Here is a 279769-nt window from a genome sequence, read left to right as displayed (position 1 = left end):
CAGCCGCAACACCAGTTGTGCTGACGTGGGGGAAGCAGCCCTACACAGCCCCAGGACTGCATGAGCAGTAGTAGTTTATGCTGCAGCAGCCAAAACTTTATTTTAAATAAACCCAATCTGTCTAACCTCAGAGCTGCAGGCATTCATCAGCCTTCACAGAGGCAATGTGTCCTGGGGCCAAGTGGGACGCTTGCCTGAGGATTTATCCTGCAGGAGCCCTTAGTTCCCAACTGGGTTAAAATTCTAGGCAGTCTTCTGCACAAAGCCTCACTGATCTGAAGGGATCTGCTTCTGAGGATGCTTGAAACAGGGCCAAGGATCTTTGTGGAACAATTCTACATACCCAGCATGGACACAGCAACACCAGTCCTTTTATGGTGGCTAAATTGGAGTCCTTTCCAACCCACGTGCTTTCACTTGGTCCTCAGAATTGTGGTCCCCAAATGTAACAACTCTCCTTCTTTCAGCTCTTTTTTTATGTACATGTCTTTAAAACAGGAAAGCAAAGTCTTTCAAAGCTTCCTCTGTGTTAGGAGTGTGTTTTTGGTGGTGTGGCTTAGACTGGTTTGCTGGATTCCATGTAACACTGTTCAGTAAATGGTATAAGTAATATTTGCTTCACTGGCAATGTACCTCTCTGCTGGCTACCCCCTTACAAAGTAATCAGCTACATGTAGTTTTGATAGAGGCTCAAGCAATATCATGGACTGACTTTGCTCAGATGGGTGCTTGGAAATGAGAAGAGAATTAAAGGACTCTGCTGCCCTGCTGGGAATAAGACAGGGTCACCTCTCTTGATAATGTGATGTGTTTCAGGTCTTTCTAAGAAACAAACAAGGCTACACTTTCAACTCTGAAATCTTGGTAGCCTCAGGCTTTTGGAAAGTTCTGTTTCATTTAGATTCTGGCATTTACTTTTGTTTGCTCGGACTATAAAGACCTTTTTATACTGATCCTCAAGAGCTGTTTACCATTCAGCACATGTGGTCTGCATCACTCACACTAAAATCTTTTGAGGACTTGGCATCCCGTTTTAGTTCTCTGATCAGTGCTGGCTGAGGAACAATGGCAAAAGCCTATGGAAGTCTGTTGCCCAAAATGTGCTGCCCCTGTTCTGATGAACTAGCAGCCTTGGCTGAGGTAGGGGTTGCTGGTTTGTTTGGTTTTTCCCAGCAGTGCTGGTGCTGAACTGAAAGCAGGTGTGTCAGTGTTAAACCACAGGACAGCTTTACTACCCACTTTTGTGACTTTTAACACAGAAAGTTAAGATCTGAGTTCTGCTTTCTAGCCTGATTTACAGCTTAGTTCTTCTGTGTACTGTTGCCACTTTGCTTGGGTCAGTCCCAGTTCTCTGAGGATGCACAAAGCTGGCACTGGGGACTGTGCCTTGCCTGGACATACTCTGCACTGAGCTTGACTGGAATCTTCTATGCATGAAAACCAATGTTTATGCCTTGCAGTAGCTTTTCTCTGGTCTCTTGGTACTTAAGAGTATCCAAGAAACAAGACTTGGCTTCAAGCCCCTCTGTGCACAGTCGAGGGGAAGGGTGTTAACCCAGTGGGGGGAAACGTCACCTTCCTGCAACAATTCTCATTTATCAGCTTGGAAACTTGCCAAAGAAGCAACTTCCCAGTGCTAAATTTTGCACTGTAAATGTCTGGGAGAGGCGTTTGCAGAGGCAGTGGGATAATGGGCCATGCTGGTTTTTGAAGAACAGGAAGACAAGGGGAGGAAAAGCAGCAAAAGATTTACGATGACTGCTGAGAGTCACAGCAGCAAAGTCCTAGAGGGAGCATTTTGCCCATGCCCTGGATCAGCCTGAGCTCCCAAAGAAGTCACTGCTAATTGAGCATGAGAGATGCAGGGAAGCCTCTGAGCGGACATGCTCCATTGAGAACATGTAGTACTATGGAACTAAATCCATTTATGCAAGGAGAGGTGAAATAACTTTTTTTTTTTACTGACTAAATCCCCATAGCTGCATCAGCACAGCTACCCAAGGCTTCATTCCTTTTTTTTTTACAAATCTACCAGGAGGCCTGCACTGAAGCATGGTCATAAAAATAACTAAATGATGTTTAATTTCACTGATGGGTTTCTGTGGCTTGTAGAGGCCACAGACTTACCAAGGCACCTGCCTAAAATTAAGCACATTACTACATCTATGCCCTGCTTTGCTTTACTGAATTGGAGCACAGAGAAGTCTGGTTCTCCTCCTAACAGTTTTTTTAAGCAGCAAAGCGAAATAACTGTCCACTGGCCTGCTTGCACCTCTTGGAATCTGTGCTTAAAGAAAAAAAAAAAACAACTGGAGGGTGCAAGTCATGGGACGGGGGAAGTTCGTCACTTCCTCAGGAAACACCTATAACAACAGTGCTTGGAAAAATATTCAAGAAAACCTCTCCTGTTTTGATTTTAAAAAAAAAACTTCTCTGCTCTAACTCCACAGCATTCTCCTTTTATTTATTTTCCTAGAGACACGGTCCAATTTTTATATTTTGCTGAGTTAAATGAGCAATAAGTAGTAATCAGATGTTGACATAAAGTAATGTGTACACCTGCTGTCTGACTCATAAAGAACAAGAATGCTTTTAGTTAAGAAATGGCAAGAAAACTAAAATACAGCAATTAAGTTCACTAATAAGAAACTCAAGCAGTTAAATTATATACATTTATTAAATCACACAAGACTTCTGAATGACCTTTTTAATTTGATGCTGCCTGATGAAAGCAATTCTGATTTCAGTTCTATTTCAAAAAATCTGGTTTTCTTCAAGGTTTTACCAGCCAAACTGCATATTTAAAGGAAATTTTGAGGGAGAGGGAGAGGAGTGATGTTGCCCATCAGTGTAAATTCTTATCTCACCCGACTCTGGGTATGTGCCAGTTGGGCACGTGACTGTTGGATTATTGACACCTTGTTGAATTCTTAGCAGGTGTAAAATTATCACTCAGTGCCCCAGCCAGCAGTACAGGAGGTCTATGAATAGTGAACTGTAGATATGTGTATGCACCTGTGTCTCCACTGGTGCTCAAGGGATTGAACTGAGGGCCTGCAGTGCGAAAATGTGGGAGTTGCTGCCACTCCATACACATTGGGACCTGTGGGGATGTTTTGCAGTGTCTGTGGGCCTGAGGTGTGAGGGGAAACAACAGCACTGAGCTCCACAGTGTGTGTGTCCCTGTGCTCCTGAGGGGACTTCAGCTGAGAGAACATAATTTCTTTTTTAATCTGAGGAAGCAGAACAAATACGAAAAAGCAGCTAAAGTGTGAAATGGCAAAGGCTGAGGTTCTTGATTTAAGCATTAATGATGTGGAGTTTAGAGAGCTTTTGAAGGGTTTTCAAGATGGTTTTCAAGACAAGTGTGATTTAGAGAGAAGAAGCTATTAAGAAGGGCTGGGGTCATGCTGCTGGAATTTGACTGCATTTCTTTGAAGGCTTAAGGCCAAACAAATGTGAACTTTGGGATGGTAAAACCAGAGTATCTGATGTAAAAGAGGAATAAAGAGAGAAGGGCAAGATGGGGAAGGAAGGAGGCAAGTGCCGTGTGAACATCAGTTGCTTGTTCTGGAGACTTGGCTGAAGCTGGGGAATTGTGAAGTTATCCGAGTTTTCCTTTGGATATACTGCATGATGGGCTAACAACAGCCTTGGTGGAGACTCATCCCCATCTCTCGTAATATCAGTGTCCAACTGAGGGCCCTCTCAAATGAGCAGGTCATTCTCCCACTTGCTGTGTCCAGGTGTTAAGCTTTATAACTGGCTGAGCAGGTTCTGATTCTCATACGTGCTCTGTTTCCACACCAAATGTGATCTTTGAGGGCTCTCAGAAGACTTTTTTTTTTTTTTTTTTTAGACAAATACAGTCTTCCTGGTTTAAGTATAGTCTGACTTACTGTAAACAGTTCTACTTTGGACTGGTGTTGGGCAGTGTAAAGCTTTAGACCTCTTTACAACAAACCCATGGTGAGTTCAGAGCTGTGAACATGTCAGTCTAATGGTTTTCCAGTCAAAAAGAGTAAGTCCCACCAAAGGGTGAATTTGATCCTCTCACCATGGGATGGAGGGAAAACAGAGAGGTGGTCTTGAATTTCCAGCATGAGACTTGAGTATCTTTGAACTGAACTCCTGGGCCAAGAACAATATCTCAGGAACAGGATATGTGATGTGAATTTTACAGTCTATAACTGCTTCCTAGTTAAGACAGATGCTGATAAGCTGTACTCATGAGGTGTGCAAGAACTCCAAAGGCATTCTTGAAAATGTCTCAGTGGTCCCTTGCAGTGCAGTGAATACTGCCTGGCTCATTTACAGGGTGAATTAGTGCTTGGGGAGCCTGGGAATTCACAGCTGTTGGTTAATATGTATTAATCCTGAAAAACCTCATGAGAGTTTTGGTCACAAGGGTAATACAGAATGTCACAATGCAGAATTAGACTCTTAATGTGCCAAGTATCTTCATGGTGGTGGATGATGGTGTGATCTTGGCAGGCTCTGTGTGTATGAAATGCTGCAAAACCACAAGGCTGGAATTGAAGAGCAGCCACCCAGTGAAGGGCCAGGGTCTGGTCTGCTGTCACACTGAGCAGTCCTCCTAAAGAGGACCTCAGGATGAGGGCAGACTGGAGCAGTCTGAGCACGTAGTTGAAATTCAGACTCAGACAGCGGTTCTGAGCTGAGCGAGTCTGGTCTGTCAAAAGGCTGTTTGACCAGCCTGCATTCCTGCTGCTCCTCTCTCCACCAGGCAATTTAATGGGGGTGCTGGGACAGAGCTTTGCTTGTTCAAATTTCAAAGAGCATTGCAAGGAATGCAAGGAAGTTGTTGGACATGTTAATCAAAGAGAATTCATATTCAGGAGTTTGATTTATACCTGTGCACTAGACACAGATCGTGTAGGCTGCTAGACTGACACTCAGGGTACAGGTTGTAAAACTTCTCACATGGATTCTGCCCTCTGCCCTTTCCAGCCACATCAGACTGGAAGCAGCTCCTATCTGTGTCCCAGATGCCTCACATGAAAGAAGGTCACTCAGGCTGTTGAGAGGTGGTTGTGGCCTCACAGCTGCTCTGTATCTTCCTTTTCTTTCTCCTCTTCTGCAGCTCAAATCCATTCACTCAATAAGGATGAGGACACCAAACAGCCCTTGTCCAAGATCTGACCCTGTAACCGAGGACAGTGCAGTCCCTAAACCTGGAAAGACTCACTCCTGTGAAAAAAACAAGGGGTATTTATCCCTGTCTTCCACATCTGCAAGCTCCAGCTGGGATGTAAAAGCTGAGCCAACGTTTTTGTTGTCATTAGTGCCTCTTTGTTGAAGGTCTGGGTTTTCACATAGGAAATCCTGTCCTAAAATTGCTTGCAGAATCCATCCTTCCCGCTAGAACACAGGGGCAAGTAACACAGTGTCTCACAGGGCTGTAGTGTGCCCTCCTTCTGCAGCTCACAGCATGGTAAGCAGACAATGAAAGGCCACCAAATTGCTCACAGAATGTGTGCTCATGCTTGTGACGCTGCTGGGGAGATCAGGAGCCAGCCCTGAATTCTGAGCTCCCATTACCAACGCAGCTCGTTCATGAGGCCTCAAAAATGCTGGCAGCTTTGATCTTTCCAAGTCCTAGCGTATAACTGGGGGTGCCAAGCTCTGACTTCAAAGTGTGTCAGTCTCCAGATCCATAAACTGATCAACAAGCACTTGCATGTCATCATGCAGAAGGTCTGATGAGGGGGTGGGGTGGGAGCACATTCCTTCCTTCCCCAAAACTCCTGGGCCGTGCCTGGAGGAGGCTGGATGCTTTGGTGTGATTTGCTTCTGGTCTTCTCCTTCCTTCTTCACATTGTAAATTATTTAGGTGTCAGCATCAAAGATCAGAGGGAAGCACAGGAAAAAAATCTCGAGTAAACGCTTTATACTCCTTGGGATCATCTGTCCAAAGAGCTCTGCTGCCTTTGTGAGTATGGGCTGCATTCAGCCACAAAACATCCCTGTAATAGTTTACAGCTGGGGAAACTGAGGCACGGAACTGTGAAAACGTGACTTGGCCAGAGCATCTGCAAAGACTCTGCCAGAACTGGGAGGAGTGTTCTGTCCCCTGACAGCTCTTCTGCATCTGCAGGAGCAGGCTGCCTCCCTCCAGCAGCCTGCCAAGGGCTATGCAAGGGAGATCCTGCTCCTACACAACTCTCCTGTGCTTTGGAACACGGCAAATCCCTGAGCAGCTCGGCAGGCCTGACCCCCATCTACACCCAGTCATCCTGGCCCTGGATCTTCAGTGTTACACACCCCCCTACCTCTGCATTCCCATCCCAAAACATCATCAGCCTCTTCTGCAAAACCTTGGCCCACATACAGACATTCCGGGTGCGTTCTGATCCATCTGAGACTCTCCAAATTTCTTTCACTTGATTTTCCTCATTGGAACGGAAAAGGATAAATGTTTAGAGATGCTCTTAAGGGGACTTTCTCCAAGTTCTGTTGAGCTTCATACTGTGCTGTCCCTTTCCTGGGTCACCATACAGGAGGGTCAGGTTCCCTGTGGATGCTTTCTGCTCTGCTGGATTAATCCAGCTGCCTGAAGAGGAGGGGTGCCTTGTTTGGTTTCTCTTCATCTGCAGGATAACAGTAGGTTTAGCCAGCAGTGGAGTTCAAGGTTGCTATAAATAGTTTTCTGCCTTGTCACAGGAGTTACCCATTTATTAGAGTTCTTTTCCTTGTCGACAGCCTTCCTCAAAATTGGCTGTAGCAGAAGTTTTGGAGGCTGTCACTGCACAGCTCCCTTTGAAATGCCCAGAGTACCTGATCTAGCATGACTGATATCTGTCCCGAGGAGCCAGGCCTGCTCCAGCCATCTAGTTTTATAACTTAATGATATGGGCTGCAGACTGTTTGCTGGATCCCTTCTCCTGGAATGGGTCTTCCCATATTTTTGTTAATTCTGCAACCTCCTTCTTCTTCCTCTAGGAAAGATGAGTCAAAGAACTGCAAATAAGTGTGGGGGAGGCTATTTTTTTAATTGTTAAAGAAGAACAAGAGACTCCCTAGCCTCTGTCCCCCACTTTCACGTTAAACCAGTGAAATCCAGCCACCTCTGGGGTGAAACACAGCATCCACTGAGCAGCATGTGGTAAAACCACCTGCCTGGGTTCAACATGGAGAGGCAGAGGATTTTGTCTCTCTTGGAAGGTTAGGAAGAGTACAGGGAAGCTTTGTAGCTGGCCCAGAGAGAAGTGCCAGGCCGTGGCTCTTAGCTCAGACAAAGAACACTTGTGCTGAGCAAGATGGTTAAAGGTGAACTGAGGTTTCTCACAGCCCTGAGCCAGTGGGTTGCCCCTGTCTGGAGTTTGGTTGTTGTTGGCTCTGTGTAGGTTTTTGGGTGCTGGAGGAAGGAGGTGTCCAGTGAGAGGTGATAAAGTTTGTGCTCTTGGCAGAGCGTGCATTTGTGCCGAGGTGCTGGCAATTTCTTCAGCGTGGGCATCTGCCAGCAGGGTTTCTGTATCCTGAGTGGGGTTTAAAGCTTTCACTGGGATCAGAGAAAAGCTTGTCTGCAGAGACAGCCTCACCCAGCACTGAGGGGCAGAGATCATAAAGGCACCCCTATGATTAGTAAAGCAGGACAGGCATTTATTGCTTGGGTACCAGAATGAGGTTTTTGGGACCTGCCACTGGCTGTTTTCTGATCTTGGCCAAATCACATATTTGTCCTCACATCAAGCCTCAGGTTCCTCAACTCTGAAATAAGGACAAAGTGTTCCTCAGCCCTCCCTCACCACACCATGCAGCTATGGAAGAAAACCCAGTGGATGCTGTTTAGATCTTGTGTTGTAGCTCCCAGTACTGTGTGCCTTTAACATTAATTCAGCCCAGAAGGAGAAATCAACTTCCAGGAAAGCTTTAAGAATGAACAATTCATATCCTCCCCAGAAAGATGAAACAAGTATCTGATCTCTGAAAGAACACACTAAGGAAATCTCTTTTTTTAAAGCTTTTAAAAATCCTAATTTTTTTTTCTCCTGGGAGTTTATATGTCTTGGGAAGGTGAAACCAACACTCCTAAGGTAAACTTGCTAACCTTCAAGGGAAGGTAGACTTTGGAGATGGAAACCTTCTGTACAGTGTGCTGTAGGGAATGGTGCAATCCAGGCCTTGGATGAAATGCTTCAGCCAGGCTGCTCCTGAATCCTCTGACATTCATGCAGAAAACTTGTCCTTTCTTCCTTTGGCTGTCTCGCTCCTGTGACCCAGAATATCTATTTCTTCTCAGTTCCATTCTCTGCTTGGTTCCTGCAGCCTCCACAGGCACGGAGGCAGATAAAACAGGACTGGTGCAGATGAATCATGCAGGGTTTTCAGATTGGATGGAGATTCCTCATGTCCTGCTGGTAATTTGAAAAACTTGTCAGAAAGGGTTTTTAAAGCATGCAGGAGTTGAATGAATCCAAAGGGCAGCAGTGGGCTGTTGGAGAGAGAATGGGGACATCGTGTTTGGCCAACTGATGGATTTAGCTCTTGGTGGAACATCCCAACAACTGTCACCCCATCTACCTTGGGGCTTCAACCTTTCACTGTGTCCCTTTAATGCCTTAAGGTTTGGATCCTAAAAACTGGCAGGTGCCTGGATCTGCTGAGCAGGTTATGGCCCCGAGGCTATTTTTATCTACTGACTTAACAAGCAGCTTGAAGAGCTGTAGCAGGCAGGAAATAAAGTCCCTCCAAAAATACAGAGGGTGGCTTTTAAGAGGTAGGTTTTTAACTGCAGCTTGAACAAACCATTTTTAGTTTCCCGAGTCTGCTCCTTCCCATCTCCCGTGCAATCTGGGATTTCCCCAGAGATGAAGTTGTCGTGGCTGTGGCCGTATGGCCCCACAAATCAGTGGCCCTGCTTCCCATGAGCTGCTGGCATCGCTGCTGAGATCAGGCAACAGCAGCCACAGAGAGAGGCTCTGCAAATATGTGTATCTGCAGTTGGGCTGAGGGGAATCCAGAACAAGAAAAACTGAGGAAATTGCTTTCCTCCCTCTTTGGGGTATAAAATGTTCTCTTCTTTCAAGTTAATTTGTTCTGTGAAAGTTCCCCTTGAAATAATTTTCCAACTACTCTGAAAGATCAAATAGATTATATTGAAAGCTACTGTAAGATGAAGTGCCCATTTGGATTTAATAAATGCTGGTTTATGGAGCTCGGCTCGTTATTTCTTTGGGATAAACCTATATAGAGAATGGAGGGGAGGAAAGATTTTAACGTTTCTGAAAAACTTATCCCACGAACAGTAAAAACATACCCTAGAAATAATACCAGCCACAAAAATGACATCTCAAACACAGTATTGATGACCTTCTGTATTTGTTTTGCATAAACTTTTCTGGTTTCTGTTACACAGATTGATTCATGGAGTTTATTTGGAATAAAGGTAATGCATATTTAAAACAAACAGTGCCCTGGTCTGCAAAGCACCCAGGAGATACAAAACCTCTGCATGCTTCAGCCTGGGACCCTCCAAGTCCTTTTTATCTGAATATCTTTTTCCATTAAAAATAAAATGCAGGAAAATAATATGAAATTAAACGAAGAAAAGCAATTTGTGAAAACATGTAGCCAGTGTTTCGACTAAAATTAGTCTGAACTTTGTATTCAGTGTCTCATTCTGTTCCTTAAGGAAATGTTCTTTATCCAAATGGAAATTTTACCACGAATATCCTTTTTCACAGATCTGTTTGGGAGGTGTGGGGAGCTGACAGGGGCTGGAGGGGATTGAAAACTTCTCAGAAAACATTTTAGTTTTACTGAAATTCACGTAACTTTGGAAGACACAACAAACTAGAAATTTCTTAGTAATTTTTCCATTAAATTCAACCTTCAGGAGCGAAGGGAAGCAAAAAAGGAGCAATTTGCCCATAAACCATCAATGCCTGATTTGTAAATGAGCTAATAGCACATTTTAGCAGGTTGGGGGGAAAAGCAGTAAAACAAGGATTGTCTGTATTGATTTATTTTTAAAGCACATAAGTTGCATTTATCTCTGCTTTCCTCCTGTTCCCCTGACAGGCTTGGCATCTGCCCTGTTCCTTCCTGTAACTGGATTACTTGTGTACTTTTGGTGCATTTCTAGATCGGCTAAAATAATACCTTTTCTGTGTATTTCAGAGTGGGCTTGCAAGTCATCCCAGCACAAAGATTCCCTCAGAAACCTGACTGCTGTCCTTTACATGCCCACAGCAAAGCACCTGGGTCTTGAATACCCAAACCCGTTGCTAATTGCTTTGTAAGTGATCCTCAGACTGATAATTATTGGGTGAATGAAACTTAGGATTATCCTGAATTTGTTATTGAAAAATCGCTGGCAGATGAAAAACTGAGGCTTGTCAGCTTTTTAGTGACTTGAAATGATACTTTAAGCTGCATTTGCCTGTTGCCACAGGGTCTGAGTGGCTGCAGACAGGAAGAGTGTATGGTTGTATGCTGTTCAGAACTAATCAGTGGGTTGTTCTCCCAACTGTGTCATCTTTCCAAAAAACCATCTGGTAATACTGTCATGAGTCTATTTTTCACAAACTGCCTAGAGTTCTCTTTACAAGAAGATCCAAAGCTATAGTCAGGTTGTCATCATCCATGCTGGGTGAATTGAGATTTCCAGCTATCTCCCACCTGCTGGCCTGACCAGGATGACCTGTATGGTCACTCCCTAACCCAGTCTGATCCAGGGGGGAAACTGTCAGCTAACTGCAGGTGACTGTCCAGGTGAAGCACTAGCTGTGGAGTTGTTCTGCCACATCTTCCAAAACAACAATAAACGGTGTAAAAGAGGGATATTTTTAGTCAAATCCAGCCTAGCACACTGGCTTGCACCCCTGATATTGTCACAGACCCATCCAGGTTAAACTAGGTTTCTCTGAAAGCCAGGGTGCACTGGCAGGGATGCTCTCACGTGCTGTGGGTCTCACCACCGACCATGTTTGGTGTATTCTGTGCTTGTGTGCTGGAATCCTACCTGACAATTTGTGCTGTGCCCTGTAGTCCGCTCTGTGTGACCCATCCCAGCAGCCCCATTGTTGCTTGGGCGCAGAAAGCACTGAGGCAAGGTCTGCCTCCTTCCTTGCCAGGCAGGAAGGTTTGTGCACTAAATAAGTGACTGCCCATGATTAGGAACCATCTGATGGAGAATTAATTGGCTGTGGCACGTGAGTGCTGATGTAACCCGGTTTAGGAAGCATCTTTTTCAAGCTGGCTGAGTACAGAGCCATGGAGGGGAATGGAGCCATGGAGAACAGCACTAGGAACAAATTCTCTCCTGCAGCCTCCATGCACAAAAAGCTTTGATCCCCAACTGTTAACTGCTGAAAGGACACACAGATTCCTCTGGCAAGGCCTTCCTTAATCATCTGACACTGCACTAAAGCAGAGTAAGAGCTTTGAGATGGTTGTGCTTGACCCACTCTGCCCCAGGAGAGCTTTAGTTATAGTAACAGTCTTCTGTCTCTCAAGTGTGGGCTCTGGTGGAAGTTTTTTTGTAGTTTGAGCTGCCTATTCTTTGGAAGTTATCTTGAGCTTCAGAGAGCAGAGCTGAATAGCTTGTCACTGCCTTGCTTTGCTGGAAATAAACCTGAGCTGCCTGCTTTCTGATGTGCTGCTTGTTATACTTCACAGACCTGCTCAGAATAGTGCAGGGTAAAGGAATAAAATGCTACAGGTGGTGGGATATCTGCAGACTGGTAGGAGAAACTGGAGCCCAATTGCTCTACACACTTCAAAATCTCCAAGCATAGGGGCAGAAGCCCCAAGGTTCCCAGGAGGCCAGGAATTAACTTTGGATAAGAAAGCTGGGACCATTGTCCTTCCTTGGCACTCACTGAGGCACAAGCTATTGCCAGGGGACCAGACTCCCACTTCCCTCTCCAGCTGCTGGTTTTCCCTCAGAAACCTGTTTTGCTCTCCTGGATAGAAATAACTGTGATGTATTTTAGCACATTTCTTGTTTGTGATGGCCCCCATCCAAAGCCTGCTGATATCAGAGGAATGTTTTGCAGGGACTCAGAGGGATTCTAGATCAGATCCCAACCTCTGCAGGTCATTTTGTATTGCTTTCCTGCCAGGACTGACTGACCAGCCACCAAACTCCTCAGAAAATCAGCATGAAGTGTCAGTCAGGGTTCAGTTCAAGTGACAGCTAAAAATGCCTCTCTGGAGATGGATGAAAGGTGGTGGACCTGAAATGCAAACGACCTCAAACAAAGCCAGCCAGTGTCCACACCAGCTCTCTTTTAAATCATACAGTAGCCTTCAGCCATTAACACTTCAAACGCCATCTGGCCCTTTGAAAAGTCAGTTCATTTATTAATGTTCCTGCAAAGTCCCTTCCACACCCTGCTCACAGGATTGCCTCCTGGACTGGTCAGACCCTGGCTTCTCAATCCTATGCAACCAAGGACAAAGAACAGTCCTGAAATGCTTTGGGAGGGACAGCAGGATCTGATGGTGGGATGCCGAGGTCTGGAGTCTCACACCTGCACTGCTGGGGATGTGCTCTCTGGTTTTGGGTGAGTCATGGCTCCTTCCTCTCTCTGTCAGGGCTGGGACACTGCTCAGGCACACATTCCTGCCCCATGCTGGCTGTAGATGCAGCTGGCACACTGTGGTTCTTGAGACTGGCAGGGAGCTTCTAAATTCACTGCTAGTTCCCATTTGCTGGCATGTGCCTGAGAGCCAGTAAAGGTCTTGGATCTGCCATGCTCTGGGTGTTACCCTGTCTGACAAGAAACATTCTGGGCTTTGAGCTTGAGCTGCAGAGCTGCACTGAGATCTTTTCATAAGTCTGAGTTCTCTGAGCATAAGGGTGTGCAGGGCCCATGCCTTCAACTCAGATTCCCCCACTCAGCAGCTGACCTGCACATTCCCCTTGCTTGGTTTGGAGATCTCTGCTTTCTTGATTTAAAAATGCTCCTTAGAGCGAAAGAACCCAACTATGTTGTCTCTTTTCCTGCTCCGTGGACAGGCACAGTGCAAGCGGAGTAAGCATGAATTGCAGCACACTTGCTGCTCACCAGCTGGCCAGGAGAGAACAGTGCTTGCCTCTGTCTGGGCTGTGGGGCTGGAAAGGTGAAGCAAGCAGCAGGAGGCAAGACAAATAGGAGCCTGTTTTTGATTTGCCATCTGACCCCTGCCAGCTCAGAGCACCCTGTCTGTAATCGTGACCTAAATTAAGCCCAAATGCCATCAGCGAGGCCGTTGCTTTCTCTCACAATACAAGTGTTTCCAGGTACCTAGCCAGAGATTTATAATCCAGCACTAATTACATTCTTGTTTGTGTCTGCTGTCATGCTGGTTTGGGCTTTCTGTGGTTTGTTAAGTCCAAGAGCGTGCCTGGCCCTTTGTGCTGCCAGCCTGTGTGCAGAGACAGCAAGGGGCATCCGTGGCTGACAGCTTAGCAAGCTGCTGGGGGAAACCTGCTGGGCTGGGCTGTCTGTCTTTAGTAGCCCAAATATCATGGGAGAGATTTTGGCTTGTTAAATTCTTGACTGCACAGGTCTGCTGTCCACGGTAGGTTCGCTTGATGGAAGCAGCTCTGGCAGCAGCCCAACAGCAGGAATGCTGCTTTTCTCCTAAACGTGGAAGGAGACAGAGGCTTGGTGTGCCCTGCCCAGCCAGCTCTTGCCTTCTCCATGGCAGGTGACCAGCATCTTTAGCTGAGATTAGGTGCAGTGTTTTTGCTGTGAAGATGAAGATTAGATGCTTGTAAACAAAGCCTGGAATTGATTACCAGTAATTAGCATAGATTCTTCAGTCAGGGCGCTGGAGGGAACAGGATGGAACAACATGCCTCGTGACGTTGCGTGGTTCCACAGTGTTGGCTCTCACAGGCTGTGCCCTGCTGGGGAGTATGCTGGGCAAACCCTTTGTGAGAAGTCAGTGTCTTGTCCCACAGGACAAGCTTTTATTCTGAATTGCAAAGACTCTCCCCAGAAATACTGGAATGGTTTCTGAAGAAACCCAACTGGGTGTATGCAGAGCCATTGGCTCCTCTAAGGAGCCAAACTGAGTCGTCACTTGTGTGTTCTGTGATGATTCTCTTCTGCCACGCTGTGCCAGGTGGCACAGCAAGTGACTTAGGCTCCCCAAAACTGTAGGGAGGAAAACCCTAGTCCGTGTTGCTGGAAAAGCAGTTCCAAACGTAATCTGTTCTCTACCCTGCCCTTTGTCTGCTTTCTGTGTTTTCTCCCCGTGCCAGGAGTTCTTGAAATCTGTGCTGCTATTGTGACATTGGGGCAGACAAGTCAGGCAAATACTTTACACACACACACACACGCTCTGAGCAAACCAGACATCCGGTATTTAGAAATAAACAGCGTAAAGAGATTTGGGAAAGTCACTGTTCGTGCCAAGACATTTAAGAGGCATCTTGGTTTGAGTAAAAGCCTCAGCTCATTTCCATTTTACTTTTTTTTGCTTTGTTTTTTAACTGTTGAGTTAAAGTAACTTCAAACCAAAATGGATTGTTTCTGTTTCCAGCTGTCTTCCATTTACATTTTGAGGTGCTAATTTTCACCTATATATTTATCTTTCAAGGAACAAGCATTTTGCTGATGGCGAAACATTTTATTAAGGTTTCTACACACTCCTAGTAATTCACAGAAGTTAAAGCTGGCAACTCTTCCTGTTAAATACTTGGGTTCCATTGCTGAGGAATAGAGAACCCCCCTTCACTACCAAGTGCCTGGGTCAGCAGTGGCTGGAGGGAGAGAATGGTCATTCAAGAGAGGTGTCAGACTCCTGTCTGCATCACCAAGTGTCACTCAGAGCACTCAAATCCACCATTGCATGTGGACTGGACACCATTGGTCTTCAGTTCTGGAAATTTGGCTCCAATCCAGTTTTCTTTAGGGTCAGCACTCATTAAAGGTGATGAGGACCTTGGAGTGAGACCCACATGGCAATCACTAAACACAGGTGTACAAAACTGGTGAAATTGTTTCTTCTTAGCAGTAAAGGAAAGTACAGTTGTACAGTGCATTTGTCCTGAAATGTGTGCTGAGTTGTGGGATTGTGGTTTGTCTTTGGTCATGCTGTATATTTTTGAAGAGGAATTGAGGCCAGTGGTATATACTTTGTCTCCCATGTGTTCAGATTTATGTGGAGTGGATTTGAGAAAATATGACAGATGGGAAATAGATGGATGTTTTTTTCCATGCAGGTTGGCAGCTCTTTTACCTGCTAGCAGCTTAAATAATGGAAGCTGGGTGATGACCACGCATTAACACTTTCTGCTGCTCTGAGTGCTTTTCAAAAAGGGAGCAATTACTTCAAAATCTGCTCTCCCTGTAGTCAGCCCGCTATTCATAATCTAACTCCAGGTTCAGGTTAGTTTTGGTCACCCATTTTCACCCTGCAGACCATTTGCAAAGATGCTCATTGCTAACCAAGACCCAATTTCTGACAGGTTTGTACATCGAAGCTCTCCTGCTCTGTTTGTAAATAGGAGCGGGGTTTGATTTTTGGAAAACAACATAAGAATATTCTAGGAGGTTCAGGTTCTGAGTGTGTCTGCTGTTTGTCAAGAAGAATTTGGCAGTGGTTGCTCTCTGCTACTGGTGTAGCTGAACAGCAGGAACTGAAAACAGTCTTGAAGTCCTCAGGGATGTATCTGGCCCCTCTCTGGGAGTGAGGAGAACCTCCCTTGCCCCAGCAGAGAGATGGGCTGTCACAGCTGGGGCTGAGTGAAAAAGGAACTCTTCTCCATCCACCATGGCCAGAGGGCATTGGGTGCTTTGAGAGGATTCAACTCAAGTGAGTTTAATCCTCTTCTGCAGAGAAATACAGAATGATAGAGATTTTGTACAATTTCCCTGTTGAGATCTCCTGCCTTCTTCAGCCTTCTTCAAGGCCCCTGTGATGCAGATGGAATTCTGTTCCAGGAGAGCAGGGGAAGAAGGCAATTCCCAGAAACCTGACACCATCTTTTCAGGAGAAGAAAGAAGTTGAAGGGTAATGCTAGAACCCTCCAGTGCCCCAGCATGAAGTTTTCATTGCAATCAAGGCAGGTCTGATAGAGTCACTGCACCTGCAGGAGGCTGGGGGGGCGTGGCACCGTCCTGGTTTGCATTTTATCTTGGCACCTCTTCCCAAAGGCTGAGGCACCTCACTGCCCTGGAAATCTGCAGTGTCTCTGAGGCAGCAGCACCCCAGTACCCCACCACGTTTCATGGTGCTGTTTGCACAGCTGCAGATGGCACGTGCAGGGCAGACAGGGACTCCTCACTGAGCAGTATTAACCTTATTGACTGGGCACGTGATACACTGGGAAACATCTCCAGGAAAGCAGCAGGGTGGGAGAGAAGCGCAGAGTGGAGGTTGTGTGAATCCAGGACCGGTGCATTTGTTGCCTGTGAGATGATGTGCTGTTGAGAGAGATGATGCTGACAGAGACGTCTGCTATTCCCTGGGTGTTTCCAGGATATTTGAGTTAGGTTCTGCCAAGGGCGACTTTTCACCCTGCAAGCTCAGGCCCTTCTACAGGGCTGTTGGCAGTTATTAAAACACAAAGCCCTTCTTGCCTACAAATTCATGTGCTTGATCTTTCCAGCCCAAATCCTACAAGTAACATGCACTTGTCCCCAGGGCAACTTGCTCAAATAACCACAGCTCTGCCGGAAAAAGGGCTGTTTGAGCCTTAGGGAATTGGGAGGAGAGGTTGAATTATTCCCAGCATCCAAAGACCAAGAGGTTCCTTCTTCTTCAGCAAATGTTTTCAGTTCCCACTCGGTGAATTATTGCTGGGGATTTTTTTTTTTTTTCCCTTCAGTGTTTCCATGAATGTGGTTGAGGCTCTGATCCAGGAAATGGGGGGGGGGGGAACCTCTGAAAAATGTATCGCACCATTTCAAAACTCAAGTGGAATTAATTAAATCCAAATTTCAACAGTGTGTCCAAAGCTGAGCTGGGCTCAAGACACACTTCAGAAGGTTTGATTTCAAAACAATCCCTTTGCGCACATGCACATAATTTAGGGAGGTTTCTGTGTGTCCAGTACAAGGCAGGAACAGGGAGCTGCTGGGTACCTGAGCATACAGGGAAAAGGTAGGAATTGCAGGCCAGCCGGAAAAAACCTTTTTCTGCCTGATTCAGTTTATCCTAATCCTCTGCTCAGCAAGCTGCAGGCTGGAAAAAGAGTCAGGAAATAGTGCCGTGGAAAGGAGAGCCAAACCATTTGAAATGGAGATGCTGTGGCTGGTACACTCACAGCTCTGCTTGCTGGAGAAGTAAAAAAGAAATAAAAATAGCTAAGGGACAGTAGAGAAAAAGTGTCCAAGACATCGGGCTTGGGCTGAAGCAGAAGAGTTTGGCAATGAAAATTTTTCTGAATGGTGGGGGATGTAGGTCTTTTCTCAGCTCCACCCCTGATGGGGGGTTACCTCGAGGGCTCCATCTGTCTATCTATTAAATTAAGATAATGTAATTTACTGCCCCAGGGAAAACACGATGGATTTTGAAAAACAGTGCTAGTGGGCTGGAGCTTTCTCAGATGTTTTTTCAAAGCCCAAATGCCAAATTCTTTCCTCATTTTCATGTGTGTGTCCTGACTAGCTGTAAGAGAGTTACACAGGGGTCAGTAAGGAGTAGAACTGGCTCTTTAATGTAGTACTTAACAAATTCTTTCTGTCATGCCTGTTCCCTGGCTTTTCACTCCTTGGGGAGGAAATCAGCTTCTCTCATTTGCTTTTGCCTTGTAGTGGTGACCTGGGAGAAAGTTGAGGGGGAGGACTCCTAGATGAAAGATCAGTTGTGCCTATTTAGTCTCTGCAAGTGCGGAGATTTTGCATTTAGAGCTTGAAAATGGGGGCGGTTCTACCTCATTTCTGCTAAGCAGCAACACATATTGTCAGTATTTTTCCTGTGGATCTCATGGCTGGGCAGGGATGCTGTGGGTAAAGGTTCTGAAATGGCTATAGAGACTAAAAATGTCTTTTTCTGTGTGGAAATTCAGGTGCACTGTGAGTTGATGAACTCTGTTGCCAGATGGGAGTTGAAGCTTTTCTACAGCCACTGTTTGAGAGAAGGAAAGCAGTAGATCTGTGCTGTACAATGAATTTTATAGGCTTTAACTTCATCACTACAAGAACAGTTTTATCTGTAAGTGTAAATCAGCACTACACATGCTGCAGAACAGCAGCTGTACCTTGAAATACTGTGGGGTTGATTGGATGGGGATTTCATTGCCTGAGCAGGCTCAGAATCCCAGAGTCATGCTTGAACCCTGGAATTAAAGCAACTGAATTCAGAGCTCTGACAGGTCTGGGAATCTATCTTGTTGAACTCAGTGGCAGCCAGACCTGCCAGTACAACAGGGATACTGAGGGATGAGATGAATACATTTGTTCCAAAGACCTCCCAGCCAGATGTTACCCCTGCTGTATTGCATATGGCTTTCTCCAGGCACAGAGTTAACACACAAAACCTGAGCCAGCTGATAACAAGGGCAGGCAAGCGCCAGCTGGGGCTGTGTGGCATTACCCATCCACCTTTTCCTGGCAGCTCCAGCGCTGGAAACACATTAACAGTGTGGTTCAGGAGAAGTTCAGGAGCTCAACCAATACAAGGGCCATGCAAACACTTCTCCCTGAGGAATGGCTACTGACACAGCCTGGTTGGTGCTCCAAGTCTTTGGTGGGTAATTGGCATATCAGAAATTCACTTCCTCTTTCTTCCTTCTGCATTGCATCAGCAATGTTGGAAGTCCTGTTGCCTGATGCCACATGGAAGCAGCATGACCTGAAACAGCACAGTGAAATTGCCCAGACACTTCTATTCCAAGCTGAAGAAATTCCTTTTTTTTTTCTATCTCCTATCTCTTATCAATATATCAGGGAGTTGTGGCTTTGTTTTCACTGTGTGGACTTGTCTGCTGGAACTGGACCCTGCAGAACCCTGATAGACTACCTTGACAGCATCCCAACCCAAATCCTGCCCAGGATGCAGGTCTCCCAGCTCAGCCAGTGCCATCCCCAGGAGAGAGGGAGCAAAGAGCACAGTGGAGGATCAGGAAGGGCTGTGCAGATTGCTGCAAGGGCCAGTGGAGTAAAGTAAGATATTTGCTTGACTTTTATCTCCTTTTTCTGTGCATCTCAGCGGTGCTGAAAGGGCTCAGCATTTCCTAGAAAACCCTGAACCTCTTATCCACAGCCCTTCTGCAGCTGGGTTTGCTGAGGGCACAATTCCTCAGCATTTCAAACCATGCTCTCCCATTGTTCTTCTCTTTTTAGCTCTGTCCCTTTCCTTTCTCTTCCCTGGAGGAGAGCATGTGCTGGTGCTGCCTCAGGAGCAGATGTAACACAAGCTATTGGTTTCCCCACCGTGTCCCCTGGCACCCTCTTGCCCCTGCTTTCTGCCAGGACCTGCTGGGCTCTCCTACTTTTGCTTTGCTATGGCTTGTTCTGTTAGTTGGCCCATGTGTGTCCTCTATCCCTTGGTCCACGTACCCTGCAGCCTGTTTCCTTGCAGGTTTTTCATGTCTTTCAGAGGTAAAAATGAAAGGGAGGAAATTATATCAGTATAAAAATACAATAGTTTCATGTTTCTGGTTGACTGCTCCTGGGATGCTTTCACATGTGGCCAGACATACCCAGACAATTAATCTTGTGCACCCACAGGGTGTAACTGTAAAACAGTGCATGACAGATAAAGATGTATCTTCCTTCTCTATTGTGCTGTTTGGGGGATTTTTTGGAACTCCACTTTTTGCTGTGTCAGGGCCAGTTACCCCATCTGGACCCCCAGGCATATTCTATTGGATATGATAAAAGCAGATCCTTCTATATCTTATTAAAATTACATATTAAGATCTTCTTTTTCCCTTTTGTTCTTTTTTTGGAGTAGGGAGGTAACCAAAATTGAAAGAAACTCATGAACATGGAGGAAGGGCAGGAGAAAAATGGCTCACAGCACACTTGTTCTAGCAGGGCCTAAGATGAAGGGGTTCATGTACAGGTGGTGGGAGTGAGCAGGTAACAACCAGCCCACCTGAGAGTGCTCCTTAGAGCAAGACTGCAGAACCATTTATTAGGCTGCTAAACAGATCCTGTTCCACCCAAGTGTCCTTGTGCTGGGGTGGAGCACTCTGGGAGATTCACATAACGAGAGCACGTGCTGCTGCTCCAAGAGCTGGAAACCTCTCAGTACAGGAGCAGTGACTGCTCATTCATGTGTCTCTTCTGTCTGAGCTGATGAGTTCATGCTGCTGCCCCCCTGCAGTCCTGGCATCTCATCACCCAGCCCAGATACTCTCTGCCATCCCTGTGCATCTCACAGTTTTCTGCATCCTTCCCAGTATCCTCTATTTCTGTGCATTATAAGCACATATCCTGTCCAGGCTTACTGTTTATATGGATGAGGTTCAGCTTCTGTTTAAAAGGCCCTATGGACATTAATCCTTTGGGGACTTCAAGAGGACATATGAGATGATCACACCAATTTAAAACTGAGCCTGCTGGGCACAGCAGCTCACTCTGGGTTAATCTGCCTTGTGCCAGTTACAGACCTGTGTTTCACAGGATATGAGATCTGTGCAGGGGCTGTGGGCAGAGGGAGGGATTGGGGTTTGTTTAACATGTTCTGTCCATGTTGTAATTGAGTTTGTGCCCAGTGCAATCCACATATGCACCGTCCCCCAGCATCTGATTCTTTCTCACACTGATCTGGGGTTTTCCAGACCCACCTCTCCAGCACACAGCCAGCCTGAGATAAAGGACCTCAGCAGGCAGTGAGGATCCAGGCAACAGGCACTTCTGCTTTTGCAATAGACAAACATTGTAGTAAATAACATGTGTAGCTTTGTTATTAAGCTTGATCTTGTTAGGGGGGCAATAAATGTTCTCTGTGATCATTTTTCTTGTAGAATATCAACACAGGATAAAATTGTGGCTCTGGCTTTGCTCTTCCTGCTCATTAGAGCTCCATGCTGCTTCATGCCATGGCCTCAATCTGTTGCTGTTTGCCATGACAGCTGTGTGTCCCCAATTTCCTTCAGACTCATTTTGCACATGATAATCCTGGCAGTTCTTAGGTTTTTCTTGTCCCTTCCCTCCTGCCCCTTCTCACTTTTACGAAACCAACTTTGCAGCAAATTGTGTTTAATTTAAAAGGGATGCTTTGGGCAAGATACCTGTTTGCTGGAAACCAAAATCAGGGACATCTGGCATTCATTGGCTTATAAAGGCAAAGAAATGACACAACTAAAATGCAGATACAGAGGATTTCCAGCTACTGGGGGGGGGGAGGGATGTTATTTTAATAAATTGAACTTGGATAGATTGTTTTCTACTTGCTCCTAGCCATAACTCTGGGTTTAGTCTGGACTGGGCCACTTTTTAAATTATATACCACTAAAAAACCAGATTTGCTTTATAAAATACTTTTTCTTTTTCTGTCTCTGTTCATCTGCCTTTCTATTCTCTGCACAGAATTTTTGCTTTAAGGCCTGAAGACACTTCTAGAGCCATCCCCTTAATCACCAACCTCCACATTTCTGCCAGAAGAAGCTGTTGTATCACATCGAGAGCCAGGTACATACGCTGTGCCTGGGGGAACCTGAGGACAGAAAAAGCACTTGCCTCACTCCCAGTTTCTAGGCTGACTTACAACAAGGGATCCAGAGAATGACCTGGTCTGATTCCCTGGGCATACAGATGGGAGTGAGAGATGCTTCCCAGAGCTGGCCTGGCCCTGTGATGCAAAGTGGTGCCCTGGTAGCGAGAGCTGTGAGGCAGCTCAAGAAATCCCATCTAATCAGTAGCTATATGGCAAAACCCAGCTCCTTCTAACACTTCAAAACAGTAGGGCTTTATTTGAACTTGAAGAGAATAAATGAGCCTTTGGCATTACGTGGGGAGAGGAGGCTGTGCTGCCAGTAGTGCATACTTTCTAATTCAAGAAGGAGCAACAAGGCAGATCCCATAGACAGCATCAGGCGCAAACCCAAAAAAATCCTGGCTTTGCCCATGGAGAGAGTGAGAAGTTGGATCCTCTGAAACAGAGGCTACTTTATGAGGAGTCAGAAACTGGGCCACACACAAACTGGGAATGTGAGGGTAGCAGGGCACTGCTCTCTCTCTTTTGCTGAGGGATCTCCAGGCAGGTCAGCCTGGGCCATACAGGGTCTGTCCCAGCAAGGCCCCTCATCTGTACACAACAGGTTTCGTGTCAGCTGCCTCAGGCTCCCCACATCCCCCCACCACTGGCAGTGGTGGAGACTGGATCAGTGTGGAACCAGAATTTTATGAAGGGCAGAAGTAAAACTCCCCCGCATTTCTCTCACTTCCCTATTTGCAATTTCTGGCTGAATCTTTCGCTCCTGCTGGATCTTCCCCTGGGAACTGATTGAAAGAGCCTTGCTAGTTTAATCCAAATTGCCCTCCAGTTCCCTGGTGATGCAATTAATTGAAAGCAGGATTTTTACCTCTCTGTTCTGCTTAAAAGTATCCCCTGGCCATCAGGCTCTCCTGCTATGAGATCTAAGAGTCACTGTGCTGGCAGCCAGTGGGATGTATGAGCTCGGCTTTCTAAGGGGCTAATCCAGGAAGACATCAGGTCCCCCTGTATGGCAGTCCCAGCCTTAATCAGTGTCTCTCACAGTTGTGGGCTATTGAAGTTCAGCATCAGGAATAGTTTCTTCCAGCATTGAAGCTTTCAGTAGCAAACTTAAAGCTTTTTCCCCACAATAATCTGCAGTGGGAGAGGTCCCTAGAGCCTCCCCATGACAGATTTCCTTTTGAGAATTTCTACGAATCTGCTCTCCTTGCCAGAGAATTAATCAAACTTAGATGACAGTCATGCTCTTGCTGGAGTGAATGTGCTGAAATGCAGTAAATTCCATGTGAAAATCTAATGTCTGATACAGGCATGCTCTAAAGAGACAAAACTTGAACTAGCAGAATTCTGAGGGCTGGGTGAGCGAGGCAGAACAGTGTGAGCCTGGGATGGAGAGAGTGAGCGATGCTGTGGCACCACGTGCCTCAGTTTGCCCGACTGGCAGATAAGTAAGAGGAGAACAAAGACTGTAGAGCTCAGGGCTCTGATTCCTGTTGCCTGTCAGAATTAGTTGTGGACAGGATAGGGAGAGGTTTAAGAATTTGGACCTGCTGTTCTGACCGTGGTGGTGAGAACAGACTGTGGCAGATAATTTGCAGGTGGACTCAGAGCCAAGGCTGAGTCCCAGTTTGGCTGCTCTTCCTTATGAAAGGGAAGGCATGTTTTGGTTTTCCTGGGCTGTCTGCAGAGCCTCTCTCTCCAGTCTGGGAGAGGTGCCAGCCACTTCCAGTACCTTTCCCCTGTGAGTTTAATAACTCTACTTCCTTCATCCTGTCTTGAGCTCTCAAAATAGCATCCTCAGGTATGACATGACATATTCTATTGCCCTGCTGTCTGCTGCAGACAGTGCCCTCTTTCTTTCTGCTTATTCCTGCTTTGGTTTATACACAGTCCTTGGGATTGGCACCCTTTGTCATATTAGAGGTGCCACAGAGACCTGGGAGAGGAGGCAACTCTTGCTGAGAGCACTGGAGCCTGCTATAGAGTGCTAATTCCTACAGCACTACGATGCATTTTGGAGGGCTCCTAGGCATACCCAGGACTGACTTAATTTCATTTAGCTACCAAAATTTCCTTGGCAGTGGAGCACAGCACATCCCATAGTTTACCTGAGGTGGAGTCCTTTTAGGTCCCTTGAAAATGGTGGATTTGTGCAGACTATGGAGCAGTGTGATCACAAATCTTCCCTCTCTGTTTAACCACTGACTCTTAGCAAAGCCAAAACTCCTGAGCATGAGTTCATTAGCCCATTGGAATGGTGCTTCCTTGGCTCCTGACTTCCCTCCAAGGCTCTGGCAGCCAGACACCACCTCTGCTGCCAAGCTAAACCTTGCCATGCTGTGTGATGGGACAGGCTGCTCGGCACACAGCCAGGGATGAGCCTGTTCTCACTCAGCTATTGAGCATCCCTGCAGACACGCTGGTTATGCCAACCTCCATCCTACACAGCCTTCCATACAGGCTCATATTTCCTCTCTAGGGCTACCTCATCCTTTCATCCACACTCTCTCCCTTATAAGAGGAGGCAAAGCCATGTTTGCCCCATCCTTCTCTTCCAAAAAGCTGTGTCTGGACTGCTGATGCCCTATAGGGAAAGTTAAATGACCCCTTGAAGGGACTGGCTGCCATGTAAACAACCTGGCCCAGCCACTGCAGAGCTCATTTGGCTGGTTTGGCCTCTTGCAGACTCTCTAAAAGGCATCTCCCCCTCCCTCCTTTGTGCTCCTGCCAAGTGAGCTCCGCTGCGCCGCGTCCCTGATCTTTTCTGACATTAATTACCCTTTCCTGGCTCAGACTGCCCTGTTTGTGGCCAGAAAACCAAACTCACTTGCGCCTGGAAGCAAAGCAGGAGGGAAGAGAGGGTGTCTGCTTCCTTGGATGGCCAACTGGAATAAGCAGGTGTCTCTGAGCCCTTCCTACCCCAGGGAGAGCTGCTAGAAGGCTTTGCCCATTGCAGCCCAGGCTGGATCCAACTGCTGAGCACCTGCTCTGCCTGCCAGAGTGGCTGGGAGTGAGGGTCATGGGCCAGCTTTGAATCCGTGCCCAGCATCCTCAGAAATGCACCAAACAGACCCAGCACAAGTGCAGGGAGAAACTGCAGCCAGAGCAAACCCTGGAGACAGCCCATCCTCCTTCCATATGTGACTTTTTAGGCCACTAATCTCAAAGTTGTTTTCCTTCACTTCACCTGGATGCCCAATGGCCTCCCACCTCCCTGTCACAGTCCTGCCCCAGGAAGAGATATCCCTTCCCATGGAGGGAGATATGGGGTCCCAGCTCCTCACATCCCCACACTCCACAACCTGTGGCAGCATGACAGTCCGAGGGTGGATGCTGTTCTAAAAACACCACTGAAGACTTTCCTGGCACCAGCCACGTGCTCAGTGCCACCCACTTTCCCAGGCCAGAGCTTTGCTGGCAGAACTGAACGCTCTCAGGCTCTGGGCTTCTGTTGAAGGAGCACAGTTCTGCTGCTGGGTTTTTGGGGACTGCCACCAGCCTACATCAGGAGGAAGGGGGTAAGTCAGAGAAGGGTAAATATGAGCATGGCGTTGTTCCTGACACTTCTACGGCGCCCTGAAGTTCCCATCACACACCCAAAGGAAACAGCAGCACTTGGAGAGCTTAATTGGCAACTCACCAGTTACAAATTCATAGTCTGTATTAACTCCTGTGCTATAAACAGACAGAAAGGAAAATCCATACTTTCCTTGGAGAGAGCAGCAGCGTTTCTCAAAAGGAGCATCTGTGTGTGTTTGCCACATCTTTGAGCCTGCATCCAATCTAAAGGGAGCCACGAAGCGGAGTTATTTCTAAAATACAGCACCATCTAGTGCTGTGCTGCAGCAGGTCACCCGCCTGTCCCCACCTCGGCACCTCACAGCACTTGGGGGTCTTCTCCTCACTTTCCCTTCCCAGTGTAAGACTGTCTGCCTTTGGGAGTGGGCTTTGATTTGGTTTGTGTGTCAGATGGCAGTGGGTTGTCTGAGGGCTGCTTCAGCAAGTCTCTGTGCCTCTGTACTTGCAGGGTTCCAGCAGCCTCTTGCATAATTCATGGAGAAATTCTGTTAAAACTCCATCCAAACCTCAAATCGTATGTGAGATGCAGCTGGAAACCATCTTTGTCGATTCGAGCCATTGCAAACATCCCTTCCCCCTGCTCCACCACACCTTGTATTCCTGTGTGTTAAAGCCAGGGAAAATTTCTACTTATGCAGAAATCCTGATGCTGATTGACACAAATGCAGCCAGTTATCTGGGCAGTGGCTGTACCCTTGTGACCTGCAGAAACGTAAAGGGTGATGAGCTATTGCTGAGGGTCTGGGAGGGCAAGAAAGATAGTTATCAGCAGGTTAAATTTCACAATTTAAAGCCTTTTATTTGCACTGGAAAATAAACTTCATGAGGGTTGAAAACTGCTGATCTGAAGTATCTGTGGGATAAAAATGGGATTAAAAGTGCTGCAAACACTAATAGGTGTAGAATTTGTTTGGCCAAGAGCAGAACTGCCTGATTATTATGGAATTAATTAACATACCTTTCCATCACCCCATCATAAAAAAAAAAACCAACCTGAAAATTACTGCCTTTTTCCCATACCCAAAATTCAAGGGTTCAGATTAAACCCAAATTTTCTTCAAGTTCTATCCAGGATTCGTGTGAGTGGTGAAGACATGGAATGTGGTACTAAAGAGCTCCTTTAAGTCAGAGCAACCTCTAAATCAAAGCAACCTTACACTCCTCTCCCCTTCCAAGCCCAGGCACTGTGAGGTGAAACCCTTGAGTTGCAGGAGCATAGAAGGAGAAACTGGTAGGCCAGGAAATGCTTCCAGTGGTGCTGTGTGATTGACTCTTGCTGTACAGACAGGTCTCCTCCTGCTTTTCCAGGGAGAGGAATGCTGTATGAAGAAAACACAGTCTGGCGGTAGCGCTGTGTGATGTAACCACGGGTAGGATTTGGGATGGAAAAAGTTTGTTCTGTGGTAACCAATCCCACAATGGGGGAGGATGCCTGAGAAACTCGTTTCTTTCACAAGCAAGTGTGTGATACCTTTTCCCACATCTATCTGAACATTTAACCCAAAGGAAAACATATTCTTTCTTTGCACCAGGCTTTTGTTATTTCCCCTTTCCCAGAGGATGAGGCCAACATCAGCACGAAGGTGTGAGAATTTTGAAGCAGAACTGCTTGTTGTGTGCGTAAGGGACGGTTTCCTTGTGACACCAACAAAATCAAATCTACAAAGTTTCTATTTTGGAGCTAGCCCCAGTGGCAGTAAAAATTAAATTGTCCTTTTCAGTTCTTCTGTTTACTGAAACACAAAAGCAGCAGTGCAGGAACTTGCTCTCCAGGGCTCGCAGCAAAGGCAGGGTTGGTATGAACCAGTTCTCAGACACAGCTGTGCCTGGGACCCCAGGAGGTTCTTCTTTTGGAGACCCAGGCCACTGTCATGAGTGGTGCAGCCTTGTAAATCCAGCTGGCCAGCGCATTTTGCTACTCAGCCATCAGGAAAACACCTTTCGTAGGTGCTGTGGCACGTGCATATCTCTTTGGTCCTACCTCCACATCTCAAACCTCTCTCGCTGGTTTTTTGCACAAACAGGAGCTGCTGCCTCGCACTGGGCTCTGGTCTCCCATCAGTGCAGCGTCCTGCCCTGAAGGAGAGAAGTTCCAAGCATCAAACATCAAGAACAGGTCCCATGGAGACAAAGGCCACGCAGCAGCTTCCATGTGCCAGCGTTCCCACCGAGTCCTTCCCACAGGCAGCCCGAATTCGGCTGCTCACATCCACAACTCTGTGGTAAGCTCATGTTCAACTAAAATCATTGCCAAGTCAGACCACTGTGTTCCTCTCCCTAGCACTGTCTTGGCCTTTCCTGGGTCACTGTGGGATTGTTCCCTATGCTTGCTGCTAGACCTTTTATTTCTCCCTTTGTCAGCCTAATTATGAATGCCCCAGCTGAGAGAGATTTCCACTTCCTTCATTTGCTAGGCAACCAAAGGTCTGCACATTTCCATAGGGGTCTGTAAACATCTCATGGTACGTTCTCCTAATTAGAAAACAATGTCTGTGGCTGTGTTTACATTGCTATGCTTATTAGGAAGTAAAATGCTGGGTTGGTCTTGTGTTATGTGCAACCTGAGATTGTGCATTTGTGTGCTGTTGGAGGAGTTTTTAATTGTTTTTTAAGAAATGTATCTTGGGGGTTTCTTGGTTTCTGAATCAACACAGACAGAGGGTTTACAGCTTAGCTGTTGTATGAAATTACAGATCACATGTTCCCTGTGAACTTTCCCTAAGTTTATTCAACTCCAAAAATGTAAGTTGAGTTGAAGAGGAAATATTGCATGGGTTCAGTAATGAGCCACCTCCCTGGGAGGCACTACTTGTGATCAGGCAGTAAAGTTTCAGGTCAGTTGGGCAGAACTAGTAACAAATATCTCAGAGTTAATATCTGTACAATGGGGAATCAGAGGTTTTCCACATTTCTATGATGATTCATAGTATTCTAGAAGCATAAAGAAGGAATCTATGAGTTCATCAGTTCTGATTTTCCATATAATTCAGACTGCAGTAATCAAAATCAATTTGAGATTAATGTCTTTTGAACTGAATATGTGTTTGAGAAAGGAGTCCAGTCTTACTGCAGAGATTGTCAGTAGTGAAGAGCTGATTGCTACCTTATAAATTGAGGTAGCAATCTGTATTCTCACTTCACAATCTATATTCTCACTTCAACTCCCAGCCCCTAAATCTAGATTTTGTCTCCCAGAATGAAAAGCCTTTGGTCAGTTTTGTTCCCCATATTTCTGCTTCAACGGAGCGCAAGATCACTCCGTAACAAGAAGAATAAATTGCAGTATTGGATGCTTCTGCTTGAAACCTATTTGGTAAACTTTAGATTCAATTCATGGCTCTTGTCTGGACCTTTTCCAGTCTATCAATGTACTGTGAAGGGTGAGCCCAGGCTCCGTGCACTGCCAAAGGCATCACTACCAAGTGTAATGGGAGGGAATTGCTCTTTGTCACTGATGATGTTACGCCACAAAATCACAGAAGAGTTGATTGGAAGGACCGTTTTTGGAGATGTGCTCCCCATCTCCTGCCTTACAGAGTGAGGCAGATCTTAACTCCCTTTGACAACCTGGACTTGGCCTTGGCCTTTACAAGTGTGGAGGATCACAGGTCTCTAGAAGAGCCTGTTGTGAGTCACTACAGGCACAGACTGGTGCTGTAGCTCCCTGCCCAGCCACGACAGAAAGAGCCCAATTCAACACTAACCCTTCAGCAAAGGTGCACTGACCTCCCAGTTAATAGAGCAGCCCTTCTTGCTTATTTTATTCCCAGCATTTGAACTGCAGCACATTCCAGCTGGGTAAAAAGGCTCTGCTGTTTGGAGCATGCCTGAGTCAGGTGGTGAGCATACCAAGAGCCAGACAGGATACTGAGCTTCCTGAGAGAGTAAATGCTGAAAGTCATGCAAAGCATCTTTCACTCTGGCTTGGCCTCAGCAGCTGCTGGAAAGGAAAGGACTTCACAGAGACAGAGAGATTATTCTCTCCTGGCTTAGAGACTACCTGGCCTTTTAGTCACATTTGAAAGCCTGTATTTTTAAAGGCTGCTCCCTTCGTTGGCAAAATGTACACCCGCCAACCCTCATCTGCTGGGAGCTTGATCCTCACTCAGGGACCTGCTGTGCAGGAACACAAGCAGTGAGGATGCTCTGCACCCATTAAGGTTATATCTAAGGCAACACCATGGGATGATCAAAGGAGCTCTTGTACTTATCCTAAGTCTGTGTTCAAGCATAAACTGAGAGAAATGTGCTACTAAGAAATAGTTCAGATTTGCTGTAAGTAATTCCACCTTTGGACAGTCTGTCTTAAGGGTTCTGAGCACGGTTACCACCAGGAGAGGGATGATGGGTTTGTCTTGAGGTGTTTGGGTTTTTTTAAAGAGGCAGTTCAGAAAGTTCAAGGGGATGTCTAAAAGTTTCAGCATGCTCCATACAGAGCACAGGCAGAAACTCCCTGAATCTATTAAGTCATCTTCAGAGTTCACCTTAAAAGCTAAATTCCTCCCCAAAACTTCATGGAAACCATTTGTTGGGCATTCAAGACACCTTCCCATGTGGTGTGGTTGTTGACATATGACCAGACTGGAAGAGCTGTCGATGGCATCCTTCCTGTCACATTTTACAAGCTGTATCCGTCACAGTCTCGAGGCCACTGTGAATTCCAGACTGTCATAGTGAGGATGAGCACAGCAAAGCCATTGGGATCACAGTAGGCAGCAGATTCTACAACAGGTGGTTCCAACCCATCATCATAACGTTCAGGTGTTGTATTTTATACTGTTTGGGAGCCTTCCACTGGAGTGAGCTGGAAGGAAATCAAACCCTGTCTAGGCATGTTTGAGCTGTGTTTCAAGAAATCCTTTCATTTCCAGTTGGAAATCTGGCCCTTGACTCCTGTCTCTCTTTATTCCCCATCTGTAAACAGAAATGGCTCACAGGGGTATGTGAGGAGAGAAGTATCATCATCACACAGGAGTAGCTCAGTTAAAATAAGTTACAAGAGCACATCAATCCCAGTATCCACAGCCAGGTCCCAACAGGATTTATTCGTCACCTTGTGGAAGGAACATTTCAGTTTTCTGACAATCAATAAAAATGAGATTATATGCTTCAAAAAGCTTTGCCTTTCATACTGATATCCACAAAGTTCATGGTGTTCAAACAGATTTTCCCAAGCTGGTCTGTTATATGTGTTTTCCTAATGGGGAACTCAATATTTTCATTTTTACTTGCAAAACTGTCTCTACATCAAACTTTGTTTTGATTTTTATAGACTCAAACACTATTTTTAGGGTTATGTTATTCATTGAGGCTTAAAGCCAGTGGAGTCATCTTGGTAAGTCAGACTTTATGGCTATTTTCATGAGATCAGATGTAACTTCAGTCCAGGCTTTTGGAAGGAAATGGTTTTCGGGGCTGCCAGTTAATTTGTGAGAAGATACTGCAAGGATATTCTCTTCCTATTGTGCATTTCTTCCCTAATAAAACTACAGTGTGTTCTAATACTTTAATGTCTGGAAGGGTTTTAATGTCTCTTCCCTCTTGTCTAGCAATGTTTTAAGTAAAGAACCAGATATGATACCTTTTTAAAGGAAGAGACAATAGCTTAAAAGCACTGTGATTTATTTCCTTTTTAGTGTTTCCAGCTGATCTGTTGATCTGTTCTTTAACAATTGGTTTATTTATTGACCATGCAGTATTTTTAAAGTATTTTATTGCTTCTGCAGCATAAACAGAGAGCTTTGGAGAAAAGGAGGCTTGGTGGGAATGTTTTGAGGGTTGTGTCCTGCAATGTGCTCTGTCTACTGAGGTTTTCATCATAAATCCTGAGGATATCATTCCATTCCCTAGAAATGTTCTTTTGCAAATTCCAATTTTTTTCACCCAGATAGGTTGTCTGAAGTATCCCAATGAGAAGAGTGTTAATATGGCACTTTCAGCACGGGAAAATGAGGTGCTGGAGGGAGGGTGATTTGCACAGAGTCTGTAAGGCACCAGTAATGAACACAGATTTTCCTGAAGTGATTCCTCCAGGAAGAAGGGTTGGTTCTGACATCTTAGATCCTGGCTTTTTTCTTTTGCAACATACTCTGCTTTCCAGCATCTCCCATTTTTTTCCCCCAGGCAGTAGGCTTGCAGTGACGGTCCCAAACTTCTCAACAAGACACTCGTCAGTTTGGAGACTTGTCATGCACCCCATGAAACACCAACAGCTGTGGCACACCCTCTTCCCTGCCCCTCACTTTGCAGATCTGACCATTCCTTGCAGGTTGTTTCATTCTCCAGCTTTGCCCTAATGTTCTTTCTATGGTGTCTAGGCTGAGCTGAAGATGTGGAGGAGAAATTCACAGTCCTGTGGGATTAGCTGTGCCAGTAGCAATTATTATGGCCTGCACTGGGTTTTGACATCTGTTCCAATAAGCAAAGCTCTTTTTCCTTCAGAATCTACCACATTACTCCAAATAACCACAACCTTTAAAAACACTGTGCTGTTCATACCCTTCTCTGGAAACCACTGTGTTCAGCTGCTGTGTTTTCATGGTCACATTCAATTATCCACTTCCCGATTTCCACTTCTCGCTCACTCGCTTCCACAGCAGGAGAATGACCAGCAGCTTCAAACTTCACATACATCACCTGCAAGCCAGCCCTGGAACCTTGCAGAGGTGGGATAACTGCTGTCCCATCAGGAGCATCTGCAGAGAACAATCACTTTTCCTCTGCCTTTAGTCCTGTTGTCTGTAGGATCAGTAAAAACTTCAGAGCAAGCACTCTGTGCAGAGGCACAGACAGGCCCCAGTTGTGTTTGGGATTGGTATCACACCAGCATTTTTGAGAACATAATTAGAAACGTGACTCTTGAAAAGTCACAAAGTACACCTTTGAAATCCATTCCTCTCCTGTTGAGGGACAAACAAGGAATGTAATCAAGTATTTGTAAAAACAGTAATAAATGCTCAACAACTTCTGAATCTTATTCATTTGGTACTTAATTAAAAAAACCACCAAACTTCTAAATGTTGCAAGGACTCATAGACTGGATGCTTTAAAACTTTCTTATAAATTACAGCACTATTATAACATAGATTTACATTAATGTTTCTTTAGTGCTTAGAAAAAAAAAACCTACCTGTCCTGCAATGAAACATGTGAAATCAATCTGTTCCAATTCCTTTTGCATTATTCTCTTTCCAAGCTGGAAACCTAACTTATCTGTATCTGATCAAGTGCCAGTAATGATAGTCTGTAAGCAAAAACTTACCCAAATTCCTGGCGTGTTTTAGTTTCAAGATAACCAAGTACAGATTTCCAGGGTATTTCTGTAACTGATTTTGTATTTGGGGTATATTTACAAGAGGTTTCTCTGACACAAGAGAAGAGAGGGTCAGTCAGAGTTTGGCTTTGCACGTGAATTACTGGTGTTGGTATTTACTTCCTAGTTGTTTTCTTTCAGCCATGGGAAGATTATTGACAGTCTGTTGGCAAGGACTGGACATTATACCTGGATACCAGGACAGTCCCATGTCTTGGGATTTTGCTGTTCCATTCAGCCCTTCCCACAGTGGCCTGGATTCAGCAGTCTGGCTGAGTGCTCTACACTACATGGATATTCTTGGTGTGAGTGATTCACGAGCTCCTTGATGTCTCCAGCTAAGCCAGCAGAAGCACAGCTGTTTATACTTTTATCTTGCTGTTTTCTTTTTCTTTGGGATCCATCTTAAAATGAAGCCTGCCTTGAGAAGCAGAGGGTAATGTGGGAGCCTTTCTGGTTCTGCACTTATTGGAATAGGTACAATCATTCTTATTTTGCCCAAAACTCAGTGAAATAGCTAAATATTTTCTAGACAGCTGCCATGTCTAATCACACTTATTTGTGTTTAAATTTTGACGTATGGTTCCCATTTCTGGGAAGCCTTCATGCTATTTAATGGAGACAACTTTATTTTAGAATTGTGGACACAGGCAGAAACATTGCTTGACATTGGACTGATCCTGAAACAAGGTAACCCTATTTAGAGCTAATTATGACCCCTTGAGGGGAGCTGGCTTAAGAAGCCCTGAGAACATTTACAAAATTGGGATGTTAGTCCAAGGAATATTCATTGGGCTTGAAATAAGCCCACATATTTTAGGGTTTTTTCTTTTGTCTTTTCTTTTTTTTTTTTCTTCTGTCAATTTGAGAGGAACAAGTATAATTGAATTGGGCAAAGCGCTCTCTCTGACATTGATTTTTACAACAACTTTATCTTTTAGACAAAGTCTCACGTGTTATTGATTTGAAAATTCATTGCGAACGTTTTAAGATCTGGTTTCTGTCTTCTCTAGGGAAGAGAAAGAACAACACACAAAATAGTGCAGTGTAAGGTACAGGTCAGGAGCAGAACAGCACATGCAACATTTTCCTCCTTTCAAAGCCAGAGTTCGGCTGGTGAATTTCCAGACTTTGTTGTTCCTCTTGACTTATTTCTCTCTGCGTCTATGACAGTTATGACAGGGGCACAAGGCACCTCTAGACTAATTTATGTGCGTGCCCATGCCCACACAGAGCTCCGCTCATCAGAAGTCAGAAAACTCTCTTAAGACAGGAAAAATAGCAAGTTGATTTTGGAAAATATTCTCTTACTTATGGTTTTAATTAGTGGTGCTCAATTACACGAAGGCATTATGATTGTATCAACAGAAAGACCCCCCCCTGACTCTTCTGAGGGGCCTTGCACCAGAGGAAACCACATCCACAGGGCAAGACATTTTTCCCCAAAGACTGAGAGTACTCAGGTGTTGGAGGTGGGTTCACATTTTGTCTCTCTTGAGTATTTGTTGTCTGTGATGCCTTATTTCCCCTCTGTGTTTTTTTTCCAGGCAGTGTTAAATGGCACAGGATGGGACACAGAGCTGATATGTCCATTGGACAGATGCTGTTTAGGCATTAGGATATGCTAATATTGCCTGAATGCTATTCAGCAATTCCTGAATTTGAATCGTTCATTTTCTAAAGTAACTCTTCCCTCTGCAGAGAATCACTTGTGACTCTGCCCTTGTGACTGGGACCACAGGATGGACCAGCTCAGAGACTCTGCAGCCTACACAGGCTTTCTTGAGTAGCACAGCCCAGTCTCGTGTCCCCATTGCCTCCCTGTTCACATTTGTGGTGTTTCACAGCTCTGTTATATTGTGCAGGCAGCCAAGGGACAATGGGATGGGAACGAGCCTTTGTGCATTGGAGAGGTGTGACATTCTGAGATAAGATCTCCAGTATAGAGCAAGAAATGATCAGCACATGTGGATACTGGAATTGAAGGGGACATTTGGGCTCAGGGACATCCCTTCAGGCTCTACATGTACAAAGGCAATGCCATGCTATCTCCAGGCCTCTCAGAGCCCACACTATATGCTGTTTATACATATATCCCAAGTTTATTCACATTCTGGAAGGCTGCCCCAGGAATGTCTACAATCTGGCATGCAGCACGTTACAGCTGCATTGCTGAAAGAACCCTCCAGCAGACAAAGCCCCCCCTCTCCTGCACAAAGGCTCCTCTCTGTAGCTGCAGGCTCAGATGGGCCACGGCCTCCCACAGCGCAGATGTTTGCTTGCCCTGAGCCTGCATCCCAGCAAGAGCAGCACACTGCAGGCTCCACAGGCTGCTGGGCTGTGTGGAGCCCACCTGCATCATGCTTGGAGGTGGAGGAATGACCCAGCAGGTGGATAACTCCTCACCATCCTCCATGGGCTCAGTTCTTTCCTCCTTAGGCTCAGTTGGGAAATAGGTGACCTGCAGACCTGGTAGCTGGTGCACAACGCCAAGATGAAGCCGGACCACATTTCTGGGTGACTCTTTGCAAGGAGGAACTGGTGCAGTGACCCGCCTCAAGTGGCAGTGTCCAAAAGAAGTACAGAGGAAAACAACAGAACATGGCCTGAGAAGAAAAAGAGTAAATCTAAGCAGTACAGCCTCCCCAATTCACAGATATACCCAGTTGCCCAGGGTTAACCTAAGTCCAAAGGGCTGGGTTTTTTAAGCTGAACAGTTCTGCTCATTAGGGACCAAGGTAATTAATTGCCTGTGCAAGGAATGACATGCACTGTACCACACGGCATGCCGAAGTTGCTGATGCCCAGAAGCACAGATAATACTACATTCCCTCTATCCTCCACCCTGAGAATTCACATCAGCAACAACCCATTAGATCTCACCACTGTTTCCAAGAAATGCGGCTAAAACAGCATTTCTTTGGAGGTAACAAAAATAAATGGGACTCGAAAGAAAAGCAATTTACCTAGGAAACTCTGAGAGCTCCAAACATCAGCATATATCAGCTTTCCTGGGATTTTTTTATTTTTATTCTGCATTTTCTAAATGGCACGGATTTGGTCCCTGTAGATGGGCCGTGACGGCGCACATCTGGTTTTATGGTTAAGGAAATAGGTGATTGAATCGATACACTCGGCACAGCTGACTGGAGTAAATAAAAGAGGGTTTGAAGGAAGCCTTGTTTTCCCCTGGATGGATGAGTCCACCCTCAGCCCTGGCCTCAGTGAAGTGACAGGAGGGGGGAAGAGCTGTCAGTGTATTTCTTCATGAACTGGGCTTGTTTGTTCTCTGTCCCTCCTAACTCTGATTTTATAAGAATAGCTTGTAAAAAGTGGCAGCCGTTTTCCACCCAAATCACTGCAGTCAGTAACAGAGGAAGCTGGCAGGCTGGGTCAGGAAAATGACCCACTGGGTAAGTGGTTTCCATCACTGGACTCTGTGATCACACCTAATGATTCTGTGTGGAGCAATTGTCAAACATGAGCTGCTTTGTTCTCACAAGCCCACGGGAAAGGATGGGGGAAATGGCAGGAGAAAGCTGTGTGTCCAGAAGGGGAGCACTGGGAGGCACTGGGGGTTCAAACCTGGCAGCAAATCCTGACTCAGTGTAAATGAACTGCAAAACTCCTGTGGAGCCCCAGGGTTTTGGAGGCCACAGGCTCATGTTTCTCTGCTCTAACCTTTTGGGCACAATACAACTGTAAAAGCATGTGAAAAAGAGCATTTAAAAAAAAAAAGTCCCAATCACTTTTTGCAGTGATGGGGCGGCCAGAGAGCGGCACCTGAAGAGTTTGTGGGAATGCACAATGGACCCAACCTGCCAGGATGATCTCCTGGGTGGGCAAAACACCCCAAGCACCAGCTTATGGCTCCCTGTTTGCCAGGCGTGTATGAGATTCCCACAGAGCAAATGGTTGTCTGAAACTATTCCAGCAATTTACCTTTAAGCTGATAATTGAGGGTAAGACACAAAAATACCTTAGTTTTATTTGTTGTCTTTGTTCTCCTTGTGCAGACCATACACAGGTCCCTGTTTCTTTCCAAAGCCTGTATCAATCACAGCTGTGAAGTTGCCATCCTAGGAGTGGTTTTTCCCAGGCAGTGGGAAAGTTACTCTCTTAGGCACCTCATTGTCACTTCATATTCTGAGGAACTACTTCAGAGCAGGATCTGTTAGCTTTATGACAAATCCCTTTATTTACACAGAGGGATGGCCAGTTTAGAGTTTATTCCATTGCAAGGAACAGGCCTGCAAACAAAAATGCTGGTGCAAGGTTCATTCCCAGCCATCCCCAGGGCAGCTTTATCTCCCAGCTCTCACTGCTGCCAGGTCACTTCCTACAGATGCAACTTGCACCTTGGGTTTTATCTTCTGTCCTTTCTGCAGCCACGTCACCCTCTCACTACAAAACCCGAACAAAGCCAGGGTGGTTGGTTTGTTTCTAACACCTGGGGGCTGTCGGTGCTCTGAGACCCTCAAGCAGCACAGGTGGGGCTCATTTACCTGAATTTGACCTCTCCAGAGAGGCCTCTTGACCAGCCTCTCCTGGGTAATTCCAGTGCAAAGCTGGGGTTGCTCTCCATACCCAGGGAGGGCAGGGGCTGCCTGTGGTGTTTAATTACAAAGAACACGTGAAGAAACACAGACACAGCTTGGTTTGGGATGTGCAGTGTGTCTCGAGTTTGTGCCAAGGAGAGGTTTTGCCCTTCATCTAAAGTCTGTGTCACCTGAAGCTCTTGGCAGCAGCCTGACACAAGGTGTTATCAGGCTCTCAGAGCACCCTGTGCTCCACCCAAGGGCTCACGTCCTGCAGGTGTGAGGCAAAGGTGTCAGTGGGAGCTGAGCTCCTGCGTAGAAGGTACTTGTCTGTGTGTTCTTTGTTTAAAAACGTGGGTTTGAAGGGAATTCTCTTCTTAGGTATTGCTTTTAAGGCCAACAATCAATAGCTGAAGTGTTTCTGAGTGTTCAGGGGGTGATGGAGATTATCTAGAGGCCCAGCAGGAGTTGGTGCCCTGTGGTAAGAGTCCCACTGGAACCTGTACTTCTTGGTACTATTTAGGCTGGGCAGGCTTCTCTAAGCTCAGCCAGCCCTAAAGACTGGACTTAACCAGTCCTCATCTCTGGGACTGTGAGAGATGCAATTCATTATTAAAGGGCATTAAAAATTCCAGAGACAACAAGACCTAACAAGAAAAGAGGAGCCTGAGCAATGGGTTGCCAGTCCTCTGAGGAGTCAGGACTGTGTGGAAGTGTGCAGGTTGTTGTATCGTGTCTGATTAAAAAAAAAAAAAAAGACTGAGTTTATTTGATTTAGCAATTCCTTTTTCCCCCCTAGCAGATACTTGCCTCTGGGAAGAGATGTGGAAGAAATGTCTGGCAGATTTGCACCACAGAGGGAGCAGCACTTGCTTGGTAAGTGACCTTGGCAAAGGAGGAGTGGTTGGTGTCCCCTCTGTGCCTGGTGTGGGAGGTCAGTTCTCTATTTGCATCCTATGGCCTGTTTGCTCCTCAGCTTGATCTCTGCTTGGAGTGTTTGGCCCAGCATTAAGAGAACGTGTCTGCTGTTAATGGAAATGGTGTTTCTGAGTGGCATGGAAGGAGTTTTCCAAACTCTGCTAGTATTTCAGTGCGTGATCTGGAGCAAAACAGGCTGCCTCCCTGCACCTCAGTTGATTACTCTGGAATAAGGTGGACTCTTAATGCCTGTCCACAGGGGCGTTAAAAAATGTAAAAAGTATTTGTAAATTAAAATGCCTGAATGAAAGGCTCTGGTATGTGTAATCATAGAGTATCACATTAAGTAGGAAGGCAAATGTCAGGGGAGTTCCTGGCATTCCATGGAGCCTAGCTTGTCTCACTTAAATAGATTTAATAAGCTCTGCTAGAATTGAAGACAGGTTGCATTTAAGCATATTTATTTGAATTTACATAAGTATACATCAAAGAGAAAATAATGCAGGCTCTTGGTTACTTCAGTCTAGTTTTTGATAGTTACTACTTCATCCCTTCCAGCATATCATAAAGTTCCTTTCATGGTCTCAGAAGAGCATAAGGAATTGAGTGAAAGAAGCTGAGCTTGTTACTCTGTGTGACTGGGGGTTCAAGGCAGAGCTCTGTCTGTGTTTCTTCATTGGTTTGCCAGTGTTCTGTCTAAGTCTCCAGCACCCTTAGGAAGACAAACGACAATTCCTAACAGAGCAGTGATACATGACTTGCCTTTCCCTTCAGGACTACGCAGGGACCTGATGAAGGTGGAGGAAACTGCTGCTTAGGGAACAGGTGATCCCTCAGTGGTCAGTGCAGGGCTAACCAACCCTCTTGCCCCTTGGAGCTACATTTTATGCTCTTCATATGTGTGAGAGCAGAAGAAGTGCTATGTACTCAAGGAGCTGGGAGTTACTAATGAGCAGGAGATGATGAGGGCTTCCTGGCACTCCAAGGAAGCTGGGTGTCAGAGTGACCCTGGAGCACAGGGATCTGTGTGAACACCATCCCCAAGAGCAGGAGGTTCAGCCCAGCAGCCTTGCTCTGCTTGCTGAGTGCTGCGTAGATGAGACTTGCGTGTTGGCATTTCCTTCAGGAAGAGGATGGGTCTCTCTCTCTCACTGAGAAATGTCCAGAGGCCAACAATTTAATCTCCCTGTGCCTCAGTTTCCCAGCTAATAAAATGGGGTTGCTCATCCTGGTCCCCAATACTCACACCAAGCTTTATCTCCCTGACAGCGAGTGTTATGGTCCAAGAACCAACCCTCAGCACAGCCAGCTCGTACATCTTGGGTGACCTTCTCTCATCCAGAAAGCCAAGAAGAGCCCTTGGCAATCGCAGTCGGAACTTAAAGGCCAGTCTGTGGTCAGAAACAAGAGCGTGTTTTGTTCATACCCAGCCAGCTCTGCCAGCTGTTTCCACACTTTAGCAAGTGTTTCCTATTCAAACAGAGCAAACGGTCGATGGGAGCCGAACCAGATACAGCCATTCCAGCTAATAGCAAAGAGTTACACCCACGGAGAAGTTGAAAAAGATGTTAGATGTCTCCAGTGCAGTATTTACCAAATTACCAGATGTTTGGGATCCCTTAAGTCATCTAACAGGCCTTTTCGAGGCGATGTTACTCTGGAGTATCACGGCTCTCCTGAAAAAGCATTAAAGAGAACTAATTTTAGCCTTGAATTATGAGATTTTTCTCTAACAGAAGGTGTCCCTGAGGACAAGAGGGTAGATTTTTTATTTCCAAAACGTTGCCCTTGTATATTTTTAACGGATCATCTGGATGAAGTCCTAATGGCTGGTTCAGACTGTCTGATTAATAGCAACAGCTGTTCACCTTTGTAGATGGGGAGATTCTTGGAGACACAAAACGCATTTATGAACTTGATATTCCACACCAAGGGTCAGGTTTTCTTGCCTTGTTTTCGCACAGGTGTAAATCCAGATAGGCTCCTGTGAAGTCAATGAAACTGTTCTGTGAAAGGTGCAAAAATCAGAGCTGCAGGAAATGGCAGACCTGTTATTTCTTTCTTCAGTAGAGTGAATTTTAGAACCCACAGCAATTGGAGGTGATTAAGGTTGAGAAACATACCTAAGGAATGATACAGTGTTCCTGCTGAGTGATGGGGGAAAATGCTGATTTTTGCAGGATGCCTGGGGAGCCATTTCTTCCTATGCTATAAAAGATGACAATCAACCCAAAATTAGGAAGTATAAAAATGAAAGGATAATGAGAGGAGATACCTTAGGTGTCCTATTGTAGCTCCTTAATATTTTTATTCCTATATTTCGAAAGGTAAGGTTCCTACTGCTGAAACTTCCTGCAAAAATTCTTTTCATTTTCAGTGTTGAAGTCTGGAAAAATAATTGACCACTCTGGGTTTAAAAAAGAAAACAACAAACCTGCTTTCAGACAGTTGTATCAGTATATTTTTTTCATCTTCAGATTTTTTATTATTTTATCTATATTGTACAAAAAAAAAAGAGCTTCAGAATTCCCCATGACATTTTCTTGTTTTGGTTGAGCAGACACTCCTGGGCTTTGCTTTAAAATTTATAACTCTTTTACAAAAAGAAAAGAAGTTAAGTTCCTCCAGATCCTACACAACTTCCAGCCCGAGTTTATCTTTGGGGACTTGCTTATGCTTTCTTAAGGCAAAGTGTTGCTGGAGCATTAGTATCCAAATGAACAATCAAGGCCATATAACTTTATTATTACCAAATCTGCCACATTTCACACATTTGCACTCTCTTTGCTTCCAGCTACTCAATCCATCTTTGTGTTTTCCATAAAATACTCTTAGAGCAGAGCTGTTTATGCCAGCTCTGATATAAAATGCTGCAATGATTAAGTGTCCTCCATACTGCACTAAATGGAATAAATAACATTATTAATTCAGTATGCAATTGTCTGGCTTACTACACTGAGCTTAATATTTAATACAGTGTAATGGACCCGATTCCCAGCTACTGGATGCCTTCCCTTAACTTGCCCCTTCAATCATCAGTATTTGCTTAAAATATTGTTCCACCTGAGGTGCAGAGGGAAAATTCCCCGGCAAAATTGAGGCAGAAATTAGACAAGAGCAACTGTTCTGGGTTCCTGGGGGAGGCTCACGGGCTCCAGACCGTGTCAGGAGTACAGGTGTGGGCCGTGCTGACGTCATGTCATAACTGGGGTAACTCAGCCTTGCTCCTGAGTGTGTGTACAGTGTTGTTTCCCATTTGGATTATGGTGGCCATGTGGTCCTGGAAGAGAAACAAGAGCACAAGGTGCCTGAGCTCCACTGACATTACTGTAGGTCCCAAAGGACCTGCAAGAGGTAATGCTGTTCCTTTGGATGGAGGTTTGTCTGGCAGAGTTATTATGTGCAGTCAAAAAACTGAGCTAAATCAAAGACCAGGGATTCTTCCCAAAGAAAAATCAATGGGAAGAATTCACCCTGGTATCTTTTAAACAGTCTGGATACAAAGCAAATTGTTGGGAGCTGGATGCTGCCTGCCAAAACCTGCAGCTTTATTCATCTGAAATATTCCTGCATAGGAAAAGGCAGCTCAGGACTGTTCTCTGCTTTGCCTGGTTTAGATCTCAAGCTCCTGAAGGGCAGGAGCTGCCTTGCTGCTCCAGCCCCTCCAGTGCAGGGATGATGAAGTGAGCTCCTTGCAGGAATTTGCTCTTGTTCTGCAGGCCCAGGCAATAGGCAGTCACTTTGTTTAAGATCTCAGGGATTTGGCTCCCAGGATACCTGATGATGGAGTTTTATAGCCAATTTTACTGCTGGTGAGTTGCTGGTAGCAGAGAACTAATCTGAATGTGGAAAACACGGTTTGCATCACCTGGCAAATTTATGCTTGAACTGCTCATCCAATCCAGGGATAGAAACAGGATGATTTGTAGGATTTCCCTGGCCAATCACCAGTATTTTATTGGAAAGTTTCAAAATTCCATCTAAAACCAGAGTGAAAGGTATTTTAAAATGGTAGGGGGTTATTTTCAAAGTTGATCTGGATTTGCCCAGAACTTGTAATGCAAAGGCAAAAACCAGCTGGAAGTGTAACTGGGAAGAGAACAGAGAAAGCTTCTCAAGGGGACTTTTTTTCTTGAAATCAGGTGAGGAATGAGATACTGTTGCTTCAAATATCTAATGAACAAAGGATGAAAGCATGAACCTGGGAGCTGGCAAGACAGCCAGGTCAAGTATCTACTGGCATTAATATGATCCAAACCACTGGGCCTATTACAAAAAGGATTGTGCCACTGGTTATCCTGGGACCAGGCTGTGATGGGAGAATTCTCATGCATCAAAACATGACTGAGCTGATTTCCTCTGCTGGACACTCATGTCTTTGCTTTCAATGCAAATTTGTTCTTAACAGGGTTCCACTGGAGCTTTTCTGTTTGCTAAGGGTATTTTAAATGTCTTGGGTAAGGTGGTTGATGCAGAGAAAGGAAATTTGAGATGTCTAGTTCTTCCATATCGCCTTATATTTGTCACAGAAAATGCCAGAGCTAGTAGTTTGGCACCAGGACTTTGATCAAACCTGAACTCCTACAAAAATCTGTAACTTCAGTAGGATTGCTTCTGGAGGATCTCTGATTATAATACTCAGGCTACTTCAGATTAGCCCTTGGTTGTAATTCAGATACACGGAGAAGTTGCAAGGAAAATGTAAGTGCCACTTCCTTGAAAGGCCTTTTTCCTTTCTGCCTCAGGATTTCTAAACATGCAACATCTTGCCCTGGGCTTGCAAAGTATTAGATTGCACAAATGTTTGCAGTGGAGGTGTTAGGAGATGGTGGCTTTTTTTTTTGCTGTCATAACAAAGTGCATGTTCACAGCCACATCCTCTCTGTAAAGGGACATAGTTCTTGGAAAACTGTTATGTTTCTACTTGTGCCAGAGACTCTGTTTTCTGCTGCTGTGTCATAATGTATCTTAACAGTGTCACTCCATCAGAAACAGCTTTATATCGCTGGTCTCTAAAACACCAAGAAATCCCACTCTGCAGCCAGCACTAAGGGCTACAGAATTCCATCAGGATTTCCATCCAGGGCATATCTGAGAAGCATGAGCATGATGTATGGCTTGTTCCTTGTATCAGCCATGTTAGACTCTGGAAAAAATAGCATCCATCATTACCACCAGCTTTCCTCTGCTCTTCTCCTGTGCCCCCTACACTACTGTCTGCATTTTTAGCCCCAAAATGCAGCCAAGGGCCGGAATTGTTCCAGAAGTACAACGTGTTCGTGCGTTGCTCTGGATGAGAGATGGTAGAGTGGTGCCACTATTTTCCCAAGCATTGAGAGCTTTCCAGCAAGCCCTGTCTGGTCGCTGTGGCGAGGTCAAAGCACTGGCAAAGACAACCTCGGAGATGTCTTGCACCATTTCTCAGTGTCTGTGGTTGCTTGGTTGTCTTCAAAGTGTCAGCACTTCCTGCAGAATGGAAACAACAAGGTTTTGTCTAGGAAACATCCAAATGCCTTTTTCATTTTGGCCTTTGTGAAACTTTTTGAAGTCTCCCAGATGAAAAACAGAAAATTGCCCTGGCTCGAATATGTGTATTTGTTGGTAATTTACAACTGCTGAGGGCTACAAAGCACAAGGAAGTCCTGGGATCTGTGCTAGGAGGGTGCAGTGGTAGATGATGATGCAGCATTGAGCCCTCCACTACTGCTCTCCAAGAGAAGCTCGATGGCAAATTTGTCTTCCCAGCCACAAATGAGAAAATGCACTGCTTCATATTTCCTGTACTTTATAGTGAGTTTACTGCAGTTGGTCAGGTTAATTCATCTTGGCCCTGGCCTTTTAGAATGCTCCCTGGTATATATTTTTCTCAGAGGAAAAGCCACCTGTTTTTCCAATCTGCTGCTACATCTACATTTAACAGAGGGGAATATTGAATCAAGTCCTGCTCCTGCTCTGAACTGCTCCCTGTATTGGCATGAGTTTGTCCATGTGCCAGTCCGTCTTTTATAGGTGCAGAAACTACAAGAAAGTCCCTGGAGTGGCAATTTGGTGAGAGCTCTTGTACCATTAGGGCTGCACTATAGGACATTTCTACACTGCTTTTGTCAGCAGTCAGTAATCTCCACTGAGAGCTGAGCAAGGGAAAAATCCCAGGCCAGCTGGGCTGCAGGGGCTTTTTGGACCTGCAAGGCTAAATGGGAGGATGACCTGGAACTGAGGTTGTGCCTTAAAGACTTTCTCACATAATAAAAGCTTTCAGGTCTCCTAGTGCATTCTGGCTTGGTCCTTTTGAAAGGCAGCAGGAGGGAGTTACTTTGGGTGTCTCTTGGAGCATCTCTAGGACACGTGGGGCTCTTTATCTCCATGCAAGCAGCTTTTTTAAAGTTTACTGCTTGACAACTGCACGTGACAAGGCAATTACAGTGGTCTGTGGCACTAGTGGGTTCTTAGGCCATTTTATGAGCCACAGGAATGAAAAGCTCTGTGCCACACAGGTCACTGGAGTCCAGTTGGTTGTGTCAGCAATCTATCTCAAATAACAGCAAGAACAGATGACATTCCAGTGGAAACTTCTTTACAAGGAAATACTTCAGATTCCAGATGTTCAGGATTCTTCTGCATATTTGTAGAGTTAAAGTGTTATCAGTACTGGATTTTTACTTTTAAACTGTATTTGAATAGTGAATGCTGCATAATTTGTGTGATAATTGGTTGTTCTCTACACTAGAGCCCAGAAGCCCTTGCTAGTGACAGGAGAAACTGAACTTGCCACAGGTCAATCTCCCAGAACTCTGGTAGCAGTTTAAGTGATTTGTGTACTCTATTAACCAAGTGACAGAGCCAGTGTTTCTCTTCCCCCACCCTCCATTTCAATCACAGCTTATAGCAGTGAAAAACTCGACTGTTTTGTCCCTGAGCTGGCTGGGGAAAAGGGTTTGTGTGTCTGCTTGTTTAATTGGGGAAAGGGATTTTATGTGGCTCCCTGCACTGGCTGCCCTTATTACCCGAGTTATTCCTCTATAGAGCTGAAAGCATCCTCTGAGCAGTGAGTCAGAAGGCACAGCAGACTTCCCCGGAGAGTCAGATGCAGACAGCCTTATCCAGAGCATCAGCTGTGCCTTTCTTCTCTTTCCACAGACAAAGCAAGGGCCCAAGGGGGCATCCTGCCTCTCTGCAAGGAAGGAGCTTTGCCTTCTAAGATCAGCTACTTAAAGACATATCTGGTCTTCAATCCATTTGGATGAGAAGATCACATTTCTTCCTGCAGACCCTGCCCATTTTCTGCCTTAAAAACATCACTGTTGCTTCACTGCATGACCTAAAACATCACTGTCCATGTCAGGAGATACTTCCAGGTCTCCTCTTCCTATCTAAAGTACCAACATCCTTCTCTATGTAGTTACTGTGACAGGTGCTGTGATTTTGGTCTGGTGGTTTTTCAAGTCATGCATAGTGCAGTCTGAGGGGCTGGAGAAATTTGAGCAGCATCAGAACTCAGATATCCTTTCAGTTGATTCAGCACATCTGCCACACGTGGTTTCTCCCTGCACACATCAGCATAAACATGTCAATAAATCCCATTCCTTGCACAGCATTTCAGAAGTGTCCTTAATGCCACGGGAAATTGGCCCTGTGTGTGTCCAGAAGGGGATGGTTCAGGCTTGGTCACACATTCAGCCCCTGGATTTGCTCATCTGCACTGGCTTTGCACACACTGATGGGCTTGTTGAGCTGCCCAGCCCCCACTCCCCCAGTGCTTTTCTCTTGGATTGCATGGACAGGAAGATCAGGAGAGCCTGGTGCCTTTGAGGGGAAGAGCTGGAGCACAGAATGAACAGCCCACAACCCTGACTGGCAGTACTGCATTCAGGAACACTTCCCTCTCCACGGGGGCTGGTCTGCTCTCTTTATCCACCCTCTGACATGATCCTATATCCAGGCACTTAAGAAGAAGAAAAAAGCAGCAAAACTGAAAGCTGCTATTTTTAAACTCTGCCCTTGGCTCTTTGCAGCACTCTGCTTTCCTCCCTGTGATTCAGTGTTCTTTTGAAAACTAGGCACCAGGGCCCTGTGGTTTCCTGGTACTTGGAACATAAAATCTCCTAATTCTTCTCTCACAGCAAGCTTCAGAGGCCTGGGAGTGATTGATATTTTCTATCGCTTCATTAATAGTCACGGCACAGTAGTTTCCTAATCTGTTTTTGCACTGCTTTTTTATTTTGAATAATTCGTCTTTCGGATTTCCTCAGCCCTCCGTGTCACACAAAGCAATTGCTGTTTGCTCCCCTCCTGCCTTTTAACTGCTGGGTTGAGACCTTCAGGAGCTGGTGAGGCAGAGCTGTCTGAGAGCTGGGGGTCCTGCCTCAAGGACTTTCCTCATGTTTGTTTTTAACAAGCTTGGCAAATATCCTGAGGGCACTTCCCAGTGATCAAAATGCTGGAGACTTCTTGGGGAAGGAGGACTTCACTGTAATTCCTAAGAGCTTCTGCTGACCTCCATCGCTGTACACAGTGAAAAAGCTTGTGCCAAAATCCATTTTCTCAGCTTCATGGCCACCCTTGGCTCTTCTCCAAATCAGACTCTGGAGTCCTCTGTGACAAAGACAACCCACCTCTCCCACAGAGGGAAACAGGATTAATCAATCTGGCAAACAGCATGGACACTCTGTAGTGTCTGAACTGTTTATCCATGCTCTTTACACACCTCCACCTTATGGAATCTGGTCCAGGCAATTACAGTCTGGATATCAGACCTATTTCTGTGGGAAATGAGGTGCTCAGGGCACACAGGAACTAAGCAAATCCCTGGCAGAGAGAGAGAGCCAGAGAAAACCTGGGGTATTTCCTGCTGGCCATGCCCTTCCCCACCACATCTTCAGGGGTAAAGCTACACTAGATAAAGGCAGAAAATGCAGTGGGACCCATTTGCCAAGAGGCTTGGGATGAGCACAGGAGATGGGGGAACCAGGATCAAGGGCCCGTGTGGTGAGCCAGGCCCTTCCTACCACGCTGTGCAACCCCCCACCTCCTCATCGCCTAGTGAACACCTGGGACCTTTACCTGGAACTGGGCTGGCCTTCCTGGGGTGAACAACTCGCTGTGCAGCTGGGACTCTCTGGCATGCCTGCAATAATCCTGAACTCTGTAAATTGCTTTTTCATTCAACCCATCTTGGAGAGAGGCAGACAGGCTGTAGTCTAAACACCCCAAGAGTCTGTATTTGCTTTGTTCCTTACGCGTTCCAGCACACTCTGGTCCCCTGTGATTTAAAACAATGTGTCTTTGTTCTTATCTTCTGGGCTTGGCAAGGCAGTTTTTACCTCCGAGTTTTTGTCTCAACAGGAGAAATTGCTGTCTAACAGATCCTTTGTGGACGTCCGACCAAAACCATCCAGCGCAACATATGGTAAGTCGTTCAACGTTTTATAAACTCAGACCCTCAACTATAGCTATTTATGGGTGGAAACTGGCATATCAATAGGTTTTTTTTGGTTACAAGGGGTAATGAATTCTGGCTTATGTTATTATGACATCTCAGTTTAGGTTTCTCCAGCCCTTCCTTAGGTTATAATGCTTTTGACTTTACATTTGTCGCTTCTGGTGCCTGCCACAGCTTAACACTGTGGTGTGTGTGTCAGCAAGGGAAGAATCTCAGCCATGCTCCCCTTGGTCCAAAAAACACAGGCCCTTATTACTTATGTTGAAGGGGAAGGTTCATGTGACACGTGGCAACAGCGTGTGAGGACGTGGCTTTGGGTGATCCTGGTACTGCACTGATGTCTCCATTCTTAGCCACGTCGTCCTCTGAAGCAAAAAAGGGGGAGGCACAGTGGATGAATGAGTATGATTTGTGGGGTGGCTTTAAGTTCTCCTGGTTAGCCATCAGCACTTGATTGATGCTGTGCAGCTTTCAGCCTGTGATGTTGCTCTGTGCTCAGTGGCTGTACCAGCACTTAGGGCACTCGTGTTGCAACGGGGTTGACTCTGTGCAAGCTGAAATGGTACCTGTGATGGGGCAGTGACTCACCTTCTTCCCTGAGGAAGTGCTTCCAGGCCTCTTTAGGGAGAGAGCTTCTGTGTTTGCACTCCCACTGACAAAGGAGGTCCCCAGCACCTCCTGCTAGCACTGAGAGCACCGTGCATGTTATGAAAATGGTTTTTATTACTCCCAGACATGAGCTCTTGGGTTTCCTTTGTGGTTAATGTGGCCCATCCGTAGTTTAAAAAAGCAATGTTCAACTTTCTTGCTTTTGGTATTTTGGGTAGTGCTGTGCTCAGGTGATCATTGTGAATGTGTTGCCCTCGTTTTGCACCTGATTTTTCCAAAGTCTGGAGTTCTGGAGTCTTTTGGTTGTTCTGGGATGTGCCTACATTCTCAAGGATCTTTATTTAGGGTGCAGGGAAAAGGACTGACTATAAGAAGTTCAAGAGGGAGGAGTAAGATGGAGCAGAACAGTCTGAAACAGCAGCAGTGTGGCTTGGAGCTCTCCTGACCTCAAGGGCCACCTGCTGCAAGGAGTCACAAGGAGCTCTGGAGCAGGGAGGCCTGATGTGTTATGCTGTACTAAAATGCATCCAAATGCAATCTGCAGATTTCCTTTTTTTTTTTTTTTTTTTTTTGAAGGGTCAGAATATGCCAGGACAGCATTTAGCCTTATATATTCACACAGTAACCTCAAACATGAGCTGTCTCTTAAAAGCAGAATGTGGAATTATCAGAGACAAAACAAGACTCGGACATTGGCAAGGAAGCACTCCCTGCTCTCCGTGCCTGACTGAGCTAACATTTCCTAATTGCAACCAGAGAACTGTGCAAGAGTTTAAAAGCTTCTACCTTTTTTCCAAATCATGGTGATGTGCCCCTGTGAAAGCTATTTCCCTCGTTGTTGGTTCTTCAGAATAATTACCAACTAGCAGCATTGAACATTTCCCTTCACTTCCTTCTTTTTTTCTTTTTTTCTTTCTTCCTTTTTTGATGTGTGTCCCATTTCAGCTCTGTAGCCATCCTGCTCTTGGGTTAAAACCATGCAGAGATGGTCAGAACTCTGCAATGCTCAGAGCTGGGCCGGGGAAAGGGGGTTACCCTGGCATGGAGTTGCTGTTAACCCCATGACCTTCATGTTTTCTGTTGGATTTAGTGTTTTGCATTTAGGACAAACCCCTCCCCTCTGACTTTCCCATTCCTGCATTTCTGAGTTCTGCCTAGTAGCAGAATTAGAACGAGCAAAATACCACAGGAAAGATGATGCTGGCAGAAGTATTTATTAACTGTATTAACAGATGCAGAATGGTAGGAAGCATATCCAGCCCAGACATATCTAACCAAATCTAACTGAAGGTCATGAATCTCCAGAAGTCCAGCAGAGCTTTCCTGGCTACATACCCAACAGACATGCTCTTGCTTGACCATATCCTATCTCAAATGTTGGTATTGTCTTACTGAACTCAGCATTTTTCTCTTCCATTTGCCTTTATTAAAATTCAACGAGGTGCTGAGAAGCCAAGAGCTTATGTTTTCAGAGAGGGTGGGGAGTTTTAAAAGTTTTAATTTGGGAAAGTGAAAAGGATGGGCAGCTTCTCTCCCTTCTGATTTCAAAAGGTAGCAAAACCAACATGACAAGTTTAAGAATGTGTCACATCCCAGTGCTCTGTGTGAATGCTTATCCTTAATGATGTGCTTTTAAGGATCTTGGATAAGAACCAAAAGGAGAGCTTTGAAAACTCACTCGTACAGAATAATTGTATTTAACCTAGGCTGTCAGTTCACACCGGATCATCTTCAAGAATAATAAATAAGCAGTCAACATTCTTACAGTAACCTCTCACTACTCAGTACCAGGAGGTGAGGGGACATGTGCCTTCCCAGACATCAGGTGCGCCGTGGGGGTGGTGGGAGTGCTTTAGTTTTGGTTTAAAACTTGACAGTAGCGGTGGGGGGATGAAGTTAAAATGCAATCCTTCAGAGTCAGACGGTAAGGCCTAGGAAAACAGATGTGGGATGTGTGCCATGAGCCAAGATCAACTTCACAAAACTCAAAAGATTACTTCCACAAAAACTGGAGGGGGGGAGAATTATCCAGTGAAGGCTGTGATGGATGGGAACAAGGAAATAGCTCAGGGAAGTCAAACAACAGGATCTGCAGCACAAAAATATTAACTTTTTGGTGCTGTTATTTTGCCATAGGTAGGAAATTCTTTCTATATGTCTGAAGGGTATTAATTACTGTCTTCCTCTGACATAAAATGGGGACAGAGACTTTTATTTCTCTGAACTGCTTCTGCAGTATCTCCAGAGCAAAACTGCCCTGCTTTTTAAAATCCTGAGCTCACAGGGCTAATCTTTGTCTACCCTTTCCCTGGGAGTTTTTGTTGTTGTAGCAACTTCTTTATTCTTCTGTCAAGAAAACACAAATAAAAGGTTTCACTTTGGTCAGTATTGGCTTTGGGACCATTGAGCCAATCCCAAATACTGCAAACCAATTCAGCACTAGACTGTATTTACCAGTTTTGGTTCTGGCCAAGCTTCTGCATCCAGGATGTGTTTCTTACGGTGCTGCTCTGCATCATCTGTCTCACCATATTGGGCCACCTTATCAAAAATCAGGGCTAGTGAAGGAGCTGAGAGCTTTTTCCCCAAAGTGGCTAGTGGTTTTGAGGCATTTAAGCACACAGGCCAAACAGTCACCACCTCCTTAAAACGGGCCAGCTCAGTGCACCCATTCTGAGCCCCTTGATGACTGGTTTCATCTTGGTCAGCTGTGCCCTGCCAGAGAGGGACACCTGTTTCTATGACCCATGTCTCCTATGGGGCACATGGAGACCTGGTTGAAAATACAACATGTGTCAGTTGTTTCCTGCATGTTGCACTGTATTTTGAAGAGTTACCTCGTTGGCTGTGGATCAGCAGTGTCCCCCTGCCACAGGTCTCTTCTTCTCAGCACAGAAAAGGTTGCCAGCTCCGTCTCCTGCTCTGGCTTCTCTTTAAGTTCCCTCCTGTGAGTGCACTGCAGAAGGGCATCGGCTTCAAGCCCTAGTCAGCCAAGTTGCCCATATCCCAGCAAGAACTTGTTCTTCTGGCACTTTCCAGTTACCATCAGTGTGTCTCTGGCTGTTACCAGAACCACCTCCCTCACTAGACATCTTCCTTGGATTAGCAGGTCCCTTGTTCTGAAAATTCCATGCCACAACACAGCCTTGTTCCAGGAGACTCTTTCAGCTGTTGCTGAACAGTGTCCAGAAGCATCACACAGTCCCTCACAGATGAAAATGCAAGTTCTCTGTAAAACTGAGCCAAGGCATCTCAGCTTCTGCATTAGAAGCCCTTCTGTGTTTTGCATCCAGCCCATTGGTTGTCATTGTTGACACTGAACAAAAGCCTCTGCTGCTGTTCATGGGGAGAAGCCCCCAGTCTAAGCACCACATTTTCCTGGAATCTGTGTAGGGTTGCAAATATTAATCTGTTTATTTCCCTAACACATCCACTGAAAGCTTGGAGCAGTTTTTCAAGGTTTCCCACAAGCTAAACCAAGCCAAAGGTTCCTGGCTGACAATCATCAATAATATTGAGCTGCTACTTAAACTCTGCTGTCCTTAGATGAATTGACAGCTCTTCCCTTCCAGGGCTAGATAACATCTCTGCTCTAAAAAGATGAGGTGCCTGTTGTCTGGTCTTTTTTGAAACTTTTCAGAGAAACAGTGTGTTGATGTATCATCCTGAGCCATTAACAGAGCATGTGCTTTGGAGCTGCCTTTTTTTTTTTCCTTTTATCAACTGTATATTGTTCCTTCCAATCATCTGGATCTGGCACCCTCCCCTTTGGGCACTGGTGCCTTTCTGAGAAGGGCTCAGCTGCCACAGGCTGCTTACTTTTGCTTAGGGACTCCCAAGGACCACCGAGGTCTGAGCTTGTTCCAGTTGCCTTGTAGGATGAAGGTGCTACAAGAATCTTATTTACCTGTCATCCAAGGAAAAGCATGTCCTGCCTCCCTCTGCTTTCACTGGACCAGAGCCTCTAGGGTTGTTATGGGAGCAAGCACAACCCTGTAGAACTGGGCCTTACAGTTCTGCAGAGGGGCTTTCTCAGAGGCCATGGAGACAAAGCATTTACCAGCCTCAACTACAAGCACAATCCTGGCTGCTGCATCCTCTTGTCCTGGGTGAGAGGAGGAGAGATCCCTGTGCATTTCTAAGCTTTGTGCTTGGGGCTCCAAGCAAGAGGCTCAGAATGAGTTTTGTTTGCTCTCTGTGAGCTCTTACTCCACAGCCTAGAAATCCTTTGGACTTTACTGCAGGCTGGGGAGGCACTGGTCTCGAGTTGTTTGTCTCCAGAGGTAAACCACTGTTCATGCAGTCTTAGCCTCTAGCTCTTGGGATGAAATTCCTTTTCCATGCCAGAAAAGCAGCAGCTCCAGCCTAGGGAAAGCACATTTGCCATGCCTGTGCTGTGGGCTTATTTTCCTCCACAGTAGCACCGGCATCTGGCTGCAAAGGATGGCAGATGAGAGGCCCGGCGGGCTCAGTAAAACCCCTCTATCCCTCACCAGAACACAAGACAAAAGAGCTGCATCTCTAATGGACAGGCTCAGCCTCATCTCTCCCTCTGAGGAAAACCATTACAAAAATATTTCCCAGATATTTGGCCGAGTGTTTCACAAAACTATCCAGTTTCATGATGCTAATTTTCCCATTGTCTAGACAGTTGCAAATCCAGACAGCACTATCAGTGTGAACCTACTGCACGCACGCAGCCACACAGAAGCCCATTTTTCCTGGCCATGGTATTTACAGGTGTGTTCTTACCCATGAGCTGCCTGGTGGTAAACTTCAGAATTGCTCCAAAGCGCCTGGACACATCCCATGGGTATCCCATTCCCCCTGCAAGGCTGGGCCTTTGGTTCAAGCAACACTGAACTGTGTGGATGCTCTGAAGGTTGAATTGGAGGGAGGATCTAGGCCCTCACTGCCTACCTTATCCTGCATCCAGAAGAAAAGCACACTGCTCTTGGGGTTGGACAGTGCTGTGAGCCCAGCCTGGACGTCCCTCCTCGGGATGGTCTCCTGCCACAGTGGTGTTCCAAGGATGAAAATGTTCTTTTGCGGTTTGCGTGCTGGAAGCGCTCATGGAAAGACATTCTGGGCCTGTAGGCATGGAGATGAGGTCCTGTCAGCCTCTCCTGACAATAACAAGGTCTGTGGGCATTTGTTCCCTCTGTTTGGCTTGAAATGTAAAAGACCTGTGTGGAGGAACAGCACATTCTTGTTCTGCACATTGGAGGTGCCAGCCCACACTTTAGGGCAGGCTGCACCTTCCTCAGACTTTGGCATAATCACTATCCATATTTACAGCTCTTCTGTGATGCCAAGGGTTAAAAATAAAGTAGGAGCAGGAGCTATGTTTACAAAGTAATAACTTCTGAATGAAGACACTTTTAGCCAGCAGCAGCGTTTCCTGTTCTTTCTCTTCTCTAACTTGCTAAATTCTTCACTTTCATCCCAGGGCCTCTTTCCATATGTGCATGGCTTTCCTGGCCCTCTGAAGTGGGGGGAGCCCCTGGCCTGCTGGTGGCTGGGCTGCACCAGGTCCTGTGCCCGTTTCTGTGGAAGGCAGAGCAAAGAGTGTTCCATGTGAAATACAAAGGGTTTGACTGCAGCACCTCTCCAGCTTTTTTGGAGGGCCCGGGGGGTGAGGAAGGAACTGCCTCTGTGCTCCTGGGATGTGAATCTTGCCAAGCAGCTCTTGATTGTGTGTGGATTTACCGGAGTAAATCCCTGTGTGAGGCAGCAATATTGTTCTACTAATAAGAGTCCAGGACTTGTAGTGTCTGAACAGCAATGACTTTGGTCTTTCCCTGGTGAGGGCTCCAGCTAGGAGCCACTGCTTGTTCCTGAAGGTGGACAAAAGGGAAGGAACTGAAATAACCACAATCTTCTGCCTCAGAGATATCTGTTCCCAGAGCCTGGGAGGTGCAGGCAGAGAGAACCTAATGGGATCTGAGCAGAGCTGAGATAATGTCCCAGACAGCCAGTCCATGCAGGAGTGGAGGAGGAAGAGGGCAGTTCTAGGTCAGAACCTGTGAGGTTTTGCAGTGAAAGTGTTGGGAAGAGAGGTCTGGAAAAGTTCTTTCTTCCTCCAGGATAGCTGTGGTCTGTTCCCCAGCTGAACTCTCACTCTGTGTCTGGTCTAATCCACATCTTCCCTCTACCAGCTGGGTTTGTTTTGCAAACTCAAATCTGATCTCCTTAGTTTGTCCTGTGTGTCTTGCTCAGTTTTCAGGACTCCAAGTTTCCACCATATGAACTGCAGAGCAAAGCATCCTACTTGCCCCCCTGTGACTGAGAAGGGAAGGGACTGTGGCTCTAATAATAGCAGAACTCTCAGGCACGTGGTGTGACTCTTGGGGATGGTCCTGTGCTGGGCCAGGGGTTGGACTTGATCCTTGTGGGTCCCTTCCAACTCAGCATGTTCTGTGATTCTGTGATTTTGCAGAAGGCCGGTCACATCAACAACTTTACTGCTGCAACTCTCATTGTGACCTTTGACTTATTAAAAACTGAAAGATTCAGCCCCATTCAAGTTTTATGTCCATGGAACACACCCAGGTCTAGAGCAGTGGCCATGTCTGCCAGAACAGGGTTAGCATGAATGGAGAGGGTGTTTCTGATTCTCTATAGCAGAGCAAACACCAAGGACTTGGTTAGATTTGAAATGACCTCTCCTATTTTGTGATATAACGCATGCACGTGGTTATTCTGTGCTCTTCTGATAGAAGTAATAAGAGCAGATATATTTACTATTTCCCCAATACTGGTGGTCTTGGAAGGATGTGAACCTAAAAAGTGTTTGAGTAACAGGTGCCCAACAAAGGCCATCTGAAAGACAAGGTCCAGTGAAAGCAAAGGCAAGGCCTTTTTTTAACAGGTGTGCAGAACCACTGTTGAAAGAGATTGTAATAACCATTTCTAAGACCATGGCTATCCCTCAGGAAAACCCCCCTTTTGGCAGCAGCCTGGCCTTCTGTTTCCCATCAATTGTAGCTTTGTCTCTTCTGAAGCCCCCCGCTGCAAACGAGCAAACAACTGGCTGAGACAAGATGAATGGAAAACATTGCCTGTGCGAGAGAGGGAATGGCAAATCCCATGCCAGGAGGAATAATAAACAGGAGATTATTGATATAACTGCACTGGTCTCCAATAGGTTTTCCACCAGGCATGTAGAAGCACCTACAAAAGAGGCATTGTCTGTTCTGTCACTGCAAGGGAACGGGAGAAATGAGGCCTCGCCCGTGCAGGAAGGGCGTGTGTGTGCCTGGTGAACACAACTGATCGGTATCAGCAGCATGGGGAGGGACAGGGGGAGCAATCGCTGGGCTGTGAATTCTGAAGATCAAAACGTAGCTAAGTGTCCAACAGGCTGTTCATTGGCCAGACCCCTGCTCTAAATCCTAGGTGATAGGCTGGGAATTGAACTGCAGGTTTGAGTCTGGCGGCCTCAGTGCATCTTGGCCGGAGCCCCCACGCAGGGCTGCACGTTTGGCATCTGCAACAAGGCACAGGTTTGTCAGTGTCCAGGAACCTGTGCTGTGATGTTCACAGAGCTGGGGCACGTGAGGTTCTCAGGGCATTGCACTGACTGAATGTGTTGGTTTCTAAAAGGAATGCAGAGTTGGGCCCGCATTTGAGTGCTGTTGCAAACGTTCACCTCTGCAAGTGGTACAGTGCGGAAGAGATTCCTTGAGGGCAGGTCCCTGCACTCCTTCCCCAAGATTTCCTGTGACATTGCTCTACTGGGGAAGAAGGCAGGGCAGCTTCCATGGATATGAATATCCTGTCTTTAGAGGCTTCACAGAAACCTCTTCAGAGACCCTAATTACAACCTCAGCCTGATCAATAGGGATAGAGAAGGGTGTGTCTCATCAGTACAGGCACTCTAAGGATTTGAGCATTTGCAGACAGGAGCACCTCTTCCCCAGCCTCTCTCCCTCTGCTTCCCTGGCTGCAGATAACAAGTGCTCCAGTTCCAGTTTGCCTGATTCTTGGAAACCTGAGGCAGACAGCAGACTGCTCTTCCAATGTGCTGTAGAAAAAAGAAAGGTGGGTGGGAGGGAGGAGGAGAACTATTTCCTGCAGTGAAACTCGATCCTTTTCAACTTAAAAATAGGAGGAAAACAAATTCCTGTGGGACCTGCTATAAAAGGGTTTGACAGTTGCCTGCTCTCCGCCCCACCTCCCAGAGCTCCCCATTTGTCTGATGTCTTGGTAAGAGCCCTCCTGAACACAAACACAGATCTGTGACTGCAGCCCTGCTGCTGGGGAAAGCAGCTCTGCTCCACGGCGGGGGTCAGCTGCAGGGGAGTGTAATGCACTGTGACAGGTAGCAAAGCCCAGGATTAACTGTTCTTTGTGTGGACCTACCATGCAAACAGGTTTCCCTGGGCCTCTTTTTCTTGCTGTAAATTTTGTCCAGACCGCTATAAAGGTGTGCGGGATTTCTGAGCGTTCTAGCAGGCTGTGTGGAGCCCCAGGAGAGATCACACAGACAGCAGCCAGAGCCCCCATCTGTGCTTGCATCCCCTCGTGGTGGCCCTGTGAGCTTTAAGCCACAGTTGGTGGCACAGCTTAATCAGGCTTGATTGCCTGGTCAGACTTAATTGCCTTGTAGCCACAGCCATCTCCCTGCTCGTCCGTGCTGCTGGACCTGTGCTCTCCTCTCTCTTCCCACCCATCCTCTCACTCCTTTTCTGCATCACCACCTGATTTCAGTGCTCAGTGACAGTGCACAGATCCCAACCTAGCAGTCTGCCCCCTGCCACACTGCACTCTCCCCTGTAAGTTCTGCTCCCTCCTTTGCTTCACATTCTCACTCCTCCTCTCTGCTCCCTTTTCCCCTTCACGTCCTCCCTCTTTTAACACTCTGCATTGACAGGATAGGGCTGAAGGCAGATGGAGAGGTGGGTTTTCTGGAAGCTCTTGTTCCTGTCTAGAGAAGAGAAAATAAAGCTTTAGGAGGCAGAAGAAATGGCCAGAAAGTCTTTTCAAGAAATGAGCCAACGGCACTGGCAATGGCAGCCCCACCAAGAATGCTGCTGCTGCTGCAGTTCTCCTGCCCCAGAGGTGCTATCAGGCCTGATGCTATCTGGCCCCATGACAGGCATTGATTAGGGCTGTGCCATCCTCTGTCTCATCCTCAGCCCATGCTGCTGTCGTGAGTCACTTCAGCTCTTGGCTGCAGTCCCTGCTGAGAGAGGGAATGGCTCCCAACAGAAGTGATTCACCGGGCCTCGCCAGCCGCCTTTCATCTGCTTCCAGCCAGATCACCTCGGGGTTGGAGCACTGGAGCAGAACAGCTCCAGTGCTTTCCCCTGGCCTCACTGCAGAGCTGCTGTCCTCCTCCCTGACCTCCTTTAGACCTCCCAGGTTTGTGCTGTTAACACCTTCTTACAATGCCTCCCTCCTGAGCCAGTAATGAACCATTTCTGGGGCAGATCTAGGGACTGTGCTGTCCATAGGGGTTCAGAGCTTGGCTGGGACGGGACCGCACATCTCCAAGTTCGGAACCACCCTCAGCCCTCATGAGAGCTTTGGGATCACTGTGCTCTGGAGCCAGATAAGCTGTTAAAGCCATCCCACCAGAGCCAATTACAGGACTAGGTACTTTTTGAAAGCTAAGGGATTTTTATCCTATGGGTTCAGGCCAGCTTCTGCTCTGGGTAACCACATTATGCCTCACTGTGCCTCAAATTAGCCGTGAGCGAACGAATTGCACTTTGTGCATCCAACAGCAGAGTCAGTTCCACAGCTCAGCTGACGAGCAGTAATTCATTAAGCCCCTGTAACTCAATCACTGCAATCATCTTTCCAGCTTTAACAGAGCCAAATATATTCCTGCTGTGATGTCACAAGACTACAAAATTCATCTTTTAAAAAAATTGTCTATTGTTGCTCAACCCTGGTAAAGCCTCAGCTCTTTTCTTTGTCGTCTGTCCAGGCCAGCAACCTGTCCTTCCAAAGGCTGGTTCCACCTGCATAGCCCAGAGTTGCACCTCTTTTATTAGGCAAACAGGTGACTTTGACGAATGCAAACCTGTCTCTTGTACAGACATGAGATCAAATGACTTGAATTATGGTTGCTCAACAAGTCATTGCCCTTCAGCTGAAGCAACCTCACCATTGTGCACATGCTCGTAACTTGCCCAGCTCCTTCTCTGAGCTTGCACAATGTGGTTGCCTTAGTAAGACTCTGATGCCTGCAACTAATCCAAACCAGCCAAGGCTCTGGAGCCTCTGCTTGGACAATCGCTCCTTGGAAGTTTGATTTGTCACCTCTACTGCAGCCTCTTTTCTCCTCTGTATCCAAAAAGTCAATTCTCCCTTTGCACACTGTTTAATCACCTGGATTTCCCCTGCCATGGCCAGTGAGCCTGTGCTTGACCCCTTTAACCAGCTCTTTCTCACCCCAAGAAACAACTTTCTGTAGCAACTTTACACCTACACACCTTGCATCAGCTTTGTGTACCAGCTGAACTGACCAACCAGTGGTTTTCAAACTATCTTTAATTAAGCTGCTGTAAATTTGCCTGTAGAATGACCTGTGTGGACGTGTTGCAAGAAACCCTGCAGAAGGAAAGCAATCCATACCTTTGACAGGGGAAGCACACAGGCCTTACAGTAGGCTGTGATCCAACTGCATGGAAGGCTTCATACAGAAATGTGTTGGGTTTGCTGGATTTTTTTCTTTCTTTTTAGCTGGCGTGGAAGAAAAGAGAGGATAGTTTCCAACAGGGAGGATAAAACAGTACAAATTAAATCCATTCTCTGGCCAGTGTAACAATTGCAATTTCCTGCTATTCCTTGGAAGCTGTACAGCCCAAGAGGGAGATATTTCAAGACCGGTGTGTCAGGGATAGAAGCACATGCATCTGGTTATTTTTAATGGCACCTCTGTCCCTAATTTCCAGTGCTGGCCTTGATGAAATGCCAGCTCTGTTTGATTAACCTTTTGTCAGTGTGGCAAAGAATAAAAGGTAGCTCACAACGTTAGCACCTTTGATAAAGCTCCTTTTCCCAACAAGCTATTGGAGGTCCTTGGCTATACCAGGCAGAGTTTTGGGTATAGAATGGAAAGAAGGATAAAAACCCTTTGTGAAGGTCTGTGTAACAGAGCCTATGCAACTCTCATATCTGCAGTCTTCATTACTGTCTGAAATCAAGGTAACCAATTTTCTCTACAAGCCAAGAAAAATACTGGGTTTATTTTCAGACCATTAGGAGTAGTCTCTCGGAACAGCCCTGCTCTTTCCTTCATATGGGCTGCTTGAAAGGAAAGGAAAAGAAAAGGCACAGTTTCCCAACCATGGCAGCTGTGAACTGCACATGGGTTAGACCCTGACAAACAAAATCTTCGCTGTGCCTTGGAAGAGCTTTCTCGGGGCCCGAGACTTAATCCACCACCACAGCCTAAGGATTAGTGCTCTGGCAGTGGAGCTGGGCAAGAGACAGGATTTTTGTTCTGTGAGAAATGCGCTGGGTTGAGGGTGGGAAGGAGGAGGAAACACAAAGTCAGATTTGTTCCAAAGCTCTGGTTTGTCGGGGTGTCAGCCCTAACGAAGCAGCACAATGCAGCTCCAGCCCCTCCTCCCTCCACCTCCTGCTTTGCAGCCATGACCAGTTCCTACCAACCACAGTCCCTGCCATGGTTGGTGCCTCTTCCCTCAGCCTTTTAGGGAAACATAATCCATCACTGTGAGCCCTGCTTGTGAGACAGAGTCTGAACAATGCCTGCGGCCTGGCTGGGGGCTGTGAGTTGGGGGGGAAGGCTCTTGGTTGTGCTGTAGCTGTTGCATAGTTCAGCACAGCTCTGGTGCACCCAGAAGGCTTATTCCAGAGTCCCAGCTTCCCAGTGGTGAAAGACAGAGCTGTTTGCTCTCCGGGCTGCAGCCTCAGGAGGTTTGGATTTAGCTTATCATGTGAGATCAGGATCACTGCTCTTAAAATGTCAGCAGTGAGCTGTGGAGCGAGAAGGGGGGGGAACCTTAGCCCAAAATTCAGGCTATGCAAGTAAACATCATGTATTTGCACAGAAGAAAGTCTTGGGGCTGGGAGGTTTGAGGGCTGCTGGGGGGTGGCATTTCTCTGAAAGCATCTCAGTTGTCTGCCAGGTCCCTGTCATCTTGTACCATGGACCCAAGGCTGGCCAAGGGGCTGCCACAGCATCGCCTCACTGGGAGTGCTGGTTTACAATTAGGCTGGTACAGCAGAGCAGGAGGGACGGGCACAGCTGTGCCAAATACACACACCAGTGTCTCCCCTGAAGGGCTGTGGTCACCAGCAGCTCTGGGGTTTTCTTTTCAGGCAGAGATTGTGACTCTGCCTTCACAGGGGATGGAGCCCCTTTCACTCCAGGCACTTCCAGCACATACAGAGCATTCCAGAGAGCACAGCCCCCTTGGCACAGCACTCTGGTTTGGTGCCTCCTGGGCTGTGACACTGCAGCACATGTGCCTGCCAGGCCACCAGCTCCAAGTCATCCCAGGGACGAGCACGACAGCTGAGGGAGGACCCTGAACCATGGGCTGCTCTCACAACTGGACAGAGGCCTTATTAGAAATAAGCCAAGGGTTCTCATAAAGGAAGCATTCCAAGGCAAGGCAAAGTGAATTACATTAGGAATTAAGACTGGAGATGCTGGAAATGCTGATTCTCTAAGCAGTGGTACAATCCTACTTCAGCTTCTGGCATGTTTCATGTCAAAACACTCTTACCCTCACTGCTAAAAGGAGTGGGGCTGGACTGCATGCCCAGGTCAGAATAAACTGAAAGGAATGGCTTCCATTTTTGTGCAGTCATCCCCAGATGGGGCCCTGGGCTGCCCACTGCTTTGCATAGAAGTAAGTAACCAGCCTGGATCTGGTATGCCAGGTCTAGGATGGAGTCTGATGAAATCCCTGGAGTCCCACCTGCTTGCACCATAGCCCAGAGTGATCTGTCTTGTCACACTGGAACGGGGGAAAAGAGCAGAGATGGGACTGGATTAGAAAATGCACCAAGTAAAAGCAATTGGCTGGAAGGCTCTCTTGCATACCAGAACATTTCTTGTCCACAGTGCTTAGCACATTCACTGCAATGCCAGCACACGAAAGCCAGGGACTAGAGGTCTGTAATTTGCCTTTCCCATCTCTGGGTTACCGGGGTTGAGTGAATGTTTCATGAGTTTTATTATGGTCTCCAACTGCAAGCCAGGCTCTCCAGGACATCTGCTGCAGGCAGGGATTTGGGCAAAGAGAAAAAGAGAGTTGGTCTTGTTCACAGAGCCTGGGCTGGGTCTCGGGTTAAGGTTTGAGTGAACCTGGGCCATTTGGGTGGGACCTGCTGAAGCTGAACAGCCTGTGTGTGGTTTGGATTCACATCTTGGCAAAACTGAGCTCTGGCCTCGATGAGCACGTCTTGCTCTGTGAGCCTGGAGGGCCCTTCCTGAAGTGACACTGAGCGGTTCAGAGAAGGGATGGGTGCTCAGAGCTCTTGGACTGCAGCAGTGAGGGAAAGCCATGGTTGTTGTTCCAAGCTCTCCTTTCCTTGTGCCTTTGCCCTGGTTGTAATCTCAGCACAGGTAGAGATCCGTGGAAATGTGGGATTATTTTCAATCTTCCCAGAGTTATGGGGTTCCTTCCCTGCACCAATTCATGGCACACCAAGACAGTAAACTTGGAATCTATATGGGATGAGATTTAGTCAAAAGGGTGGACCTTCGTGCTACCTTGAAGCAAAATCCCAAAGCTGCAGCAACAGGATCCCATCAGAACTGGCATATTAGGGCAGACAACAGTAAATGTGGGCTTATACAGACCGTGGCAAGAACCCACCAGGGCATTCATCACGGCTGAAATGACCAGCTGCAAAAAGCATCCATCTAGCAAGGGATGCGTATGTGAAGATGTGCACATCCTTTTGGCTTTGGAAAGGCTGAAGGGATGTTTTTCTCTGAGAGTAACAAAGAGGATTAATCTCTGGGAAAAAAATGGGGCACGATGTTGAAGTGGGTTTTCATCAGTCTTGTGCTATTGTGTGCGTATCTTGGGTTTACTAATGATTCAAATGAAAAGTAATCAGGAAAAGTGCTTGGAGAAGGAGATTTTCCTGTATTTATTTTGGATGCGTGTCCAGTGGAAAAATATCTTCCCAAGCATTTTGCTTGGCGACGTGGCCTGTTTCATTTGGAGAACAATTGATGGTGATGATGAGTGGCGCTAGATGCGATCGCTGTTCGACAGCTTTTTGACTTCCCTGCAAGTCAAAACAGCAAATTCCATGCGACTGCACGCGTGTGCCGAGGGGAGGGTGGGGAGACAGGGGCCTTGGACACGCTGCTTGACGTGTTTGATCAGGTCTGTGCCAAACTGCTCAGCAGGCACCACACAGCTTGTTTACAGATTGCCCATATTTGCAGCAGTGTCTTGCTCATCCCGAGGGGTTTGCTGACTGTGCGCTCTGCAGTTTGATGGGATGCCACTGGACAAGCACTGCCCTGGTGCTGTGGGTGTACCTCAGGGAGAGGTTTAACCTCTCAGTGGAGAACTTGCCCGTAGCTCTGTGCATGGTGCATTTTGTGCCTACAGGAGCAGAGTGCTCCCACTGACTTTCTGTGTCCCAAATATGATGAGTACATCCTCAGCTGATACTGTCCTGGCACTGTGTTCACCCCTTCCCAGAATACCTGTACCAGCTGTAGCCCTGCCTGTCCCTCCCCTCCTCCAGCTCCAGAGAGGATGAAAGGAGTGACATGCACAAACCCATCCTGTCCCTGAGCTCCCTGAAGCTCAACAGAGGGGCCACGAGGAAGGTCAAATCAGTGAATGCCGTTTGTCTGCTTTCATTTCTGAAAAAGGAACAACCCTCCGCCACATTCCTTCCTTCCTTCCTTCCTTCCTTGCCAAGGACTTTTCCAAGCAATGGCCTCTGGTCTCTGTGGCACAAGGGATAGACCCAAAGCAACTTTGCTGAAGTCTCCAGAATTGCTCCCAGGGTAACTGAGAGCAGAGCAGGGGCCCTGAGAGCTTCCTAAGCTTCACAGCCACAGCCGCAAGGCAAATAAAATGAGATTAACCAATTACAATTAAAATGAGAGAGAACTGCTTTTGACAGTAATTTTGAATTTCCCCTAAAACCACTTCCAGCTGTGACCTCTGACTCGCACAGCGTTCGCCTGAGATCTGCCCCTGGTTGTTTGTTATAACTGGTGCTTTCAAGGACGTTCAGTCCTGCCTAACAAGAGGTTTCCTAGGCAAAAAGAAAAAGAAAAAAAAGTGAAAAATGGAAGAGGAACTAACACAGGGCATCCCTGTAGTGAGGCCCAGACACACAAGCCCTCCTGGCCAGCAGAGCAGAACAGCCAGGCAGTCTCCAGTGAATTAACCAGGGTGGTGCTGCATCGAATTCCTGCAGCCCTGCACTGCTGTCTGCTGTCACGAAACTGTGAATCCCATCCTGGGAATATCCTAATTCACACTGGTGTAGAGCAGACCTCTGGAGCCAACAAAGAAGCTGGCTGTGCACAGCCTCGCAGAAGAGAGCAAGGCTGTGTCTACAAGATTGGGATTATTATCATTATTCTTATCTAGAGATCCCAAAAGTTTTGTTATGCAGCAGTGCCACACAACCAGCTCTCATCTTAAGAGCGGCCAACCTGCTGCTACTTCTTTCCATCAGGAGACTGGAGGACAGGATCCTTTGGACAGGGAAGAACAGCACTTCCTGCAAATCCTCTTCTCATTTCCAAACAACTCCACCAGGAGCAATCACAAGATTCAGAGCCCTCTGAGTTTCTGCCATTCTAGCATTTCCACATTCAGCCTGGGAGGAGGCTGTGCTTTGCAGGGGAGTGGATCTGGAACTTTCTCCATCATGCAGTGCAGCAGAATCGATTTCCCATGCTGCCAGGAGACAGGGCTGGGAGAGCAGTGACTTAGGCCAGTGATTAGGAGTGTAAAATTATACATAAAGTTGCTATTTTTACTCTTCAGACACAGAAGGTGAGAGGTAGAATAGACAGAGGTGCATCCTCTTAAGGCTGCATTACCTGAGTCAGAGTCTGTATTAGATTATTTATACCATGATCTGCCAGCTTTGAAGGCCCTCCAGGATGGACATTCCCTATTTCTCTAGGTAGCCCATCCTAGAGCTTTCTCTTTACTCAGCTTTTCTTACAGTCCTGCCTAAAACTTCCTGACTATAAATTAAGTTGATTTCTTCTTGCCCTCCCAGGGTTCTGGAGAACAGTTGCTATCCCTTTTGCAAATGTCGGAAAATTATTATCATGTTCCCCTCATTCTTCTCTCTCCTAGACTAAACAAATTCCCTTCCTTCCACCTTTCTTTGCAGGTCATGTTTTCAAAACCTCTTTATCATCCATTTTATTCTCTTTGCACACAGCTCCAGTTAGTCTATTGTCTTCCTTAATGTGTACTACCCCAAACTGAGGGGATGGAGTCTCCACTACAGGGCAAATCTTTTCTGAACCCTTATCAGCTTCATGTCATCCTGTTTGGAGTTGTATTCTGTGCAGCCAGACAAAGCAGTCCCAAAATTATTTACTTTTTCAGCTGTGTCTTCTTTGGTGACATTCAGGCCAAATCTTAGGGCACCTTTAGATGTGCTCTCTTTTTTTCAGACTCCCTCCATGAGTCTCAGTAGTCCCTCTCTCTGCCTGAGTTCTTCCATTTGTGGAAAAAAAATAAAAGGAAGGAGAAAATGATATCCTGGATATACTAAACAGCCCCATACCTGCTTCATAAGATCTTACAGCCCTCAAAATATTTGCTTAATCTCCCGGTATCTTGGCAGGGTACGTAGGTATTAACGCTCCCAGGTGTTCTTATCCACTGATCTCAAAATATTCTCCTTGTTTTAGACATGGGGAGAGTGAAATGTTTGGAGGCTCAGTTTTCATAGGCAACAAAGATCCCCTGCTCCATTTAAAGTCAGTGGAAAATGTAGGTTGCAAGCCAACAGGAGAATTGGGCTTTAAGTGACAGGCTGAGGTCCCCTCGAAAGTTAATCCCACAGCCAGGAGTTGGAGCCCAGGTTTCCTGAGTCTGCCTCGAGTCCAGTGAGCAGAACCAGGCTGCTCCCACCCAGCCATGAACACACAGAGTGCAGCCTCATGGTCAAACCCATCTGCCATCCCTGAGTAAAGCCTTGGTCGTGGCAGGATCACATCGCCCTGGAGGAGAGCTGGGTCGATCACAACTTGCTCTCTTAACTAGAAATCTTGTATTTGGTTGCACGTTGCGCAGCTGAAAAGCCTGTTAAAGAAAACAAACAGCCCCTGTGCCAAACTCTCCCCAACTCCAGCAGTAAGAGATATTAATAGTTTCCAGCCCTGTGTTTTGCATGTTGTCTTGCCAAAGCTCACCTGCTCTGCCTGAATCCAGAGGCTGCTCAGTGCTGCTCCCCGAACAAAAGGCTGGTTTGTAAAAGACAAATCTGGGGGAATTTTTTAAATTCCAAAAATAGACAAGGGGGAAAAATGTGCCAGCAAGATGGATCTCATTTCATTTCCCAAATCCCTCTGGTCTCCAGAGTTCATTCTTTGCTCTTAATGTTTCATGCTATGGCTTATTTTAGTCTCCTTAGTGGAAAGTTTAAAACATTTACTTAAAGGCAAAGCTTCAGCTGGCATAAACTGTCACAGCTCCCTTGGCTTCAGTTGCCTTCAGCAGAGGAGCTGCCCTTTAGCATTTAAATTGCTTATTAGAGTGGAAAACTGCACTGCTCGAAATTGTCTGCAAAGACTAAAGAGAAAGGAATATAAAGGAAAGGGCCACAGTATGGATTTCAGCTGAGAAAGTGTCTTTCCACATGGACAGGTGCAAATATGGAGCATTCCTGGCACTCACAACTCTTCAAGTCTTTCCTGGGATCCCCCTCCAAAACGGCTGCCAGTGCTCCCCCAGCAGCCCAGAGGGGCTGGTGGTGCTGGATCTTGCTGGGCAGAAGGAATGAAGGCTGCAGGCATCTCTTCCAGGGCAGTACAGGCTGCTGAGCACCACCAGTCTGGAGCCACATTTAAGGGCCATGCCCCAGCGGTGCTCCTTTGTGTCAGGGAGGTGTGTCCAGAAGCTCCAAGGGGTTCTAGTAAATGTTTTCCTGGAAAAGGAAAGCCCACTGGCTAAAATCTTTGGGCCGGCCTGGAAAGTTGCTGGTTTAGCTGAATGTCCAGGAGAGAGACTCCCTCTGCCAATGCCCCGTCCAAGAGCCATTCCACCTGCAAACTCCATCTGTGCTGGCCTGGTTTGCAGCAGCACAGCACTGCCATCAACAGCTCCCCGCTCACCTCCATGCTCTGTTACCTGCCCTGCTGCATTGCTCTCTTTGCCTTCAGAGAAATATCATCTCAGGGCATGTCAGGCATCAGAGACTATCTCAAAAGCATCACTGGATCCTTCTTGCTCCCCTTGCTCTTGCCTTCCACATCAGATTCAGCTCCCTCAGGCTGCAGACCCCCTGCTCAAGCACAGCTCAGCCCCTCACTCCTGTGTTGTCTTTCCCCTGCTCCAGCTCATCCCTGGTGATCCCACAGGGAGGGGTAGGACAGCACTGGCACAGTTGCACGTTCACTCAGTGCTTTTACAGGGAACATCTGCAAGCTCTTCCTTTTGTTCAGCATATCCTGAAGGAAAAAGGAAAGGAAAAAAAAAAAAAGAGAGAGAGAGAAATCAGCAAAGGTGCAATATGTTTTTCTTTACTGTCAAGTTTAACAAACAACAGCCATCTGAGCTTGCCCCCTTCTATGAGGTTGGGTTCCTGCACTGGTCCCTGTCTTGTGTGTCCTGCTTTAAATTGAACCAACCTCACAGATTCTCTGGTAAATCACGTCAGTGGGGCTATTCCTGATCGGCACCAGCCTGACTTGGACGAGAAGAGACTGCCAAAGCCCAGAGGATGGGAGCAGTTATTTTGCCAGCACCCTGGCTGGATTTGTGTCTCTGTAGGAATGCGAACGCTTCCCTTCGCTTTTGCAATGGCACCAGCGTGTTGATGAACTGCAGTGCTGCTATTTATCCCCTAATTACTCCCATGACTCACATTAAAGTAGCAATTTTCCATAGAAACAAACACAGGCAGAGCTGACACCGCTCGAACTGCTTTTATTCTGAAACACATTCTGTATGTTGGGGTTTTGAGGGTGGCAGCTCTGGAGGCGGCTCCATGTTCCTGGTGCTGAGGTTTGCCAGAGTTAAGGGGAATGAGGCTCACTGGGCACTTGCTGGCTCTGGGATGGGGAGGAAGGGTTGGACCAGAGCCCACGTGGGGCTGAGGACCACTCAGCACACTGTGATTTCTGAGATAGCTCAGGACAGGGTGGTTCCTGTCCGTGCTGGTTCCTGGGTGTTCTTAGGACATGTTCATCTGCCAAGGTTCTTGCCAGGACACTCCCTCTGTTTAATTCGCCCATGGGCATCTCAACCTGGGCTGCTGCTCTGTGTTTTCACTTGTCTTGAGAGGCTCGATCAGGGAGAGCAGCAGGAGTGCCATCCCTGGATCTTATCTGGGGATATTCATCCTGTTCTCTGCGTCGTATCAGTTACAGGTGTCACAGCTGGGTGTGATCATGCCTGGCTGAGTCAGTTATTTGAAAGAAGTAATGAAATAATTAGCTGGCAGGTCTCGGCTGCATCCTTTGAGCCAACCTGGCATCAGTTCTTATGTGGGGTCCTCACAGACTTCAGATCCTCTGAAGCTCCTTCCCCGTGCCTGGCCCTCAGGAAGCAGTATGCATACAGGACACTGGATGGTCAAGAGGGATCTTTTTCTGTTCCAGACCTGCCTTGCCTTGCCTTGGCACTAAAATTGTCAAATACGACCCTAGTTTTGTTCATCTGTGGAGCCAAGAGAAATGGGGCAGAGCCGAAGCTGTTTGATGTCTCTACTTGCAGCTGCCATTATTTATAGTAATTAGATGGCCCTGGTGATGGTGTCCCAGTGTCTCCTCATCCTGTGGGGCAGGAGCAAGGATTCCTCAGAGCTGTGTGTGTCTACCCTAAAATCATCCCACGAAGGGAACCCTTCTCAGGGCTTTGCCACAGGCAGTGCAGCCATGGCAGGGTGAACACATCCCCACTGGAGGCTGTTGCCAAGCCTCCCTGTAGCCAAAGAGGAGGGAAAACAGCCCCACACTATCTAATCCCAAGGCAGGGAATTGTAAATGTCCAATGCAGGTGCAGATACAGGAGTGCTCAGAGCCCTCAGCCAGGAAACAGGGCCCCTTTACAAAACTGCTACACAGTCATGTAAAACACACCATTCCTGCTCCAAAATGCTCCCAGCATCGTGGAAAAGACCAGAGCAGGCAGGTGGATGGAGAGGGGAGGGCTGTGGAAGCACAGGGTGATGACAGCAGCAGCACTGTCACAACTCAGGGCCAGGAGGTGGCCAGAGGCACCTGTTTTCCTTGCTGTGGACTTTGCTTCACACGCCAGGGAAAAAGCATGGAATGATGGAGCAGAGCCCTGGAAAGCTGGAGTGGGGTGGCTCCAGGCAGGCAGCTTTTGCCACTGTGTGTTTTAAGTGATGGTGTGATTTGATGTAGAGTCTGTTAGAGCTGGCTGTAACTTGCTTACGCTCTGTCTCTGCAGATAAAGTTGCCTCCATATTACACTTCCGTGCTCCACACATGCACTCTTTAACTTTGAAAAGCCCTGTTTAAAAAACAAATTTTTAAAATGCAGCTTCAGCTGCGCAGCCTTCCCAGGAAATGCCTACAGAAACTGTCTGTGCAGGAAACAGCTACAAAGGGAAGGAGGGGAGGGAGGAGAAGCCCGTCAGACCTGGATTCTGAGAGACCACGTGCAGCTTCTTCCTCTCCAGCTCCTCAGGGCTCTTGGCTGTCTCTTCATGTTGCTTCCCAGGCCCCACATGTTACAAATGTCTTTGGTGAGGGTTTGTCAGCCTCCCACCACGCCCGAGTCCCATCGAGTCTCTCCTCCTCTGAAGAGGAAACTTGTAAGGGCTCAGTAGCCATGACTGAAGCCAGATTTTCAAACGGGGCCAGCGCTCTGTGAACCGCTGGGCTTCTCTGAAAGTCTGGCTCTGAGCAAAGCCTTTATTTCCTTTTTTATTTTTTTCCCCTGCAGTAGAACTGAATCAGTAATACAAACATTAGGCTGAATAGGCTGAGTATCTCTTCCCTAGAGGACTTCTCTCTGTTTCTGCCTCCCTTATCTCTGCCAGGGTGCTGATAACCAATGTGTGGCACGTGGAACCATATCCATGGGGTTGACAGAGCCCCATTCCATGGGATTTTCAATCCAGGCTGCAGAAAGAGCTGGGAAGGGAACAGTCAGAAACAAGCTTTCCCTGGGAAAGAAAGAGATGGAACAATCAAACCATCCTTCCAACAGGCAGGGCTGTACTTGGGCAGTGCAAACCCCTACTTCGTGCCTAAACACCTGGAGTTTCCAGGCCTGAGTCCAGAATTTTGGCTTTCTCTTAAACAAGCATGGTTTTGACCCAGTCAGGGAGACAAAGCTCACCAAATGTTAAGGACAGGTACCTGGAGCAGGGAGTGGAACCTGCCCCTGTTCTCTTTCCACAGCCCCTTTTGAATCAACTTTGAATGATGGCACCTGAGAAGCACCCACCAGAGAGGGACCAGAGCAGGAGCAGCATAGGAGAGATGCCATCACCTCCTTTCTGTCCCACACAGGACTCGTGTTATTCGTGGAACAGTCCCTGTTCAGCTGACCACAGCAGTGTTCCCATGGGCAGAGGGATCCGTGCAGGCATCAGTGCAGCAAAAAAGAACAAAGAGAAGCAAAGGAACTAAAAAATGCCTCCCCCCTGAAAACCTTCCCAGTTCTTGTGTCCTGCCATAGGGTTATTGCCTTGACTTGCCTCACACATTTGCCAGCAGCAGGTTCTGCTTTCAGCAAGTGACTTGAAAATATTTACCCTTTTTTTGAAGCAAGAAGGCAGAGAGAGAAAAGATTCCTTTGCTCCTTCTCCTGGTTTAATAGAGGACTTAATTTGAGATGTGAAGCCCAAATCAGTGCACCTTTCACACCTCCACTTGAACTGAACTGTACAGCTTGAACAGCCAGACTGCAGCCTCCCTTGTACCTTTGGCTGTGCCCAAGGCCCTCGTCCTCCCAGGATGCAGGAACACCAACTAAATACCACCTACCCAAGTTTTCTTTTCCCTGGAGGTTGGCATGGGGTGACACTAGCAAGTGGCTTGTGCTTTCACATGTAGAGACCCTAAATTTGTTCCAGAAAAAGAGCTTAATTGCCCCTTGCTTCTCCTGACTCAGGGACATCTCCTGAGCCCAGCAGCTTCAAAGCATGTCCCCCACACTCTATCATAACAACATTTAGAAAGCAGTTTGAATTTCTTCCAGCTGGCCTCATGTTACAGAGATCCCTATCAGCACCCGGGAGGAAAGAATTAGCAAGAAAAACAAGCGTCTTTTTAAACTTCAGAAAGAAAATGAAAAAGCAAAGAGAAAGGCCACGTAAAAGGCAGAGATGTAGCCCAGTGACGTCCAAACAATGTGCTCTTTTCCTAGGGTTGTTTGAGGTAGAAAGGATCCTAATGCTTGGCTTTTCTTGTGTCAGCTGGAGACTTTGAACACTAATGGCAGGGTTTTATCAAAGCCAGATGCATTTGCACAGGTACTGTCTGTATGACCTCCCTCCCAGCCAGTGGGAACGAGCACCCAATGTGAGTGTTACCCGAGGCAGGAGCGTGTGCCGGGGGAATAGGGAGTCACCAGGGTAGGCCAGACAATAAACGTGGAGTTTCAAACACATCTGCTTGGCTTTTCATGCCAAACTCCTTTAATGGCCCCCCCCAAGGGACTTCTTGTGACTCTCCCTTCCCCCAGAAAAGCATCACAGTTGCAGACTTTTCCCGTTTACCAGGAGACCAAGCAGTCGGGCTCGGGGTGAGCAGTGGGAAAGCCTGGATCAGGCAGCTCCCCTGGTAGCAGAGAGCTTCCCACAGCCAGGGTGCTCCCCAGCCCTCAGCCAGGGGGTTTTGTTGTGGTTACTGCTGAGCCGCCTCCTCTCGCGGAGCTGTCCTGTGTCCCAGCCCGAGCCCCGCGGCCACGCTCGGCATCTTTCTTTTGGTCACAGCCCGATGTGCTGACATGTGAACAACTCCTTCTAAAGAACAGATACCCTCCCTTTCAAAGAGCAAAGTCCCCTGGGCAGCTGGGGAAAACTGGCAGAGGACACAGACTGGATTAGTTTTTGCCTTGAGCTCCCTGTGGCTCTTCACACGAAGGAGCCGGTGGCATGAGATGGGGCTTGGGGACCAGAGTTGGTGCCTTTGCATGTTTAGAAACCATTTCCGTTCGCGAGCCTGACAAGCACTGGCTGTTTCAGTATTTGTGATCCCCACAGAGTTATTTTTCTGCGTTTCCCAATACTTTCTCTTCTTCCCTATTCAGTCTGCAGATGGGCCCGGCCTCTTAGCTGGCTCCCTTCAAAGGAGGGCATTATATTATGCCATCATTTATCACACTGTTCTTTTCTCCAGCTAATTTCCATTATGATTGGAAAAAAAAAGTCTGGCAGCCATCACCTCTGCTCTTAGATGAACTTTGGTTGGTTATTGAGCTATTACTCATAATTTAATTGTCTTCACTTGCTCTGTCTATGTAAAAAGATGGATAAATAGATAGATAGAGATAGATAGAGGTATGAATGAGGAGGGGAGCAATTTGGGGTGATTACTGGCCCAAGTAGAGTTGGAAGGGGAGGGAAATTGCATCGAGCTGCACCAATTTACAGCTTCCAAGATACTGCCTTTCTGTGACAGCGAAACATTTCTCACTACCAGAACTCAATCTAGTGTCTGCTTGGGTTTAGTATGCAGTTAAATTCACAAGATGCAATTCAAGAAAAAGTTACAGATTGATGTTTCAGCTTCTGAGAGTCAAAAAGAGTGAACTCAAGCATATGTAACTTCAGACACTAACCTAATCTTCCCCTCTTGCTGAGAAGATTCACATAGCAACAGTGAAAGGGGCTTTCTTCAATTTGCCTTATCCTGTGTGTATTTAAGATAACCCTTTTTTTTTTCCAGAATTTCATTTAGCTACTCATACTACAAACACAAGGACAGATGGTCACCAGATCAAACTTAATCAGCATTCTGTATGCTGGATTTTGGGCTTAGAAATTCATCTGGTTCTAGTAAAGCATAGTCTGAAACCTGCCTGATGTTAACTCAACCACAGAATTGTATTAAATTTCTAAGCCTCCCCATCCTCACAGGAGATTGAGATGGGAACCATCGGGCAATTTCTAAAAGGGGCTGATTAGTAGTTTAATTATCAGAGATCAAAATCTGCTCTGTTGGTAGTGTCTCACTGGAGAAATGCATTTTTAATGGGAGAGTGCAGCCCAATCTTACCCATTTGTGTCTTCTTCAAATTCATTACAGGGCTAAATCCAGTCCTGGAGTTAAGGGATGTAGTTTTGTTTACATCCCCTTACTCCACACTGAATTCAAGGTCTAGACCTTGGCAGTGCACCCTCAGTTAAGGCAATTTGGACTATTTTCCCATGGCTTCTTCTCATTCCTCTTTTCATCAGGCTCTTCCCTTCCCTGCCTCTCAGTGCTGTCAGTTGTTGGGCTGAACTCCACGTGAATGTCCCCATCCCAAGGAGTTGTGGTCACACACACAGGACAAGAAATGAGCTTCCCACAGGGAAGGCCTGTCAGGCTTCTACCTGCCCATGGGCACACAGTACCCAGGGGCACCAAGAGCCATAGCAGAACCTCCTTTGCCTCAAGTGAAGTCAGGCTTTGACTCTGTGTCCTTAAATCCTGTGTCCTTCAGGTCGGTGTGGTGATCTTTTCACCCCCTCCAAAACCACTCAGCTATTTTATCCCTCGTGCCACAGCGTGTTGGAGATGTGTGTGTGGGTACCCCTGCATCCAACTCTGCCACCTTCATTTGCATAACTGTGGCGTGGGGCTGCCTGGCTGGAAACCAAACCCCCCTCCAAATGGCACAGAGGCGACAGCCATCTGTGTCTTTTTCACGTTTGGGTTCATTGTTTTAGGATCAAATCCAACCGCTGCAACCTCCAGTAACTCTAGACTTTCGGAGGCTCAGAGCTTTCCATACAGCACGATCTGTGGTTTCACTGTGGAGGAGCAAACCTGGGGAAAAAAATCCCAAAAAACAAAAAAACAACTTGTTGAGCTGGCTCAGAAGTATTTTAGTTAGTGCAGAGGCTGCCAGTGGTGAAACCAGCACTCCCAGAGCATGAATGAACGCGGGGCGTTTCATTCTGTGCGTGTTGGACAATTCAGTCCTAACTGGGCATTATGGCTGCACTGGGCAGGTCACTCTGGAGATGTATTTCCATTGCCACGTAATAAATATGAGTGCTCTTTATGAGACACTCATGGATGGAAGGCATCTAGTAGTTGCTAAAGGTTATTCTGGTGGTGTATATTCAAAGCCCTCCTGTTTGGCATTAATTAGCACAATGTTCTGTTTTGCAATTTCCCAGCACAGGCACATCCAGATTCCTGCTAGGAATTGGAAGTGGCATCCACCCACTCCTCCACCCAAACCAGACAGCACTGATACAATCCCTCCCTCCATGAACCCCGCACAACCCCACGGCAGGGCCATGCAGGGGCTTGCAGGATGCAGGACTTTTTGGCATTACACAATCAAGGCATTTATTTCTAAGAGGCCTCAGGCTGGGATCTTCACGAAGGTCTCTCCCACGGGTCCCAAAAGCCCAGTGCCATTAGCTTGGAGCTCTTGATTAGTCAGAAGCTCCTGATTTGGCCTGTGGGATGGAGTATTTCTGAGGTCCAGGTTGAAGACTGCTGACTGCAGGAAGTTGATGCCCTCAGGAGCTCAAAGCCCTAAGGAACTGATGGAAGTTGGTGACCCACACACTGATTTGAACTCTTCATGTCACAGCACTGGGAGGAACTGGTGTAAACCATTCCCTTTTGTGTTCCCCATTTCCCTGGGCTTGGTTGCTCCAAGCCTATTACAGCTGCTTCCTGATGCAATACTGAGGAAAATGTGTAAGAGGCACTCTGAGGGGCTGGGTTCTGCCCTTGCCAAAGTCCAAGAGAGAAGAGAACACTTGCACTTTTTCCACCTATTTTATCCCTGTTGGGTGTCTGAAAAGCATTTGCTGCCAGCCCCAAGCTACAGAGATAATTAGATGCTGTACCAACCAAACTGCCAAAAGATGATAACTTGTGTGTTTCAATATTGCATGGAACATAACTTAAAATAGCTAAACAGATCCTGTAATTAGGAAAGTACCAACTTACACTCACATCCTCCTCTGCCTAGGCATCCCACCTTTGGGATGTTCACAGCTCCTGAGCTCCTGGCACTGGGCTGAGTGATTTTTCCACTGGCTTTGGTGCATCCTCAATGCAAAGGGACTTTTTTTGGTTCTTTCTCATGAGTGGTTCTGTCTTGCCTCGTGCAAGGACCCTCTGAGCTCTAGTGCTGGAGCTGATTCTTCTGCATTAATCTCTTACCCCACAGCCATCCTCTCAACAGGAGGTGAGGTGAGTCCTTTTCCATGACTAATGAGACAGTGTGAAGCTCTGATGGGGCACAGTTACAGTCCTGCAGCTGTGACCCACTGCACCCACCGTGGGTGACAGCCACTCCTGTGGCACCACTGCAGCTCCACCTTTCCCAGCCCCGTGGTCCCTGGGCTGGAACAGCCAGGCTCACATGCACCAGTTCATTTGGGTTTTTACACCTCCAACTTCCCTCCAGATAAATGTATTTCTTTAACTCAGAAATACATTTGTTCCAAGTCAGATGCCAACAGCTCCCAGTGCCAAGAAGATGCAGCGCTCCTTCTGCTCGCTCTGTTTTCCTGTGAACTTTATCGGTTTTTGCTTGTTTCTCTGTGACCTTTGGAGCCCGTTCAAAGTCATCTGCCTTTTGCTTTGATTTCCTTTCAGTCCAGTGCAGGTTGCCAGCTGATTTGTTGCCTGTTTTTACACATCGCCAGCAAATCACCACCTCTTCATATTGTTCAGTCAGTCATCAACTCCAGGCTTGCCAGCTCTTTTTGCTAATGGGCTAGGAGGGATTGTTACATCGAGCTGATGGGACCAGAAAGCTGCTTAATTACAGCTAACAAATCTTTAAAGACTAATGTCAGACTTTTATGGCCAGTGAGGGTCTGGCCAATGTTATGGACCCAAGGCCCACCTGTCTGTTGGCTGTACCCCATCTTTGCAGTGCTGAGCCGGGCACTCCCGCTGCCACACGCACCGTTCCACCGCGCTGGAAACGTATCCCTCAAGTTGTTGTGCCAGAGATTTGGCTTGTGCTGGTTCTGGGACGGGGACAGTTTTTATCGTGGAGCTGGATGGGACCTCCTGGGTGCTCTCCTGCAGCTGGTCCCAGTTACAGGCAGCCAGGGATCAGTGGGAGGTGAAGGAGCCTGGTGGCTCTGAGCTGTGGTTATTCCTGCAGTGTTGGCAAGAGCTGGGGTGGACATGGGAGCCCCAGGTGAGGTGCAGAGTCCACGGGCTCAGCTCCAGCACCACACAGCTCACAAAGAGCTGCTTCCCTGCCTGCAAGGTTCCATGTTTTTCGTGATTCCTCAGGAGAGCTGTACTGAGGCCCGTTTGTGGTGAAAGGCAGGAGCACTTTCTCCAAGAGTTACTTGTGTTTCTCATCACGCTCCTCTGTGTTGCCTTTGCAGCTCCAGGTGTGGTGCTCGATGAATTGCTGAAGACCAAGATTTCCTTTGTGGACCAGGAAGAAAATCTATATTTCCCTCCAATACAGAGAACAGTCAGAAGGGAAGGAGTAGCACAGTTGACCAAAACCCAGACTCAGCCAGGCACTACGGGCATCTCCCACTGCATCATTCAGGACCCCAGGTATGGATTTATTCATTTCTTGTGCACAGACATGGTGTATGTAGCTTTAAAACATTCTTACTCCATTTTCTCTGTATGGGTCCCAGGTCTCTAAAGAAGGGGATTGAGAGAGATAAGTGCTCACTGATTAGATGTAACTGTGATGATTTTACACAGTGCAGTGGGTGTAGTGTTTTCAGAGGTCACTGCACACTTCTTGGACTCTCCACAGAGGTTTAACTTTTACTCTTCCTCCCTTTGTTGGTTCTCTTCCCATAAATCACCAGAATGAAAACATGGATGAGGTGGGGAAAGCCAGTAGCAGGATGAGGGCTTTATTTTGCTATTCTGCTTCCAAGCCTCGCAGTATAAAGACTGTCATAGGGTCATGGGCCACATGTGGCCCCCTTGAAGAGAGCTAAAAGCTCTACTGGGACCCAAGGGCTGATCCACTGCCACAGAACTGCTCACAACGTTTGTATAAGGACCACTGGGGCTGTGGTCTCCAACCATGGCTTGTTCTGCGAGGCTCAGCCCCCCAGGGCCGCACAGCCAAATACTGGAGAAGCTTTACTGTTCCCCCAGGCCATCAGAACAGCCAAACAGGCTGCCAAGGTCAGGGATCAGTCCCAGCTTGGCTTCCACAGGCTCTCTTGGGCAGAGTCTGAATCTCAAATGTGCCATGTGTGCAGTTAGGTCTCCGATCCTGATCGAAGCTCGTTTCCTTGCACGGCCTCCCAACAGAGAGCTCGGTTTGAGCTCCTTGATTTCAGTGTTTGCCAAGGTTTTGCGTTTAGGATCAAATCCAACACAGACCTGTGCTGCTGCCATCACCCACGATGCCAAGTCAGCCCGCAGCCCTCCTGCCACCCACGGAGCCACGGGATCCAGAGCCAAGCCTGGCGACACCCCATCCGAGGGGTCACAGTCTCCAGAGGGGACAAGGGACAAGTCCTGGGGACCCGCACACCTCAAACTTATCATGAACGGCTGAGAAAAAAAAAAGGCACCACAGAGCCCTGGGGCTAGAGAACCGCTCGGGACGGACCCATCCCTCGCCGTCCCGGTGCCCGCGCGTGGCCGATCCCGAATCCTTCCCTCCTTTCCCGCATCCCGGCGCGGGGCGCGCGCTTTGCGCGGGGCGCGCGTGCCCTCTGCTGGCCGCGGGCGGAACTGCAGGAGGGGCCAGGCCGGGAGCTGGGACGGGCTCTGGGCTGTCCGGGACCTGAGCCGGGTTTAAAGAGGCACCGTAAACCAGCCGGGAAATGGAGCTACGAGCCGGGAACCTCCAGCGTGGACGAAGGAAGGCGTCACGGTCTCTGCGGGTGCAGAGCAGGACGCAGCCCTTCTCTCTCAGGGAGAGGAGAACCCCCAAGTGCTAAAGCCTGAGCTGGAGACTGGAACGGGGCAGACTGGAGGTGCCCAAGGCACAGAGGCAGAGGAACTCTTCACCAGCACGAAGCACATTTGGAGCAGTGCCTGCAGAAAGGACGTAAGAGCAGGGTTCAGAATCCAGCCTGCATTTGTTCCCTGTGTTTCTGAAATAATCCCTCAGAGATCAACGGGGTTTCACATCTTTCCCCATCTGTTCTTAATCTGTTTGCCTGACAGATGCCAAACCACCCTACCCTGTATGGAAAAACACAAAACAAAATACAAGGTTTTATATCTTCTCTGGTTTTATTCAGAAGCGTTCCCCGGAGCCTGGCACTGTTCGTGCCCCGGGCATCTGCAGAGGCCCAGGGCAGAACCTGCCCCAGGGACAGATCTGCTGTCAGCAGGAGCTCACAGCGAGTCTGTTCAGGGCACAGACTGTCTCTGATGGAGCAGCTCTGTGTTTATGCAAACCCGATGGCTCCAGTTGATTATCTGCTGCTGGCATCCCTCTGCTGCCAAGAAGCCTCTACCAACATCCCTATCCTGCTGTTCCAGGCGCTGCAGACTTGTACAGCCTGAGGCAGTCCTGGCCAGGCAGGAGGTGGGCAGAGAGAAGGGAACTGCCTTGCTAAAGGTCAAAGAACAGAAGGAAAGCCAGCACCCTGAATCCCCCAAAGGCTCCAGACAATTTGTCAAGCAGCCTCTCATCCCACTGTTATCTCAGAGTTCATCCCCGCAAAATCTGTTGAGGACGTGAGCAACAGCATTTTAATGGTACCCATGAATACTTTATTTAAGGCTGAGACTTGGTGACTACAGTACTATCATTATCAGTGCCTGGAATGTACCATCTCTGATAATAAATAATACAGGATAACTCCCAACATCAAAAATTATTCTGTCCTAAGCTGTTCCCATCCTCATCCTATCGATCAGAAGGTCTGAGTGTTTATAACAGCTCATACAGCAAATGGACTTTAACATTCTTCTTTCCAAATACTGAAACTGGCTCTTTCCAGGGCACTGCCATTTAATTTATAGCTCTATCACCACCTCCTTGATAGTTGCCAAGTTCTTTGGGGTCCTTTGAAAGTGAACATATTGAAAAGGTATGAGCTGAGACTGACCAGAACTTTCATGTCTGTAGGTTCCGATGTGCCTTTTTTGGTCTTTTCAACAAGCTGCTGGAAACCAATTCTGTATCTTTAAGGCAAGATGATGAGATTTTAGAGTTCCCCTGACTAGTGAGGAACAGAGAATTGATACAGCTCTACAGCAGCCAAATGCCAGCACATCTCTCCATCTCAACTTCTCCATTAGCCTCAGCTAAGAGAGGGAAAGGGAGAGATTTCCTCTTCAAGTATCGTTTGCTTAATCAATGTGAAACACAATCCCTGCCAGTCTGAGAATAGGTCTCAAACAGTGACAGTTAAACAGCTGTGCAACTTGTCTATTGCCCCAAGAACGGAGTATTTATATAAGGTTTGGCTGAGCAGAAAAGAAGGTTGGGAAAAGATTCAGCAGCTCTGATAGGAGAGGGGAAATGACACTGTCTTGAGCTGTTAACATCACAGCATGCCCTGCTCTGTTCAGGCACTGCTTCCCACCAGCCCAAGCCTATGTTAATTTAATCAATGAAAACATCCTGTGCCTCCCCAGTTTGGCAAAGATAGGATCTGGGGTGAAGGAGATCTCCTTTGCTTACTCTGCATGTTTTGCCAGAATCCCCCAACTCTGTGAAATGTCAAGAGAAAGATCAACAAAGCGAAACGTAATCTCAAAGAGAAACACAATATTTTTTAAAACGTCCTCACAGCAGCAATCATAATAAAAACACAAACCTGAGGTTTGTAAAAATCTAGCAATAAAACCACAGACATCTTTACAACTCCCAGATACCCAGAGCTCCCCGGCAGCAAGCACAGAAAGCCTCCCAGACACGAGGAGCAAAACTCTAACTGGGGACCAGGCCTAATTGTTTTACAGGCTGCAAAAAAATAAAATAAAAAAAAAAAAGCCACACATGACACTAATTCACAGGTCATTACCAGCCACCATCAGGGAAGATAAAATAAATTCCCTTCATTTTCCCCCACCTAGAGACCGTGGAGCAGCTGAGTTGTAGGGAGGTGGAACGCTATGCTCACAGGCAGTACGTGGTTTAGGTTTATAAGGCAAGCTCAGATGTTTGTGCTGTTTCCTGGTCATTAAAAGCCCTTTTTAGAAGCCAGATTACAGGCATCTGTACTTCCCGAGCCAACAGTATGTTCTGTTCCACAGGAATAGAGATCATCTCACCAAGGCCCTCGGGCAGTGTAGCTCAGCTTCCCAGTGTGCTCTGGCAGGTTATTTAACATTTCCATGCCTTGAATCTCCCATCAGCAAAAGGAATCCTGTATTTAGGTCTTTTCCAACCTTAATGATTCTCTGATTTCTCCTGCTCTTTGTCCAACCAGGTTTAAAGCTCTTCCCATGGGGATCCCTTATGATGAGGAGGCGATGGAGGCCTGTGGGAGGACAGGGCTGTGCAAGGTGAACTCACCTGAGCATGGAGTGGGATTATAAAGGACGGAGTGCAGCTGGTGCAGGATTTTCTGGACTCCATGATGTCATTTAGCCAAGTACTTTCTTACATGCTTGACTTGGGTACAGCAGGATTTTGAGTGCCCACCTGTTGTGCGGGGGGAGATGGGCACCAGCTGGATGAGATGATGGCACTGACTCAGCTATGGACAACTGTGGTGACTTTTCCTCTGTCTGCCACGGAAATGAACCCGTGTGGTGGCAATGACTGAAAATTATTGACAGGAGAAAAAATAATTCAGTGCAAGCCAGGTTTGAAAAATCCAGAGTAAACACAGCCTCAGCCTAGTGCTGTTCAACTGGACTGTACAACTGTCAAGTCACATTGCAGTAGGTTTCTTGATGCTGATAATTTAATGATTCTTTGGCCCACGGGCACATCTCCCACTGCAGATCTGCTTCTCCAGAGCTGCTTTATCACTGACCTGAAAGGCAGCAATCAGGGCTCGTGTGTAAATGTATGTGACGAGCGCTAATGCACGATAATGGCCACAGCGCATCCAGCGGGGCCGACAACGCCCACAAGGTTCTGGATGTGTAGTTTGCTCCCTGAACACAGAGGTCACTGGCTTTTTACTGATGATCTTTGATGGAATACAGTAGGCAGAGCCTGAGCATGCATGTATACATCTGTCAGTGATTACTTAATACTTAAGAGTAGTTTTAGAGGGTTTTTTTGTAAAAGCCATAAAAAAAAAAAAACAAATTGCAGGTGTCATGGGTCATCTTTTGCCCTAGAAAAAAAAAACGTTTGTTCTTCTCCTCTTATTTCTAGGCTATTCACAACTTGTCCTTTTTGCTTTGTGGACTAATTGTCCAAGTTTAGTTGCCAAGTTGAAGAGCTTTTTGAAAGCTGTTCTGGGCCTTAATCACACCCTTTTTGATTGGAATGAGAACCCTGACTCCCCAGCTTTCTGGGAAAGGCCCATGATATAATTGAAAGGTGGGAACCGCTTTTGTCCTTGTTTGTACAGTCACAGAATTCTGGCTAATGGCCATCTCATGAATTAATGCTGAAAAATAATGGATTTACTAAGAGTCTGGTTGGTAAAGTGGAGATAAGGGAGCTGAGTAAGGGGCTGACGCCTTCTCCCAGCCAGCAATTGTAGCAATGTTTTACGATCGGGGAGTAGGTCAATGCACTTGCACATTTAATGGATGAGATAAGGGCAGCTTGCACTAAATTAGCTTTCTGGGCAATATATGATCTCAGGGATGCAAAACCCTTCTGGCTGCTGAGGGAGCTGCCTGCACGTCCTTCAGAGCAAGGCCTGGCAGAGCTTTTTGCAGATGATGCTCTCTTGGTACTACACACAAGTGCTGATGCTCCTGAGCATCCTGCTGTAAAATCATGACCCTGTGGCAGTGCAGGCCAGTGTGCCACATCTGGGACACAGCTGGCCACACTCTGCTCAGCACCGCTTCATTAGTGGGAAGTGAGGCTGCAGCAGTTTCCAGAAGGATCTGTGTACCTCTGAAGTCCATGCACGGAGATAGGAGTGCAGCTCATGGAAGCCTGTTCCCACCTTCTGCTCCTCCAGCCCCAGACATCAGGTTGGATTAGGCACCTCCTGGATCCTGACCTGCTTTTTCCTCCTCAATAGATGTCTGAGCCTCCGTTTCAGCACTTGTCATCTGATGTTGCTTGTTCTGCAGCAGGAGGTTTCCTCTGGTACCACGAACCCCCCTGGCCAAAGTGTTGTGCAAACAGCGGAAGAACAATAACTAAAACCAGTCTCTGCCTTAAGGAGCTGACAGCATCTGCCTTATTCCTCCCAGCTTCTGTAAATAAATCCTCGGTAATGTTGCTGTTTTTCGGAGGCCGATAAAAGGACCTGTTGACACTCCCTGCACAGACTTTTCCTGCCATTCACTGAGCTTTCCACTCCCTCTCCCACGCAGGGAGAAGTTTGTTAAAAATTAATTCTCATCTGATGACTGCTAATTATCTTAGAGGCTGTGGGTAAAGTGCAGCAAAGGGACCAAAGGCAGCGCTCAAGAACAGCCCTGCGGGAAGAACTGGCTTGGATGGTGCCACTGAGCAGGATCAGCCCGTGAGGATTTTAACTGATGCTTCTCCAGTGGGATGGCTGACAGCAGAGCAATGAAGAAAGGATCAGTAGAGAGGTCTCTCTCTGTATTCACATACATCTGGTTCTGATTTTTAAAATCTTCCCTTTTGAAGTGGAGAGGGCTCACATCACTCTTCGGATTTTAATATTTTGGTTGAGTTTCATCCTGGCTGTTGTTCCCCACCAAGCTCTGGGAAAGACTCTGAACAATAACTTTCCCTGCCCTGCCTTGCACACTGTGAGCTGGGAACTTGTCTGACAACCTGTGTGCTGCCTGCTTGCAAGGAGGCACAGCCTCTCCAGCGTGCTCTCCTTCCTGATGGGGTGAATGGAAAGCTAATCCTGGATTCCCATCTCAGCCACGCTGATCTAATTAATAGTAACTCCTTTGGCTTTATAGGGTGGGGGTGCCTGGATTTAGATCTTCGTTACCGGAATCAAAACCAGGCCAGCTGTGCTTGTTGATATTAGAGATGCACAGCAAAGAGAAACAACCTCCATGTGCAGAGACACAGGAGAGGTGATTAAACCTTCCTGCTTCCAGCTCTGCAGCCTGCTGCTCTCCCCTGCCTCTGTAATCTGGGCTCTTTAAAAACAAAGGCAAGCAAAAGAAAAAGAAGGAGAGAGGCACCTGGAAAACCAAGAGCCAGCAAGAGCAGGAAGATGCACTGCCTCCAGTGTCCTGGAAAACCTCTGTCTCTGCTCCCAGTAGAGCCTGGAGAGCAAACCCAAGACCACGGAAAGCACGGGGTAGGGAGGCAGATCATCTGAGGCAGACACAGGACAGGACCAGCCTTGCCCTAAACTCTCCCTGATATTGTCCTGCACTCATCTCCCCCTAAAGAATTAGCATGGGCCTTCTAAAGGACACACGGCCCCTCCACCAAGCACACACCAGTCTCCATTCACCCTCTTACCTGGTGTCTCTCTCTCTCTCCCGACAGCAAGGAAAGAAGAGCCCAGAGCTGGCAGTGGCAGGCAGGTCCTGCTGCTGTTGGTAGTGCTGCTGGGAGCCCTCCTTCCCCCGTGGGTGTTTCACTGTCCAGGCTTTGCAGCCACTTGGGAGATCCTGCGTGCAAACAATGTGGGACAACTCCGGTGCAGCCAGGCCAGCCCACGAAGGGCACGCGGGGTGATGTGCTGTGGGATCAGGGCAGTTCCTCGGCTGGTCCTGAGGCAGATTGGCCAACCTGCTGCCCTCCACTTAGCAACAAGGTCCTGGCAATCCCCACAGATGATTGCATCCCATCAAATTCAGGCAAATCCACCCGTGCAGAGTTCCCTGCTCCGCAAAGCTCGACCGTGTGGCTAAGGAATAAGCCACAAAGGGACAGAGGTCTTTGAACAGAGGTCCAGGACTCAGAGGTCCTCAGATCTGGAGTCTGCTTGCTGGATTTTCCACCCAATCCTGTCACACCATGGGAGTCAAGAAATCTGGGGTTTATCCAGTTTCACCATGGATGTTCTGTCCAACCCTGTGCTGGTTGCTTAGAACCAGTCTTTGAAAAGATGCCACAGTTCCCACAGAAAGCTGTAACTGCAGGAAGCACAGAATTACACCAGAGGCACAACCTACGAGCAACACAGGGCCTTATGGACCACTGCATGTTATATCAGGGCTGTTTGGGATCTCTGATTTTGGGGAAGCATAAATATTTTACTGTAACATGCTCATATCTGAGAGCCCTGTGTTTGCACTTTGGAGATGGCCAGAAATTCAAATTCCCAGTCCATCAAAGTTCAGGAGTTGTGATCAGGGCCAGAGCTTTTCCAGCCCAACTCTGCAAAGAGCAGTCCCTGAGCTATAATTAACTGTGTTACACTGCATCCTTCTCTTCAGGGTTTTTAAAGAACTTTGCAGATACTAATGAGACATGATTACCACGCTCACGTTCCCAGTTTTGAACGTGGAGAAACTGGGGCAGCTCAGAGCTGCTCACCTGGAGAGGGGCAGAGCAGCCCTTCAAAGGATGACAAATCGGGGTGACATTCGCAGGCTGAAATGTCTCAGGACGGAAAACTTCAGAGAAACCAGGAGGGCATGGAATAAATGCTCAGGGACTATTTCAGTTTTGTTTCTGAATGAATGTATTTTTATCCCTTGGCTTCCAACAGGCTTTCCTTACACAGAAGACAGGTATGTATTTCTGTTCTGTGGATGTCACATCTTAAGGCCTTTAAAAGCACTTCCTTTGCAACAACACAGCTGGGGGTTTTCCTTCATCTGTGTTCAGTTATTAGGGATCCATATTGAATTAACATCCGTCTTTCCTGCCAGGATGATTCAGATGGCAAATGCATTTCTCTTTTGGCACAGGTTCTAACTGAATCATCTTCTCAGACTAGTCCGTCACCTAACGGGATCCTAAATTAAGAGTGCACATTTTATATAAAAAGCTGGATGCATATGAGATAAAATGAAAGGAAAGCCACGAACAGGAGAGGGCTTGTTCTCTGGGTCTGTGTCTGCCTGACATTGCATTTGAGCTCAGCCTGGCTCTGTGCAGCTGCTGGGGACGTTGCTCACCCCCACCCCACGCTAGTGGGACACGGCAGCCTCCTCCTCCTCCCACTGCAGGGCCTTCCTCCATCACTGCTGGTGGAGCTCAATCTCCCTCTGTACCAGGCTTTCCACTTCTAAATGCCCATTTAAAACAGGCTGTCTTTGGGTTCAGCTTTGACTAAGAACTAATGAGCTCTCCTAAAAATGTTTCTCTACAGGCTATGTTGCACTTCCTTTTCCCAGTCTTTAGGAGTTGCTAAGTGCATGTAGATCCATCCTCACACACCACAGAATCACCTTGAGGGCACATAATGCCACCAGCTTGCAGCTTGACACTGAATTTGATTTTGGTGAAGATGTGAAATAGCCCTCTGTGTACAGTACTTCTTTTGACTGAGCAAATTATCTGTAACTTCTGGAAACTTTAATTGCCCTTTTCTGTTGGCTGCTTCAAAAAAATCAAGTTTCTGTTTCTTCATTTTGAAGTCCTTTGTAAAGTATCTTATTTCCATTGCAAATATAGAGAAGACACTGTGTGCACATATCTGGATGTGAGATAAATCTTATTTGGCTGTTCCTGTGTGCCACTCACGGGGGCCATGTCCTGCTCATGGGCAGACCTCGACTGCCAAACCTTTTTGTGCTCATTAGTTGTGTGGGAGTGTCCGTGTGTGTCTGACAGTGCACACACATTCCTCACACACGCTGCCCCCAGCACACAGACACACCTGGTGCCCCTCTGTGCGGCTTTCAGAGTTCATTTCTTCTCAACAGTTGGCTTGGTGCTGTGTTTTGGATTCAGAATGAGAACGGTGTTGATAACACATTGATGTTTTGGTTCTTGCTAAGTTGTGTTTATTGTAAGTCAAGAACTTTTTTCTTATTTGTTTCTCATGCTCTGCCAGTGAGGAGGAACAAACTGGGAGGGAGCATAGCCGGGACAGGTGACCCGAACCGGCCAAAGGGATATTATTCCACGCCATGGAATGTCATGCCAAAAACATAAACTGGGGGAGTTACCTGGAAGGGGCAGACCTGTTTTCAGGAAGGAAGTGGGGGGGGTTGGAAGGGGGTCTGGCTTCATTCAGCGAGTGGTGAGCAGTTGTATTGGTTTTTTTCGTTTGTTCCTTTCCCTTTTTATTATCACGATTATTATAATTTACCGTTACTTCTCTTTCAATTACTAAACCGCTCTTATCTCAACCTGCAAGCTTTATTTTCGATCCTCCCGCGCGCGCGCTCCCGGCACGCCCCGCCCCCGTGCGCGCTCCCGCGCGGGCGGGCGGGGCCGCGCCGCGCCCCCCGTTGCCACAGCGACGGGCCCGGTGCCGCAGCCGCACCTGCGCCTGCGCCGCCGCCCCCGGTGCCGGTGCCGCCGGTCAGTGCCGGCCCCGCGGGGCGCCCGCGGTGCTTCGGGCGGCGGCAGAGGCGGACCCGGCTCGGGCTGAGCAGGTGAGGCGGCCGAGGGGCGGCCGAGGGGCTGCGGCGAGCTGTGCCCTCTGCCCCGGGCCGGCTGAGGGGGCGGCGGCGCCGCCATCGCGACCCCGGGGCTGGGCGTGGGGCGTGGGGCGGGGGAGCGGCACCGCCGCGCCGGGAGGGGGCTGAGGCTTTTCCCCCCTCACACGCACCCACCCACCCACCGGGGACCCTCCCGGAGTGTCGCGTTAGGCGGGGCTGCCGCGGGCCCGGGTCCTGCGCCGGCCGGAGGAGCCGCGCCCCGGGGCGGGGGAATGTGCCGGCGGGGGCAGCGATCGCATCCCCCCTCAGCCGCCTCGCATCGTCCGGGGCCGCGGTCCGAGAGCCCCCCGAGCGGGTGAGACCCCTCCCCGGGCTCGGGGGCCGTTGCGGGTCAGCGAACAGCGCGGCGGGTGCGGCCCCGGCCGGTGCGCCTGGTGCTGGCGCTGGACCAGAGCGCCTCCCGAGAGCAGCGAGGGCTCCGTGCCGCTCCCTGGAGCACCGAGGATGCGGGGGCTGCCCTGCCCCTCGCTGCAGCCCCTGTCCGTCCGTCTGTGCCCGCTCGGGGGCAAGGATGTGTCTCTATTTCTAGCTTTGCCCTCCCAGCCCAGCTCAGGTTCGGTGGGGCCGCTGCCCCCGCCGCGCCCGCCGGGGCGGGTGTGACACCGCATCCTCAGCATCCTTCGCAGGCTCCTCTTGCGTCGCACCTTTTCGCTTCAAAAAGTGTCAGCAGTGTCGCCTGCGTTAGTAGCACGGGGCTTGCAGAGGGCCGGACGGGTGGGTTGTGTGCGTTTTGGAGCGGGTAGGGAATAACCTTGGTTTGAGAGGAGGAGGTTTTTTCCTTCCGAGGAGAACGCCTGTGGCTTGTGGATATGGCAGCGGAGAAGTGCAGGGCGTCCTCAGGCACGGAGATGCTTCCAGACGCAGTTTCCCTACGCAGGACATGGGGTGGGACAGCGGGGAGGAAGGAGGGGCCCCTTCCCGCCCTGGGCAGCAGGGAATGCGCCTGAGTTTGCCTTGTTAAATTGGGAAAAGCCGAGACAGTGAAGGTAAATACGAACACAGGCTGAGGCAGCGCGAATTGTCCATCTTGATCTGCATTGCAGGTGCAATAGGAAGCATCCAGGGTACTTGTTAGATGGTAAGATGCTTAAGCTTAAAAAGCTTTATTGATGCTTTTGCAATATAAATTATACTTAATTAAAGAATAAAAAGACGAATGGATGTGACTGTAAATGCAGTGCCTTTTCCCATATAACTTGCTCATTGGTGAATGTAATTCTGTAGTGCTTCATTATGATTGAACCTCAGGGAGACAAACAAAACTGCACATCACTTTTTGGTTTGACAGTTTAAAGCAAGTGCTTTATAAAGAGATAATGGCTGACTTGTAATATTGTTAGTATTTCAAGCTTTTGGTTGTACTGGGGTACTGCTGGAGCAGTCCTTGTTAGTGAAACAACAAATATCAGAAGGTCATAACAGAGAAAAGTATTGGCTGCTTAAGTAGAAAAAAAGAATATTGGCTGAACTGATGCATAAACACTTGTTTTCATCCTGTTGTCATACTTCTGCTTAATATATCTGTGAAGTTTCCTCCCTCATCCCCATAGAGAAAACGAAGGTCTCACGACCAATCCAAATGCTCTGTGTAGTTTTCAGTCCAGGAGTTGTTGCAAACTCTGGAACAGCAATCATTTCATTCCTTACAGTTGTTTCCTTCACATCACATTTCAGATGTAGCCTGCGTATTTTCAGGGCTTTTAAACGATTTTTTAAAGTGCATTTTGTAACTTGAGCTACAAAAATCACACTGTCCTTTAGTGTGCCCTAAATCAAGAGGCTGTAGGTGTTAAGGGCAGCATATTTGTTCATCCAGTTCTACCACATTAGTCGGTTCTTTAACTGCAGTAGGCAGGAGACAAACTCCCCAGTGCTGTTATTCCAGAATGTGGATCCTGGTGTGAAGTAAAATAAAATATTTATTGAACATTATAAACAGTATAATAGAAGGAATGCATTGTCATAAACTGGCTTGCAAGATTACTTTTGCTGCTATGTTAGATTTTGAATTTTAGGTGTCTCGTTTCTGTTCTGTGGCTTAAAAATGGTGGTTTAAAGTAGCAATGCTGTGAAGGATTGCTTTTATATCCTCAGAATTCACAATGTGTTGGGTAAACACAGAATACTATTATGTAACTCATCTTTTTACTCGAGTTCATGTTTAACCTCGTTTTTTGTAGTGAAGTTTAAAAAGGTAGCAGTTGCTGTTTATTTTGTGTAGAGAACAGACATAATCTTTCTGAAGCTTTATGGTCCTTAAGAATTTTGCTGACAAGTGACACTTTGTGTATACATTGATGATGTACGTGTGTCTATCAGTAACTAAAAGTGGTGGTGTTTGCTGAGCAGCAATTTACCAAAAATCCAGCAGTCGAATAACTTTAGGGGAAATGGAAAAAAATAGGTTTTTTTTTTACTACTGGTTTAGAAAGGAAAGCCACTGCTGAAGAAAGGAAAATGTCAGGATTGTGGTGTTGAAGAGAGAGAGGTGAATGAAAGGTCCGTGCTTTGTCCTCCTGCAGCCTCGCTGGTGTTGCGGCAGCTCAGGGTGAAACCCGGAGTGGCTGTGAGGGGTTGAACAGCACAGACACAACTCCTGGTGGGGCTGCCAGGCTGCTGTTCCTGAAAAGGACGTGCTGCAATGAGCCAGCCTTGGGGAACCACAGCCAGGACTCCCGGGAGGGTCTGGCAGAGCCTGCAGGTCCCTGGGAACGCGGTCCGAGGTGTCCAGGGCCTGGGTGGGGCTCAGGTGGGAGGGTGCCCTTTGTTCGGGCACAAATCGCATCACCAGGGCTCTGGTTTCCTCTGCTGAAACAAACCCTCCCCTCCCTTCTTGTGCACTAATCTAATGTATATCTGAAAAGCACATGAAGATGGCAAATAGTGCATTGAGTAGAGCCAGGTTGGAATGTTAGTCCCTGGTTACTCCCTGCTGTCCCTCACCTCCCGTTTCTTCACCTGCTTGAGGACACCTGGCCTCTTTTCCCTGTCTGGCTGTAGGATCTTCAGTGAGTCTGGGCCTGATCCATCTCTGTGCTCATTTTTAAGCGATGTAAAAAATGTCTTCCTCTAAACCAGGATGTCCAGCATCCATGGATAATGGATGTTAGTCTGTCTCCATGTGATCAGTGAATAATTTAATCTAATAATGTTTACAGTTATGTACCAGGTCATTTCTCCTGCTGATGTTAAAGAGCACGATACTATAAATGGGAGCAGTAGGTTTGTTTACTACTAGAATTTAGAGGCATGGCAAAATATTGCTGAAAACTGTGTCCTCAGAGTGTATGGGAACTTCTGCAAGCTGTTTGTTTGGGTGTTTATAAATAATCGTTATAAAAAGGCATTTCTTTGTATTGCTGTCTCTTTCCTGCTGTTGGGGAACATGTTTGTTCTCCCTTCACTCCTAGAAAACCTTTGCCTTGTGTTTAAAATATTAAAAATATATTGCTGCTTGTTGGTTTAAATTATTTGATTGAGAGCTGGGATTTAACATCAGTGTTATTTAAAAACAATGCTGGACTGAAAACTGCTAAATGTCATGGCTTTTCCCTGAAGAGAATGGTGGCTGCCTCCAGCAAGGCTGAAAATATGCCAGGGAACAGTAGCTCCCTGTAATCCGAGCCGGTGCCCGGAGGGAGGGCACAAAAGGCACAGCAGATCGCGTTTCTGTGGAGCAGAGGTGCCGAGCTCGGGAAGAGTCTCTGTGTGGGGAAAAACCGTGGGAATGATGGCAGTAATAGAAGTGTGCCTGTTTACTTTCCATCCTCAGGAAAACTTGATTTGAGCTGTGTAGCTTTATTGTCTCAGTCTGAGGTACCTGGGTTATGTAAGGGAGGGTATAAAGCGCCTCTCTTTGGAATCCCTTCTCTTGGCATCCTGTTTAACACACAAACAAAATCTTGCTTGAGAAAGGACTTGGCCATAGGTCATCACCACTACCAGATTTCCTTCATCAGCAGCTCTCCAAACCTTTAGCAAAGTGGAGACCAATTTTTGTGTGTTTGATCATAGTGGCTGTTCTAAAATAATAAAAATCAATGGCTTATGAAACAGCATCACCAAATGCATTAGAGGGAAGCGTCTCCTCGGCCTGTTTCACTTGCCTGGAAATAGTTGTGCAGTTCTGTAGAGTTGCTGTTAAAACAGCTGCTCTCTGTAAAGGAGCTCTCAGGACAGATTGATTTAGCTTGCTCTAAGGCTTCAGTGCCTTCTGATGCATTTCACAAATACTCCAGGTAAACTGAAAACCATCACTTCTGCGTGCAGGAATTCCATGCAGTAGGAGCTCAGCTGAGAGCCTGGAGCTGGCTCTGCAGCAGGAAGCAGTCCTGCCTGTCCCAACCCCCTGACCTGCTTTCAGATTTTATTTTTTATTTTTACTTTTTGCACCTTCCTCAGGCATTTCCAGTTTCCAGATTTCCAAATTTTTAAATGACATGAATACGTTTTCTTCAGTTTCTGGTGCAAGTCACATTCCTGATCATAGCAGATAAACTAAAAAGAGGACACACAGCGTTCATAAGTGAGTATTTTGATATCTGAAAAAAAGCCCTTAACTGTTCCATAGTATGGTGTGATTTCTAAGCATGACTCTGGAGTTATACTTAGCAGATCCTTGTACCCAAACCTCCCACAGCCCACCTTGCCAGTTTAAGTCCTGATTCAGCTTTAACTGAAGCTGGAGAACTTTCTTAATGACTTGGAAAAAAATAGAATCGGGCTCGATTTTATGTGTAACATTGATACTGTGTTAGTCTGGGAGAACTGAATATCAATTTTCTTGTCATTCTCCTTCTGACAAAAGAAACTGGTTTACTAGAAAGACTAACAGAATCACAGAATATTCTGAGATGTAAGGGGCCCACAGGATCATCAGATGTGTCTGCAGTTTTGTGACTGCCTTGTTGTGATTGGGGTGCAATTTGCTGTACAGCCATAGCCCTGGATACCCTGGGATGGGTCACAGGAATCGTGTCTGTATGAAATGCCACTGCAGGAACATTTGGTTTGGTTCTCTAAAAGTCTCTGTCACAGTAGTGGTTTTAGCATCTGATCACTTTTTAGTCTCTTCCATTGTGACAGATCAGGGGGTGGGAGGTCTCAAGGACAGAGAAAGCTCCATGGGAGCTATTTCATCAGTCCTGACTCCAGGTGGACAGCCAGGCCCCTGAGTGGTCAGCAAGTTCTGAGCAAAGTACCAGCTGGTTCATGTGGAGCATCCACAATTAAATCATTCCTACCAGGACGGCGTCCACCTCATTATTCTTCCTGCTGCCACACCAGCTGCTGTAGGAGTAACAAAAAATCATCTCTTGCTAAAGTAATTCCAAGGATATTCACAGATTCATTGTAAAGAGTCTACAGAATCTCTGATCAGAAAATGATGGGGAAGCCAGGCAGAGAAACCACTGAGTAAAACAGCATCAAAAGCAGTAGAAATGAAAAAGGAGCTGAGAAAGAGAAATCATGTCCTTCCTCTGGGGGACAGTGGCACAGTTCCTTCATCCCCTCCGTTGTCTCCAGGAAAGAACTACTAATTTTAGTTGGCTTAAAACACACAGACAAAAAGAACATGAGAACAAGTTATTGGGTCAATAGTGGCATGTGAGCACTGTTACATTTTGATGCAGAAGGCAGAGCAGGAGGGGGATAAAGGGGTAGAGGTGTTGCTCAGGCAAGAGGTGCTCATTACTGGTAAGGGAGCACTGGAGAAGGGGAGGGATGTCCAGAGGTGGATGGGTAGGCCAAGCATGTTGTCTGAAAAGCTTGGCTTAGCAACACTGGAGTAGTTGAAGTGGTTTAGCCTGGTGCACAGGTGAATGAGGGTTGAACAGAAATCAAACTGTGAACAGGCTGGTACTAAACTGTGTTATTGCTGGATTATGTCAGTAGAGGTCTAATGGTGTCATAGAATCAGTTTGGGGGGGACTTAAAGCAAATGTCCAGGCAGAAAGGTAGCCAAGCCCTTGAGTTGGGTGTGGAGACTGCAGGGTCTCCTTTATTATGTCCTTTGAAAGGAGCTGAGCAAACACTTTGGGGAGGGCACATGTCTGGAGATGGAGAGCTGATCTCAGCAAAGAACAGAGTGACTCTCAGCTGGGCATTTCAGCATTAGAGCTGTGTTACTTAGAAATGCTTGGTCAGTTCAGTGGCAATCTTTAAGATGGGGACTGGCTAAAACTTTGAAGGTTCTTCTAAGAGGAATCCTGTGTCCTTATTTAGCTCTTGAAATTTTATTTTGTTTTGCAAACAAATGGCATTTTGGCAGCTTTTTGTCACATTTGGAGGGGGCACTGGCCAGGTAGCAGTTGAGAGGAAAATGCCTGCCTCCCATACATGTTCCAAGGAGATTTGGATATGTGTTGGTGGAGAGCTGGAGCAGCTGCTCAGGTGATGGTCACCCCATCCCTGTAAAAGGAGGTTATTGTGTTGTGTTTGGTGGATTCCAGACAGGAATGAAAAGTTAAATAACTGCGTTGTTTGGGCTTGGTTCCAGCAGCTTCCCTTGGACTGGCTGAGGTCAGAGAGGAGCATCTCCCTCCTCCCATCTTGCAGCAGGGGATGGAGATGCTCTGATTTTGTGCAGAGGCACCTGATACGCAGCCAGATGCTCGTTGCCTTGAAACATTTTGAACTCTCTCCAAATACTTGAGATCAGAAGAGGCCTGGAGCTTTCACATCCCCTGCAAGGCAAGATGTGGCTCTTCAAATGTTAGTGACTGTTTATGGTGAGCATGTGAAGAAGTTGCGTTTTGAAAGCTCTTATTTAATATTTTTCCTTTTCCATTTAAGATTTGTTTATTTTTGTTCCCTTTTGAAGGGAACATGAAATTGTAAACCAACATTTTTAAGGTGAGCTTACAGGAATGATAATTCAGGTTTCCTTCTCCTCTTTACTGGAAGATGAGGGCTTAGGTAGGTGCAGTCAGGATTAAGTGTTACATTTAATTTTCCCAAGGGAATTTTGTTTGACTCGTTCCATTTGTTCCTCCTTGGCTGTATTCAAGAGAAATTGTGAATCCATTGTTTGGAGGAGTTGAGTCTCAGTCTTTGAGAGATATATTTAGAAAGATTTGGTGGTGTGGTGGTCCTGAAAAATGAGAAGTTGGGGATGTCTTAAGGGTGGAATGCAGTGTACTGTCCGGATAAAGCCTGTGGAGCTGTGACAGGTTGGACACTGTTGGTGTCTCTGGCCAGTCCTGCAGCCAAAGGGGTGTGTCCCCATCACCACTGAGTGCTGCAGTGCCCCTTCAGTGTTTTATCATCCTTCCCAAATGCCACGTGCATTCCCAGGGGACTTTGCCAAGCTCTGCATTGCATTGTTCCTTCCCTATACCGACACAGCAAACTTTTTTTTTTTTTAAAGTCACTTTGGAGACAAGGGTGAAGGGGAGAAAACCAGAGAGACCTGACTTTATGTGGTGTGTGCAGTCCTAGGTTCTTTTCAACTGGAGCCTGGCTGCTTTGGGAGCTGTCCCACGATTTCTATGGTGGGAGGTGAAGGTTGCTCCTCTGGGCTGTAAAGGGCACCAGTGACTTCTGCATTTTGCTGTTTCTCTTGTGCTTTTTGAGCTTCTTGTTTCAGAGAGCCCAAGGTGAAATTACCTCAGGGCAATCCCAGGACTGCTCTGTAGGATTCCCTCTTGGAAACCCCACTGGGAGACGCACCTGAAGAGATTTTTTATTTTTTCTTTAGTGTGACCCCTCCCAAGACCATGTTTTCTGTCAGATCTCAGCTCCCCCTGGGAGCAGCTGTTGGATGTGATTTGTGGTTCTTCACATTACATACCAAGAATCAGCAGGTTGAGAATTGTTAAGGAACTGGGAGTAGCTGTAAATCCCACTAACCCTCCTCCCTGGAATATAGGTTTCTTGATTAAGAATCCCTTCTGAGCCTCTGTGTCAGAGCTGCAGCTCTGGCTTTGTTCTGCTGTCATACCCAGTGGGTCAGAGTATAATGGGCATTTAGGAATTGGGATGATTCAGTAAAGCTCCTGTCTGTCTGAAGTCAGCTTTGCAAGCAAGATGGTGTCACTTGGAAAATGTACCACAGCTGAAACATCATCGATCCTCAGAATGGATGGTGCCCCACAGGAACTGCTGAGACTGTGGATCCATCCCCTTCAAGCAGCTCCCTGGCACTGAGGGCATGAGGGCACACCGGTGTGGCAGCGAGGGGGTGTCCCGGGCTGGGGAGGCAGTCACAGCTCGGGTGAGCTATTTCAGAGCCATAAGAAAGATCCTGCATGCACAGCTTGGTTTATTTCTTGTTTAGCCACCCCAGAAACCTCTTTTCAGAATGGTCCATAATTTTTGCTTGTTTGCTAACAATGGTGATGGTGAAAGGATCTGTTCCCTCAACAAAGCACAGTTGGCACCACTACCCGCATTCCTGGGCACTGAACTTTGATCTCTGTTACAAGGTAACCAAGAGCTGTTTGGCTCTTGCACAGAAGTGGATTCCTTAAGCATCTTTTGCACCTTTATTGTTTTACAATCACACATTTGTTTCTGTCGGGAGAAGTCAGTAGAAGACATGTCAGTTCAGGTCACAGGTGAAATCAGGAAGGCTCTGTGTGTGTGTGATTTCCACACCACACCCCCAGGGGCTTTAGTGCATTCCCAAGGTGCAGGAGCACAGAGTTGGGTTTTTTTGGGAATAAAAGCACAGAGTTAAAGGCAGGGCTGTGTTGTGTTTATGAATAACAAAAGCACGTTACTTTCTCTGAGCTTATGCTCTGACAGTTTAAACTGGTAGAAAAAGATTTTTGTCATAAAACTACATACCAGAAAGAGCCCAGTGGAAAACATTTGCCATGTCAAGGCAAGCCTGTTAAGGCCCATCTTGAGCACAACATGTGGACGTGGTTGCAGTGCCATTGCAGGTGGTTGTCCAGGCAACAGCAGTCCTGACTCTTCACTTATCTTTGTAACCTAATTACTGGAATGGTTTTTCAAGACTGTGCATATAATGGAATTTAGCCTTTCCTACTGTAACCATTGTTGCCTCATCAGGAGCAGTGGGAACTCTGGCAGCGCAGGGATCCTCAAGGGTGCCTGTCAGCATTGCGCAGTTACCCGTTTCTGGCTGTGCTGGTGCATTTTAGTGCTTTCTTCTGTGTTCTTGTCAGGGATGTTACCAGTCCCTGTGTCCCTGGAGGTAAGTGGGAACCCCCTAATAAGGCAGGGACATACTAACCCATTCCTTGGAACTCCACTTTTAACTTGTAACAGGATTAATGACTTAGACTGTCTGAGGTTAATCCCTTAAATGTGTTAAGTTCAAACAAATGAGTTCCCTGCGCTGCTCTGGCCTAGGGTATAATTAGGCTTTCAGTCAACTTAGAGCACTTCTAATCAAAATAGTCCTGAAACTGAAAAACCTTTTGTGGCATCTGCTGGTCACACATCAGTGCATTGGCAGTAGAACTGAGCCATTCCTGCCGATCCTGGCGGAGCGAGGATCTCCATATGGACAAGGGAACTCGCCGTGACAGTTCCGTGTGTGTTCCCTGGCAGGGTGACTGTGGGTCAGGATGGCCACCTCAACCCTGGAGAACCAGCTGCAGAGTGCCCAGAAGAACCTGCTGTTCCTGCAGCGAGAACATTCCAACACCCTGAAGGGGCTGCACGCGGAGCTGCGCCGGCTGCAGCAGCACTGCACAGGTACCCGTTCCTGCTCCAGTCCTTGCCCAGAAACGGAGTAACTGCTTCCTACTTCAGTGAAACCTCAGCAGCAAAGCTGATAGTTTGGCTGTTTGACACATTTGTTACTTGGCAGTGGATCTTGTTTCGGGTGGTGGGAAGAGAGAGTTCGGTGTTTACTGGAGTCTGTCACTGTAAATCTCACCGGGCACTGTATGGGGTATGGGACCAGGTATGGAGTTCATGGTGATGTTCTAACCAAAATAAACAACTTTTCTCCTCAGATTTAACCTATGAACTGACTGTAAAGAGTTCAGACTGGTCAGGTAAGGAATACATGACATTTTTCTTGTGATGTTCATGTTCAATTTCTTCATCTTTTTCACTGTCTTTATTTTTTCTGTTAAAAGTAAGTGAGGTACTTTGCACTGGGATGTTGAAATTTATGAATTCTAAAGGCATAATAAGCATAGTTTTCTACTTTCCAGACTTAGTGTTATTTATGAAGTAAATATCACAAGTTCTTTACCAAGGTCACAGAGGAAAACCATGGAAGAGCCAGGAACAGAGAATGGAACTGCTGACCCCACTAGACAGTCAGTTCCCTGCGTGCTATATGGGAACACAAGACACAAATTTTAGGGGCAGAAGAGTGAAACTATTCTTAAAACTTAGCTGAGCTGGTGCTGTAATTACCCCACACCACAAAGCTTTTATTTTTTTGTATATACACATATATCTATTATATACACACACATATACACACACTAGATCATAGTTATTTTACATGTATTATGTTAACAACAGGTGAAGCACAGGAATAAAATACTCCCTGAGATTAACCACCCGGATCAGGGATCGTGTGGGACGGGCATTAGCTGAACTTAGTCTTTTGGATTCCCCTTAAGGCTTTGGGATGGCAGGAGGAACCCTACTGCACTGTTTTACATAGTGGCTGTTGATAACATGAAACACTTGTGCTTTTCCTGTTCTCGTAGAAAGTGGTAGTTCACGAAGTGATGAACTCAAAAGCAAGTGCAAAAATCTTGAAGCTCAGCTGAAAATCAAAGAGGCTGAAAACAGTGAATTGTTGAAAGAACTCGAACAAAAGAACGCGATGATAATGGTGCTGGAAAACACTATTAAAGAAAGAGAAAAGAAGTATTTGGAAGAGTTAAAAATGAAAAGCCATAAGCTCAACATGTTGTCCAGTGAACTGGAGCAGAGAGCGAGCACGATCGCGTTCCTGACCTCTCAGCTGCACGCCACCAAGAAGAAGCTGATGAGCGCCAGCGGGACTTCGGAGGGGACCCCGTCTGGCAGCCCCGTGTTGTCCAGCTATAAACCATCCCCTCCCAAAGACAAACTGCCCGAGACTCCGCGGCGCAGGATGAAGAAGAGCCTGTCGACCCCGCTGAACCCCGAGTTCGAAGAGGCCTACAGAATAGGGTCGGAGAGCAGGAAGCTGGTGCTGCGGGAGCCTGTGGATGCCATGCCCGATCCCACGCCGTTCCTGTTGGCCAGGGAGACGGCAGAGGTGCATCTGATCAAGGAGAGGCCGCTGGTTATTCCGCCGATCGCCTCGGATCGCGCGCCCGGGGAGTCGCACAGCCCGGCCCGGGAGAAGCCGCACAAGGCGCACATCGGGGTGGCCCATCGCATCCACCACGTCACGCCCGCCCAGGCCCAGCCCGAGGTGGAAACGCTGGCAGTGGATCAGGTCCATGGAAGCAAAGTGGTCAGAAAGCACTCGGGGACAGACAGAACTGTCTGAGTACACCACGGAAACGCTGTTCTGTGCTGGTTATGCACTGTGATCCTGTAGGGTGAATAGCACCTGCGGTGAAGTTTCTTTTGATGCCCCATGCATGCCAAACTCCTTCCAGGTACATCATTAATACATTTTGCTCCTCTTAACGAAACCTCCTAGGACTGTGTTCATATGGCAAGGTATATAACCACTCCATGCTGTGGCCAAATCAGGGGGACCTGACCGCTTGCTTCCGAGCGCCGCTCCCTTTAGTGTAACTGCACGTGTGGACGGAGGCACGGGCTGCGTTAGTGAGCGATGGCAGAGAACAACCCGCACTCAGACCTCGGCCCCATGTGTGGCTGTGAACGTGTGACCTGTCAGAGGTTCTGCTGCCGTCACTGGGTAGGTGAGCTCACCATACCCACCACTTGGCTCCGTGGCAGCAGCGCTGAGAGCTGTGCACGTGTACGGTCACTTTAATGACCTAAGGACATCCCCAGAGTCCCAGCAAGCACTACTTGATTAATCCTAAATACTTTGGTTTGTGGCTTTAAGTAAAATAGGGGTGGGGGAAGCACCATTTAAAGGGTTAACGACCCTTATAGAAAGAGTATGAACACTGGGTTGTTCGGGGGGGTTAGTTTGGTTTTGGGGTTGGTTTTTTTTTTTTTAATCAAATGGCTTCATGACATGTTTTATGCTAGTCAGTACACTGCACTTGTAGCACCTTCCATACAGCTCAGAGCTCCTTTTCTAGGGAGGAAATGTAACTGGCTATCCAATATGGAAATGGTTCTTTATGCTCTAACCTGCACTTTTTTGTAAAGGGATTATTTTTGTTTCCTAAAGACCTTAGTCTTGTTCTGGGCATCATCAGACAGTGCTGGCTGCTGCCAGCTTAGAAACCTGAGCTGCCCCTCTAAAATGTGAGTATTTACTTGTAAACGATGCAACCAATTCATACAGGAGAACCTGGCATCCTTGACTTCTATCCTTGTGGATTGGAATGGACTTGCCTTGCACTTGCCCAGATTCCCCTACTCCTTTCTAGTAAGCAGCAGGTAAACCCAATAGCTGTTAGACTACTTGATTCTTTTTTTTTCTATAATTTTTTTTCCTAGGAAAGAAAGGCATACTGGGAGCTGGCAGGATATGTAATTTGGGGAAAGGAGCACAAGTTTGACCATTTTTCTTACATTCTGATCAGCACCTCCAGCTCACCTCTGCTTCACTCTTGTCTGCAGCCTCTGAGTAGGACCAGCAAGAAACACTGGCTCCCAAATGCTGCTAAGCTTATGATGTGCCTTTAAAAATTTGGAACGCGTATTCTCTGTGACAGCCGACGAAGGCTCCCTGCCTGCCCTGTCCCCAGCTGTAGTCTGCCCCTCCTAAGCTTTCCCTGCAGCTGTGTTGGTGTGTGTCTCCCTGGGGAGCCTCGGGCCCCTGTCAGTGGCAGGATGGCCGAGCCGTTCCCCCACTGTGGTGCCGCTGGAATCCCGCGCAGCATGACCCTCCCAGCAGGGCTGATCCTGGCCGGAGGGTGGGACCTGCCCACCCCTCTGTGCCCTCTGTCACTCGCCGTCCCAAAGCCCCAAAGCCGCCTCAGCGTTGCGCCTCGGTGGTAGGAATTTGTTTCCCAAGTGGTGGGGAGGGATAGGGGAAAGCTGTGTCCTTGGAAAAGGGAGAGGGGGCTAAACCAAGTTTGTTCCTCTGAGGTTTACTGTTTTTATGTGTGTTGCATTAACCAGCAGCGGGTTTGGTTACTTTCGTTGTTGTCACCATATTTTTATGGTGATCTGTTGTATGAGTGATCTGCTTGTTGGAGGCTGGTGGGAGGCACCACTTCCAGGCGCCGCAGAAGTGATGCTTTGGGCAATTAAAGACATTTCTTACAACCATCCAGGCAAACCTTAGTCTTTGTGTGTGTGAGACCAACTTACTCCCTCTTCTGCATCCACAGACTAGCTTGGAGCCTTTCCACAAGGAAATACAAGGTACAAAAAGCACTTTCCTCTTCAAATGTGTTTATTTAGACCATAATACAACCAAGCTAATTATTTAAAGTCAGGTGACTTTAAATTATTTAAAGCCCAAGTGAACACGGTCCCACCCCTGCTGCTGAATCTGAAGGTTGAGGGTCTTTTCCCTGCCCCTCTCAAGGTTTGGGTTCTGGGGGAAGAGTGGAGTGCCTACTTCAGCTGTCACTCTGCGTTCAAGGTGAGACAAACACCTTGAAGGACCCAGTGGGAAATGTGCCTGGTGGTGTAAAGATCAGCTTCAAACACGAGGCCGAAGCCCATCGCGTTCCTCCGCATGGACGTTGTGTACACGGGGGTCCGGAGCGTGTTCTGGAAGAGCACGGAGGGGACAGGGACACTGAGTAGTGCCTGAGGGGCTGCATGGAACTGGGAACGGGAAGGGCCTCGAGGAGAGATGACTGTCTTCAGAAATTCACTTTTTTGTAAGAGTTCTTAAATAGCCAATACCCAGAAAATGTGTTATGTTCTTTATGTCATTAACTGGGGATGGGAAATCATTGAAAGAGTAGTAGGAGTGTCCCAAGATACCTGTCCCAAAGTGCCTGAAAAGAGGCAACAAATGCACCAACCCCTTTAAAAAAGCAAAACTCTAATGATGGGTAATGGAAGAAGTGTTCAGGGGCTGCCAGCTGAGGACATGTGACAGCAGAAGGAAGGTAATAAACTGAGTGGCCACCGTGTCCCCGAGGAGCCGTACCTGCAGTCGGAGCCTGTGCGCTTCTGTGGGGATTATCTTCAGGATGGGCAGCTCCACCACCGGCACACGGGGCTTGCTTTGGATAAGGCAGCCTTGCTCCATGTCCCAGTCTGCTCCTTCCAGGAACAGACCAGAAACAAAGCAGCCTGGGAAGGCAGAAAATGCAGCGTTTGTGTAAACTGAGCCACTAGAAAAGATCAGCTTAAGACAAGTGTTCCTGCCTGTCCTGGGCACTCCAGTCATCACAAACAGCTGCACTTCAAGCTGCAGCTGCATGGGTGAGTTACCTGGGGGATTGGTTTTTACCATCCACCTGTATTAGGAAAACAAATTAAATTGTATCTGTTGCACTACACACGATAAACAGTCCCAGGAATAAATCTGATTTGCTACCCTCCAATTGCCCAAGCCCCAGAGAGCTTTGTAAGCCCAGGCCTGCTCCTTGGATCACTGACAGCAGGTGAAGGGTTGGGACAGTTTTTTGGTACCAATACCGAGTACAACATTGATGAAGAAGTACAGCACTAATAGAAAATGATCCAGGTAAGCTGCTGAGGGGACTTTTTAACTGCAAGTTAAATTTAACAAAAACAATGAGACTTTTTTTCCCTCCTCTGCTGTGAGCCTTGCTTAGCTGTCCCCTCTACCCAGAGTTTGCTATATTTAGTTATTATAGCAGTGCTAGTCATAGAGAGTCATAAAGAGATATTTACACAATAAATGATGCATAGTTATAGTCACTTTTTGTTTAAATATATTTCAGTATATTATCTGTGGTATGAATAGATCTTTGTAAGCCTGCTGGGATGGGTGATGTTTCAGGCATTAAGAAATCAGGGTGTGTATATTTATAGGGAGAGAACAAGGGAGAGGAGTAAGTTCAAATCCCTGCCTGTGTGTGGGAAGAGCTGGAGAGAGAAGATGGTGCTTCTTGCACACAGAGGCTCTGCAGGAAGCAGAACCCAGCTAATTCCCAGCTGGAAATCGTGTGGGCTGTGAAATGCAAACCCAGGGGTATGTCTGCTGAGGTGTAACCAAAGTGACTTACTCTCTCTCACCAATTAACTACTATATTCGTATTTTTGCCAAATAATTGAAAAACACTTACCCTGAGTAGATCCATCTTCAGTGATTTCTTCTGCTGTCCTGAACTTGGTTACCTCTGTGTAGAGGGTGGAGTGATCCAAGGGCCACTTGTTTTTCCTGCAGGTGGCTTGAACAAGAGCTGTCAGGTAGGACTCAGGAATGTGGAGGCCCGACAGCCACATCACGGGGGGCTCACACTCGTTCACCTGCAGGCACAGAAGGGCACAGTGCTCTGAAAGGGGAGCCAGGGGGAGTCTGCGTGGCAGCCACAGCCGCACAATGACTGCAGTAATTCAAGGCGCTTACCTGAAGCAGTGAGTGTTCACTGCCCTCTGCACCAACCTGCACAGCACATTGTGCAGATGAACAAAACAAAAAGCTCTCTGGAGGCACTTGCTTACCCAGCTGGAGTACTGGTTATACCGATCTTGAAAGAAAATAATCCAATTTCCAAGTGTTTTGAGCGTGTCGGGAGCCAACCGGCGCCAGATGCCGGGAATCTGCCCGTTGAAGAGAGCCTGAGCCACGTCATCCAGCTCACTGCTCATTCCAACCTCCCCAGCCAAGGCCTGCAAAGAGGGTGCAGTTCTGAGTGCCAGCCTGGGCAGGTAAAGCCCAGCTGGTTCCATGAGAGGCTGTGCTTTTACTCACCCGTTGTAGCTCAGCCAGTGACTTTCCCATTCGAACGATCAGCTTATTAAACCGCTCCAGCTCCTGCAGCAGCACCACAGTCGTGGGGGAGATGTTTGTGCCAAAATTTTTCCGTATGTGGTCGAGATCAAAGACTTGGGGTAATTTGTTTTCTATATCCTTGGCAATGTTTGCAATATATTCATCTCTGCTAATTCCTGCACCAGTTTCACCTGCAGACAAAAAGTTTCAGTGAGACTGTATTGGCCACCCATTCATTCCATGATTAATTCTCTGAGAGAAGGTTGAGAGTGGAGTCACCTTTTGGCATCAGTCTGATGCTGCTCTGACATTTGCCCACCAGACTCCCTGCATGTCTCCAGCTGTGCCCCTGGGCATGCACTGAGCTATTTCCAGGCTGGCAGGGCAGAGCTGAGCTGTGGCTTTGCTCACATCCCAGTCCCACCGTCCTGCTCCCCAAGGCCGGGACACAGCCCCCCTTCCCTGGGGTGACTCCCCACACACACACAGGGTGCCGTGGCCTGGCTGGTGTGTCAGTCCCCATGGCACAGCCAGGATTTCTTATTTACCAGCCCAGTTCAGACAGAACGCACCTGTCTGGGGCTGCAGCTCCAGCAGGTGAGCCCACATGTCCCGCACGGCCTGCGTGTAGTAGCCGATCTCGGCGTTGGCGTGGAGTCCGAGCACCTCGGGGGTGTTGGAGAGCGGCAGAGATTCGATGGCCTCTGGAACACAACCACAGGGGCCCTGTGAGCCCTCAGGCACCAGGCACAGAGAACAGCACAGCAACTTTGTCCCCATGGAAAAGAGCAAATGGTAGAGCTGGTGTTGAACAATGCACGGAGCGAATAAACACTTTAAACACACCCAGACCCCCACAGAAATGTGTCACTTAACAAAATTAACGTGCTGCTTAACTGAGGTTTCGTGGTTTGGTTTTTTTTAAAAGACCTGAGGAGCTCACATTCCAAAGGCAGCTCATATAGAGCACTGGATTATAAAACTGCAATCTGTACGCTGGCAGTGCCTGGTGTTCCATTCACCTCATATCCAGCCATGGATGTATGGAGAGAATGGATACTGGAAGGAGAATTAATGCAGGAAAAGCATTCCTTACCAACAAAGTCATCTTTGACGGTCCCTGGTGGAATTTTATAATCAACCTTGTCATTTTTATAGAAGTGAAACACCTGGAAGGTGTCAAACAGGAAATCCCCCAGGTACTCGTCCATGTAGATGGTCAGGATGCGCCGGTCAAAGCTGTCGATGGCGCGCCCTCCGTACATGACCTGGAAAGCATCAGCATCACAGCTCTGGCTTTTGCAGCAGGAAATACAGCTTAAAAAAAATATCACTGAAAATCACTGTAACACTGTCTCCCTTAGGGATACCAAGGGATCTTTTCCAGCCCCTCTCAGGGCAACAGGCAGGAAATATTTGGCCTTGGCCTGGCCAGAGCTGCTCTGGGCGCTCCTGATCACCCATTTTAGCAATTTACGTGCAGCAGTACCTTCCTGAGGCACCAGCTCGTGCTCAGTTGGGATTAAGTGCTGCAAAGGAACACTTTTCCTCAGGATTCCATGTGCCAGCAGCTGCTACACAGCACGTGGAGTCCTGCAGGAGCTTTGGGAACACCCCTTTGTGCAGCTCCAGGGACACCCCACTGTGCCAGTGACACCTTGCACTTGTGCTGCTCAGAACCTTCAGCACAGGATCCCAGGGGCTCTCAGAATTCAATAAGCACCGTAGTTCTCTGCTGTGCAGTTGGACACAGTGGCCCTACTTCCCTGAGACTGGGATTAAGGCCCTTGCTCAAGGGCTGCTCCGGAGTTTAAACCTGCCCAGGAATGATTCCCCCATCAAGCTTTACTTGATGCAGCCCAGGAGGAGAGGAAATTTCATTTCTCTGGATTCTTTTATCATCAAGTGGCACTGTAGGCACTCACCTCCCCAATGAGATATTTGAGGCTGCTCCAAGGGATTTGGTCATCATTTTGTTCAAAAGCTTTTGTCAAGTATGTGTTGAGGATTTCCATGCAGACCTAATAAAGTTGTTGGAACGTGTGAGATAAGAAGATTCATAAATCAGGTAGAGATATTCATAGATTTTATTTAATGTAGTTGCTGTTTGAAAACTAACAACTATTTCTTTCTGAAATAATTAAAAAGTTAAGTAGAAATCATGCTAGGAAAAGAAACCCATGAGAGAGGCAACATAAACATGAAGGATTGGGAATTTAATATTTAATGGCTCAAATTGACATTATAGAAGATCAGGAGTCTACAGGAATCCAGAGAAGCAGGAAAAAAAAATACTAAGCAAAATCTAATTGTGAGAAAGGATTAAAACTGGATAAATTCTGTGTTTTCAAAAGCAATCTGAGCTACTCAGGAATATAAGAGCCATTGTAATTGTTTTCTTACCTGGAAATCAGATTCATTAAAATCATACGGTACATTCCAGCCAACCTTCCCAAACTTCCTTCTCTCCTGAACCACGGCATGGAAAAATGCCAAGACATAGACTAAGGACTTAAAGGCAGGATGTGGGCACTGCTCTAAGGCTTCCTGGGGAATTTTGAAGTAGGTGGCTCTCATGTTCAGCTTCAGACCATTAGGTGGTTCTGTAACAACCTGTCAAAACAATTAGGGCAGCCTTCAGGTTCTGGATAACTTGAGGAAAATAAGCTGTTAATATTCCACATTAAGTAAGCCATACAATGCAAGTTTGAACCTTTTAAGTAGCTTTCCAAGTTCCTATCGATACGGATTTTTTCTTAATTAAAGACATGACCTTTTTAAACTTATCAGGGTAAACACACCTATGTAAAGAGAAATGTGATATTATTTTAGAAATAGTCATGTTATTGGCCAGATACTCATTTTTCCCATACTTGACAATCTAATCTTCTGAATTAGCAGTACTTTACACATTTTGGTGTGTCCTGTATCCCTACAGTAAAATGGCTTTACAGTCTTTAATATGGTTTTAGTGCTGATCAAACTGCCAGAGTTGGTTTTTTTCACAAAGTGCCATAAAACTTCCATTCTCACTGCTCCTGTCAGGACCCACAAAGTGTGGATCTGCAGGCTTGAAGTCCTCACTTGTGGCAGCATTTGAATCTAAAGAGCATTTGTCACATATCCAGGTTTCCTCACAAACCTCTGCCTCGAAATAACCGCTGGAGAAAAAAAAAGAGCAGCTTTCACCCAAAGGAACCCTCCCAGTAAGATCAACAGGATGATGAAAAAAGGATTTCACTCAGGTCAGGCATCCAGAGCCAGCCTGTTCTGTTATTACCAGGGACAGGACATGCCCTCCTGACTGGGGATTCCTCACTGCACAGTACCTTTAGGGATTTCTGCAGGATTCCCACTGGGAAGCCCTTAGTTGGGTCAGTTGTCAGCCAGAGGCGAAAGTCTGGGTGAGGCTCCGTAATCTTCTCCAGGGCCTTTTCCAGATGGATGAGCCACTTCACCAAGAGGTGACAGTTCTGCAGCATGAGCCATTCCCCTTGAACCACTGCCTCCTCCAGCATCTGCAAAGCGATCTGGAGAGGGGGAGGAACCATCTGTGAGTAACTGTCCTTTACCTGTCAGCAAACTGCCCCTGATGGGCTCGTGCAGGGGGTTTCCTGTTGCAATCACACTCAGCCTTTTAGTGTCAGCACCTACCAGAATGCTCCTCACTGAGAACAGACCTTTTCCCATACCACAACAAGTTGCTCTGAGATGTTTTTATTTCATTAATTCTTTTTGAAATTAAAAGTCATGCAGAGCACTGAAGTGTTTCCAAACAGCACAGGAGTGTTCATGGCCCAGGAGAGGGAGAAGATCAGTGTAGGAATTGGTGGTCTAAATGAATCTGACAGGAGCTCTTCCACTGACTGAAATCATGGCAAATTCAGTCAGCTCTTCAGCTTTGGACATTCTGCCTTAGTGTCCACAGCAAAAAGGAAAGGCAGGAAAAGGAGCAGGATATCTTTTCAGTAACACACACTGCGATTTCCAACCACCTCAAGTCCCTACACAGAGTCCCAATCACTGATGGCCTTTGCAAACCTGCAGAGTAGATCTTTTCAGCTCAACAATTTTTTAAAAGCTGACAATCTGATTCTGGATCTACCTTTAGCCCAATCAGAACTCCCTTCCAAATGGTGCAGACCTTCGGAGAGGAGATTTGATCAGGCCCAGAGCACTGGGAGCACGGCTTGCAATTCACAGACTTGCAGCACACAGCACATTCCCACCCTCCCACCCAACTTACCTTTTCTTGGCCCTGTCCCATGGCCAGGAATTTGAGTCTCTCTGCTGCAAACTCCGTCCTCTCAGCCAGTTTCATGAGATCATTGACAGGATCAGAGCCAGGGCTCAGGATAAAAACCACGGGTGAGAAAGGGCTGCTCTGCTGCAGGATGGCCTCGAAGCTGATCACGGGGGGCTGCACATACCTGGCACGGGGAGAAGCCCAACAAGCTGCAACTTTTCACGGAGCAGCCTCCGTGTGGGAACAACGAACGCGAACGGCAACGCTCACCCCACACTGCACACGGAAATCATTCAGACACAACTCCTGCCCTGCTGTGCAGGCACATTACAAAACCATTTACAGAGCTGGTGACAGCTCCAGTTCTGTGTGAAAGCCCTGAGTGGTGTGGTTTGGACTGGAAAGAGGAGCGTGACTTACGTCTCCCCCATTGTCACTGTCACAAAGTCCGTGACCGCCCGATACAGCCGGTCCACCCGGAAACACCGCAAGAGCAGGAGCCTCTGGAAGTCTGTCAGACTGTCCTGGTACTGCATTGGGAATGGGATCTGCTCCAGAGCATCTGTGTCATACCACTGGCAGGAAAAGATGGCAGACAGGGTAAAAGAATCAAATGGCTCTATCAGGGAAATTACCAGGAAAGAGAAAACCAATTTTGTGAAGGAGGGGCCAAGAGACACAAGGAAAACAAAGAGTCAGTTGCAAGTACATTTTAAAAGATTAGGTGAATGTAAAAAATCCAACTTTTTCAGTATTAAGTATTCAAGTCCAGAAACACATTTGTACTTTCATTTTATGTCAAGTAATTCTCTTAAGATACAGAAAACAACATCCCAAGCAAAAAGTATTAATAGTTCGCTCACAAGTAGACTTCTTATAAAGCAAAAAGACATGGAATGAAACTACAGGAGGAACAAAGGAATCTGTGTTTGTCACTAGCCTGTGGAACTCACTGGAACTCACAAGAAGATCAAAGCCCACTTTAGTAACATAAAAATACCAGTGAAATGTTGACTGTTGAAATCGAGAGGAAAAATGCCACTGCCTTTAACAGGGCAAATAACTCCTCTAAGGCATTTGACTGACAAATAAAAAATCTACAGTTTACCAGGGAAGATTTTTTGTTTGTTTGTTTTTTAAATAATATAATCTTTAATTCTTCTGCAAATAAGCCAATCCCTCACTGAGGTCAAGAAGTAAAGCAAGGCTCGGTGGAAGGACCCGCAGTGACGTCCTCCCTGACATCACACAGTGCTGACATCACACCACACCTGAACATTTCAGACCAGCATCAAGACTAGGAGAGAGAAGAGCACTGCAAAAAGGCACTCACGTTTTTCCATTCATCTGGATTGTCTTCCACATCATCTGGAAGAGATTCGAAGGTCTCAGGGAACAGCTCGGACAAGCGAATCAGGTCCTCCCAGCCCTGGTCTGGCAGCCACGCGTACGGTTTCTTTCGGGCACTCTTCTCCAGGGAAACATTGCCTGTCACATTGGGAAACCACAGTGAATGTCCAGGGCACAAATTCTGGCCACACACCCAGTCCCCAGCACAGAGGAGCCCAGTGGAGATTTGTTTCTGAAATGCTGCAAGATGAGGCTGCTCTGCTGAAGGGAAAATGGCATTCTACAAGGGCTTGCAAAAGCTGGAGTTTTATCTTTGCAAGCATTTCTACATGCATGTGCATACATAGTCAGAAAATAACTACAGATTATTCCCTCAGGTAGCATCCTAACCACCAACTAATGTCATAGTTGTCAACAGAAAGATTGGTCTCTTTGTTGTTTCCCAGAGAGAAAAGAATAGAAACAGCAGAATCCCCAGTTTGTGCAAACCAACACAGAGCAGCTTTCCTCAGTGGCTCTCAGTAACCCATATCTAGTCAAAGGTCTGTCTTCAGAAGATCTTTCAGCTATAGCTAAATATTTATATATAAATATTCACTTTACCTTTCAAAAAGAACTCAAATTCTTCTTGTGGAATTCTTCCATCAGCTTGTTCTATCTTGACAGTCATGTTAAAGGAGAACAGTAACTTGTGCTTCTCGAACAAGCCTGCATGAAAAGGGCAATATTTTCCAAATCAGCTGCTAAAGCTTGTTTGAACTGCAGCAATCTTTAAATCCACACCCTGCATCTGCTGTGGGGTTGATGAGATGCCCCATCCGTGGAAGTGTCCAAGGTTGGACAGGGTTTGGAGCAGCCTGGTCCAGTGGAAGGTGTCCCTTCCCATGGCAGGGGGGAAACTGGATGAGCTTTAAACCATTCTATGATTCTGTGATCTGGTCACCCCACAAAAATCATTTAACTGATGATTGGACTTGATGATCTTACAGGTCTTTTCCAGCCTTAAGGATTCTATGATTCTGTGATCAGGGTGATCAAAGGTGGGGCTTTGGATCAGGCTTACAGAGTCAACACAGCCCCTGTGAGCCCCACAGCTGGGATTGACCTTTGTAACTGCATCAAGAAAAGCATTTCTGCAGGAGTTACATCATTAATGTGTGTAGTTTCCTTTAACAGAAATAGCAGGAGTAAAGTGTGATTCAGGAGCAGTGCTGGGCTCTGACCATCAGGGAATTCCCTGTTTGGTAACTGCCTCTTTCACTAAAACCACCTGAAGCCTTTTTTTGCACCTCACGGTCTCAGCCCCCCGCTGGTGGCCCTGACCTGTGCAGCCATAGTTGTAGGTGTTCAGAGTCAGGGTATCCATGATGTTCTTTAACCTCTTGGGAAGAATCGGGTTGGGCATGGATTTCCGAAGGGAGAACCCAAAAACCTCCAAGAAGGAGACCAGGGAGAACTGGTACATGATGTTGACAAGGGCCATTTCTGACAGCACAGAGAAGAGGATGGCTCCCCTCCTGGCAGCTGGTCTGTAGCCATCCCGAAGGACATCGATATCTGCCGCCGTGGTCTCAGCCAGCTTCAGCTTCTCGATCACCTGTGAAACAGGCATTTCATACACCTGCAATGGCTGATCCAGAGGGGATCTACTATATCCCAGTAATCAGAGCTGCTCAGTGCCTGCCTCTCTGTGTTTGGGGGAGCACAGGGAAAAAGGAGAGGCTGTGTATCCTCCCAAAAAGCCCAGAGCTGGTACCTCAGTAGCTTTGAATTTTGTCTCTTCCAGGGTTTTCACCAGCTCCACGTTGTCCAGCATGTTTCCTGTGGAAGATGTCAGTCCATGCAGGAGAGTGTCCTCCAGGTTTTTCAGCAGGTTTTTGTTGTCACTTGTCTCCTGGATGAGCCGTTCTCTCTGCTCTTCCAGTTCCCTCCTTTCGAAGCCCGTGATGACGCTGAGCAGCTGATCCTCCAGGCCCTTCAGGGTAACTGCAGGTGCAACACATGGACACAGCACACTCTGATTCTAAACACAGGACAGCTTTTATACAATTTATTTAATCTCCAGCATCTCATGAAACTACCACAAAGCAACAGAGTGTCTTGGTTAATGACTCTATATCTTATTTGTACCGAAGCATCGTCACCTGCAGGTACTACAGGAAGAGATCTGTATCTCAGCTGCAGATTAGAAGAGAGAAGTGAGAAGGATTCTCTATTAAATCAGCTGATAAGTACAAGGGAGATTGAATTTTTTAGAGCTTCACTGAGATTTCAGACAACAGCCCAGGCCCTAAATTTGCACTGCAGCACCATCCCTGCTTTGTTACCAACCCCACCCTGGAGCTCACCTGTGTAATTGATAACCATGGCTTTGCCAAACACAGAGGGGGAGTACTTCGGGTTTGCTAATTTGGTGTTCAGGTAGAATCTGAAATTACTGTCATAGTCAACCTCCTTGTCCCCCAGGACGATGAATGCTCGCCCCTGGGCTACTTTGATGTTCTTCTCTAAGACATTGTCAATCACAGGATCGATGTATTCATCCACACTGTGCAGCAAGAAAGGGTTTCCATACTTTATGGCCAGTTCTAGTTGTTTAAGGAAATCTGGGTCATTAAAGGAAGCCATCTGCAAGAGAGCAATGGGAAGATTGGGAAGGAGAACCAATACTCCATTTGCTGACCATTATTATTTTGCAATAGCTGCCAGCACTACTGAAGTTTGCTCTTTGCTGCTTTTTGTCCTTTCTCTCACAAATGACATAAACTGCACTTGTACAAAACAGTAAAGGTGCTTTTTTCTGGTTAATGGAAAATAATTTCCATCTGGAGAATGACTCTTCAAGGTTCTAATTGTGCCTCTGACTGTTTCTTGTTCTACATGAAAATTCCATCCTGGAGCTGAGGTAATTCCCAATCTTTTGGTGAGAATATTTCTGCACGTACAGACAGGCTGAGAAAGGTGGGGTTGCTCATCCTGGAAAAGAGAAGGCTCCAGGGGGACTTTATAGCACCTTCCAGTGCCTAAAGGGGCCTCCAGAGATGGAGAGGGATTTTGGGCAAGGCCATTTAGCAATAGAACAAGGGGGAATGGCTTTAACTGAAAGAGGGCAGGGTTACAGGGGATACTGGGAAAAAATTCTTTACTCCGAGGATGGGGAGGCCCCAGCACAGCTTGGCCAGGGAAGCTGGGGCTGCCCCATCCCTGCAAGTGTGCAAGGCTTGGAGTAACCTGGCATAGTGGAAGATGTCCTTGTCCATGGAACTAGAGGGTCCCTTTCAATCCAAACCATTCTATGATTCTATAATTCTGTAATTGGTTCCCCGTTCAAGGTGACAGGGATTTATGCAGCTTTGAAAACAACCAGTAACAAGGTAAAACAATCTTTTATCTTTACCCTCAGGTCATTTTTTTCTTCTTTCTTCTTAATCCAGTGCAGTGCCTGTTGTTGTGGGTCAATACAGAGCGGGAAGCGACTGGCATACGTTGTCAGGATGCCATTCTGGATAGAGAGCTCATCTGGAGGCAATCCTTGGGAAACCCATCTGGGAACAGAACAGACCAAACACCAGGCTGGGATGAAAACTCCACGGGAGAGCAGCACATTTGATCTGTCAGTAAAATGATGCAATTCACTGAGAACACTGTTAGACACCCCAGGAAATGTGGGATTATGAGAACAGTGTCAGAGCTCAGCCTGCCCCATTGTGTGAGTGGAACTACAGTACTCAAAATACTGTAGCCTTTGGTGGGTAACTGTGCAGGAGCTGATACATGGGCAGTCTGGGCATGGGGTTCATACCAAATTCATTGAAGTCAATGAAAAGACACCTGTTGGGTTCTGGGGACACATTTTATAGATAACTCCTTTAAAAATCTCCTAAAAATGGTATTATATGTGTCTGAGTTTAGTGAATGTCCCTGGAGTGTAAAGTACAACGGTTTGTCACAACAAACCGCCTTCATTAACCAGAAGGAAAACAATTTGCCTCCTTCTCTCCACATGAAAGTGGAATTCTCTCTGTCTGGAATGGCTGTGCACCTCCACCCACAATCTGCCACTTCTGTGCTCCAGACTCAGCTCCAGACTCCCACTTTACCATCTCCCATTCAGCAGTCACTGGGTTTCTTGACTGGACATACCTGCTGACCTCCACCTCATTAGTCAGGAGGCTTTCTAACTTGAAGGGTTCACTGCACGGGATTTCCCGGGAGCAGATGTCCTCCTGCCACACCTTGTACATCATTTCATGACGAAAATCCCAGCTGAAGGCTCCCTCATAGCTCAGGAAGGCAGCAGCAAGCAGGCAGTCTCCAAGCAACTTCACCTTGCGGATTTCTAACTCCTTGAATTCCTCTGTCCACCTGGGAGAGTTAGAAGGGAATCTTGGGTCACTCTGGACCACACAGGTGGGATTTATGTGCAGAATTTCCAGTTGCTGCTACTTTAGATATAGGTGGAGACAGACCCCCAAATTTAGAATTGGTTGTTCTCTCACTGTTATGATGGCCAGAGACACTGAGCTGATCTGAACCTTCTTCCTTCTAATCTGAGTTATTTTTCAAGAGCTTAGAATGGATAACAGCTCTCCTCAGCAACAAACACCCCCAGGGAGTGACATTTCCAAAAATGTCTCTGCTTGATGGATTTTATCCCTGCCACACGACCCTCTGATGTCAAAAACGTCCCTCTCTGAATCCAGACTTACCTCTCGTTCTCAGATTTCAAGCCATCGATGAGCTTGTCAGCAGCCTCTAATCTTCTCTGCATGATCTCTGCTTCTTCTTGTAACTTCTGGTATTCTTTTATGGCCTGTTGATATTTGTCATCCAAAGCTTTCAGCTCGGCCTGGAGAGCAACCAGCTCTGCCTGTATCCTTTCCAGTTCCCGCTTACTCATCAGGTAGTTCCGTTCCAGCCTTGCCACCTGCAGTAGAGTGTGAAGGAAACACGAGTGGCAGAGGAAAGGAGGGTTTTGGAGAGGAGTCTTAAGTTGTCAGATTTCTTTTGGCTAGTTCATGTATTTCAAAGTGGCCACAGGACTCTCAGCCCTCGACAAAATGGGAGGTTTGTGTGCTTAATAACAACGATATTATGGGCCCCGAAATAGTCGGACACGTCATCTGGTGAATGTGCTTTCTCAGCACTCAGCTCTGTACAACAACCTTTTCCTGACAAAAGTTTCCCAGTGTCACCTGTTGGATTTCCTTTGGTGATACAGCCAGCTTCCCAGTCGACCCTGAAGGAAGTCAATCAAAAGGTCTGTGCTTAAGGAAGGTGGATTTTGTGTTCTACTGAACTCTGCTCTGTCCAAATTCTATGTGTTTTCAAGTCTGGTTTTAGTAGACACCTACAAACTGTTTTTTTCTAAACATGTTAGATTATAGAATTCTAACTGAATATGTTCCTCCCAGCTCCTTCAAGCACTGGCATGGATGGCAACCCACATCCCAACCTCATGACCCAACACAGCCATTTCTGACTGACTACCTGCCTCACTCCATCTGCAATAGCTTTCCTGAACACCTCTCTTCAAACACTTCAGGAGGAGAAGTGGGTAGTCTAACAAGTCAAGTATCATCTTTTCTCATCAGGATCCTGCTCCAGCCTCCCCTGAGCTTGAATCCAACACATTTTACCTTTTCTTCCTTGGGCTTGACGTTTTTCACTACATCACAGTAGGTCACCACTGCCTCAGCAAACTTCAGCATTCCCAGCCCTGCTCTGCTGATGACTTCCATTTCAGCAAAGGTGGTGTTGAGATTCCTTAACAGAGCTAAATGGGCAAACACAAAAATACTGCAACTGAGTTGAATTACAGGGAGAAATCCTCAAAGAAACAGCTTTCCCCACCAGCAACACCAGCCAGTGCTGTGACAGCCAGTATGAAACCTTTGTCAGAATATTAAAGACACTCTGACTTTAAGATGGACCTACTGGGCTGTAACAACACAGCACAATATTCCCAGTGTTTTCCCAAGTTCTTTCTCCATAAAGGGAGTGTTTCCAGGAGTTGTTCATTATGTCTGAGGTTCATGGCTTGTCTTCCCTGCAGCAGCCAGGTGCAATTTTGCTCCAAGACCCAAATTCCCATTTTAATGGAAGTTCTCTGGGTTACCCCTTTAGGAGCATGTGCAGAGTTTGGTCCCTAAACTTTAGACCCAGCTTCTTCCTTCCCCTCTGTACCATCACCTTTTCATTGCCAGCACATGGATGAGGCCTAATTCTTCTAAACAGCTAAAAGGAGACAGCAGGTCTGCTCAGCTATCCTTGCCTGCTTTAAAGCAGAGCCTGTAAGACCCTGGGTGAGGTTTAAAGTGGATGGAACACAAGCAGAAAGTCTTTGAATCTGAAAAATCGAGCAGCTCAACACCTGCAGCACCGTGGGCGGTGCTGTCCCTTTAGCACAGAGTGAATCCCACCCTGCCAAACTGCACTGGAAGGATTGCTGCTGACGTGGCTAATCCCATTACCAAGATCCTGTGCTCATTCCAGTCACACAGATCAGGAATTCACCTCTCATAGCCTTCACGTTGCTCCAGGGAATTGCCCTAAAATCCGTCGTCAACAGTTGTCGCAGGAAATTCGTGTCAGCCATCATGGCCTTGGCTGTCTTCCAGTTGAGCTCCTTGTAGCCTCTCATGATGAGAATGCAATCCAGGACAACCTGCACCTGCTTGGGGGGGGTTGCAAAGGATCTGGAAAGCAGGAGAAGGAGACAGTGGAAGAGAAAAAGGAGGAGACAAAGCACACGGTGCCAGACACGAGAAGGACCTGTCAGAGAGGCACTGCAGTACAGGAGCTTGTACATCAAACATGTCACACACAGTGAAAAAGATAACCCAGGTCAGGCAAGAAATTATTAACCACTCAAAAGCTCCAAATTCTTGTATTCAGACAATTTGATCCATGAAATACTAAAGGATGTCAACAGTGGAAGGCCTAGAACCCCGAGCCACGATATTCTTCCCCAAGGCAGTGAAGCAGCTGCCCACTGGGAGGAAAATCCAGAGATTATGAAAGAAAGGAAACAAAAAAAACTGAGATGAGGATCTCTCAGCGAATTTCCCAGAGTTTATGCCGCTGTACATCCAAATGAGTCACCTGAGCTCAGTAACCTCAGCCTTGTCAAGCTTCTCAACCTCCATTTTGGCAGCTTCTAAAATAGGCTTGATTTGATCCAAAGCCTCTTCAGCCTCTGCCTTCTCCACAGCAATGACCTTATTCTGCTCCTGGATCTCGATAGCTTTCTCTTCAGCCATTTTTTTCTTCACCCCAGCTGGGGATTGAAAAGGCAGGGCCATAAATGAATTATTCCAGTTTGTATACAGAACATATACTCATAAACTAATACAGATTTACTCTTTGCTGAAAGTCAGAAATCAGCATCAGCTCAGAGCCTTTGTGTTTACAGTTCCACCGCCTTCAGCAGCTGGAAAGCACCCACCTACTTCTGTGTTGGTTGCAATCTCCTGTAGCAAAGCCTCAATGGCAGCTGTTTTCTCTGTCAGCACAATCTTCTGCTCAGCAAGTTTCTGGTTGAGCTCAGCCAGCTGCACAGCAGCTTCCTTCAGCTTGACCAAGCCCCCATCCAGCCTCTTGCACTGTGCTGGGGAGGAGAAAGGGGAGAAATGATTCATGGGTGGTGTCCCATCACCCAGTCCCAATCTCAGCAAGGGGAAATGTGCTTAGAGGGGCACTGAGAGATTTTTCCTTTCCCAAGGCTCCCTTCCAAGGTGATGGTGATGTCACCTGAGCTGCCACACAGGGGCCTGTGCCACAACCTGCTGTCCATGTGACAGTGCTCATGTTTGATCCTCCTCACTTATTTCAGTGCCACTGAAGTAGGAATGGGAATTGCTGCTTGAGGAAGAACGTCCAAGCTTGAGTGAGACTGAGCAGGTTGCAGATTTAATCAGACTCTTCCCCAAGCAGAGTAATGTCTGGTTTGAGGATTCTGGCTCAGGTTCACACTCAAAAGGATTTGGGGAGAGCCCACTGTTTGACAGAGCCTGAACATTTACATGGAGCCAGCATATTGACTCAGTGTCCAAATCAGATGCCAGCACAGCATTTCAGACAGTGCTGCTCACAGGATTTTTCCATAGTGTGGGTAATATGTGGGATTCTCAGCAGCAGGGTTGTTCTTCTTTTCTTTTTAAAATATTTAAATCACTTATTAAAAAGCAGAAAACATCTACACAGCCTTACCTAAAATGAACTCATTTTTCTCCTCCAGCAATTTTGAGTAAGTGCTGATAAAATCCAGGTAGTTCTTTGGGGTGACGTGATTGATCCGTCTCAGCTTCTCCAGGAACCTCTTGCTGAAATCCCCCACAGATTCATGCACCATGACCATGTGCTCAATCACTGACTTGGAGCTCTCTGGTGGGATCCGTGTGTTGTTCCCTAAAATTGAGCAGAAGGAATAAAACATTTCAAAGATGTGTGGGGTTTTTTTCAGAGCACACCAATTCCAATCCTTCTCATGTACATCTCAGACAGGCACAACCCGAACTCTGCTTTCTGGGGCAAAAACCAAAATCAAGGCAGAGTCAGAAGGGAAGCTCCCAGGGGCAGCTCACATGCTCTGCAGAGCTGGGAAGTTGAACTTTAGCAATGTTCAAAACCTGTTTGATTAAGGAATTACCACCCAGTGACATTTTTTTACAGGGTTTTTGCATCCCTCCTTTAGACTCAGGGTAACAAGGGTAACAAGTTGTGAATTATACAATAACTGCAAAGTAAAGAATTTCTTTCTTAGGCTGTGCCAAGGGTTAAGGGGTTCAAATACTGCCATCTCACATACCCACAATGGACTGTGCAACTGCAAACAAGGCCTGGGCAGGCCAGGGCAGGAACCAGTCAATACCAGTGTTGTTGACGAGACCTTCAAATAAAAGGATAATGTTATCTGCAAAATTCCATGGTAAAACTGGCCCCTAATCTGACAGGGCAGTCCACTGATTACCTTTACTTGCATCAAGAACCTGCAAATCTGTCTTATTTGCCTCCTGCTTAGTAACAGAATTTACCACAAATTCACTTTTGACCAGAATTTTACCAGAATTTACTTTTGACAGTAAACAACGAGCTGTGTCCCCGTGTCCTGCCAACCCCCTTGGTCCATCCTTTAGGCTCTTCCATTCCACAGTCAGGAGCTGCAACAAGATATTTTGGTGCCTGGGCTGGCATTGCCACCCATAAGCATCTTTCCAGTGTCTCTTCCATTTCCCAGGACTCCTTTCAGTCACCTGCTGAAGGGCAACATCTGCCAGGCTCAGGTGGTTTGGGATACAGAAATGTTTCTCTTACCACAGTCCTGGTTTCATGATTTGATACCACACAACCTTCTGCAAACCACAGAGGAGAGGCTGCAGACACTGGCTGTGTAATTCCAGCTCAGTGAGGATGACCAATTGATGTCCAGCTGTTCAGCTGGAAAATGAACTGATCAGATAAATGCTAATCAATAAAGCTCCCTGAGACGTTGTAATTAACTGGAAAAACAATCCTGCACTTCTCAGGCATGAGCCCTGCTCTGCTTGGCTTCAGCTGCCAGGCCTCTCTGTCCACTGGAGACTTTCACTTTCCTGTAAATTTGTATTTCACAGGGGAGGGGCTGAACAGTGCAGTTGATACCTGGGAAATTTCTGCACCACGTTCTCAGGTCGTCCCCAACAGGGGACATTCCCAGGACGATGTGAAGGTTGCTGGCACATTTGCTTACAAAATACTGCCAGACACTCTCCTTAGCTGTGTGCACTCCAGCCTTAGCAGCTTCCTCACCAATCTGACTCAGGATGGAGTCCTTTTCATCATCTGCAAAAAGGGCTGGCACCATTCCTGTAACAGAAGGACAGAAGAGTGTGAGTGAGAACAACCAGGAGGGGAAACCACCTGGCTGGGGACAGGGCAGATGAGAAAGTAGAGTCAGATTTTAATCCTAGTTCTGCCAGAAATGATCCTGGGTAGTTTTGAATGAACCAATTAATCTCTCTGTGCTTCTCCTCCTTCCCACAGATCCCAGGGGAAATAGAAAGGCTGTAATTAGAATGATCCAAGGGAGTTTAGAGGAATAATCGATGTATGTTTGTTTGGGTTTCAGCAACTTACAGAAAATGTCACAAGAGTGTAAAGTGCTTTTAACTCTGAAAGAAAATCTTCATTAGTGTCTACAAACCATCAGTTCACATTTCCATTCTCTCAGTCTTGTGGTAAATACTGTTTAAGTTACCTATGACAGACCAGGAACAGGGCAAGTTAGAACAAGAAAAGGGTTAAGATTTAATACATCTGTTTTCAAATCAGATTGTGTAGGAACTTTTACAGAGAGGGTGGTCACACAGTGCAAGGTGCTGCTCATTTTCAGCTGCTCCACACACTACAAGATGCTAAACTTCAGTTTAGGACTCATATAGATAAATATTTACATCAGCAGTTGCTGCAGTTCAGGTGGAAGCCACTCAAAAGCCAATTGGCCACAAGGGGGGTTTGTGGGCAAATGCAGCTGAAATTACACCTGAGCTTTGGAAGAAATCTGAGACTCCTGCAGCGTGAATGAACCCCCCAGCCTGCCCAGACACAGGGAAATGACTGGCAGAAGCTGCCAGAGAGCCATTCTTAGGGCCAAGATGATTTCAGCCAGTACTGAAAGGTGACTGCAGCAGCAGAGGACACAGGAACACCAGGAACAGCTTGTCAAGGGCACAGCTGAGATTCTGAGTCACAAGCAGACACAGAGCAGGAGTAACTGAGGCTGCCAGTGGCACCTGAAGTCAACATGTTGTTGATGAGTTCCAGGAAACTCTCCTCTGCCACGTGGCCATCTGTAAACAGGAACACCATTGGCTTGTCCTCAATGCCCAGCTTCTGGTACAGGTTTTTCAAATCCTCTCGGAAATTGTTTTCTCCATATCCTCGAACCAAGATGATCTCAAACACCTAAGGATGAAAACACATACTGAGAAGACACAGGTGGACATTGCTCTGAGAGGAACATTCCCTGTCTGATATAATACAGTATCAATCCCAAGGTTCTCCAAGCAGCTGGAATCCACTGAAGTATCAACAGCAGTACTTAGGGGCTGTTAGTTGTTCATTGCCAAACCCATCCTTGTTTTCCTGTCCCCACTGCCAATCACAGATCACCCACAGTCATCATCTTGGACCTCCAGGCAATCACACACTCTGGGTTTCTCTCCACAGGGAAGAGCTGCCAGTCTGATCTTACCCTGACTCACTGGCTTATCCCCACCCCTCATTTAATCCCCGTCACAATATTCCTTTCCTTGCCATTTTTCACTGCAGGGACACGGGGTCACCCACCTCACACCCAGCTGTGTAGGCAGCCAGCCTTGTCAGGGATTGCTTCCCTGAGCCCCCCACTCCGATGAGCAGGGCGTGGCCCCGGTCCATGCGGATGATGCGATGGATACGGATCAGGTGCTCCAAAGCATCATCAAAAAGAACCAGACTCATCTTAATGTTGAATTCATTGTAGTCATCCAAAATCTCCTTCAGAGAGAGGTGAACAGAACGTTACCGGGAGATCAATGAAACAATCAGTAACATTAGTGTTCCTTTCCCATTCCCCAGGGAAAATAAACTCTTGGAAAACACTGCTCACTGTGGAGCTGATCCTCAGCTTTCATCGCTGCAGACCCCAGGGGGATATCCATGCACACACAATTCCATGTGCACACAGGAAGGGAACAGGTTTCCTACAGTCTGAGGCAGGCTCCTGCCCACTCCTCAGGCACAGGGACAGACTCAGGCACAGTTCCAAGCTGATGCATTACCTGAAAAAGAGCTTTTGCTACATCATAGTCTTGGATATCTTCATAAACACGAGGTTCTGCTTCATTGAGTGCTGTTCTGAAATCCCCAAAAAGAACCGGGTCCCTCATGGCATGTTCCAGTTCATCTGTGAAATGCTCTTCAACCAAGCTCTTTATGTGACCCTGCACCTTGAAGGGTATGAAATCAGTCTGTCACCAGAAGACCCAAACACTACAGCCCTCTGAGGTGTATCTTTGTATGTCAGAGGAGAAAGTTTTGGGCAGAAAAATCTGAAGCCATTTTAATTTACCTCTTTTCATCTACGCAACTTCCAAAGCAAAGCAAGTTGCTTACACATAAATAGACTTCACCCCCGTTTCTCTCCTAATTCTCAGGATATAGAACTGGCATCGCTCTCTTTTGTGTTTTAAGATATCATTTGAAGCATATATGTATAATTTTCCAGTTTGCATAACAGCCAAAACTGAGTCCTCTGTTTAAGAACACAGTTCTTATCCTTTTTCCTACTTGATTGTACAGTCACATTCTGACACAATCCTTCCTGAAGGAAAATACTGACTTCAAGTGCTTTCCTGAGTTTTCTCCTGCACTGCTCTCACACTTTGGCTCTTGTACTGCTGCCAACCAATTTTCCTGGACAGGTAAACCAGCTGATACTTTCCATTCCTTATCTGATTTCTTATTCTGCCATAGTCACTTTATTTTAGAAAAAAACCTCCACGGGTCATGTTTTAAATTAATGAGCAATGCACTGATCAGACAAGGCTGCAGTTGGGCTGTGAGACCTGAGCCCAACAGCTGGGAGTGTTGCTATTGCAGATGAATTGCCAACGTAATAGTTAGTGACTACTAAAAATTGAGAGAAATTACTCACCAATGCTTTGTCTTCTTCATTAATCAGCCTGTCATGGAAAACCCTCAGGCACTCATTCCTCCAAACTCTCACCATCTGGGTCACTTTTTGAAACCTGAATTAACATCAGTGCCCAAATGAGCTGACACGATTCCTCAGGCCATACGGTTAATAACAATGACCAAATACTGCACTGATCTTCTTTTTTGCTCTTTTGATTTTGTTCTTTTCATAATAAGTAATTTGCTTGCAATTTTACCTCTAGATAACTTCTTTGAGAAAGATTAATGCATCAGTGTTTGTCCCCAAGAGTAAGAGCACAATTCAGGGTGTTCTACTTCTCACTGTGGCACAGGTTTAATGACAAGTAACCAAATGGGACTGATGTCCTGTACCAAAATACCTCATTTTCACCCAGACTCACCCAAATAAACAAGTGTAGGACCACTGAAGACAATTTTTCTATTCTTACCTCTCTGGACTTGTAAGAACGAGTCCATTGTAGACTCTGGAAAGATCCCGCAGGTTGAAAATGTAGTGGAATTTGGAAGGAGTCGGGGGCAGGTCATTAACAATCCTCTTATAAAGCTCCAAAGTGCACAGAGTGATCTTGTCAGAGATGGCTGAGATTGCCTCAGTAAATGTCTGCAAACATGAGAAAAAGAGGTGTTTTCGTGGGACTGCCCAGAGAGAACTCAGTGCTGTTAAACCCAATCTGCTTCCCAGCTTTTCAACCTGCTTGGAATATTTCAAACACAGTCAGGAATTCTCTGTAGGATGAACATTCTGCAGTTTAAATGTTTTGGGGCAGGCTCCATCTTCACCCTGGAGCTTGCTGAGTGCTCAAGATAACATCAAACTCAATGACAGGAATTTCCACTGTACATTTCCATAGCAGAAAAATTAAATTGCTCTTTTATTATATCTGATGTTGCAGGTGCCTTGCTAGGAATGCAGTTTAATTGCATTATATCAAATTATTCACACTCACTCAGGAAAGAGTTTGCTGATCTTTGTGTATGTGCTCACAGGAGCTTTAACCAAATCATTCACAGGTTTCAACCCATGAAAAGCACCAGGTTTATTAATTATCTGCTGACTTGAATGTTTCCACATTACTCAAGAACTCGTTTAAACAGAATAAAAACCCACTGAGAAAGAGAAGAGGAAAGGAAAGGTTCACATGAGGTTCTGGATATAAAAAAACCTCGATAACAGAAGATTTCAGGTCTTGCAACAACACAGAAATAAAAGTCTACTTAAAACTAAGAAACCTGCTGAGCAACCCTTTAAAAGCAGTGAAATTACCGCAGTGTGGCCCTTCAGGATGGAGAAGTAGATGGAAGTCAGGGAATGTTCAGAGGGAAAAGGGATGTTAAACACACTGAAGAGTGAGATGAACCGAGGGTCCACTTCATTCCGGCCTCCTCCAGCCTTGCCCATGGCAGCGATGAACCCCAGGTCTCGCAGGAATTTACAGTTCATCTCCTTCCCGCGGTCGTACAAGAAGCCCTTTTCCAGCAGCAGCTTCAGCAGGGCAATGGGCTGCTGGGTGCCATACTCATCCACCTGGGGGGTACAGGATCAGGGGGTGAGAGCACAGTCCATCAGCACCCCAGTTCTGCTGAAAATGGGGAAGTGCTGTGCTCCACACTCAGAACGTTCCAGGGACCGAGGGACACTTTGGAAAGCTCCAGCATGGACTGTGAACATTCATTCCAAAGTGTCCTGTGGGAAAGGCTCCTCTCTGAGATAAATTAAATGTACACACCCCTTTCCCCCATTTATAAAGGGACAGGGACCTGCAGCCAATATCAGGCCACAGAAACATGATTTCAATGGCATGAAAAGATGATCCAACAGGATCTCTCTTACACAGAGGGCAAATATTGGAACAGGCAGAAACAACCCCCTCTGGCACATGAATCCAACCCTTCCGAGGATCCTGAGCTGGGATCCAGTGCTGCACTTACCACGAATCCCTTTCACTTGTGATTCAGTGGATCTGTGCATGAAGAGACAACACCAGTGCCACCCCAAGTGTTTCTATCCTACCTTTCAAACTACTGGCAGCTCACCTTTGGCATGTTCATGTCATCCATGAACACCAGGAGACGTTTTCCCATGGGAGGGCCAAAAGTGTCCTTAGTTCGTTTTTCCACGTTTGTCTCCAGGTTTCTCTGGATGTCCATGGATGTCGTACGAGAAGAGAAGTTAATCACCAGCACCAGCTGCAAAGGGAGGGCGTGGATAAGAATGGATTTTTACCTGTTCTTTGTTTTGTCACTATTAAACTCTCAGGTGTACATGAAACGCTTCTCTGGTCCATCATTCACTTGAATTACAGATGACAAACAAAAGTAACTCCCTTTGGTAACATGTTTTTACTTTATAAAATTGAACTGGCACAGGGTGGAATAGGACAAAGCACCTCTGATCCTGCAGGAATCTCGAGCCATTGCCACACTCTGGATCTGCAGGTTGCAGTCCCAGGACTGAGGTCACTCTTGCTGCCCCCAGACTCAGCCTTCCCAACGCAGGTTGAACACAAGGGCAAGGAGTGAAAATGCAGCTTTACAAACCAGGCAAAAAGCCCCCCACATACATTGAGGTCCTTGTCCAGATTGCTCAGGAAGTTCTGGGTGGTTGCTGTCTTGGACGTTCCCGATTCACCGACAAGGACAACCGGGCGTTTGATCTTCACCATCTGCTCCAGCAGCCAAGACGTGCGAGTCGTGTCCACTGTGGGCACTGTAAAAGAGCGTGGACACGAGCCCTGCTTAAACCAAAATGCAGCCCAGCTGGGGAGTTTATTTACAGCACAGTGCTGGCTCACACTCTCAAAGTATTGACGTGCAGTTGCACAAAGACATGATCTGAATTATCGACTCACAGTGCTGAAAGAAAATGTTAACTGCTTAACCAGCTCCTTTCAGCTTTTATCACTGGGATCTTCCAGATATATTAAAAAGAAGTTATCATCCACATAGGAGGGTCATGGTTTGGTTAAGCTCCATTTAATCCCTGTTTCAAGGATATAATCTGGATTTATTTGGATCATAAGCGTTTTCCCAGAACTCTCCAGAGATGAATTTTTTCCATGTGAATAGCCTGGCATTAGGAGCAAATTCAGAGATCCCAGAATTATCTCTTGTGTCAGTGAAGTTAACCTGTGCTTGCTGGAGTATTACTGTAAATTAACAGGCCTTCATTTGTCCTGAACTATGAAAAGCTCCTGTCACCATTCTGCAATGCTTGAAGTAACAACCAACAATGGCCCTAAGAACAGAATTTTTATCTATTGAGTATCTGGACCACTGAGCTGATGTTTTTCCTAGAATTTCTGGTACAGCAAACAGTGAATCATCTGCTATTCTGGCTTGTGGAAGGCATTGTTGGCTCCTAAATAAGCCTTATGAACTGAAACAAGCTTTCATCCTTTCCTCATTCCTTTATTACACTGTGAGCATCAACTCTGTTACTATGACAAGAATATTCAAGAAATGGATGTTCCTCCACAAGAAAGTGAACCTGAGGAAATGACCTTCAGCAGAGAAAGAGGATGCCTCATGTTAAATGCCATGCACTCAGTGGTGACACATTACAAATTAAATTAAAAGGTAGATCATCACTGTATTTTATCTTACACTCACCTAAAATGTCAAGAAATTTCACTTCAGGGTTGTGAATATATTCAGGAACAAGCTGCATCCAAGGTACCCACTTCTTTTGAGATCCATCAAAATGAAAGTCATACAAAGTTGGCAGCTGACCTGCAAATCGTGAAGAAATTGCCATTTTTCTGGGACACTGAAATATCTCACAAGAAAATAATCTGAATGAGATGAAAATGAAGGGGAAGAATCTGGACCAAGCTGGGCAACACTTTGTTCTGTTTGCTTGTCATTAACCCACTAAGGCATTAACCAAAGTTCTCCTAGCCCAGCACCTGGATCACACTGTTGCTTTTTACCACCTTCCAGTGGCTTTTCTTTCACATTTTACTTTTCCTTTCACTGTTTATCTCTTCAGCTTGGCATAGAAAAGCACTCCTCTGTGAGGACAGAGCAGTAGCTGGGAGTCATCCAGCATCAACATCTCCAGGTGGTTTTCAGTGATAGTCTCTCAAAGAGCGGATTTTGCAGCCAGGCTTAGCAAACTGGAAGGAAGAACAGTGCTCTGCCTTCATGGAAACTCTTTCCTAATATAAGCAGTGGAGTTTGGATTCAATTATGCCAAGATCCTACCTGGCAGCTCCCCTGCCTTGGCCAGGGTGTTGTCATCCTTCGCAGTGGACATGCAGGAAATGCGTTTAACGTGTTCATCGAATTTAACTCTCCCGGCGTCAAGAAGGGCAGCACCTAAGGAACAGTACAAAGCTTCCAGGAAAAAACACTCCAGAACATCAGGATCCTCAGGCTGTACCAACAGGACTTCCAGCATCACAGTCAGCTGCACAACCTGTTGGAAAAATGACAAAACTCTAAACAAAACTGTCAGTCAGGTGGGTGAAACATGAGAACCCGGCACATGTTTTCGGCTGTTTGTTTGCTGATGTTTGTCCTTACAGGTGAATCTCCTGCTGTGTGTGTTAGGGGCAGTAGAAGAGCACTGTCAGGAGCTGACTGGTTTTGTGTCTCATGGTGCTCACCACAAGCAAACTCACATTTCAGCACAGACTCTCCTCCTGTGCTTTCTTTGGGAAGATTAAACTTTCTCCATCGTTCCATTTGCTTTTTAGCTAAACAAGTTCAGCCTTCACTGTCTGTTTCTTACCATGTTTAAATCTGTCTGAGGAACAATGGTCTTCAGCCTTTGTCCCTGTTTGCCATCCACAACTCCCTCCACAATCATGTCAATCAGGTAGGGCACGTACTTTTGGAAGAGACGGTTCAAGTCCATCTTCTCTTCCTGAGGAACAAAAGGGACAAGAATTCAACACACAGAAACCTGGAGAGCAAATTCCTGACAGCAGCACTTCCCATCAACACCTGGCTGAGCAGGTATGATTGTTCCTGAAAGGATCACTTCTACCAAAGACAGGGTACATTGTATGGACTGGGTTTTCAGCAGGTGAAGATCAGCATTCACCAGGTGACAGCAAGTAAGTTGTCTTATTTCAGCTCCCTGTGGACTTGAGTGTTTAAACTCCATGTAAGAAACAAGGAGTCAAGCAATCTCACTGTCAACTCTTTGTTCTTCACCTCTCAGAAACAACCAGAAGTTAGAAAAGATGGGAATTCCCTTTAGGCCTCTGCTGCAGGTCTAGTGATCAGATGTTGTCAGAAAATCAGGCTATCTGAAACTCAGTGTTTAACACAAATTCTTGCTGAACAGGTGCAGAAATTCCCACCTCTTTTTCTCTTCCTTGGACCCACTTCTGCCAGTAGGGCTCATATCTCAAATTTTTAGGATCTACAAAGACCATTCCACAGCGGGACACGGTGGCAGGAGATGCATATTGTAAGTCACCAACCTACAAGATAATCACAGAATATAATCACACACTTAAACAAAGAACAGCCACAGCAACTGCTTTTCAGGCTTTAAAGCCCCATCTGTCTCTGACCCTTCCCATGTATTAAATGGTGCAGTGATTCCTTACCTCAAACAACAGTGCACAGTGGGACTGCAGTCTGATCCGCTCCCCGTTTGCCAGAGTCAGTAACTTGTTGTCATCCATGACAGAATTCATGTTCTCCACCCAGAGAGCATCCACATCTCCATCAAAGAGAATGTACCTGCGTACGAGAGCCATGGGGCACTGCCTGAGCTCTGATTTCATGAATATTTCAGAATTCAGAAGTGTCATCAGTGGTGTGAGTGTCAGCCCAGGTGTTTGGAAGCCCACCACTCATCTTTTAAAACTGCATCATTTCCCTGAGGCTAGAGACTCAGAGGAGGAAGAAAAACCCCTGGATATCTTCTATTTCCTTGGGATTTCTCTTTTAAACAGTGCAGCATCAAGTATTAATTTTTGACTGATGTAAAACTCAGCATCTAAAAAGCATCACAAGGATTTCTCACTGCCCACCTTCGCTCTTTCTTGTCAGTAGGCCTGTTGATATCCCGGAAAATGTTGGACAGGACTCCGTCTGTCCAGTCCCGTGTGACGGGGTCGAGGATCCCATACAGCTCAATCACACTCATGGCTTTGGGGTTCAGGATGTAAAGCTTTGTCAATAATCCCAGCCTAAAGAGACAGCAGGAAAAGCACAGTAAAATCACACAGTGCCATCTCCTGTTAATCCAAGCAAATCCTCTGGGCAGCTGTTGACCCTGCCATGACCAGCCAGGGCTGAGCAGCACAGTCTGTGCCATTTTACAGCCTGATTCCCACGTGGCAGATTCCACACTCACTTGTTTTGGGCCCGGCACAAAGTGTTAATGACAACTGACTTGCCACCTCCGGTAGGTCCAACCACCATCGTGGTGTGCCGGGTCAACATGGTCTCGTACATCTGAACTACTTTATCCACCTGCAAAATAAGGATTGACTCAGGAGACTCTTCTGGGGATAAGATTAGCAGCTGGTCTATATCAGATCCACTCCACAGTGCAAGAATGCACCTCCAGCCCAACGTTCACAACAAACATTCAAGCAATCAACACTTTTTATACCTGCACTGGTAAAACCACATAACCCCGTTCTTGCAGCACGTGTTCCACAGCGTCATTGAAGTCAGGGTAGCGAACTCGAGGGCAGTCCAGGCCAGGGAACAGGTCAGAGATTAAGCCAAGGAAGAGAGGAACGTCCTCAAACACAAATTTAGGCAGGTTCATATCTCGTAGAGCTCTCATTAGTACAACTTCCTGGACAAAACATAGCAAAATCCATCTTTACCAAACAGCTAACCAATCATCCAAAGTGAGGTACTTCAAACATCTGTAAAAAGTAGTGCCTGATTATTTCAGCACAGCTCTGAGAATGTGTTCTTGGCATCAGTTACTCGTGGAAACAACAAAGGGTGTTTTTGAAAGCACTGTTCAAAAAGCAGCTTTTGCTCTTCATTCACAGACACTCCTCTGGCTATTTGCATCCTGGACTCAACAAGAAGTAAAATACCTCATTTTACATAGATTTCCCTACTTTGACTCAAGTTCTGATGGCAACTTGCTGGCAGAGAGCATGATGGAACTCAGTAAGAGCCATGTGAAATAATAAGACAAGGAACACCAATTCTCCTATTTCCAAAGCAGACAAACCACACCAGATAGGTAAAACACATCCCTTTCCTAATGGAAAACGTGAAAGCAGCAGGAAATCTACCTCACTGAGGTCTGCTGATCCTCTTTTCAGCTCTCCAGCCATCACCAACACCGACTTGAGGGCCCGCAGTCCAAAATCATAGTGATGCTGTTTGGAAAGCTGTTCCTTGGCCAGCTTGTAAAGCACCGTCATCTTCTTGGCAAGGACCTGTTTGAGATTGAAGCTGGACCATCAACCAAACACCCCAGGCCATGCAGATGTGGGGGTGTGCACAGCTGTGGGCAGCAGTAACACGTTCTTACCTTGGCCATGAGGAAGCCTTCAGAGAAGAGCATGATCTCACAGATCTGCTGCAGGTCTGGCACAATGACAACCACGGGCCTGAACAAAGCCTTGACAGACTCGGGGAGCTCGGTGCGACCGGCATAGCCAGGGTTCATGGTAATAAAGATGCCAATCCGACTGTCAAGGGTGATTTCCTGCCCTTCAAACTAAAGGGAACATCATTAAAGTGAATTAGGAACTGAAACAAGCGGTACTGTTGGCTCAAAGAGAAAAACAGCAATACTTGAGGCACCCACTTAGGACAAAGTGATAAAATGTTTAGTTTTTCACAGTCATCCAGACACAAACAGTGAGATGAATGGATCTTGGATCTAAACTTTAGGACACTTCACAAGCCTCAATCAAATTTTCTGTCTGAGGGTTTTGAATTCCAATAAACAGCAGCAAACAGAGCCTCACAATCCACATCAAGTTACTCCTCTCCCTAATTACTACTATGCTATTATCCCACTTACTTACTATTATCCTATTAGGATCACTTTTATCCCACTTCACAAAGGAAGAACCAAGCAAAGGATTAGGAAATCAGCAAGGATTTAACATCTTCCAAACCCAGAGCAGATACGGTGGGGTTCGAAATGTTCAGCACAGACAAGTTAGAGAAGCAGCAGCCCTTCGATCTAATGAAGGGGTCTAACCCTGCCTGTTGGCCTCAAAACCAAGCTCAGCCTTCACAATTGCTCTTCTTTTTCCATGTTTACCTGAAATACTTTCAATTTATTCATCAAAGCACTTCGAATAGTCTGAATCTGAGAGGAGATGACGGAGAGCACGGAAGCGTCGATGCGATTGAATTCATCGAAGCACCCCCAGGCTCCACACTGGGCAAGGCCAGAGAAAATTTTCCCAACTGCCTGAAAGGAACAACAAGAAAAATCAGCTCTGCAATGAATATATAAAAACATTCAGCACCAAAAAAAAATGTGAAGGGTGTTAAAACTCCTAATTGCTGGGCAAAACCTCTGGATATTTATACATTGCTCCTTTGATTGAAAACACCTGAAATTCCACCAGGAACTGATTCAAAATAGACATTTTTTGCTACATTTCATCACCCAACAGTATTGTATCTCTAAGGGAGGTACTTGTGCAGCAGTTCAGAGCATGTCCTTATCCTGGGCACTGAAAAGGAGCAGGAAGTGGCATTTTATCAGAGGACACAGATCTTTAACTCTTACTTTGAAGTCCATGCCTTCTCCACAGTTTGTCACTACACACAGCAAGCCCAGTGCTTTGGCCAGGTCCTTGGTGGTTTCTGTTTTCCCTGTACCTGCTGGCCCTGCTGGTGCTCCTCCCAAAAACATGGATAGAGCCTTTGGAGATAGACCAAAAAAAAAAAACAAAGCAAAGCTTGGATTAAATTTATATTTAGTTGGTAGCAAAAGTTTCAGTCTAATCTGTGAATGCATCCTACATTGTCTTTGAGGCAATGAGGCAATGATAGCACAGCTGATTTAAGGATATCAGTGTTCACATCAGCACCTGGGAGATGGCAGGAGGAGGCAACAGAACAGTGATGTGACTGTGTCGAACTACAGCAAGGGCTTTGTAAGGGTAGAAAACCCTTCTGGAAGATTTATGGTGAGGAGATCGGAGCTTGTTTCACTTAGAGAGACTTTCCTGCCTAGAAGAGGCATCTTTCCCAAAGACAGTTTTAGAAGTTTTCTCCTCCTGCATTCCAGAGAAACTCTCCCTGGTATGAGAAAAAGACAAGTCCTGCAGACATGTCAAAGACCCCCCAGAGTGGAGGGCCAGGGCTGATAAAAGCCCTGAGAATAACAGGGGATGAATCTTCCCCCAGGCCCGGCGTTTGAAACACCAGTACGAGCAACGATCTTTTAAACTCAGTCTTCTCGACTCTGGAAATAAATTTCCCTACAATCCCTCCACTTGGAGATCCCTGGGGGTATCTTATTGCCAAGCAAGGCTCAGGTGAGTGCACAGGAGTACCTGGGTGAGGGTGAGGTAAATGCGGTCGGTGAGGGGGGTGATGACGAGCCGCCCGTTCAGCCCCATGTACTCGTAGCCGTAGGAGAAGGTGCCGGTGCATTGTCGCACCGTCAGCTCGTCCGGCTCCCGCTCCCAGTAGAAGCGCAGCTGGCTCTCCCACTCGAACTCCTGAGCCTGCAGGATGCTGCCCAACACAGAGGCAAAGCAGGGACGTGTCATCGCTGCACTGGGCGTTCGCTCAGCGCGTGGGGCTCAGGGTGAGTTTACCTGTCCCTCACGAATATGTCGACGATGTCTCTGGCGTGAACGTCGATGATGAGGACGGTGTTGTATTTCTTCCTGTCGTTCTTGCTCAGGGGCATCGTGATCCGGGTCACCAGGTCGTCGATCTGCTGGTGCATCTTTTTGGCGTAAAGTTTCATCGCCTGCTTCTCTCCCTTCTTCACTTTCCGGAAGACGTCCTCCACCTCCCACGTCCACCACACCTGGTTAGCAGCCAGCACCATCATGCCTTGGAAGAGCAGCATCCAGTCAACTCTGTGGAAAACATGCACAGTGAGAGAGGATGAATTACTGTTTATCTTAAGGGACTGATCAGGAAAGAAAAACCAAAACCAAAACCAACCAACCAACCAAACGAAAAGTTGCTCCTGTTTTCCTGTTTCTGCAACAACTACAACACGAGCCAAACTTTTCAGAGATGTAGAGAATTGTACCCAGGTATGCTGTGGGATTTCAAAAGCCTAGGGAATAATCTGAGAGAAAAGCTGCCTATTCCATGTGTACAATTACCAACTGGAATTCATCGTGAGAAAAACCTACGGAGCACACACCACTGAAAATAAAACCTCAAGACTTAGGAAATTAGATATGAGAGGTAACACAATTTTCCTGGTCAATTAAAATAGTGCACATGCACGTATTCCTATCCCTCCACGTACAGAAATACAGAAATACAGGTTAAATTGTGTGTGAATTAAAAAACTGAGTCTTAATTTTTCGGTATCGCTCCAGCTTCATCACAACACGTGAGGTGCCTGTGTCATCCTTGCCCCTGGGTGTGTCACCTGCTTCTGTCCTCGCAGTAGCGGAAAATGGCCTCCTTGGTGAGGCGTCTGTTGGTCCTTCTCATCTCCTCCAGCACTGCTGTCATCCAGTTCTCCACCCTGCCCACGGCAGGGACGGCCTGGCGGAACTCCATCACCTCCTTCTCGGCCGAGATCATGGCTGTTGCAATCTTCTCACCGCTCTCCCCGTCCTGGAACCTCAGGGAGGCCACGTTATCAAACATCTGAAAGGCAGCAGCAAAGAAATTCACTGGAGTTTTAGAAACGGTAGATTCCAGGGTGTGAGGGTGTCCAGCCCCATTTCATCTTGAGACAAGAGTCTGTGGGCTCTCAGGAGAAATGGAGATGGATTCTAAGTAATCAAATACAAACGCTGACACATAGCCCAGCATCCCAACTGTAATCAACAAGATAATCAGGCCCAAATAACATTGTTTTGGTTTTTTTTCCCTAGAAAATAAAGATCTATGAGGAGCTACAAGAAGGTTCTTTAGTGGTAGATCATTCTGGTGTATTTTGAATGTTCCTCCACCAACATTCCTCTGCTGCTGGCCAGGACAGACTATCGACCAGATTTGATCCAAGATGCTGCCAGGATGCTTTTTGTGTGCAAAAAATATTAGTGCACCCTTAGGAGCATGTACAGTGCAGTCTGTTAAACATCTTAAAGTCTGTTTAAACTTCTTAAAATCCCAAGGCACTGTGGGCAGCCAGACACTGCACCTTTATCATGTGCTCCTGGACACACAGGGGGTTGCTGCTGCCAAGGATGCTCAGCAACTCATCGTCAGATATAAAGAAAAATCTTGGGAAAGCATTTCTCTTGGCATCCAAATAATCATTCAAGCTCTTCTGACACTTCTCCAGCACATCATTGATGTGATGGAGGTCTGACAGACGATTGGGGACCTCACAGCACGTTTTGATTGTCGGGTCTTTCACGGTTTCCTCCATGATCTGCAGGGGGAGAAAAGGCAGTTTAGAAAATACTGAACAGTAATAGGTTACACTAAATTAGGTTTCATTAGTGACAAAGCACACAAGCAGCACGAGCAGTGCAGGTTCTTACAGAATCAAAGGTTTTAAATCATGGTTTTCTGTGGCTGCAGTGCTGGATGAAAACATGCTGATCACAAGTCAAGTACTTGCCTCTTTAAACATTTTGTCTACTCTGTCAAATATTTTGACCTCCTCTGGAAGCTGTGACCTGATATCTCCCCCAACAAAGATGCTCTCCAGGTACATCCATTTCCTCTGAACCGCTATCCAGATCTAAGAATCAAACATTACCATCAGAGAATAAAAAAAAATACAACAGAAAATGTCTGATTATAAAGTAATAAAAACTAATTATCCAATCCAGCACTTTCCTCCTACCTCAGTTACTTCACTAATCAGGGACAGAGTTTTCTCCCACTGGCGAGCACTTGAAAGGAAAGGACCCACGAATCGACTGCCCAGAACACTCTGAAGGCTGACATTGTTGTCATCCAGGATCTCCAGAATTTCCTCTGCAGGTCCCAGAATGAAGCCTCGTTTTTCAGTGCCCTTGATGTATTCCAGTACAGTGAATTTCATCTGTTCCCATGTGTCTATTATTTCCTTCATTCCCTGCATGAGCATAAATGATGCATCTTTTAATCTCCAAAAATTGGACAACTATAATCTTAAGCAAAAAAATGTAGCAATTAATTCAACCAAATTTTTGCAGAGATTTTCTAACTGGTTTGTAAAGAAAGGCCTATTTGAAAACATGATGGGAGCAACAGAATGGATCCCTCTTGAGCTCCTTTTCATGGCAGCTACCTGAAGGTGGCCAAACTCACTGTCATGACAACTTAAAACTCTCAGATAAAACTCCAGACTGATGTCATCCTTGCCTTTCCAATTTCATTAGCATTTTATAATTTACTACATCACCTTCTCAATGCTGAGCTCTTTAACAGCAGTTCCAACAATGTCACTGATAACATCCTTGTGTCTGTGAAGTTCCATGGCAAACATGTTCTCCAAAGTGAACGTTTCTGTTTTCATTTCAAACTTTGTTCCTGTTCTCTCCATAAGATCTTGCCAATGCCTGTTTTAAATTGACACCTCGATTGTACCAACCACCAGACACAGTAAAAAAAAAACAACTGTAGTTTAACACACAATAATTAAACCATGTTTAAACAAGAACTACTACTTTGAATACCCAGAGTATCCCAAACACTGCAGTCACTTGGGTTGTTGTTACACAAATTCATTCAAGCAGAAAGTGAAGTTCCAAACTCCAGGACGTGCCATGACCCCAGGAACGGAACCAAAAAGTTCTAACAAACCACATAAAATACTGGTGTTCAATGAATCAAAGCAAACCTTTCTCTCAAAGCTTCATTCTTCAAATCAAGCAGCAGAGGGATGGAGTCTCGAAAGGCCTTCATTTTGGTCTCCAGCTGCACGGCCACGGCCATGCTGCGCACGGGCCGGGGCAGCTTGCGCAGGGCTTTGAGAAATCCCTCGATCCCTTCCTGCAGGAGCTGCACGTTCAGGTTTATCCACAGTGTCTGAGACCATTCATTCTTAGCTGCCTGGGAAGGAAAAAAAGTCATATTTTGACCCTCCCAAAAAACCAATATTTTCAACACAGTCAGATCTCGAGATGACAGTCGGGATGCAGATGGAATTGTATTAACATTTTACAAACAGAGGAAAGGACAGGTTCATATCCAAGACACATTTACAGTATGGAGAACAGGAGAAGCATCCTTTAGAGCATAATTTACAGGGCATTTTAATGCTGGAAAAATAAAACTTCCTAAAACCTAGTCAAAGCCTGAGATACCCATTGTCAGCTGTACACATTCCATATCCAAAAGCAGTTCCACTGAAACGGTCAGGAGGCCTCATGCAGTAAAGAAGTGCCAGCCAATAATTATTAGGGGTAAGGAGAAGCCTGTTCCTATCTGCTAAGAGAATGTGTTTGGTTCTGTGGAGACAAATCAGTGCTGCACTTATATAATTCAAATTATTTCCCCATGATGGCCAATTACAGGGCACAGCTTATTCCATGCAGAGGTTTTGACCAGAGCTGACAGAGGACAATGCAGCCCCTTCCTCCCTGCCCTTTCTGAGTGTCTGTGCATGATCACAGGTGTGTCTGTGCAGACACAGGGTGATACTCACTTTTTGTGCTGCATAAATGTCATAGACCTGCCTCAGAGCTTTTGCATCATTCTGTGCCTTCATCAAGTCCGGGTACACCGTTCCCGGCAAGCCTAAAAGTTTCTCAGCACTGCCCAGTTCCCGGGACTTTTTTTCCAGTCTCTCCAATTCTTTATCAAAATTGGCCATGAGTTCCAATCCTGGGAAAGGAGAGGATTATTTTTTTTCTAGATAAATAATCCCAGGATTCACGGGAAATAAATAAGACAGCATTTGCAGGCAGTCTGAAGAAGTTCTAGCATTAAAAAAGTTCACATTCCTGGTTGATGAGTTTGTATGTTGATAAGGAAAACACAATTTTCTTGCTTGACATAAAATTTGAATTATCCAAAGGCTAATTATTTTCAAGACATCACTCCACACACATCAATCCATTTACCTTTATCAAGATCATCCCCAACAGACCCAGGCCCCTCGGTCAGGAGTTTCTGAAAGAAATCTTCTGTCTCTTTGCTGTAGTCCTCAATTTGTTGTTGTGTAACCTAAAGAGAACAGTGTTTAAATTGTGTTGCTTTCCATTTCTGTGGAATCTCTTTTTCAGTATTAATGGCAAAGATCACCTTTGTGAATGTTTCTTTCACACCTCCTTTCCGATCCATGTTGCGATCGAGCTGTGCTGCTTCCAGGAAAAGAGTCTCCCACTCTTCCTGAATCTTGTCAGCCCTCTCCTGCTCTTCTTTAGCTACCTACAACAAAACAAGGAGCATCTCTCACAAGAAACAAGGAGTGCCGAGGCAGTGAGGAATTTGTGACTTCATAAATTTGCAGAACACAAAAGCAGCTGAAGTGACCCCAATCCCACGCCACACGTCCACTTTAAAGCAGACACAGATTTGAGAAAGGGGGACTCAGCAATCTCCAGACATGCCTTAGATACTCTAAGTCTGTCAAATGTCTTAAAATGAAAACATTTATTCATTCACAAGCGAGGCATTTGAGCCCTTAGCTCAAATCTGAACTGTCTGATGAGAAATGCACTTACTGGAATATGGTACAGTGCGAGAGTTCGGTATCTCTCCAGGATGTCCAAATATTTCAGCTCCACCTCGAAGGACATGCCTCTGATCTCCACAAAGGAGCTAAGGACAACTCTGAAATCATCCAGGGTATCAGGAGGTCTATTGACATTCTCTGATAATCTCTGTAAAAAGTAAAGATAATGTCCACAATCAACACCGACGAAGCAATTAGGCAGAATTATAATAATGAGTCAAACACAGAACACAAGCAAATAACATGCAGGTTCATTTTCAGTCTATGTGATAAAGATACTAAAAAAAACCAAACTGCAAACACTTACCTGAATCTCGTCCCTCAGCCTGACAAGTTCCTCTCTTGCTGACTCATTAAGCACCTTCCCAAGTGAAATCATCCAGCCTTTAGCATATTCCTGCACTGTGAGGGCTAAAGGAGCCAGCTGAAGCCTGATAAACTGCTCATCTTTAACCAAGGGCTGTTGGGTCACTTCCTGAATGACCTTCAGATAGAACTGCAAGTGTTCATCAAAGGTGACACAAGGAGGCTTTTCTGCAGCCAACCTCTCCAGGACTGCGCCTTGGTCTGATTTCCACAGCGGCTCGTACCTGTTCCACTGGCTCAAATACTTGCTGAGAGAAGCCAGGACTTTGTGGACATTCTGGGTGACGAGAACAGCCTGTTCAATCAGCAGGGGGCTCTGGGAGACGTCACTGTAGAAGCTGAAAGTGACAACTTCATCTTTCCTGAGGTGCTGAGGGGGGCACTCGATACACGTGCCGTGCATCCACCGCACGAAGTGCTGCAGTTTGCGAGACAGGGTTGAAGAAGTTTCCTTGTGGAGTCGTTTTAGTCAAATCATTCACAGAATCATGCAGGTTGAAAAGCCCCTCTAAGATCATCAGGTCCTACCATTAACCCACAGGACTGTCAAGATCCCCACTAACCCACGGCCCCAGGTGCCACATCGACACATGCTTTAAATCCCTGCAGGAATGGTGACTCCACCACTTCCCCAGGCAGCCCCTGCCAGTGCTTGACAACCCTTTTGGTGAGGAAATTCCCCATTATTTAGGACACAGTGGAGTGAATTATTTCTCAAATCAATCGTTTTTCTGACAGCATTACACTTCCCTATCAACTTAGGAAGAGTTATTTCATCCCAACAAAACCTTTCCACGCATTACTCATCCTGCCTCTAAAATCTCTGCTGAGTTCCAATACAGGGGGACAGAGAGGAGAAGGAATTGGGTCAAAAAGGCTGGATACAGAAGTAGAGCAGAAGAGCAAATCAGAGCACAGGAAGCACATCTAATCTAATCTAATTTACTCATTTCAGATGGACTGCTTTCTCCATCAGCACAGGGCAAGAACACTGCTGCAATATTGGGGTTTTTTTCAGGAGAGCAGTTCAATATTTATGCAGGGAAATATTGGTGCATCATTGCCAGCAAGCTGCACATTTCAATCTAGATATTTACTGTCCTAGATGTGTCCTAGATGCCCTTCTCCAACACTTCCTGAACTGTTTTTCTGCTGCTTTTAAGGAGGGATTTCATGTAGAGAAGGATTCTCACTTTCCTTATTCCACCAGCTTATTCATACATCAGGAAGCAACATCTGCAGTGCAACCTGAAAAGTATTTCCTTCTGATATGTGTTGAGTTATGGAACCAAATCATGTCCTTACACTGGCAAAACTGCTAAATAGTAACAGATAATTCTGCCTGAGTAAAAATTGCATGAAGCTTTATAGGTGTTCTTTTCCTTTGTCATCAGTTTGTAAAATTAGGATGTTATGTACTGGATGTTCTGATTTCAAGACAAAGCAATATGAATCTTCCCACTGACATTTATGCTTGCCCAAACATAAAGCCAGACTGGTTCACTACAATCACAAGCAAAGTCTGGCAACAAAAAAAATCGTTATCAAAAATCACCTTTGTGACCTCAACGCAGTCCTGGATGGATTGTGCTGTCATTTTGTCCATCTCGCTGGCACTGGGCTCAAAGGTGATCTCAGGAGCAGAGAAGACAGCTTTGATTTGTAGCAGTGGCACATTTGCAAGAATAGCTGCATTAAACGCCTGTAAATTCCTGGGAAAGGAAAAAAAATAGTCAGAGAGAGAATTAATCAGGTGCTGCCCCCATGGAAATGCCCAGCTGAGACTGCAATTATCAGGTGTGTGTCAGATCTGCCAACTGAGCTGTCTGAAGTCAATCACCACCAACTTCAGCTGGAAACACCCCTGAGTCTGGGAGCAACATCATCCCACTGAACTGACTTCATACAAAAGCTGGACTAAAAGAAACTGGCAGAAGGAATGAATGGGGACACCCTGGTGCAAAAGGATCCTGAGAACTTCTGGTCAACTCCTCTGCAAAAGCCCTGCCAAAAAAGCACAACAAAGTCACCTGAGCACAGACCAGACATGGATGATGGGAAGTAGAGGTGGCTGGGAAGCTTTTACAACCCTGCAATGCTCTATTGCAACAATATCTTGCTTATAAAATAGAAGCATTTATATAATAATTTGCTACAGAAACCTCCTTGGCCTCAGCCCCTGCAGAGCAGGTGAATTAAAACCCAACAGAACCCTTGTTCTTGTCCTGGTGTCCCCTGCAGAGCAGGTGAATTAAAACCCAACAGAACCTTGTTCTTGTCCTGGTGTCCCCTGCAGAGCAGGTGAATTAAAACCCAACAAACCCTTGTTCTTGTCCTGGTGTCCCCTGCAGAGCAGGGAGGAACTGGGCACCCAGACACCACGTTCCCAAACTCTTTAGGAAAACAAAACCTTGGATTTAGAAGTAAACCTGGGATGGGCAACTAGACAGACTGCAGAAAATGTATCTTATTTCTCTCTTCTGCCAAAAATATGCCAGCATCCATTTCCTCAGGATTTGGGGTTCTCCTGTACCTTGTTATCAGTTCTCTGTTCTTCACAGGTAACAACCTGTCCTAATACAAATCTGTCACCAACTGGAAGTCACTGAGGTGTTCAAACAGTGTCAGTCCACACACTGATCAACAGATCCAGGGAAATCTGAAGATGAAAGACTGGAAATCCATTGAAGCAAACAATTGACTTACTTCACAATTAACTGTGTCAACACCTGGTAAATCCTATTTTCCCAGTATGCATAATAGGAAGCTAATTTTGGAGATTTGCCAGTGTTTGTATTGGCAACTTGTCCTTCCACTTCCATTAGCAATGGTGGAATTGCAGAATACTCCCTAACGATCTGTGCCACATCTTTGGCTCTTTCACACTTAATATAGTCAAAAAATTCTTGTGCTTCTGCAACAGATACAAAAAACAGCATTATTAACTGCAGGAGATCTAATAGATTTGTACACTGGAATAATTAGCTGGGCTTTATTTGGGAACGTGAAATTGATCTTGTCTATTGATAAAAATATCTTCACTTCTTAATGATTAATTTATTAATATTTCAGCCCTCTGATTTTTTATAGATTCAATTATTTAATAGCAACCACCAGATGTGAGAGCAAACTTTTTACAACTTAGAAAGTGTTGAAAGAAATTTGATCCATCACTCACTCACTCAAGTGACAGATCTGGGAACTTACCAGGAAGTTCATCACCAGTTTTTGAAAGTGGAAGCTTGAAGAGATTTGCTGATTCCATGAACAGAAGTTTGCTGTTTATGTCTTCAGAAATGTTGTGAATCTGATGGACAAGGGACTCAACCTTCTCGATGGCTTGTGTACATTGGAAAATAAATTCACCAATACCTTGAAACAAATCACAACCCTTTGGTTTTTTATCTTTTAACAAATATTTCCCCAAGGCATCAGAATTGCTACGATCAGCTGGGGTTCACCTCTCAGAATGAACCCAAGGTTCTGCAGACAGATTAGGTGTTTTCTCACCTGATCCTTAATGTAGCTCCCTTACAGCTCTTATCTGAGGGTTTCTAACCCTCTCCAGTGTTTTAAATAGAATAAAAACCCAGGAAATATCCTCCTGGATCCGAGTTTGTCACACCTGCTATTCTGCCCTGGCTGTGGCAACAGGATGTGTCACTACCCATGGGATATCCATCACTACACATGGCTGGCATGGGACATCAAAAGTGGGTTGCACAACTGAGATTTTTTAACTGAAAATCAGTGTCTAAGGCCAGTTTAAAATAGTATCTCCATTACCTAAGGAGTTCCAGGTGAGTCTTTTGTGTCCTGATTTCAGTACTCTCCACAGTTCTTGGATATAGTCATCAAGAAGTTTGGTTTCTGCTTCATTCAGTGTTTCCATTAATTTGTGATAGGAACCCAGCATGCTTTTCAATCTACTTGTATACCTAAAGAAACACAACAACAACATCATGTGATGATTTTCTTGAAATACAGCTCTGACCTCCACCAAAGAGCAGAGAACTTCCATCATTCCATTCACACTTCAAAAGAAAGCAAAATTGGCAGGACTAACCAGTGAATAAGCAGTGATTATAAATGTAAATCCATTTCCCACTGAAAACAAAAGAAAAGTTTCATGTGGCTCCAACAGCAGCTGAACAAACCCCTCCTGCCCCAGCTCAGGAAGTTTCTGAGGCAGCCTCAGCCATATAAGAGAACTCAACAGGTTGAACTTTACTATCCAGTTAAGGATCTTATCAGCACATCTGTGTGTAAGTGCCTGTGACGATTTGGACACAACTGACTTATTCAAGGCTGTACAGGAAGAAAGCAACAGTGAAGTTAAATGAAATCTGAATGGTAGCAACAATTCATTTATTTTAACAAGATGTTAATTTGTACAACAGTCCTGCAGCATAAAGGATGCAGCCAGTGCCAGAGAAAAGCTTATCAGTGCAACATGGCCATTAGTAATTGTACCCTTAAAAAAAACAAAAGTCACTAAGAGCTCTCTTATTTCCAAGAGTTGATGACTCAGGGCCCATTCTGGTTTGGAGTGAAACCACTGCCATGGTGTGTATGTGAGCAGATGTTCTGTCACAGCCTCACCTGAGATATTTGTCTTCCTGCAGTGCCACATATCTGGCTATTTCTGGCACTGGAAGCCCCAGCTGTTCCATGTACTTTGTTTCAGTGATAATCTCTTGGAGTGCAGGAGAAAAATTCACTCTGAAGCAGAGACTTTTCTTGGTGGTGCCAGACTCCTCTGTCACAGAGCTCTGCAGCACAAGGAAGAGCAGCAGAAAGGAGATGATCATCAAAGTGTTACAAGGTTCATTCAGTTGTCAGGTGATTCAGGAACTGTGCCTTCAAAAGGGCCACAAACAATTCTGAGCTCAGGACTTTTGAAATTTTCCTTTCAAAATCTGTGTTTAAAATCCTGCTTTTAGAAAATTCTTGCTGACCATCAGGCAGGTTTGATTGCTCCACACCCAGAACACTGGTACACCCTCTTCCCACATCTCACCTGCCCAGAAGTCTCTGGATGAACATTTGTTGCAGCCCCCCCGGTGATGACAGTCAGCAGATTATCTTTCAGTAAGTGTGGGACAATGTGTTCTGTCCTCTCTTTCCACTCCTTGTATTTTTGATCTTCATACTCTTTCATCTTCTTGGCCACTTGAAGATATGTTTGTTTTACCTAGAGAGGAAAACTCTCTGTAACTCATTTTAAAGATCAACTCACCTGTTTTAATACGGTGTCTTGATAAGGTTTCAGGTTTTTGTTAGACAAGAGGACATGTAATATAAATAAAAGAGGACATGTGATGCCTTGTAATTAATGCAGGCACTGCAAAATGTAGGCTCTGGAATTCTGACACTGGATCCATCACTGTCTTTCTGGGAAACAGCGGGAAGGTCCCAAGCAGCTTTTCACGACTAACATGGCTTGGTGTGTGCAAAGACTTGGAAATTCCCCTCACACAAGAGCATTTTAACATCTCTAGAAGAAATGTATGAGGAAAGTGTTTCTTCCTTCATCAGATATCAAAGGAACCCACATACCTTCTGTCCATGTTCACTGGCAAGCAACTCCTCCACTTCCTGGAATCGGAGAATGGTGTGTTTGATCTGATAGAAGAGGGAGCGGGACCAGAAGATCGCTCCAGCCACTGGAGGGTGATTCTTGTACAGAGGTGGATCCTTGAGGTTCTGAACAAAGATTTGCTTAACATTTTGAACCTGGAAGAGAATAAAACATTGCACAGATTCGTTTCTCCACTGCTTGTTCAGTGGTCAATATCTGGAACTCAGTTAATTAATCTGAAGCCAATTCCAGCAGCAGGATAAAAACAATTCTTTTGTCCTCCTGTCTCTGCCTTGTGGAAATAGTATTATGTCAGCACTTTCTGTAAAATCCCATTTTATCATTAAAGTCAATGTTCTTTGAAATATCAAGAGAAACACTGACATGAAAAGCTTTCCAAAACACAGGCTCCCACATTTCAGAAGCTATTTCTGCCCTCAGGGCTGATCTCTGACACCTTTCAGTCACACCATGAACTTGTTGTCCAGCACAGGAAAGCTGCAGGGCAGGAAAGGGGAATTCTTCAGGAAGGTCTCCTGCTGAACTGCTGTTCCCAAGGTGAAGGAAGAGCCAGCAGCCTTGATGCATTCAGAGCACATGCAGATACCTTACAGTTCCCAGGCAGTGCCTCACATGGACAGATGTGCACAACCCCTTCAGCAAATTAACCAGACTATTCCTCCAACCAGCTCCAAAAAAGGGAGAGCAATTATTACATTTATTTTGTAATTTCAGATGGTAAATGACACTACACAGGTATTCAGACATAGACAGAGATGGAGGATTTTCAGTAGGCAAAGAGCTCCATGTACTACCTAAGAAACCCCTAAATTAAATACCTCTTTGCAGTAGTGGTCCAAAACATCACTGAACTTCATCATCAAGTGCTCATGAACATTTTCACGAGTCTGGATGTGTTTGAACTTTACCAGCATGTCAAATGCAGCTTCTGCTGATCGAAGGCTCTTAAAAGATTCATCAATGAACTTTTTGATCTTCTCTTCAATAATCTAAACAAAGGAAGAAAGCCAAGAAATGCTGTCACTGAGAGACTCATCTTGCAGAACCAAGAAAGGGAGGCAAAGTGAAAATACTTTTGGATAATAGCAGTCAAGCACATTTTTACTATTTTGGGGGGATCACAGTATATGGCACTTACTGAAACTTCTTCTCTAAACTGTCTCATAACTGATTTCCAGTTACGTGCATTTCTGATGCTCAGGGGGTCAAATTTCAGCTCTTTCATGGGACTTGTCAGTTCATTTACTCCTCTCAGCAGTGCCTCAATCTGCTTTGGATTCTCTGTCACAGTGGTCAGCTCAGGAATAAATATATTGTAAAGCTCTTCAGTGACCTGTTAATTCAGAAGAACATATCAGAAAGCTTTCTTTTATTATGTTTTTCTGCCATCTAACACATTTTGCTGTTAATTTTTTCCTTTAAAAAATATAAACAACTCATCAAATGATCATTTTGTGCTGTGATTTACATTTCCTCAATTTTAATATAAGCCACTAAAAAGAAAACCAACATTCTACAGGCCCCAGACTTCAGTTGTTATAACAGATAATAATCAGTTATTAGTCCTTTTTACTCCACTTGTCACAAACATAGGTTTTACATCCACAGTTTGTTGATGGACCACATTGCTAATTACCCTGACTCAAATTAGCCTCAACACAGCCTCTCTCCATTCATGTTATTCTGCAGTTGATTCCCAGGCTCCCAGATGGCCAAATTTGATATTAGACTATATTTAAATGGTATTTTATCATCTCATTAAGGTAGCAACCCATGAAAACTGCAAAGCTGTGAACCAGTTGGTGCAAGTCTCTAATTTCATAAAGGTACCCAGTAACATCCTCCCTCAATCAGCACCTGGAGAGGTTATTCCATTTCCAGCATCCAACAGTTTTGTTGGAATCAAAGGCACCTCTTAGGTCTTAAACACGAACCCACTCACACAGCTAAAGGTGGTTAACAATTTACAGCACCAAAGAATCTCCTGTACAGAACAAGATCCCACAATTCCTTTGTTTATTGTCCACATCACTACCTGGACAATGCCATGCAGGTCCTGACAGACTGCAGCCATGTAATCTGTTCTGTCAAAGAAACCTTTCACCTCAAATTTCCAGAAGCGTTCGCTCCCCGACTCTTCCACTTGGGCACAAGTAGCAAAATAACATTTCTTCCATTGTTCAAGAATGTTTTTGCCTTCTGTTACTTTCTTTTTTGCAGCAGCTCTATCCTCTCTAGTAATCAAATCAACACAGTTAAGATACCATAGATGGAAATACTATAGATAAAAAATTATACCTCAGCTGGATTAACACTCCCCAGTTTAGCAGCTGATAATTATATAAAATCTAAGAAAAATCATAACTCATCATTTTCAATGTGATTTTGAAAGGAGATACTATTTCAGGACTGATTTTTACTATATTTATGCCACTTTTTTTACCACTGCATTTATATTTGTCTCATTGGTTTAAGTCCTTTTGAGGCAAAAGGGGACAAGCACCTCTTTCTTCAGGGCTGGTTTAGTAGTTTATGAAAATTACAAAATAAATTGACTTTTAAATGATCTTACAATACAACCTCAGGTGGCTGAAAAATGCTGGCCCCTATTTGATGAAAGTGTTATCCATTGCACTTGATATAAAACAAGCAAAGCTTTAATAACTGCAGCCTAGTGAAGGAGGAATGCAGCACTTACAGAAACAGCGTGGGCAGATCCACAAATTTGCTCACTGTGGTGGAAATTTCCCACGCAATTCGTTCCAGGAGGGGAACCATCCGCTCGTCCCTGTTGTAGTGTCGGGACATCACCCACACCATCCTCAGGGCATTGAGCAGGGAGGGAATTGTGTTCAGGACAACATCAGCCCCAGTGCCATGTGCTAAATTCTGGGAAATGCATATTGGGAATGAGACGTCATGAAAAGATCCAGATTCGTGTTCTGCAGGTAGGTGAAGTTAAGTCTGTGACATTATTAAATAAAGAACCCCGGTGCCTCAATAACACACACGGTTAAGGATGTGCAAATCTGCATCTTTTGCTCCAAATGCTTTTTATGTCTCATCAGAGTCTCTTTATTGTAAAGGCTGTCCCCTGATGGGTTTTATTTCAACTCTTTATTTGGATGTTTGGATGATTTTCAGTAAAATTTAAACACTGAGACATCAGCTGCAATTTGTGGTAGAAACTACTTAAAAAATAGAGTAGAGAAACCTTTGTTTTCCCCAATTTAGCTACACTATGAAATTCTCCCAAGGTTGGATTTACAAACAAAACATTCACAGCTCTGCACTTCCAAATATTAAAACAACTGTAACTCAACCAAAATAAACAAATCTTCTTTTTGATTAAACATATTTTATTAATCTAGAGCACACCCTTATTGCTGATAAAAAGTGAAAAATAAATAAACAAGAGGTGATTACATCAACAGAGAAACCAAAGTGGGGTAACTGCAGCTCCAGCTCCTCCAGCTTTGCTCACATTCTCGTACCTTCAGATGGCGCTCGAGGGCTGAAAGGAACTTCACGTTATCCAGAGCTTCCAGGTGATACTTCCTGAGGTCACTCAAGGCTCCCTGTAAATCTCCAACACACTCACATTCAGCTTCCCGTAGTATCTCCAAGACTTTTTGCACCTCTGGAAGCTTTGTCTGCTCAGCAAGATCACTCAAAGTCGCGTTCTTTTCACGCCAGAGGTCGATCTCTGCGAGTGCCCCATCACCCTGCAAGGAATGTGGGGTCAAATTAAAAACCCCAAATTATTATTAGGCAAGAGTCCAAACTTATAACCAGGACTATATTTGTTCTTTCTTTTCAATATGCTTTAAGCTGAGAGAAATCTGATATGACTCAACCATGAAAAAAAACCAGATAGAAGGAGATCCTTGAAATGTATTCCTGGGGAATATATCCCTGAGCTGGAGAGTCCAAAGGCTTATGCACAAGTAACTTTAGAGGCATGAAATCCCACAGCATGTTTAATTGTATTAGTCATAGGTGTAAGTGTTTGCTGAATCAGAATCTTAACATTGGAATTTTTTTGTTTGAGATTACTTTTTCAATTAAAAATATAGTTGTCTATTTAAAAAAAAAAAAAAGTCACTGCAGCTTTTAGTATTTCATGGCTCTTTGGAAGAGAAGATAACAAAAGTCCCTTGGTTATCCTGTGTGGGTAGGATCTGCACTGAGTTACTTTAGATTCTATTTTTATTCTACTTCCCAGAGCCACACAGTTCCTCACTAGTTTTTTTTCTACTTTTCATCAATTAGTAAATGGTTTTCCAAGAAGCAAACATGAAGAGGAATTAAAAATGAACACAAACCATTCAAAGAGATTCTCATGGGGAAAGGAAGCAAAGTCTCCAGCACCTCGGTGTGACAGGAGACGTTACCTGGGGCACCTTTTTCAGTTGCTCCCTCAGGACTGTGGATATCAATTTCTGCCAGGTCATTGCACAACCTTCCAGAGACTGAACCAGTGATGGATCTGAGGCAAGGACAGGCACTTCTCCCTCCAGATTTACAGCTGGCATCTCCAGTTCAGTATCTCCTATTGGAAGAACGTGCACATCAAATGAGCTGTCCCGTTCCCACAGCACTGGTAACGTGGAACCACCGGAATGGCTTTTGCCTTCCCTCTCCTTGGCTACCTGAGGACAGATAACCAACCACCTGCTCTGCCTGCCTGAGGACAAGGCAATTCTTTTGGCAGATTCATTCTTTTGGCTGTTCACACAATGCAAACAAATAAATATTGCTGGGAAATGGACTGGCAGCAGTCCCTGTCAGAGGAGGGATGTTAAAGCTCTTTGCACTGCCATGAGATGGAATCCCCCCAGAGCTGCAGAGGCAGAGCACTCACCTGCCCTTTGTTGGGTAATTTCAGTCCTCTTTGGAGTACTGGAGTTTTCCACAGGCTGTTCTTTCTTTTCTGCAAGGTCAGACTCAGGTAAATTCATTTCTTCAGAATCTGTGTTTTCACTCTCTGAATGGAAGGAAGTTTCCTCAGTCTGCTGCTGGCCATGGGAGAGAGCTGGGGAAAACACCTAGAATTCAAAAGGTGCCAGAGGAAAAAAGTAGACAGTTTACCAGAGATTCACTTAAGCATTGGACATTGTTCTAAAATTTAATTTCAGTGTCTCTCCTTCCTTTTCACCCCTTTAGCATCATCCTCAATTCTGCAGGGGAATAGCTCCAGAAGAGCTTTATGGAAATCCCTGAAGATACAGAAATAAAGGTGGCTGGTGTCACACTCTGAAATGATCCTCACACAGGGACAGGCAATGAAATAATGCCCATCTCCACATCTCTACAAACTACTTGGGAAACAAAATATCAAATAAGGACTAACAGAAACTTCTTCTTGGCCTCTGAAGGTCACTTATTATACAGTAGTATTTCTCATGTATGGTCCATATGCTCAGCAGAATACTGAGGGGACAAATCACTCCTAGAAACACTCAATACTCCACAAATAAGACATTTACCTGGGAGATGGCATCCTTTAGCATCAAGGCAGTGTCCTCAGTCACTACACCAGACTTTATCACTTGAGGAAGAATCTCATTAGCTTCAGCCAGGTCCTTAGGTTCAGCAACTCTTTCTAGCACACAAATAATTAGTATAAATCTAATTATTTGATACAGAAAGTATAAAGCATAAAGTCCTTTCCATAATAGGTTAAAACTCCAATAAAACACTACTAGGTTTGATACAAGTCACATTCAAAATAAATGCTGGCTTTAATATGCAGATGCTTTTTCAGAAAGGGCAGAAAAATACTTCAGTGCCATCACCTGGGTTTAAGCCCTGACAATCCAGCCTGAGAGTTAGAAAGTGGTTTTCTGCTCAAAACAACAGTGACCTTGATTTGAACCCTTATTCTACAGACAGATCAGGAAAATCTTGCACAGAACTGCCATAAAATGCCCGAGCATTCCTGATTTCTGTCCTATTCTGACTGTGCTCCTCCCCAGTTAATTAGGCTGGATCTGCACTATCCTGAGTCCCAGTCACATTTTCTCAGTGAGAATTGCTGTTTCACGCAAACCCCAAAACACTGAGCCTGCAGCCCCTCAGGGCACACACCTTTGGTGTCTCTCAGAAAATACACAGTCAAATCTGACCCAAATCCTTCAGGAATTTCATCAAGAGCCACGTGGAAACACACTTTGTCAGCTTTCTCTTCCTGGAGCTGAAACAGAAAATAAAACCAGTGTATGACTATTCCTGTTTGCTGCCACACCCCCGAACAGCAAGAAATTGTTTGCCTGAGATAGAACCATTAGTTTAACTCCCTTATCTTCATATTGCTGTCCAAATAAACTCATAAAATATATGAAATGCTAAAAACCACGTGTACCTGGGGGGTGTGTTCTGCACTGGCATCACCTGACACACTTTTGCTGTCTGCAGATTGCAGAGGGGGTGTCTTGCTTTCCTGGGTCACCCCTAAGAAGGAACAACAGCAGAGAACTCAATTAAAGAACGTTATCCTTGTGTATAAGATGGATCTGTCCAATTTTCCTCTCAAACCAAATGACTTGAGCATTTTCTTCCATCGTCAGCATCACCTTTCAACAACCAGCCATCCAACCTTGGCGTTAATTGTCCGTTTCTCCATAGGACAGCATTACTTGTGGAGAACTGAATCCAAATAAGCAACGAATTGTGCCGTGTTCCACAGGAAATTGGTCTTTATTTAGAATATCCTTACCAGCATTTTCCAACACAATTGATCTTTTATGGCAAAGTAAGTGGATTAACACATTCCAAGATGAAACTACTTTGTAAATGGAAGTGCAAATAATTAAGGGGGTTGTCATGCACCCTTTATAACACACTTTCTATCCATTTTCCTTTATTATTTTTCCCTTTTTTTCGTGAAAAGGCTTCTCTGCAATACTGTGGTTAAAGTATTGGACTGATCTTCATTCTTTACAGGATCACCACTTTTATCCTCAAAACACTACATCAGAAACAAGAGAAGAGCTTGCAAATCTTAAGACAAGGTAAATTCCTTCATTCCTACTAAAGGGAACATATTAATTCTATTTATTTTAATAAAATCAGTCTCTAAAAAGTTGAAATTATAAAGCTAGTAAAAGTGTCACAGGCAAAGAAGATCTATGTTTGTGGGTTGATTTTTTTCATCCCAGACAGTTCCTGTCTTTCCTTCTACTTGGAAAAGATGAAAGAGCCAAACTAGGTCAGGTTTCTTTTCAAAGGAGCATCCTGGGGCAGCAGCTCTTGGGAAAACACTCATCAGCCACACAGGACGCTCTCCACAAAATCCCATCTGCTCTCCTGGGACAAGAACCTGCTGATGTTACAGGTTCTGCTGGATCTGCTGAAGAGAGCCACATCAGCTGGTCACACTGGCCTGCAGTGACCACGCTCTGGCCATCAGACTGCCCTGCAGTGCCACACAGGAGGCTGTTCCAGGCACCTGCTCAGGAACAGGGGTCACCTGCGCCTTCCTCCTGCTGCTCACCTGCAGCCCCCTTCGTGTGTATCTGCACAAACACAACGCGGGAGGAAAGCACGATATAACCCCTCAGCAGCAGGGGTGGTGCAAATCCCACCAGGGCACAGCCAGAGGGGGCAAAGTTCTGGAAGGGGGGTGGGATTGAAGGGATCCAGGAGCACACAGCCCAAGGGATGGAGAGGCAGAGAAAGGGGTAAGGACAGTGGTCATGAGGCTGCCACAACGTGGCCCTGACAGAGGGAAAAAGAAGAGGTGGGGCCCGGGGCCAAGCACCGCCCAGGGGAGGGGCCTTCACCCTCCTCCTCCTCCTCCTCGTTCTCACCGTCCCGGCCGCGCCGCTCGGCCCGCAGCAGCAGCAGCAGCGCCGGGCCCGCCCCGCTCGCCTCTTCGCCCAAGAAGCGCAGCACGGCCCGCTCGGCATCCTCGCCGCGGCTCAGCAGCTCCTCGAGAGGCTCCGGGGCGCTCAGACCCAGGAGGGCGAGCGCTCGGTCCCGCAGCCACCGCAGCCGCACGTCGGCCCGGCTCATGGCGGCGACCGCTCCGACGCCTCACGGTGGCCACGGCAACGGGGCGGGGAGGAGCGGCGGCCGCTGCCGGCCCGGGGCCCGCCTCGGGAGCTGCCTCGAGGGGTCGCGGTCCCGCCCGCCCTCGTCCCGAGCCGCCCCCGTCACGGCAGCTCCTGCTCCTCGGGGCTGCTCGTTCCCCTCAGCGCCCGCCGTCCCTCACGGCCGCTCCTTCCCCCTCAGTACCGGCCTCTCCTTCCCCTCACGGCCGCTCCTTCCCCCTCAGTACCGGCCTCTCCTTCCCCCTCACGGCAGCTCCTTCCCCCTCAGTACCGGCCTCTCCTTCCCCCTCAGTACCGGCCTCTCCTTCCCCCTCAGTACCGGCCTCTCCTTCCCCTCACGGCCGCTCCTTCCCCCCCAGTAGCGCCTGGGACAGGGCAAAGGCTATGGACAAACACGGCCCCCCCTCGGCTCAGCGCAAACGAGGCTTTATTGGGAACTCGTAGGAAACAAGTGCAAAGATGACCGCAGTATCCCCATTTTCACACTGATACAAAAATAGTATAAAACGACCTCTTTCCACCTTATGCGGTAGGAGTTAGGTTTTACAACAGCAGGTAGTGGTGTCTGTGTGTCCTCACGGGCAAACAGAAACAAGGATTGAGGCCAGTTCTTGATTCCCTGTGCAAAAGTTATTCCTCACTATAGGGAAAAGGAGTAATCCTTCTAATCCCACCTTCCTCCACAACATTAAATATAAATATCAGTGTGGCTTCCAAAAGCTTAAAGTAGTAACTGTGGGCAGAAGTCAGAATGAATAGTTAACATTTCCAGTGCAATTTTAAATATGGCCAAAAAAGAGCACGTTGCATTGCTGTGTATAAATTTACACTTCATAATAATACTGGAATACATACTGAAAACGTACCTTGCTTCTGTTTCATTGTTGAATTTGCATCGTTGAATTGTTCCCAAAGTGCACAAGATGCAGCTTGGTTAAGTATGTGATTAGTAACAAATGCTTTTCTTTCAGATAACTTAAAACCAACCATTCAAGAAAATAAACAGCCTCAAAAAAAAAAAAAAAAAAAAGGCAGCCTACTCAGTTTTAGGACAAGCAGTAACAACCTTTTTTTTTTTTTAAGAATAAAATTAATTTACATTAGTTTATCAAGAAAAATGTACATTTTATATCCATATACTTTACAAGATGCTCTAGATCTGCGATGTCTTTCTACGGGAGGTATATTTTACAGTATTATTTGGCTGCATTATAAGGCAATCAGTGAAAACCACTTTCTTCCAGAAGAAACCATTCATAGGCAAGATCCAATCACACAGTTATTTGCAGACAATTCCAAACATCTCCGCTGACAGCAGCCAAACTATCATACATCATCTTTATTAAAATGTAAAGAAATGTGCTTAAAAGAGAAAGGCGTAAACTTGTATCCTGCACCGGAGTAGAATTTGTTCTGAAATTCCACCCTGAAACGAGACAAAAAACCAGGATCTGTAACACGAATCCAAAAGAATCAGCTGTCCAGGGACAGTGCTGTGCAACACAAAAGAGACTGAACAAACCCAACCCTAATCCTCTCCCTTCTCTGGGCAGCTATTTCATCTCCCCATTGCAATTCCAGGCTAATTCCACGTTTCTCAGGAGACCCAAACCCACTGGATTGTGCTGTAATGGCTCATTTCTCACTTCGGGCTCGCTAATTTGGTTTTGAGTGGGTTGCAGTTAATTGCTTTGCAAACATACATTATCATGAGGACAATGCTGTCATGCAACAGCTCTGCCTCATGTTTATACACTCTGTGCCTTTCCTTGAACTGCAAATTTCCTCAGGTTTCAAACTAAACGTGCTCTGAATCCACTCCAATGTGAAGAGCTCGTGATATTAAGACTGAGAAAGGATTAAAATACTTAAGGGTTGGCAGCCCCACTCACTAATAAAAATGTTCTGTTAAACCACATAAATTAACCATACAGTGTGATAATCAGGCTGAAATGAAAAATACTTATCCATGTTACTAATATTCTATATTATGAAAAGCTACATTACTATAAATTAAAGGTACTCATAATTTGCACCAATATCAACTCTGAACATGGTTGAGGTTAATAATGCACCATAAGTCAGTGTATTAGAATTTACTGAAAATATTCCAGAGGAACAATCACATCCAACTAACAAGCCATTTATTTAATATGATTAGATAAATCTATTTAATATGATTAAATCTATTTAATACAATAATCTATTTAATATGATTAAATAAATCTATTACAGTAACATGAGTTGCATTTTACACTTTTTTAATAAGGTACCTAATATTTTGGCATAAAAATTCCTCTTAAACAAGGCAGTATATGCTAAAGGAGAAAATGTGCTTACCAGTGAAGTCGTATGGCATGGAGGAAAGCAGAAAGGCCCTCCATGATCAACAGGATAAAAACTGTCAGCACGGCAAAGAAGGCCAGGACAGGGAGCAGCAGCACCACCCCGTACGTGGTGTCCACACGGAGCCCCACCCTCATCACCATCTGCCACAGAACTTCAGATAACTCTGGGAAAATCCAAAATGTTCCCATCGTTAATGTTGACACTGAGCAGTCACCCAGAGAGCCACCCTGACCTGTTCCAGTTTACCCAGTGTCACAGCACCCCTGAGCACGGAACCCCATGAGCTCCCCCACCCCACTCAGCTGCCCCCAAACCCTTCACATGTTCAAAGGGTTCCAAATCAATGATGTCAAAATCACAATATTTTTACGAGAAGTCACAACTTTAGTTTGGGGGCTTCTATAGGAGATGATTAAATAGGGAATTTTTCTTTTTTAAGTTAAGATAATTTTATATTAGTATGACTCAAACAGGGCAGCCTCCCTCTCTAACCAGCATTAAAAATAAAGACAAATGTGGGGGAAAAAAACCCAAAATATCATAAAAAACACCCCCACTTACGTGCATGAGCAAGACTTAATGCCCAGAGTCTCAGGTAGGAGGCTGTGTTAGAAATACACCCCAGACAGTACTCAATGGTATGAATCGCCTGATTCATAAAAACATCTGCAAAATTCAGCTACAAGAGAAAAACACATTCGTTATCAGTTTAAACAACACAGCACAGCATGAGTGGACAAAAAGCAATTTTTTTTTCCCTTTCAACTCACAAGAAATCAGTGGAATCTGCCAAGATCTTTAAAAATCTGCCCAAACTAAAACAGCAGCAGGAGGTGGGGACTAGGAATGCTGCCCATGCCTCCCAACCCCAGCAGCAATAATCCTCATCACAAGATGTAATTTGCAGACATAAAAAGACTTTTGTCCAGATGAAACCCCAAGATTAACTAACAGGAAGCTGGGCAGTCATCACCTTCCCTTAAGTTTAAGAATCCATCAAACCACAGATAAACCAGGATTTTTACCCCACTATTCAGTTTTAGAAAAATTGAAAAATTGTATCTTAAAAGCAGAGGCTTATTTGCCAATAAAGCCTTTTCTCTGCTCCAGATGGGCTGTGCTTTACTGCAGCAGTCTGAAAAGACCAAGAAATAAAGCTAAAATAGCAATAAATAAATACAAGCAAACTGGATTCAGGATTCGATGTCTCTGTAAAGGCTCAGCTGATTTTCATCCAAACTCCCAGGCATGCAGAGTACAGGTTATCTTACTGATTTCCCACTCCTACTTTGCTTTTAAGGACATACAAACTAGAGATGAAGTGAGAGCATCACCTCCTCTGCCTCCCCCTCTCTGGGCCCGCTGTCTGCGTGGCTGTTGCCTTCCTCCACATCAGGGCACGACAGCAGAGAAAGCTCCTCTTCACTCTCTTTTCGGATTGGCCTGTAGCCACTCTGCAAAATGGAAATGTGTTGTGTCTTTAAGCAGGCTGCCAGGACATTGGCAACATTTACCTCAAAAAGATTTAGAGGAACAAAGGACTAGTACGGTGTTTGGGTCAAAAGCTTTCCGAGTAGAGCAGAAACTGCAGTGATAGGACAAGGAGTAAGGGTTCAAACTCAAAGAGGGGAAGTGCAGGTTTAGGGATACAGAAGAAATTCTGGGCTGGGAGGGTGGGGAGGCCCTGGCACAGCTTGCCCAGAGAAGCTGCCCCTGGATCCCTGGAAGTGTCCAAGGCCAGGGTGGATGGGGCTTGGATCAACCTGGGCTAGTGGAAGGTGTCCCTGCCCATGGCAGGGTCTTTAAGCTCCCTTCCAACCCAAACCATTCTCTGAAATATCCAGTGAGGACACAACTCTGAGCAATAAACCACCATCAGAACTCATCTGCATGGACCAAACACGCAGGAGCCTTCCAGGACTTACCCTGCACATCCTGATGCCTCGACCTCCGCTGTGCAACCAGTATAAATACAGTGGCTTCCCAAGAAGCATAACAGGAACACAAAGAAAAGCAACACTAAGTAAAAACCTCTGCAGAGGAGCCTGTTTGAGGAGGGAAAAAAATTAGATTAGATCACAAAATGTGAAGTAGGAAAAGCCATCCCGTTTTCCTTTAAAGCGTTACCTGCACAGGGAACACGGGAGGTGAGAAGTGTGTAATGACATCACTCACCTGGCCAGGGTAGAGGCCCTTGGTTTCCCCACCACCCCCAGGGAACAGGAACATGTTGATAAATTCAATCAGAATGCTGGGAGCAGACGTGGAGTCCTCGGCAGAGTAAGCCAACCATTTAAAGAAGATCATAAACACAAGGTAGCCAAAGATGCACATCATGAATAACAGCTCGGGAATAAACACCAAGTAAATATTATAGGTCTTCTTGAAATGCCTAAAAGATAAAAAAGGTGGGGAGGGAGAATTAAAAGTGTTAAAAAGGAATATCAACATGGCCCAAATATAATTTCAATAAGCAAAGCACCACCCAGCACTTTTAAACAGCAGGACTGACATTACAATCCAGTATTGATTTCTTCTTCTTCAGTGAAATTTTAATCAGGTATTTCAGTGGAAATTAGGCCCACAAGAGGCATGTATCTTCAGTTACCAATTAGTGAAATAAAGTCGTGTATTAATTAATGCATTCAGATTTTTTTGCCATAACACTGATCCATCATCTCATTCACATGAGGGAAGACCTCTCTGTTACTGTCTTTTTTTAAGAATAATTTTCACCATTACTATTATCCTGTTTTCAAAAACTAATTCCAGTTTCTCTTACCAGATTAACTTTTATAATTGAAGATCTGACAAAAATGTTAACATCAACTTCTTGTACTTACAAGTGGTTGAACAGCCCCAATACAACTCCAAAAGTCATGTGAGCCACTCCAAAAATCACCGACATTTTCATTTTGAAGGAGTTTAGAAAAGTGAGGCGGTTGCTTGCCAAGTTCCAGATCTGAAGAAGAAACCACAAAACCAGCATTAAAGAACAGCACAGCAGAAAGAATAAACCAGCATCCTTTCTTTACTGGAGACCAGAATTTTATCTCAAATGGGATCACAACTGAAATGTGAGTCTTGTGAAAATAGTTGAACTTTTGACTTGTCAAAAGGAAAGGCTTCCTTGAATGGAAAATGCAAACAGAAATGTGTTTTTTCACAGTAAGATTTATCTTCCTGATACACACACCAAAATCTAATGTCCAAATGACTGATCCCCACGAGTGGATAATTAAACAGAATAAAACTAACCGGATCAATTCCGAAGGGATAAGCTCCATTGTACACACCAGAAACATTCGGATCCAGTGCTAAAAATTTATTGGATTTCAGATCTTCAAGGCTGCAGAGAAAAAAAAAAAAACACACACACACACTCAGATGTGACACTGTTCAATCACAGGGACAATACACACTTCCAGTTCTGCAGGACACTGCTCCCACTGTCCCACTCCCAAAGAATCAAAGGAGTCCTAAGCACAAAAGTCCCGGCCAATACAAACAATAGCAAAAAACCCAACTGGCATCTCCCAGTCTGGGCTCAGTTTGCACTGCCTGCCTTTGAAAGGAAAGTTTATGGATTTTATTCCTCATTCCCCCAGAACCGAAAGTTTCATTTTAAAAATTCACAATTTGCTTTTAGTGAGTTTTTTTTAAAACTGCCTAACAAGCACTGAAGGAATAATTGCTACCTTTTGCAAGGGAAATTTCCACTGTACCTTCATATATGTTCTCATTAACACAGCACACAGAACCTGCTCTCTTTTTAACCAAAGTCACAGGTCTTGATTACCTTAAAGCACTTCCTGTTTCTGAGGCAACACAAGATGCAATTTGTGAACTCCTAAAATACCACAGGGCCACGAAAACTCAAATCAATGAGCTCATCCCACTGAGAAAAAGGAGGTTTGGCAATTCACATAACCTTTTTTCTACTATCAGGAAAAGCTGTGTAGTGAGTGTCAGGTAATTAATTTACTTCATTAACTGTTAATTTCTTTACAGTAAATGCTGCTCAGCTATTCATTCCAGAAGCACGAGCTAGGACAAATTCCTTCAGAATTAGCCCTGTGTTTTCTATTCCTCTCAAAATCTGATGTATAGAGAGAGAGAGACACCCCTGGAAAATGAATTGGGACAAACCCTAAGAAGAGAGTTAAAAAAGGGTTAAACTGCTGCAGGAAGTCCAGCTCTGCTTTAATGGTGTAGCGAACAGGCCACTCACCGCCAAACCTTCTGCTCAAACATTGCTGAAACGTTCCAGCCAGACCCAAATATGTTGATGGACTTGGAGAAGCAGTCATTGTAAATCAATCCAGTGTATATGGAAAACAGACCCATCAACAAGATCACGTATCGGCCTTCAAACAACATTTTCATGATCTGTAAAGATTGGGAAAAAAGAAAAAACAGAGCATGTCATCTGCTCTGAGAGCAGTGGTTATGTAGACATTTTTGGACACAAAGATTTGTAAAATCTGAACAGTTTTCTGAACAGTCACTAAGGAACACGAGCTCTCACAACACACACTGAGACTTTTCTCATTGGCATCATTACACAGATAGTCCTTTACAGCCATTTCCTTCCTGAGACTACTTCACAAGAAGTTATACATTTGCAGCCACTCTTAATTAAATATAATTCTAATGAGAGATGCAGGTGTTCCTGCATTCCAACCCCTTATTATTAAAAAATGAGCTAAAAGAAAGTTTAGCAGATTTCAAACTGCAGCTCTTTTTAGAAACAATTAAAGATGGAATTTGAAAAATCGTTTTCTCCTCAGGTTGCCAGCACGACCACATTCTGTAAATACTCACACCACTGGCAGAAGGAAAGACAAGCCCAAAAATATCAATTGATTTCTGTCAATTCTTCACTACAACTCGATTGCTTCTGCTCTTTCAAAAAGAGTGACTAGTTTAAGATATCACATTAATCTCAAGATACCACATTAATCTCAAGGGACTTTAAACACTAAAAATCCTGAAACAAAGGAAAAAAACCAGTCTAATCCATGTGCAATAAGTAACACTTTTCAGAAGCTATTCAAGTGAACACAGTGACTATTTGAGTGATCTGGCTGGATGGGAAGGAAACAACTTGTAATTCCTTTTACCTCATCTTGGGATCTTTTCAACCTGGGATGGTTCTCATACAGGATGGTCAGCAGTGCAAACAGGAACATGAGCAGCCCGTGCCCGAAGTCTCCAAACATCACAGCGAAGAAGAAGGGGAAGGTGATGATGGTGTAGAGAGCTGCAAGAACACAGCACAGCTCAGCCCCAGCACAGCTCACGGTGTTCTCTCCTCACTGTGCCCAAGCAATTCCAGCACTTCAATCTCTCAACGTTTTCAGCTTGAAGTTTGAAAGGCATTTCACCCCCAACTGAGAGACCTTTTCCCCAACACTGTAAATTTAGATCAGTTTAAAGCTTGTTTATTGTGTGTCCCTTAACAGTGACAATTCTGAGGGTAACAATGTGAGCCCAGGAAATAAAGCACAACCAAACAGTTCTTCCTCTGTGGGTGTTCCAGGTCTGTGTTACAATGTCCATTCCCCTGTACAGTGTGACAGTCAGCAGAGCTGCAAGAATGTTAAACTGAGCTGTCCAACAAGCTGAATTTTTCAAGTGATGAGCTCCACGCTTCAGTGAGATCAATAACCATCACCAGAGTTTTCTTTTCTTTCCCCTAAACATCTTATCTTGCCCAAAGTAAAATACATAAAGAGATATTCTACAGCTAAAATAACTCAGCAAAATCAAATCCCATCTTCCTGCTTGGAGCATCATTTGTACTTCTGATGGGCTGCTGAAATTTTAGAACAGTTATTAACAAGCTTTCACCACTTTGCCTTCACTGGTGTCCAATTCAGCAAGGTATTAAAGGCAAACAGCAATGACAGCACAGCCCCCAGCTCAGCTTTCAGAAGGACCAACCTGGATTAACTTCCCCATAGCTTCCAACTCCGTAAGCATCGACGATGTTCTGGAACCCTGAGGTGAATTTATTGGTACGGATCAAAGTGGGAGGAGGTTGTGTTGTCCTGATGGTCTCCATGCATGAGGGAATTGTAGCTCCACTCTTCCTCTAATTATAGATAAAAGATAAATTTATGCAAGTTTTCTGTTAATCCAAGCAAACTGAAAACCTGTGCTCTATAAATAGTTTCACTGAGCCTGAATTACCACTGAACTGAGCCTAAAGTTTAATGTTTGTGCCTTCTCTAGAAACACTGATTATGTGCAGTGTCTAATCCTTTCTTCTATGAAATATCAGATGAGGCTCAGCAGTCAGTACTATAAAACAATGATTTGTTATTAGAAATTCTCTCTTATAAAACAAAAACCAACACAAGGGAACTGCACCTTTTATGAGACTGCAATGAGCCCTGTGAGCCCAGCTGGGCTCAGGGACAACACTGAAGTTATTCAACAAAAAAAACCCACCACACACAACACTCAATAAAGGCTCTGCTTACAAAAAAAAAATGTTTTATATAAATTGATAGAGACCCAGATCTGCCTGTGCCTATTTTCAGCCTATTTTTAATAATTCTTTCCTTATCTGTAGAGTCAGTTCAAGACCAAAGTGACACATCAGGGAGCACTCAGCTGACTTACTGAGCCTTCCTCCAGCGCCTGGCGCAGACTCTGCAGATCAGCCACTGGACACCAAACCTCGGCAATCAAACACTTCTTTGTGACATCAAAACTGCACAGGTTGAGTACATGGTAAATGGCTTTCATCTTCTTCACCTGGATAACCCAGGTGTAGATGGATTCCGACGCTTTACACAAGACCTGGTGTAAGTATTCCTCGGTTTTATTCAGCACCTTTGTCCAAACAAAAAACAGAAAAGAGTTCACTGAAAATGTGACAGTGGCTGTGTTGACCACAACAAGAGCACACTGAAGTGTCCAGTGTTTTCAGGAGGGCAAGCAAATCTCTGCTGAAAACAGCAGGCAATGCCAAGTGCCCTGAGGTTTAACAGACACGCAACACGAGGCCAGGGCCGTGATTTACTGTCACACTGAGCTCCAGAGCTGAATGTCATTTAGAAATGTCTATTAATGCTGTGATTTATCAAATGATTTCCTGTGGTGCCACAACTGCAGCAGAAGGGAACCTGCTCTTTACTCACAGTCGTAAGATCCTGAATGCGAACGTTGAGTCCTTCCACAACCGCCCGGCGCTCCTCGGTGTTGTTTGGGTAGGGATACACGTGGCAGTGATAGCTACAGAACACAGAGGTTGGTGTTAATTAACCAGCTGAGCCCAAACAAATCACCCTCCCACCTGCCACAGTCAAATCTGCAACACAACATTTCATAATCACAGAACAGATTCGACTGACAGAGTCGGTGCTTTGCCTGTACAAATTCAACTTCCAAAACCTCGTCTAAATATCACCACTTACAACAAAGGGGTGCAGGGGGAAAAACCAGCTGCAAAATAACCCAGGTGTAAAGAAATCATATTTTTATATGACTTATTAGTTTTACTTCTTACCAGTCACAAATCTTCTTTACTTTCTGGCCAAGCTGTTCACCCCAGTAGGACACTAAGAAAGCAACCCACCTTGTGGTTTCACCCTAATGGAACCAGAAAAAGGGAAGTTAATGAAGTTTGCATTAACCAGCAACTCCACTGTGATATAATTAGAGCAAAATAAGAAAGCTGAATAATGAGGAAAATCTGTGTTAGTAGCACTGATCTTCCATCCTTTTCAGTGAAGATGAAACAATAAAATTCAAGTGTGTCAATACCTCTCAAGTTTTTAGGGGGTGTTTTTTGTATGTTGGAGAAAAACAGAAAAAAGTTTTCAGTGAAAATAAAAGAGAGATTTTTATTTTACCATCTCAGAATTCTGAGTAACAAAGGTAACAAATTAGAATCAAAGAAAAAAGGGACAGATTGGGCTGCCAGACTTGATTTATAAAAGATGAATTTTATAAGTTCAGAGAAAAAACCTTCCTGTACTTGAATCTTTACCTACTGAATGAAGAAGGGAAATGGCTATTAAAATGCAATGCACTGTACAGGCCTGGTTAATAAATATCCAAGCAGCCATTTATGCCACGTATTTTGATCAAGGTGGCCAATCATGAAGTCACCACCATCCCCCAGCAAAGTTCTGCACTCCCCAAGCTGAGCCGTGGTAAATTCATGGCCACTCCTACAGTCACGTTGGCATCGACACCTCCAATTTACAGGTTCTGATTCTTTAAAATAGTTTTTCCTCCAAAGGCACTGGGAAATCATTTCTCTTCACTGCAGGCAGAGCTGAGCAGCAATTCTTCCAAATCATAGAAAAAGTGCAAACAAAACAAACTGGTGATTCCAATGTTTACTCACTGTATCTGGATCTTCCAGAGCCTCATCCAGCTCTGCATAGGTAAGGAAGGGATAACCTTTACACACTCTCCACAGGGTTTTTTCAAATGCTTCAATTTTTGCTCTGTGAACTAACCCAGATATGAATCTGTGGAAAAAAAGAAAATTGAAATGTAAGATAAAATTCACAAGAAATGAGAAACTCAGGGTACATCATCCCTCAGGATCACCCACTCACAATAATTTAATGTCTGGACAAGGAACCCCACCCTGAGCAGGAAGGGCCTGGTACAGAAAATACCAGCTGGTATATAAAATTTCTATTTGGAAAACAAACAGACTGCAGGCCTGAGCACACAACTGGAATTGTATCTAACTGGTTATTTCTGTGATAGTGAGGTCCTTCATTTTTCCTGCCAGTGCACCCTCTCACAACGAAGCCACAGACAGCGATATCCACCCAGCGCTTCAAAGGCAACGCAGTTCATGTTCCATTTACAACTGGCACTGCCAGGTGATTAAAACACTGTGTGTTCATCACAGGAAAAGAGTTCAAACAGTACCAGGAAGTATTGATTGGGAGATTTTCCTTCACACACATCCTTGGTTGGATGGAAGCTTTGAGACAGGATTTTTTGGTCCTACTGATCCCTTCCAATAACCTGGTTTTGTTACAAAGGTACACTGGGCTCAGGCTCCTGCTTCATCTAGAAGGTCTGGCACACCTGAGGTCACCACAGTCACACTACAATCCATCTTTTAAGAGCACACCCCATTTTTGCCAGCAGCCCCTCGAGCACTTTTGGAGCAGCACGTGCTGACAGGATGTGCTCACACCCGTGGCCTGCCCCGTACCTACCCCAGCCTGGCACTCAGCCTGTGCATGCAGTTGTAATCCACCAATGGCTCATTTTCCACAGATGGAAATTCTTCGTAATTTGCATGTAAATGAGATTCATACTGGCAAATAAAAAAGGAAAGATCAGCCATGGCTTTCAGGGAAAAAAAAAAACCACTTTAATTCCATTATTATCCTAAAGAAGAAAAGCTAATTAAGGAAATTATTTAATTATAAATATAAAAGCCCTTTCCTGTTCAGTGCAGGCAACTTTGTGATCTCAAGTGCCCCGCTCTTACCAACTGAAGGCAGTGCTGCAACATCACACCGTAAATTTCTCAGCACAATTTACGCATCAAAATAACACAATCACACCTTCACTTTCAACTGGCACCAGCAGTAACACCCAGCAAAGAGAGAAATCCTCAACCTCCCCTGAGCTCGGGGTTGCATCTTGCCCTGTGCACGAGCCCAGCCTGGCACAAACCATCACCAACAACGTCCAGGGCTGCAAAGCCCAACACTGAGTCATGCACTGAACCAGAACCACTGACAAGGTGAGCCCAAACCACCCCCCAAAGCACAGCCATCAGCAAACACCCCCCAGCAGCACCTCAGATGTTCTCCTGACGATGCTCTGCGTGACCTTCAACATGTACTTGTACTCTGTCAGCTCCAGCAGGTTCTTCCGCAGTTTTTCTTTGTTTTTGGTGACTTCCCTCAGTTCTGTCTCCAGCTTCTGCAGCTGCTCCTAAGACACAGAGGGGGGAAAAAAGAGACACAGAATCAGTGACACAATTTTGGAAAACAGAGCAGAATTCATTTTCAGCACATGTTATTTGCTACAATTATGGGAGTTTTGTGATTTCTTAATTAACTAAAACTCCACAGGTTTTATCCCTCAGTCTGCCAGAGAGTGCTTTGTGTTGAGTACACTTGATCTTCCACTAGCATCTAATAAGTCTGTTCTGCCCTTATTAGTAAAAGAATCAGAACTGCAGATAGCACAAAGTGGAAGACACCCATTTATTCCTTTAATAGAATTACAGCAAAACAGAATGTTATTCAAAATTATCTCTGTGTTTTCCAAGCTTCTTTTCTAACAAAACACAAGAAACCAGCACTGGCACCTGCAGAGCCTTGGGCACATAAAACTCCCCCCCACCTGGAAATTTTGGATGCACAAAGAGTCACAGGGAGTGCCAAAGCAATAAATTTAGTCTGGAACAGCTAAACATGCCAATCCCTCCAATCCAGGGGGTGACTGCACACCCCAGGACTTGGCTTTGACCCTTCCCAGGGATTTTGTGTTAATACCAAAGCCTCCCTGGCAGGCTTTGAAGTGACTCTGGCAGGAAGGAAAACAATCAGACAGAAAGGAAAGCCAATGTTTCTGTCTCCACTGCCACACCCCTACATTGAAGTGCTAATAAAACAGCAAGTAATTAAGCCTGCAATTAAATTCCAAAAGCCTCCACTTGGGCAACAATTTAGTGGAAAAGTTACCTGGATTTCTAAAATGTGCTTCAGCAGAGGGGCAGGAGGAGCAACATCTCCTTCGGGAAGTGAAATCCCCGCCTTTTTAATTTCTTGTACTAAATAGCCTGGAGTGAGGAACAAAACAGAATCAGAAAGGAAACTGCACTGCCTGACACCTCCTACAAGGCTGCAGAGCTGACCTTCAGCTGTTCTTGCTGGTGCTGATCATCTGCAGCACCAGGCCCTGGCTATTTCATTCATTCATTTTAGCAACCACACATTAATCTGCAAAAAAAGAGGGACTTAACAGAGCATAAGGGAGAAAACACACCCAACATTCCCACCTTGGAAGTTTGCACAAGTGAGTGAACTTCAGAAGCCTGTGATGGAAATTTCCCAACCAACAAGTACCTTGTAAGAAGCTTTAACATTTCCCAGAACCTCTTCCTTGCTGCACAACATCAGTTTTTATCACATAATCATTTTCTGCCAGAAATGGCCATTCTGCTCATTGACCCATGTTTGGAATAAAAAGTGCTCCAAGAAGGAGGCTTAAGGAACTTTGACACACATGCAACTCCCACTGGGCAGGGAGATGATTGCCAAAATAGCTGCTGGCACGGCGTGGCATGACCAGCACGTGCCTCTGGTGAGAGATCCCAACAAAAGGAATCCTTCAATGGCAACTTTTCCTCAGGATACACCAAGGAAATCTGCATCTGCAATGCTCTGCAAACCCTCTGTTCATTAACTGCCATGAGAACAGATTACTGATAACTTCATTACTGATAAAGGTATTTCTGAGGGTGCTTGGAAGATCAAAAACATGAAAAAACAGGGAATATCTTACAGTCAAGGTAATAGCCAGAGTAAAGCTCTCATTTTCCTAACAGAGTTTTAAGCCATCAGTACTGAAACAGTCTCAATTATTTATCAGCAAAACATTAGCAAATGTGCTTCGCCTCTGAGCTTAAAAAAGCCCTGACCTATATTTAGTGTAAGTGAATTTCACAGCTCACAAAACCAAAGAAAGTCATCTCCAGCTCTAAAAATCCACATAAAGAACTCAACAGATGAGTGTATGGATGGGTATTTTTCAATACATATGAAAATTCAGTGAGTCTGCAGCAGTCAGCCCACATAACCTGTAGATGAAACCTTCACTGGAGCTCCACTGCAGAAATGAAAACTTTATTAAAGTCATGGCTGAGAAAGATCAGACAGGAAAATAAGCTCACCGAGTATTCTTTCCATCTCTTCACATTTCTTCACTTCATTCACGTATTTTCTCTGAAATACACTGACATTGGGGTTAAGCTGAAGGAGAAGGACAAAATTCTTAATCAGAGACTGAACACAGCGACATCCCTAAAAATCCACAGCTGTTCTGTGACTTCCTAGAGACACTCTGCACGTGTTCTGGGTGCTCTCTCTTTCTAAAGTGCTTTTCAGCAGAGAAGGTACAAAAACCTAAAAAGATCAGGAAGTCTTCAAATGGCAGACTTGGTTTTATTAAAGCAGAATCATCCATGCTATTTCCTGGTTGTACTCAAATAAAAAAAAAAATCAATGAGATCTCCTGGAGAAACCATTCCAAATCTTAGTTCTACAGTTTTAAAATATTGCTTAATGACTTCAAATTAGCAAACCTTCCTACAAACATATTTGTTGTGGTGGATTTCCACCACATCAATGTTAAATGTTAAGTTTTAAAAGAATCTTTTTATGTACATCCCCCTACCATGAGTGCAATGTCTCTGCCTACTTATTCAGCTTTTAAATCAGAACCAATGATGTTTTATTTCTACAATAAATGGTGTGTCAAGTGACTGGAATGGCATCAAAATGTTAAACATACACTCACATAATCATCCTTACAGATCTGCCTCCTCCTCCCTGCCATATTTACTAACCAGCTGTTAATCTGAGTTCTCCCAGCTTTCCCTGCAAAGATTCTGCAACCTGCATTTCTGATGCATATTTAGAAGAAATTCCAAAGTCTCAGTCAGCAAGCAAACATCATATAATTATGATGAGGCGATGCAGCAAGAAGGTTAATTATTGCCCAGCCCAGCAGTCAGGCAGGCAGTTCCCTGCAAGGTGAATTGCTGCTCCAGGAACAGACGTGTTTGACAAAGCAGGAGCCTGCGATGCTGAAGAAACAAACCCACAGAGCAGCTGTTCCAGTGGGGTGGACACGTCACCGAGCTGTGCACACACGCTCACACCAAAGGCACTGGGGCTCCACGTGGCCCAGGGGGTCCCCAACAGGGTCCCACTGCAAGTAACTCCCGAGTTGAAGCTAATTCGGTGATTAGGTGGGATGCAGCCACCCCAAAGCAGGGAGTGTCAGGGAGGTCCGGGCTCCAAACTGCCTTCCCATCACCCATCCCACCTGCCTGGAGCCGTTCCTGTGTCACCTGCTCCAGGGACCCTGCCTCGGAGCCGTTCCTGTGTCACCCGCTCCAGGGACCCTGCCTCGGAGCCGTTCCTGTGTCACCCGCTCCAGGGGACCCTGCCTGGAGCCGTTCCTGTGTCACCTGCTCCAGGGACCCTGCCTGGAGCCGTTCCTGTGTCACCTGCTCCAGGGACCCTGCCTGGAGCCGTTCCTGTGTCACCTGCTCCAGGGACCCTGCCTGGAGCCGTTCCTGTGTCACCCGCTCCAGGGGACCCTGCCTGGAGCCGTTCCTGTGTCACCTGCTCCAGGGGACCCTGCCTCGGAGCTCCAGAGCTCCCTTCCCACCCCAAGGACTCTGGGATCCAGGGGAACAGACCCAGCGGAAGGCGACCCGGGACCAGCCATCCACCTGCGTGTCCGTGGCGGGGAAAGCCGAGAAGGGCAGCGGTCCCGGAGCCCGCACCTTCCCGGCGGCTTCCCCGGGGCCCGGCTCTGCTCCCCCCAGCCCGGGCCCCCCGGTACTCACGTCTCGGAACTCGGCCAGGCCGCGCTCTCCCACCTCGCTGAGGCACTCGTAGGCCGAGCCGCTGCGCAGGTCGAGCTGCACCAGGCACATGGGCTCCCCGCGGAACAGCGCGCCCATGGCGGCCGGCGCGGCGGGGCCCGGGGGGCTCAGCGGGGCTCGGCGGGGCCGGCGGCCGCACAGCAGCGGCGCCCGGGGGCGGCCATGGCGGGGCGGAGCGGCCCGGCCCGGCCCCGGCAGCGGCTTCCGGGGCGGGGAACGGGCGGAGAACGCGGGCTGAGCTCGGGCACCGGCACCGGCCCCGGCCGGGGAGCCGCTCAGCGGGAGGGGCTGCTGTGGGAGAGGATGGACGGGAGGAGCGCGTTAACGAGAGAGCACGGCACAGTCACTGCATGTTAAGGTGTATGCGTTACATACGGTCACTGAATTTAAGGGGGTGGGAAGGGACCTCACTATCGTCCGATCCCAACGCCCCTGCCCTGGGCAGGGACACGTCCCACTAGCCCAGGTTGCTCCAAGCCCCTAACCCCTAACCCTAACCCAGCCTGGCCTTGGACACTTCCAGGGATGGGGCACCCTCACCTTCTCTGGGCAGCCTAAGCCGGGGTCTCCCACCCTCACAGGGAAAAATTTCTTCCCAATATCCAGCCTAAATTTCCCCTCTTTCAGTTTATACCCATTACTCCCTGTCCTATCACTACAGCTCCTGACAAAGAGCCCCTCTCTGGTTCCCTTCAGATACTGGAAGGTGCTCTGAGGTCTCCACGCAACCTTCTCAGCCTGTTCCCACAGGGGAGGTGCTCCAGTTCTTTGATCAGCTCTGTGGCCCATCCAAACCACAAAGAAATCCCCAACATTGTGTTTCTCCACCTGAGGACCATCGATGAATGTTTCCCACCCTGTGGAGCCTGGGTCAGACACAGCAGGTTGCCAATGCAAAGCATTCACTGGAAAAGAGAATTTCAGGTGGACACATGGAAAGAGCTGAAGTGTTGTGACTTTTCTGAAGTGTGAGCAGACTGCCCACTGCTCCAAAAATAGGAGTTTGCTGTGAAGAGGAGCTTCTACTGCAGGAGAAGAGAAGCAGCTTGAGAGGATAAAGATCCATCCATGAGGATGAGCCCAGCCCTGCTGCAGCCTCTGGGTTGAACTCACCACCCTCTTGAAGTCAACTCTGCACTTTGCTGCTCCCAGCACCGAGTCTGGAGCTTAAAAATAATTTATTACTTTTGGGTTAAATAACACAGCCATTTTCTGTGTGTAAAAGCACTGATTTTATGTATTTTTAAATGTTTATACAAATCGTCTACAAGATCCAAGAATATTTCTCCATAATTTTTACCTATCTGTTCCATAATTTAGAAAACCAAGGGCTGCTCATAATTACTGCAAGTAAAACAAGAAATGCCAGTAGCAGGCCTTTAGCAAGACACTGGGAATATGGTTCTCCTGCAAAAAAAATTAAAAAAGAAAAAAAAAAAAGTGTATGAGACCTAAATTTTAGTTTAGACAGATTAAAGTATACACATTAATGCAGCACAAAGCAAGGACATAAAATGCTTCACACTTGTGAAACTTGATGCTTTGTTAACTTTAGTCCCTGAAGTTGTGCAGAGAATAAACACAGGCAGTTGCCTCTGGCACTCCCAGAAGAGTCCAAGGGCCTTGATGCTCCTTGAAATCCCACACATTTAATCTAGGGAGTCTCCCACGAAACATAACCCACCACAGTTTCACACAGAAGAAATTTAAAAATTATCTGTCTTAACAACATGGCAAATTTTTGCTGGCAAAGTGAGAAATGAAGTCTCCCTCCACCCTTCAAGAGCAATGACACACTCTGACAGTGCTACAATTATAGGACAACATCATAAAGTGACATATTCTTTGCCTTAACCAGCACATGTCCCTCCAAACCCCACAGGAGAGTGAAAAAGAACCTCTCTCTGCCAAACTGATGCTCACAAAATTTCAAGCTTGCCCAGAAAGTACATCTAGTAATTATTTCTTTCCACTAGCCTAACTAAGAAATTAATGCATTGTCAAAGAAACAATGAAAAAGACTTTCTAAAGGAGAAATTTTAATTCCCCCCCACCAAAGCATTCTTTCAGACTGAACCCCACACCTCTAATGATGTTTGAAGATCCAGTTTGTGGCATCCCCCGTTGTTCACTGTTCTCACCTGTGTAAAACCGTGTCAATGGATAGAGCAGTTGCTGCAGGCACACATCATTTTGATTGCAGTCAAATTCCACATAAATCCTGTGGTATCTGGAAATAAAGGAGCCCTTTGGTCAGTGCTGTTCACACTGCTGAGCACAGCGTGAAGTTATCAATGTTTTTATCAAAACTACCTCATCTTTTGGACAGGTGGCTGAGCTGGGACCTCGATGAACTGGACAGAGGCCGTGATGGGCAGGGAGCTGAGGGTGTTCCCACAGCTCAGCCCACACTGGAACTGCCACAGCACCGTTGAGTAACTGTAACAACAAACACAGCTTTTACTTGAGGGCTGTAAATGAAAATTTAGAGCCTAAACACAACCATGAAAGGACCCAATACACCGTATTTGGGGGAGAACCCAAGTCTGAAAATGAGCTAAAAGGGAAGTGAATCACATTTATTTAATGGGGATTGACTGGGCAGAGGAGGGGAAAGCGTTTGCAAAGTGAAAATTCCATTTCAGGAAAGACTAAATCATTTGGCACAATCAAGTGGCAACGTTGTCCTGTGTTCTGGCTTATCCCACTGCAGAGCTCCCTTGGGAGCTCTGCAGTGGGATAAGCCAGAACACAGGACAATGTTGCCACTTCCACCACGTGACAAGAAATTAAAACATTTTTCTGGGTGCCCTGGGTCTGCCCACTGCTGGCAGCATCACAGGTTTGATTTCAAGTTTAAGGGAAGTAGAAAGATGATGTGGTTTTTAAGCACTAGTTTTGTGTTTGTTTGGGTTTTTTTTTCATTTGAGGAGGAGAAAGGCTAACCTGGTTGTGATCGAAGGAACTCGGGCTGCAAAAATAAAAGGTTTGTAAAAATCGTGACAAACCACCATTTTTTTGTTTCTTAATGTTTAAAGCTGGATTTGGTAGGTAAGGAAGGCACAAAATGAAACATTTCTGTTGTCAGCTAACCAGAGACACAACTCTCTCTACCTGATCTGCACAGCAAGAATCTGGTGCTGGGGAATCCCTTGCACTGCTCCCACTTCAGCAAACATGATGTGAATATTCAGGTTTGCAGGAATATCTGGACAAAAGCCTTTTAAGTTTCCAGTGCTCACATTGGCATCAGAATTCAATGGGTCAAGACCTGAGGAGAATAGAGTTATTTAAATGTAAATATTACAGAAAACATCATATATTCCATAGTTATTGTCATAGTCCAGTGAAACACTGGTAACTGTCACACAGAAACAGATTAAAAATGCTTTCTCTATATAAAAAAAAACACACAAAGAAAATTATTATACTCTTATTATTTAAAGGATTCTATATTGATCTGTTGATATCTATTTACCAACAGGTAAATGCCAAGTCATGTGTGCACAGGCTGGCAGTGAAATATTCAGTATCCACACACAAACTGAGTTATTTGCCTGTGTGTCCACGTACATGGAGAGATGGATCCAGACATCTCAGGACCTCAGGCATTTGAAATGACATTTGGGGTTGATTTGGAGCTGCTCTTCAGTTTCTGGGCACATTTAGAGTGTAAAGAACAACACAAACCTCACTTACGGATAATTTCCACCCAGTCCTCTGGGTCACTGTAACTGGAATTGTCCCTCTTTCCAACGTGAGTGGCTTGTATTAATGAATTCAATTTCTCAGCTACATTTCCTCTGCAAAATAAGAATGTAACATCCCCCAGGAGGTAAATCTGTCCTGGCTGCCACTCTAGTTGCAACATTATTGTACCACAAGCTCATTTTCCTCTGGAAGGTGTTAGCACTCCACAAAAATAAACCTGAAGCCAGGAGTTTTCTGTGGAAGGGAAGAAATGGCAAAGAATTCCCCCAACACAATCCTCATTTAATTACAGACTGAGGCCGTTATTATCATTTCCCTTTAAAAATAAAGGGAGACTTTGAACCCCAGAAAGCTGAAACACACACAAGAGTATTTAAAGAGAAGGTTCCAGTGCTGGTAAGAGGCATTTGCAGACAGTCATGTAATGACCAACACGAGGGATGCAGGGAGAAACAATTCAGCTGATGTGGCTCACCTTAAAAGGCTGCAATCCTCGTTCATCCCAACTTCCAGAATGCACCCAGAGTAGGAGTCTACTCCAAATAAAACTGGTGTGTAAGTTGCTGATGAACATAAACCTCTGCCAGCTGTGAAATGAAAGCATCTGACTTGAGCTTTCCTGTATCCACCTCTGGATCTGCAGCTTTCAGTTTTGTGCAAAACATCAAACATTGGAATGCAAACCCATCGTGGTAGAGTTCAAAAACAGATACAAGTCAATTCAACTTACATTTTGCAAGAAAGCATTAGAGGCTTTCTCACCATCCTTTAAAGGCTTGGGAAAGAAAAGCAAAATCTGGGGCAGATTTTTAACTAAAATATGTTTAAAAAAAAAAATCCTAAAACCAACAAAGGCCCAACATTTTAGCATTAACTGCAGCTGAAGCTGCAAGCTCACAAGCCAGTACCTGGCTGCCAAATGTTTAGGGTTCCCAGAGGATCAGAAGCATTTATATTTGCAGCTCTCACTGGTTTTCCAACTTGGTAACCTAAAGAGAGATGGGTAAATCATCAGTCTTGAGGTAAATGACCAGACATTTCCATTAGGATGGGAATAGCCTCACTTTAAATAATCTGCACAGTAGGATTTTTTTTTTTTTTAGTTTTGATAGGCAAAATAATAAAGTATGAATACCTGGATTCTCGGGCAGTTCTTCTTCATTAGTACTCTTTGATCTCAGAAATTCAACTGTGAATCTCTGTGTCAGTATTTCTGGTAAAAGAAAAAAATAGGACTTTACTTTTAAATGAGTAAATTAGCAGAGAGTATGGTGTTAAATTAGCAAAAACTCTGCTCTGTGTAGGTAAAAACTTCGGCCCTTCATTAGTAACAGAAGATTCAAAATAATACAAATTAATAAAAATAACCCCTTTACTTCTCTTTCCAGAGCCCAGGGGAAATTCGTTTTAAGATGTATTAGTAAATAAGAGATTCTATCCCAGAATTTCCATATTGAAGAAAACAATACCATAAAAAAAAAATCATCACAAAATGTCCTGATACCTCCATCACACAAACTTCCAAGGAAGACCGTGACATTTACTTGCTCAATGTTCTTGTCCTTGCAAATGAATGTGTAATGCTCTGCAAAAGTCACATTTTGACACAGAGCCTGGGCAGGATGAAGGCTTTCTGGCAGAAAGAAATCAAAAAAAGAGCCCATAATGAAAAGCATTCTAATTAGAGAGCTCAAAAAGAACACATTAAAACCCTGGCAAAATTCTGGGAGTTACAACATTCAGCTTTTTGAGAAGTGATTTTCCTGTTTCGATGTGCAATGGTACAATCTCCCAATTTATCAGTACTTTAACATCAGCAGTTCCAGGTCCTTTTGTAGCTGATTCTCTGCATGAGAACCCAGCCCTGGACTTCCCATCCCCAGCTGATGCCCTTCTGTGGACTGGGGACTCCCTCTGCTTCCCTCTCAGCCCTCCCCTCAGCCATCACTGCCCAGAAAAACTCCTTAGCTTGGATTGCATCAGTTTATTTTCCTCCACTGACTGGAAACCACTGTCCTACAGCAAACAACTGCTGAAAAAGGCCCTTAAAAGGGCACAAGAATTTACAAAACAGAGCCAATCACATCCCCTTGCAGTCTGCCCTCCACACTTACATGGTCAGCCTAGAGATTTTTTTAAGAATTCTTTCTGTCTTATTTTATTGTCATTGTTGGGCTTTATTTTTCTCTTGTGTAAGATAAGGGTCCTGATTTCTTGACCAACTTTAAACAAACTGGGGTAAATTAAATACTTCCTGCTTTGCAGGAAGCCACTTTACTTTTTCAGTGTTAGCTAACACACTAATTCCTCCTAAGAAGTGCAGCAGGTAAACATTTTAGGCAGTAAAATAATCTATTTCATAAACAGTCCAGGTTAGGTAAGAGACCTGTTAATTAACTGGAAGACACATACCACTTTCAGTGATGAACTTGCTCCTGTCAGTGATGGTTCTGTAGGTGACATTTTGCTGGATGAAGTCTGAGGATGAAAAAGAAACACAGACCTACTGGTTTCACAACATCCTCGCTGTTATGAACACTGGAGTAGAAAATTATTTAGAGAATTAATTTTGGTAAAGGTCCAAACTTTTTATGTATTTTGAAAGCAAAGCTAATTATCTCTGGGTCTAGAGAGACTAACAAAATTAGACAGTTATGGAGCATAAAATAAAATATCTTCATGCTGGTAATCATATTATCTCAAAGCCCAGAATGCCTCTTCCTAAGCACTTGCTTTTGTAATGCAGAGTAACCACTCCTCAGTGATTCTCACATGCTGATACCGCACCCTCCTGACGGGAAAAGGGCTCAGCAACACTCTGGGAATAGAAACGGCAGAGATGCTGCCCTGTCAATTGTAGCCATAACCAGCAGGAGTCACCAGAAACAGGGACATGGGAAACAAAGGCCAATCCCACTAGTTCTTACACGCTAAATCTTGGGAAATAGAGGGACACTTCCTCGAAGGTCATCAGGAACAGGACATCCCCAAACGTTGGAACTACAGCCCCCAGATAACAAATGTCACATGTAAATACTGTGCCAAAAGCCCTGGGTCTGGTCTGTTCTGTTCCAGCAGCTCTGAGAAACAGGGAACACATTCCTGGTGGGATTCAGGCAGCACATCTGCAGTGCCAGTGGGAACACATTCCTGGTGATTCAGGCAGCACATCTACAGTGCCAGTGGGAACACATTCCTGCTGGGATTCAGGCAGCACACCTGCAGTGCCAGTGTTTATCCTCACGTGGTGGGGCAGGCCTTCCTTGTAGGACTCCAGGCTGGTCAAGCATTTGACATCCAGGTCCTGCAGAAAGGCCACGGGAGCATTCCCAGCACACTGCCCAGCCAGGCTCTGCTGCAGGTGGGGAACAGAAATGTTACCAAAATACCTCAGTCTGTAGCAAAGCAGAGGTCAACATTTTGAAAGCACTTGTACAGTCTGGCTTTACCCTAATTTGTCACAGTAATTATAATCAACAAGTGTCTCTAAAACACAAAAGGAATCTGAAGTGTCACCAGATGGCTGAGATTCAAAGCCAACTATCTTGCTCAGCAGGAAAACCCAAAATACAGAATATGGTAAGTCATGAACTATTAACACATTGCCAAGATTGCTTTTACCTCTTGCAATAATTTAAACATGACCTCTGGGGATGGGCAGGGGGATCAGGAAAGATGTTTTCTTTGAATAATGATTTTGTGCTGCTTTTTTTTTAAGTGTTTTGGTGACAAATATATTCCCCCACTTCACAAGAGCAAGTTGGTGAATCTGGTTACAAGGGCACAGGGAATGGGATGTATGGAAAAGTATCAAACAAACCAAGAGGAATCAAAAGCTCCTAAACATGAAGTGATTACCTGGGGAATGGTAAAATACTCATTTTCTTCAGTTATGATTGGATCTCCTCGTCTGTAACCAGTGAAAAGTCTCCCAGGAGAAGTTTGTAAAGGGATTGTAAAGGCAGGAACTTTGGGTGTAGAACTGCAAACAAGTTTAAAAATCCTTTATTCTCTACCTCACACAAATAAAAGTCACGTTTGCTTTCATGTCCCACGTTCTAATACAGCACCACTGACATTTCTCCATTTGCATTTAAAGTTCACACCCTAAAATCCTAATTTCAAACTAACTTCCATTACCAAAACAGGTTCATTTGCATGTCTAACGTGTACGGTGAGAAAATTAATTTTCTTAAGACTTACGTAGAGCCATGATAAAAATAGCCAAGAAATGGGGTGTTGTCAAGAGAAGACTGCACACAAAGGAAGGGAAACCACTCAGGGGTGTATTCCATCGACTGGGAAGAGCAGAGCTGATCAAAAGGGGGGTTGACATCCCCACCAAACACCCCAGTGAAACACGAGCCGTTGAACAACTGCTTCATGTCTGCTGTGCACTCCTGAAAGGAAAGGAATGGGCACTTTTAGCGTGGTGGTTGCATCAGCAATGGCACTGTAGCCATATTTACAGATCAATTGAACAGTTTTGTGGAGGAAGGTCATATTTACTACTGGAAATAGTGGAAAATCCAAACAAGCCCTGGGGCCCACCCAGGCTGAAGCATTCAGCACCTTTCACTCCTCCCAGACAACAGAGTTTGGAAATTTTGCAAACACTTAATCAAAGTTTAATAGGAAATAAGTACCAGATCACAGCAACAACGAACATCACAAGCTCCAGCTGTTAAATCACAAGGACAAGAGCCCAAGGGCTGAAAGGCCTGGTTGGGGATGATAGTTGCATTTTCTGGAAGGGAATTAGAAGAGGAGAAAATCAGATTAAGTGGATTGAAATCCAAATAAACACGCCATGCACACTGCAGTTTATTCTGACTGGGAAGAAACCTTTTTTAAAATTCCATTATTACTCAGTATCTCCTACTGCTGCCCAAATCCCAATTTTTTTTTTTGTTCTTTAACACATCTAAACACTTACCTGAGACATTTCCTGCAAAGGAGGAGTTGGCAAATATTTCAGCTTGAATCAGGAGCTGTGCCAGCCTCACTGAGCCACGGCAAGCCAAAACCTGGAGTGTTTCCAGCACGCAGAGAGGGGAGGGGCAGCAGGCAGTGGCATTGGGCAAACACAGCTCCAGCTTTCTGCTCAGGCTTACAGTCACTTTGGAAGCGTTCTGGAAAAATGCAGAATAAAGTCTGACAGCTCTTATGCCTTGTATTTAATTGCTCTTAGTTATACCACTCGTCAGCTTCTGAGAGAGGAGTTGGAATGAGGTTGAATAGCAGGAGTTGGAGAAAGTTGGAATGACAAAAGGTTTGCTGCTGTGATTTGCAAGTACAGCAGGGATATGAACACACAGAGGACTTTTTAGGGCATGCACACAGATTAAGTTCCCTCAGAAAAAGGGAATTTCAGATTTTACAGCTCCTTTCAGTCAAAAACTGGAATAATGCTAGAGTTGATAAAACCCCTAAAGAATTACATATAACACTGAAGACAAGCCTAAGAAATCTAGATGTTCCAGACCCCATCCTGTATACTTTTTTATTTCTAGTAGATGCTTCCAGCAGAGCTGAAACAGCCTCAAATGCTACAGCCAGCCAGGAAATACAAGCAGTTCTGGAGAGGAGGAGAACAAGGGAGCAGCGTCAAAGCTGCACTTCAGCAAACTCCAGCAAGGGCATCCACACGATATGTCAAGGAGCAACAGATTCTAAATAGAGTTGTTAGCACATTAACATTATGCTAGTATTTAATTAGTACTTTACATACCACGCCAGGTGTTACATCCAAATTCCAATCACCGGCTCTTTTACTTCCACTGCAATTTGCAACTTGCAATTTTCCTATAGCAAAAAAAAAAAAAAAAGTATTCCAATAATTCAAACTTCTTTATTTACATGAGGGGGGAGAGGGGGAGGTGGAGTGTTCTTACCTGTCTCTTCATTTCCAGGACTTAAAATTACAGAAAAGTTAACTCCTGAAGAATTTCCAAGAAAAAATGAACTGACTCTGGGCCCTGACATATGGATAAATGAAGGCTGGAAGACTGAAAAGAGAAAGAAACAAGTCTTAATACGCACTGACTGAAAAAAAGGTAACATCTGTTAAGACATATTTAAGTCTTCTGCTTGGGCTAGATTCTTATATTCTTAAATTGTCACAAATAGAAGAAATGTATCTTGTAATGCCCAGTGCAGGGTTGTATTTACATTCTTGCCAAGCGCTGGAGCAGTTGGTTCGCCACGGCTTTCTGTGCCACAGCTTTACATTTGTGAAGATGCTCAGTAAACACGCAGCAAAATAACAAACATTACAGCAGGAGGCTGCAGCACTTACAGCCCATGCAGATACCACACAGCTCAGGCGACACCGTATTTCACATTTCTTACTGGCTTCAGCTGACACTTTTTAATTTCTTGGGGCCGTGAATGGTGCCAGGGGTGTCCCTGGAATTGCGGGCTCCTGCCCCCAGCATGGGGACGCGGTGTCAAGTTTAGGGCTCCGAGACGGGAGTTTCGCCGCATTTTTCGTTACAAACTTCACCAAGGTTGAAAGGTTCGACATAAGAAGCAGCACCCTCCCTCTCCGAGTCTCCCCCAGACGCTCGTGTTTGGCCAGGGGCACCCAAGCCCTCCAACCTCGCAATCCCCGGGGGAACCCTCAGCGGATCCGCGACCTCCCCTCACACCCACCCGGGCGGGTCCCGCCGCAGCGCGACCCTCATCCCCACACCCCCGGAGGCCGCCATTCCCCGCGGCGCTTCGTTCCCTCAACCCACCGGGGTCCCCGGCGCGCTGCCCGGGGCAGGGAGCCACCAACAGCAGCGGCAGGAGCAGCGCCCCGAGGCCGAGAAAGCCCATAGCGCCTACGGCGGCCACACGGCCGCCATCTTGCGGCGCCAGAGCGGTGCCATGGCAACCGCGAGGGCGGGAAGGGCCAGGGCGGGAAGGGCGGCCCCCTCAGGGAAGGCGGCCCCGGGAGCGACGGGCCCGACACACAGCCCGGCTGGGCCGCCGCGAAATGTGGGATACGGAACAATTATCCCAATAAAGGATGTTCTTTGATGTTTGGTCTTTGTATTACTTTCAGGCCTAATCAGCAAGAAGGGAGATTTAACCCGCGAAACAGATAGCTTGGTGTTGGCAAGCTCTCTGTGCGATGTCTGTGTATTAGAAAAACAAGTTACCTGTTGGTAGAATTGCCTTGTTAAAGTTTAGGGTTTGACCGTGCTTCAGTGATCTCAGGCCTGGGGGAGGTCAACAATACCTGGGAGGAAGGATGTGCCCCTGACAGTGAGCACAGTGAATAATTTACAGGTCACGGGGACAGCTGGTGGAACTCCCAAGGTAAGGAAGAAATGAATAAACCCAAATGAGCAACTGGGCTGGAATCAGTTTCAAGCAGGTAAAAGGTAATTCTGGCAGGGACAGATCTGCAAACATGGACCCAAAACCCCCCTACCCTAAGGAAGAGAAAGACTGAACATAGCACTAACTAGCATGAGAAGCAAGAGAATCATTAACCAACAGAAGATAGAATATTAATTAATATGAGAACGATGTAACTTGCAGCCACTGCACACTAATTCCTGTGGTGTTAAAATGTATATACAGTGAAAAGTTTTGACACCATCCAGTGTCACATCACACCATTACACTCACACAATAAAAATCCAACAAAGCCATTTAGCTCACCCTTAAATATGTCATTAAAGCAATATCTGGCCACACTTGCAAAAGAAACGGTTTTTATTACAAAAGTTTTATACAAAGTAAATTATAAATACAGCCTTTCACACAAAATGGCTTTTGGCAATCAAAAAAGCTCGCCTTGTACTCTGGCAAGCCTGGAAAAAACTGGCACTAAAGCTGTTACAGTGACAAAACCTGATATCAAGACATGACAAATTCTTGTGTGGACATTAGGAAGAAAAAAATTACATCTTTTCTATGTAGGAAACAATTCCTCTCTGTATTCCTTCCAGGAGAATGGCAGTAACTAAAACAGGCTAAACCTCCAAACTACAGTTACTTTTTAGATGGGGATATTGTTTGGTTAGTGTTGTCCTTGTCAAATGCCAGATGTAAACTCACATTCTGAAAAAAGAAGCGTGCCTGCTGTCATATTAAAACTACATTTTTTTGTTTTCCAGTTTCAAAATACAATCTTAAAGACTAAGCAGTTATTCTGCATTTATTGGTGTTATTTTAAACAAAGGGAGGCCTTTTTATTCCCAAATGAAGATATATCAAATTGAGGAAGAAGTACCACAAGGACAATACAGTCAAAGGAACAGGAATACATGTGAGTGCACATGTAGGGCAATTAGCACCTTTTTATTCAAGTGGCTCCCAAGCCACCTTGAAAATGTTGGCTCATTTCTTTTGGAACTGATGCTGTTTCAGTCCAAAAATTGCTAACCAGGAGCTGAAGTCCCTGAACAACATAATGCTATGGTTCTGATCCTACACACACTGGAACTGGTCATTCTGAACTCTACACCAACAAAAATAACCAGAGCTTTCTTGTTCTTTGAAAACAACTGAGAGGTGGGAAACTTTGCAGTGGCCAGAATACCTTCAAACTTCACAGGCTGTGTCTCTTTACAGGATGTAACTTCTGGTTCCTCTTACAGTTCAGAATTAGTTATGAAAAACAGCACAGGTTACATGGTAATAAAGTCATTTGTTACTTAAAGGGCTGCATAGAAGACATTCCATTTAAATACTTATCCCCTAACAAAAAAGTAATAGCACTTCATACAGTTCTCTTTCATATCCAATAAGAAGTGCCAGCAATTTCTCGAGCAGGTTCCATTTCATGGAATTACTGGAGGAGGTAACGATGTATTTACATACTGTTGTTACGCAGCTAACTTTAATTTCTTCTTCTTTGCTTTCATGACAGGTGGCAATGATATTTTGAAAGCAGTCCTGAAAAAAAAAAACAAACAAACATGAAAAAAGGAACTGTCAGATACACTGACCATATTTCCACAGCCAGCCCTGAGGTACAAAGAACAAACACTTACTCGCAGGTACTGCAAATGGGACTGAAGTTGCAGAATACTGGAAAAGAAAAGAATTGGCTTTCACTAAAATAGGTCATTTGAATGTAAGAACTCAGACTCTTCAATATTCACAAACTCACTTGACAAGCACACAGAGCACACGTAGCCGATTTCAATGAGGTTCCGATGGCAGAAACACGCGGCTCTGTAGTCAACGTGAACAGGAGGTGGGAGGACCAGCTGTGACCTCTGCTCTTGGTCAGGGAGAAACACCCACTGCAGGGAGGGAGCAAAATACTCTGTGAATTGGACTGGTACTGCTGTATCTCCTCCTCAGTGATGTTTCACATCTGACACAGGGAAAAACCTCAGGTGTTTTCTCAATGACTTACCAACAAATACTGCAGGAGGGATGGCATGTGGGGCACTTTCAGGTATATGCCACCCGTAATGTCACAGGCCTGCAAAGCAGAGACAGTGATCAGGTTGGTGTTTTATGACATTAATAGGATATTTAAAATGTCCTTGTACTGCACAAGGCCTGCATGACACAACTGTCAGATCCACTGAACATATTTTCACACCCACTTCTTCCTTAACGGAAGGAAAAGAGCAGAACGTGTTTAACTACCTGGCATCAAATACCTGTGAATTAATACAAACAGCAAACAAGAGCAGGAACTCTGTACCTGTTGTAGAAGACCCGAATCTGAGTCCAGGACACAGGCATCAACCAAAATACTCTGCAAGGAAAGAGAGGAAATGGATGAAAATCAAATTTAACCGGGACCAACACAGCCCCCCCAGTGTTCCTGACATGACTTTTTCCCACTGCACATGCACCCCACATAGAAATGCACCTGCTTTTGCAGATGCAGGGCCACCACAGCCACTGGAAAGCTCTTTCACTTGATCAGAACGTAATCATTAGAGAAACTAACCGATTTGTCATCTTATGCACATTAATAAAAGACAACGTAAAGTTAAAGAAAAGCAGCTTCACCTGTTTCTGCGCTGCAAAGACCACATTCATGAAGTTCATATATTGCAACGTGCTGTCTTCTGCAGCTTTTATGACCTAAATAAAACAACTCAGACTTGTCAGCCTACATACATCACTGGAGTTGAGGACTAAAAGAAAAAAAACTGACAGCAAAAGTTCTTACCAAAATCCTTGATTTCATTTCTTGATTGGCTAAGTATTAAAAAGAAAGAGAAATGCATCAGCACATTGTTTGCACCACCACAGTTTGCCCTTCCAATTCTGTAATCTCAGGTAGATACTGAACCTCTTGCATGTTAGATCTAACAGGTCAGATAAAATATGTATGAAAATGTTGTCCAGTCCCAGGACTAATCTGTGGATCAATTCCTCTCGACCTCAAAGGAAATTCCTGTTCCAGTTTTACTCACATACAATAGAAAATCTGCATAAGAACGTGGACTATTGTTCAAGTCCTTTACTCCTGATTGTCACCCAGACCTTCTTTAAACTGGGCAACTTCAAATGATCAGAATAAAACCTGTCCTATAAGTATTACAAACAGGAGAAGGTGTTACCTTTCACCTCTTTGCTCATCTTGTTGATGTCTACATTAGCTGACGTTAAGGAATCTACATTCCATTCTTGGAAATTACTCCAGGATCCATACCACATCTTCAGCACCTTGGCCAACACACATCTAACAAGCACAACCCACAGTTATTAAGCAAACGTTTCAGTGTGTAATATTAAAAAAGGAATAGTAAAACTTAATTACTATTACAAGAAACAGTCCTAAAACACATGGAGGCTTTGCAGATTCCGTGATCAAAAGGATACAACAAAGTGCTTTAGCAAGAGATCCTGCTAAGAGGGTTTCTGTTTGCTGGCCCTTCATCTCAGCTGCAACACAAGAAAAGTTACAAAACTTACTTTTAGATATAAAAAACAGTTGTTGAAACTGTCCACACCAAATACTCAAAGATTTATCTTTGGCAAACAGGATAAAAGCAGAAACCTGAAGTGTCAAGCATAATAAATTTGTCTACTTTAAACACATTAAAATTCACATTATGAAAATAGAGGAAATTCCTAAAACTCCTTGAGAATCCAAGTATTTTGCAATTCTGCATATTAAGCCTAGAATTTTATTCTCCTTACTTTTTGTCATGAGGTCTTTAATCTCTTCTGCAATTGCATCATTTATTGCTGTCAATAATTCATATTTTCCATCCTTGCTGCCAGAGCAATTCGATTCCATGGAACTGCCTCCATCTCCAAAGGGATCTGCAGAAGCCCAGCGCTTCCCAGGGTACAGGAAACGGCTAAAGCAGAGGAAAAGCCAAGGATTCATGTTTTGCCTTTAACCTCGTAAGAAAAACTGTCATAAATGAATTGGCTGCAGATAGCAATACTATATGAACTATAATTTCAAATACTTTTAATCCTTTAGACATTAAATTTCTTCTTTTAAGACAATGATATATTACCCACATTAACTTGGTTTCAATTATACACTTCAATCCAGTGAGAAAATCAGAAGACAGATATAGGAAAGTGCATTTGAAACCTTTACACTGTTAAGAAGCAGCTCTACCTTTCCTGTGTGTGACTTGCTATCACAGCCAGCTTGTTGGTGCGATTCATGAACAAGTGGGAATTTCCCAGCACCATCACCGCATCGATGCATTTCGACAGAGTGAACTGCTGCAGAAGAAGGAAACAGTAGATACAGCACAATAACAGTTAGAGAGAAGCAACTCAGAAGAAACCTGTGAAATAACTGCAGTTTAAAAGGAGTGTTCTGATATCCATTATACCCGCTTTAGCTGACAACGTTAGGATAGTTCAGAAATCAGAGACTCCTCTCTCTCTTGCCCACTTACTAACGATTAAAGAAAATGACAGCGTTCCCCTCAGCAATGGCCACGGGCAGTACCAGGGCAGTACCAGGGTCGTACCTCCGCCTCTCCCAGCGCCCTCTTCCCCCACCAGATGGGGTTGGTGTCGATGACGATGACCAGCAGGCTCAGCTCGTCCTCTGCAAAGGCACCAACACAGCAGCGTCACTCGGGGCCGGGGGCAGAGGAGCCCAGTGCAGGTGACAGAGCCGTGACCGAGAGCCCCGCTCCGGCCTCTGCCTCCTCCACGGGACACCCGAGCCCCGCTCCTGGCACCTCCCGACCCCCGCCGCGGTACCCCCGAACCCTGAATGCGGTGCCCTCAGACCCTGAACGCGGTACCCCCGGACCCTGAACGCGGCACCCCCGGACCCTGAACGCGGCACCCCCGGACCCTGAACGCGGTACCCCCGGACCCTGAACGCGGTCTCCCCGGACCCGCCGCCTCACCCGCGCTCATCTCGCCGGTCGGCAGAACCGGCTGCTCCCGGCGGCCTCAGATGACGCTCCGGCCCCGCGCTCCGTCATCCGGAGGCGCCCCGGCCCTGCCCACGCCCCGGTGCGGCGGGAGGAGCGGAGCGGGGAGCGATGAGCACGGACGGTACCGGGGGGATACCGGGGGGCGATGGGCACGGACGGTACCGGGGGGATTTCGGGGGGCGATGGGCACGGACAGTACCGGGGGGATAGTGGGGGGCGATGGGCACGGACGGTATCGGGGGGATTTCGGGGGGCGGTGGGCACGGACGGTACCGGCGGTGCCGGGCCGGGCCAACGCGCCCCGTTGTCTTCCAGCCTTGATCGAGACCTTCCGGGCGCAGCTGAGGGACGACCCCGATGTGGCCTCGGCCGTGGCCGCCATCCGCGCCCTGCTGGGCTTCCTCAAGCAGGACCGAGGTGGGCCCGGGTCCCCTCCCCGCTGTACCCCGCGTGTCCCCGGGGCCAGCCCCTGACCCTGCCCCTCTGCCTGTCCCCAGGGGAGACCATCCAGGGCCTGCGGAACAGCCTGCGGGACGCCATCGACACGCTGTCGCGGGTGGACTCCTCGGTGGCCGTGTCGTCCGGCGGGGAGCTGTTCCTGCGCTTCATCAGCCTCACGTCCCTGGAGTACTCGGTACGGGCCGCCCCGCCCGGCCCCGCCGTGCCGGGGGACCCTCCCGCCTCACCGGGCATCCCGCTGTCTTCCAGGACTACTCCAAGTGCAAAGAAATCATGATCGAGCGCGGGGAGATCTTCCTGAGGAAAGTGTCTCTCTCGAGGAACAAAATCGCCAAGCTGTGCCACCCGTTCATCAGAGATGGTGCTGTGAGTAAGGCCTGGCAGGGTCACCCCCGTTCTCACTTCTGCACTGTTAACAAAAGTAAAGGGTTCCCAAAGCTCAGCGAAAGGAATGTCTGAATTTCCTTTGTTTTGGCAGAGAATCCTGACCCACGCCTACTCCAGGGTGGTCCTCAGGGTGCTGGAAGCGGCTGTGGAGGCAAAGAAGCGATTCAGTGTTTATGTTACTGAGTCACAGCCAGACCAAGCAGGGCAAGTACTCGTTAATTTGGTTTTTATCTTGGTTAACAGGGTGAGTTACAGCCACCATCAGGCCTAGCAAAGCTGCTAGGCTTGGCTGCAGCATTTTAAATGGCAGCTGTCACTAATACCACATTATTTTGGACAAGTGAAAAAAAAAAAAACCTAAACAATATTGGTAATTAACTTCCCATACCAAATATTCTAATTACTGTTATCCAGGTTTTCCTCAAACGTTTATAAACTTTCGGTTAGTGCCAGGCAACCTGCTTTACCCTTGAGAGACAACTGATTTCTAATTGTCTCCTTCAAAAGTAGGGCAAAATAATCAGATTACCCTGATCATAGCATAGTGAAATGTATAGGTAACAATGTCATTGGAAGATGCCAAATAAAATAATTACTTCAGAGCATATTTTGTTGCATAAGTGAAGGAGTAAAACCTGCACACTGGATAATACACATCACTAACAACTCACAACACCACACTAACAATTCCTTCCATTTCTATGCAATAACTTATTTTCTGTTCTACAAAGAGCATGGACAGTCATGGGTTTCAGTCTTTCAGACAATATTTTCCTATCACTGTCCTTAAAGAAAAGATTTTTTAAGGTTCAAACATGTCTTTTTTAACAGGCAAAAAATGGCAAAAGCCCTGAGGAAGCTGAACATTCCCGTGACTGTGATTCTGGATGCTGCAGTTGGGTAAATCTGATCATAAATCTTAATATTTTTCATCACAGCTGTATTTTAACAGTGTTACATATAAGTTTTCTAAAAGCTTTTTCAAACTCCAGAGGTTATTAATTAGTTTGTCGTAGTCATCAAACAGGCTAAACAAGTTACACCTTCAGGTGCACAATTAGGAGAATGTGTCTGTATTTGGTTTTCCATGTTAGAATGAAAGGAGGAGTCAGAACCAAGTGTAGAACTCAGAGAGATCTGTGAAAAGAACTGAGGTTCTACACAAAGAGCTACTTTCCCCCTCATTTGCATAAGTGATCCCATTTTGGGGGTTTAAGATATTTGCTAAACTACCACTGCTTACTCCAAGTCCAAAACATGGAAGAAGAAAGAACTGTAGTAAATCTGAACCTCGAGAAGTTCAAAATGCCCAAGACAGTTCCTCCAACAGACTTACAAGAGGGGGAACTGGTGCAGGAAAGTGAAAGCCTGCTTGAGTTACTCATTTCTGTTCTTTTCCCCTCTCTGAACAGCTACATTATGGAGAAAGTGGACCTGGTGTTGGTTGGTGCTGAAGGTGTGGTTGAAAGTGGAGGCATTATCAACAAGGTAATCCTGAGTTTCTTCCATCCTTCTCTAAATTCTGCACTTCTAAAGTTTGGCTCCTTTGAAGAGTTTAAGGCTTTTTGAAAAGTCTCTTCTATTTGGATGTTTTCCAGTAAATGTCTCTTTATTGTTGGAAACTGGGCAATAGTGCATGCAAGCACTGAGTCTGCAATGTTGTTTTCTGTCTCCACAGATTGGCACTAATCAAATTGCTGTGTGTGCCAAAGCCCAGAACAAGCCATTTTATGTGGTAGCAGAAAGTTTCAAGTTTGTGAGACTTTTCCCTCTAAATCAGCAGGATGTCCCTGACAGGTTTAAGGTAAGAGAATTCTCTTTCCACCTTACCCAGCTAAAGTTCACACTTGTGTGTCCGTGAAAAATCTTCCTCTTAGCACATTCATCTGGATCTCTGTGCTGTGGCACATATGGAATGGCTCCACTGTACACTCATGTGCCAAACAGCCATTATTTGTCTTAATACTAATATTTAGTTCCTAAAGCAGTTCCTTCGGGGTGCAGGAGCAGCTGAGGGTTAGAAACAACTAAACCAGTACACTTTAGGACTACAAATTGTACTTTTTACACAAGATAAAGCAGCTGAGACCAAGGTGGCACCAGTCTCTGCACTTGACTTCCCTCAGGTATTACCACAAACATCTGCCCAAGGCTGTGGTACTGCTCCTGCCCCAAGGAGGATTTGACCTGCAGTCAGTTGTGTGATTAACTGGTGGTCTCTGTTTCCTTCCAGTACAAAGCAGACACTCTGAAAACAGGGCAGAATCTCACAGAGGAGCATCCCTGGATCGACTACACATCCCCATCACTCATCACGCTGCTGGTCACAGACCTGGGTGTGTTAACTCCCTCCGCTGTCAGTGATGAACTCATCAAGCTCTACCTGTAACACACAGGACTCCCTGCACGGGATGTGTCATCTTCAGTGACCAGCAGGGCTGTAGGACTTGGAAGATGGTACAAGTTACAGGAACGTGGCAAGGAAACGACATCATAAGGATTAATGTCATTATGGAGCACTCTTCAAAAAACTCCAGAAGCTCCTACAGCTTCTACAGACCTAAAGTAAATTATTTTAAAGATGGGTGGAGTATTTTGATACTGTAAATTAAAGTACCTTATGGTGTATTCAGACCCGTTCTGAGGTGTGCTGTTACTGACCTGTGGGATGCATGTGAAAAAAAGCCAAAATTAAACCATGCACAAGGCTGCTGATGGAAACTGCAGCTCCTGCCACACCAGAGTGGTGCTTTTAGCTTGGCTCTCAACAACAACTGCAGGCTGGTTTGTGTGTCTTTCTGGATGCCAGGTCTCTCCATGAAGGAACTGGATCAGTTCTGTTCTCTGCATCATTTTTTATACAAATCCAGATTTATTGAAATAAGCAGTATTTTAATGTAAAAGAATAAGTGTCAGCCTTCAGACTCTGTGTCAGCACCAGTTTCTGCTTTGAGCCTGCTCTGGCTGCCTGTTACTTTCTTCTCAAACTCTTCTTCACTGATCTTCCCCTTTTTTAGTCTTTTCAAGAGTCTTGTGTCATTCAGCAGCTCTTCCATATCCTCATCTTCGATATCAGAGCCCTGTTGACAGTTCAAAACAACAAACTGAACACTACACCAGACAGTTTTCATTCTGTACAGCTGAACACCAGAAGATTACAACCTGGATTTTGCCAGGAGTATCTAAGCAGGAAATAATACTCAGTTCCAACCCAGGAAACTCTGTAACTCTCAGCTACTCTTGTTGAAAATTAACAAAAGCAAGGAAAAATCAAGCCCTGCCCACCATCAGGCCCTCCTGCAGGACTCCAGAGAAATAAAAATCCCTGCTAGCTCTGCTGGCAGCACTCATAACCAGCATAAATGCTGAGAAATTGGTTCAGTGTTTGGCTTTAAAAAGCTTCTCTGTAATTTTTTTTGTTAAGATTTGCTTGTCAAGGTCCTAAAAAGTTACTTTACAGCCATCAGTTCCACCACACTAAAATCCCACTGCCATTTGAAACTATAATCACTTGCATTTTAACACAATAACACAGTTACCTCTTCACGCTTCCTTTTAGCTGTTACTTTCTTTTTCCTCTCCCTCTTGGCTTTCTGCTTTGACCAGGCTTTGTTCTTTATGAATTTCTTTTTCCCTTCATTTTCTTCTCTCTCTTTTCTTTGTTGTTCTAATTTCTTTTGTCTTTGCTTTTCTCTGTTTTTGTCCTTAAAGGAAATGGAGTCTGTGTTCACAGTGACTGGAGTAAAGTCTGGAAAGCATTTTCCTCTTAGTTCAGGCATCTTTGGCATTTTTAACAATGCAAAACCTCTGGCAAGACTGGCAAAATCCAGATCTGTTGAAACAAAGATTATAAAGTCAGTTTCCTGCTGGATAAAAAGTTAATTTAAATGAGAAAGAAAAAAAAGAAAGCCCCAAATTATTTTAGTGTATTGTTTGTATTCTATACTTAACACCACCAACAATACTAAGTCACTTTTATTTATATTTCTATCGGTTAGGTCGAACTCCATAATGAAATGTTTTCTCTTGAAACAAGCTGCTTGAAAAAAACCAGGAGTTTTGTCAAAATCTGATGTTGTAGAAAGTGAATCTGAGAGTGAGAACCAGCAGTTGAAGCTTGGGGACAATAATACCACGGGGGTTTTTTTTCCCCAACCAAATCCTGTCCTCTGAAAAGAACAGGAGAGGACTCTGGCCCTGCTGGGAATTACCTTTCATTCGGAAGATCAGATTGCACTCGTGTTTGGCATAAGCCTGCACATAAGACACAAAGGCTTTCATCCCTTTCTCAAACACTGCCCTGTCAGCCAGGGCCATGGACTTCAGTTTGGGAAGAAGATCCAGCACGTTGGGCTGTGGTTTCATTTCCTGCATGGGACACTGAGAAGCAGAAAATAAACAACAAAAGCGAAGGGAAAGTTCAGCTGGATGGTGTAAAATGCACGGTGAAACCTCAAACACACACTTTCTGCCCAGTTCATCCTCAGGGAACTTTGAGCCCCTTTCCCCTTGGTCATTCCAGCACACCAGGTGACCATCAGCCCCACACAGCAGCTGTCCTGACCCAGCAGGAGCTCCCACACTGCAGCCCTGGAGAGGCAACATCATCTTGTGCCTTCTCAAACTCTGATCTCATTAGCAGGTCCCTGGAGAATTTATACAATTACACAAATGCAGGAGCAGGCATGGGGAAAAGAGTCAGAAATGAACAGCACAGAGGATGCAGTGTGTCAGCTGCTGGTGGCAGGGCTGGGGCAGGACTGTAAACCAGCACTGCCCTTCTGCAAATGCACCATTTACAACCTTAGGGACAAAAAGCTTTTCCTTACTCATTGCCCCACAGGTTCCTCTTCCAAACTCAGTAGGCTCCCATCAGCCTGTCCCCTTGCTCTCTCCTGCTTTAGGGTGGGATAAAATCTCACCAACCTTTTGGTTGATGGAGAGGAAGTTAACGTAGGACTCCTCCATGGGAAGCAGGAACACGAGCGCGCTGCCGCCGTGGCCGATGCGCGCGGTGCGACCGCAGCGATGCACGAAGGCGCTGCAACAACCCAACCACAGCACAGTCAGCCTGATCTGAAACGTCACACGGGCAGCAAAGAGGGCCTGGGGATGTGCAATCACTGGGGCAGTGATTTAATGGAATTTCCACAGTTCTGGTTCCCACTTTACATCCGAGCAGCACAAGAACACGATCGCACGGACAGGAGAGGTTCTAAGGACATGGAATTGTACCTGGCGCTGCTGGGTGGGTCGTACTGCAAAACCCAGTGCACCTCTGGGATGTCGATGCCACGGGCCATCACATCTGTGCAAACCAAAATGCCCCTGGCAGGGAGAAAAGGTGTATTGTCGTTAAACTGTCATTTAAAGAGAGCCAGCCCCCCCAGCTCTGTGTTCTGCATCTTCACTGGATGGGGGGGGGGGGGCAGAACATTAGAAACATTTGGGGGTTTTAAAGAGACAAAATATCAGGTAACTGCAGCTTCCACCAACTAAAAGTTCATATAGCGTTATGAAAATTATTGTGATTTATATTACACTTCTAAGAAAAATCAATTTCCTGTTACATATTCAAATTCTAAATCAGCATTGCATCCACCACAGCTGAATGTACAAATGTTTCACTAAAAAACTTAAAGAGAGTGACGATTTTACCAGAGCAAAACTGGTCTTTTAAACAGCTGTCCTTCCAATCTGCTGGTAATCATTTTTCTCATAATATAAAATGCCAAAGCTCAGGTCCCACACAGTAAATAATGACAGCTCACGAGGCAAGAGCCTCTTAACATCCTGCAGAGCTGCCAAAGAACACTTTCCTGCAGTTAAACTCCAGCCTTGTGCTGCCACATTCTTGTTCATGCACTACAAAAAGAATATCCTGGGGTTTTGCTCTGGTTCCCACTCCGTGATATTATAAATACACCCAGATCCAGCCTGTAGCATCCTCCTCCTCCTCAGCTGTTCTTCCCTGCTCAAGCAGCAGGAGAACAGTCAGACAAAGTCACCAAAATGCCCCTCAGTGCTCTGGCTTTTGGCTGGTTCAGCCCATTCCCAAGGTCTTACCCTGGGAGCTTCCGGAACTCCGTAAAGATCTTGTTACGCTTGTGCTTCATCTTCCCGTGAATGCTCATTATTTTCACCTGTTTAATCAAGGATTCCAAAGCCTTCCCATAATATTCCACACAGGCACACGTGCTGGGGTGATAAAGACAGGCATGAAGTCAAACGATTATGTTGCATTTTCAATCTGGTTTAGACAGTCAAGGTGTGAAATGTTTAAAAAATATACACTATTGACTATTTTTATATAAAATATGTACATAATTTTTTATAAGTTACATATGATCAGCTATAGTGTCTCACTTTAAAATTGCATATAAAATTTCTGTTTTGCTTAATAACATTCAACACAATCCTCACGTGCTGAAATGATTCATCTCTTTTTAGGCACCATATTCTACAAGACAGCTCTCAAAATTATTCACTTTGAAAAAGTTGTATCCTTGGCAACACAGGGCAGTTTTGGAATTTAATAAAACACTATTAATAAAACTGTTTTCACAATGAAACACCAACAGAATTACCTAAAAAAGACCAGGTGCTTTTCCTGTCTGTGCTGCCGAAGAAAATGCACCAACTGATTAAATTTTTCGTCTGCTCTGCAGATCTAAACAATGCAAGAGAAAAAAACAGAAAAGTCAGAAAACAGACTTGTGATTCCTCTCTTAACACCATCCTAAGGCTTAAAAACTTATTGACAGAAGCAGGAAAAAAAGGAGGGGGAACAAGAAGCTCTCCCAAAGCCCAGGTTCGCACCATGTAATAGTTCTGCAGGCGGGTGGGAGTTTTCTGGGTGTTGGTTGCTGCCACTCCCTTCTCCTTCACCGCGATCCGGACGGGATTCCGGAGCCCTGCTCTCACCAGGTTCTCCACCTCCTGAGTCTGAGTAGCTGAGAACAGGCCTGTCCTTCTCTGCTTGGGCAGAAAGTCCAGGATGGCATTCAAACTGCAAGCAAGCACATGGAAAACGTAATTGTCCCAAGGCTCCCCCTCAGAAAGGGGTTTAATCACCGAAGGAAGGGTTTACAGGAATTTACAAGGTTTTATCATCACGTGCCAAACTCCTGCTGAAATAATTAAACCACAGAGAAAAGGGAGATCAAAGTTTATTTGTTAAAGTGTTCTAAGCCGTTCTGATGTGTGAATAATGACGTGTTAATAAACATCTTAAATAGAGAAGTGTTCATATACATCAGAACAAAAGAAATTTTACACTCTGTATTAATCAAGGATCCACTTTTTCTGATTCTCTTCCCACTCAGGAACTGCTTTATGGAGCAAAGAGAGATAAAAACAAAACAGAACGAATCGTTGCAGGCCACACTCATTCACATCAATCATTTGAACCCATTAAAAACTCGAGGATTATCAGAATTATTCTTTCAATACCTGGCTTCAAAGCCCATATCCAGGAGCCTGTCTGCTTCATCCAACACCAACACATCAAGAGCCTTCACACAACTTGCGAGATCCAGTCCGTCCCCTTTTCTCCTGAACAAATCCTCCAGGCGCCCCGGGGTGGCCACGATGATGTTCCCGCTGTTCAGGGGAGAGACAAGGTGGGGGATCTGGGAGACCTGCTAATGTTGGTATCCCAGCACACACCTGCCCTGCAGCCGTCAATAAAACACGTTCACTTTGTCAATTCTATCTGCATCCATACTGCAGTGCCTTCCAGACACTCTGGGGTGGGAGAAAAACTCCCAGCGGAGAGCACATCGCTCGTGGCAATAAAAGCTCAGGATATCATCGGGAATAGTTGGTGCCTCCACGCAAAAGCCAGAGGCAAATATGATTCCTTCCAAACTTCATCATCAGTATCAGCACCAAACGTTTTCAGGGAGAACTGAAATATTCAGGGATGACAGTTTTCAGGTCTGGTCTTCACCCAAACAGCAGGTAAACGGTGCTGATGTCACATAAGATGCTTTCCCACTGTCTCCTCACTCAAAGACTCCACAACTTCCCAGCCACCCCCAACAGACTTTTGCAGCACCATCACATTTGAGCAGCAACAGGACCAAAGTCCTGGCCTGAAATCCCTGTCAGGGAGAAAACCAGAGCTCTGAGGCACCGAGAGAAATCCCTGCCAATCCACTCACCCGTGTTCCTTAAACCTTTCAACATCTTCCATTGGGTTCCTGCCACCAATGAAAAGAATCTGACTGAAACAATAAAACACAAAGATTTGGGTCCTTAAGTTTCGCTGGTTCACGAATGAGAGAAGCACAGAGAAGGAATTATGGTCATGGAAAGGCTGAAGTTCACTCACCTGAACATGGGAAAGTGTTTTGTGAAATGTGACAGCACCTCATGGATCTGAATGGCCAGTTCCCTCGTTGGTGTGATAATTATGGCTCCAACCTGCCCGTGGAAAACAGGAATTTATGGAAAATAACAGACTGGAAGAAAGATTTGGGCAAAATTCTCATGTTAAAGCTAAGTGAATACGAGCCATGATTTTGATCCTAGACAAAACAGCAAGATTGTTTTTTATTATTTCCACAGAAATACAATTAAAGTGTATAAAATTACAGAAAATATCTGTGAAAGAAGCATTTTATCAATGTGCAAAACATCTCTGCTCAAAGAGCAGTACCTAATAATGACATTTAACAGCAAACAACAGTGAAGTTCTCTGCTCACTAAAATGTGTTCAGAGTTAATGGATGCTGAAAAGCATTCAAAGCCTCAGTGGATTCTATATTTTAGGACATTTTTCCAACAGCTCAGAACCCTGTTTTGATCACATTAAAGGAGAAGTTGTATCAAAGTGCAGTGAAAGTACCCCAATACATATTTTCAAGTTTACTGTTACACCAAAGAGCTGAGCACAGTCACCATGTACACACCACTTCCTTATGGATACTCTTCCCAAAGTCCTCTAATCTTACTGACACATCATAAAAAATATACTCACAACTGAATTACCTGACCCCACCTGCATTTTCTTTAACTTTTCCTCCCGTCTGAGCAGAATTTCCAGGATGGGAATCACAAACGCCAAGGTTTTCCCACTGCCTGTCACCTGCGAGGAGGGAAACAGCGTCAGATCCCCGAGATCTCCGATCTCTGAGCCAAGAGCACAGCCGAGGACAAGCACTCACCGCCTCCGCAGCAACATCTTTGTTACTCATGAAGAGCGGGATGGTCGCGGACTGGAAAAAGAGAAGCGTCTCATGAGCGGGTGAATCGGGGATGGGGGGGGAATCTCACAGAGGAGAAATCCCCCCAGGAGGCATCAGAGCCGTCTGCGACCACCACCCGAGCAGAGCCGGTGCGAAAGCCAAGGATGCGACTTCTACAGGGTCCAGGGAGCGCTGTGGACGCGGATCTGAGCCCCTCTCCCCTCAGCCCGGCCTCCCTCCCCGGGGCCGGCGGGCGCGGCCCCTCACCTGCACCGCGGTCACTCGGTGAGGGCAGAGCGCCCGCAGCGCCCACAGCTCGGGGCCGGGGCCGGACGGGAGCGGCCCCTCACCTGCACCGGGGTCATCTGGTGGAAGCGGAGCTCCCGCAGCGCCCGCAGCACGCCCGGGCTCAGCGGCACCGGCAGGGCCTCCCAGCCGCCCTCAGTCACTGCCTCCATCTTGGCCGCGGTGTCACCGCCCCGCCGCTCCCCCCACGGAAACACGCGCGGCGACACCTCCGTTCCGGGGCACTTCGGTTCCGCCCCCCCCCACCTCCCCTCACGAGCGGCTTCGCCTCAGAAACTCCGCAGAAAACGCCAAAGTTTGGGTTTGGCAAAAAAAACGAAATCAACAAAAAACCACTCTATTTTTGAGGCAAATGGCTTATCGTAGTGTGTATTTCAGCGGGTCATACAGCAGCGCTGTGCCTGCTGGTTGCTCAGGGATGGGGAGCAAAGATGTAGGTTCAGAATTACCTGGAGTCTCTTCCACCTGCCCAGAAAACGGGATGGGGTTTGGATAAATTCCTGACATCCTAAAATAGCACAGAACCACTTAGGGTTGGGACCTCTGGAGATCGTCCAGTCCAGCCCCCCAGCCAAGGCAGGAGCAGGTGAGACAGGAATTGCAGGTGGGTTTGGAATGTCTCCAGACAGGGACAATCCACGCCCTCCCTGGGCAGCTCCAGCGCCCTGCCAGACTCCATGGAGAGAAGTTCATCCTCAGGCTGAGCTGGAACTTCTCATGTTTTAATTTATGTTCATTACTAAACAAATACTTCATAAAACCCCTTTATATGTTAAGCTGGACTTTCTTAAAGCACCAAAGGAAAACAACACAAAGTTGCCCTTTTTTTTTTTTTTTTAAAGAATTTGTTTATTTATCGAACCTGGGTCATATTTAGATTCACGAGCAGTTTTTAAATGTACATCTTAGAATTCAATTTTCAGTGTTTTACACAAAAATATTGGCACACAACAGTTGCAATAAAGGTGTAAGAGCCACCTCTCTCAAGAACTGCTGCAAGTGTTTGCCCAAGGTTGAAAAAACTTTACCTGGAACATGAAAACCTGTAACAAATTTTAAATTAATTGTACAAAACTGTTGTGTGTTACTTGTAGAGGCTCCCCCCTGGAAAAGACCCCACCCCACCCCCAAAAATGATTACAACTAATATACATCAGTCACAACATAATCCTGGCTCAGCACCCACGTCAGACGCTGCTTTAATTTTGTTTTTTCTTTTTTTTTTTTAAACCAATCATCAGATACCGAAGAAAGGAACTTTATACAAAAAACAAATCTACATGTGCCTGAAAAAGAAAACACACCAGTATTTAGCATTATGCTAATTCTGATCAGACCATGGCAGAGTTTGCCACTGCACTTAAAATACAAGGGCTGCATAGCGTGGAAAATCCCCCCCCGAATCCAGAACCTTTTTGGCCTCAGGAATCCTCCCGATTTCCTGAACGCTAGAAATGCCCTGGGCACCGGGCAAACAGTCTGAGCTTTGGACCTGCAAAAGCCAAAGGGTTCACCAGTGTTTGCCAAGACACTGCACGCAATTGGCTTCCAAATAAAACCTGCAGGAGACTCAAAAACCGTCCGAGGAACATTTGGTGACGAGCAGAGAAAAAAAAAAAGCACTTTTGCAGCAACTACTTCATTTTAAAGAGCTTTGGGAAGAAGTTGATGTGATTAGTTGCTGATGACTATCTTTGAAATAGCAACTAGGTACGAATTTAAACCTTTTCCCTGGCAGTTGCTGTGAGTGGGGAAGGGATTATTTGGATTATTTCGATTTTGTAACACCTACTGCAGGGTTGAAGATGTAAAACAATGCAAACAGTCACCTTTAGGGCTTTGTACCGTTTCCCTGGACAGAACTGCAAATACTTATGGAGAGAGGGAAAGAGAAGTTAGAGAAGACACCGACATTGCTTGTTACTACAGTGAGTTACAGCGTTTGCAGCTTGCCTGGACCTTGCTTAGCACACAGACTGGGCAGATCTCAGTGGGAAAAAGATGCCAATAAAGTGACAAGATTTCAGCACAGCTTTTGCTACAGGAGATAATATAAAAACAACTCGTTTTTCAGCTGGGAAGGAACATAAGCAAAGAAGTTTTACAGTTCAGTAAAGAGGGTTCAGAAAACTAAGTGATTTTTTGTTTGTTTGTTTTGTTGGGTTTTTTTTGTGACCAGGATGTTTGGTAGAGAGTGAACTGAAACCCGGGACCACGGGAGGACTCTTAGACCACCCTTCGGACTTCAAAAAACCTCTTCAGGTAGTAGATCTGTCCCAGTGTCATGGCAACTAGTACAAGGGCCTCGAAGAACGACCACAGAACCACTCTGCTGTTTGTGTTGTCATTGACTGTTGGGGGGGAAAAGAAAAAAGAAAAAGAAGTAGTGAGTTACAAAGCATTGAAACTTGAAACGCTCTCTCGTGGGAAGTGAAACACCCTTCTCTGTTCTGTCCACCTTGCAAGCTTCTGTCTGGCCTCTCTGAGCTGCCACACAGGAGCCACTTGCTTTTTTATAGTGGCAAAGTCAAGCAGGGAACGTCTAATCTCTGAAGATTCACCATTTTTAGTTCTAAAATTCAGCCTTTTCTTAAATCAGGTCATTAGTGACAAACATCATAAAACTGGAGATAAGTTCACACAGTTGAGGGTCCAGTGCTTTAATAAAATGTAGTATTTCCACATTAAAAATATCTGCCCTTTATTCTCACTGGTGTTGCCCCAAGGCAGCACCTGGAGCTCTGAGCCTCACTTTAAAGCTGTGTTTCAGCAGGTGGGGTTGTGATGGCAGAGTCCACCAGGACAGTGACAGCAGCTCTGCTCTCTTCCACTGAAACATTTAAAAGACTTTGGCTCAACTATTAATCCACATCCACTTCCAGGGGTGAAGTAACAGTTCAACCAAAATTTATCCCTGGGAACCAAATCACAGAGTCCCAGAATGGTTTGGGTTGGAAAGGCCTTAAAGCTGATCCTATTCCACCCCCTGCCATGGGCAGGGACACCTCCCACTAGCCCAGGCTGCTCCAAGCCCTGTCCAACCTGGCCTTGGACACTTCCAGGGAAGAATTTCTTCCTAATATCCTGTCTAAAACTACTGTCTTTCAGTTTAAAACCATCTCCTTATCCTGTCTCTACCAGCCCTTGTAAACAGATTAAGAATTAATATCATCACAGGTATCCCCAGGAATACACCATCCAAACAACTACAGAATTTACACCAATTAAGCAAACATTATTTTGCATAAAGCCCCTCCAATTTAAAGATGACTGCAAAACTCACCAACACTCCTTTATTCTACGGGCAGGTCCTTCAGGATTTATTCTGAACTATTATCTTTGAAGTAATTTGGAAGTAGTTTTCATGGGCTCATATTTTAAATCTCAACTTACAAGTTTCATTTGGGAGGGGAGAAGGCACTCAAGTCAGACACTTACTTGCTCTATGTATTCTTTCACGGACTTCCATGTACTCCTGTTCGTGCTTCACAGCTGTCATGGCCACTGCTAACTCATTAATCATCTCTTCTAGCTTGTTCTGGTGAGCTGCAGGATAATTGCAGAAGCATCAGCAAGTGTTAATGACTCAAAAAAGCCATTTGTTAACACTTATGAACAGTCAAACTTCACTTCCCGCTGCAGACGTTCTGCCAAACCCAGCCTGTGAAACTTTCTATTCCTACAGCCAAGTTTAGTTTTCCACAGCACCACTTTCCCTCCACGTGTCTCTAGGACATTAAACAAGGGGGGCAAAACATTTCTCCACATCCAACTTAGGAGGCAGGAGACACACAAATTACAGTCAGCATTTCCAATATGCACGTACTTGCCCAGGAAAATAGAGTGGAAGGACACAACGAGATCAACACCACACACTAACAGCTATTTTGCCAATCTCATCCAAAATGTTCCAAGCAAATTATCTCAAGGCAAAAATGACAGCTTTTCCCGGTTGTTAAAGCTTGCAAAAATAGAATGACTGAGAATTCAGCTCAAGATCATGATGCTGGCAAACGAGATCACTTCCTGGAGCGACAAATCTCATCCCGTGATCTTCGGGTTTAGCTGAGGCACAAACACTGAGGGGGCAAAAGGCTCCAGGTTCTGGTGTGGTCTGAAAGCAGGAGAGGAGGAAAACACCAAACCAGCAACAGAAAACCAGCTGGAGACAGCTCAGCAAATGGAAGGCTCTGAGATCTGAGATTTAGGGATCTGACTGGATCTTTTGAATCCATCCAAGCTCAAAGAATTGTCCACCTACAAGTGAATAAATTAGGCAGGTGATTTGCAAGGTTTTCTAGCACCAAGTTCAACACACCCCTGAGCAATAAGCTCTTAAAAAAACCCACAAGACCCAACACATTTTCCTCTGAAGGGACACACTTGACTTGCAAACTACCTTAGTACAGTTTTATTTGTAAATTAGGGGTTTCAGATCCCAATCTGAAAATGAAGCCCTTCAAAATACACAGCCAAAAAAAAAAAAAAAGAGCACGAGAGAATAACACTCACACAATTTACTATTAAAAACTAAATAGTTGTGCAAACCACAGTCCCTCTGCTGATATCATAAATCCCTTATTTTCATGGCCAAGTGGTCATTGCAGTAAGTGCAGTTTATTAGTAAGAGAAGAAACTGAAGTTGCAGGGATTGTTTAAACACACTCAAAAAAAAAATTCACTGAAGAAAACTGCCTTAAAAATGTAAAGCTGCACTAATATTGCTTACAACAGATACATGCAGACTCAAAAACAGACTGAAGTGAGCCTTTAAAAAAAAGTAAGGAATGTGTCACTTTTCAAGTGGCATCAAGCAGTCAATGCCCCACAGTTATTTACTTGCTAAAATAGAAAACAAGAATTTGTTGCCTTTCCAGCTACAGTCGGTGATTTCTAAATAAACTTTATGACTCGTTAGGCAATACTTTCACTTATTTGTTTTACAGCAAACGACAAGTTTGAGTTTTTCCCTTGATACATCAGTAATAATTCACACCCTACAAGCAGCTCATTGCTTCCAAACCCCTGGATTACTCAACATCCCCTTTAGCAACAGAAAGCAACCACTGCCTGGAACATCCAACGCCCTTGGACGTTCGGTGTTCGGTTTGAATTTCACCTCAAACTCCTGATTAAACCTTCTGTCAGCCAGGAAGAACCACCTGAACACAACCTGTCCCCTGGGAGCTGGGGGTGCTCAGCATTGCTCAGAATCAGACCTTTTGGGTAGTTTATTAACAAGACATTCTCATGCTCCAAACAAATGTTACGGAGGAAAAGCCAAGTTAGCTGTTAGTGAATGAACATGTGCCAGAGACAAGATGCCAAGGAGCTTTCAAAAAGCAGTCCACATACCATCCCAGGTATCTCCACCACCTAGAGAGAAGTGTGAGAGATGAACACGGGTACAGGACAAAGGGCTGCAGATAAAACAGTCATTTACACAGCTAGGGGGGAAATCTGATATTAGCACATTTATCAGGGCTCAACTAAGGCCCGTGGAGGTCTAAAAATACTGCTGAGCCAACTAGAAATCAGAGTGACACTGCTGAGGGACTAAAGGAGGGAAGCATTAGTTTCTGCAGATGGCCAAAGGATTCTGTGGTGATTTTGCTTTAAATTGTACGGAACAAGGTGCAAAAACATCCACCCGAGCTGTGCCAGGACAGCTGATACAGCTGAAGGAACGGGAATCCCGGGAGCCCTATCGAGTTCACAGGTCATGCAGGGAGGGAAGAGCTCCCTGATTCCCTTGCAGGAACGTTCCTCACCTTCTGTCTCCATGTCCTGGCCCTTGGGGGCCTCCCCGATGTCGATAGTGAACATCACTATCTTGGGGGTCATGGTGGACATCCTGTTGCTGAAGCAGAACTTGTAGGTTCCATCCATGTGGGCAGCAAACGTGTATTTTCCACTGGACTCTCGATCCCCTTTGTAAATCCCTTTATTATCGGGCCCTGTGATCTGGAAAAGGGGGGAGAAACAAAGGATCACACACTTGGGTTCCAACACAGAGGGTTTTAAAATGCACCATCCCAGCAACCACAACCCAAGTCACCAACACCAGCTGGGATCTGCCTGGGCTGCCTCTGCTCAGCTCCCACAGCTCAGGGGGGCGGTTTTTCCGCACAGAAGCCTCTTGGAAAATCTCCCAAACTTCTTGGTAAAGAAAGGCACACAAAAGCCTCTCCCTCCCCGGCCTCCCCGGTGGAGATAAGGAGCACCCAAGAACAAGGAAAACACAGTCTGGGGCTGTAAGTCAAACAAGAGTAGAGGAAACCTTATCTCTGGTGCGCAAAGGGAACAAAGAGGGGAAAGAGCCATTTTCCAAGAGTCAATATGACTTCAGACACTCAGCTGGGCACTGCTGCAGTGACCACCTCACACGGACTGAGGGCCCGAGCTCGGAGCTCCCAGGGGTCACTGTAATCTGAATTTCCATCCCACCAGGCCAAGCTGCTGCTGAGCTTCCACTGCTGCCACGTGAACGGGATCTCACAATTTCCCAGCTCCTGGGCCACAGCCACGTGTAATTTAAACTCTTACAGGACTCTCGGCAACAACCCCCCCGCTTTTTATCCCCCTCGCGTTTAATTTGCTCCAACCAAACAACTCTGCTCTTCACCGCGACAACAGCAGCAACTCTCACTGGGGATCTCCCACTGATGTGACCCCTCCTCGGCGAGAAGGGCTCACCCACAACTTCCCGACGGCAGCCCCTGACCAGAGACAGCAAACCCCTCTGGGTTCCAGGGGAAGCGCTCCGGGAACAGGCGAAGAGCGGCCGCGCTCCTCTTCCCGCCCCATAATTTATTCCATGGAGGCAGAAAACCCCGAGGGAGGGGCGGACAGGGCAGGAGGTCAGGCCCAGGCTCGGGCAGCCACCGCAGGAGCGACCCCCAGCAGAGGCCCCCGGTCCCTCCCGCCGCCCGGAGACCCCGCGGGGACCGCCCCGAACCACCCCGAGCCCCGCGGAGGGTCCGGCCCCGCCGCGCCACCCAAGGTCGGCGACTCTGCCCGCGCCGCCGCCGCCGCCGCCGCCGCACCTCCACGTCGATGTCCAGGAAGCCGCCCTCGGCCACCTCGAAGATGAGCCCCATCTTGGTGCCGGACGGCACGCGCTCCAGGAAGCACTCCTCGGCGTGCGCGTCGATGCTCACGAAGTAGGGCTGTGCCGGGGCGGCGAGCGCGGCCAGCAGCGCCAGCACCGCCCGCAGCGCCGACATGGCGGAGCCCGGCACGGCGGCTCCCGGCGGCGCTTCCGGCCCGCGCCGCGCCCCTTCCGGCGCACGGGGCCGCCGCCCATTGGCCAACACCGCCCCCGCTGCCACGTACGGGCCCAGCGACGGCGGCCGCGGAGGGAAACGGAGAGGGCGGGGCCAGCGCGCCCAGAGGGAGGGGCCAATGGGAGGGGAGGAGGGGAGGAGCGGCGGCGCTGGGAGCCAATGGGAGCGGGGCGCGCGCTGAGGGGGCGGTGCCCGGCAACGGGGAGGGAGCAGAGCGGGAGGCGGGAAACGGGGATGAGGGGAGGAGGGGGAGCCTGAGGGGAGGAGGGGAGCCTGAGGGATGAGGGGGATCCTGAAGGAATGAGGGGGATCCTGAAGGGATGAGGAGGGTTCCTGAGGAAATCCTGAGGGGATGAGGGGGATCCTGAAAGGAGGAGGGGGAGCCTGAAGGGATGAGGGGGATCCTGAGAAATGAGGGGAATCCTGAGGGAATGATGGAGATCCTGAGGAATGAGGGGGATCCTGAGGGGATGAGGGGAATCCTGAGGAGATGAGGGGGATCCTGAGGGAATGATGGAGATCCTGAGGAGTGAGGGGGATCCTGAGGGATGAGGGGATCCTGAGGAATGAGGGGGATCCTGAGGGGATGAGGGGGAGCCTGAAGGGAGGAGGGGGATCCTGAGGGATGAGGGGGCTCCCAAGGGAACAAGGGGAGGCAGCAGGGAGGGAAGGCGGCTGTCACCACCGCTGTCACCACCTGCTGTCACCGCAGCCCTGCTGAGGCTGCTGCTCCTGAAGCCCGGGAAGCCCAAACCTGCTGCATTCAGGGAGAGGTTTTGGGAGCAGCCAAGGTTTAAGAAGCTGACAGGGATGCCTGACTGGTGGGCTGTTCATTCACAAGGAAACACAGTCAGGACACGTGCAGATTCTGCCTCACACTGGAATAACTGTGTAAAAGCCATTCCTTGCATGGCTTAAATACTAATTTCCATCTAAAAATTCCATCCAGAAATACAGAAATTCATGCAGTTAAGGCAGCCCATTCCATGCGTAGCTGTTTAATGGCCTGGAGAAGAGTTAAAACCAAAGCACAACCTGGCCTGTGTTGAGCTGGCCAACAAGCGCTGGTTTTTGTTCTCCTGGTGATACTCGGGAGTGTTTGTCTTGACAGATGGAACCCAAGTGCTGGATTTACATCCCTACTCTTTGCTCTCCCCTCAGCTGCCAGGTGTGAGCTGCTGTGTCCGTGCAGGCATGGGGTGTGGGCAAGATTTTGGCAAGAGAAGCTGAACCTGAGGAGCTGCAGGTCACGAACGTGGCCGGATAAGAAACTTTCTGTGCCGAGTCGTTTTCAGAGGTCCAAGCCAACATCCAACCTACTGCTTCCCGCAGCACAAAATGTGCTGGTTTTTCATCTAGCTCAGCAACAGTTTTAATCTTGCCACTCTCACATTCCCCACTTTGTTACGTTTCTCCTCTACGTGCTCTTGTACATAACAATGAACTCGTGTAATGCTGAATTGTCGTGGCATAAACTCTTTTTCTCCTCCCTGGCTTGGCCAAAATGCTGATTTCCCAGCACAGCTGCTCCCCTGGGGCACTGCAGAGCCTTCTCCAGACGTTCTGCTCAGGCTGCTCCCCCTCCTCACACTCCAGAAGCACCTCTGCCAGGAAAGGATGACTCCACCATTATTCATCCTCCTGCTCTCTCTGGAACTTTGTGCAATATCCTGTGCTGCTCAGCTTTGGGAATGAGTTTCACGAATGACATATAGGGAAATACTTTCCCTGGATATCACTGATTATTGCTGTAAGTTAGGCAGTTGAAAGCCAAGCTCAGGTATCTGGGGACTGATGGTGTTGCTCTCCTGGCTGCCCCGGTGCCTCCTGGCAGCACACAAGGATATTTTGTACATGCAACGTACGCAGTCACACCTGAAAGCAAAAACACTGAAAAACTCGACCAGAAAACCACATTTTGGTTCAATTTAAATTATCTGCCAGTGGATTCATGCCAGCAAACTGCTTGTATGTATAAAACCCTCCACTGATCCTCTGGACACCTGCACAGTAAAGACTCTCCTACTCTGCAGAGCGGGGAGTCTAAAACCCCTAACGATGAGCAGCTAAACCCTCCTGATGATGAGCAGCCAAACCCCTGTGACGATGAGCAGCTGCCATGTGCGAGCCCCTCGCTGCGCTGCAGAAAGGTTTGTGCACTGCATTCCACGTGCCCGCAGCCATCCATCGCCTCATTCCTCTTCTGGAGCAGCATTCCTCCTCCCCCTTCCATCCCGGGACACTCAGCTTCGGGCACTGCTCGCTGTTGGGCACCACGGACACCCCCCCGCACCCCACCCCAGCGCTGGGCACTTGTGTGGGACCCCCAACACGGGCGGGTTTGAGCTCTGCACCCCCAAAAAACCCGCGGTTCTTCTGCCCGGTACGAGGAGCCCTCCCGGCGCTGCAGCCGCTCGGCACAAGGATGCCGCTCGCCTGGCGATGCTTCCCTCCCCGGGGAAAGCAAAGCCCCGCGGCTCAGGGACTTCCACGGCTCCTCAGCGCGGCGGGTCCGGCGCGGGGGGAGCCGCGGGCACCGGGGACATCCGCGGGCACCGGGGACAAGCGGCGGTACCGGGGACATCGGCGGGGACATCGGCGGGGACATGCGCGGGGCCGCCCCCGGCCCGCCCCGAGCCGGGCATTGGCCGCGGGCGGCGGGGCGGAGGTGGCGGGGACGCCGCGCCCGCCTCCCGCCGCCGCTCCCCCAGCGCCGCCCGGCCAAGTTTAAACACCCCCGGCCGCGCCGCCCCGGAGTTCGCGGGACGTGCCGGGGAGCGGCTGCCAGGGGGGGCCCATCCCGTCCCGCCCCGCCCGGAGCGCCCCCGCCGCCGCCTATGCGGGAGCCGCGGGGCCGGCGGAGCCATGGACGGCGGCGGCGGGGCCCCGCCCGCGCTGGAGAAGAACGCGGCGGAGCTGACGGTCATGGACGTGTACGACATCGCCTCGGCCGTGGGGCAGGAGTTCGAGCGGGTCATCGACCAGCACGGCTGCGAGGCCATCGCCCGCCTCATGCCCAAGGTGGTGCGGGTGCTGGAGATCCTGGAGGTGCTCGTGAGCCGCAACCACATCAACCCCGAGATGGAGGAGCTGCGCCTGGAGCTCGACCGCCTGCGCCTCGAGAGGATGGACCGCATCGAGAAGGAGCGCAAGCACCAGAAGGTGCGGGCGGGGGTGGCGGGGACGCGGCGCGGGCAGCGCTGCCCCCGCAGAACGCAGCCGGGCCGGGGGGAGCCCCCCCAGCCGCCCAAACCCCCCCGCAGCCGCCGGGAAAACAAAGAGGGAGCCGGGATGCCGGGGGGAGCGGGCGGGGCACGGCCCGGGCGGGCCGATGCTGCCTTAGCGTCGCTGAGGGTTTGGGCGTGTTGTTGTTCTGTGTTTCCTTCCCTCCTGGAAGTTTCCTCCCTCCTTCCCATTCTCCTCCCCTTCCCCAGTCCCTGCATTTCCTTCCCCTTGTGTCTGCCCGATTAGGATTCCTGCTCCATCCCCTCTCCTGACGAGAGGGTAGTGCTGCTTCCTGCTAGGCCAGGAAAGGTCACTGGCAAGAATACACTTTCCCCTCCGGAGCTGGGAATGATTTAGCACTCTAGTTTTCCTGGCACGCACATCGGGTAGGCAAGTCCCAGGAGAGAGATGGAGGACCAAGCGATTTCAGGGCAGTGTTAGAGCTGGAGAGTAGGGAAGAGCACTCTCCCAAATTCCTGCTCCATCCTCTGATGGCTTGTTCTGGGGAGGTCACGGTGTTCCCTGACCCCACTCCGATGAAAACCCGAGGTGGAGATCATTTCCCATATCCTGTTACCCTCCTGGGGCAGCACAGCACGCTCCAGTCACTGCAGTGGCAGATCCAATCTTTAAACCATCGGGATAACTGATTCAAAGGAATGGTTCTTCCAGTGACTGCTAAATCATCCCTGCTGCCTCGTGCCATTCCTGCTCCCACCCACGGAGTCAGAATAAACAGGAGACAGGGGAGTTTCTGGAAGAGAGACCCCAAACTTCAAGATTTGGCTTGAATTTAAATAAATTCAAGTTTTATGTATTTAAATGAGCAATCTAGGGGACTTTCACTTAGCATATAGAAAATTCAGGATAATACCTGCAGCATTTTGCAGAGGAAGTCTCAGGGCAATGTCTCTGAAAAGGATGGTGAAAGATCTTTAATGTACAAAGCCTTGATAAGGAAGGAGGTCTGGAGAACAGATAAAGGGCGTTGGATATTTCCCAAATGCTGCAGAGTGAAGTGGATACTGAACTGCCCCAGAGTCATTGTACAAGTTGTTCTGTGTGGATGTTTCTGAAGTGTTAAAAAGTTTCCTAAAGGTGTCAGCTGATCTCCCTGCAGTCAAACACCTCTGCTCTGGCAGCTTCTCCGAGTCCTGAAGGGGCTCAGGGAGCGTTCAGACAATCCACAGGAAACTTTGCTGGACCCATATTTTAACAACAAAAAAGTACAAGATACACACGTGTATTTTTTTTATCAAGTTGATTCCCGGTGCACCAGGTCCCTGTAGAACTGTGGTGTCACATCATTTCTCTTCCTGTGGGAGGATTTGAAGAGTCTTTCACGGGACAGGTGCTGATAAGCACAAAAACTCAGACTGAGAAACAGTTCTGACCCAAAAGCCTCCAAAAACCCCCACCCAGACAAGCTTTTAGTGGTACTTGCAAGCATCAATTTATGAGATTTCAGCACTTTAAGTGCAAATGTGTTTTGCCCATAAACCTGGCTCAGCACCCCCTGCCTGGGGTTCCCTGAGCTGGCACAACTGTGGATCTGCCTTCTCTGGCTGGTCCTTCCACTAATGAGGAGCCAGAAGTTTAATCTCCGCTCCAATTCACCGGGCTCTGCAAGAGCAGTAAATGATGAAGTTTGCCTGGGCAAGCCGTAGGATAGCTGTGTGTTTACAGTGCAGCCACACCTAAATGATACAAGCTGAGGTGTTTTGGGGGCTTTGTGAGCGTTCTGGTTTGGCTCTGTCTGTGTTCTCAGAGCTGAGGAATGTGCTGGTTTATTGCTAAAATAGGTCACTGCGTTATTTTAGCTCCACAGTTGTAACAGGCAGCATCCCTGTAAATAGTGCAGGTGTTTGGCAATATCGGTTTCATTACAGATTTGCCTTTCTCTCGAGATAGTTTTAAGTAAAAGAGGTGGTGATTAATGACATTTTCTGTCCTTTTTAATAGTTAAACCTGCACAGCTTACCACACCTTTATGTAACTCGTTGTCTCTTTGCCATACAGTGTTTTCTGCAAACGTTTCAGCAGCAATACAGGGATAAATGCCAGGATAAAATGGCATTTGGACCCCAAAGTCACCGGGAACACGACTTCCCATTATCAGAGCAGGCATTCAAAGCACAGAGCTGTCCTTTAATCTCTTGGCAGAGCTTATTTTAGCCTGGAGCTGTGCTTGGCTGGGTTGTTGTGTGAATGTGTTTTGTTGTTAGGTAGGAGAGGGGCCTGTGGATGGATGTGAGAGTCAGCAGTGACTCAGCCTGGCTCCAGGGATCCGCGTGGAGCTTTCTGTTTGGAGCACAGACGTGAGCACGGAGCGGGGAATGCCCCCCACTGCAGGAGCCTGAAACACAGGGAAGCTTTTGGAACGAGCAAAGCTCTACATTTTCCTTGAGGACTCCTTTTTACCTTCTGTCCTAATCTGACCTCTGTGAGGATTGGTGACAGCTGCTCTCGACACCGAGTGTCCCCACAAATGGGAGCTGCTTTGCCCGGCCCCGCTGCCGCTGACACAGATGCCTCTCAGACATTCCAGAGGGACCCGTTGGCATGGGAAGCCCCACGGTTTGGGCTTGTGTTTACCACCTGCACCAGGAGCTCTGGCCCTGCTGCACCAGATCCCACACGTTGGTTTCCACTCGTGTTTCATAACAGAAACTCAGAGCAGAGACGCTGCTGGGTCACAATGAGCACGTCTGACCCCGACTGCCCGATCCTCACTCTGGGCTGGGTTGGGGGCATCTGGAACAGCTTTGCAGCTGCTTCTTGGGGTGCAGGAGGGGATTGTTTGCTGGTGTTTGGTTGTCTAACACAGCAGCCCCCTTAATCTGGTCCTCACAGCAGAACAGGGCACAGGGAGCATCCTTTGGGGAACTTGCACGGCACAAATGTCAGCACCGGGAACGATCTCCTCGTGCCTTTACATCCAGCACATCCCAAAAGGGGACTAGGATGCCTGGGTTCCTCATGGTGGCATTAGGAAAGCAGATGCCTTCTAAGACACTCAAAGTAGCCTCATTTTATTGTTTTCCATAATAGGATCATTACTGTAAATAGTCCAGTCAAAGACTCTTACCATGTTTTAAAATATGAATGTCTTGTCCTGGTCTACCCTCTAGGAATTAGAGCTGGTGGAGGATGTCTGGAGAGGGGAAGCACAGGACCTTCTCACCCAAATTGCACAGCTGCAGGAGGAGAATAAACAACTGATGACAAACTTGTCTCACAAAGACATTAATTTCACAGAAGAGGAGTTTCAGAAGCATGAAGGCAAGTTTGACACTTCAAATTCAATACTGGCTTTGTTATAAAAAGCGATACCTTATCAAAATATTTTGACTGGATGCTCTAGTGTGGTTTTTTTCCCTGTAGATTAATTCAGGCCTGGGGTTTGGAGTCTTGTTTGTTTGTTTAGTTGAGTTTTTTACCTGAATAGAAAAATCTCTGAATACTTGATGACACTGAAGACATGATAAGTAAGAGGTGAAGGTAGGAGGGAAAGAAAAGCCTGAACAGCTTTTTGTTTGTCTGAGAAGCATCTCTGCAAGTAAACTCTAGATACACTTTTTGGTCTGTCACTTTTTAGTTCTCACTTTGCAAAAAAAAACCACTCTTAAGCCCTGCTTATGTTTTTTTTAAATACAAACAGAATAATCCATTCAGTGTGGTTATTTCACAGCACCGTGCACAGAAACAAGTGCAGCTGTTGATCTGTTCAGAACTGTTGGTAAAGCAGCACATCAAGATTTCTGTCTCTGAACTGCCTCAGTCCCTGCATGGGGATATTCCAGGAGAAATCACTGTATTCTGACAGGAGAGGAGACACTGGTTTTACTTGGTTTACCTGCTTTTAGGCTTCCCTTAGTTTTTTGGGACTTCATCATCCAGCAACTGAAACAATTGCCAGGCTCAGCTCCCACCCCCAGCTCAGCCAGCAGCTCTTTCCCAGGAGCAGAGGAACAGATTCCTGTTTGCTCCGCTGTTCCCAGCACAGAATTCGAGATCCCGAGTGCATTCCGTGATGTCCTGAGTGGGAGTGCAAAGGGACAGCCAGTCTGAACACAGAGCAGCCAGCTGAGCCCCTGCAGCCTCCCCAGTAAAGCTCCAGGAACAAAGGGATGTCCCTTTCCAGGTACCAGGGGCTGGGATTAGTGCAGGTTTGCTGCAGGAGGAGGAAACTGCCCCACAGAGTGCAAGTGGCACCTGCTGTCACCCCGAGGCTGAGCACTGCACTGCTCACCTGCCCTGGGGAGAGCAGGAGGAAACCTTCACAAAGCAAAAACTGGGGAACCTCTCAAGAGGACCACTTTGACAAACCAAATGCAGCACTTCCAATTTAGGAGTCAGCGAGTGGCAAACGAGCAGCTCCACGTCGGGCTTTTAAAGTCCCGTTTAAAATTCAGAATGGCAGCAGTGAGTCATGGGCCGTGGAGACTGACATCTTGTTAGAAGGAACCAGCTTCCCCTTTGTTTTCTTTTCTTTTTTTTTTCCTTCTTTTTCCCTTCCAGGGGCCATCTAGCTCACTGCAGCTCATGTGCTTGCATTTAAATATAGCCACACTCCTCACATCCAGCCAGCCAAGCAGATGCCAGACGTGCTTTTCGTGTTATTTTTACTGTGTCTGCCCCGGGTAGAACAACACAAACAAAACCCATAAAGCCCGTTCCAGACTTCAGATTCTGGGATCGCTGATAGTCTTCAACCAAAATCATCAGTTTCAGTCAAATCACGTTAATTTACATCAGCCTGATCTTATTACCGGGGTCTGTTTTGCTCTTAGGAAATGTCGTCATTAACGAGCAGGGATAGATTTGTCTCCAGTGACTTGTTTGGGGAGCGTCAGCAAGCAGAGCTGCTGCTCTTTGGCAGTGTCCACCCTGGGATGTGATGCCTGGGGAGTCCAGAGAGGTTTTCAAGCTGCAGGCTGTGTCAGCTGGGCTGGCTGTGCCCAGACTGCAGTGCTCCCAGCGTGGTTCAGTGTTGTGCTGGTGTCTCCCCTCAGCACTGGCCCCAGGGAGCAGCAGCTCCTGCTTCCTCACCACGCGTTTTTTTGGCCCAGGCAACAGAGGCCGCTGATTTGGGTGTGCAGGATCCAAACTGTGAGCAGAGCAGGGTTCCTGTGGAAGGAACAACACAAACCACACAGGAGGGCTTGAAGATGAGTCTGTTCCACCCATTAAGGTGACTCCTCCCGAGCTCAGGCTGAGCCTGCCGGTGCTGACTGAGTGGAATATCCCAGGGAAATGCCACGAGCAAAGCTGATCCCAGTGTGTCAAACAGGCCGAGCAGGCTGTGTGTCAGTGCAGCAGGGAGCTGCTGGCTCAGCCTGCCTGTGGCAGGGGACAGGCAGCAGTTGTGTGACCCTCCTGTGCTGCAGAACCTCCAGTGCCCTTCCCAAGTGGAGTTGAACTTGTTCCAGGTGTTCAGGTGGTGGTGCAGTGCCCCGAGCCCTGCCTGGCACTTTGGCCTGCAGTGAGATGTGTGAACACAACATTAACAGATCCCTAAGCATAAACGACGGGGGGTTTTGTTTGGTTTTCATTTGGTTTGGGTTTTTTTCCCCAGTTTCTTTTCTTTTTTCCCTTGGTGTTCCCCTCCTGGCTGCTTTCCTTTCTCCTGCTGGAACAATGCTGTGATCCCAGCAATCCACAGGAAGCTGCTCATAGGATGTGCCTGGGGAAGCTGGCTGGGTGTGCCATTTCAGATCTTGCAGTTATTAGAGTTTGAATCATTTAGAGATAATTATTTTACATTTAGGGCACTTAGTGATTTCCCTCTCCTCCTTCCCAGCGCCTGAGGAAATGGAAGGAGATGTGACTGTTTCACAAACGCTTCCCACCTTTCCTTTCCCCTCCCATTGAAATAAAAATCATCGTGATTTGTGCACACAATTGAAGTTTTTTAGGTTTACCAAGTGTTAGGGAGAAAAATGAGCCCAGTGGGAGGAAAAGTAGTCAGCACTGAAATGGTCCTTTATTCTTTAAATAGCACCTGCTATCTGGAGATCTCAAAGCACCTCACAAGTTCTTATGAACAGAGCTGCACTCACCAGTCCTGCCTCCTTCTGGGTAAAACCTCCACTCTCAAGTGTCACTGCAGTTCCTCCACTTCGAGGCAAAGTTGGGGCATTGTTTTGGTTTTGAATACAGGTGATGTTTCAGGCCTGGCAGCAGTGGGTGGATCCAGGAACCTGCAGTGAGTTTTGGGGACACTGTGACGTGCCAGCCCCGTGTGTGAATGGAGAGTTGAGCAGCAGCGTGTCCTCCTTGTCCTCCCTGCTGGGAGTGAGCTGGTACCACAGCAGAGAACCCAAATTACCCTTCCAAGAACCAGAACCCAGAGCACAGGGCTGACAAGGAGCAGGGTCCAGAAACAGAGCAGGAAAATATACCCCAGAATTAAAAGAGAGGAGAGTGTAACACTTAGAAACAGAACACCATGGCACTGGCACTTCTTGTCTGGGGTTTGGCAGGAACATGCCCTGTGAACCAAACCAAATTCCCAGCCAGCCACGAGCACCAGTCCTTTTCCCAGCAGGGCAGTTCCCTGTTGGGTGCAGTTCCCCAGTGAGGGGTCAGAGCTGCTGTATCCCTGTTTCCCTGGTACACAGGGAGCCCAGAGCTGCTGAGGAGAGCACACCCAGCAGTTACTGCCTGTCTGAGCTCTGTCCTGCCCTGCTGTGTTATCCAGCAGATCCCACTGGAGCTGACCTGGGAGCTGGAGCTCCTCCAGGAATGCAGCCAAATTCTCTTATGGAGCAACTCTGGATTTCTCTGGTGAGGGAAGAACAAAACCAGAAAGTCTGAGCTGCTGTTAGAAAGTTAGACCTGCCTGGTTGCATTTGATGCAGGAAGAGCATATTTCTGATGTGGGAACTGCTTTAATATATTAAAAAGGAAGAGGCTTTCCAGCCACCCCAGAGTGGGGAGTGAATTATCACCACCTGCAGTTCATAAATGGAAGATGAGGACCTGCATAATAAAATACTTTGCCAAAGGTAATAGAAGTAGCAGCAGCCCCTGGATTTGAGTCCTGCCTGAGCTGGACTTTGGCCAGAGCAGGCAGGCACTGCCCTGCTCACAGAGTTTCATCTTCCAAGGATGTTATGAGATAATTTCGGACTGTCAGACCTGTCTCTGTGCCACTGTCAGGGAAGGCCAGAGCAGGGGATTCATCATCCCACCAAGTTAAATGCTCTGCTCTGTGTCTGCCCCGGAGCCCATCACTGCAGTGCCAGATCCATAATGGCACATGGAAGAATGATTCCTTGGTTTTTTTCCAGGTTAATGTAACCCTTCATTTATTTTCAGACAGGATCAGTGTTGGATTCTTGGCAACGTTCAGAACATCTTTCACCCCTGAAATCCCATGTAGGATTTTTCTCTCAAGTACAGTTGTTTTAAATAGGAATCATTACACAATAGGATGGTGGCAAAACATGAGGATGAAATATGTGAGCATAATTCAGATTGAATTTCTGTTCTGGATTCAGTACCCCCTGAAGGTTCTGCTTTCACCCAACACAAAACTGGGTTTCAACAAAAAAATCCTTCTAGTCCAGTGCTCCTCAGCTGATTTAGATCCAGGCACCATCCACCACAGTGACTGTTGTTTACATCTTGTTGAGGATCCAGACCATCTTCTTTACAATTTTCACAAGGCCTTGGCCAGCTGATTGCACAGATTTTCACACAGATAACTGAGCTCCCTGGGGCACAGTGTGAACATTGATGTAAAACTCCTGAGGCAGCAACGTGCAGCAGTGGCACTTCACTGTTACAAATGTTTCTGAGGACTGCCAGTTCCTTTTTCAAGGAGTTTCTGTGCAGTGGCTTTCTGGAGTGGATTGTGTTATCTGTGTTCTCTGTTACCCTTGAAGTAACCTTTAAAGCATCTTCCACCAGCTCTGTAATTTTACCAGCAGGCAACTTCCAGAGTCTTTACCTAAATACTGTCCTGTTGTTGAACACTGGTATTGTTCTCAGCCTCAGCAGCTCCTAAATGTCCTTGCTTTGATTTCTGTGTTGGTTTTTTAACCAGGGATGTCAGAGAGAGAGCGGCAAGTCATGAAGAAGCTGAAGGAAGTGGTTGATAAACAGAGGGATGAAATCAGAGCAAAGGACCGGGAACTCGGACTTAAAAATGAGGATGTAGAGGCTGTAAGTGGCCCTTGGCCTTCCTATTTCTCTTCTTTCTCAGCCATCTTCCACAGCCTGCTTTTAAATTTGAAGTTAGTGTAGAAGTGGAAGCAGTGCCAGTCTCAGTCCTGCAGCTGAGGTGTCCACAGAGCCCTGCAGCGCCCAAAATGGGCAGGCTGATGTGTCCTGGACCAGACTCTTGGCACGGGAACAGGGCAGGTGATTTCCTCTGGCTGCTTGGATGTCTCTCCCAGCTTTGGCAGTGCTGACTCAGCACCCAGGGATCCCTGCTCTGCCTGAGGGGGCTGCTGTGCATTTTGCACATTCCGTGTGCAGAAGTGGCAGCAGGGACTCCACACACACATCCCCACTGCAGGGACACTGTGGGGGTACCCACACACACATCCCCACTGCAGGGATACTGTGGGGGTACCCACACACACATCCCCACTGCAGGGATACTGTGGGGGTACCCACACACACATCCCCACTGCAGGGATGCTGTGGGGTACCCACACACACATCCCCACTGCAGGGACACTGTGGGGGTACCCACACACACATCCCCACTGCAGGGATGCTGTGGGGACACATTCCCACTGCAGGGATGCTGTGGGGGTACCCACACACACATCCCCACTGCAGGGACACTGTGGGGGTTCCCTCTGCGTGGGAAGGGGCTGGGAGGAAAGGGCCTGAGCTCAGCCAGCAGTGACTTGTGTTGCAGGTTCAGTCTCAGGTGAATCTCAGAAGTGTCTCCGGGATCTCGTCACGTCTTGGCACTTTCTGTGTTAGGAGCAGTGACCTCCTTACCCAAATTGTGCTTCCCATCCTCACGCTGCCTCCTCTCCTTAGGCCATGGGGCTCTTCTGCCCTAGTGAGGGCCAGGCCTGGGTGGCCTCTGCTCTGCCCAAGAGCCTCCTGCAGGTGCTGCAGCCCTTGGAATTGGGGCTGTCCACACACACCCAGCAGGTCACACCCTGGCCTGGGAGAGCCCCAGAGCTCAAAGCAAGGCCTGTAAACTGAACACTGAGGATCCCTCTGCCTTGTCTCTCTTCTACTCGGGGTTAAGATTTGATCCAGAATTCCATAAGACACCCTATCCTTCAACCTGGCTTTTTTTGGAGTTATAAGAAGTGATGGATGTGCTTTTAGCTGGAGAATTCCCTGTCCTGAGGGAAAAATGCCTCTTTCCTCTAGAAACCAATTAAATTTGGGTGACTGAAACTGTAGCAGGTCATTAGATACTAACAAACTAATCTGAGGAGAATTTTCCAGATTAAATCCAACCCACTCTTTCTCTAACACGATGTTTGGGACTGGGCCACCCTGGCTGATGGCTGAGGGGACACTGAACCTCTGGCACTGATGGGTTTTTTTGCAGCTTCAGCAGCAGCAGAACAGGTTAATGAAGATTAACCACGACCTGAGGCACCGGATCACGGTGGTGGAGGCGCAGGGGAAGGCCCTGATTGAGCAGAAGGTGGAGCTGGAAGCGTATCTGCAAACCAAGGAGCAGGAGATGGGCACCCTGAGGGCAGAGCTGGGCAAGCTCCGAGAGAAACTGCAGGGTGAGGACAGCCAGGAGAGCCACAATGGGGAGGAAGGCAAGGTAAGAGGCACTTTAAACCACTTTTAAACTGGTTTTTAAAAGGATTTGGCCTCCATACCGAGTACCCCTTTGGATAAAGGTAAATGGGATTGATGCACACCAGGGGCAATGGTGGGACGTGAGGACAGCGCTTTGTGTTCAGGTGTGACAGCAGTGATGTCACTCACTGCACGGGGCAGGAAGGACCCTGTTAGTGTGGATGGTGATCCAGTGGCACAAACCCCTCTTTCCTAAAGGAGGGAACCAGCCCTGCAGAAGGCAGAGTGGCAGCACAAGGCAGCAGTGAGGGAACAGCTCTGCATTTAGACTTGGCTGCTCATCCTGCACCCGTTGGGTCACCCACCAGAGCACAGAATTTGCCAGATATCAGAACAAATCATTGCCTCAAAAGAGAGTGTGAAACACCCACCTCACTGGCAGTGGGCACAATGTGCATCAGGAAGCAGAGGCAGAGGCTGGGGGGTACCTTGGTCCCCCTGGACTGTGAGAGCCAGTGTTGTGTTAACATGTCCCTGAACTGGGCAAGCACTGCATTAATGATGAAAAGGGTTATTTCATTGCTGTTAATTCTGCCAGGACACCCAGCTTTGTAAATGGGGCTGGGGAGCCCAGGCCTGGAGCCAGCAGGAGTGAAAGTGTCCTCAGTGTCTGCAGAGAAAGGATTCATTCTTCACCTCTCCCCAGCTCATCAGTTCCGTGGCAATGGCAACTCTTCTAATTAGAGCCGTTCCCGCTCCCTCTGCCAGGACAGAGCTCAGACAGGAATTGCAGTGGCAGGCAGAAAGCTGGAATGTTCCTGAAGGGACATTGCTTGTTGGCTTCAGTCAAGGACATTGGCCTTGGCTGCTCAGTCCCTGCTGATTGGAGCAAAATCCAGCAAAAATAGCTTCTTTGGGTCATGGTGTGGGGCAAATACACAACCCAAACAAGACACATCAGCTCAGACCATAAACTGGGGGGTGAAGAGGAGGAAAAGCTCTTGTTGGGTTGCATCAATCTTTATTCCCTGTGGTTCTGTGCAAAGGAATGTGCTTGGATGGAGGGGTGGTCAAACAGTGCCCAGGTGAGCATCACTCCACTGCCTCATCCCTGCAGGACAGGGACTGCAAGTGGGAATTCCCACTGCACCAACCTGAAACCACCTATCAGTAGATGGCAAAACTGGTCCACAAACACAACCCAAAAAGAGGGTGGGATCAGGCTTAAAAAAATGGACTGGTTAGGAATTTCAATCCTTAGCCCCTCAAATTTCCAGCTTGCATCCCACCCAGGGGCTCAGAGACTGCCATCTCTGCATCCTGCAAGGAGAGCTGGTGGCTGAGCTGGCAGCTCTGATTTGCTGTGCTGGCCTCTATCAGTCCTTGCAAAAAGCAGCACATTTCAGATGGGCTTTGCTACATTTCAGATGCCCTGCTGTGGAACAGAGTGCCCTGCATTTATCTGCACTGTTAGGAATCCACATTTTCACAAGCACTTTGTGCCTCAGAGTTCTGAGCAAGTGCTAGAGGGGCCAGGAAACACCCCCACGGGCCTGGGAGTGCAGACAAGTGCCTACAGAGCAAGGTCTGGCTTGTTGGGAGCCCCAGAAACTCGGTGGTGGGAGATGAAATTCCTCCAAGCTCCCAGTGAACTCTTCTTAGAGGACAAGGAGAGAGAAGGGGACGGGTGTGTGACCCCCTCATCTGCGGTTTTGTTCCTCTTTGTAGCCACATCTGGTGCTGACACCATTCCTGCTTTCTACATGAAGGCATTAGAGGGATAAATACTTAACCCTCCACATGATGTGTTTGCATCCAAAGGAGCCATCTCTTTGAGGGAGGAGCTGGAAGGAACTGCATGACCTTTGCTGTGCTGGTTTTTTTCAGTGTTTATGTAAAAGGCTGATGTTTGATTTACCCCATTTGTTAAAAGAATGAATTCTTTAAACTGGCTTGTTTATCAAAAATTGGACATTTTCAGTGGGCTTTCTGGCAGGAATTTCTCCACAGGAAAACCTTTATCCCCTCTGAGGTGGCTCAGGTTGGACTCTGTGCCCAGGCCTGGACATGTGCACAGGAAACCCCCAAGGGATAAGATCCCTGGGCTGCTCTTGGCTGCAAGTCTTTAACACGAAAAACAAACTCTAGATAAACACCTCAGACTCCTCCAACCTGCACTCACAGGATGAATTTAAAGCCCGTGTTTCACCTCCCCCAGGCAGAACCAAACAATGATGAGTGCCTGTCAGAGTCAGAAAAGATGGCACTGGACTTGAAAGATCCCAATCGGCCGAGGTTCACCTTGCAGGAGCTGCGGGACGTCCTTCACGAGAGGAACGAGCTGAAATCCAGGGTGTTTTTACTTCAAGAGGAGCTTTTGTATTACAAAAGGTGGGTCAGATCCCCTCTCCTGTTGCATGAAATACAGAGGGGAGCCAGAGGAGAGGTCTGGGAACAAGAAATGTGCTCTGAAATAGTGCCCAACAAGCTCTTGTTGCTGCAAAGGTTTAAGTAGAGGTTGCAGGGATATGGATATGGCTTTGGTTTGAACCTCAAATTTGGGAAAAAACGATTACAAACATTTAATCCTTTTGAACTTCAAATATGAGGGTAAGAGTGGGTCTCAAATGAAAATTCTAGATGTCTCATTCAATCCATTCCTCTTCTCCTCTCTTTGTCACAATGGGAAGAAAATATTGAACAGAGAGCCAGTTCTTGATGCTTTTCTGAAGAGAAAAATCTCCAGTTGATTTGAATGAGTTTGGAACAGATCCTTTTGCATTCCTTCATCCCCAGATTGAATTGTAGACCTTAAAGTGGCTTGGAAGGAGAACATTAATTACCTTTTCTTTCTTTCAAGTGAGGAAATGGAAGAAGAAACCAGACCCCCTCAACCTCCCCCCATAATTCAGCCCAAACCCTCAACTCAACCTGAATCTGGAATCAAACGACTGTAAGTAGCATATTTTCTATTTCTGGGGATAGTCTGCAAATACTAAATGTTTCTTACGGGTAGGACAGTTTTAAAGACTTTTAAAATGAAGATAACCACATTCCTACTGTCTGTGGGAGAGACACTGGAGGAGCACTTGGCTTTGGCCAAAACTCGTGCCTAGATCTGGGACAACTTTCAGTCTGGGGTTGTATTTCCCCATGAGCTCACTGTGCCCATTTCCCTGTTGATCAAAGCCTTTAGACCCTGTGGGAACAGCACAAAACCCTTCTGTTTGCTGAGCAAATTCTCTCCTGGAGAGGAGGTGTCAAAGAACCCCACCTTCCTCTGAGGTGTTTTGTGAAACCAAAGCTCCTGCCAGGGCTGGGCAATTCCCACTCCATTAGGAAATCACAGGCTTAGCCAGTCCATCTGTCCGTGGAAACTCCCTCCTGTACATTTATTTACACCAGATGAAGTCTCCCAACCTTACAGCAAACAACTCTTTGGATTTTTGTGCTCCTGGAAGCGTAACTTTTCTAACAGCACAGATGGTTTTGGAACAGGCATTTCATTCCACAGAAGAATCCAGGATTCCATCCTGTCCCCAGTCCTTGTTTAGTGACTCCAGCAGCCCTGTGACAATAAGTTCCACTGGAAGATCTGGACTGACCCAAAACACCATGAAGTCAGGAGGGCACTGCTGATTATTTTCATCATTATTATTATTATTAACTCTGCCTGTGCTCAGAGAACTCTTCCTCTCACATGACTAGAAAATACACTCAGTGTTCATTCTGCAACTGGGATGGTCTAAAAATAGCGACTTTGTGACACAAGATCTCCACTGTAAAGCTTCTCTTTCCTTTTCCATTTGTTTTAGTACTTTTCAAAGCTTACCCTCTCGTGGGGAATGGTTGGTTTCAGCTCATGCAGTTTGTGTTTGATTTGAAACACTGCCTTTGATGAAGCAAAGGCAGCATAAAAATGTAAATAGAGGCTGTGAGACACAGCCCATGGTGAGGAGGAATTAGCTTTGACTCTGCCTAAGCTGGAATGACTTCCTTTAGCTGTCCTGCTCTGTCTCTCTCTCTCTCTCCCTGTAGCCATCACATTAAATAAGAGAAAACTGCCTGAATAATCTGCAAGGGTGGTAGCAGTTTTCAGGTTTGTCTTATTCTTGCAGCCTGTCTGGACAGGATTTGTCTGGTGTGGGTTTATTTTCTCCCATCTCCCCTCTCTGTGTGTTGTCAACGGTGTCCTTGTAGATGGGCTTTAAAAGGACAGGGAATGTCACTGCTGGGAAAAGCAAAGAACACAAGTGTAGCCCCTGTCCTGTCCTGTCCTGTCCTGCAGTCCCTGCCTGCTCTGAGGTGTCTCCAGAGCTCTTTTCCCCCAGGATACCTCTGGATTCCTGAGGAACAAACACAGAGGCACAGAAACCCTCTGTGCCTAAAGATGGGGTGAAAACTTGGAGTGCTGCTGTCTTTGTGCAGAGAGCCTTCCCACAGCAAAGTGGGTTTTTTTTTTTCCCCCCTCTGTTTCAGACTTTTCTTCCTGATTAAAGCTGAAGTACAAAAACAGGAGGCCCTGCTGGTCCTCTCAGGGGAAGTTTTAGCCTTGCCTGTGCACTGTGCCCTTTTTCCCTTCCCCACACGGTGTCTGGGGGAATGAACCACGTGTAAATTGTAGCCTGTGCCCTCCAGGATGTGCTCAGGTGATTCTCCATAAAGAAAGGAAAGCACAAGTTACAGAAATCAGCAGTTTTTCCTGGGTTGGCTCGTTTGAGTTCTGATCTCAGACTGACTGACTTCTACAGTTGTCTCTCCCCCATCACATGACAGTTTTAATGAAATAATGTAACCAGGAAGCTTTAGTGAGGAGGAAAAGTCCCAAGGATTAAAAATGCTCCCTCTGTTTGGAGGAGAAAACTCCCTTTTGTTCTCTCCTGAAGGCTACGTGCTTGTCTGTCCCTGATGTCATGCCTCAAACAGCCAGGAGTTTTCTCCCTGTTCTCCCACTCTACCGAAGCTGATGTGTGTGTGTGTGTGAGTTCTGCAGCTCAGGGTGTGCCACATGGCATAAAAACAGCAATCCTGGCTGCTGCCCACGATCCAACGGTGTTTGCTCGTTTGTTTTTGGGTTTAACTCAGAGCAGGAGTTAGGGATTGTTGGGGACAGCTGCTGTTGGTCACAGGTGAAATGTCTCTCGTGATCTCAACCTAACCTTTAACTGACATTAGTCCACAGTTCAAAAAATTATTTGGCCCGAGGGAGAAGCTGTGAGGAGAATCCTTAGGGGAGCAGAGGGTGTTGCAGGTACGGTGCAGGGGTGCTGGCAGGGGGGTGTCTGGGCACAGAGCTCTCAGCTCTCTCAGCTGCATGGATTGTCTAATAATGCTCAGCAAGTGCTGGAGCCTCACCAAGAGCCAGTCCTGCTGTGAGCAGCTCCCCAGTGTCCCTGGCAGGGCAGTTGCAGGGTGTCCCTTCAGCACTCAGTGCCTGCAGTTGGCATCTCCCTGCATGTGAAACCATCAGGTTCCTTTGGGACAGACACACAGGCCCTTTAACTCCCAGCTTTCTCAGGGGGTTCTTTCAACATTTCACCTGCAGTGCTGGTTTTGAACTTGAAACTCTCGACTGCAATTTCTGTAAATTGAACTGTGATGCCGGTCCTCTGTAACCCCGTTTTCCTGTGAACACCCAGTAGTCACAGCAGAGTTTTGTAGTCCTTAACATCCCCCTTCATCCTCCATTTCACTGTGCCTGTGCCTGTTTGTCTCTTGGGAAGTGAGCATTCCCTCTGCTCTGCACTGCTGGGGGTGGTGACACTCTGATGGACTCCAAGCCAGGTCGCAGCTGCCTCGCACCAGGAAAAGTGGTATCTTTTAGACCTCCCAAAGCAATTGGAACTCTCACCATGGCTGGTTTCTCTAAAGCAGAGTTTTCCCCCCAGGAAGAGCTGTCCTGGGTGATGCAGATCCGCCTCTCCCCGTCCCGTGTCCCTGCTGTTGGAATTCCAAGTAACCCCGTGTAGCGTGTTTGCCTTTTCTCTTTTCATGGAATGCTTTTCTTTCCCTCGCTCCGGTCTCACCTCTTCTGTGTCTGTCCTTTCCTGCCCAGGATCTTTACAGCCATAATGCCCATGGTAGCAGCTGGGTTGATTCCAGACGATCCCACATTGCAGCCCATCAGAAGACTTGTGTCCCTTGTAGGAATATTTTTGTTTAAAAATGTTTGGTACTGTGGTTTCCCCCTGCATGCCCCCCTGTTAACCCTCCCTGCTGGTTGCGTTCTCCTGGTGCCTGTGGGATCCCCCAGGATCCAAGTGCCCATCAGAACGACCAGTCAGTCCTCCACTCATCACAGTCCCCAACTCATCCTCAATATTGACCTTTTATCCCCTTTTGCCCTAATGTTGCCATGCTAAACCCGTCAGTATTCCTTGGAAAAGTGGTGCAATCTGCAGTTTTAACCAGCATCTCTTAATTCTGCTTCCTGAGCGTGGCTACTCCCAGTGCTCACCAGTGCTCACCTTCTGAGAAACTCGTTGCTGATGATTTGTTACAGTGAGTTGGAGTCACAGAATGGAGTGGCTGATTTCTACATTAATTCCCAGTGTTAATTTTAATTACAGGCTGTTGCTTCCATGGCTTTCTATCTCTGCCCTGTATATTATGTCTCTAATTATGTATTTTGGAACAGAGTGTACACTCCATAACCCATTCTGTCATCCAATTCTTGGCTCTCCCTGCAAGATGTACTGACAATTGTCAGTGCAAAGTCTCTTTGCCTTAGAATTGCTGCTTTAGTGACTTTATATTTACAGCAGTACTCCAGTATTTAAATTCCCTTCCTCTCCACACAGACAGGCTTTTCCCAAACATCCTCCAGGAGAATTTTCTAGGCATAAACACAATTGTCATTGTTTCAGGAGGAATTTTAAAAGCTGAACCCTTTAGGGATCTTACAACCATATTTTTCTCTTGCCTTATTTCATGATAAAATTAAAAATTACTGAACTTTGCCATTTAAAACTTGCTGCATAAACACAGCAGTCCTTTGTGTGGCCTCCCAGACAGCTCCCAGGCAGGAGCACACAAAGCCTTGGTCACTAAAAGCTTCTTTTATCAGCTGGAAGTGGCTCTGGCCCTGAGAAGACATTCCCTAGGGGTGTGAATTCAGGGGCTCCTGGGATGGAGGTGGTAGAAGAGTGTGAGGTTAATGAGGTGCCACAGACTTCCTTCACCATTAAGGCTGCACATTTGAAGCCAGGAAATGCAAAAGTTCAGGTCCTGCTGGCAGCATCAATTGCCTGGCATTGCACTGGTGTGGTGTTCTGTATCACTTTCTAGTCAGCAAATAATAATTCTTAATATTCTCAGTAATTATCATCATGCCCATCTGCACATCTGATGGGATGCTTTCCCAGGAAAGCTGCCTTAAACCTCCTCTGCCACAACTGCAGCCTCCTGTGTGACTGGAAGGCAGAATTTCCTGGGCTGCACGAGGCAGCTGGGATGGTTGGGATCAGCTGGGATGGTTGGGATGTGGTGCTGGGAGGGGTGGAAGGGACTGTGGGAGGAGGGAGGACACTGAGGATGGGGGCGTGGACTCAGCCTCAGGTTTATGCCCCGATATTCCCCCACCTGCCAAAGCTGAGTTTGTATTTGCACAGTCCCTTCCTGTGGAAGCTTTAGGAGTTCCTGGCCTGGATGCCAGCTGTGTGACACTTGGTACAGCACAGCCAAAACAATCTTTGCCCCTGTCAGTCCTTTGGGAGCTGGAACCCCAACTTTTGCATCTCTCAGCAGACCCAAACCCTGCACTAACAACACCCCTCGTGCTGAACTCACAGCAAACACTGACTTTGCCTAATCCAGTAACTTCCTCCCACACCAATAAAACAACCCTAAGGATTTTCCCACCCGTGTTTGTGGCTGGCAGTTTGCTGGTGGCTGAAGTGGCTGTTGGTTCCTGTGTGTCGTTCTCTGCGAGCACCAGGCCGTGGGACAGGGAATGACGTGCACGCTCGGGGGCATTTCTTCAGCCCTCATCCTGCAAACCCCCGTGCACTTTGGTGCCTTTATTCCTTTAGTTTTGCAGGAAATCAAGTCTGTGAATCAAAATCTGAACACTGGGAAAAAAAATGCGGAGACTTATTTTTCTTATCTTACAAATGAGATCCTTTGACACCCTTCCAAAAAAATGTCCTATCCACAAATAAACGGATTTAATGCAAAGATACCACTTTACCCATGCCCAGGAACTAACCTGTATCGTGTTGCTTCCTTACCTGAGGGCTGGGGAGGGGGGATGAACACCTGAATGGTACCTGCACCTTGTAGAGTCAACAGCATTTACAGCTTATCTGAAGCTTCCTCAGCCAAACTGCTCGAGACTGCCGTGACTCCATCCCTAACAACATCCCGACCGCGCTCCCGGGGGCTGCTCTGCCTTGACTTTTTGCAGATGCAACAGATTTTTTTTGCTCTGTGTTTTGTTGTGTACCAGGGGGAGGGTGTTGGAAGTGTTTTCAGGGTGGTAACCACTCTCCTTTCTTTTCTCTCCCTTCCCCTCCCCTCCCGGCAGGTTTAGCTTCTTCTCCCGCGATAAGAAACGTTTGCAGGCGGCGCAGAGAAACGTCCACTTCCAGGGGACTTTTGGGGAATGGTCAAACTCGAGTAGGGATGACTCCTACATGGAACAAGGCCAGGAGGCCCTGCAGCACCTGTGACTGAAGCCCTGAGTGTCCTGTTTGCTGCAGTGGATCCGACAGAGCCGTGCCCAGCAGCTCCTGTGAAGCACCGCGGCAGCTCCTCGCTGGTTTCGCCTCGCACACCTCGGGGTTGTTCCAGACCCTCCCAAAGGGATCCCTCGCTGTTCCCTTGGGGACTGTTTGCTGCAAACGGAGCCCAAGCTTTGTAGTAAGAGTTGCTGCCACCCTGGGACATGGAAGCTCCTAGATGACTTGTTCTGTGCCGAATAACAAGTCCACGGCCTTGTTCTTGCATTAACTACAGTAACACAAGCCTCTCGAAACCAAAAAAGGACCCGTGCCGCTGTTAGAAGTTTGTTTGCAGTGTCCAGCATCTAGTACAGGGCAAAGACTCTTCCACCCTGGTTGTTAACACTATTGGTTGTTTGCTTTTTCATTTCTGTGAGAATTTTTCTTTCAAGAGGGACACGACAGCCGGACCCCCTCGGTGGCAGCCCGAGCTGTGCCGTGTCCCGTCCGTGCCGCTGGCATCGGCACCCTGAGGAGGAGCCCCTGGGAACCCACCTGGCCCAGGGAGAAACTGGAGCAGCCTCGGGAGGGGCACTGAGTGTGCATTTCCCTCGTGCTTAGAGTGCCTAAAGCATGAAGAGTCCTGGATGAGGTGAGCGTGCCTTGTGTTCTGCCCTGAGTTCTGCAGTGTTAATGGAGTACAAATTGCTCACAGGGAGGAATCCCAACTCTTGGATTGTTTCCTTCTTAGTGGGGACTTCCCACCTCCCCCAAGAGTAGCAGGCAGCTGCTGGAAAGGAATTGGAGCTTTCCCACAGACAGGTTTTGAATGAAGTCACACTCCAGTTTCCTGTCCAGGTAAAACTGCCCAACTTCAGAGGGCAGCATGTCCTCAGCTGTTACACTGACCTGGAGATGGCCCCAACTCCAACCTCAACACTAAATGCTCTGTGGGCAGAGCAGTGAATCCTGTGTGCAGCTGCTCCCCTGCTGTTGGCTCCTGTCTGGGCAGCCCCTGTTACAGGGCTTAACTTGCCAGCCAGCCCAACTGCCGGGGGCTGGGATTTAATCTGCTCTGCAGTTGGGCTGGGATTTAATCTGCTCTGCAGTTGGGCTTGGGAGAGGCCTGGCCTGACTGAGGTCAGACTTAGAACACTAAAACTCCATAACTTGTGTCCAGCTCATGTCAGAGCATCCCCCCTGTACCACACACTCCACAGGCTCCCCCCAGGGTGGGAGAAGGCGAGGCCTGGGCTGAGGGGTCTCTGTGTGCTGGAGGGTCTGTGCTGAGGGGTCTCTGTGCTGGGGCTGCTGCTGAGAACACCCAGTGATGGCAGGGCCAGGGGCAGCTCCTGCTCGTGCAGTTCAGTGCCAGGAGCTGCTGGTACCACCCCCCCAGCAGCTCCACCTGCTCTGGGAAGAGCCTCCCCTCAGGAGTGGCACCAGGGATAGGAAACAACTGCTCAGGCTGGGGAAAAGCTCCAGCTGCTCTGGGTACTGAGTGCAGGAGGAACTGCTGAAGGACTCCTGGATGGGTTTAGTGCAGGCCAGTTGTTCTTAGTACAGGGTTATCCAAGACTGGATTCTTTGACGTGTGTGAGCACAGCAAAGCGTTCTCAGCCTGGCTGTAGTGAAAAGCCTGACAGGGAACTGTTCCCTGCAGTGTGGGCTCTGTGCTGCTCTGCTCCTGACTGCAGCTGCTTCATTCCAAACACAGATCTTCCATGTGTTCTAGGCAGGGAAGGTGTTTACTGTTCCCCCCTGGTGCTCCTGCAGCTGGGGCAGGGGGCACACGTGGCCTTACAGGAGACACCTGCATTAGACACAGTGACAGGAATTGGGCAGGTGAGCTTTTGCCTGGTTGTGTTTTGGGAACACCCACGGAACAGCAGCAATTCTTAAATGGGAGGGAGTGTCCTAATTTAATGAGACTTAAGTTGCCAAGATCTGGCTTCACTTCCATATGAGAAAAGCAGAAGCCCAGTCCAGTTCCATCCTGCTGCTGAATTGGGAGTGACCCTGCGGAGCCTCTGCCAGGCACAGTCCAGTCGAGTGGCACATCCAGGAGGGGTGCAGTGAGCCCAAACAATGCCAGAGTAAGCACATCCCTTTGGAAAGGAGCTGAGAGCAGTGAGCTGGGATAATGGAACCACACAGACCGAGCCTAAGCCGTGCTCCTGGTGCAGCAAAGCCCGGCCCAGAGCCCAGTAAAGCCCAGCCCAGAGCCCTGGGCACACTGTCAGGCCAGATCTGCAGCAACATCAAAGCACAGCACTAAGCAGGACAAGCTTCCCCCACTCATCTCTGCAGCCCATTACCTCAAACACCTCGTTGTTAGTTCCTCCTGACCTGCTGCCATTAACCACTCGTTGTCGTGCTGGAAGTGCTGAGTCCACAAGTGCCATCGGGAAGGATGGCCCAGAGGGAAGCATTTGTGAAGATTTTGGATCTGTCACGTGTTGGTTCTCTGTATTCAAGGAACATCTGCTGTTAGAAAAGGGGCCAGGATGGTGGCAGGTAAGGGGTGTCACAATCCTGCCTGCCAAGTGCAGGATCAGACATTTTATGGGTTAGTTTATTTTATTTTTTTTTTGGTTGGACAGTAAATCATTTTAACAGTTTAATAAATATTTCTGAAAAACACTTATTTCTGCAACAGCTGTGTCCTCTTTTTTCCCCTGTGGAAAGTTAATACCAGCCCTTCTTGGGGATGCAGCCCATGGATCTGTGTGTGTACAACTCTTTATGGAAATACAGCATCAAACTGGGCAAGGTTTAGGACAGGGCAGTCCAAAAGGCTTACAAAATATAGTTTAAATATGTTACCTGTCTGGCTTATGATGACAACAACACAATAGAGCCCTTTCTAGAAAGCACTGTAAGCTCTCCAAAGGAGATGAGTGTCTGTACAGACATATCCTGGCTCTGAAACAGATGCTTGGCCTCTGCTTTCCCCAAATCAGCAGCAAACCCACTTTCCAGAGCGGATTTAAACCCTGTGCAAGGCAGAGCTCCACTGGCAGAGAGGAGAGAACAGAGCGGGTGCAGCTGCAACATTTACCCATGACACCATCCCTCAGGGAACATCCATGGATTCATCAGGAACATGAGGCATTTTCTGACCTGTTTACTGCTCTGTGCTGCACATTCCTGGGGTACAAAGGAGCCACAGCTTCCCATGAGTACAAAATGGATTGGCCACGTGCTTGTCTCTCACCTGGCAGAACTAGTTAAGGACACAGCATCACCAAAGGTCTCACCTGTCCCAGCATCTTCAAGAAAATGAAATCATTCCCATCAGCTTCTGTTTTGGGGCCCATTTTTCAGAAGCTTTAGTTCGTTGCTATTCTATTCCTGTATTTCCAATGAGTGAGCGTTTCATGGTCACCTATCTGTGCTTATCATCATCTCTTTGCTTCTTGGGCTCTCTCTCCCTGCTCCGGTCTCTGTCCCTGTCCTTCCTGTCTCTGTCCTTCCTGTCCCTCCCTCTGCTCCGCTCCTCTCTGGAGTCCCTGTCTCTCTCACCGTCGCCCCAAGCCCACGAGCGCTCCCTCTCCCCCCAGCGCTTGTCTCTGCTCCTCTCGTGGTCCCGGTCCCTCGTTCTCCAGTCCCTCGTTCCCTCACGATTCCAGTTCCTTTTCTCCGATGATCCTTCTCCATAGAAATCGTTTTTCACGTTCGGCAGATTGATGGGCTTTCGGAAAGGTCTGTCCCGTCCTCCGAACCGCAGCTGCCCGGATTCCTTTTTGCCTCCAAAGCCACCTCCGAGCCTGCGGGGGATCCATCCTTTGAGAGTCCTTTCCAGCTCAAAGTCTACAAAGATCTCGTGCTGGTCGATGACGAGCCTGTTGGCGTCCCTGTGGGCCTTCAGGAGAGCGCGCTCCTCCTTGTACTCAACGAAGGCGTAACCCTTGGAAAAGCCCGTGACCAGGTCCCGAACCAGACGGATCTTCCTGATGTCTCCGTATCGGGAAAAGACCTCCTTTAGCTTCTCTTCCGTGGTCTGAAGGTTGAGCCTCGCCACGAAGAGGGTGAGGTGAGGATCTCCCGTGACTCCCTTGTTGGGCACGTACCGCGCCAGCATGGCCCGCCAGATGGCCCGGTCGTGGGGCTCCTCATCGGTGCCGTCGATGCTGCCGGCCTTGAGCGGGTCGTACTCCTTGGCTATGGGGGCCCAGTCAGCCATGGCCTGCGGGGGCAAACACAAATCGTCCGTGCTCACAGGAGCAGGCACAGGCTGTGCGAGGAGCGCTCCCAGCCCCGATGTGCTGTGCCTTCATTCACAAAACCCACAGTGAGACAAACGTTACTGAAGCGGCCGCGTGGCTGCTGCCCGAGTGCCCCTGGCTGGGCAGGGCCGTGGCGGGGCCCGGAGCCGCCCCCGGGGAGCCCGCGGGCCCGGCCCGGCCCGTTCCAAGCCCGAGGAGGCCCCTCAGCCCCGCTCCCGCCGCCGCCTCTCCCCTCCCCTCCTGTCCCGGTTCTCCGGGCCGGGGCAGCCGCGGCCGCTCCCGCCGGGCTCCATTTCAGCCCCTTTCCCCGCTCCCGCCCGGCCGGAGCGCTCCCGTCCCCCCGGCCCAGCCCCGCTCCCGGAGGGCGCTGCGGACCCGGCTCGGTGCCGGTTGCCGGGGCTGATCGAGGGCCCCCCGTCCCTTACCGGCAGCGGCGGGCGGGCGGTGCCTCCTCAGGGGAAGGGGCAGGGCGGGAAGCGCGGCCGGGTCGCGGCCACGGGCCCGGCGGGGGCGGGAGGGGCCGCTCCGCCCGCGGCAGCGCCGCCCGGGCCGGCGGGAGGGAGGGAGGGAGCGGCGGGAATGCAGCGGGGCCGGCAGGAGGAGGAGGAGGAGGAGCTGGACGAGGAGGAGGAGGAGGATGGGGATGGCGGCCTGGAGAGCGCCCTGGAGAAGAGCCCGTTCCAGCTGACGGCCGCCGATGTGTACGACATCTCGGCCGTGGTGGGCCGGGACCTGCTGCAGCTCCGCGCCGGGCCCGAGCTCCCCGCCGCCCGCGCGCGGCTGCAGTTCAGGATCGTGCGGGTGCTGGAGATGCTGGAGGCGCTGGTGAGCGAGAGCAGCGTGGCCGAGGAGCAGCTGCGGCGGGAGCGGGACAGTCTGCGGCGGGAGCTGGAGCAGCTGCGGGCGGCGGCGGCCCCGGGCAGCGCCCCGCAGGTGGGTGCGGGTGCGGGCCCGGCCGGGGCACAGCGACACGGGCCGGACTCGCGCGGGTCGCGGAGCCCGCCCCGAACTGCACCAGAGGGGCCGGAGGATGCGCGTGGTCCCTTTTGTCGCAGCAGAACGAGTCTCACAGTGTCACTTCCCGTCTTTGGCCGTGGAGCCCTTCCCGTGGGGTGTTGCAGGTCACGGTGCTGCGCATCCCTCGCTCCCGTTTCACCGCTTTATCTCAGCGGCGTGCGGTGCCAGCAGAGCTGTTCAGGTGCTCGCAGAGTTCACCGAGTACAAACCCACCGTGTTCAGTTCTCACACAGCACCGGCCCCACAGAGGCAACTTGCCATTTGAGCAGAGGCTGGAGCTTTATTACTCTGTGCGAGGGAAACTGGGACCTTAGATTGCTTGGCCTCTCCCATCATCAGAAAAGCTGATAAAAGCAGCTTCTTGGCAAAGTAAATTGCAAACACTTTGGGACAGAGACTTTGCTTTTAGCTGTGGTCAGAGCCTGTCACAGCTGGGGCTGGAAATGCAGTCATCAAGGGAATACAAAAGTAATATGAAGAACTGTAATTAACTGCTTGAGGAAAAATCAGGATTGTGATCAACTTGTACTAGTCCTACAAATCACTCCATGGTTTTGAGAGGTTACGAGATCATGATCACCACTGTTTCTTTTCCAGGTCAGCCTTGGACCAGATAAAATGGTGATCGACCTCACAGATCCCAACCGGCCCCGGTTCACGCTCCAGGAGCTCCGAGATGTGTTGCAAGAGAGAAACCAGCTGAAAGCTCAGCTTCTGGTGGTGCAAGAGGAGCTACAGTGCTATAAGAGGTACAGCATGAAGGCAGCGAAGGACTAATAACTACTAATAACAATTAATTACTTCTTGTCTGGGGAGCTGATCAGATGAGAGCGTGGCACGTTCGGGCCAGGCACTGCCCAGGCCTGTAAGGGACACCTGTGCTCCCAAAAGCATTCGAAGGAAAACAGGGAAACAATGAAGTCTCTGCAACATAATTTTAAAACTGAACTCCCTTTTGCTCTGCACAGTTCTCAGAGTTCCTCAGAGTTCCTAGAGCACAGTTACTCCCACTCCCCAGCCCGTGGGTTCCTGTGCAGTTGCACACACGCAGCGTCCAAAACCACCCCACACCCCAAAGAGCACGGGGCTTTCCCAGCTCAGCCTGAGGCAAAGTTTCCTTCCTGCTGCAGTGTGGGGACACTGCCTGCTCTCCAGTCCTGCACTCCCACGGGTATGGACTGCTCTAGGGACAGCACATTGAGCTCTTTCATCATTCAGGAGAAGCTGGGGGGGTTAGGGCTGCCAGCAGAGGGTTGTGCAAGGCACTTGAACTGTGATCAACAAGCGCTTTGGGAGGAGGGTTTGGTCTTTCTCAGAGGGACCAGCCTGGGAGAACCGGTGTGAGCCAAGGGTGGGATGAGGGAAGGGCCTTACTCTTGGTGCTACAAATTCATTCACCCCCAGGGCTGCTCTCCCCAGCCCTTCTGCCCCTCCTCAGGTTAGGTTATAAACGCTTTGGAGCAAGAAACTACTTCTTAATCTAGACACAAAATAAGCACACCAGATTTCAGTTGAGATATCTCAGCAACAGCCTCCTGGATACAGTGAGCCTGCCCTTTGTCTCGTCTGCAACAGGCAGGTGAAGCCAAGAAGTTAAAAGTTAAATCCAAGAATTTACAAACTGCCTGACAGCACTTCCCCAGCTCAGCTGGATCCTTGCTGTGCAGCCAGTGAAATGGCTTCTTGCTTTGATTTCCCAGCTGTTCCCCAGCTTAGTACAGGCCAAGTTAAAAATTACCAGTGGGGATGTTTTCAGGTTTGGAGTGGTTGCAGTCACAGTGCTGTGCACTGAGTGTGTCAGGGCTGCTTTTCAGTTCAAGTAATTCATGAGGTTATCTCCTTGTAGAGTGCTACAGCTTAAGCCAAAATCCATCTTCCCTTTAAACAGTCACATCAAATTCTAATTGTAATTGCACAGCCACAAAGAGGAGCTGTGCAGGGGAAGGGGATAAATATATGGTCTAAAATGCCTGGTGTATATTGGAAATGAGCTCAATTTAGCACAAGGTACCAAACAGCCACCCAAGGACTGGCTGCTGGTGTTTGGGGAGTGCAGTTTTCATGGTGATCTCTGGGTAGAAGTTGTGCAGATGTTACAGCTCTGCAGTGTCCCCAGACAGCTCCCAGTCCTGTTTCTCCAAGAGGAGAATGTGCCTCAGCATTACCCCAGTCCTGGTGTCACAGCAGTTTCGGGATGCTCTGTGTTGGTGTTTCCAAACCCAGCGAGGGTTGTTTGGCTGCTCCCAGCCCTGCAGGCACAGGTTTGATCCACTCACTCCCAGCAGATGAGGTCAGCTCAGGACAGTGACTGGCAGGCTGGGAAAACACTGAGTGTGCAGGCTGAGAAAGTCCAACCTGGTTCCAAGCAAGGAAAACTCCTTTGGTAAAGCTAAAGTAGGAGGTTACAACTTGTGGAGTGCAGGAACAGCCAAGTGGGATCACAGAATTGAGAGCTGAGGCAAAGCCTTTCTTCTCTCCTCTGTAGGGTGGAAAGAGGAACAGGCACCTGCCCTGCAGGGAGCTGGGAATATCCCATGTGTTCCCAGCCTCGGTGGCTGCACTGAAGGTACCACAGATCCACCCCTGCAGGAATTCACCTTGTGTGTCTGCACCCTCCTCTTATCCCTGGACCTCTCTACACATCCAACCTGTAATTCCACATCCAACCTGTAATTCCGCATCCCTTTCACCCCCATCAGGATTTGCCATTTTTCTCCTGTGGAGAAGTCAGCTTGTTACTTCAGTGTTCCCACTAAAGCACAGCCCCACTGCAATCCTTAGAGATAACAATTCCTTATTTTCCACTCATTACGAGGAAGAGGCCGGGCTGCCACCCCTGGCCTGTGAACTCCCATTCATCCATGTCCCAGCATCCAGGGGTTAACATGAACACACTGTCACTGTGCACAAACCCAGGAAAAATAAACCACCCCCTTTCTTTTCCCAGTGGAATCATCTCCCAGAGAAAGGACCAAACTGAAGAACTGGAAAAAGAAAGCAGTGGCAGCAGCGCCGGCACCAGCAAGGACAGGGGGGAGAAGACAATCATCAAACGGCTGTAAGTTTGTCTGCAGCTTTTTGGGCACAAGCTGGGAGAACGTGGAACCCTCACCCACAGGGAATGCAGGGATGGATGCTGAACTCTAGCCTAGTTGGCTGGAGATTGTTTTCTCCTGCTCCCCCTGTAATGTTACAAACCCGATAAGGAAATCTTTTCCTGTGGAAAAAGCACTCCACAGGAAGGCAACCTCCACCCAGGCGAGCAGGGAGTCACTTCTTTTTAGGAAAAACAAGTGTTTCAGAGCAAAGCAATGCACTGTTTGCCTCCCCTGCCAGCACCTCAGCCTGTGCTGTGGGAACACACTGGCCCTGCAGGTTTGTTTTCACTCTACACAGCACCCACGAGCTCAGGCCCTGGCCCTGAAGTTCCCCAAAATAGCAGAGCACGGTGACACAGCCCCCTCCCAGCATTCCCAGCTGCCTGTCCACTTGGACATCACTGTTTCCTTTCTGTTGTTGGCTTTTTTTTTTAGGTTTTCTTTTAAACACGGAAAATGAGCATCCTCAAGGACTCCTGCTGAGCACGGCCCTGATGAGGGAGGAGACAAGGGCTGGGAGAAGCAGCACCACTCCCACTGCAGAGAAGGAGCAATCTCATCAAAACTGTGTTGTATAATAATCCTTCAGGATAGTTTTTACTCTGCTTTCTCAGAAACTGTTGAAAACAGACACTTTTTGTATTTCTTAGATTCCTGTCAGACATTTCCCACACGTAGAAAATAAACCTTTATACACAGGTGGGGTTTATTCTTATTAAAAGAGCCTGTGATGATCGGTACAATAACACATTTCCCCTGTCCAGCTATCCAAGCACTCAGCCCAAGTGATTCTGCAAGATGAAGGTGATGTTTAAGAGGCAATCCCAAGTGGCTGGTTGGGGTTGAGATGAAGGAGAGTGGAGAGGAGAGCACAGCAAGGGAAGGAGAGCTGCTCTGCCCACAGGAAGGATGGAGGTGCAGGAATGCTCAGGCTGGAACAGATGCAACACCTAATTTCTGACAGCTGAAGGGCTCCTGGGGAAGGCAGCTGAGTTTTGCACGAGCTCTGTTCTTCCCATCAGCTGCCACAAGCTGGGTGTTGGCCCCAGGAATGAGATTTAGCACCAGTGGAAAGATTTAGGGCAAAGGAGTGGGAAAGCTTGAAAGACTCCAATTAGAGTCCCCATTTAGAAAGGGAGAATATCCAGAGCAGAAAAGCCTGAGCAGACATAAAAGGAGCAGTGACAGGGATCAAACTCTGATCTTCCTCTCTTCAGAAGTCTCTGAAGTTTTTTGATTCCCTCTCACACACTTGGCAGCACGAGCAATATAGGCCACTTCCCACAGCTGCTGGGCTGCAGTGGGAGGGTGGCTGAGCAGAAGGCAGAGCTGCAGCCTCCCCTCACAGTCCCAGGGCATGAGGAGGCACCAGAGAAGGAAGTTACTGCATTGCCTGAGCACAGGCTCTGTGATTGAAACTAAAGAAAGAATCACAAATTAACACACCTCTGAGGTGAAAAGAGATGTGCTCTGAACTCCATCCTCCTGGGGTTTATCCAGGAATGTATTTTCCAGTCTCCTTTAGAAAGAGCAGTTTAGCTCCCAACCCAAGGACACCTTTTCCCTGAGAAGTGCTTTACACCATATTAGAAGATGAAACCTTCCTAACAGGGACAGAGACAAACATCCAAGTGGCAGTTTCTGTGAGAAATACACTGATACCTCAGCTCCTAGGAAAGTCAAGGATACACATGCAGTGCAACATCAGCTTTATTTCCATCTGACCCAGTGCTACTCCATGACCAGTTAAGCCTTTCAGAGAAAACAACTTTGTTTTTACGTAAAACAGGGAGATCTTTCCCCTTTTTGTTTACACAAGTGATGCTGAAGAACAGAGGTTTTAAGCTATTCCACCTGATAAAGGACAAGTAAATGTTTAAATAAAATAACCCCCAAAGAATAATTTGACTCTAATCTTAAGGGAAGTGCTCTAGTTGAAGGGGATACTGTACACACTGCTGAGGTCTCTGCTACTGAGACCAGAGGAAAAAATCCCTGCCAACTCAGCTGAGTTGGCCTTATCTTACCTGCAGCTCAGCACAGGGAAGGTAACAGGTCTCCAGTTACTTCTTCAGAAATGTGAACACACCCAGGCTGGCTCTGCCGAGTTTGCCTTGTGTTAAGCAGTAAATATCAAGCATTTCATCATAGCTAATGATTTTCACAGCTTGCTTTCCAATGCTCATCAACTGCAATGGAGACAGGTAGTATAGCAGCCACTTCATCAATAATAAATATATTCTTTATTTTACACAGACATTGTCTTCAAGTTTTTAATTTAAAAAATACATCACCAAGCCACCTCTCTTGCTGCTGGAGCACACAACCAGGATGTTGTTGCTATCTGACCTATCACATAGGCAAGCACAAGATTGTCCTAGAGGGCATTCAGCTGGAACAGCAGCAGCCTTCAAGACATGAGGAACAGGAGACATTAACAGAGCCACAGATTCCTTGCTGACATCTTCCAGCAGCAAGCGTGGCCGATGGCTCACAGCCATTTTTCATCTACACACGTGCCAAGCCTGCCTTGGCAAAAATTCCAACTGGTAAGAAATCATCTTTAACATAAAGGACCTGCATTGTATTGCCTGCCTATATCCCAGATTCTCCAACAGGAACATTCCAAACAGCCATGAGATGCCAAGTGCTTGACTCCCATGTAACCCAGTGGGACCAGACCACGCTGGACAGACCTACAGGACCAGGCAATAAGGAATCTGCTTTCTTCACTGCACGAGCTCCATTGTTACACTCTGAAGCTGCACGTGAAGAGGACTCCTATTTTTGGAACCGCTATGCTCTACTTCAAGCATTCACAGTAAATAAATAGCTTCTGATGTGGCTAACTAGCATAGGAAGGTAATATAAAAATTTTTGGAGAGAGCTTTTACTTCTTTAAAATCCTCTGGGAGACACCTCCAACAATCAGCCATCGATATAAAAAGATACCTTCTTAAATTTTAGAAAATAAGTAACGTCAAACATTGATTCTCACCGTGAAGCTCCACCTTCACATTTGTACTCAGCATCCACCCAGTCTATCACAATCCATCCTCGTTTGGCTGGGAGTCATTTCTCCAAAGCAAGCAGCCAATCTGACCATCCTTTTTTTCCCCCCCTCAGTGCCAGTGCATTTAAAGTTCATTGCCAACAGATTATACGACACCGGAAAAACTGGATTCCTACCCCAAATTACTGGAGAGTGACAGGAGCATCCATGTCAGGGAAGCCTGCCAGCACTGGGCTGGGGACAGCAGCGTGACAGGCAGTCAGGCCATGAGCAGAGCACAGAAGCACCTCTGCTGTCAGAGCTATCGGCCGGTTCATCGCCCCAAAGCGGAGCGTGAGAGTTCCTCGCGAAAGCAGCCGCACAACCCCCGAGATCTGAAGTTTCTGTGCGAGTCTCTGACTGCTCAAGTGGCACTGGTCACTGTGTGAAGCATTCAGATTTTAGGGAGGGTTTCCTTTTGCGATGATACAAAAGTTTTGGCAATCTAAGATCGATTCCTGAAGCCTGCCTGGGAAAGTGTAAGAGGTGTTTAAACACTGCAAAGCAAAAAGGAGCTCGCTAGACCAGGAGCAGTCCATAAGAAAGCTGAGGGGAGCGAGGGCAGGAGAAGGAAATCCAGACTCCCTGGAGAACACTCAGTCCAGGAAAAAAAAAAACCAAACCAAAGCAAAGAAGATGAATTAGTGTTTCAGCCATGGATGAGCTTCAATGGAAGCTTTGCTCCTGTCTCCATAGTCGTACAAGAGCTCTTCCCCTGCTTTAATGTCCCTGGAAGCGATGAGGATGAGATGAGGAACACCATCGATGTCATGGAGCTTGGTCTGGCAGTTGCCACATTTGCTGTGATTAATGAGCCTTCCCAGGCGATTCGTTTCCTTTGTAGCATCGACACTGAAAGGACAAGAACGGTTTTTGTGGAGCAAAACCCGAGTGCAAACAGGATGGAGAATGAGGAATCCACACAAGGCTTGGAAAACGAAGGAGAAGCAGAACATTACAGACCAATAAATATGGGAAAGCAAGGAAACTAAAACAATCTGGGAGATTTTTAATTTAGCCCAAGACTGAAAACTTCAGACTGTTTGAGCTCCTTTTTTTCAGATGTAGGACACCACCAGAAAGGCTGGATACTTTAAATATCCTCCCCTCAGGAAAGCTGTGTCCAGGCTAAGCCTATTTACTGAGTAAAGCAGCAAAAGTAAATCAGCAAAAGGAAGGCTGAGAATGCCTAAATACTACGTGCCCAAATTCCAGAGACCTGGCTACTCCAGCTCTAGTGCCCCTCATTGCACAAGGGAGTGTTATGGCACTAACAAGGCACTTGGAACACAGGGCACTTCAAGATAATTAACAGGCACACAGGTGGTTAAGTGACCCACACTCCAGTATCCACAGCAGGATCAGCCAAGGAGGAAAGAAGGTAGGCAGAGTAATTAGAGACATGGAGGCAATTAAATTTGAGGCAAATAAACCAGTAAATATGATAAAGCATGGAGCTGGGGGGGCGTCATGTGCTGGGGGAACAAGGACACCCAGCCAGAGACACCTGAAGGAAATGTTTCTCTTCCAGAGAGTTTGTCCATCGGGCTTTTCAAACCGAATCCTTGCAACTCAGAAAAAGGAGTTGAGTTTTAGAAGAGAGAAAGCAGGGCTGGAAGTCTCATCCAAGCAGATTCAGCTCTCCATGTGCTCGTGCTGCACTCCAGGGAACAGCGCTCTGAGTCACCCACCAGCCCAGACGGGGAGGGCGCTCTCGGACCGCGGATCAGAGCTCCGAAAGATTCCTAATTCCCGGTTCCCATTAAAAACACAAAACTGGCATGAAACGAGAAAAGGTTTAGCAGCATCCAAAGCTCCTGGGAGCTTGAGGGAAGAGGAGCTTACCAGTAGGTTTTGCTGAGGTACTGGAAATAGTACATGTAGCAGCCCGTGGATGGATCCTGAGCGTACACAGCCTCCCGTTTCTTGGCGTCCGTGATCTCCAGGAGGTCCCCGTGATATTCCACCACAAACTCCCCACGAGTGAAATGTTTCGTAGCAATGACTCCCCTGCCCTTGCCATCGATGTAATCGATCTGCAGGGTCGAAAAGCAAATCAGCTGGGAAATTCAAAGGTATTTACGTGACTGCACATAGGTTGATTACTGGGAAATGAGTGATTTGTCACTAGAAAATGCTGTCAAAGGGAATTTGTGTGAACCGCAGACAAAGCTGTAGCAGCTGCCTGGCACTGTGGAAGAAACACAGGATGAGTATGGGATACACCCAGGCTGCCAGGTAGTGTGACACAAAGGCTTCTAACCAGAGAAATAAGAGTTTCTTTAAATAAACCCTAACTCTTCTCTGGGTGTCTGTTTTTTCATTTAAACTCCCAGCGAGCCTTTCCACTTCAGGTGGATGTCAGCACACACAGGTTAGAAAGGTAAAGGAACAGTAAGAGTGATTACAAAAATTTCATTTATCACCCACCAGTACATTTCAGTATTCCTGCCTCGCCCTGTAAATTGGACATCTCCAAGGAAGTCCTATCACTGTCACAGATGTGACAAGCTTTATCTCCAGGCTGCTGCTTTTCAAGAGTCACAGCTCTCCTGCACTTCCAGGGGCCATTCCTGCTTTAAATTCTAAAAGGGCTGATCAGAACAACCCAAGTGTAAGCTCTTGGTCTCCTTAACTGGACAGCAGTGGGAGGAAAACCAGTACAAGCCATCACACCAAGAGCCAGACAAACCCCACAGCAATGGGCTGGACAGACTAAGAGCAGTTGTTGGCTGGCACTGCACTCACCTTCATTCCTTCTTCTTTCCCACTTGTAATCAGCTCATCTATTTTCCTCCTCTCCTCAGTCTGTAGAAGAAACAAGAACAAACAAAACCACAACTTCTGTAGTGTGTTCTAGAGCTGAAAGGCATCACCAGCCAGTGACACTCATTGTCCCAGACCATCCCATATTTCCAGCACAACTGAATGGCAGAGACACAGATTTCTATTCAAACAGCTGCATTCTGTCCTAGAGCTGGACCAGCATTTCCAAATTTTAAGCATGTTCTTAACAATACTTCCAGTGCAGAGTGTTATTTGTATTTGGAATGGAAACCATTTACAGATATTTACACACTTCCTCAAATCTTCAACTAACCAGCCACATTAGAAGTCGTGTCATTTAAACAAGAGGCCCTACCTCCAATTCAGATTTGCTCTTCCTGGAACTTCTCCTGACTGGGTAATAATCTGTCACTTTTCGGTTTGGTGGCCTTCCTTGCGTTCTAAGGGGTGAGAAAGAGAGAGAACACACACGCTTTTCAGACTATTTGTGAAGTCACACCTCTAGGACAGAGGTGTGTGCAAGAAATTTGTATTTTCAGCTTGGTATGCTGAGGGGTGACCAAGATGAATCAGTGGTTGTTATCGGTACTCTTCAAGCCAAAGCTACATCCCATTTTTCCCCCCACACTATTTCCACTGCTCCAACACTAACAACAACAAAAATGAGATGCCATTGGAAATCAGCTGAAGGTCACATCACAAGTCTGGAGCTCCCTGTGTGCCTTGCCAGAAGGCACCCGAAAATGTAGGTCATGAAAACTGCTTGGCAAGGAATTCATTAATGTCAGGTCACACTGCTCTGATGCCACGAGAAAGAGGATCAGCTCAGCCAGGAAGCCTCCAACTGCTCTGTTTCTGACAAGATACATCCCCATTTGTCCACAGAAAAGTAAGGCTTAACGGCTCATTAATTTCTTTTTCCACGGCTGATCAGCAAGTATTTCACTGCTGATAAAATACCCTGACCTTGCTTTCACCAGAACCAAGTTCTCTGCAAGGCAGATCAATACTTGGATGCAATTCTGGGGGGGGGGTTAAATCCAATATTCCCGAGAAAACCAGGTGCTCTCCTTTTACAATTCCACAACTCACTCACTTTTTCCTTGGTCCACGTTTTGCTTTCACCATCTTTTTCTGAGCTGGCTTTGTCTTGGCCTCCTCAGCACAGTCTGCAGGCAGGGGGGGCTTCTGAGCTTCTGGGCTTTCTTGCTTTTGATCAGAGGGCGCTGAAGGATTGCAGCCACCTTCCTTCTCCTTCTGCTCTTCTGCTTTCACAGCACCTTCAACTGTTTTGCCACCATTCTTTTTTCCTGCTGACAGGCAAACAAAGGAAGGCTCTGAGCTCAGGGCCAGCTACACCAGAGAGCTGTCAGTGAATTCCAGGGGTTTGGAGTTCTGCTCCTCCTCTGACATCACCTCCCCCTGCTCAAACAGCTGGGGCACAGGCAGGTGAGCGGGGCTTAAAGCTGAGTCAGCTTTTCATGGAGAGCAAATGCCCAGCTTGGACAGTCCCATCTGCTGAGCCAGATGTTTCATCTCCCTGGAGAAGTGAAGCACAGCTGGCAAGGCCCCAGCACAGGGAGCAACCAAAGCCATCTTCACTTCCCTGTCAAAACTGGGGAGCCAAATCAGGAGCCAAAGGCCCTGAGTGTGCAGCAAACCTGGCACTTGCTGTGCTGAGAGGGACTCACAACACCTGCTGGCTCAAGGCATTTGCATCAAAACGTTTTGACAAATTACCCAGGTTATTAAAAATACACCTTTAAACACAAGCCAGCTGAGTTTTTCTTCCTCTCCACCAACTTATGGAATTTTCCCATTTCCAGTGACTACAATGAAGCCCCTGGCACTCAGCATTCACAGTCTGTGCTCCTCCTTCCCACTGCTTTTATTTCTTCCTGAAAATCTGACAATTGTTGTGGCTTCTCCTACCAGCACCTCAACCTCATACCTAATATGACTTTCTATAAATTAGTCAAATTACAGAATAAGCCAGTTTTAGTTAATAAAGCAGATCTCCCAAAAATTAGACAAACTCCAAGCACTGACCCAAAGAAGCAGAGTAGTAATAGAACTGCAGGGAAATTGGGGCACACTGACAACACAAGGGTTAGGTTTTTGTATCCAGACAAAAGAAACATGGCCAGACAAAAAAACAGGGGGAAAAATTGCCTGGTAAACCTATGAGTGAAGTTTTGAGAAAGATCAGGGCACACCCATCTTTGTAGAGTCCCAGTTTGCCAATAGAGTTGGCAATGGAATTCTGGGAAAGCTGCTGGGCCCGGGGAGCTGCCCAGCCTCGTTAACTGGGTATTAAAAGTTACAAATTGTGGGTGGGGGCCAGCACATTTAACAAGATAAGAATCCGAAAGTCAATCTTACCGGCTCCTCTCCTGAAGGTTTCCTTGAGTGTTTTGCCCTGACATTTCCCCTCGTGATACATGACCGAGTTCTCCTCTTGCAGCGGGGGCCGAGCACCAGGAGCTTTGTTAGGGTTCAGGTAGCTGTAGATTTTGGATTGGCCAAGAAACACATTCTCCTAAAACAGACCCACACAGAAATCAGCACACCACAGAGGCTGCAGGAGCTTCAGCTTGGCATCCACAGCACTCTGCAGAGCACAGGGCTGACAGCTGACTGTGCTGGTGCAAATTATGCTGCTTTAATGCTGCAGTTGCTGTTTCTGAGTGAAAATATAACGGTGGTGAGCGCTGTGAGAACCTCACCAGTGCAAACTCTCAGTCTGAGAGAGCTTTCAGATGAAATGTGGCAGGATGAGGTAGCCAGAACTAACTCCAGCCTCCACCCTGTGCTTCGCAGCATGAACTCTGGTGCTAAAAAAAAACCCCAAGCCCGAGCTCCTCTGGAGGAAGGAGGCTCAGGGAGTGCAAGCCAACCAAAATACAGAGAAGGCAGCAAAAACTGCCCAAGCCCAGTCCAGACCCCTCAGAGACTCCCTCAGAGCCTGGGAGCTTCCAGCTCCTCTCAGGAGGTGTCAAATGTTACTGCAGTTTTACAAGCTCTACTGGGCAGCACAGAAGACAGGAATGAGTTTTACACTCCAGCTTGAGTGACACCTCTCAGGGGAGCCTGGGAGAGAAACAGTGCTATCCATTTATCCATTATTAGTCACAAAATAAAGTGTAAAAGCCAGTGAAAACAACAAAAACATGCATCCATTTCTCTAGGAAAGTAAGGAACAATGGTTGCCATTAGTTAAAAAGAATAACTCAAATATAGCAGACTAAACAAATACCTCCCTATACCTGAGCACACAAACACTGAAAGAGTAAATAGAGCACACGACACATTGGATAATTTTAATAATTAACATAATCATGAATGACAAACACAAAATAAGGCCAGTTAAAGGCTCAAATCTTACTCCATGAATAAAATAAAGCCAGTTAAAGGCTCAAATCTTATTCCACGAATAAACTTTGCTGAAGATTAGGATTAGAGAGAAAAGCGTGATAAAAAGCAAGTGAGTGGGACACACCCTGACCCCCAATGTTTTTGAAAGGCCTGTGAAAGACAAAACCTGCTTATTAAAAAGCTGGGGCTTTGAAGCACGAAACACTACGAAAACACTGCATTTTAACCACTGCAAGCAACGAACCCTGTGCTGCAAAGTTCTCGAGATTTAGTGAGGAGTTTAAATACGGGCATTTTGGGAGAGCAAACGGAGCAACCAAGTGCAGTGTCCACCTGCCAGCTGAGCCTTCAGGCTCTGAACACGCAGGAAAGCAACAACGATTTTCCCAGCGCAGCTTCCTCCCCTCGTTTCCAGCTCCCTCCCTGCCCGCTGCGCTCCGGGCGCTACCGAGAGGCGGCTGCCACGTCTTTGTCTGTGCCAGGCTGGAGACCCTGGAGAGCAGAGATTCTCCCAGCACAGCAGAGCGCACGAAGGGCTCTGAGCGGCTCTGGGGTTTAATGCAACAGCCACGATTATCTCTATTGGGCGTTAAACGCAAAGCGACCATCCAAGCCCCTGCCAGCTGCCTGTGACAGAACTGCAGGACGGGGGAGATGGCACGGAGGGAATGCCGGGGCTGGGCCTGGCTGCTCGCAGGGGAAGCACGGGAAGACCCCGGTTCTACGTAAAGTTACCTGATTTCTCAATGATTGCAAGGGCCCAGCATGCCGGGGCGGGGCAGCCGCCCGCCCGTTCCCAACAACCCGGGGGGCAGCGGAGAGCGCAGGAGACCCCCGGGAATGACCCGCCCCGTTCCGCCCGCCCAGGCCCGGGCACTGCTTACCCCGCCGGCCCGGGGGCGGCCGGGGCCCTTCCTGTCGGCGCTCTCGGGGGTCGCCTTCTCCGCGCCGCCCGCCCTGGTCTTGGGCATGTTCTTCCCTAGGAGCGAGGGGGGAAGGTGGGCGCCTGAGCCATGTCCGGCGCGGCCGCCCGCGGTCATCGCCGGGCCGCCCCGGCCTGCGCCATGTTTAAAGGGCTGGATGCGACAGGGCGAGCCGCGGCGGCCCAGCCCCTTCCCGGCGAGCTGCGCACACCGCGCGGGGGAGGAGTCCCGCCGGCCCCGGCGCCCCGCACCTCCCGGGAGGAGCTTCCGCGCCGCGGAGATGCCCCGCGCCGCGCGGCCCCCGCCCCGCGCCTGCCGCGCCCTGGCCCCGCTCCCGCTCCGCTCGCCCCCGCTCCGCTCCGCCCCGCGCACCTCCGGCCATGGCGGCGGCGGCCCCGCAGCCCCGCGCCGGGCGGGCCCCGCTGTCCCCGCGGGGCGGTTGGCGGCGGCGGCGGGGACTCCGCGGGGAGACGCCGCGCTGCCCCTGGCAACCCCATTGGCCCAACCGCCTGCCGATCAGCCGTCCCGCGCCTCTGATTGGCGCGCGGGGCCGCGGCCCGCCCTCCCCCTGTCAGCCCGCGGTGGCGGCAGCTCCCGGGAACGAGGTTTGAACGCGCGTTCCGCGGGCGCTGATTGGCCCGCGCGGAGGGCACGCGGCGCTCTGATTGGCGGCCCCGCGGGGAAGGCCCCGCCCACGGCCGGGCCGCGCCACGTGCGCTGGACCGAGCGGGACCCGCCGGACCGGGGGGCGGAGCCCGGCCTGGACCCCCCCGGAACCCCCGTCCCGTCCCGTCCGGTGTGACCGGGCACCGACCCCGCCAGCGCCTCCTCCCTCCTGCGCCTCTCCGGGCATACACAGCTCCCGCCACCTCACAGCGGGGATCCGGGGGGCTCCTATTCCCGGCGGGATTGTACAACTCTGCTCTCTGAAATTATTAGGCTGCTTTATGCAATTTCTATCTTAAATGGCTCTGTTTGATATTTAAGTCTATTAATTCCATCCTCAAAAGTTGTCTGGAGAGTAGATAATACTCAAGTGTTGCATCAAAGCTCTTCTCATGTCTCCTACTCCATAAGGAGGGCACCTAAAGGTTGGCAAAACCACAAAGTGGGACATGAACGGACGGAACTGCCCCCGACACCGGGAGAGCTGGAACAGCCTCCATCATCGATGCCCTGGTCAGAAGCTGCCAACAGGACCAGTGTGTACACTTGGAAATTAGGAAAGTACAAATGCAATAAGTAACACAGAGATGAGGGAAGAGCACACACGGATCAGGAACCTGGATGGACGTCAAGTGGATGCCATCATGGAAGGTGGGATATCACCACTTTGGTGCTCCATGATAAGTAGAACAACTATAGTGACCAACAACACACGTTTAGTGCTTCTTCTTATCGGTGTCAGCCCTTCTCTGACAGCACCTTTGTGTGCTCAGGACTGGGGTGGTGCCACAGGAGCTGCCCCCAGTGTTATCACCACGGGGGTGGCTGCCCACCCAAGGCTTATCTTCAGCCCCAGCCTGCTGCTTGTCTCTTAGGCATTCCCACAGTGACATGATCTGCTGGCTCGGGATGGTGATGCACCTGAAAACTCCCCTTCTCCTTGAGAACAGAAAAAAACTCCTGTCAACTTCAGCAAGAGCTGCCCAGGAGGGGCCTCGTCCTTCCCGGGCTGTCCCTTGGCAGTTGGGGGCTCACAGACAGGAATGTGGTGAGGCTGCAGAGAAGGAGGCACTTGGAGAGACAAACAACCCCAGGTCTGCATGGGCTCTGTCATTTGTTACGTCTCTGTCTTCCCTAACACTGAATTTTACACAAGGGCAACCAAAACGTTTCCCTGTTGACATCCACTGGGCACCGTGTCCAGGAACATCCATGCCCGTGGTGCTCCTCCATCAAGGCAGGTCCACCAAGCTCTCCACAAAAGCACCAGAGCAGACCCTGCTCTCATTTCTCCTCCTCAATTCACGGTGTTCTTATCTTCCATGCAACTGGGAAAAAAAAAATCATCAATTACTAATGATGATTTCCTTTTGCAGTAATCGAGGAACATTGTTCCCAACGTCTTGGAAAAGCTGGGGGAAACAGCCTCACTGGGGTTTTGCTCAGCTTTTGGATATTTTTAATATTTATTTTATATATATATATTTTTTATATGTGCATTAAACAAAGCAACCGAGCTGGCATCGAAGCCACGCGGGCCACCAGCAGAGGGCAAAGGAAGCCAAGGCATTCTCTCCCCCAGAGCAACAAAGAAAACAACGTCATCTCTGAGCGGCCGCTGCTCCCGGCGCGGTGGGATCGCACTGTGAATTAGCAAAACACGCTGGCTTTGCCGCGAGGAGCTGCGACCCAACGCCAGTGCCGAGGGGGAGAGAAAATGTTAAATATAGAACCCAAAAGACACGCGTGTGCCGGAGCCGCCCGAGCCCGGCACTCAGGACAGCCCCACGGGAGAGCGCTGCCCATTCCTGAGCTCCAGAGGGAGCAGCGCGAGTCCCACGAGAGCCGGAGCTGAAACCCAGTGACCTAAATATTCCCTCCCGTAGTGCCGCAGGAGCGGCTCCCGCCAGCACCACGTTCTACTGCGGGAATGGGAAAGTGTTTCGTGGGGGAAGGGAGGGACGAGCGAACGAGGCGCTGATTTGCTCCGAGAGGATAAATCCCTTCACTCTATATGAACGCTTCACCCATTTTTAAAAAAAAAATCCTATTTTTTACGACTGGTTGCCTTTGAAATCGTAGTTTCAATTTCTTTCAGCTATACCAAGAAGATGCTTGGTAGATATTCCCACCTGAGAGCGAGTTCTCACACAGCACCTGTCATATTTGCAGCTGAGTAAACATGACAGCATTTGCACAAATTTCTATGAAATCCCCACAATTTGTGCTTCAGACGCTGGAAATCAAGTGAAAACAATGCCCTGAGAGTCCCTTAAGCAACATTCTCTGACAAAGTCAACACAGTGAAACGCCAAGAGGTGCTCATTGCATCTGACAGATTATAAAATAAAAACACGCTCAGAATAAAACGTACCAGTTATAAAAAAACATCACCCCTGACTAAAAAGTGCAGTGAGATCTGTGAATTAGATGCAGAATCTTCTGAAACAGGGGCCTGCAGACACCTCTGTGTGTGCTGATTACACATTGCCAGTGAAAAGCAGCATTTCCACCGGTGGGATTTACTCACCTCTGCCAGGCGAGGATGATCCCGAACGCTGCTCACAGACCTCTTTTCAGCTCAGGCCACCAAACCCCTCACTTTCTTGTCATAATTGTAAAGAGCTGTTGAGATGTAGCGTTCCATGAGCTGCACTTCATCCTGCCTTCCTCTGAAGTGTGGAGAGGGCAATAACCAAAATAAAAGCTGCCATTTCAGTTGTTCTTCTCATCTCTGGCCACACTTCTGGCGTCTTTTTCTCCACCCGAAGCATCACTGATTAATCTGAATTACTTAGGTCAGTTTAATTAACGTTGCTTTGTCTTTAAATAGTTTAGCCTTAATCTGTCTAATCCCTTATTGGTTATTTTAATCCTCGTTAAGTTTGTCTCATGATAAAATAAACAAACTTGCATAAAATTGAAATGAGCGGTATTGGACATTCTAAGGAATTTCGGGATTGCCCACACTTCATTCATGTCTTGCTTCGATTCAGTGTGAAAGTTCTGACAAATTTTCCTATTCTTACACAACCGGGAAAGCATTTTAGTGGAAGGCTCTCTCTTTTGGCAAAAATCCTGTCAGTCTGAGGGCCTCAAGAATGAAAAAGGCCTCTCCAAATGTAAAACCAGCATGAAGTGGTCATGGGCTTTCCGCTCTTTGCAGCAGCGAATTTCACATCAGCAGCTTGCAAGACGTTGGAAAGGGGAATCTCCCGTGCCAGCACATCTTCAGGCATGCGGCACTGCCGGGGGTGTCGGCAGGGATGTCCCTCTGTGCTGGGGCAGCTCCCGTGACCGAACACTTGTTGGCCGCGGGGAGCCGGTGTGGGGGTGCCCTGAGGGCGGGGCGGCCCCGGCCGCACCGGGGGACTCGGAGCCGCCTCGGCGCGTCCGCACCAAGCGCGGCGGCACGGGAAGGGCCGGAGGAGCCGCCTGACGGGAGCAGGGCCGGGGGGAGGCTGAAATAACACCATTTTTCCCTCACGCAGCGGCTCCCGGGGCCGCTCCCGCCATCGCCGCCTCAGGCGGGGGCGCGCGCGCCACCCCCCTCACGGCCACGCGCACGCGCGGGCTCGTCACGCTCCCCCCCCGCCCGTGATGCAGCGAGAAACGCCAGATCTCGCGAGAAAGCGCCGCCGCGCTCTCACCGCCGGCCGCCATCTTGGAGCGGCCGCGGTCACGTGACCGCTCGCAGCCGTTCGCCTCCGCCTTCCCCTCCCCCCCCCTCCTCCACACCCCCTCACCCACCGGGAACCGGTCCCGGAGCGCCGAGGCTGGACTGCGGGCGGGGCCTTCCCGCGGGGACGTCGCTTATTTTAAGGACGGTGGATACGCCGGTTTTTGGTTTTCTTTTTTTTTTTAGGGGGGGGAAAGACTCGCTGCCTCGGCGTTGCTGGGAGCACGGGAGCCCCGCGGCGCGGCATGTTCGGTGGCGGGGGAGAGCGGCCAGCGCGCGGCAGGGCCCGCCGGTGTGAGGGGGGGCCGGAGGGGGGCGGGCGCGAGACGGCGGCGGCCACCACGTGACCGGGGAGGCCGCGCGGGAGGGGGCGCGCGGGGGGTCACGTGGCGGCGCCGAGCGCGCGCCAGCGGCGGGGCGGTGGCTCGCGGGGTCACGTGGGAGAGGGGGGAGCGCGCGCGGGGGGAGGCGCGGCGCGCGGGTCACGTGGTGCGGGCGGCCCCGCCGCCCCCCCCCTCCCTGTGAGGGGAGGGAGGGCAAAGATGGCGGCCGTGAGTTAGAGAGCGGCGGGCGGCGGGGCCGGCGGACACTTTCGGGAGCCCGCGGGAGCACCGAGCGCCACAGAGAGTGAGTGTCGCGCCGCCCTTAGCGCCTGGCGCCGCGCCCGTTCGGCCGCCTCCGGCCGCGCCCCCGCGGCCGCCCCGCGGGGTTCCCTCCCCACAGCCCCTCGGCGCGGCCCGCGGGGGTGTCCGGGCTTGAGGGGGGGGACGCGCCGTGTCGGGAGCGGCCCCGCGTCTCGCTCGTCGCCTCAGCCCCGGGAAGGCCGCGCCGCCGCCCCCGCGGGGGTCCCGGCGGGCCGGGGGCGGCCCCGGGGCGAGGGAGGCGCCGCCGCCGCCCCGGCCGAGCCCCAGGAGTCCTGCGAACTTGGCGGCCGGGGCCGTGCGGGGGTGGGCGGCGGAGCCCTCGAGGGCCCCGCGGAGCCGGTTCCGTGGCAGAGGCGGGGGCGGCGGGGGTTTGGCCGCCCCCGCCCTGCAGAGCCCCCGCCCGGCCCGCGCCTTTGTGCGCTCCTTGCGCGGCCGGGGCTTGCAACGGGGGGATGGGGGTTTGATTTATGGAGCCGGAGCGGCTCCGGGAGCCGCCGTGAGACGGAGCCCTCCCGCCCTCCCCCGCGATCGCGGCGCTGCTGGAGGGACGTTCAAAGAGGTGAAGGTCTGGAAACAAAAAAGTCGCGCCTGGGACACGATTACGCAGCCGATTCTGGCCCCAACCCGGAAGTTTATGTCGCGAACACGTGTTGGTGGGAAGGTGGCAGGGCTGCAGCCGCCCACCCTCCGGCCCTCCCGCCGCCCCTCCCGGGGCTTCCCCGCCCGGCAGAGCCTTCCCGGGGCCCCGCAGCCCCCGGGGAGCTGAACCGCAGCGACAGACACGGCCTCAAAGTCCAGGGACTCAAACACAGGTTGCTAGGGTGAGTAATTGTTTAACGTAGAAATGCCCCTAAAGTCTGAAGGGGAAGAGGCCTTGTGGGTTTTTTCCTTCCTTGTGGGGTTTTTCTTGTATTTTTTTAAGGTTGTTTCTTTATTATTTTTAGCTGCCCAAGTTCCACGCTGAGTTTGAGAGCATAAATTTTACTTCCTTCCAGGTACTCATGGGCTGGTTTGAGATATTTGGTACCTGCTAAAGATGAGGTTAATTTTTTAAATGCCTAAAAAAATACCCCTGAATTGATCTATTAGATAACTCCAAAGCAAGTAAATAAAATTATTGGTGTGACCAAATGACACCGTCTCAAGTTAAGAATTAACTCAGTGATAACCTGTTTGGCTTTAGAATACTAAGGTTGGGTCTGGATTGAAATGATTTCAGTATCTGAGTGTTTTGCAAGCTGCTCCCCCTGAAAATTGAAGAGCTGTAGTTGATGAGGTAAAGCAGAGAATTTATCATGGCAGGAATTGTGTAAGAACACGACATTTGGGTTGGTTTTCTGTGTCTGCCTTGCAACCACGAGATGTTGTATTTGTATGCAATCTTAGCCTTTAGAAATGAGATGTGGGCAGTTTGTCTTGGTGTCCAGACAATTTCTTTGCTTTCACAACTGGCTGAGAGCTGCTCTAGAAGGATACAGGGAGTGCATTTTTTGTGCTCTGAGGTGCACCTGGAACTGGCTCCCAGGCCAGAGCTGAGGAGAGGTTGTGAGTGCTCTCCTGCTGCTCTCATCTCCTTGACTTTTCACTTCTTAAAAACTTTCCCTCTTGGTTCAATTATCACCTCCAGCCGTTTATCCTAAAAGCTGATTTCATGCCCAATCATTGCACTGTGAAGTCTCCAAATATTTGAAGAGTTTCCCGTTTTCAGACAGTGGATCCTGAGTGCTGTAAATTGTGCAGAGCAGTCACTAAAAAGCTCTGGGTGTAATCCCACAGCACCCTGAACTGGCCCTCGTGTCCTTGCAAGCTTTGCCTTTAGAGAGGTAACCAACGTTGGAAAAACGGGTAGGATTTTTTTCCAGGATGGGATTAACTGCTGGTTTTTGTGGAAACAACCTTGCCCATGTAAATGAAACGTTAACTACTGGTCTTGGGGTGAAGGCAGGGAGGGATGAGCAGTGCAGTAATTAGGATTTACTCTCTGATTGGATGGAGGCTTGGAAAGGGCCAGGAGAGGTTGGGTTGGGTTGGTTGGGTTTTTTCTTCTGGTGTTGCCCAGGTTGCCCTCTGGAGCCAAAAGCTGGGAGATGAACCCTGTGGATATCCTGGGAATCCTGCTGTGTGGGGTGGGGGTTACCAGCCCTCAACCCTCTGCTGGGAGAGGCTGCAAAGGCAGATGTGGAACTTGCAGGTCGTTAATAACTCACTTCAGACAAGCAGGGAATTTGGAGGGGGTGTCTGTCTTGTCTCTCCAACTTCAGCATTTGTGTGATATTTGAAATGGCTTCCAGGTGATGTGGATTCCTCAAAAATCCAGGGGGATAAACCCTTCCAGTAAACTGAGAGCAGGAGCTGCCAATCCCATGGGTGTCCCAGGCCAGGCACGACCCCCAGGATTGCAGATGGACTCGGGACAGAGCCCGAGTGTCCAGAGGGTTTGGGAATAGCTGGGCCTGCTCCATTGTGATGTTTGCTTTGGACTCACCTGTGATCCTGGAAGTGATGATGGCTTTTAAATAAGCACTTCAGGCGTGCAGGGTTCCAATCTGTAACTCCCAGAGCTGAAAATCCAAAGCCTTCTCATTGTTTGGGATTCAACCATTATCATCCTCAGGGCAAACAGAGCAGGTTGCTTGACATGTGTTTTAAAATCTTTTTTTTTCTCCTTTTTTTTTTTGTGTGTGTGTTTTGCTTTGTACCAAAGCTAAAATGGAAGGAGAGACAGAGCCAGGTTGGCATGGATACATGACATAATATTAAACATTGCATGCTGGTTTTGTGTCTTTAAATCAGAAATTATTTCCATAATACCAAAGAGTGGTAGCAAAACTGTCTTTTTATCAAAGTTTTAGGCTGTATTTTTCAGCAGGAGAGAAATGCTTGGTGTGTTTTTGGCAGCCCTTCTCGAAATGGCAGCAGTTTACAATTTTTTGTTCTTAATACAAAGAAAATAATTGAGAAACTACTACTGTTGAAATTTTATAAATGCATTTTTTTTTTAGTTTTATTTCATAGGTTGATTCTTGCTCGGTGACATTGACCAACCTCACTAAACATAGACAATCTTATCTGCAAGATTCTGCACACTCAAAACAGCTCTTGGAGTGATGAAATGCTGAAGGAACAGCTTGTAATATTCACAACTTTTTAATAAGTATTTTCTTCTGGAGATTTTTGAAGATGTGGCAAACAGGTCCTTATATAGAGTTGCCAAGGCTGAGCTGCAGAGCTTGATAAAGTCACTTTTCACTTAAACTGAGGAGCCTCCTACCTTGCAAGATTATGGAGCTGTTTCAGCCTGATAATGTTTTTTAGGCTTAACCAGCATGTGGTACAGAAAATAAACTCAGCTACCACAATGCAGCCTCTCCTGTATTTTTCTCCTCATTTAATTCCCCTGCTAAATTAAAACAGGGAGGGTGGGCAGCACTGGGGCTTGGGAGTGACACAAAGCCTAAAATTGGTGCGAAGTATTCAGTGACTTTTAATGTAAAAATTCTGGAAGTTCAGAATTCCTTTTGTTCCGAACAATGCAGCTTTGTTCCTGGTGCACAGAAACAAAATAACTGAAACTACTCAAACTTTCATTGTCCCAACTGACAGCCAAACAATTGCTGTTGTTTTACTGAACTTTTTGCTGGCTTGTGAGCAACCACCAATTTTTAAGACTCAAAATTGGGGTTCTCATGAGAGAGATGAAGCTGGGGGACTACTGAGTGAAAAGGGATCCTTCCAAACTGGAGATAACCCTGCAATTGTAGAAATTGCTTTGCTACTTCCCCTCCCCAGTCATCTGGTGAAAACTTGGAAATAAGGAATTAAAGTGTTACTTCTGAACTCTGGGAAATTGTTTTAAGGTATCTGAGCCATCGTGGGTTTAGAGGTTAAAAACGTCCAGTTCAGTGTTGTTTGGGATGTGATAAATTTGGTTTAAAAGACACTTGATGGGTGGTGACACCGTTTCAGGATGGCTGGGGAGGGTGTGTTTGTGTGGGGTTGGTGTGAGGGTTTGTTTTGAGTCTCATCTCCATAGAAAGGCCTTTCCTTTGTGCCTTGGGAGAGCGGACCAGAATCATCTGCAGGAATTGTTTCTCTCCAAGCAAACATTCCCAAGCTTCTGCCTTTCTGTGCCTCTCTTCAGTACAGCCACTTCTCTCCCAACCAAGTGTTGGTCATCTGCCTTTAGAGATCAAAACTACACCCAGGCCAAAGTGACACTTCCTTCTGTTGGACACTGAGAGATTTGAGTTTATTTGTCCTTTGAGCACTCTGTTGGAAGGGTGGTGATGCCTCTCCCCGATGGACCCTGGGAAGTTGTGATTGTGAAGTGTTTGGGTGCTTCTCTTTGATGGGGTGACTCGTGTGAATTCCCCTTCTGTGGAGAAATTCACCTTCAGTGGCTGCCCTGAGTTCTGAACACCAAAAATTACTGATAAGCCAAAACTTCCTCTGCACTCTTGAGCCTTCCTCCCCTCACCTGTTTGCAGGTAGCAAACAATGCTGTGTCTAAACTTAGAGGAGGTGGTCACTGGGAGGATTTGAGCCTGATGAAAATGAAGGCTTTATCCTACCCCATTAATATAAATAATCCCCTTTTTTGAGATGGGAAACTCAATCCTGAAAGGGGAAGCTGAATGTCACTTCTTAGGCATTTTTCTTGACCAGTTCAGGCTTCCAGGAGACAGCCCTGGTGGGTGCATTCAATCTGCTCCGTGTCTTAATGTTTCTTAAACTCTTCTGTACCTGCTAACTACAAACCAGGCTATCCTGCCAGTTTATCTGATCACCTGAAATGCCTTGAAAATGAAGAGTCTGGTTCTGACAAGCCAGTGGTGTTGGATGGGGCTGTGTGTGGTCAGTGGCAATCCTGCCAGGTGTTTGTGACTTTGGCATTCTTTGGGGTATCTTTAAGTCTTTGATGCTTAAAAATGTCTCCTCCCCTTGTCCCAGTACCTGAGAGCACTTGTGGTGCCCCCCTCTTGGTGTGACTGCACTGAGGGAAGGTTTCTCCCTGCTCTTGGACAGACTAAAACCAGGAAGAATAAGAATGAAGTGCCCCAGGCTTAAGTTCTTACAAGAATTACCTGTTCTGCCAAACGTGCTGAGGAATCTGTGCCCAGCCAGCTGGAGGTGCTGAGCTCTGCCTGCACCAGGGACCAGCAAGGCAATGCTCTTTGGGAAGGAATATCTAAAATGCCAACAAATATTCTGCTCCTCTTACCTGCTTTAGAGTAGGTGTTTGGCTTCATTGGCTTTGGGGGTTTTGAGTTTGTTACCAGTGGGTGTTGAGAGGGTGAAGATCTACTTGAGATGTCTCCTAACCTGTAAAGGCAACAACTCAAGTTCTGTGGGATCATTTAATTTTTATCTTAATACTCGTGCAGGGTTTCTTTCTTAAGCAAGAGAAACACGTTATCTTCCCCCTTCATCTTTAAACGGGGAGCATTTGGCTTTTTAATAAGTTTTTACGCTGTCTAGAATAGCTTTTTGAAATTAATTTTGCTTGTCCTCCACACAAAGGAGCCTGTGACCTGCTGGTGGTGTCCTATTTAAGGTGGAGTTACACACTCCAATAGTGGCACGTTTGCTCTTTCAGAAAGTTCTCCGGTGAATGAATGTAACCAAATGTAACAGCAAGCAAGAGAGAAAAGCTTTCCTTGAGCTCTTTATCACCACCTTGTTAGGAGATAAAGTAAATGAGTTTTAATTGTGCTTCCCTCCTGCCGTGGCTTCACTGACAAAGACATGTCATTAGCATAACACGCTCTCACCAGTTCTGCTTTTGGTGTGGCTTGTGATGCTTGAAAATCAAGTGCAACAAAGACTAGAAAAGGTGTCTTTTGAAGTTTATGGCCATGATAACATTTCAGTAAATTGTTTAATTCTTCCTGCTTTTAGATGTGGGGGGTATATTGAAAATATTTTTAAAAACAAAACAGAGGGAAAAGCTACAAACAAAAGCAGCAGAGCAAATCTAGAAAGTGAAACTGTGTACAGGAGACTGCACTAAATCCAGGAAGGGGAGTGCTGTGCGTGCAGAAAAATAGATGAAACTTAAATGTAACTTGTATTTACAGTCGTGTTTCTCTTTCCTTTCCAGAGATGGTGGAGCCAGGACAGGATCTGTTGCTTGCTGCTTTGAGTGAGAGTGGGATCAGTCCAAATGATCTCTTTGATATCGACTCTCCGGACGTGGTTCTTGCCAATCCAGCCCCAAGTCCAGCTGTTCAGCAGGTTCAGACAGGAGGACAGGGGAGCTTGGGCTGTGGGGAGGGCTGGGAGGGTGATGGGCACAGCAAATGCTTCAAGAACGTGGAGTTTGCATGAACTTCTTGTTGTGTAGTACTGAGGTGGGAAAACAACTTGCTGCTTCATTTTAAACCTTTATACGAAAAAGGCAATTTGAAACACTTCAGGTCAGTACAAACATAAATAAGTTTAATTTCTGGCCATGAGGTGGGGGATGCTGTGTTGTGTGAGAACTCTTCTGTCACTGGAGTTTGACTTCTCTGCTAGAAAATGCACAAAAACTGTAACACAGCACGAGGTTCAAGCTCCAGAATAGCCTTCAATCTGCCAGATTGTAACAGTTTCAGCCTGGGAACAGAAGCCTGGAGGTTTTATTGCTGCTAACTTGTTTCCTGCTGCTCTGTCTCTGCAGTCAGTACCTCTCAGTGCATTAGAGCTGGGCCTGGAGACTGAGGCTGCAGCTGCTGTGAAACAAGAACCAGAGACTGTTTCTACTCCAGCCTTGTTAAATGTTCGGGTGAGAACTGCTGCTCCAGGGTTTGGGGGTGTGCTGGGTTCACCTGGGCTGGGCACCCAGCTCCTTGATCCCTTCCCCTCCTCAGTGACACCGAGGCTGAAATGCTGAGGTGAATGGCTCCTGGGTTGAGCCAGGGACAGGGAGATCAGCAATTTGTCTTAGGCAGACCAGCCTCAGCTTGGGGACATGAATTTATTGCCAGCTGACAATGGAGTAGGATAATGAGAAATAAGAACAAATCTAAAAATACCTTCCCCCCCACTCCTCCCTTTGTCCCGGGCTCAACTTCACTCCTGACATCATCATGTGTTGTCTTTGCCACTCCTCCTTCCTTGTGCTTCTCCCCTGCTCCTGCAGCTCCTTCACAAACTTTTCCAGTGTGGGTCCTTCCCATGGGCTGGGAAGTTCTCCATTAGCTGCAGATCCTGCCAGAAATCCTGTTCTGACATGGACTCCTCTCTGTGGTGTCACAGCATCCTTTGGGCACATCCCCCTGCCCTGGTGGGGGGTCCAGGTTGGGCTGCAGGTGGATCTGTGCTCCACTGTCACCTGCACGGGCTGCAGGGAGACATCCTGCCTTGCCATGGGCTCCAGGGGAACCTGCTCCAGCTCCTGGAGCACCTCCTGCTCAGGGTTCCTGTGCCCGCAGTGGTCATGTCTTGTACCTGGGTGATGAATCCTTCATCCTGTGGGGTTTTTTTATTATTTTCCTTTCCCTTACCTTAAAATAAAATTTAAAAATACACTTCCTAAATATGTGTAGCAATATATTTGAAGTCACTTCTTATTACAAGTGTCTTTTAAACCTGGTGTCTCCTGTTGATGAAAGGCTAATAAAGTCTGCTGGGTTTTTGGGTTTTTTTGCTGTTTTCTGAAAATCTCCCTCATTCTTTGTTACCAGCAACCACCATCCACCACAACCTTTGTGCTGAATCAAATCAATCAACTTCCAACCTTGGGGACTACGATTGTGATGACAAAAACGACGCCTGTCACCACCACCAGACAGACCATCACTGTAGCCAAGATCATCCAGACCAGCACAACCACCCGGCCCTCGGTGGCAGCACCAGCAGTCAGGAATGCCTTGAGCACTGCACCTTCCAAGGACCAGATTCAGCTGAAAGATCTGCTCAAGAATAACAGTCTTAATGAACTCATGAAGCTGAAGCCACCTCCTAATATTGCCCAACCAGTTGCAACAGCAGCAAGTGAGTTTTCTTACTTTTTTTTAAATAGTGTAATAATGGTCTTGGATTTTCACTGATTGGTACAATACCATGGTGAAACGAAGTGGGTGAGGAAAAACTGATAAAATTCATTCTGACTCTATTAGTGTTCAGTTCAGGGTGAAGGAGTATAAAACAACAGGTTTCTTAAAAGTTGAGCTCTTGATTTACTTTGTGGAATGAGGAAAATGACATTTTTAATTGCAGCTGGAAAATTGATGAAATTAATCTCTGAGCATTACCGAAATCAATTAACCATCTTACTGGAGTCTGCCTCAGTTCCTGTTCTGCTCTGTACTGGCTGTGCAAGTGTAACAAACCAGAACCTTGTGTGGCATCTTCCAAACTACATTTGTAGCACATGCTGCTACTCCTGGGAAAAGCTGTCTGTGAAGTGTCTCCTGCAAAAGAAAACTCTGTCCCTCTGCTTCACTGGAGGCATCAGATCCATTGTTTAAAAACTTGAGTCCCAAACACTTGCTGTTCCTGTTCATGTCACCTCTGAAATGTTGTGTTAACTGCCACAACTCTTTTGTTACCACACTCCCATCTTCATTTCATGATTCCCTTCATAAGACTTCCCTGTGTGTTATTTCTGACATGTGGGCAACTTAATATAAGGGAAAAGCTGCATGTGTGTGAAATTCTGATTGAATTCTTTCCTGTTGCTCTGATTTCAGCTCGAGGGTAAGGTCAGACTAGTTAGAAAATCTCTCTGCTGTTGTTTCTCTGAGAGGTGCACGGGATCTTTGTCTGGATTTCTCTATTTTCATTGTGTCTGGAATGAGCTTTGCTGATTTTCTAGGTGTGGTTGGCATAACCTATTTTCCGTATGCAGATGGAGAGTGCGGTAAATGAGCTGCCTGGGAGAACCGAAACAAAAAGCAGAATGTGGCTCATTTCATGGCCTGCTCTTAGGGAGTGGTTGACAAAATTAAAGTTCAGACACCAACTGAAGTTGGGGTGGGGGTGAAGGAGTGAGGGAGAGAAGATTTTCCAGGCCTGACTTATCCCCTCAGTGCAAAGTGAGAACTCACAGAGGCACAGAATAGGTGACAACAATCCACAAATTGTTACAGTGGCACAGCTGTAGAAAATATTGATTCTGTAGCTTGTGTATGAAGTGAAAAGGAGACATGCAATTCCAGAACTGTATTTCTAATCTTGTGTTCTTATGTTTCTGGGTTTTTTTCATGTTTTATAAAAAAAAAAATTGACAATACTTATGGCAAATTGAAAGGCAGAGAAGCTCTTGAAAGGAAACAGGGTCTTCTCATCTAATTCAGGCAGCAGGAGTTCTAGATTGGGAAAATATTAAAAAGTTGAATTATGCAATGTCTTTGAGGAAAATTTTTATTTGTGCAAGTGTCTTAATTGGTTTTGGGGGCAATTATGCTAAATTTATTCCACAATGGAAGCTTGACAGCTGGTTTCAATGTTTTACATACATCCCTGTGTAAATCACTGTTCTGTACTGAGCCCATCACCAGTTGCTTCCAAATGTGACTGAGGACAGGAAAGTTAATAAATGGTCCTCTTAAAGGATCCTGTTATAAACTTTAAACAACTGAGTCCAAAGTGTTGACTTTTTGTTTTACAGAACTAATTGTAGTTTCTCCTAAGGTGGTAAATGCCACCAGAGCACCAGGTAAGTTCCTTTCTGTTGAAACACTGGGCTTTTTGGTTTGTTGTTAAACTTCAAAAGCTCACAAGATGGAGTAGCTGGAAATCCTGTGTATAGATTTGGTGAAGGTGGAAAATAATCTCTGTTAAATATTGAAACTAATACACAACTGTCAGTGGCACTGCATGGGGAGCTCCTTCAGTCAAAGGAGGAACAGGATTTAACTCCTTGCTTGGACTTGGTAATTTACTCAGAAGCATCGATGGATTGTGTTGAAGCATCAGTGTCCTACTTGGTATTTTAAACGTCTAAATGTTAATTTGAGTTGCTGTTTGGAGGGAATTCCTCTTAAACCACAGCTTTTCTTTTGCAGCTGACCTAAGCAATGGTGCAGTGAAGAAGGAGGCTTCCACGAAAGAGGTGGCAAGAATATGGATAAATGACATTAAGATGAGAAGTTTCTCACCTACTGTGGTAAGTGGTGGAGGTGAATTTGCCAGATGAGTGTGTTACTGGCCACAAGCACCTGGGGCCAGTTTCAGGGTTACTCATCCGTGCCTTGTGCGTGGTGGAATTTGTTCAAAAGCTCCGTTTCTTCATTAGAAACTTGGTTAGATGACTAAACCCCACAGCTGTGTGAAGCACAGACTGCTGAGTAAATGACAACTGCAACAAGTTACTGCTCTTAACACAACCTCCCTGTGTGTGTGGAGAGGGGTGTGCTGATGAAAGGTGCTAAGCACATCACTTGCTCTGGGATGAGACATTTGCTTTGGAAATAGCTGTTTTCCAGTGGGGAGAGCTGGAGGAGTTCCCCTGGCACAGCTGTCCTCGGGGCGGTTGGATTGAAGATGTAAATTGAGTATCTTTCAATTTTCTAAACGTAATAAAATTACAGTCTGATGCTGTAATTGAGTTTTGGCATCTTCACTGGTAGCTTGACTCAGGCTGAATTTGGGAAGAGCTCTGCTCCTCAGTCACTGGCATAGAGAGGGCTTTTGAGATCACTTTTGGGTTAAATATTAATAATTGTTGAAGATGTTTGATTTGTCATTTAGCAAGTACTTCACAAATACTGAAATACTTACACTGATCAAGGCCACAGTAAAAAGTGGGGAACTGTCAGGTTTCAGAGACTTCTGGATAGAGCTGGGACTACTGTAACTATTCCCCAAAGCTGTAAAACTACATCATGAGTGTAAACTGCACCAGACTCGAGGGGAGTACTTGGAAATTAAGGCTGTTGTGTTTTCAGGGAGGTTTTCTTGAAGTCATACTCTGGTTTTAATACACTGTAAGGAGAGTTTCTTCTTAATTCTGCTCATGCAAGTTTGGGGTACTTGATCTCCTTGCAAAGTTCCTGACTTTGTGTCTTTGAGGGGTTGTTCAGAGTTGAGGAATCTCCACTCCTGTCTGTGGCTTTCCCAGCTCTTCCCTAATTCAGCCAGCCCGTGTGTTTAAAACACTCCGGTGCAAGTTTGGCCTCATTTCCTTTCTCCTGTTCGTTTTCAGGACATGGAATATTAACCATGTGCTGTTTGACTAACCAGGGGGGTTTCTCTCCTGCAGAAAGTGCCAGCAGTGAAAGAGGAGGAGGAACCTGAGGAAGAAGATGAAGAGGAGATGGGCCATGCCGAGACCTACGCTGAGTACATGCCAATAAAACGTACGAGCTGATGTTCAGTTCCAGCCAAAGGCTGAAGTGCTTTCAGAGCTAATTTGGGTTGTAATTACAGCAGAAAACAGATAAGTTACTGTCTGAGTCAGGTTAAAAGAACCCAAATATGTGGTGGGTTTTCCTAGGAGATTTTTTGTCTTCTACAGTGCTTGGAAGATACATGGATTTATTTTTTTTTTTTTAATAGAAGAGGAATTCTTTAGTGTATCTTTGAGCAGTATTTGTTTCACAGATATGACTGATTAACCAAGATGAGGTTTGTTTTTTTACCTGTGTTAAGATGCTTTGTGCTTCAGCAGAGGAAATTTTGTGAGGGGATTAACTGCTCACTGCTACACTTAAAAAATCCACTTTGAGTCTTTTGGTGTGAAATCATCCTGAGCACATTCTTCCTGCATTGTTCCTGCCTGACTACTTAGAACTGGTTCTTGGTTGGTTTTTCTTTTAAGTGACTTTTTACTGCTGTTAATTACCATCTCCTGTCTTTTCTCCTTTCTCTTTATTGTGCCCATTGACAGAAAGCTGTTCTCTTGTTTCCTAAGCACGCTGTTGACCTGCTGTATAAGCAAGGCAAAACATTTTGCATGGAGTCTGTAGCTAAACAGTTAATTTTTATTGTCACTGATGAGATCTGTCAGCAATTAAACCATGTCTGTTCTAAATCTTTTCTCCTCTCATTCTGCTTAAAAAAGGCACTATGTAAATAGAGAGAAGAATGTTGCTTTTGTGATTCTGGCATCCTGAGGCTGTCTCTGGCCTTTTGGGAAGACAAGGTCCAGGCTGGTTTTTCTCAAACATGACAAGTCCAGAAATACTTTAATTTTCTATGAAGTGAATTTGATCTTCATTTCATACAAACTGGGGGAAGGTGGTGAGAAGAGAAAGTAAGATTGCAGTTAAAAAGTCAGGTTAACGTGTTCCTTCATTTAACACTTGACAAACTATGGCAGTGAAACATTATTGACTTCAACCTTTGCAATCACAACTATGATTTGTTTTGGTAAATAGAACAACTTGTGCTGCAGCACCAGAGCTCTTGGTTATGTTTTCATCTCCTCCCTTCCTTTTCACCCAGTAAAAATTGGGCTCCGCCATCCTGACCCCGTGGTGGAAACCAGCTCGTTGTCCAGCGTGACTCCTCCCGACGTGTGGTACCAGACGTCGATATCAGAGGAAACAATTGACAGCGGCTGGTTGTCAGCTTTGCAACTCGAAGCAATCACTTATGCAGCCCAGGTAGGCCGGATATCAGTGCAGCTTAAAAGCTAACAGGGAATTTAAGAAGAAAAACTACTGTCTGACAGGCATAGCGATGTCAGGTTTATGAGGAGATAAAATTATAAGAGCTTAAAGGTTTGAGTTGCATTAGGAGGTGGCAGGTGAGCTTCAGTTCAGATAAATGGGGGGTAATACACCTAGGAAAGCTTCCTCTAAACCACTTCCATAATGCTGTTCTCCAACTGCCTTAAAACTCAGGAAGAACAAGTTAGAAATTTTTCATTTCTCTGAAATAACTTAATGGCTGCAGTTGCAGCAGGCTGAGAAGCTGAGCCCTGTTTGACGTCACTAGGAGGGGTATGGAGAGCAAGATTGGACTGTTCTTTTGCTGCTGAATTAAACTTCAATGTGCCCACACTGAAAAAAACCCAGTGTGGCTGGGGCAGCTGGGGCTGGAGAGGAGAAAAAGGACTGGGAATGAAATACAGGTTTACATAATCAAAGTCAGTGATAGCCACAAAACCCGAAACCAAAACAGAACCTGGTGAAAGGAGAGATTGCTTTAAAATGGGTAGAACAACCCTGCTTTCCACAGGCTCTGCCTGTCTGGGTCTTGCTGCTGTCAAAGGCTGTGGAAGTGCTTGTTGGGGCGTTAGGAAAAGGCACTGAAAGAATGACACAGGATATGAAGAGCAGTTGGAGGTGCTGAGGGAAGAATGGATCCCATAAAGCAGTTTAACTCATATGCTTTCCTTAAATAAAATCCCCTTTTCCTGCTGCCAGGAGTTTGCTTGGACCACTGGTCTTCTCCAATAGGATGTTTCTGATGTTTGCTCCTGTGTGACAATCCCCAGTGATGTGTTCTGGAGAATGGGTACGAGTTCTTTGTTCTTTCTCCTACAGCAACATGAAACATTCCTGCCCAATGGAGACAGAGCTGGATTCTTGATAGGTGATGGTGCTGGTGTAGGAAAAGGAAGGACCATAGCTGGAATAATCTATGAAAATTACTTGTTAGGCAGAAAAAGAGCAGTCTGGTAAGTGTGTGAGGCTTTGGTAGAGCAGACACTGCAGTGACTGGATGACTTCAATGCAGGGTCATCTGTCTTCTGACAAAAATTATAGCAACTGCTTTTTGAGCTGGTGCTGCAACTCACAGAACATGCCTCGTTTTGTGTCCCCAGGTTCAGCGTGTCAAATGATCTGAAATACGACGCTGAACGAGATTTGAGGGACATTGGAGCCAAAAACATCTTGGTTCATTCACTAAACAAGGTGTGGAAACTTTTTACTATGTAGGGTTGAGGCAGAGCCTCAGGTACACCGTGTGATGGGTCGTGCATGTTGAGTGTTCTGAGAGCGAGAATGGACTCATTTCAGTAAATGTGCTGTCTGGGCCTTGTTTGACAGGCCTTAATCTCCCAAAGAACCACACAGAGCTTTAAGTTAATCATGTAAATAGGCCCCTTGTAGGATTAAGTCTTAGCATGTGCTTTTTTTTTTAATTACTCTTCAAACCTCTACTGACACTGCTAGTAGAGTATTTTCTAGGAAGTTGAAGTACTCTTCAAATCTTTAAAGCTTTGTAGCATTTGAATTTTTGCCTTTCTATCTCTCAGTGCACATTTTAGATGTAACACATTTTGTGTGTAATGCTGGAATAATGGGCTTGCTCAGTGATTTGTTAAAGCAGCAGTGGTGTGAGCAGTTATTTTTGGAGACTGTGGCTCTGCTCGGGATTAGCCACTTAAATTGTGAAGTGTGATTGCTGGTTGAATTCACTGAACTTAAAGTTTGATTTTGGCTTTGTGAGTTCTTAATTTCTAAACTAAAGCTTCAGAAATCATCACTTAATGGTAGCAGAAGTAAACACACTTTGGAGGTATTGGCTCTAAGGGGATACATTGAAACTAAACTCTCAGTTGTATTTAAATGAAGGAAAGTGTGTAGCCAGAGAATGTGTCTGTTAAGCTTTTGAAGCCTCAGCTCTGGTGTTCTTTGAGGATGTATTTAAATAATTTAAACAATTGAAATATGCCCCATGTCAGCTGTGCCCTGACTCAGGAGGTGGGATATGGGAGGTCCCAGTGTTCACACCTTTAAGGTTATCACCAGCATCCCTGAATCATCTGGGAGGTGGGATTGAGGAGGGATCTCTTTTGATTCATTTCTGTAATTTCTTGCAGTTCAAGTATGGGAAAATCTCTTCCAAACATAATGGAAGTGTGAAGAAAGGTGTCATCTTTGCCACCTATTCCTCTCTTATCGGGGAAAGTCAGTCTGGGGGCAAATACAAAACCAGATTAAAGCAGCTGCTTCACTGGTGTGGTGAAGACTTCGATGGAGTTGTATCCTTTGCCTGGAGTTCACTTGATTCTAACCAAACTTCTGTTTAAACTGCAATCTGTAAAGATAATCTTGTATTTGTGGGTATTGTTCTTTGTTTGTGTTGGCAGTCAGCTGTGTGCATGCTCTGACACGAGACTTGAAGTTTTACAAACAATGTGCCAAAAGTATTATGATCATCTTATTGCCACACAGCTCAGGTACAAGAGGGAAGCTTCTGCTTTTTCTGTAACAAAACCAAAGATTCTTAAGCACCATATTTTAATTTTACACTCAAGTTCTCTGCAGTGAATTATTAAAAAAATTTTTTTTGAGTATCAAAAATTCTCAAGAGCTCTGGTGTTGGCAATTGTGTTCCCAGTTGTCTTCCCAAGGTTTTTACTGAAAAATGACTGACTAGTGTCTCCTGGAGTTTACAATTTACCTGTTGTAATCAGCAGTTTTTCTTGCCTTCTGTTTGCCGTTCTAAAAATGTGGGAAGGAGTTTTCCTTAACGACAGCTCAGATTGTATTTGACGAGTGTCACAAAGCGAAGAATCTGTGTCCTGTTGGCTCCTCCAAACCAACAAAGACAGGTCTGGCCGTCTTGGAGCTTCAAAATAAACTTCCCAAAGCCAGGGTTGTTTATGCCAGTGCCACAGGTATGTGCTGCTGGCTTGGCCCTCGGGGTCTCTGAGTGTCTGTGCTGCCACTGCTTCACACTCTGCTCTTCTCCTCAGGTGCATCTGAGCCAAGAAACATGGCCTATATGAACCGACTGGGAATCTGGGGGGAAGGAACTCCCTTCAGGGAATTCAGTGACTTTATTCAGGCTGTTGAAAGAAGGTAAAATCTCCAAGACCTGCAGCAGGAGCACACGTAGCTGTGCTCTGCAGGTCCTTGTCTTCACTCACTCAGTCCTCTGCAGACATGTCCTGTCACACCAAGAACTTCCTGAACTCTGCCAGAAATGTGCTTTATCTTAGGTGGTGAAAAATAGCATGTTTCTCTTGCTTCCAGGAAAATATGAGGGTTTTAGAAGCTTGCTGGCAAAAAAACCCTTAATGTGGGTGTTAGGAAAGGAAAAGACTTTGCTGCTCCCCCTGAGACCTCCTGTGTGTGCCCAGTGTTGATGGCTCAGTGTTTGCAGGAGGCCTCTGTTTATGCATCAGCTCAGGCAATTTCATAGGAGGAAGTCTCCTTCTTGTGCTTCCTGGCACAAGAACCCAGCTCAGGGAGATTGTGTCTGCTGGGGCAAAGTGCTTCCTACCTCAGAATGTGTCAATAAAACTAGATGGGAGGGGTCAGAAAACACCACTGCTGCATTCTTTGGTAGGTGAGCAACTTCATGTAACACGTTTTGCCTACCTAAAGAATGTTGAACACCTCAGAAAGCTTAGTGTGCGTTTTATTTACCATCTGCTTGATGCATGACTTCTCTAGACTGTACAAGTGTGGTCTCACTTCATTTCTGAGTATGGATCAGATGAGCAATAATGAAATGACTCCCCAAGCCTGTGGAGCAGCAAAGCTTTGCAGTGACTTCTGTGCTCTCAAGGAATTGCTGAAGTTGTGTTGCTGCTGGAGAGAACAGAAGTTACCTAATAATTAAATCATTTTCATGCCAGCATGAATCTGGATGGCTCACTGCAGTTTGTATTAATTGTTTCAAATCTTCAGTGGAATCTATAAAATTACAAGATTCTGTTAACATTTGGACCAACTCCATTATCCACTTACAGTCTGTAAGGTGCTGTCTCCAAATGCTTCCTAGGTCACTGGGGGAAAAAAATAACTGAGTTTTACCTCTTGGGATGCACTTAATTCTCACAAGGCAAGGGATACAGTTTTATGTAAAGGCTAAATTTCAAACCCCCCTGATTGGATGTGTTTAACAAACCAGCACTAATGATTTCAGAAACCTTTTTTATAAGCTTGCTGTTTTCTTCTAGAGCACTTGAGCTTGTGGGTTCGGGGTTTTCTTAACAAATCCTTGCTCTTGAAAATTCTGATGTGTTCCTTAACGTGTTCCTTTATTTCAGAGGTGTTGGTGCCATGGAAATCGTTGCTATGGATATGAAGCTGAGAGGAATGTACATAGCCAGGCAGCTGAGCTTTTCAGGTGTAACTTTCAAAATCGACGAAGTTCTGCTTTCCCAGGAATATGTTAAAATGTACAACAAATCTGTGAAACTGGTAAGAACCCCCTTCTGAAATTTACTTTCTGTGTTGAGCTCTGAGAGGTTGAAGTTGGCTGAAACTTGAACGCTCCTCAAATAGCCTGTTGAGAGATGGGAGTGTAATCTCCTCGTCTCTTTTAATATAAAGATTTCTCCATTTAAGACTTGGCAAAAGCTGTTAATTCTTGTTCTGAGTCATAAAAGGTGCAGTTTTGGTTGGATCTTCCAGTACCTGCCAAAATCCCCTGCCTTGTAGCAGTACTGCAGGGACTTTGGTCACTGCTGCCCAAGTTAAAGCAGCTCTGCTGGTCCTGCCTTTGTTCTCCTCTGCCTCCATGCAGGCAAACCCAGGCAGTGGGTTCTTCTCTTCTTGGGATGGTGCTGAATAATTAATTATGGCCAGTGCTCTCTGCACTCTTAATGTATTAATGGAGAATCTAGATAATTAGAAAACACTCTGTGTGTTTGCTGTGCTTGTAATGCAAATCTATCTGCTTTTTATTAAGAGAGTAATCGCTTAATTTACTAAACCATAACTGGTTTGTTTTGCGAGCTTTGCTGTTGTGCTGAGTTTCCTTAATACTGTAACTTTAAACTCTCCTGTCTCTATGTGGATATTAAACAATGTATCTCTGAGCCTTGAAATGCACCCTGTAAATCCCCTAACCCCGTGTTGTTCAGTGGGTCAGCGCTCGGGAGAGGTTCCAGCAGGCGGCCGATCTCATCGACGCCGAGCAGCGCATGAAGAAGTCCATGTGGGGGCAGTTTTGGTCAGCACACCAGAGGTTTTTCAAGTACCTTTGCATAGCCTCCAAGGTGAAGAGGGTGGTGCAGCTTGCTCGGGAGGAAATCAAGAATGGTAAAGTAAGTTGATCAAAACTTCTTTGTTTTTTCAATATTTTTCTTATTTGTAAAGCTATTAGATAATTTATAGATATATATATATATAATGCAAACGATTTTTGCACTTTATGGTGTTGAAGCCATTTAGTGAGCAGAAATTCAGAGAAAATAAACTTGCAGCTCAGACCTGGTGACAGTGTGTGGTGTTCATTTGTCCCTCAGTGTGTTGTCATTGGCCTGCAGTCGACAGGGGAAGCGAGAACATTGGAAGCTCTGGAGGAAGGGGGAGGTGAACTGAACGACTTTGTTTCCACAGCAAAGTAAGACTGAAGTTTTAGAACTGTTCTTTTGCTTTGTGTGTGTGTGTGTCATTTGTCCTTTCACGTGTCAGAGGTTCCTCAGTGCACAGAAAGTTGGGAATCTTTAGTACTGCAGTTCTTTACTGCAGCTTCCTGTCCCTAAGGTCTGACAGTATTGCTCAGGTGATTCCTTGGTTATTCCTGGGTTTTGTGGCATCCCAAAATGTTGTCAGGTGGGAACAGCTCATACTGTCCTGCTCCAGCTGGGAGGAGGGGAAGCCTTGCTGAGTGTGCATTTAAAGCAGAGCAGGTGGCAAACCAGGACTTCCCTCTTTGAGGTGAACCAGAGCCAATCCCGAGGCTGCCAAGCTGGAGATCTTAATAAATTAAATTAATCTGTTACTGAAACTGAGCAATAAAAAATTGGCAGTAGCAATACCACTTGTTAGCAAAACCAAATTTAAGTACCAGTGCTGTAAAATAAATGTCTCCTGCTTTTAAGGTGACAAATACAGCCTTGTAGGTGAGAATACCCAGGGTTGTGTGCACTCACAAAGAATCATTCTTCAGAGAGGTCAAGCAGTTAAAATGTTACAGCTTTGTACTTTAAATAAATGCAAATTCCACTGAAGAACCCTTTTTTTCTTACACAGAGGAGTATTCCAGTCTCTTATTGAAAAGCACTTTCCAGCTCCTGACAGGAAGAAGCTGTTCAGCTTGTTGGGCATTGACTTGACTGCTCAAAGTAACAACAATTCACCCCGAGACAGCCCTTGCAAGGAGAGCAAAGTCAAGAAACGAAAAGGTAACGCTGCCATTCTTCACTAATGCCACAGTGGAAATGGCAGCTTGAGAGCTGCCTGGGGGTGAACTTGGGATAAAACATGGGAATATCTGTACAGTCATTCATGTAAGAGCAGGTACTGCAGGTCTCTGAGACTTTAGTTGGGGTTTTCCATTAGCAGGTTTTAAAGCTGCTGCTGAAGCACCATAGCCTGTGCATTTTGGGCACTTTTTCCTCAAAATTGGATTGATCTGTTATGGGTGCAAAATGCCTTGCACAGCCCCATTTCCTGATGCAGTCACACAAAGAATTGCTTTCTTTTCTTGAGGCTCAATAAAGAGAAGCTTGACACGCCCCCCTTCCCAAGCTGATTATCTTCTCGCCCAGAAGCAGGTGATGATAAAAAACTTGGGAGAGAGATCTTGCTTAAAACTTAGAGTCTTCTAAAGAGTTCTGGTTTTAGTTGAGTATTTTTCTAGTTTGTGTGCAGCAGTGGTAACACAAACCTCAAAGTGTTGACTGCAAACTTTAAACTGAGTTCCTTTTCCTCTGGGGTGATGGAGCAGGTGAAGAGATAAGCAGGGAAGCCAAGAAAGCTCGCAAGACTGGGGGCCTTGCAGGCAGCAGCTCTGACGAGAGTGAAAGTGAGTCTGATGCTTCAGACAACGAAGAAAGTGACAATGAGAGCTCCAAATTCTTGAGTTCTGGAGATGATGATGACTTCAACCCATTCAGAGATGAATCCAGTGAGGATGATGAAGATGGTAAGACAGTTTGTGTTTCATCGAGCGAGTAGCTGTGCTTGCAAATAATAAGCAGAAAATCTCTCCTAACCATTTCGACTGAACACCAAATAAGTGTTTGCTAAGCATGTAGTTTTAGTCCCAACGAGTCTGGAATTAGCACTAGAAGGTAAATCTTCAATTAGATTTTACACACTGGAGTTCAGACTTCTGTGAGTCACTCTTTGCACTGAGAATGTATTTCTTTCAAAGGGAAGGATGGGCTGTTCAGTAACTGTTGGAAACTTTTTTATTTCACTTCAGATCCCTGGCTCATTAGAAAAGAGCATAAAAAGAATAAAGAAAAGAAAAAGAAGAAAAGCATAGACCCAGATTCCATTCAAAGTGCCTTACTAGCCTCTGGCCTGGGATCCAAACGACCCAGCTGCTTCACTTCCACCGTTGGAACCACCACCTCCAGCACCAACACGTCTGGTGAGGAGTTGCTTTGATGTTGATTCACTTTCTCAGCACTTGGGCAATAAAATTCCTAAATCTCAAAAGAGTCTCTCTTAAATTCCAGCAAACAGCAACACGAACAGCAGCTTTGTAACGAGTCAGGATGCTGTGGAAAGGGCCCAACAAATGAAAAAAGAACTGCTGGATAAACTGGAAAAGCTGGCTGAAGATCTTCCACCCAATACGCTGGATGAGCTTATAGATGAACTGGGGGGCCCTGAAAACGTTGCAGAGGTAGGCTGGTGTGCACAGCTAGAAAAATGTGTGTTTTTAGAGAGCTGGTTTGTCAGCTCCAGGCAGTAATCTCCCAGGTCGTGAGAGTAGAGGTTACCTTGCTCTGAATTAGAGAAACCTGAAGATTGTGTTAGGAGAGGAGCTCTGAATGGATGAAGGGGTTAGTTCAGGGCCTGATAATTTCCCATTGGGTAAATCACAGCAGTTCCTCTTGCTTTACAGGGGTCTATTTTACTGGCTGTAGTCAATTTGAAGCTTTAGTTCATCCTCCAAGACAATGGAGATTAGGGACCAGGGTGTGTTAATGAAAAACCTGATTAATTATTCTCTTTCTCAATAACTTCAGAAACATCTTCAAGCTGCCTGTCTCTATCAGGTTGAAACATTGCTGTGATTTAAAAGGCCCCCTGTCAAAATCAGTGACAGTCTAAGCTGTCTGTTGAGTTTATTTTCTTAGTACTGCTGGTGAATCCCTTATGAACAGTAGCATAACACGACATTTTTACACAGAAATGCTTTGTTGTGCTTTTGGTCCCCTGAGTTACCTCGAAATCAGAGTTCCACATAGCAGGGAACGGCATCAACCAAAACATAACCCAGGTTCTCTAAAGTGCTTTTGGCACCTGGAGTAAATTACTGACTATTTGAAGGTTGGTACATGAATAAATAGCAACATTGCTTGGGGCTTTGGGTCCTGGAGTGGTTTTGGTGTTGCCACAATGAGCCTGTGTTCCCTTTTCCCGTGGCAGATGACGGGCCGCAAGGGGCGCGTTGTGAGCAACGACGACGGCAGCATTTCCTACGAGTCCAGGTCCGAGCTGGACGTGCCTGTGGAAATCCTGAACATCACCGAAAAGCAGAGGTTCATGGATGGAGATAAGGTAATCCCTACAGAGAATAAACATGCCAGATGCTGCAGCAACACAAACCTGTTGGAGTTGTGGCTCAACCATCACTGCACAGTGACTCGTAGCAGCGTTGGGATAAAGCATTGCCTGATTAGGAAAGGAGCAGTGAAAAATTGTGGTTTCCCCTTTCTGACTGTGCTTTTATAAGGAATGGCAGGAGAAGGGATGAAAAATTCCACTGGAATGCTGAGACATCTTTTTGTTGTATCTCAATTTTAAATCAAAATACATTACAGAAATATGTCTAAGTTATTGTTTCTGTGAAGAAGAGAAGCTCCAGTGACCATATTGTGGTCTTTGAGTACCTAAAGGGGGCCACAGGACAGCTGGAGAGGGCCTGTATATGAGTATTAGTTAATAAGCATCTTCTGTTCACTGCTGTGTGTTTTGTTTCTCAAATCAATGTGTTCCTCTCCTTCCAAGAGGTAATAATGAAACTGGGAGATGGGGAAAGCCACTGACTTGGTATGGAAAAACTTTCAGGGAAAAAGGTGAGGTTGTTAAACCTAACAAGGATTGAGAAGTAAAAGGGTGATGGCTTTTGTCCTTTACATTGCACTCTGAAAGAAAATCCTGACTGGAGTAATGGAAGGATTGAAGGTGATAAAAAAGGAGGAGGGGGGAAAACCCTTCCCAGTGATTCACTTGGGCTGTGCTGCCACAAGAGGGCAAGTGGAGTAAATGTCACTGTGTGGAACTCGTGTGGTCTGTTGTGACACTTGAGGGTAAAGACTCAGTTCCTGTAAGTGACTCATGCACAGTCCAGACATTTTCATTCTTTGAAGGCACCAGAGTGGCCGAATCCTGTTCCTTCTACAGCATTAGCAGCAACTTTTTGTCTTCTCTGTTACTGTTGGAACAAATTTCTGTGTTCCCCCTCGCCTTCTTTCTGAAGTGCTGGCCAACATCAGAGAAACCTGCTCTCTGGGAGGGCAAGACTGCAGCATGGACCACATGTTTCCATCTGCACTGAGATGGTGTTGAAAAGTTAAAGCAAAACCCCCTCTTTTCAGTCAAACAAAATTCGTCAGCATTTTTACCTCCAGTAAAGGGAACCACACCTTGTCTGCCCTCCCTCCTCCTTGTGATAAAAGGACCAAGTACCAGTGACACCACTGCAGCCCCATGTTTGCCAAGAGCTGTTTAATGAGACTTTTCTTAGACACTGAAAGCTGAAGTTTGATCTTGGGTTTGTGTTTTTCTTGCTCCAAGAACATCGCCATCATCTCGGAGGCCGCCAGCTCTGGGATCTCCCTGCAGGCAGATCGGAGAGCCAAGAACCAGAGACGGAGAGTTCACATGACCCTGGAGCTGCCCTGGAGTGCAGACAGAGCCATCCAGCAGTTTGGTAAATACTTCTGTCTGTACCCTTTCTGCAGCAAGCTCAGTAACACTGACTGAATTTACTGCTGGCTCCTGGGACATCAGATTGAGTCAGAGACCTCTTAAAGAACCCCTCCAGTCTTCTTCACCCATGAGCAGAATCAGCTTTATCTGCAGTCACAGCTAATTGTCTTCAAAGTTTTGAAAGAAACTTTGCAAACAAGCCTGTGCTGCAGCTTTGGAGTTTTATTTATGTATCAAGTGTCTTTATAAAAGTTGCCCCAGCTCTGGAGCATCTGTGCTGCCTTCTGTTGGCTGTGACGTGGCAGGAACTTAATTTTCAGCAGGATTAAGTTCTAGCTTTTTTCCTTATTCTACACAATTCATAGCTTTTTAGAAATATTCCAAGAAGTGGAATTTGACATGTGTGCTCCTGTTTAATTATCCAGGAAGAACTCACAGATCCAACCAAGTGACTGCTCCAGAGTACGTGTTCCTCATTTCTGAACTGGCAGGGGAGCAAAGATTTGCATCCATAGTTGCAAAGAGACTGGAGAGCTTGGTAAGATGGGTTCAAGTGATCTGAACCTTCATTTGAGAAAATGCAACTTAGATTTCTTCTTCTTAAAATTCTGTTTAATGACAACTGTGTGTCTTAACAGGGAGCCCTCACCCACGGGGACAGAAGGGCCACAGAAACTCGAGACCTCAGCAGATTCAATTTTGACAACAAGGTGATGGTTCTTTTTCTGTTGGAAAACCAGTGCTGTGGTGCTTGTTCCACAATCCCATCTCCCACCTGTAACTGTATCACTCTCTGAGGTAGCCAGTAACATTCTTGATTCTGTTTGCAAAGCCAGGTGGAACGCAGATGTGTGTAAATCACTGTTCTGCCTTTGCAAACAAACTCTTGACTAAATGGTGTGTCCTTTCCATCACAGCTGAAAGATTGGCAGTTCTAATTAGAAATTAAGGCTGCTTTGTTTTCACTTATAAGCTACACTACATAAAGGTAATAAGCAATTCCCTTCACTGTTGCAGAGGAAAATGTTTTATTGTGAATCAAACTGTGTGTGCTTGGGGCACAAACCCTGGATCCCGCTGGTAGAATAACTTTCTTTTCCTTGCACAGTATGGCAGAAATGCTTTGGAGATTGTGATGAAATCCATTGTGAACTTGGACTCCCCAATGGTGTCACCTCCTCCTGATTTTCCTGGAGACTTCTTCAAAGGTAAGATAATTCACTGGCTGCAATAGCTTCCTTTTGATCCTTCTCCAGGAGGCAGAAAATGCAAATAATTGGAGAGCTACAAAACATTGTTGCTTTTTAAACTGACCAGCTGGGCCAGGTGGGAATAACAACCAGGGAGAGTCTGTGCACGAGGCTTGAATGTTGAAGTTCACGTAGGAAACAAGATCTGGGAACTCTCAATAAAAGGAATGTTCTCTATCTGCTTGGCCTGGACATTATATCCAGTTCTTTAACTGCCTTTTCCCATTATCCATTGGGATACCTTGTTCTCATCCATGGGGCCACTGGTGGTTTTCACTGCCTGTGCTTCCTGCAGGGACAGAAGGCAAAGGCCTGGCTTGCTTGTTAATGTATTAGGTAGGAATTGGAAGTCATGGAATTGAGGGGTGTCACAGTTTGGGAATTGGATCCCATTGCTAAACAAGCTGTTACTTCACTGGGTTATTTTTAGATGGCAGAGCAGCTCTGACTGAACTTCCTTCCCTTTCCTAGATGTCCGTCAGGGATTGATCGGGGTGGGCCTGATCAATGTGGAGGACAGATCTGGAATCCTGACCCTTGATAAAGGTATGGAGTGTTCAGTGTAGCTTTGGGATGCTGCTGGGAATATCCCATGCCATGACAGTGGATTCCTGGCAACAGGACTAGTTCTATCTTAAACTACCTAAAAAGTTACTTTTTTAAAGAACTTCATATTTTCTTGGATTTAAATAGTCCTTAAGACTCTCTGATAACAACAAGCTCTTAATCAGCACTCAAACTTTATATTTGTTGACCTAAAACATGTATTTAATTTTTTTTTTTTTTTAAGATTATAACAATATAGGGAAGTTTCTGAATCGAATTCTGGGCATGGAAGTCCATCAGCAGAACGCTTTGTTCCAGTACTTCTCAGACACGTTAAATGCAGTTATTCAAAATGCTAAAAAGAATGGGAGATACGACATGGGCATCTTGGGTGAGTAAATAGTTGATGAGTAAATAAAACTCCTGTACTTGTGTGAGACCAGAGAAACAGAAGAAAACTGGGCTTTTCTTTTCAGATTTGGGCTCTGGGGATGAGAAAGTAAGGAAGGCAGATGTTAAGAAGTTTTTAACTCCTGGATATTCTACCTCTGGACATGTGGAGCTGTACACAGTAAGTTAATTCTGGATCATCTTTATCAAAACTTACATACAAAAAGCACTAAACAACAGGTTTAGTTCCTGTATGTGGAACTGTTTTCAAGTCTGTTCCCACTCAAATATTCCCACTCTCTTGTAGATCAGTGTGGAGAGAGGAATGTCTTGGGATGAAGCAACAAAGCTCTGGGCTGAACAGACAGGTCCAGATGATGGGTTTTATTTATCACTACAGGTAAGGGTCTTGTGTCTCTTGGTTTATGTCCAGGGAAATTTAACCTGAAAAATTTCCTGTTCAAAGTAATCACTGTTCAGTTTTGCAAAATACTTGGAGTTTTACAAATTCACTTTAAATTTGTTTTTAATGATGAGTGTGAAGTGCTCCTTTTTATATCTCAGGATATTTTCTGATAGGAATATCAGCCCAAAATCATAGCTCTTATTTAAACCTGTATCAAGAAAGCAGGTGCTTTCCCTGGGAGGTTAATGTGGATCTCTGTGTTCTAGAGGTGGATTATTATTGCTGGTTTAGGTATTACACACTCCCATTACTCTGTAAAGAACTGAATCACTGAAGGCACTGTCATCATGTTTAAATTTAACAAGTTTTTGATTTGTCTTTCTTTTTGCAGATAAGAAATAACAAGAAAACAGCAATTCTAGTAAAAGAAGTGAATCCTAAAAAGAAGCTTTTTTTAGTATACAGACCAAATACTGGGAAACAACTCAAACTAGAAACATGTGCAGACCTGAAAAAGAAATATAAGAAGGTAACCATTAAAATCATGCTTGTTTTAAACTTTAAAAAAAAATTTTGAAAATAAGTACAAGGGCTTTCTTTTTCTGGTGTTTTTATATAATTCTGGCAATTGATGTGTTTTCCTCTACTCCCACTCTGCCAGGTACCCTCTGAGGATGCTCTGCCACACTGGCTGGAGCAGTACAATTCCTCTGCAGACACCTGCACCCACGCCTACTGGTCAGTGTTTTCACTGGAACTTCCATTGCAACTGCTTTTTCACTTCTTCTGTTACTCTTGGATAATCTTCCTTCTTCCCTAAGAGAAATTGTCCCATGACCAATCAAATGACCCAACTTTAAAGTGAAAACACAGAGCTTTGCACTGCCCCTGAAGTCCTGATGTGTGGGCTGAATGCTCTTGTATAAATTACCCTCAGTACAAGTGCAATGACCCAGGGGTAGCTTGTGCTCAGAGTGTCTTGATGTGAGCTATTGCTGCGATCTGATAGTTCAGATGATATTTGGGAGGGGAGGGAAATGTTTATACTTCATGTAGAGATGAGATGGATGGGAGAAACAGCTGTTCCTGTGCTGCCTGTTGTGTCCGAACTCAGCTAGGGCTGAATTCCTGAGGAGCAGCACAACTGGTGGAAGTTTCAGATTGATATTGAAACTCCTGAATGCCCTGATCAGATCCCAGCATTTCCCACGCCATCACTGATTCCCCTGAGAGTGGCAGTGTCTCTGTACATTTTGTAGATCACTTTACCATCCAGCCTTGCCATCCCTTAGTGTGTCCCACAGCCCCCACTCGACTGAGTAACACCTTAAATAACTTCACCTCTCATTTGTGATGAAATTGGATATTTTCTCTTCTGCAGAACTGTTTTGAAAGCTGCTTTATTTCCTGTGTCTGCAGGAGAGGCAACTGTAAGAAGGCGGGGCTGGGCCTGGTGTGCGAGGTGGGGCTGCGCTGCCGCACCTATTACGTGCTGTGCGGCTCCGTGCTCAGCGTGTGGACGAAGGTGGAGGGAGTCCTGGCCTCTGTCAGTGGCACTAATGTGAAAATGCAGATCGTTCGCCTGAGGACAGAGGACGGGCAGAGGATCGTAGGTAAGTGCAACTGCTGCTCCTTTACTGCCAGCTGGGAGGAGGAGGAGGAAGTTGTGCCTTTGTCCCAGACTTCTGTAAAAGGTGCTTCTGAGACAACAGGGTGTCCGTGGGGAGGGGCAGGACTAAAGCTGTTGACATCTGTATTTCAGCAATATAATGCAAACACTGTTTTGAGGCAGGTTAAAGAAGGAAGAATTTGTTTTCAGCAGGCTTTGGGACACTTATCCTCTCGGTTCTTTTGATTTACTCAGAACAAAAATGTCATCTTTGGCCTCTGCCAGCCAAGCTACTGTGAAATCATAATGGCTCCACTTTTCTCCCCACTCTTGGAAAAGAATAATAGGCCCTTGAAATAGTTGTTTTCCTAGTTTTTGGGCTACTGAAAGTGTGCAGAATGACTTCAAGATTGTCTTGCCTTCTCACTAAACCTCTTAGTGAGAAGCAGAACTCGTGGCTGTGCCGATTATAGATGTGACACCGCGAACGCTCGCTGACCGTTGCGTAAATTAAATGGTGGAATCGCCAGCCCGAGGTTTTGATGAGCAAAGTGTCCCTGAAACAACTGCTTGGCTGCTGTTCCCAGGTCTGATCATTCCTGCAAACTGTGTGTCGCCCCTCGTGAACCTCCTGTCGACGTCGGACCAGTCGCAGCAGCTGGCGGTGCAGCAGCAGCAGATCTGGCAGCAGCACCACCCCCAGAGCATCACCAACCTCGGCAACGCGTAGGAGGGGGACGAGCTACAGGTGTTGACTCTGGTGTTGGGAGGGAAAGGCTGTAAAAGCATATCACTTGCATAAAAATCAGGGACAGATTCCAAAGAAATATAACTTTTTCAGTTCGGTTGTGTGCTCTCAAATACTTTGGGAATAAAGAGCTCTAACAAGGTTGGTAGAACTGAAAGCCAGCAGTTGTTTATGGTGGTGCATCTGTCTTTCCTTCTGCTCTCTGTAGTGCTTCCTGTTTGCTTTTACTTTTGGCCTTTTAAGCTACAAACCCCACGATTTGTTTGAAAATGCTTGAAAAATCCCCCAAGCAAGGCTTTCTCTTTCTTTTTTTGATCTCGTCATACAGTGCTCAGGGTTTAACGCAGTGCATCGACGCCATTGCTGTGGGAGAGCTCGAATGCATGTATTGAGTATATATATAGAGAATATAGAATATTGGGTTTTTCTCTTCCAATTTGAGTTTATTAAAAAACAAAAAACAAAAAAGCATGAAAACCTAGAGATTGCACATCATGCATTCAGGTTCCTTCCCAGTTTCTGTTTGACAGTGCATGTCTCTGGAAACGGGCATGGACAGGATGAACACACGAGGCAGGAATTCGGAGAGAAACACAATCTCAGTTGTACAGCATTGGTTATTGCATTTTTATAGTGTTTATACCCAGGTGTTGCATTTTTTTCTGGTTCTCTCCTGGGGGTTATATATTTGAGTCTACGACATGTTCTTTTTGTGATAAACATCTTAAATTAAAATTAGTTCCTTTTTAATGTATTAATGGTATTCCTAATGTGTACTGCAAAGATGGCTGGATGCCTGTTTTTCCTTAAATTGAAGCATTTCCTTAATCTGAGGTGGTTATGGAAACTTAAGTGCAAATTCACTTCCATCTCGCATACAATCTTCTATTTTTTACTTCATTAACGTAATTTAATTTGTCACTTGTAAGATGAAACCTTACTTGAGCTGTAAATTAGAGGATGGGAAACACTTGAGGGTTCCGCTGTATGTGCTGTTTCTGTTACCCAGTAACTTGAATACTGTTTAATATGTTGTAAGACATTGTAGAGTTTATCTGGAGCTGTTTAAAAGAAATTGTAATGTACAAATGTGAATAGTCACTTATCTATAATATGGGTAAGTTTTGTTTTGCCTATAATAGTAGATGTTTATAAGAAAGTGAAGGACAATGTTTGTCATTTCTTGCTTGCACAGGTTGCACTATTGAAAAATTGAGATTGTATAAACCTGTCCAAAAAAAAAAACTACAAGATAATGATCTTGTAGATGTCAAATAAAAGTTATTGTACTAACAAGAAGTGGAGTCTTGTTTAGGCAATCACCGTATTCCAAAAAAAACTAACAAGTCTGTACAATTGGAATCTGACAGGACTTGGCATGTTCCAGGCTGCTCTAACCAGGCTTCTGTCTTGCAGCCCAAATCTCTCAGCTGAACTCGCTAATGAGGCAAGAACTAAACTCAGATTAAAGCTCCAAATGTGTGTTCTAAGGAAGGCTCAGCTGCCAGAGCAGGAGCACGGCAGGGGTGGCACCTCCCGAGGGGCAGAAGGAGCTTCTCTGTAAGTAACGGGGCAGAAGGTCCACAGCTTGAGGCTGGAGTGTGTTCCTTTATGGAATTGTCCTCTTGAGGCTGGAGTGTGTTCCTTTATGGAATTGTTTCCTCTGAGGCTGGAGTGTGTTCCCATAGGGAATTATTTCCCCTGAGGCTCAGTGAACTCTGCCTGTGCCCCCAGCCCAGCACTCACAGCCCCTGCTCTGCAGGGAAGGGAACGTGCCCACCTCGCTCAGCTCCAGCCTGAGCTGTTCAGATTAAACCCCTGCTCACGCTTGGGACTAACTGGGAATGCAGGCCTGGAGTAAATCCTCTGCTCCCCATTGCTGTAGCACCTGCTGCATCTCTGTAAATCCCTGGAATGCAGGTGGTGGGTGCTGGGAGCAAGGGAAGTGTGCCTGAGTGCTGTCAGAGCCCTGGCAAACTGTGGAGCACAGGGTGTGGGGAAGGACATTCCTGTGTTCCATACCCACAAGTGCATGGATTTGGCATCCATTCCAGGAGCAGAGATGGGATTTTGAGCAGTGTGTTGACAGATCACAGCTCCAGCACACAGGGAACCAAAGTGCCAGTGAGGGCAGGCTGGGTCAGGACTGCTCTGGCTCTTAATTGTTATTTGATGTAGAAACTTCTGGGATCTGAGGTGGCAACGATGTTTAGGTCTTGATCCTCAGTGAGATGGTTGTAGGAGTGGCAGATTCACAGTTAGTGTTTGTGTTTTTTTTTTATCTTTGGAAATAATGATTTAAACACACTCAGTTCCTAAGTGCTCTTCTCAGCCTGGTGTGCTCACTTTGGTTTTTGGGATGAGCAAACCACACTATTTTATTTCAGCCTCTTAGACTTGTGTCCCTTGGAGAGGGGGGGGTGAAAAAAACCTGACAGGACTTCCAAGATCCATAAGAACTGTTGCCATTCCAGAAATCTATTCCTCCACTTGCTGTCCTTTGCCTGCTCTCTGCTGCCTGCCACCAGCACTGCCTTGGCTTTGCCACCAGTTACTAACACAGCTGCAGCCACGGCTCGGGACTGTTAAACACCTTAAAGGTTAACAAACAGCAAAAAAAGTGAAAAACAAAACAGCCTTCAAGCTCCAGCAACGTTTTCTCTCTTGAAAATTCCTGCTCAGGTGATTGGGGTGAGGGGTTTGGTGGCAGTTTGTTCCCTGCATGAGCTGCTGCTCCAGCTTGGGGAGAAAAGGAGTGTAAATAGCATTGGATGGGGTGAGGAACAGTGAGTGGTGTCCCTTTGCAGCGCTGCCCTTGGGATAAAATCCTCCTGGGCAGGAGAGGAGACCAATTGTCACATCATACAAATTACCAGGCGAGGATGGTCTCTGTATTTTCCTGCTTGTGGGGTATTGATCTGCTTTGTACAAAATGTTTGCTATGTCTGGAGTGGGTATAAAACTTACAGAGGGCAGATGTCTCTGATAAAAGGGGCAAAGCCACGTGTAAAATGGTATCAACTTCTGTGCTGTGGGGGTTTTGGGCTCGTGCTGCACAAGGGGAAGGTGCACACTGAAGTTGTCTTGAGAACTGAAACCCAAATTTTGGTGTTTCTTTTCTAAAAACTGTCCCTTGACAGCAACTAAATTATGACTTGTTAACTTTGTCTGACACATGAAATGCAGTTGTAACCTAAAATCCTCCTCCCACAGCAAGTTTTCCACTATTTCCAGTGGTTCATTGGGAACACACACCTCTTGTAAGGACTTCCAGTTCCCTGAAGATGCGAGTTGTCTACTCTGTGTGTAGTATTTTTCTTTGTAAATGAAGAAATCTCTGCAACCTGTAAACGCTTGTCCGGTGAATTATCCAGGGGATTTGTATTTTCCTTTTGCATTTGGAATAACTTCCCTCTGCTCCAGCGCAGTCTGTACATATCTAGAGTCTGTTTGTATATAGAGGTGTTAAAGGCTACTGAATATTGAATGTAAATAACTCCTGTTTTCCTGTGGTTTGTTTTTTTTTCCCCCCTTCATTCCCTTCCCAAGATGTATTCCTATTTTCTCAACCTGCCACCCGGGCAGTTTGTGTGTACTTTGAAATATATGGAGCTCATGTACAAACCTCCCAGGGTGTGTGTGTGCATTGGGGATGGTCCGTGTTGTCAGCAGTGTTTGAAACTCTCCATGTCCGTGATCCTTCTGATGCTCTGTGGGTTTATTCTTTATATTTTTTTTTAGTGTATAATGCTTTTTTTTTTGAGAGAGCTGATGTCTTTCAGTGACACAGTGCCTGTACCAGGGGAATCAAATATTTGACTTTTCACCGAGTTTGTTTCCTTTAATCTTCTCAGTGCAGTTCAGATCTTGAGCTTTAATCCTGGAAACATTTCCATTTTCTTCCATTTATTTTTATCTCCAGTTGTGCATTCAGGGAGCTCCTACCACAGAGTCCTAGAATTAAATTCTGCCCCGTCCTAACGTGTCAAAGTGTATTACCACATTCAGATTAAATGGGAACTGTGTCTTGAAAGCACTCGAGAAAGGGGGGGATTTCACAGAATCAGAGAATGTTAAAGGGTTGGAAAGGACCTTAAAAGACCATTCAGTGCCAACCCCCTGTGTCATGGGCAGAGGCAGCTCCCCCTAGACCAGGTTGTCGATAAACAGTTGGTTTGTGAGGAGAAAAAGGTGAAAGAGGGAAGAAAAGGCTGTAACAGCTGAAGGCACATTGCTCCTGAAAGCTGGTGCTGAGGAGAACAAGATGTACAAAAACCTCAAGAACTCCCTTGATCTGAGGTGCTTTGCTCTTTCTTGATTGATCCAAACTAATTTTGGAATGAAGTCTGAGGCACTAATAAGATTCAAGAGTAGGAACTGGTCAGGTTTAAGATGAAGCCAAAACTCATGTAAGTTTTCCACGTGAATGGATCCTGCAGGTTTCTGTTCTGTACCCCAGGTGTGAAGGATCTGAGACACCTGTGTGTGGAGAGCCAAGGCTGAAAGGAAAGGATCTGGAGCAGCCAAACCAAAACACAGAAGTAGAGAGTTCAGGGATGTCCTGCAGGGTTAAACACCTGACCCAACGTGAGTTCCATTTTCTTTCCTAAGAACTAAGCTTGGTTGGTGCCTCTGAACTCAGCTGTGCTCAGGGCATCCCTTCCAGGAGAGGGGTCACAGTGGAGGAATGGCCTTCCTACACTTGATCTCTGCTGGGAAGGAGAAAGAGCCATTTCTGCTGCCATTTCTGCTGGCATATTGATGCCTGCACTCCTGATTTGGAGAGGATAACCCGAAAATGCCAGATTTATCGCAGGCACAGAATCACAGGTTTATTTGCCAAGTCATTTGATTTATTTATCAGCCCCTGACATACTGAATTTTAGTGGAAGTGGGTGTTTGCTGCCTTGGCACCTTCCAGCAGCCCTGGGGAGGGTCTGTACCCCCCTGCAATAACCCACTGTGAGCCTGTCCTGGCACAAAGGGCACGCTCAGTTTTTAAAGTTCTTCTTCAGTCACACCTTTAACAGTCCAAGGTGACGGAATTCCAGAGCCACGTGGGATTTAAGCTGAATTGTAGGAGTTCTTTTTATTGCCTGCCCTAATTGGAAAGCTTTGCCACCCTTAAAGCCTCCATCCTGCAGGAGTTGTGCTGCACATCCCCACGTTCTCCGTGCCAGCAACCAAAACCTGCCTGTGCCAACTGTCCAAGAGTGGCAGAACTTGGAGTGCCTGGCAAGAAAATATCACAGCAGGGTGCAGAAAGATTTATAGTCCCCAAAATGACAAACTGAACACCAGGAGTTCTGTACCCAGTTCTTTCTTTTTTTTTGGTAAAAAAATTGTTAAACAAATTAAACTGATTATTATGTTGGGACTTTTTCCCCCTCTTTTAATTTTCTGCTGTGGAATTTTCCCATCCAGAGATGCTGGAACACCTTTCAGCAACCCATCTGCATACCTTAGGCATTCTCACTGTCCATTTTAGGATCCTCAGACCAGCAGAAATCTTGTTGTAATGATCCAAACAGCTTTTCTTTCAATCCCCTTGAATCCTCAGCACTTAACCTGGCTAATGTCACTGGTTAATTAAACTGCCTTTATTAGCAGGTAAGAGCAAATTCACAACATTCTCTGAGTGTTGATTGCAATGATCTTAAAAAAGGGATCTTAAAAACTGTATCAAGATTGGAAAGTATCAACTTCTTCATATTTTATACAGAGCATGCAAATGTCTTTCCTTTATCCAAAGAGTTAGTTTGGGATAAACAGACTAATCTAATCCTATGCTTGTACATCATCTTCTATTGACTTCTATTCTCATTTTCCCCATATTTGGAAAAGTGATGAGCCAAGTTCTCAGCAATAAATGAAGATGCCCAGACCTCAGAATTTAATTATTCATTTTCCCAAAGCAGCAGACTTTGTTCTGCAAGTAAGGGAGAAATGTCCTGAGAGAGGTTTTGGTTGGCTCCTTTCCAGTCCGTAAATAACACACCTTGAAAACACCAGCGAGGCAGCTCGAGAGCCGAGGGCTCCTTCCTCTGGGAGTCCAGCTCTGCTTTGTGTGCTCCCTCCTTCCAGTTTGTACAGTGAAGGACTGACTGGGGCTGGTAAATGCACAGTGAATTGCAGGGCGTGAAACCAAGATCAGTATCGGCTTAGCCAGAGAAAGTTGAATCACACATGGGGTGCGAGTGATTTAATTCTCCTGGGTGAGCTGTCCCTGAAGTCACTTGGAGGGAATACAAATGGGAGCAATGGATGGTGAAGATCCGAGCTGGGCTCCATAATCCCAGCGTTACCTCCCCCCGTGGCCTTTGGGAGAGGGCAGAGCTGCTTCTCACAGTCGGTGCTTGGGATTGGGATTTTCTGGTGGCAGTTCCTGCCTGCTTTTTGAGGGGCCCCCCAACTCTGCCATCCCAGCTCAAGCTGCTGAACCTCCTGCCTCCCCCTGGCCCCTCTCTGCTCCCCAGGGTGGGCTCAGCAAAGCGCTGGTGTTTCCTCCCTTCCCTGGCAAGAGGGAAGCCCAGCCCAGCCCCAGGAGCTGCTGGAGAGGGGAGGGGTCCCAGGCCTGCTCTGCCCCCCAACAGCCCTGTGGCAGGTGGGGCAGTGGCTCGGGGCAGCCCTGTGGCAGGTGGGGCAGTGCCTGGGGCTGCAGCCTCCCTGTGCGGGGTCTGACCTGGCAGGTCTCGGGCTCAGACTGCGCTGCTCGAACGGCCAGCGCTGCCCCCGTGAGGAGCGTCTGCCAGGGCTGTAAATCCTTCACATCCGGGATTGTCCCTCCCTTTCTGTGCACGCACAGACTCTGACACGGGGGACAGCGAGGCGGCTGCCAGGATGCAGCATCTGTCGGGGGAGAGCTGCCTGGCCACGGCTCCGTGGGGAAAACCCACAGCCTGTCCACTCCACAGGGACCAGGGGGGACATCACGGCCTCTCCTCCTCGCTTTGGAAGGGGGAAGGAGGGGCTCATAGGTACAGCTGCAGGGCAGGAGGCTGCTGTCACTCCTCAGGTACATGTTTAGGGACAGTTTGATTGTTTGGTTGCTAAAAATGCTTGGTGTTTCCAAGCCCTGATGCTGTGGGATCACCCTGTCGAGCTGCCTGTGCTGGGAGACAGAACTGGCACTGCAAGACTCTGGCACCCACTCAGGGCTGGGCACAGGGGCTTCACACCAGCCATCCTTGTGCACAGGCACCACTTGGGAAAGGATTTCAGGGCTCTCCCTCCTGCTCCAAGCGGTGTCCTGGGGCAGGAATCAGCAGGTGTGTTAGACTCATCCTGGCAGTACCTGTGTCTGGGCTCTGGGCTGGCTGAGGGAAGGCAGTGCCGTGCCTGGCAGTGCCAGCCCAGGGCTCTACGGCACCAACAGAGACCACTGAGGAGCTGCCCGTGCCGGCTCAGCGCCCCAGAGGCTGCTGCTGCTTCACTGGGATTTACCTCCTGCTTTTCCTCCTTTCCCCTGCTCCTCTCCCCGCCACCACTTTGAGTTGTTGTGAAGCTCCACATTCCTTTCCTCACAGTCATTTCCATTTTCCAGCCCTGGGCTTTGCTTCCACTCTCTCCTCCACTTCCTTTGCTCAGATGACCAGTAACAAAACAATCAGGGATGCTCCCGTCAGGATCCAGAGCTGGTGTGGAAAGGGGCTCTGAGGGACAGCGGTGTTTTTGCTTCTGGTTATTCGTTTCAGGAACGTGTCACTGGTCTGGTGACACTTGGTTTGCACTTAGAAGGTTTGCTGTGATGCTCAACCCCAGCATGATCTGAGTCTGCAGCCGTGGCAGGTGCCACGTGGATGATTATTTCAGGTGGTGTTTGACACCAGCCTGCCTTCAGGAATCACTCCAGGTGAGCCAGCGCTCGGCTTTGCTGTGGATTCCTGAGCTCCCAGACGCAGAGCAGGTTCAGGAGCTTTCCCAGACAGGGCTGGGATGAGAGCAGGGCTCTGAGGCTGCTCTGCCCCAGCCAAGGGTGGGGTATTCCCTGCCCCAGGCCCACAGCAGGGGAGGCAGCGCCAGGGCCGTGCCCCAGCCCAGCAGTGCCAGCTCATGCCTTGGCACGGCCTTCAAGGGCTCGGCAGTGGGAGGGAAACGAGAGTCCAGCCTGCAGGGCAACAAGGGAGAGTCCTTCCAGGCAAACCAAGGAATCAGGCAGGGTGGAGCACTCGTTTGTCTGGAAAGATGGTGCAGGGAAGCCCTGTAATGTGGGGATGATAACCTGATAATCCATCGCTGCAAGCAACAGCAAGGAAGGACGAGCCCCTTGGCCCAAGCCCCCGCGTTCTCCTCTCCTCTCTTCCCTCTCCTCTTTCCTCTCTGTCCATCTCCTCGCTGAGGGCAGCTCCATAGCTTTATTTGCCTGTTCTTACCAAGCAAAATGAAGTGGTTTCCTTTCTGCTCTTAATTTTCTTTGCTGGTTTCCATTGGAATCTGGGCTGGTTTTGATATTGGTGCCTGGTGCTTGTTTGCCTGGCAAACTGCAAAGAGGAAAACTCTCATTAGAGAGATTCCAGGCCTGTGCTTTTGTGGCTGAGGGCTTGGAAACTTCTCATTCCTGCTCTGTGGTCCTCCAGGGAGACCTCCAGCCAGAGCAGGAGAGAACAGGCTCGC

The 279769-nt window shown here is 46.8% G+C and overlaps 13 protein-coding genes across 20 annotated transcripts; 5 read left to right on the top strand and 8 right to left on the bottom strand.

Moving 5' to 3' along the window:
• Positions 1-85639: 85639 nt before the first annotated feature.
• CCDC92 (coiled-coil domain containing 92) lies at positions 85640-99149 on the top strand. 3 transcript variants are annotated; one of them, XM_050318225.1, is made up of 4 exons: positions 85640-85784; positions 95373-95519; positions 95783-95824; positions 96497-99149. In XM_050318225.1, exons 2-4 carry the CDS (start codon positions 95390-95392, stop codon positions 97270-97272), a joined length of 948 nt encoding a protein of 315 aa, XP_050174182.1. In that variant the 5' UTR covers positions 85640-85784; positions 95373-95389; the 3' UTR covers positions 97273-99149. The 3 variants fall into 3 exon arrangements, with proteins under 3 accessions (XP_050174182.1, XP_050174181.1, XP_050174183.1); XM_050318224.1 differs by lacking the exon at positions 85640-85784 and adding an exon at positions 86500-86836; XM_050318226.1 differs by lacking the exon at positions 85640-85784 and adding an exon at positions 86842-86928.
• A 303-nt stretch (positions 99150-99452) lies between these two features.
• DNAH10 (dynein axonemal heavy chain 10) lies at positions 99453-148749 on the bottom strand. Its single transcript, XM_050318772.1, has 78 exons — positions 148518-148749; positions 147098-147186; positions 146824-146929; positions 146223-146338; positions 145592-145781; positions 145128-145282; positions 144228-144458; positions 143432-143622; positions 142769-142967; positions 141872-142066; positions 141552-141722; positions 140691-140867; positions 140152-140325; positions 139734-139903; positions 138918-139069; positions 138339-138503; positions 137838-138045; positions 136687-136843; positions 135073-135549; positions 134755-134913; positions 134333-134458; positions 134152-134254; positions 133734-133912; positions 132927-133138; positions 132489-132645; positions 131946-132179; positions 131718-131840; positions 131292-131525; positions 130569-130792; positions 129769-130038; positions 129502-129685; positions 128730-128864; positions 128253-128405; positions 127509-127697; positions 127267-127413; positions 126618-126809; positions 126357-126475; positions 126031-126189; positions 125602-125737; positions 125350-125472; positions 124773-124907; positions 124244-124457; positions 123650-123769; positions 122602-122747; positions 122075-122227; positions 121305-121565; positions 120469-120641; positions 120018-120111; positions 119143-119310; positions 118670-118858; positions 118114-118285; positions 116984-117187; positions 116151-116231; positions 115553-115750; positions 114789-114950; positions 114446-114620; positions 113858-114039; positions 112981-113117; positions 112051-112268; positions 111485-111706; positions 110739-110886; positions 109690-109969; positions 109098-109327; positions 108665-108938; positions 107945-108049; positions 107325-107479; positions 106412-106566; positions 105992-106175; positions 105075-105275; positions 104149-104358; positions 103671-103766; positions 102842-103013; positions 102318-102449; positions 101725-101936; positions 101475-101642; positions 101096-101279; positions 99988-100133; positions 99453-99599 (listed from the first exon to the last, which is right to left on the bottom strand). Exons 1-78 carry the CDS (start codon positions 148747-148749, stop codon positions 99453-99455), a joined length of 13716 nt encoding a protein of 4571 aa, XP_050174729.1.
• Positions 148750-149197: 448 nt separating this feature from the next.
• On the bottom strand, positions 149198-164887 carry ATP6V0A2 (ATPase H+ transporting V0 subunit a2). The gene is made up of 20 exons (XM_050318220.1): positions 164722-164887; positions 163036-163114; positions 161825-161922; positions 160932-161069; positions 160340-160440; positions 159502-159628; positions 158656-158738; positions 158288-158381; positions 157767-157979; positions 157083-157233; positions 156260-156399; positions 155368-155525; positions 154395-154485; positions 153980-154098; positions 153312-153528; positions 153062-153181; positions 152471-152590; positions 151698-151815; positions 151128-151299; positions 149198-150213 (listed from the first exon to the last, which is right to left on the bottom strand). The coding sequence occupies exons 1-20, from the start codon at positions 164836-164838 to the stop codon at positions 150114-150116; spliced, it is 2556 nt and encodes an 851-aa protein (XP_050174177.1). The 5' UTR covers positions 164839-164887; the 3' UTR covers positions 149198-150113.
• A 1014-nt stretch (positions 164888-165901) lies between these two features.
• Positions 165902-175341, bottom strand: TCTN2 (tectonic family member 2). The gene is made up of 18 exons (XM_050318748.1): positions 175212-175341; positions 174366-174479; positions 174203-174276; positions 173408-173603; positions 173118-173218; positions 172675-172871; positions 172330-172453; positions 171691-171826; positions 170884-170949; positions 169976-170104; positions 169607-169684; positions 169380-169460; positions 168947-169058; positions 168460-168563; positions 167875-168031; positions 167074-167199; positions 166902-166990; positions 165902-166167 (listed from the first exon to the last, which is right to left on the bottom strand). Exons 1-18 carry the CDS (start codon positions 175291-175293, stop codon positions 166061-166063), a joined length of 2073 nt encoding a protein of 690 aa, XP_050174705.1. The 5' UTR covers positions 175294-175341; the 3' UTR covers positions 165902-166060.
• An 822-nt stretch (positions 175342-176163) lies between these two features.
• On the bottom strand, positions 176164-181127 carry GTF2H3 (general transcription factor IIH subunit 3). Its single transcript, XM_050318515.1, has 13 exons — positions 180777-181127; positions 180387-180466; positions 180023-180132; positions 179587-179750; positions 179266-179328; positions 179004-179033; positions 178610-178638; positions 178447-178521; positions 178133-178186; positions 177836-177904; positions 177584-177719; positions 177465-177501; positions 176164-177366 (listed from the first exon to the last, which is right to left on the bottom strand). Exons 1-13 carry the CDS (start codon positions 180784-180786, stop codon positions 177297-177299), a joined length of 927 nt encoding a protein of 308 aa, XP_050174472.1. The 5' UTR covers positions 180787-181127; the 3' UTR covers positions 176164-177296.
• On the top strand, positions 180439-184286 carry EIF2B1 (eukaryotic translation initiation factor 2B subunit alpha). 2 transcript variants are annotated; one of them, XM_050318517.1, is made up of 9 exons: positions 180439-180526; positions 181122-181223; positions 181304-181440; positions 181515-181631; positions 181744-181856; positions 182484-182552; positions 183065-183140; positions 183331-183456; positions 183886-184286. In XM_050318517.1, the coding sequence occupies exons 1-9, from the start codon at positions 180442-180444 to the stop codon at positions 184039-184041; spliced, it is 981 nt and encodes a 326-aa protein (XP_050174474.1). In that variant the 5' UTR covers positions 180439-180441; the 3' UTR covers positions 184042-184286. The 2 variants fall into 2 exon arrangements, with proteins under 2 accessions (XP_050174474.1, XP_050174473.1); XM_050318516.1 differs by lacking the exon at positions 180439-180526 and adding an exon at positions 180871-180927.
• A 218-nt stretch (positions 184287-184504) lies between these two features.
• Positions 184505-191316, bottom strand: DDX55 (DEAD-box helicase 55). 2 transcript variants are annotated; one of them, XM_050318513.1, is made up of 14 exons: positions 191194-191316; positions 190823-190873; positions 190657-190743; positions 189988-190079; positions 189818-189880; positions 189105-189254; positions 188472-188661; positions 188240-188322; positions 187719-187850; positions 186888-186980; positions 186579-186693; positions 185864-186032; positions 185192-185484; positions 184505-184732 (listed from the first exon to the last, which is right to left on the bottom strand). In XM_050318513.1, the coding sequence occupies exons 1-14, from the start codon at positions 191299-191301 to the stop codon at positions 184565-184567; spliced, it is 1794 nt and encodes a 597-aa protein (XP_050174470.1). In that variant the 5' UTR covers positions 191302-191316; the 3' UTR covers positions 184505-184564. The 2 variants fall into 2 exon arrangements, with proteins under 2 accessions (XP_050174470.1, XP_050174471.1); XM_050318514.1 differs by lacking the exon at positions 191194-191316 and having other exon boundaries at positions 190647-190743; positions 190823-190855.
• A 655-nt stretch (positions 191317-191971) lies between these two features.
• Positions 191972-198424, bottom strand: TMED2 (transmembrane p24 trafficking protein 2). The gene is made up of 4 exons (XM_050318647.1): positions 198196-198424; positions 196921-197113; positions 194588-194695; positions 191972-193500 (listed from the first exon to the last, which is right to left on the bottom strand). Exons 1-4 carry the CDS (start codon positions 198373-198375, stop codon positions 193376-193378), a joined length of 606 nt encoding a protein of 201 aa, XP_050174604.1. The 5' UTR covers positions 198376-198424; the 3' UTR covers positions 191972-193375.
• Positions 198425-201041: 2617 nt separating this feature from the next.
• On the top strand, positions 201042-222704 carry RILPL1 (Rab interacting lysosomal protein like 1). Its single transcript, XM_050318321.1, is given in 8 exon segments — positions 201042-201089; positions 201091-201597; positions 204792-204942; positions 209714-209832; positions 211196-211423; positions 213620-213792; positions 214262-214354; positions 219926-222704. Coding segments are annotated over 8 exon segments (1464 nt in total). The 3' UTR covers positions 220071-222704.
• A 468-nt stretch (positions 222705-223172) lies between these two features.
• SNRNP35 (small nuclear ribonucleoprotein U11/U12 subunit 35) lies at positions 223173-224848 on the bottom strand. Its single transcript, XM_050318326.1, has 2 exons — positions 224716-224848; positions 223173-224250 (listed from the first exon to the last, which is right to left on the bottom strand). Exon 2 carries the CDS (start codon positions 224245-224247, stop codon positions 223450-223452), a length of 798 nt encoding a protein of 265 aa, XP_050174283.1. The 5' UTR covers positions 224248-224250; positions 224716-224848; the 3' UTR covers positions 223173-223449.
• Positions 224849-224869: 21 nt separating this feature from the next.
• On the top strand, positions 224870-230662 carry RILPL2 (Rab interacting lysosomal protein like 2). Its single transcript, XM_050318327.1, has 4 exons — positions 224870-225223; positions 225905-226056; positions 228255-228365; positions 228841-230662. Exons 1-4 carry the CDS (start codon positions 224870-224872, stop codon positions 228863-228865), a joined length of 642 nt encoding a protein of 213 aa, XP_050174284.1. The 3' UTR covers positions 228866-230662.
• Positions 230626-238969, bottom strand: KMT5A (lysine methyltransferase 5A). 3 transcript variants are annotated; one of them, XM_050318324.1, is made up of 8 exons: positions 238915-238969; positions 238504-238598; positions 236627-236783; positions 235341-235557; positions 234600-234684; positions 234206-234265; positions 233303-233493; positions 230626-232309 (listed from the first exon to the last, which is right to left on the bottom strand). In XM_050318324.1, exons 1-8 carry the CDS (start codon positions 238922-238924, stop codon positions 232099-232101), a joined length of 1026 nt encoding a protein of 341 aa, XP_050174281.1. In that variant the 5' UTR covers positions 238925-238969; the 3' UTR covers positions 230626-232098. The 3 variants fall into 3 exon arrangements, with proteins under 3 accessions (XP_050174281.1, XP_050174279.1, XP_050174280.1); XM_050318322.1 differs by lacking the exon at positions 238915-238969 and having other exon boundaries at positions 238504-238724; XM_050318323.1 differs by lacking the exon at positions 238915-238969 and having other exon boundaries at positions 235341-235554; positions 238504-238724.
• Positions 238970-243372: 4403 nt separating this feature from the next.
• Positions 243373-274785, top strand: SBNO1 (strawberry notch homolog 1). 2 transcript variants are annotated; one of them, XM_050318332.1, is made up of 32 exons: positions 243373-243514; positions 249632-249765; positions 250193-250297; positions 251199-251508; positions 253524-253624; positions 254720-254816; positions 255904-256064; positions 256950-257083; positions 257231-257321; positions 258233-258394; positions 258898-259033; positions 259112-259217; positions 260414-260567; positions 261233-261415; positions 261617-261714; positions 262347-262498; positions 263044-263241; positions 263524-263694; positions 263783-263952; positions 264702-264833; positions 266073-266208; positions 266633-266745; positions 266846-266917; positions 267316-267415; positions 267929-268003; positions 268248-268394; positions 268480-268574; positions 268701-268793; positions 269191-269328; positions 269461-269537; positions 270219-270412; positions 270996-274785. In XM_050318332.1, exons 2-32 carry the CDS (start codon positions 249634-249636, stop codon positions 271136-271138), a joined length of 4176 nt encoding a protein of 1391 aa, XP_050174289.1. In that variant the 5' UTR covers positions 243373-243514; positions 249632-249633; the 3' UTR covers positions 271139-274785. The 2 variants fall into 2 exon arrangements, with proteins under 2 accessions (XP_050174289.1, XP_050174290.1); XM_050318333.1 differs by lacking the exon at positions 243373-243514 and adding an exon at positions 244017-244352.
• Positions 274786-279769: the final 4984 nt, after the last annotated feature.

The sequence above is a fragment of the Myiozetetes cayanensis genome, unplaced genomic scaffold, assembly GCF_022539395.1.
Source record: "Myiozetetes cayanensis isolate MyiCay16 unplaced genomic scaffold, myiCay2020 scf21, whole genome shotgun sequence".
Lineage (NCBI taxonomy): Eukaryota > Metazoa > Chordata > Aves > Passeriformes > Tyrannidae > Myiozetetes > Myiozetetes cayanensis.
This window is presented reverse-complemented; position numbering and strand designations above follow the sequence as displayed.

Bases quoted from the DNA above. Each gene is read 5' to 3' on its own strand.
- GTF2H3 (XM_050318515.1), bottom strand. The intron at 179,329-179,586 runs GTAAGGAGAATA...CTTGTGTTGCAG, and splicing joins TAAAGACCTCATGACAAAAA to CTGAGATGAAGGGCCAGCAA. The intron at 177,367-177,464 runs GTAAGTGTTTGT...TTTTTTTTTCAG, and splicing joins CCCATTTGCAGTACCTGCGA to GACTGCTTTCAAAATATCAT.
- TCTN2 (XM_050318748.1), bottom strand. From the start codon at position 175,293: ATGGGCTTTCTCGGCCTCGGGGCGCTGCTCCTGCCGCTGCTGTTGGTG. The intron at 171,827-172,329 runs GTAATCACTTCA...CCCCACCTGCAG, and splicing joins AGTATTTTACCATTCCCCAG to CAGAGCCTGGCTGGGCAGTG. The intron at 169,685-169,975 runs GTATCAGGACAT...TTCTTTTACCAG, and splicing joins TGGAAGTTTGTGTGATGGAG to AAATACTGACACAGAGATTC.
- SNRNP35 (XM_050318326.1), bottom strand. From the start codon at position 224,247: ATGGCTGACTGGGCCCCCATAGCCAAGGAGTACGACCCGCTCAAGGCC.
- RILPL2 (XM_050318327.1), top strand. From the start codon at position 224,870: ATGCAGCGGGGCCGGCAGGAGGAGGAGGAGGAGGAGCTGGACGAGGAG. The intron at 226,057-228,254 runs GTACAGCATGAA...TTCTTTTCCCAG, and splicing joins GAGCTACAGTGCTATAAGAG to TGGAATCATCTCCCAGAGAA. The intron at 228,366-228,840 runs GTAAGTTTGTCT...TTTTTTTTTTAG, and splicing joins AAGACAATCATCAAACGGCT to GTTTTCTTTTAAACACGGAA.
- TMED2 (XM_050318647.1), bottom strand. From the start codon at position 198,375: ATGTCGGCGCTGCGGGCGGTGCTGGCGCTGCTGGCCGCGCTCGCCGCC. The intron at 197,114-198,195 runs GTGCGGCGGCGG...CCCCTTTTCCAG, and splicing joins TCCTGGACATCGACGTGGAG to ATCACAGGGCCCGATAATAA. The intron at 193,501-194,587 runs GTAAGTGTCTGA...CCCCCCCAACAG, and splicing joins TGAAAGAATACATAGAGCAA to TCAATGACAACACAAACAGC.
- DDX55 (XM_050318513.1), bottom strand. From the start codon at position 191,301: ATGGAGGCAGTGACTGAGGGCGGCTGGGAGGCCCTGCCGGTGCCGCTG. The intron at 190,874-191,193 runs GTGAGGGGCCGC...CTCTTTTTCCAG, and splicing joins ACCAGATGACCCCGGTGCAG to TCCGCGACCATCCCGCTCTT. The intron at 186,694-186,887 runs GTACAATTCCAT...GGGTTGTTGCAG, and splicing joins GACCCACCCAGCAGCGCCAG to CGCCTTCGTGCATCGCTGCG.
- CCDC92 (XM_050318225.1), top strand. From the start codon at position 95,390: ATGGCCACCTCAACCCTGGAGAACCAGCTGCAGAGTGCCCAGAAGAAC. The intron at 95,520-95,782 runs GTACCCGTTCCT...TTTTCTCCTCAG, and splicing joins GCTGCAGCAGCACTGCACAG to ATTTAACCTATGAACTGACT. The intron at 95,825-96,496 runs GTAAGGAATACA...CTGTTCTCGTAG, and splicing joins AAAGAGTTCAGACTGGTCAG to AAAGTGGTAGTTCACGAAGT.
- DNAH10 (XM_050318772.1), bottom strand. From the start codon at position 148,749: ATGAGCCGGGCCGACGTGCGGCTGCGGTGGCTGCGGGACCGAGCGCTC. The intron at 136,844-137,837 runs GTAAGTCAATTG...TTCCTTTCCCAG, and splicing joins TTGACACAGTTAATTGTGAA to GAATTTACAGGCGTTTAATG. The intron at 128,406-128,729 runs GTAAGAGTTAAA...TGTTCCTTTCAG, and splicing joins GAGAAGGCATGGACTTCAAA to GCAGTTGGGAAAATTTTCTC.
- SBNO1 (XM_050318332.1), top strand. From the start codon at position 249,634: ATGGTGGAGCCAGGACAGGATCTGTTGCTTGCTGCTTTGAGTGAGAGT. The intron at 264,834-266,072 runs GTAATCCCTACA...TCTTGCTCCAAG, and splicing joins GGTTCATGGATGGAGATAAG to AACATCGCCATCATCTCGGA. The intron at 269,538-270,218 runs GTCAGTGTTTTC...CTGTGTCTGCAG, and splicing joins ACCTGCACCCACGCCTACTG to GAGAGGCAACTGTAAGAAGG.
- EIF2B1 (XM_050318517.1), top strand. From the start codon at position 180,442: ATGACCAGCAGGCTCAGCTCGTCCTCTGCAAAGGCACCAACACAGCAG. The intron at 181,224-181,303 runs GTGGGCCCGGGT...GCCTGTCCCCAG, and splicing joins CTTCCTCAAGCAGGACCGAG to GGGAGACCATCCAGGGCCTG. The intron at 181,857-182,483 runs GCAAGTACTCGT...CTTTTTTAACAG, and splicing joins TCACAGCCAGACCAAGCAGG to GCAAAAAATGGCAAAAGCCC.
- ATP6V0A2 (XM_050318220.1), bottom strand. From the start codon at position 164,838: ATGGGCGCGCTGTTCCGCGGGGAGCCCATGTGCCTGGTGCAGCTCGAC. The intron at 156,400-157,082 runs GTTGGTCCTTCT...GTGTTCTTGCAG, and splicing joins CTATGGGGAAGTTAATCCAG to CTCTCTACACCATCATCACC. The intron at 154,099-154,394 runs GTTAGTTTTATT...TTTCTTCTTCAG, and splicing joins ATCCCTTCGGAATTGATCCG to ATCTGGAACTTGGCAAGCAA.
- KMT5A (XM_050318322.1), bottom strand. From the start codon at position 238,659: ATGACCGCGGGCGGCCGCGCCGGACATGGCTCAGGCGCCCACCTTCCC. The intron at 235,558-236,626 runs GTAAGATTGACT...TTTGCCTGTCAG, and splicing joins AACCTTCAGGAGAGGAGCCG to CAGGAAAAAAGAATGGTGGC. The intron at 233,494-234,205 runs GTGAGTGCAGTG...TCGACCCTGCAG, and splicing joins GGAAAGAAGAAGGAATGAAG to ATCGATTACATCGATGGCAA.